Source organism: Schistocerca nitens, chromosome 5, assembly GCF_023898315.1.
Source record: "Schistocerca nitens isolate TAMUIC-IGC-003100 chromosome 5, iqSchNite1.1, whole genome shotgun sequence".
NCBI lineage: Eukaryota > Metazoa > Arthropoda > Insecta > Orthoptera > Acrididae > Schistocerca > Schistocerca nitens.
Window position 1 is genome coordinate 493,225,882 of NC_064618.1, and position 288,358 is coordinate 493,514,239.

The 288,358-nt window shown below is 42.5% G+C and overlaps 1 protein-coding gene and 1 long non-coding RNA gene across 2 annotated transcripts; both read right to left on the minus strand.

The window, feature by feature from the left end:
- Positions 1-288: 288 nt before the first annotated feature.
- LOC126260550 (uncharacterized) lies at positions 289-49,949 on the minus strand. Its single transcript, XM_049957884.1, has 5 exons — positions 49,912-49,949; positions 37,317-37,598; positions 31,009-31,124; positions 25,030-25,196; positions 289-534 (listed from the first exon to the last, which is right to left on the minus strand). Exons 1-5 carry the CDS (start codon positions 49,947-49,949, stop codon positions 289-291), a joined length of 849 nt encoding a protein of 282 aa, XP_049813841.1.
- A 2,692-nt stretch (positions 49,950-52,641) lies between these two features.
- Positions 52,642-170,645, minus strand: LOC126260911 (uncharacterized). Its single transcript, XR_007546662.1, has 3 exons — positions 170,595-170,645; positions 107,143-107,248; positions 52,642-52,772 (listed from the first exon to the last, which is right to left on the minus strand). It is a non-coding gene; the product is annotated as an uncharacterized LOC126260911 (long non-coding RNA).
- Between the last annotated feature and the right edge of the window lie 117,713 nt (positions 170,646-288,358).

Below are 288,358 nucleotides of genomic sequence, written 5' to 3' on the forward strand. Positions count from 1 at the left end.
GATTGTTGTTCTAACAGAAGGAGAGTTTGAATCACTCTTTCGTTAAATAATTGTCCAGTGAATAACACAAAGTAGGTTCCACAGCAGGCTTTGCTAACACTGCCACAAGGGTCAAAGTACTCGTAAGTGTGCTTGCGGGAAAGTGAAGGTAGTATGTGCTGCACGCCACGGTGTTCTGCGTATGTCAACCTGAAAGAGCGGTGGCTGTCAAAGAAAACAGTGGTTTAGAAAAGACGTCAGGTTTATTTTGAGGAAGAGACAAAAGACAGACGAGCACAGGTTGGGGCGTCAGGGCCGTCGCGGCGTGGGCCGGTGCTGCGACGGCGGGCGGCTGCGCGGCGCCAGCTGCAGGCGCGTGCACTGCAGCGCGAGCTGCGCGTCCACGGCCGTGGCCGGCGACACGGGCGCCGCCTCGCCGTCGCCGTCGCTGCCGCTGCAGCTGCACTGGCTGCGCAGGCACAGGCTGCAGTCCGCCTCGCTGCCGCTGCTGCTGCTGCCGCTGCTGCTGTTCTCTCCGTGCTCCCTGCCACCCGCCTGTCACACGCCACCAAACAACACGCTTATGTCTACCTCACAGTCCATTAACATCACATTTTCAGTTGCTGATTCACAAGCTATCACTGAAAGGATCACTCCTAGGCTATAGAAGTGTGGTTCCCAACCTGGGGTTAGCTACCCCCTACGGGATAAAATTAAATTTTCTGAGGAACAAAAACCAAACGATTCGATTCTGTTTCAGTCGTGATACTAAATTATTTTCAAAAGATCATTGCTATTATCACAATTTTGTAAGACTCTAATACTGTTTATATAAGTTATCAATAATCAATTTTTCACAATTTGCAGCATCAATGCGGTGGAGGCTACGGATACCTGATATAGTCCACCCACTTGTTGTGCTTTCTCCCATACATCGTTGATGATTAAAGTGGCACATATACATAACAAATGCTAAACATATCAAGAAAATTTCTTCTCCCATTTGTAGATAGTACTTTCCAAACAGATAAATGAATTAATTGACAGCACGATTCAGCAGTAACAACATAAGGGCTACTGTAATGTTGTACACATTACTACCAATATTATTATTATTATTAATGAGTGTGGTCACACACATAGCATTAAAAGTATGAAGCCTTCCAATTTCCGCCAGTTCCGAAGTAAAAACTATAGCAACCAAGTGATTTACTAACAGTAAGTATAGTGGACACATTTTAACTTGATTGATTTTACCGAGCTGTTCTAGGCGCTTCAGTCTGGAACCGCGCGACCACTACGGTCGCAGGTTCGAGTCCTGCCTCGGGTATGGATGTGTCTGATGTCCTTAGTCTAGTTCGGTTTACGTAGTTCTAAGTTCTAGGGGACTGATGACCTCAGATGTTAAGTCCCATAGTGCTCAGAGCCATTTGAACCATTTTTGATTGATTTCAAATGGGGTTCGAGCGTGCAGGTGTAGCAAGTGCACCAATGGAGAGGAGTAATGCAGGAGGAAAAGTATGTTTTATGACAAGCATCTGCCCTCACTATGGATAGTTAGCTTTTCTTATCTAAGAAGGAGTCGTGAGTAGCACTTGTGATGCATCAAGAACTCCCAGAGCATTCATTCTAACAGACACACGCACAAACTAAATAAACCACACATTGCACGTTGTACCAGCATACAGCGAGACCTTCAGAGGTGGTGGTCCAGATTGTTGTACACAGTGGTGTACCTCTAATACCCAGTAGCACACCCTCTTGCATTTATGCATGCCTGTGTACGTCGTGGCATACTATTCACAAGTTCATCAACGCATTGTTGGTCCAGATTGTCCCACTCCTCAACGGTGATTCGGCGTAGATCCCTCAGAGTGGTTGGCGGGTCACGTCGTCTATAAACAGTTCTTTTCAATCTATCCCAGGCATGTTCGACAGGGTTCATATCTGGAGCATATGCTGGCCACTCTTGTCGAGCGAAGTCGTTATCCTGAAGGAATTCATTCACAAGGTGTGGACGACGGGGGCGCGAATTGTCGTCCATGAAGACGAGTGCCTCGCCAATATGTTGCCGATATGGTTGCACTATCGGTCGGAGCTGCTCATTCATGGTTGTTAACATCTTTGGGCGGGTTTAATGACATCAAAATGGCTCTGAGCACTATGGGACTCAACTGCTGTGGTCATCAGTCGCCTAGAACTTAGAACTAATTAAACCTAACTAACCTAAGTACATCACACACATCCATGCCCGAGGCAGGATTCGAACCTGCGAACGTAGCGGTCGCTCGGTTCCAGAGTGTAGCGCCTAGAACCGCACGGCTACTCCGGCCGGCTTAATGACATCTCTGAACAGTCAAAGGGACTATGTCTGTGATAAAATATCCGTATTCAACATCTATCTTCAGGAGTTTGGCGGGGAGCAACAGACGGCAGGGGGGAAGGGGGGGGGTACTAGCTAATATCTAATTACATTCCAGGGAAATAGTCTAAGAAAAGTTGCAACCACTGTTATAAACTGTGTGATTGTTTTCCTCTGAACATATTTTCTGTGACGTATCTGGTCACACCCCTCGTTAATACACGGTAAATCCCCTAAAACCTGCAGCCTTTTTACGAGGGCGTGCTGACAAGGAATGCCTCCGATTTTTTTATGCAAAAATTCTTAAAGCTTTTTTAAATAAAACAAACTTTGTTAACATTCCACATCTTTACTATCCATGTCCACATATTTACAGCCCTCCGCCGTAGAGAACTCCGTAACATGTGTAACATGGACGTGTGTAACGCAACTATGCCGATGCGTCAGAAACAGCGTGTTGTAAGCGAGTTTCGAATTCTAAGAGAGTGTCCACACGTGAAGCACCCTCTCCTTCAGCATGACAATGCCCGACTACACACGAGTGCTGCCACATCTGAAACAATCCGACGCCTTGGGTTCACTGTCGTCGAACATCATCCATACAAAGGCAAAGGCCCCGAGTTCGAGTCTCGGTCGGGCACACAGTTTTAATCTGCCAGGAAGTTTCATATCAGCGCACACTCCGCTGCAGAGTGAAAATCTCATTCTGGAAACATCCCCCAGGCTGTGGCTAAGCCATGTCTCCGCAATATCCTTTCTTTCATGAGTGCTAGTTCTGCAAGGTTCGCAGGAGAGCTTCTGTAAAATTTGGAAGGTAGGAGACGAGATACTGGCAGAAGTAACGCTGTGAGGACCGGCTGTGAGTCGTGCTTCGGTAGCTCAGATGGTAGAGCACGTGCCCGCGAAAGGCAAAGGTCCCGAGTTCGAGTCTCGGTCGGGCACACAGTTTTAATCTGCCAGGAAGTTTCATATCAGCGCACACTCCGCTGCAGAGTGAAAATCTCATTCTGGAATCATCCATACAGTCTCGACTTGGTTTCACCCGATTTTCATCTGTTTACAGAACTTAAAGAACACCTTGGAGAACTTCATTTTGATAGTGATGCAGCGGTGCAGGTGGAGGTGAGGTGGTGCTTCCATCAACAAAGCCAAATACTTTACAGTATGATATCAACAAATTGGTCTCTCGTTGGGAGGAACTGCTCGTCGGGGTAGTAATTATGTTGAGGAATAAATATGTGTACATGAAGAATAAAGATGTATAATGTTAATAACCTCTGCTTTATTTACGAGGGTCAGTCCATAATTGATACCGTACGAACATTTGCCATCAACGTAATCACAGTAAATTCATTCGAAGGCCCGCGGAAAATGTTACTGAAATCAACCGACAAATTGCCACCGCGTGCGAGGATGGCCCGGTATCGGCGCCTGAAATATTCAGGGCGTGGTTTTTCGTGCTACAATATGTATCATCCACCACCCACCCTACTCACCAGTCACCAAACCACACGATTTCAACCTCCTTCGATAACTGAGGAAACCATTATGTTGGAGACGCTATTCAAACAGGGTGAATGGCTTCACGGCATTTCGGCGACAGATGGAACACATTGATGACAATGTCAATGGCATTCAGCGCCTTCCCGCCTTCTTCACCGATGGCAACCCTATGTGTATGCACTTGGGGACTATTCTGAAGCACTGAAATTGATTTTAATTCATTTTGTTCCATATGTACTGGTGCACAATAAATCTGCACAGACATCTAATGCGTGTGTTTCATCTACACAGTTACAAGACCTCCTGTGTAGCAACCCTAATTTATGTTGGTATTCAGGTACACACTGCCATATCAGGTAAATGCACGTCGTGGAATTCTCACGCTGTCGTATTATCACAAGATATACCATAGTTGCCATTAGTTATGGAAAGACTCTCGTAAAAAGCTTTAAAGTTTTCAAATAAAAAATTCGGAGGCATTACTTTTCAGCACGCCCTCGTGCTTCCTTAACGGTTCAAAGATATCGAAACTTTTGTATCAACTGAGATATTTTTTAAATGGAACAATATACTTTTTAATGGCATTCGAATGCTCTCGAAAAGACAACTACAGTGATATTTCAGTAATTAATGCATTGCAACGTTGCGCTGAATAACTGAAAAGCAAGGAAGATTAGGCTTTCATGTCCTGTCGACACCGAGACTGCGACGGATCACAAACTCGAAATGTTTCAAGAGTGGTGAAGGAATCAACCGTGTCATTTTCTAATGAACCACCATGGCACCTGCCCAGAGTGATTTAGGAAAATCACGGAAAACGTACAGGATTTTTGAGAAGTGATGGTCAATATTTAGGGATAAAACAGGAATGATCATTCGAAAGAAAAAAGTCAATTAAACGTGGGCCCTAAAACGCATACTTTATGAGCTATGATCAGTTCTTGATCTTCGACACTGTGAAACAAATCTCTTCTACTGCAGGTTACCTTGTACCTTAAGAGCTATGAGTACTTGTTCATCTTCGCTACTTTGAAACACAACTCTTCTAATGAACAAATGTTCATAACTTTTAAAGTATGCATTTTAGAGCACATGTTTACCGGACATTTTTTCTTGGTTGGCTCCATAGTACCACTTCCCAAAATATGGAAAGCAAAGACCCTGCAGTAGAAGAGATTGGTTTCACAGTATCGAAGATCAAGAATTGATCTAGCTCTTAACGAATGCGTTTTAGAGCCCATGTTTGCTTGACATTTTTGTTTCGAATGATCACTCCTGTAATATCCCTCAATACTGACCTTCACTTCTGAAACCGCCTGTATATCTAGATGGCCGGGAGCGCATTTGAACCATCATCCTCCCGAATGCGAGTCCATTGCGCAAACCACTGCGCCACTTCGCAAGATCAAAATATTCAAGAAATACACGAAAGCTGAAAAGGAAGGCTACTGGATCCGCCTATTGCAGTGTTAACTGCGTCAAGTGATGGTCTTCCGTGCCAAACCCCGTCGTCATATGTAGAAAAAGGAAATTCCTACGTAACCAAGATAAAATGATTTTCCTCGTGGCCCTACTCTACACGACATGAATACGATTGTTGTAAAAGGAACGAAGTGATAACTTCTAGTGCAACAGGATGGGCTTAGGAAAGCTATTTCAAATGTTTGAGCATAATTATGTTGAAGTGACTACCTTTTGTGTTAAGAAGGAAACAGTCGAAGATTCGATACAACGGCGGATCCTGGGATGAGTGTCCCACTTAGCGGTTTTTACACTACAATATCCGATTCCGAACACATTAATCTTTAATTTTAGCACATATGTTAGAAATTTTGGAAACATACGAATACCAACGTTAATATGTTTTCCATCACTGTACTCGTCTTTTCGAGACGTTTCCAATGCCATGATAAGGTATCTGATTCCATTGAAAAATGAGCTTCAGTATCACGGTTGATACAAAAGTTGAGAGGATAATCCACATAACAAAATTACGTCCCTCTCTGCATACTATAATTCATCGACTAACCCATTTCGATTTCATGAACCGTTCTCTAAATAGAAGAGGTGCGAGTTTTAAGTCAAAGGTTCAAATGGCTCTGAGTACTGTGGGACTTAACATCTGACGTCATCAGTCCCCTAGAACTTAGAACTACTTAAACCTAACTAACATTCATGCCCGAGGCAGGATTCGAACCTGCGACCGTAGCGGTCGCGCGGTTCCAGACTGAAGCGCCTAGAACCGCTCGGCCACACTGGCCGGCAATTTCATGTCATTTATCGTTGCTAGCCAAGGAACGTTTTTTGTGCCCTAGTGGCAGAGCCGTGTTGGACAGAGAATTTGGAATCCATTCCCCACTTGGAAAGGTCATTTGTCAGGAAAGACATGCGGGTGTCTATCGCGCTGGCTGGCTGTAATGGCGTAGTCAGCTAATGTATTCATAAACTATGCATTAAAAAGGAATATTAAACAGTGAGAACTGAAGGGGAAGCCGAAGCAAAGAATTATTTGCTTAACTATATGAAAAAACTAATAATATTACGGGCAGACGCTGTATTGGCAGCATTCTGCTAGTTGAGCTCAAGTCGAGCAACCGTTCGGGATGCAGTTACACTTAAGATTGGCTCTGAGCACTATGGGACTTAACATCTATGGTCATCAGTCCTTACACTTAAGATACAGTTGAGTGCGTGCTCGGAACAAGGCTGTCTGAGTCGAAGCGTGAAAATCGTGTCATCGTGTTTCCATGTTGGGAGCACTCATTTACTAATAATGTGAGACAATGCTTGAAATCACGCAGTTTATTCAGCACCTCCGATGAAACTCTCCAATAGGTCAAACAAACAACTGACCATACGTGCTGACCGTCTTGTATACGTACAGTATCCCCTAACAGGCTAATTTGATATCGGTCCTACACACTTCAGCACGATTCTCGGATGGGTAGCTCGACCGTTTTATAAGTAGACGCCTACGTAGCCTGATCTCATTTTCCAGTATCGACCAAATAAATCTAAGTCTGTCACTTACTTTACCTACGACTGATTCTATGTAATCGCTGCATTTATATTCCTTCCAGTCACGTGCTTTATCTACCACTGAGACTAAGTAACAGTTTCATTTATATTTCTACGTATTGTTACACCCTGCAATCTGCATGAGTTAATCGATTTCAATTGTGGTTCATTAATATTGTAGCCATGAAATACAATATTTTCTTTCGTTTTGAGAAGTGCACAATTTTGCATTTCTGCATCCTGGTCTTTGCACCACTTTGAAATATTATCAAGATCTAGCTGAATATCTGTGTAGCATTTTCAGGCAGTACTTCATTTGATAACCTTTTCGAAAGAAAAAATAAAGATTAAATAAGAGGAGAACAGTAACTTGATCAGCGCCAACCTATTGGTAATGCACGTGAACATATGTTTTCACAAATAGGCCGCTGTGGTACGAGTCCAGTAAATACTTGCAAAAGCAGCGGAAGCAGTCTTCAGCTACAGTTACGTATAGTTATCTACATGGTCCAGTCACATTAATGTGACCACCTCCTATGTTGCACCCCAACTTACAGTAACCACGCCCAGACGGCAAGTGGCAGAACTAGCAGCGGGGGATATATAAAGCGTGTCAGGGGGACGCGGGGAACAGTGCCGGCATTGTCGTAATGCAGAAACAGAGTGATTTATCTGACGTCGGAAAGAACATGATCATTGGCTTGCATGCCAAGGGTGGAAGTATTTCTGAAACGGCTAAGTATGTAAACTGATCGCGTATACCGTGGATGGCAAACCGGTGCCGAGACAACAGTGAAGCACCATAGGTCATAAATAACAGGGGTGAACGACAGCTGTAGAGATGTTCAAAATGGCTCTGAGCACTATGGGACTTAACATCTATGGTCATCAGTCCCCTAGAACTTAGAACTACTTAAACCTAACAAACCTAAGGACATCACACAACACCCAGTCTTCACGAGGCAGAGAAAATCCCTGACCCCGCCGGCAATCGAACCCGGAAACCCGGGTGCGGGAAGCGAGAACGCTACCGCACGACCACGAGCTGCGGACTGTAGAGATGTGTACGGGCGACTAGACGTGGAAATGTTCAGCAAATGACTGTCCAGATGAACGAAGGGCCTACCAGCTGTGTCTCCTCTATGACTGTCCAGCTAATGTTTCCGCGTATGGGCTTCCGCAGAAGGCGCCTGGTTCATTGACGACGAGGGCTGGAATTTCCATGCCATTACCGTAACTGGACGTCCACTGACCGACGACAGCTGGCCTTTCCAGATGAACCACGTTTTGTGCTCCATTGGACAGATGTCCATTGGCGTGTCTGAAAGCAAACACCCTGCAACAATAATTAGAATGGGCCAGGCCGGAGGGCATTCCCTGGGCGAGCTCGTCATTGCGGAAGGCAGAACACATCAACACAAATATGCATCTGTCCTTGGGACCACGTGCACACCTACATGCAGTTTGCGTTTGCTCGGCACTATGGCATCTACTAGCAGCATAACGCAACATGTCACACGGTTCGCAGCATACGTATGTGGTTCGAAGAGCATCAAGATAAGTTTAGCGTACTTCCCTGGCCACAAACTCCCCGAATTTAAACCCAATCTAGAATCTGTGGAACCACCTCGATCTCGCTATTTACGCCATGGATCCTTAGTCGAGAAATCTAGCGCAGCTGGCCATGACACTGGAGTCGAAATGGCTGCACATCCCTGACGGTACCTTCCAGAATTTCAGTGACACTCTTTCTGCATATTTCACAGCAGTCCCACACTGAAAAAAGTGATTATTCCTGATGGAGGAAGAAATTTTCACCGCCAGTATGTGGCGAATAATCATCTGGTATGGGATGACGAAAGGTTAGTGATTAGCAGACTCTGCACCAATATCCTGGATTAAATTCAAATCTTCTCCACAGCGTCTAGTGAAGTAAGGGCATGTGACACTTGACAGTGATCCGTCCGCCGGATGGGAAGGTTAAGCTCGGTGGTCTATCTGGTGTTATTCGAGAGACGTAGGCTATGTGCCGACAACAGGTTTCGTCCTCTCAATTCTTCCGTCACACAAACACACAAAACCAGTACAGTGATCTCCCAACAGATACACTTAACATTACTCCCACAGGTTACAAGGACAGATGTCATTGTGCAGAAAGTGTCTCGCAGTCAGTCATGTCATACTGGATCTCCAAGCCAATCATCACGTACCATAATCAATCAATTACCAATCACTACTGTTGTTATTACTATTTATATACCTAATAGTATAATTATCAGTTCTTAGGTAAACTATGAAGTAAAAGGTACTGTAGGCCTGAAACTCTGGCCTTGTATAACAGAGACCCTGAAGACCCTAACCTAATTTCGTTAAATTAATTAATTATACATTGCCGGATGTACCGTCAATTTCAATTTTCAGCAGTGGAGCATGGACTCACTGTGCTTATTGTCATTAAGAGAAAATGGAAAGAATTATGTCGAGAATAATAATACGAGACCTCTGACCTCTGACAACTACAGCAACCTCTAAACATAAGCTCAGCTCAAAACGTAGCATAACCTTGTCGTTACTAATATATATGCAGTCGTCATTTATTTTCTTTCCTCTTTCTGCACACATTTGAACAAGTGTTGCCTCTACGCCACGTAAGCCTGGATAGTTTATATGGAATGACTTTCAACTTCCGTCGCGAATTTTCTTAAATGACATCAGTTGTTTCAAGAAGAGATCCTTCCAACACTTATTTCAATTTTAGAAACAAGATAAGCCACATCGTGCGAGGTCTGGGAAGTAGTGAGCCTGTGGAAGACTGCCGAATACGAGCGAGTTGGTGCGTCGTCATGGTCAAGGAAGAACTAGTTGTCCTTCGGTATTTTTGTGTCGTATTGTAAATTTTCTTGGACCGCCATTTGTCGTTGTAATGGTGGTGGTTAGTGTTTAACGTCCCGTCGACAACGAGGTCATTAGAGACGGAGCGCAAGCTCGGGTTAGGGAAGGATTGGGAAGGAAATCGGCCGTGCCCTTTCAAAGGAACCATCCCGGCATTTGCCTGAAACGATTTAGGGAAATCACGGAAAACCTAAATCAGGATGGCTGGAGACGGGATTGAACCGTCGTCCTCCCGAATGCGAGTCCAGTGTGCTAACCACTGCTGTCGTTGTAATGATGGTTGACTAACCCTCAGTTAAAAATTCTAAATTCACAGTTCCACTAACATCATAAAAGATACTAGGCATCACTTTGACACTCGATGAGACTGTTGCGCATTCTTTATGCGGGAAGAACCCCTGCCAGACCCCTTCTCATTACTGGACTTGTTTTTCTCATTACTGGACTTGTTTCAGTGTCGTAGCCGTGAATCCATCACTCGCTTCTTGTGATGATACTTTCCATGAATGTTTCATCATCATCGGCTTGTTCAAATATTTCACTTCCAACATTCAGTCGATGTTCCTCCTAGCCTTCCGTCACCAAATTAAGAGCAAAATTTGCTCCACCAATGTTCAATTTTTCAAATTAAATTTCACGACGCGAACCAATAAACCTTCCTATACGTTCTGTGAGAGGCATAAATGGTTGGCGCATAGTAATCCTTTGTTTCCTGAATGTGACCACCACCAGTTGGAGTTAGAAACCTTTCTACTCGAGAGATCTCTTCAAATGATTGATGACCGCTTTTCAACCAATGGAAACATTCAGAATATTGTGTTTGATCTAGTGCATCATCTCAGTAATATGCGTAAATGTTTTCCCATTTTTACGCAAATTTCATCTGTAGTCGTTGCTCAAGTAAATCCGAAGTTGCGAAAGTCTGGTGTTGTGGTAGTTACAAACTGTATGGAAAATGGAGAGAAGGGGTGAAAACAACGGGAGGGGGGTCAGCTTCTGGGAAAAAAAATAGCTGAGGGCCACTGTGAGCCAAATGTCATACAATCGACAGCAATCGAGCCACAACTACAGGAGTGTTTTTAGTATGTTAGACAGATAGGCCGAACGGTGTTGGGGTCGTAAGACTCAATGTCCCTATTTCTTCTACAAACAGCGAGTTTCAAAATTTAATAGGAAAATTTAGTTATTTATTGTTTGTTAGTTTTACTACCACAATACTACAAGGAGAGCGGTGGTCCCCAAATCTCACTATTAATGGTCCGACTTTTATTTGTTAGTGAAAAGTCAATTATACAGAGGGATTTCAAGCTAAACGAATGTTCGAATGCGTGTGAAATCTTATGGGACTTAACTGCTAAGGTCATCAATCGCTAAGCTTACACACTACTTAACCTAAATTATCCTAAGGACAAACACACACACCCGTGCCCGAGGGAGGACTCGAACCTCCGCCGGGACCAGCCGCACAGTCCATGACCGCAGTGCTGCAGACCGCTCGGCTAATCCCGCGCGGCTCAAGCTAAACGTTTTTCCGTGTAAAGCTTTATTAAAACTAAAGACACGTTGTATAATGAAGTAGTTAGTAATGAAAACAGGGAACTAAATTCAGCTAAAGTTTTTATAGTAGTCTGGTACGTGAAAACAGTTCAGTTTCTGACCACGAGAAGACTAGAATGCTGGTCGCATTGGGCGCGTGTTTTCTAAGGAAAAAGGTGAGTGAACATTAATTAAGAAAATCAGTTTTCAATAAATATAAGAACATGCTTTTATGTATAACCCTAAGTATTTAAAGTATCAAACTCCATAAGGACAAAGCACACATAATTAAGATAACCACTTATTCAGTATCTAACCAAATGCTCTTTATCTAAACCTCTGACAATTTAAAAGACTTAAACATAATAAAAAAGTGGTTAGCACGAATATATCTAGTAACTGAATATTCATAATCAAACGATGTTTATGTATAATCGTGAAAATTTAGAAGTGTGTACACAATAAAGAACATTTTGCATGTAGTTAACATAACTAGTTATTCTGTAGCCATCCATAACAAATCACACTTTACGTACAATAGCAGTTGGGTAGAAAAGAGTAAAACCATAGTCATAATTTAGTTTAGTGATTGTATATTAAATATGTAAAGCGCTAATTCTTAAGGGGAGAATGAATGTCCTATGCCGCCAATGTAAAATTATCGAATTTTTTGACCCATTATTTTGGAAACTTTTTAAGACACCAACTTACAATTTTCCATAATTATTGAATGAACATTTCTAGATACACTGAACTAGAATTATTGCTAAAATTGTATTGTGGGGCATGTTATCTTTTTTTCTTTTCAACCAATAAATTTTTGACAGAATTTTGTAAATAAATGATCATAAAAATAAAACCACTTATGATATTTTAATTATTCTAGTTCCATATGTGTTGAATCTCACACTTGGCATGCTGTGAAAATTTCATGTCTCTACCATCAGTACTTTTTAGAAAACGGGTCATTTATTGCAAAAAATGTAGTTCAGAGATATTGAGGTTTAAAACATTTTTATTACAAATTCTAATACAGACATACATTTCTGCGTCTTTTATGCACTAGAATTGTCCTGATCCATAGTCTGTGTCTTCTTCAGTGTCACAACAGCCCAGTGCTTGCCTCCTCCTTTTCCTTCTTGCTTCTTTTATCATTTGCTGAGCAGCTATCTCTGCTTCACGTATACGAAACTCATCCAGTATCCGCAGCCCTTTAGCTGTGTTCTGTCCAGATCTTACCCATAGATTCCCCAGAACCTTATGTCTTTCATAGTTCCCACCATTAAATGTTATTATAGCATCAGACACTGCTAACTTTAAAGTCATATGGCCAACAAATAAACTTTTAGGCACATGGCACCACACAACATTACTGAAGGACTCTTTCACATTCTGGGTCTTCCCATCTAAACACTTATTTAGTGGTTCAGGATTTGCCAAATCTCTGTAAATAGGTATGGATGCCTCCATTACTGCCAAAGGAATAGAATGTTTATGTGTAAATTCATGCAGAGTGCCAGAAAATTCAGCTTGCCTATATTTAGACCAAGTCTTTGGAGGAGGTGGACGCAAAGCATGACATGGCTTTTCATCGGTTGATATTCGGTGAAAGAAAGTGCTCCACACAGCTCATCTTCTCTAAATCATCAACAGTTATCTCTAATGGTCTTCCCATAATATTCCTGTAATTCATCAATTACTTTGTCCATTAATCTTCCAGCACATTTTATTGTCTTGCCATCAGACAGTTCTGTGTTACCCAGCTTGGTTTTTAGGTTACGTAGACGCGTTCCCATCCTTTCCTTGACATGTCCTACACACTCAAGTTTTTGTATACTGTTTTGACTGCAATGAACGCCTTGCTGTCTCCATCACCTAAGTAATTCACGTATCTGACACCTCTCTCCTTTTGCGAACTTCAGAATAAAAAGCAAGTCTCACATATCTGTTCCCGGCAAAGTTGAGTTTCTTTAAGTTACTATTACGCTTAGTCATTTTATTTACGATTAAAAAGCAATAGAAGTTAGCTTACTACAAAAATAGCCGATAATCACGCGACTTTCAACGAAAACTAGTATCAGAAACAAATGACTGGTTTGTTTATTCGTAATGCAACTTCTGATACGTAGCAGTAGGCACAAAACAAAGAATTCACAGCCTTCTAGCAATGATTGCTCAACTGTGGCAGTATGTGCGTAGCCTCGAAATTTGAGTCACACGTCAACATTCAAAATATTATTTAAAGGTCTCACAATTGTCTGATTTTAATATATTATATTCTAAAATGTTCAGGAAAGTCCAAAATACATTATGGAGTAGAAAATAGAAAATGTCAAATTTCAATGAATTTCACGTACACTGTCCCCTTAAGTATTTTGTTATTATGTTATGCTGGGTGAAACAGCTACGACAGGTCGCCAAAAATACCTAGCTTTTCAAAATGAATATCGAGGTTTTAAGGATTCTTAGCACTTATTGCATTCAGCTTACAATTACAAATAATATATCAAATGAAAACGCAACTCAGTCTTCTTTACGAGTGTTCAATGTGAGCACCATTCGTCACACGGCACTATCGAGTTCATAGGCAAGTTCTTCCCAAACCTTGATCAGTGTGTCTTGAGTAACTGTTACAACAGCTGTTTATTATGTCGTGTAGATCGGCGCTCATACAAATGATCCTTTATGTACCCCCAAAGATAAAATTCGCTTGGCGTCAGATTTGGTGATCGTTAAGTCCACGCGAAAGAAGATTTCATCCGGCCTCTTGCAACCAATCCAGCGGTCGACTACAATGTAGTTTGACTGAGGTACCCCAGTGAGACGGCACACCATCGTGCTTCCAAATAAAGTTTGTGGTCTAGCTTATTCGAATTGAGAAAAGAGCCATAGATTTACGCATCAAAATAAGAAACTCCAGTTTGCTTCACCAAAAAAGAAATCCCCACAAATTTTCCGCCGGGATATAGCACAAAACACATTCTACTTAGCGGAATCTCGTTCGTAAATGTACCATCTCGTTGCGATTTGCTGACTCCCAGATGCGCAAATTACGTGTGTTCACATTTCCACTTAGATGAAATGTTGTTTCATCACTGTAGACGACACGATCCAGAAAATCTTCATCATCAAGAAGCAAAATTTCGTTTGCAAAATTGGCACTTACACCATAGTCTGGAAATTGTAAACAATGTGTGTGCATAAGCGCAGGTATACAATCAAAACTGCCTTAGTTGCTCTTTCATTAGTTATACTATTTATAATTGTCAGTTCAATGTAATATATGCTACTAATCCTTAGATCTTTTATATTCATTTTGAAGCATCCGGTATATCCAGAACGACTAATTATGTTGAGGTGCGATTTCCGTTGTGAAGAATTTTCTGGCTTACTAAAACAATTTCTTGTGTTTATAGTTGTTGAACTATGACACAGACTACTTTATGGAACTACTTACTTTTTCTGTGACATTTGGTCGAAGATTTCAATAATGCAACATGCATGGATGTTTATCAAATAGTAACACGAATACAGTGCTGCAAACCTCTGTCCAGGCGTCAGGAGAAAAATTCTCACAAACGTGTGCCATATTGTATTCAAGTACCGTTATTGTGATTATGATTATTACGGCTGTCATATCAAGATGCGCAAACTATTGACCTTGAACAGTAGTACATGCCTCAAAACGATTCCGCTTAGTGACACTATACTATGAATTTCACCTGGATTTATCGCAGATGAGACGTGTCTTTTACAACATGTCATGTCTTCGGCAGTCGTCGGTGTTTCCTTGTAGACTACTTCTTTTAATTATTCCAGCAGATGAAGGTCCAGACACGATAAGTATGGTGAATGCTGTGGGTAGGCCTTGCACCCAACCTGTCTCCAACTGTAAATTGTAATGTACCTAAGTGTACAAAACTTTAAATGTGGACTATCAGCCCTTTAACTTTGGCTAGCATAGTACATTGTCTATTTACCATTTAGTAACATTTTCTAGTGCCGTTTGTCTTCCTAAAGGCTTTCAGACGGTATTGATGTTTATTCGTTCTTCTAAGAAGTGTCTGTTTTCATTGCGGCCTTTGACCTTCCTAATCATTTTACAGTTATTTCACTACTTGAGAAGATACTTTCTTTTTAGTACTTTTTATTCCTTATTCGAGAAGTAATAGCGTCGTCAAGTGAATAGTTCTTACGTTTTACTAAAGCACACATCGGTGAAGAAGTACTCTCTCTCGTTAAATAAACTTTGTTCTACCACATCTAAGTGACAATTTCTTGTCCGTCAAACCAGACGGACCAAACAGTGAGAGTCCACCCCCCCCCCCCCTCCTTCCTTTCTGGAGCAATCGATCCAGGGACCTCTGAATGTGTTATTAAAACAAGGCTGCAGTTATCTGCGCGGAATGGGTACCTGTCGCATTGGTATCACAAGGGTGAACAACGGGAGGGCCTCCATAACTGCGTCAGTGTACTTCTAAGAAGCTGTAGACAGTAGTGGCTATTTAGAGCCCCATTAATAAAACAGGTAGAAATTTTTCGATTCTTGAAATGACGGCACCTTACATTGACACAACAAGAATCAAGGGCTATGTGTATATCGCGAACATTGAATTTCTTATGTTTTGTAAATGATGCTTCATCCGTGAACAAAATCTTGCAAAGAAGTACCACAGTTTTAATCGGAGGACTGTAACCGATTTTGAAACTCGTTGACATGAAGCTGTTGATGGAAGGAAATGTGGAATGTAGGAAATACCTTGGAATGTATTATTCGCAGAACACTGGTTTAGCTAATCCCACTCATAGATTCAAGCAACCTGAGCATTGTTGCTTTGGAAATGTTAGGTGCATCCCTGTTAATATTTTCCGTTTGCTACACTCAAGACCCTGCAAATTTTTATAATGTTTGCAGTAATAAATCGTGATGTCTTGGCACGATCAGGATACATATCAGCATACAACCGCATCACTGCTGCAACAGTTTAGAGGCATTCACTATAAACGAAATCCATATCCACGTCTTCGATTGTCATACATATTATAAATGTCTGAAAAGCTTCAAGAGCCAGTCGTCTGATTGCCAAAAGAGCAGAGGACATAATATGGGCTTCAAGTGCGTAGATAAATGCTCGAATCGTATCTGATTAAGGAGTTTGCTTACATGTGGTACAACAGGTCAGACGTTTGTAGCGTCCCTTTTCCTCACTGTTGGAGAGCGGTTTGCGTGTTACGTCATTGACGCCCTGTTCGAAGGCTCTTTAAATGTCAAAAAGAAAATTATACAGTGTGTATCCAAAACTGGCGTGGGTGAAAAAACACGATAATAGAAGCAAAAACGTCCCAGTGAGCATGGATCCGTAAACGAACCGTTTGCGGGATCAGTGCGAATGTATGGTTATGAAATTAGAAGCAAAAACAAATGCTGCTTATGAGTCACCACATCAACTACTTTTCTCATTGAATATATGATGAATATAAGATTATGTGTACTAGGGGGTGACTGTCTCATTGGGCAACTCATTCTTCAAATAAATCTTATTGTCTGCAGCAAGCTCGGGATTATCCGAATTAATGCAGACCCGAGACTGCACGGGAAACATAAAAACAGGGACAATTCAAAATTCCCGTAGTTTTATCGCATCCTCCTGTTTACTTCATTTACAAAACATACCACACATGATATATGAAAGTGTAGTTTATTACTTGAGCGTTTTCGCCGTAAAATTACAATTTATTTACGAAATTACGATTAAAACGTGGTATTTATTATGACTTGCTTTTACTTCAGTTTCGGAAAACAACAACCTAATTTTTCTGTCCTTTATCCATCCAGATTTTTCATGAAGATAGCCTCATTTTTGGGAGAGTCAGAGCATCGGTTATAGTTAGGCGAATTTTTTCCTGCATATTCTAATAACGAAAACATTTCAGCGCCTTGGTGTGTATGACAACAGATTCCTTGATCTCCTCGTATCCACTCCGTTCGTCTACCGAACACACTTCATTCACTACATCCGTGTCACTTAGCTACTCAAATCCCGGTCATGGACATCGCTACTGAATCAGCCGCGCATGTTTCCATCATTCAGCCTTCCCAAACAGAATTCTTTATTGAAAACAAAAATATTCATTCTGATTATAACAGAATACTTCAAGTTTCGTTTTTTTTATTTTTTAAATCGCCGAACCATACACGAATAATCCGCAACCCGGATAATTCGCAGCTGGATAATTGGGAACTTGATAAACTTCCATCCGTGTCAGTTTTCCCTTTTAATCATGGTACACTCTGTAATTAGAGTTGGATTTAAAATGAAGTGGTTCAGAAAATCCACCGCATTGTCCACTATAACTGGGTTAATATTGCAACTCGATATATTTGCCCGTTCTGTACATATCTTGGGTAGTCATTTTAATGACTGCCTGGTCCCCTTCGATTTTCTTCATACTTACTCAGTTGCTGGACATCAGTTTCCTATTGTAGTAAGACACAGTTCTCAAAAAAATCATGCAGTTCCTGGCTCGAATGTCTCTAGCAGAAATTTTTCTTACTCTCATTTAAATTCCATATTTATTAACGCACAGAAATGTTAATCAAGATATCTTACATGTACTTTTTTTAAGAAAACATATTTTTATTTTTAGCTACTGGTTGTATGAAAACAAATTAACCAATGTCTTATTGTTAATAGAAAAAAATTATACACATCATTAACACTGTACAGTTCAGCAACAGGAAGAGCATCTGGCCGCCCACTGCCACTAACGTTGGCAAATGTAGAATCACATGCTGCCTCCGTAAAGATACGAGATCAGGCTAAGGAAGTCTCTACAAATAAAAAATTATTTTATTTTGTATTTGATGTTCCACACTGTTTTACCATATTTCAGTTCACTGAGAACACTTGCAAGCTCGTGCAAGTTACTAAGTAAAAATAAATAAATCTTACTTTTATTTAAAATTTTGAGTCAATACTTAAGATTTTTTAATGAACAAGAAATTTAAAGAAAAAAATATTGTCAGTTGGTAGATACAAATTACAAACTTTACGATTACAAGACTTTTACGTAACACACTCAACTACCGGCGATTATCTCGAAGTACCACAAATGTTAATACCTAATATTGACTGAAAATCATCTGATCTTCCAATACGATTTTTGTCGAGTGATTTATATATACATAAAGGGTGTTAAAGAAGTTTCCCATATTTTGAGAGGCGGTAGTACGCATCGAATCAAGGAAAAAACGTTCAGTAAACCGCCTACTTTAAGAACTATGAGCACTTACTCATGTCCGCTATTGGGTCATTCTATATAAACTCATAGCGAGTGACAAAGTTATCAGTGACCATTAAAGAATTTTATTCATATTTGAAAAGAATATCTATATTTCTTAAGAGTACCATCCTAACTCTAACGATTTCTGATAAATTCAGGTTAAAGTCTCAATAATATATACTCTGTAATTAGTCAGACATCAGTATCCCTACTTTCAGAGGTCTGCTACTTATTAGTGAGTTCACAAATAGACCCCAGGTTTTTCATCTTTCAAGTACGTTGGCCACTAATTTGATGTAATGTACACATCAAATTAGGATACAACATTAATATGTTTTATGAAAAATTTTGAAATACAGACATTTTCCAGGCTGTGCTTTAAAATCACGATTTTTTTTAAAAAAAAATCATAACTGTGTAGCAGGAAACAATACAGAGCTCACCTTGTGCACAGGAACTCTTTACTCCAAAAATTAAGTATCAATAATAAAGAAAAGCATTTATCACTGCAATTAATAGTTCTCACCTTCACTTAAAGATGACTCCATTGGAAATAGACGTCAAAATTGACAAACGTCTAAGTCCTGGGGTGTCACATAGGCTACTGAATCTTCTTACTGAAATATTTACAAATCTGGTAGCAATCTTAGGTGCAATGATTTACGCAAAAAGAACTAAAATGGCCGGCAGGCGTCTAAAACAAAGTTAAAACAATAATTCATCCCGTCATCTTCGGTGCTTTTCGTTGGACTTCGAGAGCTTCAGTAACGTGTATGGCCCCCCGCAGCGTTTGTCACTGCCTGACACCTACATGCCGTTCTCCGTATAAGTATGTGGAGGTTACCGTGAGGTATCCGTTCCCATTCTCCAATGAGAGCCCCGGAGAGTTCTTGGAGAGTCTGTGGAGGAACAGGACGACAAAAGATACGTCTGTCAACCAAGCCCCACATATGCAAGACGGGGTTTATGTCGGGCCTTAGCGTCAACCATTCCGCAATTTGTCGATTTTCTGGACAACATGTGGTTGGTACAACTCACCACGAGTCTCTACACAGGGTCATCATTTTGTGTCAGAGGTTATCTGGACTCGTCTGTAAATAACGCTTTTAGCCAGTGGCGAAGTTGGCAATTGACGTGGGAGCGACAGAACTTAAGGCGAGCTGCAAGATATTGGTGTGTCACTCGGGGTACTCGAACAGGATGGGTCGTACAGTACTTTCTCGTAAAAATGTAAATGTCGCGTGACTAGGGCCTCCCGTCGGGTAGACCGGTCGCCGGGTGCAAGTCTTTCGATCTGACGCCGCTTCGGCGACTTGCGCGTCGATGGGGATGAGATGATGATGATTAGGACAACACAACACCCAGTCCCTGAGCGGAGAAAATCTACGACACAGTCGGGAATCGAATCCGGGCCCTTAGGATTGACATTCTGTCGCACTGACCACTCAGCTACCGGGGGCGGACTCCTTTTTCGTATAGCAACACGACCGAAAATGCATCCTTTTTGGATCAAACAGACGGCTCTTGCAAATTGTTCTGCTTTAATATGTCGCATTGCATGTTCTTGCTTGAATACAAGTGACAACTGTCATCCGTATACTTCACTAGAAAACAATGGGACACCGGTATGCACTTCCTTCTGAGGATCACCTGACACTCAAACGCATAATACAGCCAATACATAGAGAATGATTTTAACTGTAGCATTCATTAAGTGCGAAATTCTCAAACACGCAATAAGTTCACAGATACCGTCTGTGCAAAATAGATTTAACATGGAGGACAGTGCTACGTGTGTTCCTTTAACGTGTTTGAAAAATTTATATGTGGTTGACCTGTAGACGAGAGATGTAAACGGGTGAGAGCTGAAAATAGTGTCAATCATTTTTCTTGATGTGTATGTTGTAATTCACCGTTAAATGTCTTTTCAGCTTGGATGCACAAATATGGTTATATACTCCTGGAAATGGAAAAAAGAACACATTGACACCGGTGTGTCAGACCCACCATACTTGCTCCGGACACTGCGAGAGGGCTGTACAAGCAATGATCACACGCACGGCACAGCGGACACACCAGGAACCGCGGTGTTGGCCGTCGAATGGCGCTAGCTGCGCAGCATTTGTGCGCCGCCGCCGTCAGTGTCAGCCAGTTTGCCGTGGCATACGGAGCTCCATCGCAGTCTGGTAGCATGCCGCGACAGCGTGGACGTGAACCGTATGTGCAGTTGACGGACTTTGAGCGAGGGCGTATAGTGGGCATGCGGGAGGCCGGGTGGACGTACCACCGAATTGCTCAACACGTGGGGCGTGAGGTCTCCACAGTACATCGATGTTGTCGCCAGTGGTCGGCGGAAGGTGCACGTGCCCGTCGACCTGGGACCGGACCGCAGCGACGCACGGATGCACGCCAAGACCGTATGATCCTACGCAGTGCCGTAGGGGACCGCACCGCCACTTCCCAGCAAATTAGGGACACTGTTGCTCCTGGGGTATCGGCGAGGACCATTCGCAACCGTCTCCATGAAGCTGGGCTACGGTCCCGCACACCGTTAGGCCGTCTTCCGCTCACGCCCCAACATCGTGCAGCCCGCCTCCAGTGGTGTCGCGACAGGCGTGAATGGAGGGACGAATGGAGACGTGTCGTCTTCAGCGATGAGAGTCGCTTCTGCCTTAGTGCCAATGATGGTCGTATGCGTGTTTGGCGCCGTGCAGGTGAGCGCCACAATCAGGATTGCATACGACCGAGGCACACAGGGCCAACACCCGGCATCATGGTGTGGGGAGCGATCTCCTACACTGGCCGTACACCACTGGTGATCGTCGAGGGGACACTGAATAGTGCACGGTACATCCAAACCGTCATCGAACCCATCGTTCTACCATTCCTAGACCGGCAAGGGAACTTGCTGTTCCAACAGGACAATGCACGTCCGCATGTATCCCGTGCCACCCAACGTGCTCTAGAAGGTGTAAGTCAACTACCCTGGCCAGCAAGATCTCCGGATCTGTCCCCCATTGAGCATATTTGGGACAGGATGAAGCGTCGTCTCACGCGGTCTGCACGTCCGGCACGAACGCTGGTCCAACTGAGGCGCCAGGTGGAAATGGCATGGCAAGCCGTTCCACAGGACTACATCCAGCATCTCTACGATCGTCTCCATGGGAGAATAGCAGCCTGCATTGCTGCGAAAGGTGGATATACACTGTACTAGTGCCGACATTGTGCATGCTCTGTTGCCTGTGTCTATGTGCCTGTGGTTCTGTCAGTGTGATCATGTGATGTATCTGACCCCAGGAATGTGTCAATAAAGTTTCCCCTTCCTGGGACAATGAATTCACGGTGTTCTTATTTCAATTTCCAGGAGTGTATATACTTATTTCAGATATATAAATATTTCAGCAAAACATCAAGCTGATAGTCTATTGTTCACGTAATCCGAGGCCCCGCCCCATATCCCACATCACGTCCCCCCACCCCCCAACCCCAAGAACTTGGAAGTTTAATGATCATAAAAAATCTTGGAAGTTCGTTAAATTTGGCCATTTTTCGCAATGGGGTCATTTTAAGTGAAGGTCATAAGTATTAATTGCATTGCGAACCGCTTTTCATTATTGTTTGTTCTTAATACTGAGACTAAACAGTTACAGTGCACTAACTCACTCAGGTCTGTAATGCTTCATTGTACGAAGGTCTGACTTTTTTAAAAAAATCACGACCTTAGAGCACAACCTTCAGAAAGTGTATGTTTCAACATTTTTCATAAACAATTTGAATGATGTATCTTACTTTTTATAAATTATACCAACAAAGTGGTCTACATACTTGATGAACAAAAAACTGAGGTCTGTAGGTGAACTCATTATTAAGCAGCAGATATCTGAAAATAGGGAAATTATGCCTAACTAATGACGGCATACGCCCCCTTCAGCCTTCAAACCTGAATGTACCAAAAATGGCTAGAGTTAGTACACTGCTATTTTGCAGTTTACTACTGAGAAATATGGATGTCCATATACCAAATATAATAAATTCTCAAATAAAATAAAAATCTGTGAGTTTACACGTAATGATACTACTGTGAAAGACATTTCTTCTGTTGCATGTTCTTTTCTGTTGCGTTACTGTGAAACAGCAGAGCCTCTAATGTAATGTGCTTGCTATTTCATACAATCTCCAGTTGCTTCCATTTGCCAGACTATAACAGAACATCATGTCTGCCATTTCCGGTGTGAAATAACAGGCTTCTAGTAAGCTGGGAAGTGCAAGATAAAACTACACTCTTAAAGGTTTTCAGAAATTTCTCGTAACACAAACTAGTTCCAGTAAAGCTAATGTGTGTGCAGCACATAGACGAAATTGTGAATGCTGATTACAGTAATAACGCTAACAGATGTTTACTGCTTGCTATATCCATGAAGAATAACACAGATATGTGTCCTCATTTGTTACAGCATTTTGTATGTTGTTGGTAGAAGCAAAGAGCTCACATTAGAAGAGCTGTGTTTCAGAGTAGCGAAGATGAAAAAGTGTTCATAGCTCGTAACGTATGCATTTTGCAGCGTATGTTTACTAGACGCTTTGTATTGTTTATGACCCCTTTACCGCCTCTCCGAATACGAAATACGTTTTTAACACCCTGTATACTATTTGGCGAATTTAAAACATTGAGCTTATACATGGTACAGTCACATCAATGTGAACACCGCCTATGTTGGACGTCAACAATGCAATAACTACGCACAAATGGCAGTGCAGGGTATACAAAATATGTTGGGAATATGTAAAACTGAGCAATCATTGTCGTAATACGGAAACGGAGCGATTTATCTGACTCCAAAAAGGCACGATCATTGGCTTTTGGGGAAAGGGTGGATAACATTCGGAACTGTTATATTTGTAGACAGTTCGTGTGCTGCCATGGTTAAAGTATACCATCTATTGCAAAAGAGCGCTATCCAAAACAAGTGCCAAGGCAACAGTGATGCAACGCCGGCCATAAATGACAGGTGTGAACGATAGCTGCTGAGATGTGTGTGGGAGAATAGACGTGCAACTGTTGAGCAACTGATTGCCCACATGAACCAAGGGGTTACCAACAGTAACTCATCAGTCGCCGTTCAGCGAACTTGGCTGTTTATGAGCCTCTGCAGCTGGTACCTGGTTCGTGCACCCATGCTGTCTGCTATTCATGGGCGACGATGGTTGGAATTTGCACGCCAGTACTGCAACTAAACGTCCACTGAGTGCCGACAGGTAACATCTTCAGATGAATCCCGTTTTACGCCCCATCATATAGACAGCTGTTGACATGTACAGCCTGAAACGTCTGAAAGCAAACAGCCTACAATAATCATCAGACGGGTTTAGACCAGAGGCACAATGGAATACACAACAGACCACCACAAACATGCATCTATGAGGAAGGCGTTCTCGAAGCACAATGGATCAACATAAGTAGGCATCTATCCTTGGGGACCACGTCCACCCCTACATGCAATTTCTTTTTCCTGTGAACTGTTGCACCTGTCATCTGGTCAGCGCAACATATCACACAGCTCACAGTGTACGTGCGTGTTTATAAGAGAACCAGGATGAATTTATCGTACTCCCCTAGTCACCAATCTCCTCGGATTTAAACCCAATAGAGAATCTGTCGGACCAACACAGTCGGCCTGTTTGCACCATGGATACTCAATCGAGAAACCTAATGCAGCTGCCTTGGCCCTAGAGATGGCATGGCACCGCATCATTGTCGGTACCTTCCCCAAACTCACTGACTCTCTTCCTGCCCCTCCCGCAGAGATCCACATTGCAAAACTGGTTATTCGCGCTTCTGAGGGTGGTCACATTAATGTGTGTGGACAGTGTAATACCGCCGTCAACAATATTATATAAATCTGTTGGAATTACGTTTTTGCAGATATATGTGACTCAAATTTGTCTTTGACAAGGATGGAGGCTGAAGCAATGAATGAAAATTTGTGTCCGCAGTGGGACATACTACACAGATATGCTAGCCATTACACCACTGTTGCGTTTTGGTTACTACAGACGCCTGAGGTACAGGCAGGATGTCCCCCTTAGGTACAAAGCTCGGGTGCTAATCTAGTGTCGAAGAGCGTTGGTTGTAGTGATGATGTGAGAATGGGAAAAATGGGTTGAAGGTTTAAACTGAGGTTTATGCTAGGAAGGGCGTTCGACTTAAGTAGTCCATTCAAAAATGGCAGCCGTAACGTTATGGTGGTGTAATGACTAGGGCATGTGGCTAGTACGCAGCAGTCCTTGGTTCAAGTCCTAGCGGTGGCACGAATTTTAATTTATTCTTTCACCTTCTATCCTTATCGAATATCCCACAGAAGGGGCAGTCCGTGAGGTCCCCACGCTAGCCGCCTCGCCTTGCATTCGTCCGTTCTCAGCTAGGCGTGCTTCCGTGATTGTGTGGGTTGGCCTACCTGGGCCTGCGCTGCCTGGCGCGAGCCCCTATTGCGAGAGGCCCTGGCGGCGGACAGCACGACGCGAGGTTCGAGCAGGCAGGCGGCGCCAGCCCTCACCCGCTGCTGCGTCGTCGACAGCTCCAGGCACTGCACCGACAGCCGGCCCGGGCTCTGGCTGCCACTGCCTGTGCACGAAAACATCACAAACACTAAATACACACACACGTGGACTCAGAGGCTCCGAAGTGTCTCATCCACATTTTGAAAGAACGAGGTCTGAATCCCAAAACCACTACAATTATTAGTTCAAAAATGGCTCTGAGCACTATGGGACTCAACTGCTGAGGTTATTAGTCCCCTAGAACTTAGAACTAGTTAAACCTAACTAACCTAAGGACATCACAAACATCCATGCCCGAGGCAGGATTCGAACCTGCGACCGTAGCGGTCTTGCGGTTCCAGACTGCAGCGCCTTTAACCGCACGGCCACTTCGGCCGGCTAATTATTAGTGGTACACTAAATGATACGAAATATAATAGAAAAAACAGGTAAGATATTTCAGAACGTTTTCAAATTACAGTAGGAGCGAAACAACATTAAAGGCTCTAACCATTACTTTTTAACTGTATCCTAACAATCATAATCGAAGAGTAGCGAAAACAAAAAATGGAGCTTAAAATCGACCACCCAGACAAATTAGGAAGATTAGATTTTGCAGAGGACCTTGAGTTTCTACGTCAGGACATTCCAACAGCATAAAACAGCAGAGATATTCTCGCTGTTGTTGACTTCAGTCTGAAGACTGGTTTGATGCAGCTCTCCATGTGCCCTACGCTGTGCAAGTCTCTTCTTCTCCGAAAAACTACTGCTGCCTCCATTCTCTGAAACTCCCAATACTATTCGCCTTTTGGTTTCCCTCTAAGAGTTTTAGCCCATCCCTCCCCTCCACACTTCCCTCCAACACTACACTGATGATGCCTTGATGCTTCAGAATGTTTCATATCAACCGATCCCTTCTACTAGCCACGTTTTGCCTCATATTTCTTTTCTCCCTAGTTCTTTTCAGTACCTCCTCATTAGTCATGTGATCTACCCAAATGATCTTTAGCATTCCTCTGTACCACCATCCTTCAGAATCATATATTCTTGTCTAAACTGTTTGTCACTCATGTTTTACTTCCACACATGGCTACACTCCATACAAGTAGTTTCAGAAAAGACTTCCTATCACTTAAATGTATATTCTATATTAAAAGATTAAGGCATCAAATATCATTCGAAAAAATACAGTCTAGCAACAGTTCAATATATATATATATATATATATATATATATATATATATATATATATATATATTGAACTGTCATATATACATATACGGGAAAATTAAGAGAGGTTCTCTGTTCATGTATTTAATCGAAATTACACAAAAAACTGGCCAAGTAGAGCACTGTTACAAAATTAGTTACTTGCAAAATGGAAACAACTTTCAAGCTTACGAAAGGTAGCCACAAAAAGAAATGAATTTCTCATTACACAAAAGTCAGTCACTATAAGACAGTCACCAAACCAGGCCGTCCTTGTGGCGATGAAACGCTAATTTAAAACAGAAACGGAGAGCTGCAGAACTCCGAGGGAGAGAACGAAAAATAATTAGGAAAATATAAAGTCAAAATTGTACAGGATGTTTCAAAAAGGACTTCACAACTTTGAAAATTCATATAAATTAATTCATAGTATCTACAGAGGTTACTGTAGTGTCAATTTGTAGGGAAATACATCAAGTCTTGTCTCGCGTAGGCCGCTAGTGCCGAATCGCGCCGTAAGGAGCGCCAGCGTCACTTGCGTTAAAGAAAGCTGCCTTCACTTGACACGGGATTGCTAGCTGTGTGTTTTGGCTTGAAGAATCGAAGTCGGTGACAACAGTTCCAAGTAAACGCCGTACCAAGTACGCTAAAGATCCTCCTAGTAAGCCTGCAATTTTTGAGTGACATAAATGTTTTGTAGAAACAGGCTGCTCGGTAAAAGATGAGAAATCATCAGGTCGTCCAAGCACATCTGACGACGTCGTTGAGCGAGTGAGACAACGTTTTGTTAATAGCCCTACGAAATCTCGCGAACTGCAAATCCCACATACGACTGTTTGCCGTGTGTTGAGAAACCGTTTGCATTTGAAACCGTACAGGTTGACGGTTGTACATGCAAAAAAGACACTGATAAAGTTGCTCACAAGAACTTCTGTAAGGATATGCTAAATCAATTACATGAGGATGAACATTTTTTGGACAAAATTATCTTTTCTATCTTAAGTGGCAAGGTTAACACAGACAACTGTAGGATTTGGGGCAGTGAAAATCCACATTAAACATTGCGACACGTTCGTGATAGCCCTATGATAGCCCTGAACTGGGCATTTTTTGTGCATTGAGCAAGAACAAAGTGTAAGGCCCTTTTTTTCCGTGAGAGAACCATCAACGTGATAGAATACCTGGATATATTACAACAATTTTTGATACCACAGAATGATGTGGATGACCAAGAACGAAATGTTTACTTCATGCAAGATCGTGCACCACCCCACTACCTGGATGAAGTCCGGGATTTTCCCATTTTCCAGGTCAATGGATTGGCCGTGATGCGCCAATTGCATGGCCCTCACGTTCCCCAGACCTGACACCACTCAATTTTCTCTGGGGATTCATCAAGGATATCGTGTCTGTATCTCCCGTGCCGGCTTCTCTAACTGAACTTAGAGCAAGAATTTGCGCCTCCACTGAGCAAGTTACACCTGCAATGCTACAGCGAGTTTGGAAAGAAATTGACTTCTGATGGGATGTGTGCAGGATAACCAACGAAAGCCACATACAACATCTTTAATTTGAAGGTAAAAAACGTGTTTCCCTGCAAAGCAACACTAAATCCAGCTCTATACTTGCTTTCAGTAAATTTATATGAATTTTTAAACTTTTAAAGTCCTTTTTGAAACAACCTGTACTAAAGGGGAAGGACCATACAGACTAAAAAAAACTGAAAAGAACACCAACATTTATTCAGACACGAAAAATACAATTTAAAATTTTGAGGGCATATTAAAATAATGGAAACAACCATATTACCCAACCAGGTTGTGAAATTGTACGAAACTCGCTGACAAACTAAACTTGAAACAATAACATAGACCTGTACACTCAAAGGTGAGCTTAATGGTAGACAACTCCATACAGTGAACAGATAAATTCTGAGGCAGAAGATTCAAGGCTGCCACAAAAGAATAAAATTCACCAGAACAAGTTGCTGTGCCGAGCGAAAAGGAATTAAAACAATGCAGACACAAAGAAAAGCTATAAAAAAACACTGAATATACCCATCGCGTGGTTCAGTAGCGTCGAAACGCCCATGAAAATTACTTTCGAAATGGAATGCCCATATGATGGCCACCTACTATCTCATTGTGAGCAATGCATTGGTATTGAACGCTTCAACCAGTCCAGTCTTGTCTGTCACATTGACTACCAATATCAGGTCTACGTCTTTCATCTCCCATAACATGTCGACAAATGGTGAGTGAAACACACTCTTTCAAATTCTGGAGGTGGTAGAGATAAAATACAGGAAGAGATAGTTATTTAAAACTTATGCAGAAACTAGAATGCAGTTATAAGAATCGAAGAGCATGAAAGGAAACCTGTGAAAGTTCAGTTGAATCAAAGTTTAGGGAAAATCTGATGTGAAAACTTGTAAGTTTGCCGATGACGTTGTCGCTCTGTCAAAATGGCAAGGAAATGGAAGGTCAGTTGAATGGTATAGACAGTGTTCAGAAAAGAGGTTGACAGATAAATAACAACAAAACTAAAACAAGTGTGATGGTTTAAAGACGAATTAAATCAGTTGATGCTAAGGACCATGATCTGAGGCACTTGCAGAAGTAGGTGGGTTTAGCTATTTGGGCAGCAGAACAACTGACGGCGGTTGAAAGTGAAGAGAATATAAAATGCGCACTGCCTACAGAGAGAAAAGAATTGCTGAATAAGAAAAATACTGTTAACATCGACTATAAAGTTAAATGTTGGGAAATTTTTCCGAACGTGTTTGTCTGGAGTTATGTATGGACGTTACACAGTTCAGACAAGGAGAGAACAGAAGCTTTTGATGTGTGGTGCAGTAGGAGAAGGGTGAAAATTAGATGGATATAGAAGATAACTAATGAGTAAATATTTAACAGACTGGAGAAGCACAACTAGACCAAAAGAAGGCATAATGTGATAGAAACACTTTATGAGACGCCAAGGAGTCGACAATTTGGTAACGAAGGGACGTGTGGGGGCTAAGTATTTTTAAAGGGATCAAGACATCACTTCTTCTTTTTATATTGTTATTTAGAATTTACCACGGAGGGGCATGCTGTCAAAGGATAAAACAGGTCTCTTCCGATGACTATACATATTTAAAAGAGGTTTTAAGTGACACAAGACAGATGACAATAAATAACTTTTTAAAAAAATACATTGATGGACAATTTTTATCATTTTTAAAACTTTTTAGACGTTTTTACACTAGGTTTAAAATATAATCACTGATCGTACGTAATTTTAACGCTGTCAAGGAGGAATGGTATGATGGTGGTGTACGAAAATTATGATGTTCATGACGGATGTGGAATGATGAGTATGACTACAGGGTCCTGTTAAACCGCAGGTAGCAATTAAAAGTCGTTGAGGTGGAGGGAGGTGGGGCAATGTGACTAGGCCTGGAAAGAAGCGTCTATCTTGGGTCGAGTTTCATTGCTGGATTGTGAAGTTGACTGAAGTGCCGACAAGAGAGGATGCATAAGGCACAAAGGTGCACGGAGTGTGGGAAATGGATGTAAGGAATCTGTAGGGTACCTGGATCAGTGATTCCTGGATAGGACATTGGATGCCAGGACTGGGTTTTGTGGTTGATGTATCGGATCCGGAGGAGCCCTGGGGAAAGAAAAAGGTGTGGGTAGTGAATGGACTGTTATAAGATGCCATCTGGGCAAGGTGGCGAGGCAAAATGCGTGTACATCGTGAGGTCATTTCAGATAGACTGTCTTGGATGATCCAGAAACGAATCTGTTCACTCATTATCTACGTATAAATGATTTCTATCTCAACAATACTTCACGTCCATTGTCTCGTAAGTTGTCCTTCACGACTGCCTTGCACTAAAATTAACCTCAAACAGATAATTTACAACTGTTCTTGTCTGTTCTACCCCATTACTTCAGAGGAATACATTGCGCAAATACTAAATCACAATATTGTCCAAAATTCCTCTTTCTCGCTTTATAACCATTTCAAGTACTTTTCATACATTTCAATAGATTTAAAAAAAATTGGGGAAGTGGAAATCTAGGCAACGGAAACATAAGATGGAGCTGATGAGGAATTTGTAGGTGAGGATAGTGGTACAGGGATATAGCCCCAGGTTTGACCTGTTGATACTTTTAGTAGTTTTAGTCAGTTTTGGGCTTTGTGTTGGCTGGTAAAGAAGTGTGAAATCCAAGTCAGTTTTCTATCAAGAGCTATTCCTAAATACTTTACTTTGTTGGTTAGAGGCATGGGCCGGACGTAGATCGAGAAATGGAAATCTGAACGACGTAAACCCCGAGTGGTGTGTCCAAAGATGGCGACTTGGCTTTTCTGTAGATTTACTTGGAATTTCTTAGTTATACACTACTCGACCATGAGATTCGAGTTGCTGTAGGTGTGGGAACGGGAGAGCTGGAAGATGTAAAATGGTTGACTACAGTAAGCACGTTCGATTTCATGTAGTTTGCAGTAGTTACGCTGAGATGTATAGGGTTGCACAGGACTGACTAGTGTAGAGAGCTGCGTCAAATCAGTGTGAGGAAAACCACTACAATATTTTGAACTATACTACTCACCGTGGCAACAGGAATTCTCTTCCTATTAACATAAAATGTATATCGATTGCAGTTCACCACTAGCATAGTCGGTGGCTGGGCTCTGACCTGTGCTGGCGTTGCTGGCTGGTGTCTGCTCCCTGGAGAACCCGCGCTGCTGCGGAGCCGTCCTCGTCGCTGCGCGTTTCCTTCGTGTGAGCGGCCGCGCCGGCATCGAGTAGCCTCTGCAACATACAGTCTGGGCTTAACAACAAAAGGGTAAACACCGAGTAGCGAGAGCTAATTAAAAACATGCTAACACCAGACAATATTAGACGAATACTGGTGGCTATCTGTGAAACATAGCCATGCGAAATATTTATGTGTCGTAAACAGCTCGCAGCTGCATACCACACAGCCCAAATCTTCCACCAACGCTACTTGAATCAGTTTCAAGTCAATCCGCAGAAAAGCCAAGCTGCCATCTTTGGCCGTACGACTCGGCGCTTCCATCGTCCAGATTTCCACCACCCCATCTACAACCAATTCATGCCTTTGACTAACACAGAATTTAGGACTAATCCTTGACAGAAAACAAAGAAAGTTACCATCCACCACAAAACCCAAAACAGTCTACAGATACTAAAGGCCGCACCTCGGGTGTACATCCTTCTGCCATCATCCTCACCTACAGATCGCTCATTTATCTCGTTCTAACTTATGCCAACATTGCCTGGATGTCAATTTCCGCTAAAATCTATAAAAACTTAGAAATCCTGAGAAAACATGCAGTCTGCCTCAAGTTCTGTGCTGCCTAAATTCCCCCCAAATCGCATCTTATAACAAATGATGTACTCCCCACACCTTCTTCTCTTGCTGGTGCACCTTCGCATCCAATACATAAATTGGAAAACCAATTCCTAGTATCCTATCCGGTAATCACCAGTACGTGTACCGACCCAGCTACTACACCCATATGCCATTTTCTATGCACCTTATGCCGAATTCATCCTCTCCCGCCGGAACTTAAGCTAATTCCCATTACCCAACAACGAAATACGTCCTGAGACATCGCGTACATGTAGTGAATATCCATTATTTCTGACAGTGAATAATCGTGATTTATTGTGATCTGTTGTGATGGAAGCTCCTTTAAAATAGAACCTATGACAATCCCACATACAAAACAAACGCCACGACCAATATTAAACAAGAAAGTGAGTAAAAATGCACATTTGAGCTAAAATACACAATGAGGCATCACTACAGGGAACAATAGTGGTCACATTTTTTGATGGAAGTTACTTTAAAATATAACCAATGACAATCACACATACAATGCAAACACCATGACATCAGTAAACAAGAAACCGAATAATAATGCACATTTGACGTAAATTACACAATCAAGAGTCACTACAGGGAATTCCTTTCATACCTCACTAACGAATGATTTTTGACCACTATTCATACTGCAATGCGTCGCGAAGACACCTACCCAGAAATGCCGAAACTATGCCAATGCGCTATCTGTGCACTGCACAAGAAATAAAGGCATCTGATGAATTAAGCAGGCAAGGAAGCGATGATGACAAAAGTTACATGCTCGCAGTATCTAGCTGCCAGACAACGTAACCATTGTTTTGTTTTTAGCTAACTAACGATAGGCGGCTGCACGCCTTACGTAGTTCTACTGGCATCATAACAGCTTCTGACAAAGGTGTAAAGGATTTAAATTTAATATAATTGTAATTAATTCTTTTACGTATTTGCAAAATTACTTTGTTTAATGTAATAATATGGATAATTTAAAAATATATTTGAAATGATTATAAAGCGAGACAGAAGAATTTTGGATAATAATGTGACTTAGTATTTGTACAATGTGTTCTTTTGGAGTAATGCGGGTAGAACAGACAAGAACAATTGGTGTAAATTATCCCTTTGAGGTTAATTTTAGCGCAAGGCACTCGTGAAGCACAGCTGAAACATAGATAGTTTCTAGATAATGAGCGAACAGACATGTTTCGGGATCATCAAAGACAGTGTGTTTGAAGTGATCTCACAATGTAAAGACTGTCAGACAGGATATGTTATTTATAGCTATGTGTTTATGATAGCTTAGTGCACAATACTGGACGCTGCAGGTTGTGGCCTGTTAACGTGAAATGCAACTGAAAAACCGGGAATGAACGAAGGCTACTTATTTGCGATATGTGGCCATTAGTAACAGTGACCACTGTCAAGACGCCTAATCACTTGTGAACAATTACTGAAGCCACATTTCAATAAAATAACCACTCTATCAAGATCTCGTAATTATAATACTCCACATGAGCGACGTAAGTGCACTGACTTTCTAGTATACATCAAACGGGTTTAACCGTATTCGTTACCTCAGTTTATGAGCGGATGTGACAGAACTCTCTCTCATAACAGAGTAAGTTGTGCAATAAAGGTATTTGGCGGAAAAATGCATATTATTGACTGTGATGACATTTATCTAATGTTGAATCTTTTCAGCTTATTTTTCGTTAATTAAAGGAGCCAACTATAGTTAAATGTCTCATGGCCCTGCTGGGAAAGCTCCAATAATAATAACAGTCATATGTAAACAATATACAAAAATACAAGTACGTTCTGGATGATGGACGAAAGACGATACCAAGTAAGTGATCTTGGACCAGTGCATGGAATGTGAACTGAAGTCCAGTTAACACTGCCACGAAGGACATTTGCCGTCCCAAACAATATACACTTGTTCTGCTAGACTTTACACTTGTTAGCTATTTAGCCACCCTTAACAGGTGGTTAAAACAAAAAAATTAATCATTTCATTACTTATGGTTACACGATTTAAAGCAGAGACTAGCAGTTTCTCCCTTTAGCAAGCGCACGTGCTACTGTAAGTGGAGTAATTGTGTTTTGGGGGGAAAGGATTATCGATTTTATGATTGAAGGAATGTGTATTTGGATGGAGATGATAACTTTTATTATAATGGTACACAATCATGAATATTAGTGCAAAACTCATAAGGTCTTTGTATACTATCAAGGATCAGTTATTGCTGGACCCTGATCGCGACCGTTTCTTTTTCTTTGATAGTAATTTCTCAGTTCATTTAACCTAATTGCAGTGTGCGGCAAATGCATTAACCACTCCTCCCACCAAATTAGTCCGAAAGCTTTAGGCCATACACAGTCATCTTCATACTAATCAGCTGATAGACAATAATTGAGCTAATTATTTTTGTTGTTGTGGTTTTCAGTCCAAAGCCTGGTTTGACGCAGCTCTCCATGCTACTCTATCCTGTGCAAATGCCCTATCTCTCAAAAACTACTGCCACATACATCGTTCTGGATCTGCTTACTCCAGCTGATAGACAATAATTGAGCTAATTATTTTTGTTGTTGTGGTTTTCAGTCCAAAGCCTGGTTTGACGCAGCTCTCCATGCTACTCTATCCTGTGCAAATGCCCTATCTCTCAAAAACTACTGCCACATACATCGTTCTGGATCTGCTTACTCTGTTCATCTCCTGGTCTCGCTGTACACTCTTAACCCCCCCCCCCCCCCCCCTGGGTCACTTCACTCTAGTACGAAATTGGTGATTCCTTGATATCCCAGAATGTGAATGTGTATACCTCCTCAATAGTTACATGATCAACCGTCCCTGTTTCACTTCCATACATTGCTACTCTCAATACAAATACTTTGTAACACTTACACCTGTATCAAATGTTAAGAAATATTTTTTCTTCAAAAACGCTGTTCTTGTCATTGTCAGTCAAATTTTATCTCCTATCTACTCCGGCCATCATCAGCTATTTTGCTGTCCAAATATCAAAACTAGTCTACTACCTTAAGCGGCTCGTTTCCTAACTAATTCTGTCAGCATTTAATTCGTCAGCACTTAACTCAACTACATTCCCTTATTCTTGTTTTATTCTTGTTAATGTTCATCTTATACCCACTTTCCAAGACACTGTCCATTCCGTTCAAGTGCTATCCCAAGTTCTTTGCTGTCTCTGACAGAATTAAAATGTCACAGGCAAATCTTAGTTTTTATTTCTTCTCCTTGAACTTTAATTATTACTCTAACTTTCTTCTTTGGTTTCCTTTGCTGTCTGCTTAATGTACAAACTGAATAACATTGGGTATAGGCTACAACACTGTCTCACTCCCTTCTCAACCGCTGTTTCCCTTTCATGCCCCTCGAATCATAATTGCCGTCTGGTTTCAGCACAGATTGTAAATAAGCCTTTCGCTCCCTGTATTTTGCCCCCACTACCTTCAGAATTTCAAAGAGAATATTCCAGTCAACACTGTCAAAACTTTTCCTAAGTCTACAAATACTATAAACGTAGTTTGCCTTTGCTTAAGCGGATTTCTAAGATAAGTCGTAGGGTCAATATTGCCTCATAAGTTCCTCCATTTCTCCCAAATCCCAACGGATGTTAATTATTACATTTGCAAATTTTCTAAATTAGCAGTAACATAAAAGGAGGAAGGACATTGCAATATGAACTTACTTATAATAATCTGCTGTCAAGAATAAATCTCTGAATTTTCAGACCCATGTTTTATACACCCTTTATACAATATATAATTGAGGGTGCTACTCCGAGACGAATGATCGATACAGGAGAGATAGTCTATGTGATTCGCATCAAACTAATTAATCCTCGCCTACTATCAGTGCACCCCAAACTAGCATCGTTGTTACAGGTGTCTTCGACATCTAAGCTCGCGCTAGTGAATTTTGTTTATCTGCTGCGTTATTATCCACTCCCAGTTATTACATGATTCAAAGTCACGCCAGTCGCTTACCAAATTTAAATTTTGCTCGTTTTTGATCTGCAATCTAGATTCATTCAACCTCTTAATTATTCAAATTAATTGCTACATAGAGTGAGTCATTATCTTATTATCATTTTTTATGTTTCAAACATTGCTGTGCTTAAGAAAACCCCTTTTGGTAACGATCAAGATATAAGCACTTGCATTCTTTCGTTGAACATTGTTCTTCGGAACTGATGCCTTGTTTTCATTAGTTACGAAACAATACACTGAGGTGACAAAAGTCGTGAGATACCTCCTCATAACGTGTCGGACTTTCTTTTGCCCAGCACAGTGCAGCAACTCGACAAGGCATGGACTCAACACGTCGTTGGAAGTCCCGTGCAAAAATGTGGAGCCATACTGCCTCCATAGCCGTCCATAATGATGAAAGTGTTGCCGGTGCAAGACTATATGGACGAAATGACCTCTCAGTTATACCCCACAAGTGTTCGATGGGTGGCCCAACCATTCACTAGAATCGTCCAGAGTGTTCTTCAAACCAATAACGAACAATTGTTGACCAGTGACATGGCACATTGTCATCCATAAAAATTCTGTCGTTGTTTGGGAACTTGAAGTCCTTCAATGCTAGCAGCCGATCATAACTATCTACAGTCAACGATCGGTTCAGCTGGACTAGAGGAGCCAGTGAGATGTTTCAAATGGCTCTGAGCACTATGGGACTTAACTTCTAAAGGTCATCAGTCCCCTAGAACTTAGAACTACTTAAACCTAACTAACCTAAGGACATCACACACATCCATGCCCGAGGCAGGATTCGAACCTGCGACCGTAGCGGTCGCGCGGTTCCAGACTGAAGCGCCTAGAACCGCTCGGCCACCAACGGCCGAGGAGCCAGTCCATTCCATGAAAACCACAGCCCACACCATTACGGAGCCACCACCAGCTTGCACAGTGCTTCGTTGACAACTTGGGTTCATGGCACCGTGGACTCTACGTCACACTCGAACACTGCCATCAGCTCTTAGCAACAAAAATCGGGGCTCATTTGACCAGGCTACGGTTATCCAATCATCCATGGTCCAAGCGATACGGTCACGAGACCAGGAGAGGCGCTGCAAGCGATATCGTACTGTTAGCAAAGGCACTCGCGTCCGTCGTCTGCAAATTTCTCCCCACTTTCCCAACGGATACGATCGCCGCATTGTTGCTTGTATATTAGCACTAACAAATCTACGGAAATGGCGCTGCTCTCTGTCGTTAAGTGAAGCCCGTCGGCTGCGTCGTCCGTGGCGAGAGGTAATGCCGGATATTCGGTATTCTCGGCACACTCTTGACATATTGAAGTCCCTAACGATTTCCGAAATAGAATATCTCTTGTGTCTAGCTCCAACTTCCATCCCGTGTTCGAAGTCTATCAAATCCCGTCGTGCGGTCATAATTACGTAGGGAATCTTTTCACATGAATTACCTGAGTACCAATGACAGCTCCACCAACGCACTGCACTTTTATACCTTGTGTATGCAGTACTACCGCCATTTCTACATGTGCGTATCGCCTCCCATGACTTTTGACACCTCAGTATAGGTACATTTTTTATAGGCTAAAGAGAACCTGTGCGTTGTATGCTGACCTGCTGGAGGCACTGGAGAATAGCTGTCTGCTGGGCTGCGCGTCGGCGGCGGGGGTGGCTGCGCCGTTGGAGGCGCCACTGCCGCTGCTGAGCCTTCGGCGACACGATGGCGGCCTCCTTTCGGCAAGGCGGCGCACCGTCACCTCCAGAGGTGGCCCGGGACCCGGCGCGTCCTCCGGCGTTGGTCGCTGGGGGCTGCGCGGGCTGCCGCCCTGCTGCTGCTGCTGCTGCTGCTGGCCAGGGCCCCAGTTGTCTGAGTCCAGCCGCACCGAATACCGTCTCCTGACAACCGAAGAGACGCCTCATCGTCTGCATCAGAGTCACCACATACTAAAATGATGTCAGCAAATGTCCAAAATTAAGCCGGCCGCTATGGCCGAGCGGTTCTAGGTGCTACAGGCTGGAACCACGCGACCGTTACGGTCGCAGGTTCGAATCCTGCCTCGGGCATGGATATGTGTGTTGTACTTAGATTAGTTAGGTTTAAGTAGTTCTAAGTTCTAGGGGACTGATCTCAGATGTTAAGTCCTATAGTGCTTAGAGCCATTTGAACCATTTGAACCAAAATTAAGTGGACCACATTGACTTGTTGTTTAGTCAGAAGCTTGATCATGGTAGGAAAGAACCTTCAGAAATCATCTTATTAGTCCAGTCTCATTTATGTGACCACTGCCTATGATCTAAGTCAACGTGCAATAACCAGTCACAGGCGGCAGATGGCAGCGCTAGCAGTGGAGGGTACATAAAGTATGCAGAGAGGACGTGAACAACAGTGCACTCGTTGTCGTAATGCACAAACGAATCGATTTATCAGACGTTCAAAAGAAAATGATCGTTGGCTTTGCGGCCAAGGGTGGAAGCATTTCCTGAATGACTAAGTTTTTAAAGTGTTCGAGTGCTGCCGTGGTTAAAGGATACCGTGCATAGGAAAATGGTGAACCCAAAACTAGCGGCGAGGCATCCGTGAAACACCAAGAGTCTTAAGTCAGAGGAACGAACGACGGCTGCAGACACGGTTACGGGCGCATAGACATGCAGCTGTTGAGTAACTGACTGCCCAGATGAACAAAAGGGCTACCAACAGTGTCTCGTCTACGACCGTTCAGTGAACATTGCTGCGTCTGCCATTTACAATAACGTGGATTGCGGAATACAGATGTACATATAGATGTAGATGTACAAATTAATTCCTGTAAAATCCTGTTTCTTATATCAAATATAAGGAATTTTTTGTCGGTCTGAAGAACACTGTGGTCGTTAACACATTCATCAAAGGAACTCACATAAATGGGTCACTGGTTTCAGGTTTTGTTTGTTTCTAGTTTTTATAGCTATACGGCTTTCATGTATGAATGAGGGTATGACATGGACGAATGTTCTCTGATTGTAATTTCACGCGCAGCTACATGGGAATGCAGAAAATACAATGTTGTGTGTCCCAAATCCGTTTTGTTCAGAATCAATGCTACTCAACTCTTCGTTATTATTCTCGATTTAATTCAGATATATAGGGCCACTGCCACCATCTGAAAGTGGCTTTTCATATAATAAACGTCGGATTCCATTTTGTGATAAACCACTTGCAGTATTATATGCAAGAGGACTAAAACAATAGCCTGAAATATAAAAATATATGTACAAATTATCCATTTGCATTTTAAATGTACATTCTAAACAGCTTGTGTGTGAAAGCTAGGTCTTACTAAAACAGACATTTAGTAATTGTTGTGTCTAGACCATACAGCCTAGACACAATGCTGTAGCCGATAGGGCACGCAAGGCTAACGCAGACGGGCGTGAAGTCTGGAACATGAGAACTTATAAATGAATAAGAAGAAAAGTACGTAGATGCTTGTTACTTAACTTTTAATTAGTCCTTGGAATACATCTCTCTTGAATGTTAGTAAGCTATAGGCACTGATACAAATGGCGCCTTGCTAGGTGGTCGCCAGTTAACTTAGCAGAGGGCTATTCTACTGTCTATCTCTCGGCAAATGAGAGCAAGGCTTAGCACGTCCAATCGCTAGCTATGTTGTCCGTACAACTGGGGACGAGGTCTCCTCAGTCTCTCGAGACCTGCCTTGTGGTGGCGCTAGGTTTGCGATCCCACAGTGGCGACACGCGGGTCCGACATGTACTACAGGACCGCGGCCGATTTAAGTTACCACCTAGCAAGTGTGGTGTCTAGCGGTGACACCACATTCCTCCCCCGCAAATCGGCGAACGGTCGTGAGATAAGGCTTCCGCCCGCCGTGGGGAGGACCGCATGTCGACGTATGCGATGAGGTGGGGAGCCTAACAACAGGCGAGGCTGTGCCACCCGCACCCGGCCATTCGGTCCGAGGGGAGCTAGGAAACGCCTGAAAACCTAGTCCAGGGTGCACGTCAACATGCGGTGTATGCGCACGTAATGAGACAGGAGGGGCCGAAGGGTCGACCTCCATTGCGTCGGGGAATCCGACGCGCGATGACGACATCTGGTCCGGAGCGGGCAAGAGGTCCATGGCGGAGGACGGCTGGTCACGGGAAGCGAGCGGCGGCGCGTGACCCAGGGAGGCGCGTGGCGGTTGCAGCGAAGCGTCCACTGCGGGCGGCGCCGGCGGCGGCTGCGGCGGCGGCGCGACGCCATGAGGCAAAATGGAAGGCAGCGTCGGTAACACCTGGGGGTGAGGCGAGCCAGTAGATGGGTCCCCAGGGCGCTGACCTGACGGCGCCGTCGCTGAAAGCAGACGGGGAGCGGCAGAACCCAGGCGACGACAGAGGCGCAGCTGATTGAGATGCCGACGCACCTCACCAGAGGCCCCCAAAACCAAATACATCGCGCGGCCGAGGCAGCGAAGAATGCGCCCTGCGAGCCAACGCCGTGAACTGCGATAGGTGCGATAATAGACAACGTCGCCAGGAGCAAAAGCAGGAGTCTGCCGCTGCACAGGAACCTGATGTGGCGGATGCAGCAAAGACATCAAGGTGCGATGAGAACGACCATGGAGCAATTCAGCCGGCGAGCGACCATCGCGGGGCTGAGAGCGATACGAAGACAAAAAGAGCAACAAAGCGTCCTCCCGAGAATGCGACTCTTTCAATTTCAAAATCTGTGACTTGAAAGTCCGGACCAATCGTTCAGCGGCACCGTTTGACTGAGGCGAAAACGGCGCGGATGTCAGATGTTGAATACCATTGGCCTCGCAGAAGGACTGAAATTCTGCGGACATGAATTGTGGGCCATTGTCGGAAACAATAGTCTGCGGAAGACCTTCAATGCAAAAGATAGCAGACAAGGCTTGGATTGTGGCAGAAGACGTCGTGGAAGACATCCAGACAACAAAAGGAAAATTACTGAAAGCATCGACCACAACCAACCATCGAGCATTCCAGAATGGACCAGCAAAATCGATGTGCAAGCGTTGCCAAGGGGAAGTGGCTTTCGGCCAGGCAAAGAATTTCCGCGGCGGTGCGGATTGTTGTTCGGCACACGCCACGCAAGAAGAGCACATATTCGTAATCGCAGCATCGATTCCGAACCAAGTACAGTGCTGACGAGCAAGTTGTTTCGTACGCACTATACCCCAATGTCCTTGGTGAAGAAGCTTTAAGACAGAGGACTGTAACGAACGTGGGACCACGACTCTGGACTGATCATTATCGGAACGCAACAACAAAACACCACGTCGGACAAAAAGTCTCTCCTTGTGAGCAAAAAAACGACGAACCAAAGGATCCTCGATCCGTGACTTGGACAAGGGCCATTGCGTAGCAACAAAACGCAAAACAGTAGCAAGGACAGGGTCAGCAGCTGTGGCTGTAGCTACACGACGAAAACCAATCGGAAACGATTCGACCACGTCATCGCTTTCCGAATCAATGAACATGCAAGCAAGTTCGGAAGAATCGAATGCTTTATCCTCAGCAACAGGCAAACGGGACAACGCATCAGCGTTTCCGTGCTTAGCAGTGGACCGATACAAGATATCGTAGCGGTACTGCGAGAGGAAAATAGACCAGCGAATGAATTTCTGCGCTGTACGTGGAGGTACAGGCTTGTTCGGATGAAAAAGCGATGTCAAAGGTTTGTGGTCCGTGATGATTGTAAAGTGACGACCATACAAGAAATCATGAAACTTTGTAACACCAAACACGAGAGCTAAAGCTTCTTTCTCTATCTGGGAATAATTTCTTTGCGCAGATGAGAGCAATTTGGACGCAAAGGCAATAGGGCGATCATGCGAGCCATCCTTGTGCGCAAGCACAGCACCGATCCCGAAATCCGATGCATCTACCATCAACAAAAGGGGTTTCTGGGGATCGAATGGCGTAAGGCAAGTATTTGAAAGTAACGCCGATTTCAACTGGCGAAAGGCGCGTTCGCATTCCGTCGTCCAGACGAACGGAACACCTTTACGGCGTAAGCGATGAAGCGGAGCTGAAATGGAAGAAGCATTGCGCACAAACTTTGCATAATAATTAATTTTACCCAGCACACTCTGTAGTTGTTTAACATCCCGTGGCGAAGGCAACTCCTGTATGGCACGGAGGTGCTCTGGACTCGGATGTATACCTTGGGCATTTATGACATGCCCCAGGTAGGGTAAGTCCCGAGCAAAAAACACACATTTGTCCTTCCTCAAGCGAAGACCATTCTGACGCAAGACCTGAAATAATGTTCGGAGATTTTGCAAATGTTCGGCTTCTGTCTTCCCTGAGATCACAATATCGTCCAGATAGTTCGCAGCAGTAGGGACCGACACACACACAGTTTGTAAATATTGCTGAAACAAAGCAGGGGCGGATGCACACCCGAACGGTAGTCTTTTGAAGCGATACAAGCCAAGATGCGTGTTTACCACCAAGACGCGCTGGGATTCTGCGTCCACAGGTATTTGCAAGTACGCATCTGCTAGGTCCAATTTTGAAAAATATTTTGCCGGGCACAGTTTGTCAAAAAGATCTTCCGGGCGGGGCAAAGGAAAAGTAGCAGTCACAAGTTGAGAATTCACTGTTGCCTTGAAGTCCACACAAAGTCTCAGTTTACCGGAAGGTTTTGGCAAAATTACTAAGGGTGAGGCCCAGAGAGAAGCCTGCACACGTTCAATTACACCTTGAGATTCTAAATCGGCTAATGTTCTGGCGACCTCATCACGCAATGCGTGGGGAACACTGCGCGCTCTGAAAAATTTCGGTTGCGCGTTTTCTTGCAGTTCCAAATGCGCGTCATAGTTCTTAGCGCAACCAAGGCCCGGTGCAAAAATGTCTGCAAATTCTTCACAAAGACTAGAAACACTGGCGGAAGGCACAGTCTGATTCACTGATAGGACCTGATTTACTATAGACATATTAAACAATTGAAATAAATCTAAACCAAACAAGTTCACTGCAGAAGTAGAACGAAGAACGTAAAATGATACAAGTTTTGTCTGTCCCTTGTATGTGGCAAGAAGGCTGCACTGTCCTAACACAGGTATATGCTGTCCAGAGTTACTATGTAACTTAACATTTGCGGCACGCAATGGCGGTTTGCCCAGTTGTTTGTACGTGTCGTGATTGAGCAATGAAACTACAGCTCCGGTATCGAGCTGGAATGGTATCACTGTGCCTTCAAAGTCTAAGTCTACAAAAAGTTTATTGTCCTGCTGACGACAAGAGCGACTGTCACGTGCAATTTGAACTGATACAGGTACAGAAGCACTTGCGACTTCACGGGATTTTCGGCGACGTCGACGCACACTGTTTGTGGGACGAACACAGGCACCGTTAGCTAAAGTGTCACTGGACGGGTGGGAATGAACTACATGAATGTCCATGGGCGAAGGTCCACGAGCCTGATTGTCCTGGGTTCGATTCCGGCGCGAAGCAAAGGGCCTGGAATTATTGTGATTGTCTGATCTAAGCTTTTTCTGGCAAACACTTTGAACATGTCCTTTCTTTTGACAGTAAAAGCAAATAGCTTGGCGTGACGGGCAATTTTCACGCGAATGTCTAGTTGCACACCGCGGGCATGATTTCACTGCAGTTGCTTGCTTACGCGGCGCACGTGTTGGCAAGGTAGGCTGCCGCTGCTGTGACGGGCGCGAGGGCCGCGTAGCGTCCCGTGCAGCGGGCCCGGCGGGCCGGTTAATGTGACACACTGCTGGCGAAGTTTCAAATGAGTCCTGAGCAGAGTCAAGTGTGTCTTGCCTATCCAATATGTCTATCACTTGTTGAAGGGAGGGATTTACTAGTTTCAAAATCTGTTCCCGTATGCGAACATCAGAAACGTTCTGTGCAATTGCATCACTCACCATAGTGTCTGAATAAGGAAGGCCACAGTCACATTCAAAGGCACACTCCCTAGTAAGGCCTTGCAATGTCGCAACCCACTCCCTATAAGTCTGACCGGCCGTACGTTTTGTACGAAAGAACGTATACCTTTTTGCAACTACATTAACTGTTTCCTTGAAATAGGCATCTAAAGCAGACAAAATTTCTTCGTAGGTCAGAGTTGCTACGTCGCGTCGGGGAAACAATTTCACTATCACACGGTAGGTAGACACACCGACACAAGAAAGCAAAAACGGCTGCCGCTCGTTACCTTGAATTCTGTAGGCTGTTAGATGAAACTGGAACTGGCGGGACCATTCTTGCCATGTTTCTTCGGCCGCCACGTATGGCCTAAAGGGAGGTGCAACAGCGTTTTGTGGCAGCAGTAGCGAAGAAGCGGCGGCTGCCGCATCGGGTTGCAGCGCACGTTGACCCTAGACGAGCTGTCCAAGTGCATCCAATAACGCCTGCGTCTGCTGATTCTGCAAGCGATAAAATTCGGACAGTACATCCGGAGATTGTGGCGAAGCCATGACACAAACGAATTAATACAAACTCTTTTTCTCGTCGCCAATAATGTTGTGTCTAGACCATACAGCCTAGACACAATGCTGTAGCCGATAGGGCACGCAAGGCTAACGCAGACGGGCGTGAAGTCTGGAACATGAGAACTTATAAATGAATAAGAAGAAAAGTACGTAGATGCTTGTTACTTAACTTTTAATTAGTCCTTGGAATACATCTCTCTTGAATATTAGTAAGCTATAGGCACTGATACAAATGGCGCCTTGCTAGGTGGTCGCCAGTTAACTTAGCAGAGGGCTATTCTACTGTCTATCTCTCGGCAAATGAGAGCAAGGCTTAGCACGTCCAATCGCCAGCTATGTTGTCCGTACAACTGGGGACGAGGTCTCCTCAGTCTCTCGAGACCTGCCTTGTGGTGACGCTAGGTTTGCGATCCCACAGTGGCGACACGCGGGTCCGACATGTACTACAGGACCGCGGCCGATTTAAGTTACCACCTAGCAAGTGTGGTGTCTAGCGGTGACACCACAGTAATTACAATTTGTGATAGCACACACAACTTCCCCTGCCATTTTTGGGTCGTATGAGAACTATGACACGTAGTTAACTTAAATCCCTCTGGCCCATAAGAAGTAATTTTCAAATGTTTTCTACATCTACATCTACATCTACATTCATACTCCGCAAGCCACCCAACGGTGTGTGGCGGAGGGCACTTTACGTGCCACTGTCATTACCTCTCTTTCCTGTTCCAGTCGCGTATGGTTCGCGGGAAGAACGACTGTCTGAAAGCCTCCGTGCGCGCTCTAATCTCTCTAATTTTACATTCGTGATCTCCTCGGGAGGTATAAGTAGGGGGAAGCAATATACTCGATACCTCATCCAGTATGCACCCTCTCGAAACCTGGCGAGCAAGCTACACCGCGATGCAGAGCGCCTCTCTTCCAGAGTCTGCCACTTAAGTTTGCTAACCATCTCCGTAACGCTATCACGGTTACCAAATAACCCTGTGACGAAACGCGCCGCTCTTCTTTGGATCTTCTCTATCTCCTCCGTCAACCCGATCTGGTACGGATCCCACACTGATGAGCAATACTCAAGTATAGGTCGAACGAGTGTTTTGTAAGCCACCTCCTTTGTTGATGGACTACATTTTCTAAGGACTCTCCCAATGAATCTCAACCTGGCACCCGCCTTACCAACAATTAATTTTATATGATCATTCCACTTCAAATCGTTCCGCACGCATACTCCCAGATATTTTACAGAAGTAACTGCTACCAGTGTTTGTTCCGCTATCATATAATCATACAATAAAGGACCCTTCTTTCTATGTATTCGCAATACATTACATTTGTCTATGTTAAGGGACAGTTGCCACTCGAGCAAAAAACATGTTCTAAAATTCTACAACAGATCGACGTCAGAGATATAGGTCTACCTATCCGCTGCAGATCTTCCTGCATTTCGCTACAATTTTCTAATGCTGCAACTTCTCTGTATACTACAGCATCATCCGCGAAAAGCCACATGGAACTTCCGACACTATCTACTAGGTCATTTATATATAATTGTGAAAAGCAATGGTCCCATAACACTCCCCTGTGGCACGCCAGAGGTTATTTTAACGTCTGTAGATGTCTCTCCATTGATAACAACATGCTGTGTTCTGTTTGCTAAAAACTCTTCAATCCAGCCACACAGCTGGTCTGATATTCCGTAGGCTCTTACTTTGTTAATCAGGCGACAGTGCGGAACTGTATCGAACGCCTTCCGGAAGTCAAGAAAAATAGCATCTACCTGGGAGCCTGTATCTAATATTTTCTGGGTCTCATGAACAAATAACGCGAGTTGAGTCTCACACGATCGCTGTTTCCGGAATCCACGTTGATTCCTACATAGTAGATTCTGGGTTTCCAAAAACGACATGATACTCGAGCAAAAAACATGTTCTAAAATTCTACAACAGATCGACGTCAGAGATATAGGTCTATAGTTTTGCGCATCTGCTCGACGACCCTTCTTGGAGACTGGGACTACCTGTGCTCTTTTCCAATCATTTGGAACCCTCCGTTCCTCTAGAGACTTGCGGTACACGGCTGTTAGAAGGGGGGCAAGTTCTTTCGCGTACTCTGTGTAGAATCGAATTGGTATCCCGTCAGGTCCAGTGGACTTTCCTCTGTTGAGTGATTTCAGTTGCTTTTCTATTCCTTGGACACTTATTTCGATGTCAGCCATTTTTTCGTTTGTGCGAGGATTTAGAGAAGGAACTGCAGTGCGGTCTTCCTCTGTGAAACAGCTTTGGAAAAAGGTGTTTAGTATTTCAGCTTTACGCGTGTCGTCCTCTGTTTCAATGCCATCATCATCCCGGAGTGTCTGGATATGCTGTTTCGAGCCACTTGCTGATTTAACATAAGACCAGAACTTCCTAGGATTTTCTGTCAAGTCTGTACATAGAATTTTACTTTCGAATTCACTGAACGCTTCTCGCATAGCCCTCCTTACGCTAACTTTGACATCGCTTAGCTTCTGTTTGTCTGAGAGGTTTTGGCTGCGTTTAAACTTGGAGTGAAGCTCTCTTTGCTTTCGCAGTAGTTTCCTAACTTTGTTGTTGTACCACGGTGGGTTTTTCCCGCCCCTCACAGTTTTACTCGGCACGTACCTGTCTAAAACGCATTTTACGATTGCCTTGAACTTTTTCCATAAACACTCAACATTGTCAGTGTCGGAACAGAAATTTTTGTTTTGATCTGTTAGGTAGTCTGAAATCTGCCTTCTATTACTCTTGCTAAACAGATAAACCTTCCTCCCTTTTTTTTATATTCCTATTAACTTCCATATTCAGGGATGCTACAACGGCCTTATGATCACTGATTCCCTGTTCTGCACTTACGGAGTCGAAAAGTTCGGGTCTATTTGTTATCAGTAGGTCCAAGATGTTATCTCCACGAGTCGGTTCTCTGTTTAATTGCTCGAGGTAATTTTCGGATAGTGCACTCAGTATAATGTCACTCGATGCTCTGTCCCTACCACCCGTCCTAAACATCTGAGTGTCCCAGTCTATATCTGGTAAATTGAAATCTCCACCTAAAACTATAACATGCTGAGGAAATTTATGTGAAATGTATTCCAAGTTTTCTCTCAGTTGTTCTGCCACTAACGCTGCTGAGTCGGGAGGTCGGTAAAAGGAGCCAATTATTAACCCAGCTCGGTTGTTGAGTGTAACCTCCACCCATAATAATTCACAGGAACTATCCACTTCCACTTCACTACAGGATAAACTACTACTAACAGCGACGAACACTCCACCACCGGTTGCATGCAATCTATCCTTCCTAAACACCGTCTGTACCTTTGTAAAAATTTCGGCAGAATTTATCTCTGGCTTAAGCCAGCTCTCTGTACCTATAACGATTTCAGCTTCGGTGCTTTCTATCAGCGCTTGAAGTTCCGGTACTTTACCAACGCAGCTTCGACAGTTTACAATTACAATACCGATTGCTGCTTGGTCCCCGCATGTCCTGACTTTGCTCCGCACCCTTTGAGGCTGTTGCCCTTTCTGTACTTGCCCGAGGCCATCTAACCTAAAAAACCGCCCAGTCCACGCCACACAACCCCTGCTACCCGTGTAGCCGCTTGCTGCGTGTAGTGGACTCCTGACCTATCCAGAGGAACCCGAAACCCCACCACCCTATGGCGCAAGTCGAGGAATCTGCAGCCCACATTGTCGCAGAACCGTCTCAGCCTCTGATTCAGACCCTCCACTCGGCTCTGTACCAAAGGTCCGCAGTCAGTCCTGTCGACGATGCTGCAGATGGTGAGCTCTGCTTTCATCCCGCTAGCGAGACTGGCAGTCTTCACCAAATCAGATAGCCGCCGGAAGCCAGAGAGGATTTCCTCCGATCCATAGCGACACACATCATTGGTGCCGACATGAGCGACCACCTGCAGATGGGTGCACCCTGTACCCTTCATGGCATCCGGAAGGACCCTTTCCACATCTGGAATGACTCCCCCCGGTATGCACACGGAGTGCACATTGGTTTTCTTCCCCTCTCTTGCTGCCATTTCCCTAAGGGGCCCCATTACGCGCCTGACGTTGGAGCTCCCAACTACCAGTAAGCCCACCCTCTGCGACCGCCCGGATCTTGCAGACTGAGGGGCAACCTCTGGAACAGGACAAGCAGCCATGTCAGGCCGAAGATCAGTATCAGCCTGAGACAGAGCCTGAAACCGGTTCGTCAGACAAACTGGAGAGGCCTTCCGTTCAGCCCTCCGGAATGTCTTTCGCCCCCTGCCACACCTTGAGACGACCTCCCACTCTACCACAGGTGAGGGATCAGCCTCAATGCGGGTAGTATCCCGGGCAACCACAGTCTTAGTCCGATCGGGGGATGCGAGGGACGAGCTGGCCGTCCCCGACAAACCCCCATCCGGACCCCCACAGTGATGCCCATTGGCAACAGCCTCAAGCTGTGTGACCGAAGCCAACACTGCCTGAAGCTGGGAGCGAAGGGATGCCAACTCAGCCTGCATCCGAACACAGCAGTTGCAGTCCCTATCCATGCTAAAAACTGTTTTGCAAAGAACGTCTGAACTAATCTACAGAGAGCGCAAACAAATCGACAAAATTTAAACGGTTATTAAAATACAAGATTGCCTAGTAAATGCAGTAATGCTGCTACTTGCGCACTGCTGACACACTGCTCGGCAGCGGAAGGAGACTACGCGATTTTACACTATTCAGGTATTAAAACGCGATGCTACAACTCTCAAATACTATAATACGCCCTAAATTTATGTATCAAACAATGCAAGTACCAAAAACACGCAAAGAAATTAAGAATTAAACTATGTAACAAATGAGTGAGCTAGGAGTATACGACTTGCTGCTGCAGCTGCTTATCCAACGGCGGCAGGGATACATGATCATAACCAATTTGTCATACTATTGACATTTTATTTAATTAATTTCACTTATGTAGATTATTATTAAATAAGTCTGACTTATTGTTAAGTGAAGTAACTCCCTATCAAACTAACATTTCATGTCTTCAGTATTGAATTCTTGCAGCAAAGTACTGTAATCAACGTTTGTTCAAATGTTATTCTAACAGTAGTGCAACGTCCTGTCCTAGCCGTGTTGCAACGTGCTATTTCTACGAATGCCCCAAATATAAGGAGAACGTTCGTTCATATATACCATGAACCTATCTGAAAGCACCTCACTTTTCACTACAAAGTTTCAAATCATTGCTCAGAAACTTCCTTAATAGCTGTCTAGTCGTTATCAATAGATCACAAATATTGCTGGGCCGATGGCTGCGCCAAATTATGTTGAAATGAAAAGAGAAGACATTATCGCAATGTATCTGGAAGTACTTACTTTATAATAAGAAAAAAGTTCAGACAGTAAGATTACGTGAACTACGTTCTTAAACATTTAGTTTAACTGCCACCCACTAAATTGTGTACAAAATTCGTTCATTTATACTTGTAGTAGAAATACTCTGTGACGTGACGATTATGAAAAAATACGCCCAACACTGGAGTATTACCATAGTACTTATTTCAGCATTCAGTCAGATACATGATCATTGATACGAGACAATACCATGACTCTTCTCGCTGTGTGTCTTTGTTTTGGTTCCGTTTTTCTCTTACGTCATGTGCTCGAACATTTATGCACATCATCATAACACAAGCTTTACTGGGCAACAGTTATTATATTATATTATAATATCGTTTCATGGGCTTCGAGAAGGACGTGACGTACCTGAATGTGGCATTTCTTGATTTTGCACTTGTGAACATGGCTACTTAATTGGCAATAGACAACTATTCAGTTAACTAATTTATTACACTTCGATATTGAATCACTTATACCACGCGGGATAGGCAGCGGCGTATAGCTAAATAAATTTCAGAATATGTTTGAGCAACTGACACATTTAGGCACAATGCAGGTGTGGTTAAGACATTAGGTACGTTTCCCTGAGTTTTCTGTACTTATCACTAGAAAATGGCCATCAGCTAATTGTGTAAGACGTTCGGACTTTTGTCTAATAATTCCGGCCAAATAAAGAAAAATTGACGCCACTTAACTGTTTGAAAGGCGAGGTATTACCTAGCTAACCAGTAAGAGAAGTTTTGTGTGTGGACAGTAGTTACTGCTAGGAAATTAATTAAATAAAATGTCAATAGTATGACAAATTGGTTATGAAACATGCGGAACATGAAATGTATGTGTTTTCCAATTCATCACTTTTTCCTTAAAGTATGAAGGAGTATATTTGCGCCATATCGTCCTGCTGTCACATCCTGGTTGCGCCCAAACGTTAAAGCGACGCCCAGGCCCGCTCTTATGTCTGCAGCGGCAGATGGGTGCACTGGGCGGAAAGTGAACTTAGTAGAAGCACGATTGTCTTTCTAACCGTGGGGACCTCATCGATGTAGCTGGTCCATTCTATAACAGTAATTCTGCAGTCTTCACTGCGAATTAACTACAGTAAACTGGGCTACAATAATTCTATTTACATTTTGTTCACTGCATATCACCTGAAAGTCAAACTTGAAATATTATTCTACTGTGAGTACGCCCTTATGTAATGCGTATATTAAAAAAATTATTTGTTTTGTTTTAAAAGCATATGTTGTTGGCAGTACTGAGGACGAAGAGTAAATGCTTTATTTCATTACATTTAAATGAAAAGGAAAGGACTTCAGGCCATGATTCTCGAGGTGAAAGAAAAGATTGGATAGAAAAATGTGGGCTTTTTTTATTCATTTCCATAGTACGCGCATAAAATCTGCGCTGTTTTAGGTATGTCCTATTACTTTTTTTGCCAAACTCGATGAACAACTAGGAGGTGTTTCCACTTGTTAATAATAGGAATTTTTGTCAGTCCAGCAGAATGTGGGCGGGCGTTATCGTGGAGTAGCATCACCTGACGTAGTCTTCCTGGTCGTTGTTATTGGACTGCGTCTGCAAGACGCCTCGGTTGTTGACAATAAATGTCAACAGTGATGGTTACACGTCGGGGAAGAAATTCGTAGTACACACACTATCGTTATTCCACCTAATGAGTAACATTATCTTTTGTGGATGTGCGCAGATGTTGTTTGGGGAGTTTCTCCTTTGTTTGGGCTCAAAAATTCCTTTCATTCCTTATGTTAACGTAAAGACAGCATTCATCGTCACCAGTCATGGTATCGCATAGGAATAGTCGGTGTTGTGTCACCATTCATGGTACAGCATAGGAAGAGTCGGTGTTGTTCACAAGTCAGCTGACGACGAGCAAGCAGAGATGCACATGTGACCTCCCATAGACTTTTGTGACTTTGGCTTTGAGTGTGCGGTATCCATATACCCGATTTTTGAACCTTCCCCATTGCATGCAAATGTCGCACGATGGTACAATGATCACAGTTCGTCGCACTCGCTAGCTCCGGAGTACACTGAGGTGGTACATTGTGGATTAATGCGTTTAAAGAGTCTTCATGAAACCCCGAACGTCTTCCTGAATGCAAAGAGTCATAAATGTCTAAACGATTCTCCTTAAAACTAGAAAACCCTTTTCTTGGTGTGTTCTGTCCAATGACCTTATGCCCTTACACAGCGCAAATGTTTCTGGCTGTCTCCGCCGCTGTCACTCCTTTATTGATGTATGATGATTCCACAGGTTGCATTACGAGGTAAGCTGGTTCAGACACAGTTGAAGGAATCGTTGACATTTCTAAATAAGGGGGGGGGGGGGGTGGGGGGGGGTGATAGGGCTTGGAAGTAGGCGGTGATAGTGATAGGGCTTGGAAGTAGGCGGTGATAGCGTAATGGGGAAGGGAGACAGGATGAGAGGCTTTAGGTGTATTGCCACTCTAGATAATACACAAGAATTGAGAAACCACACAGGCTTGAGGCACACCTACAGTGTGATGGAAGATGCTAAATTTCGCGTTGTTTATTATTAAGTACAGTTGGGGGGGGGGGTTGACTGAAAGTATTCAATATGAGAGAAATAGTTTAGGGGAAGGACGTACGTCAGGAGTTAGAAAACGAGATCAGAATGCCGCACACAGTCATATGCTTTCTCAAGGCCATGGAACTGAAACATGGCAGATTTTAGGATTTTACATTAGTTGAGACAGATGGTGGTTAAGCTACAGAAGCTGGTCATCAGAGGAAAACTTTGGATGGAATCCCCAGTGGATGACAAGAAGGGATAGCCGTTGCTTTAGGTTGGAAGCAAATGGATTCGAAGGTCTTGGTAAACAGAGAGCTGAGGCTGATGGATCGGAAGATTTCCTCACCTCAGGGCAGAAGTCTGTGTGTAGTATCGCAGTGTACACATTGATAAGTATTTATTGGAAAGACCTGTGATCATGGCTTACCTTATGGCGCAAAGCGGGTGCACCAGATACGCCCAGATAAAAAACACCCACTGACTGAGCCGTTTAGTGCCGCAAACGCAGCCTCTTTAGAACTACCGCTGATACTCACTGGAGCGCCTTCCGCAGCAGGTCGTGCCTGACGGGCGTGCCGTCTATGGGGCAGGTGGCGGACGTGTCGAGCAGCCAGCGCGCCAGGCACTGCGAGTGGAACTGGTGGCCGCATGGCAGCGCCCGCACGCACTGCCGCACCTGCAACACCACAACACCCGTCACCGGCCGTGGGGACTCAACACGCTACTAGGTGGGTGCGTGGCGTTGTCCAGTCCTACATTAGGTGGCAAAAGGACTGAAATATATCTACAGGGTGTGTAGTGTCCCTTTTGCAACATTCACCATTATCGAGGTGAAACATAAATAAAAATGACTGTATGTGACTCAAAATGAATTGCAAACATTGATTTAACTGTAAAAATATACAATATATATTGATAAATGCATAAAAGACATTATTTTTAGTGAATGAGATTATAATGTGCAAGTAATTAAAAGAAGTATTATCATCTCTGTAAGAGTATAAAACACAATGCAATGTTCATTCTTCTGTCTAGTCTGTTTGTTCTGATCGTTCTGGTGTTAGCTGGAATGAGTTACGCAAGCTATTTTGCTGCGCTAGCATTTGTTTCTGTCGTCACGTAATTGCAAATATTTAATGGTGTAAACTGTGTCCTAGTAAGAATATATTAGTATAAAGTGATCTCCGTGTGTTATTTCAAGAACCTACGCCACATTTATCTTATGAAAAGAATATTTAATGAAAATTATTTAGCATGTTTCCAGCTGCTGCGGAGCGAGTAACAGTGATCTCTGATTGTTAACAATTAGCCGCCATTACGCGGTACATTTAAAAATATTTTTTCACAGCACAATGTCTGATAGACGGAGCGGAAGAAATTATGTAAAAATATTCAGGGAGATTAATTGAAGTAATCCAGTGAAATAATTTTATTAAAACTTGTCTATTTTCTGTGATAGTGAACTGGAGCTGAGTAATACTACGCTATTGCATTTACAGTAATTTGTAGGGAGCCTGGCGCTCGATAAAACCAGATATAATACGTAATTGGCAACCTACGAAATTCATTATTTTGCTGATTATATCTCTTTTGTAATTTTTTGAAAGCTAAAAGTAAAAACTAACCCCACTAAAAATCAGTAACAGATCACGATAAATCAAAGGACAAACAAATTTACTAGGAGAGTGTTTCCTCAAAATAAATAGTTACATTATATTTTTTTAAGAGAAATAATAAATAGCGCCCTGTTACGTGGGGCCCGAAGAGATAAAATATTTTTTTTAGGGTTTGTATGTATGTAATTATTAACATGTATTGTATGTATTCTAATGTCTATCAAATTCCATTTCATGTATAAACTTGAACGAGGAAAGCGAAGGAAAATTGTATAGACTCTGAGAGGACGAGATAGCAAAAAGAAAAGAAAAGAAAAAAAGAAATCAAGGTAAGGACCACTATGCATAAAAGCTTGCTACATAGGCCCGTATCATCGAAGTATAGTATCATAGATGGTACATGGTGTACAGTGGTGTAGATATTAATGTTTTGTGATTTTGGAAACAATAAGCAGTTTGACTTGTGAACTTAGTCCGCATTTGTAGTTTGAAACAATTTTTGTAGTTTGCCCAGTGAAAGTTATCGTCATTATGGGGAAAGTTGGACGTGTGTTAGATTTGCAACCAGATAATGTGTCCAATGTTACAAATAATGTGCAATTATTGAGCGATATGGATAGTGACACTGACTTACTAAATATTAATAGTGATCGAGCGGGAGAAAATGTAAACAATGTAGTTTCCCGTGATATGCCAGGAAGTAGCCAGCAGACGAAAACAGTAAAACCGATAGGTACTACTAGTGGAGCTAGTGATAATTTTCCAATGATTAGAACAACTACCACACCGGTATACTCACCAATACCGGATCCATTTGCTGAATTTTTACGGAAATTAGAGAAAAAGAACGAACAGCTAGTCTCAACAACTAGTCAAGCAGATAAGGGAACAAAACGAAGAAGAGAAAAGGTCTTAATAGAAAGTATAGGTACAATGTTCGAAAAGATACATTCAGAAATGACAGAAATAAAGAAAGCCCAAACCGAACTGCCGAACATTGTAAGCAACATATCACAAGATGTGCAAACGCTTCAGACGGCACACACAGTCATCCGGGACGAAGCAGAACAGCTTGCGAACCGAATGGACAATTTAGAAATGACACAAAAAGAAACCATAGAAACGCATTTAAATGATCAAGCCCAGAAAGTAGAAAAAGAGTTCCATGACTGGCTCACTGAAAAAGAAAGCCAGATCACAGAATGTGTAGAAAGCAAAATACAGTCTGCTCTGCAAAAAGTAACTAACGGAGCAGCTGTATGTAAACAACCCACAGTAGACACGCTACCACTCGCAGGTGAAAAAAGCAAAGCGAGATATAAATTGCCAGTACCGCTATGGATGCACGAAATAACACACAGCATTGCTGTAATGCAGCCTCAAATGAACACAGACAATTCCAAGAATTTAACGCGGAAAAGAAGACAGTGCATACGGTAATCTTCATAAAAGGATTCCGAAATGTATTACCGAGTGCCTGGAATGAACGCCAAAAAATTCAGTTCATAATCGCACATATACAAGGCGACGCTGCCTTATGGGCAAATGAAGTCATAGAAAATTGCCATAGCCTGGCACAATTTGAAAAATCTTTTCTAGACAGATACTGGTCTAAGGCTATTCAAGAACGCCTGAGGAATGAAATATACAGCCCGCAAATGTACAATCACAAACAGGGTACACTCCGTAAATATTTTGAAAAATATATCAACAAAACTAGATATTGGGATGACCCTATATCAGCCCGTGATGTGATCAGAATCTTAAAATTACGATTGCCCGGTTATATACGAGACAAATTAATAAATGTACCCGAAAATGACCTGGAACGGTACTTGTCTGTGCTCGACGAAATCGATCTCTCCCAGGAAGAAAATAGGATAAATAAAGGCCGGGAGAACAGTAATGGTTCACCACGCAAGTTTAAAAATGGCAACAACAATTCCAATTTTGGAAGCCACGGAAATGGAAAGGAAGATCAATCCGCAGAACAAAACAGGAAAAACGGAAACGGTCAACCATCTTACAATCAAAAACGTAGGTGGGAAGATAGAGGACATCCCGGCTATAGTAATAATAGTTACAATAACAAACGTCGAAATGAAGGTCAATGGCCACAACAAAGCAGTAGTGCCAGCAACCGCACTTACTCGGTGCAGTGGATGAAAACTTCTATGCCACCACCACCGCCTCCTAACGGTAACCAGTACCAGTGTAGCAATAGGAATTCTATGCAGAATACTAATGCAATACCACAAACATGGACAGACTCGAATAGCAGCGTAAGACTAGTAGAAATGCCCACTGACGGAAACCACCATAGTTCAAGACCGTCAAACGAACAACGGCCACAATAAGCTCCCAATTGATGGTCGGCGAAAAAACAGGGGGCACACCTAGAAACAATACACAAGATAATATATTATTACTGAGGTACCAAGATGGAAACAGTACACAACATGATTTACTTATGGAATCAAACCAAAGTAACAAAAAAGAAATAACTGAAGTACAAACCATCATAAAAGCTAGAATTAATGAATTGCCAGTAGAAATATATACAGATACAGGTGCCACTACTAATGTTATGAGCTATGATCTATTCAAAACCTTGAGCCAAAACCGCAACTTACCGACATTTCCTGTACAAAACTGCTGTCATTGGAGCCATGGGAGCACAAGCACAAAAAGTTCAGTATCAGGTGCTGGTAGATTTATGCCTAGGGGAAGATAACGTAAAATGTATCTTTCTCGTAGTCCAAGGATTGAGAGTAACTTGCATCCTGGGGGGAGGTTTCCTGAGCGAGAAGAAAGCAAAAATTGATTTCTGCAGCGGGAAGATCTCCCTACTGAATGAAAATAAGCAGATTGTACTGGATTTAACACGAACAGTAAGTACACCCGGTAAAGATTACCCGAGCGTACGAGTAAAAAGCGAAGAGATGCCCATATTTCAATTAAGCAACAATTTAAGGGGCCAGGGAGAATATTATTCGGACGTAGCTCACAACGAAACGCTTCGCTGGACCGAAACCCTTAACAATAAAGCACAAGAATCATGTTATCTAACTGAATCCCAACGAAAGCAGCTCGCACAGTTACTGAATAACTGCAGTGATGTTTTCTCTGAAAAACCTGGAATCATCAAAGGGTATATGTATAATATAGATGTGTTTCCCCATGCGATATTCTGCCAAGCATCATATTCAGTACCGTGGACGAAAAGGGAGGCAGTTAACAAAGAAATACAAAAAATGCTGCAATGGGGTATAATAGAACCATCCCTTTCGCCGTACAGCAGTCCGCTGGTAGTTGTAGCCAAGCCAGATGGAAAAATCAGACTTGTCCTAGACGCCAGGAACATTAATAAAATTATAGTACCCGTTAGGACGAGACCGGTGTATTTAGAACAACAAATACAGAAATTCTATGGAGTCAAATATCTCACATCGATAGATATGCGAAGTAGTTACTGGCAAATCCCGCTAACCAAGGAATCTAGAAAATTCACCGCCTTCATTTTCAATGGAAGGAGTCATCAATTCAAAGTGTTACCTTTTGGACTCAACGTAAGCGCAGGCGTATTCATTACGGCATTGGACCAAGCGCTAGGCGCAGACTTGCTAGGAAAAGTTACTCTTTACGTGGATGACCTTCTAGTGGCCACAAGCGAAGATCATATCTGGACTAAAGTGAAACGATCACTAATATTAGAGCAAGCTAACAGCGAAAATTCGCGGTACAAAGTGGAGAACAACATATTGTACCACAGAAATGACACTGCCTCAGAAAACTGGTGCGTGTGTATCCCGTACAAATACATACAAAATTTTATCTGGTACACGCATTACGCATGGGGACATGTAGGAATACAGAAGTGTGTAGTAATAATACAAAGATATTGTTACATCCCGAATAGTAAACGTGTGGTCCAAAAGATATTACGAACGTGAGACGTTTGTCAGAAAGCTAAAGCCAACAAAAGAAGCAACAAAACAGAACTGAATCCAATTATTCCGATACAGCCACTTCAAATTGTGTCAATGGACATCGCAGGACCATTACCTACGGCTCGCGGTGGAATGAAATACACTCCTGGAAATTGAAATAAGAACACCGTGAATTCATTGTCCCAGGAAGGGGAAACTTTATTGACACATTCCTGGGGTCAGATACATCACATGATCACACTGACAGAACCACAGGCACATAGACACAGGCAACAGAGCATGCACAATGTCGGCACTAGTACAGTGTATATCCACCTTTCGCAGCAATGCAGGCTGCTATTCTCCCATGGAGACGATCGTAGAGATGCTGGATGTAGTCCTGTGGAACGGCTTGCCATGCCATTTCCACCTGGCGCCTCAGTTGGACCAGCGTTCGTGCTGGACGTGCAGACCGCGTGAGACGACGCTTCATCCAGTCCCAAACATGCTCAATGGGGGACAGATCCGGAGATCTTGCTGGCCAGGGTAGTTGACTTACGCCTTCTAGAGCACGTTGGGTGGCACGGGATACATGCGGACGTGCATTGTCCTGTTGGAACAGCAAGTTCCCTTACCGGTCTAGGAATGGTAGAACGATGGGTTCGATGACGGTTTGGATGTACCGTGCACTATTCAGTGTCCCCTCGACGATCACCAGTGGTGTACGGCCAGTGTAGGAGATCGCTCCCCACACCATGATGCCGGGTGTTGGCCCTGTGTGTCTCGGTCGTATGCAGTCCTGATTGTGGCGCTCACCTGCACGGCGCCAAAGACGCATACGACCATCATTGGCACCAAGGCAGAAGCGACTCTCATCGCTGAAGACGACACGTCTCCATTCGTCCCTCCATTCACGCCTGTCGCGACACCACTGGAGGCGGGCTGCACGATGTTGGGGCGTGAGCGGAAGACGGCCTAACGGTGTGCGGGACCGTAGCCCAGCTTCATGGAGACGGTTGCGAATGGTCCTCGCCGATACCCCAGGAGCAACAGTGTCCCTAATTTGCTGGGAAGTGGCGGTGCGGTCCCCTACGGCACTGCGTAGGATCCTACGGTCTTGGCGTGCATCCGTGCGTCGCTGCGGTCCGGTCCCAGGTCGACGGGCACGTGCACCTTCCGCCGACCACTGGCGACAACATCGATGTACTGTGGAGACCTCACGCCCCACGTGTTGAGCAATTCGGCGGTACGTCCACCCGGCCTCCCGCATGCCCACTATACGCCCTCGCTCAAAGTCCGTCAACTGCACATACGGTTCACGTCCACGCTGTCGCGGCATGCTACCAGTGTTAAAGACTGCGATGGAGCTCCGTATGCCACGGCAAACTGGCTGACACTGACGGCGGCGGTGCACAAATGCTGCGCAGCTAGCGCCATTCGACGGCCAACACCGCGGTTCCTGGTGTGTCCGCTGTGCCATGCGTGTGATCATTGCTTGTACAGCCCTCTCGCAGTGTCCGGAGCAAGTATGGTGGGTCTGACACAACGGTGTCAATGTGTTCTTTTTTCCATTTCCAGGAGTGTATATATTAGCTGTTTACGATACCTTTACTAAGTATGTGAAATTGTTTCCAATGAAAACCACTCCTGCCAAACAGATGATACAACGCATATCAAAAGAATTCATACCGAAAACAGGAAAACCACTAAACGTTCTAACAGACAATGCTAGATATTTCACTGGTCAACTGTGGAAGGAGTTTCTACGTGACCAAAATATAAAGCATATATTAGTTGCACATTTCCACCCGGAAGCAAGTCCCGTAGAGAGAATTTTTCTGGAACTCAACAGATTTATCCGAACATATACTCATCAGCAACATACAAAGTGGCCCGAATTATTACCCGTCTTTGAAAATATACACAACAATCTACCTCATCCAGCTACCGGATACACGCCCAATGAGTTATTATTTAGTACTGCAGAACTAAATGAATGGATCACGCCGCTACCAAAATTGCCGCGCACAGATAAAAGGCAAGAGGATAAAATAAAGGACGCCGTCAGCAACAAGACGAGCTGCGCTAGTCAACGAAAGAGTCGATATGACAAGTCAATAAAACGGACAGTCCCATATCAGATAAACGACTTAGTTTTGATAAGAAACCATCCTAAGTCGTCACTCATAACAAAGAAGAACAAGAAATGGCAAATGCTGTATAATGGACCTTTTAAAATTATACAAATACCGCACGGTTGTAGCTACCTTATATCTGATGTAATGAGCGGGAAGATCAAAGGATTGTATCCCTATAAGGACTTAAAGAAATTTGTGGTATCTGACAATAGGACATGAATGGTTTACCGTATTTTTGTGTAATATGTAGGTTTTGCACAGACTTCAATATATATTTTTGTGTAGTTGTAAGAATTTGATGTTTTGTTTGTGCTTAGTATGTAAGATGTTTTGTCTTTATGTCAAGGAATGATTTACACACCAGCCTTCAAAAATGAGTATAAAGAAGCTATAGGACCATCAGTCCAATGATAGAATTTGTTTAGAAACATAATCAGTAAGTGTAAGGTGTTTTTCAGTGGTTATTAGAGTTAGTAACTATAAATTTTATTATGCTGTGCGATAAATGTTTATTTAAAGAATGCACTAAATATTCTAATCTGTTACATGAAAAATGAATAGAAATGGTGTATGCAAAAGACTGTGCACATACCATGTGACATCTGTGATGCTGTGCTTTGACCTTAAAACAGAAAGTATAAGCATCTAGCCACAATATTTGAGAGTAAATAAGAGCTCTACTTTAGAGCCTGTTTTTGACAGTTGCAAACCTTTTATAGGATACGCGATTACGCTAACAGCTTATGGAACAAGCACATGCGCAGCGGTCCTAATCCCCAAATGAATATACCCTATGACAAATTTATTAATGCTCAAATATAAAAGTATTGCAAGTCAGGCCAGAATCCGTTGCATGTATGATGTAACAATTAATTGTATGCAATAACAGAACAAAAGTGCTTTTGATCTGTGAAATTTCATTGCAACATATTGTGTAAACGAGCAGACATCTGTGTCACTATGTGATATAAAAAAAAACAGTAATCATGTAATACAATTGTATCAAAGTCATGCTGTAAGCAATACTAACAGGAACTATAATAGTGTGTTGGTATTCGCGGAGGAAGTATGAACTTTGAGAACTGTATTAGTGATCAACTTGGGCAGTGAACACTTATGTGCTGTACAACTGAAAAAACGCGAGGTACAAACATTAACTAAACATATCTGTGTGAAGTGACCGAAAACACAAAACTGTGATCAGTGTGTGTTCGAAACAGTACAGACAACATTTTTAGTTTGGACGCTACCTCCTGTGCGCCAACAATTAATATGACGTCACGGACCACGTAGTAGGACGTTACTGCAATGGCAACAACGATGGAACGCCGTCAAACAAAAATTGTGAAACATAAATATTCCATACGAAGTGATGACAACAGGGATGTGCAGTGCTTACTTCAGCATCATATCTCCTGCATCATTCAGCACCAGTACGTGCAAACGAACACGAAAATACCAACTCACTGAGCCTGTGCCTCGATGATGCAATAATGTTGACTAATCAATTCTTACCCACAGCCATAACATCTTACAAAATCCGTTCTATAACATATGTGCATTTGTTTCATGATTTGCACGAGTCAACATCCTCTCCCGTGCTAAAAACTTTAACGAGCGGTGCGCAACAACGCAGACGCACCACTCAGACAAAATAACGTCGGTCCGTACTCCACATCCTGACCGCCGCCTACGGACAAGAAAGAAGACAACAGTTTCCAGCCGACGCTCCATGGCAATATGCACGAGGCATCGCGGTAGCGACATACAGCGTCATCCACACCACATGACGAGAAATTCGCCGACAAAAATAAAAAAAAAAAAAAAATTTATGAACACTTTCATATAAAAACTATATGTTTGTTTCTTTTTCAGAAAATTTTATATTTGATGTAAATACTTGTAATACCATAACATGTAGAACCAACTTATGTAAGTAACACAAAGGGTTAAATCTATCAGCTCTGCCGAGGTTTTTCTGGGGTTTCCCTACGGCCCTCGTCCAAATGGAAGAGCTTGTTATATTGCAACTATCCCCAGCCATGTTATGTAAAAAGACTCAAAATGAATGTGTACCCATGACCTAATACACGGTAAAGTGAACTGAAAGTGAGCAACGAAAGAAAGAAAAGTGACACTCGTGGTCTACAAGAACCAAACATTAAGTAGTGTGTTCCTTGTAGCCCAGGCGACCCTGTAGTGTCCCTTTTGCAATATTCACCATTATCGAGGTGAAACATAAATAAAAATGACTGTATGTGACTCAAAATGAATTGCAAACATTGATTTAACTGTAAAAATATACAATATATATCGATAAATGCATAAAAGACATTATTTTTAGTGTATGAGATTATAATGTGCAAGTAATTAAAAGAAGTATTATCATCTCTGTAAGAGTATAAAACACAATGCAATGTTCATTCGTCTGTCTAGTCTGTTTGTTCTGTTCGTTCTGGTGTTAGCTGGAATAAGTTACGCAAGCTATTTTGCTGCGCTAGCATTTGTTTCTGTCGTAACGTAATTGCAAATATTTAATGGTGTAAACTGTGTCCTAGTAAGAATATATTAGTATAAAGTGATCTCCGTGTGTTATTTCAAGAACCTACGCCACATTTATCTTATGAAAAGAATATTTAATGAAAATTATTTAGCATGTTTCCAGCTGCTGCGGAGCGAGTAACAGTGATCTCTGATTGTTAACAATTAGCCGCCATTACGCGGTACATTTAAAAATATTTTTTCACAGCACAATGTCTGATAGACGGAGCGGAAGAAATTATGTAAAAATATTCAGGGAGATTAATTGAAGTAATCCAGTGAAATAATTTTATTAAAACTTGTCTATTTTCTGTGATAGTGAACTGGAGCTGAGTAATACTACGCTATTGCATTTACAGTAATTTGTAGGGAGCCTGGCGCTCGATAAAACGAGATATAATACGTAATCGGCAACCTACGAAATTCATTATTTTGCTGATTATATCTCTTTTGTAATTTTTTGAAAGCTAAAAGTAAAAACTAACCCCACTAAAAATCAGTAACAGATCACGATAAATTAAAGGACAATCAAATTTCCTAGGAGAGTGTTTCCTCAAAATAAATAGTTACATTATATTTTTTTAGAGATATAATAGGTGATATTTATAAACGGAGACAAACTGCAGAAAACGATCCATGAGAGCAAAAAATGTCATGTGGACATATGTCCAGAAGTGCATTCCAAGGGAGATGTACCCACTTGAAGATAGAGATAAAAGATCCTTGATAGTGTTGGTTTCAGTGACTGACAAACAGAACAAGCAAGTGAAAATGTTCTGTGTATATTAGTTTTTTAGCTCCACACTCAATAGGGCAGGAGCTACCCACCAGGTTAGCCTGCTTCCTGGACTCGGGTAGGCGCGTAGGCCCCGGATCGAATTCGCACGGCGGATGAACGACGAGGGCCGGTGTGCTGGCCAACCTAAATGTGGTTTTTAGGCGGTTATCCACATCCCACTAGGTGAATACTGGGCTGGTCCCCACGTGCCGCCTCAGTTACACAGCTCGCAGACATCTGAACACTTTCTCACCATTCCATGAATTACACTAGTCACAGAGAGTTGGGGTACACTAATTCCTTCCAGGGGGGGGGGGGGGGGGTAAGGGGTGGCGGCAGGAAGGGCATCCGGCCACCCCTTTAACTAACATTGCCCCATCCGATTAACCATGCCGACTCTGCGTATCAGCGGGAAAAAAGGCACAAGCAAAGGAAAGAAAAGAAAAGACTCAATAGGGCAAGAGCTCGAACACCATCGCACAGCCACAATATTCTTCGTAAACACGCCTTCCACCAGGGGTAGCAGTGTCACCCGCAGGAGGTGGAGATATGCCACCCTTTGAGGCTTTCAAGATAGATGATTAGTTCAACGAGGCAGTAGCCAATAATCGCCGCCCACACCTAGAGGCTAAATCGTTGTAGAACGTTCGCTGCCACCATACCATAGGGATTCTCCGTAGTACACAGGTAGATGTTGAGATGCAGGACGATACCACCTGTCATGGCAACCTCATCTGTGAACGCGATGAATGAGAAAATGCCCAGTACCGTGGTGGCCTGTGCGACGAACCAGCTACAAAACCGTCGCTGCGGAGTCCTTACGTAATGAGGCCTGTAGGCTTTGAAAATGGTACGGCTACTGATAGTGGTTGTGCAGAATGTCTCGCCTGTTCGTCTGGCTTACCCCATGTGGCAACCCACCTGCTTGGTGCAAATACCCAGGTCAGTATCAAAGACCTTTTATCTCCAACATCAAGTGGATGTATCTGCCTTCGAACACATTTAGGGCCATATGTCCATAGAACCTTTTCTGCCCGTTTTCGGGGATGCTTCCCTGCGCTTTGCCCCCATTTAGCAGTCACCTAGTAGAGCGTAATACAAACTCAGCTTACTGACAAGTTTTTAGTAGTATAAAAGTTCGTCGAAGACTATGGATTAGACACTGATACTAGTAATTTTTCGATTATTTTTATATGATCCCTTATTCCCATTCTCACAATTAGCAGTGGTAGGGGTTCTTACCTTCAGAGACAGTAATCCACGTGTGTACTGTCCTCGGACAGAAGCGTATAATTATAAGCCCATATCGACGTCGTTAATCCGTTGTACAAGTATTGAACATGTTTCATGCTAAAGCAATACGACGTCTTCGGAGCACGAAACTCTCCCTTTAGGAATCAACGTGGATTCCGGAAACAAACATGTTGCGAAACGCAGCTAACCCTCTTCGTACATGAAATCCAGAGCAGCATAGACAATGGCGCTCAGGTTGCTGCGTGTTCCCTGGCTTCAGGAAGGCATTTAACAACGTCCTGCACTGACGTTTATTGAAAACAAATACGAGCTTACTGACTATCGTTCCAGATTTGTGAGTGGATTCAAAACTTCCTTGCAGATAGAACTCAACATGTCGCTCTTAACGGAAAAGATTTCGACAGATTTGAAGGTAAGTCGCCAAGTAAGTGTGATGGGATTGTTATTGTCTATAACAAACAGGACGTCCCAAAAATGTTGCAACAAACTTTGAGTAGTTCTAAAGGGTATCTTGAGGAACAAATCGAAAAATATTGGAGATTTTTGAGGGTTCCAGGAGAAAAAGAAAATGTGGAGGAAACCTGTGTCCGAAATCGTCATCCACCGACGCAACAGGGCATCGAATTCATAATAAACAGAGCCTTTCTACGAAGCAGCCAGCTCATTCTTATCCGTTGGCTCGATCTATCAGCGTGGAAAGTTTTTTGCCAAAGGGGTGACCTACAGCAGGCACCAGCGCCTTTAACTTCGACGTTCAACTGCATCGTTGAATAACGTCTCTGGACACGTGTCCCTGTCCTCGATTTGTTCCATAAGACACCCTCTACAGCCCATCTAAGTGTGTTGCAACATTTCTGGGACACCCCGTATATAAATGCTCTGTTAGAAAATGTCGGAAGCTCCATATAGCTGTTCCCAGATGATGCGGTTGTCTATAAGAAGATAGCAATGTCAGAAAGTATGGATTTGCAGAATGACCTGCAGAGGACTGATGAATGGTGCAGGCACTGTCAATCGACCCTGAATGTAAATAAATGTAACAAGTTGCGCACACACGGGAAAAGAAACCTCACTTACTTAACAGACGATATTTTCTGACTCGGGAAGATACATATAGAAATTGCTTATATCATAGTGCCTCCATGTTGTTTATATCCCAAATTACCGGGAAAAATGTATTGATTCTCACCTGTTGTCTTAATATTTTGTCCAACATTCCAAGTTCAGATCAGTAAGTTCCTTCATCGCATAATTCAGCTTTACAGTTGTATCATGACGAGTCACAAAAGCAGAGTTATTCTTCGCAGTTATTATTTACTGATTTGGTTGCAAATTACTCTACGTGACAATAAAAACTACAAGAACATTTAGAGGCCAGTTAAAAATAGTGTCATTCGGGACCTTAAGCAAGAGTTTTGGCTTTTCGCGGGCAGTCGGCTTTCCGTTGGGCCAACTGATATATGTGGGTAGTACCACTAGCAGAACGAATTTTGCGGCGAACCGTGGCTTATCAGGCCATAAGGACGTATACCCGTTAGGTTAAATTCTTTACAGTGATTAGAACGCGCAATATAACGACTATATTACAAATGTGTTCAGTGAGTCTGAAAAGTTTTCACTGATCACAGTACACGTCGCTGCATCTTCATTGGTTTCATCCTCATTCATTTCACGTCAGTGAACCAAAGTCAGTTGTCGACATAAACGTATCGCACAGTGTGTGTTCCCGCAGCCACCGCTAGTCACGCTCCTGTACAGTCTGCCGAAACAAGTCTTGTTTACGGTTTCGTACCTCAATCGGTAAAAGCGGATCCGTTTCTGAGTCACTTTGTTGTTCATCTGTCTGTCTTTCTATCTGTCTGTCTTTCTATCTGTCTGTCCGATTGTTCAAAACCCTTTTGCTCAAGAACGAATAGACGAATAAAGTTGAAATTTATGCTTCATATCAGGGTCTACGGCCCCTTGGCGATATACACTCCTGGAAATTGAAATAAGAACACCGTGAATTCATTGTCCCAGGAAGGGGAAACTTTATTGACACATTCCTGGGGTCAGATACATCACATGATCACACTGACAGAACCACAGGCACATAGACACAGGCAACAGAGCATGCACAATGTCGGCACTAGTACAGTGTATATCCACCTTTCGCAGCAATGCAGGCTGCTATTCTCCCATGGAGACGATCGTAGAGATGCTGGATGTAGTCCTGTGGAACGGCTTGCCATGCCATTTCCACCTGGCGCCTCAGTTGGACCAGCGTTCGTGCTGGACGTGCAGACCGCGTGAGACGACGCTTCATCCAGTCCCAAACATGCTCAATGGGGGACAGATCCGGAGATCTTGCTGGCCAGGGTAGTTGACTTACACCTTCTAGAGCACGTTGGGTGGCACGGGATACATGCGGACGTGCATTGTCCTGTTGGAACAGCAAGTTCCCTTACCGGTCTAGGAATGGTAGAACGATGGGTTCGATGACGGTTTGGATGTACCGTGCACTATTCAGTGTCCCCTCGACGATCACCAGTGGTGTACGGCCAGTGTAGGAGATCGCTCCCCACACCATGATGCCGGGTGTTGGCCCTGTGTGCCTCGGTCGTATGCAGTCCTGATTGTGGCGCTCACCTGCACGGCGCCAAACACGCATACGACCATCATTGGCACCAAGGCAGAAGCGACTCTCATCGCTGAAGACGACACGTCTCCATTCGTCCCTCCATTCACGCCTGTCGCGACACCACTGGAGGCGGGCTGCACGATGTTGGGGCGTGAGCGGAAGACGGCCTAACGGTGTGCGGGACCGTAGCCCAGCTTCATGGAGACGGTTGCGAATGGTCCTCGCCGATACCCCAGGAGCAACAGTGTCCCTAATTTGCTGGGAAGTGGCGGTGCGGTCCCCTACGGCACTGCGTAGGATCCTACGGTCTTGGCGTGCATCCGTGCGTCGCTGCGGTCCGGTCCCAGGTCGACGGGCACGTGCACCTTCCGCCGACCACTGGCGACAACATCGATGTACTGTGGAGACCTCACGCCCCACGTGTTGAGCAATTCGGCGGTACGTCCACCCGGCCTCCCGCATGCCCACTATACGCCCTCGCTCAAAGTCCGTCAGCTGCACATACGGTTCACGTCCACGCTGTCGCGGCATGCTACCAGTGTTAAAGACTGCGATGGAGCTCCGTATGCCACGGCAAACTGGCTGACACTGACGGCGGCGGTGCACAAATGCTGCGCAGCTAGCGCCATTCGACGGCCAACACCGCGGTTCCTGGTGTGTCCACTGTGCCGTGCGTGTGATCATTGCTTGTACAGCCCTCTCGCAGTGTCCGGAGCAAGTATGGTGGGTCTGACACACCGGTGTCAATGTGTTCTTTTTTCCATTTCCAGTAGTGTATAAAAGTGAAGCCTTTAAACACATGCAATCAAAAGATACGGCCGTTTATGTCACATACAGTATTTTGATTCCAGCAAACTCACTCTTAGAAACCTACAGCGTACTTCACGTTGACGTAGAATCGTGAAATAAGACTAGAAGGCTGTTTTCACTCTACAACCATTCACGTGTCTGTCTATCCCTCCGTCTGTTGAGACCACTTTTTTCTCCGGAATTGTTAGACGTATCAAGATGAAATTTACGTCACAAACAAAGATCTATTGTCCCTCGGTTGTGTAGCAAACGCAAGCTTTTAAGTCAGTGCAATCACATATTTTGATACTCGCACTCGTTCATCAAAACCTATAAGGCCCTTACCGTTGACCTAGAATAATGAAATTTGACAAGAAGAAAGGATTCACAGCACAAGTACGGGAAGAACCCGAAATTTTTAACTTGTAATAGTGATGATGAAGTCCCATACACCTTTACAGAGCGTAGGGGACGATGCGGGAGACCCGCAATGCTGTACTAGGTAAGGTCCTAGCAGAGGTGGTTTGCCATTGCCTTCCTCCGACAGTAATGGGGATGAATAATGATGAGGACGACAACACAACAACACCCAATCATCTCGAGGTAGATAAAAATCCCAAACCCCGCCGGGAGTCGAACTCGGGACCCCACGCTCGAGAAACGAGAACGCTACCGCGAGACCACAAGCTATGACACGAAAACTATCTTACATTTTTTATTTGTTATTCGACTTCATACTTCAAATTAAAATTTTCTCGGAAGTCTTGGAATATTATTAATACGAATTGATAAAAGCAAAAAAAAAAAAATTTTTACTCGAAATCATGTATTCATTCAGCGGAAATAAATTGCAAATAACCTGAGAGACCAGCCTGATGCGTAAAAAGCTTGATTCCGACGTATGTAAACCATATGTGTACCGGAACTTTTCATTAATTTATGGCTGTAGGTCGTTTCTGAAAGCTCTCCATCACTGCATACTATAAATTAAAGGTCCCCTTAGCGCTTTACTATCTGTATTTGAAGCATAATCTCAGGAATTGCTGTACTACTTTTGACAACGTTTTCACAAATACACTCCTGGAAATTGAAATAAGAACACCGTGAATTCATTGTCCCAGGAAGGGGAAACTTTATTGACACATTCCTGGGGTCAGATACATCACATGATCACACTGACAGAACCACAGGCACATAGACACAGGCAACAGAGCATGCACAATGTCGGCACTAGTACAGTGTATATCCACCTTTCGCAGCAATGCAGGCTGCTATTCCCCCATGGAGACGATCGTAGAGATGCTGGATGTAGTCCTGTGGAACGGCTTGCCATGCCATTTCCACCTGGCGCCTCAGTTGGACCAGCGTTCGTGCTGGACGTGCAGACCGCGTGAGACGACGCTTCATCCAGTCCCAAACATGCTCAATGGGGGACAGATCCGGAAATCTTGCTGGCCAGGGTAGTTGACTTACACCTTCTAGAGCACGTTGGATGGCACGGGATACATGCGGACGTGCATTGTCCTGTTGGAACAGCAAGTTCCCTTGCCGGTCTAGGAATGGTAGAACGATGGGTTCGATGACGGTTTGGATGTACCGTGCACTATTCAGTGTCCCCTCGACGATCACCAGTGGTGTACGGCCAGTGTAGGAGATCGCTCCCCACACCATGATGCCGGGTGTTGGCCATGTGTGCCTCGGTCGTATGCAGTCCTGAATGTGGCGCTCACCTGCACGGCGCCAAACACGCATGCGACCATCATTGGCACCAAGGCAGAAGCGACTCTCATCGCTGAAGACGACACGTCTCCATTCGTCCCCCCATTCACGCCTGTCGCGACACCACTGGAGGCGGGCTGCACGATGTTGGGGCGTGAGCGGAAGACGGCCTAACGGTGTGCGGGACCGTAGCCCAGCTTCATGGAGACGGTTGCGAATGGTCCTCGCCGATACCCCAGGAGCAACAGTGTCCCTAATTTGCTGGGAAGTGGCGGTGCGGTCCCCTACGGCACTGCGTAGGATCCTACGGTCTTGGCGTGCATCCGTGCGTCGCTGCGGTCCGGTCCCAGGTCGACGGGCACGTGCACCTTCCGCCGACCACTGGCGACAACATCGATGTACTGTGGAGACCTCACGCCCCACGTGCCTGCATCTCGTGGTCGTGAGGTAGCGTTCTCGCTTCCCACGCCCGGGTTCCCGGGTTCGATTCCCGGCGGGGTCAGGGATTTTCTCTGCCTCGTGATGGCTGGGTGTTGTGTGCTGTCCTTAGGTTAGTTAGGTTTAAGTAGTTCTAAGTTCTAGGGGACTTATGACCACAGCAGTTGAGCCCCATAGTGCTCAGAGCCAATCACGCCCCACGTGTTGAGCAATTCGGCGGTACGTCCACCCGGCCTCCCGCATGCCCACTATACGCCCTCGCTCAAAGTCCGTCAACTGCACATACGGTTCACGTCCACGCTGTCGCGGCATGCTACCAGTGTTAAAGACTGCGATGGAGCTCCGTATGCCACGGCAAACTGGCTGACACTGACGGCGGCGGTGCACAAATGCTGCGCAGCTAGCGCCATTCGACGGCCAACACCGCGGTTCCTGGTGTGTCCGCTGTGCCGTGCGTGTGATCATTGCTTGTACAGCGCTCTCGCAGTGTCCGGAGCAAGTATGGTGGGTCTGACACACCGGTGTCAATGTGTTCTTTTTTCCATTTCCAGGAGTGTATGTAGTTTGATTCACGAGGAAGGCTTCCGTTTATAATTTAAACGTATTTTCTGCAAATTGAGTGAACTTTAGCGAATTAAAAGCCTCCTCCCCCACTACGTTTTCTGTCTGTATATGAAGGCCAATCTCAGGAACCCATGCAGGCATTTTGATACAGTTTTCATTAATAGACTCATTTAAGAGGAAGGTTTACGTGCACGTGGTGAATCACCAAAAACTTACACTGCAGATATTGCGAAAATGGAAAGAGCTATTGACGTGAGGTTTTCACAGAATGGATTGCTAGTCAGGGACTCGGATTGTTAGGCAATCAACAGATCGTAATAATAATTTTTGTGCATACATACACTTTTTTAAATGGTACAATACCTATTGACATTAACAGACTAAAAGCAGGGTAGATTATAACTAAGTGGTGTTTGTTACAGGATTCCAGTGCGAGTCGTTTCCGAGATACATTATTTGGAAAAGTTTCCACACCGACACTTGTATGTGCCATTCAACCTCGTAGTTGCTAGGTGCGATGTTGTAATGTTTGCTTACGATGTTCTTGTGTGTTCCTTGAGTGCACTGCCATTTTCTAGTCAGTCAGGGTGTGACAGTCCAAGCACTAGGTCGTAAGTGGAAATGAGATTTACCAATGCCGAAAAGGCTCATTGTGTATGGAGAGTGTAGGAAGAACGCAGTTCGTTCTTGTACGGTGTAAGCGGCAAGATATCCTAATAGATGTCAACCATCTCGACAGTTATTTATTAGCCTCTTCAATCAGTTACGTGAAAGTGGTGGTGTGACACTTAGACAACGTAACACAAGGAAACAAGTAACGACAGAAGAGGTAGAAATTAATGTTCCTGCTGCTGTTGCAGTTGTTGCGAACGTTAGCTCCCGCACAATCGCGCGAGGAAGTAGCATGAATTACGCAAGTGTCCTACGCATTCTCCAACGACATAGGTTCTAACCCAATAACGTCTCTCTCCATCAAGAACTGCATGGAAACGATTATGAGAATCGTGTTAAATTCTGTACATGGGCGTTAGGACCGGATACTCTAAATATTTCGTACGTCTTGTATACCAATCATGACCAGATAAACCGCCGAAATATGCACTATTGGTCCGTTGACAATCCTTGTTGGCTTCGTCAAGTGGAGATTCAGCGTCCATGGGGTGTAATCGTGTGGTGTGAGGTAGGGAAATATCAGCTCATAGGCGCGTTTTTTATAGACGAAACGCTGAACGCGCACAAGTATCGCAGCCTCCAAAGAGACTATCTTCGACAGATGTTAGAAGACATTCCTCTGCAGACTAGAAGGAACCTATGGCACCAACATGATGGCTACCCACCCAGCCCATTATGCACGAAGTACTACATCATGCCTTCACGAGTTGTTTCTAAATCGTTGGATTGGACTTAGAGGACCTATACCTCAACCGGTCCGTTCCCCAGATCTAACGGCTGAAGATCTTTATCTGTGAGGAAAGCTGGTAGACGCTGTCTACAAGGACATATCAACTATACCCGATGATATGCAACGACGTATTACTGGAGCCTGCTCGGACATCTCCGCTGAAACGCTAGTATGTGCGCAGCAGTCGTTCCATACTAGACTCAAGCGGGTATCGCCGTTTCCGGTGATCGGTTTGAATACAAGCTGCGATGATCAATTATCTGGTTAGTGGTCAGAATCCACATAATAAATGTATGCACTTGTGTTTCTCTTTAGTGTTCAAATGGTTCAAATGGCTCTGAGCACTATGGGACTTAACATCTTAGGTCATCAGTCCCCTAGAACTTAGAACTACTTAAACCTAACTAACCTAAGGACATCACACACATCCATGCCCGAGGCAGGATTCGAACCCGCGACCGTAGCAGTCCCGCGGTTCCGGACTGCAGCGCCTAGAACCGCGGCCGGCTTTTCTTTAGTGTATGCTACCACAGGTATTGCGCAAGTGTAAGTGAGGAAATTTTTGAAAATACGATATCTCGTAAACGACTCGCTCTAGAATCCTGCAACAAGCACCACTGACATTCTAATTTATCGTACTTGCCAATAGGCATTGTTCCATTTACGAAAGTGTTATATTTGCACAAAAGTACACTTTCTAAGTATTACTATAATCTATTGACTGGACAGCAATATGAGCCCCTGACTACCAAACCATTCTGGGAAAATAGCGCATCATAGCACATCCCATTTCTGCAATATTTGCGTGTAGTTTTAGATTACCCACCCTGTATAATTTATTAGCTCGACGCTAGACAAGTCGTCCGGTAGCAGATACTTAGTGTTACCACGGCGTTTGCAGTTACTTAGTGCTACCAGTGCGAAGGCGAGGAGGGTTTCTTGTGTAAGTTAAAGAAAACACTGCTACGGATCCAACAAATAATGCTGTAGAAAAGTAGCATGAAAATCACGGAAATACGCAGAGGTCAAATTCATGTAATGCACATATATATGTTTTTCTTTCAAGATGAGAAAAATGATGAATTAATTTCTGGATAATCAGCTGGTCACAGATATTTAAAAATGAGGAGTGACTTTTCCATAAACAGTGATACCCCGTAGTAACAGGAGAAGTTAAGCGGAAAGAGGAACGGGAACGTAACAAAAATTGACATGTTCCTGAGTACTGTAACACAGGCAAGTATAGCGGTTATTAGTGGCTTTCATATTTTTGTTTCAGTGCGGACACAAACTGGTTGTAAAGTAAAAAAACACTGTAACATCTGCATGTATATCTTACAGCTTTTTCCATTCGTGATTGCATTTCTTTTTTCTTATGTTTCTGATAAGTGATAACGCCAGCAGCTCATTACGAAGGAACTCAGAATGCCAACACAATTATCCTATAATCCAAGAGGAAGCTCCTTTCTAAAACGTTAATCTGCCATTCTGTTCAGAATGTATACTGTCCCAACACTTTCATGAGATTTTTGTCTACAAGAGCGTTTTTGAAGGATGCTTATGAACGACCCTGTAGCTGACGCTATTCGAACATCCCCCAGCGTAAGACTATCCTAAAATATTCGTTTATTCGTTGCGGAGTAGGAAGAATGTATATGGAAATTAGCTGGAAACAACTGATTTCTTATAAACGTATGTAAGTTGACGGTGCATCCAGTGTATCAGCCTTTTGACACTACTATCTCCTCTCCTCACAGTCTCTACAAATCGCACATCGTCTGACTGTAAGAGGCAAGCATTTCACGCTGTCGAACAATACTAAAAATTCGTTTCAGAAAAGCGAAAAATAATGGAAGCCTTAGGAACTGGTAACTATCTTTCATGCCCATCTACTTCTGGATAACAGTCTTTATGAGAGAATGATATTTATTTTCATCTCACTTCATTACGAGTTCATTAGATCAGCCGCTATAGTTGGTACCAAAACCATCAGGCTGGCAACAGCGTTTCTTATGTGAGGGCACAGTATAATAATAACAATTGGATACAGTTTACATAGATACATTTACATGGATTACAATTTACGTAAAATCGGTTCCAGAATTAATATTCACTCTGCTGCGGAGTTTGCGTTGATACGGAACTTCCTGGCAGATAAACTGTGTGCGGGACCGGGATCCGAATACGTGACCTTGGGCTTTTGCGGGCAGGTGCTCCACCAACTGAGCAATTCAAGCACAACTCACCATCCGTACTCACCGCTGTACCTCCGCCAGTACCCCGTCTCTCAGCTTCCAAACTTCACAGAAGTTCTCACGCGAAACTTGCAGGACTAGCACTTCTGGAAGAAAAGATATTGCAGAGACATGGTTCATCTACAGCCTGGGGGATATTTTCCAGAATGAATTTTCATTCTGCAGCGGAGTGTGAGCTAAATAGAATCTTCCTGTGAGACGAGGTACTGGTGGAAGTAAAGCTATGAGGCAGATTGTGTCATGCTTGGGCAGCTCAGGGCATTTGCTTGCGAAAGACAAGGGTCCTGGGTTCGAGTCCGGTGCGCACACAGTTTTAATCTGCCAGGAAGTTTCCAAAATTTGGTTCGTTTTGAAAATTCCCTTTGTAAACATAGTAAAACCGACATGGTACAGTCACGGTAAATCCTAACTTTTGAATGTATTATCATACACTAGTTTAGGGTTTATGCTGTAGCAAGTGACTTTTATGGATAATTTACACGTTTTTGTGCAACTGAATTGTTAGGAAAGTGGAAAACATTACAATGTAAATACATTTATACAGTTTATTGCAAATGACTCTCGTGGCATAAAGGCAAAGTGTTATAGACTCGCACGCTTTGTGGAATACAGACATCTCAGGTAAGGCTGTTCCCAAACTGCACTTAAACACAGAGTTTGGGGCAGAAATTGCGACAAATAATCCCGTAAAATCATGGATAATTTTCTACAAAGTCCGCTGGGTTATCCATGTGAATGAGAATAATATTGTTCTCGATGTGCTGTTCTTACGTTAGTAGCGTGTTAATAGCATGTGCACATCGCTGCCTTCAGTGTACAGTCTGCAAACTGCAGATAATTAATTGCCAAATTCATACCCTTTAATGTGGACCCTTAAGTAACTTCAGACAAACCGTAAATTAAAGATGAGTTGTGAAACTTCAGTTGCTCTGTGTGTGCAGTCTGTTTTAGGTGAACCTGCCCATCGATAACAATCCTAAATGCTTATGCCTTCTTTGAATACCACAGCAAAAATTATGCTAAAGCATTAAAAATTTTATATTCATGTAATGTCAAGACGTGAACTGCATTGTAATAATACGTACTAAGTGAATCTTTCATATTTCTTTTGCCCACGGAAGGTTTATGTTTGCTCTACGTTGATAAAACAGGTAGTAGTTCATTATTAATAAAGTGTGGCTCACTAAGAAATTCACCAGTTATCGTTTTGTAAGTACGTTTGTATGATTTTTGCCAACATGGATAATTGTACGTAATAACGTAGCTGAGTAGTGCATCGCCAGAACTCACTTATTTCGTTTCCTTTCAAGAGTATTGTAATTTAATTACTGGGCAAAATAATGCAACTTTTCATTTACCAACAACACAGTTAAGTTTAATGCATGATATTAACCTCATTTATATCATTCATATCATTCCGAATGTATAAATACTGCTCTGTATTTCTGTATGAGTTTGTGTGGTAGTATCAATGAATACAGAACAGTACTATCAGTCTCCCTCTATATAGCGTATACCTTAAGAAGCTAATTACAATCTAATTCGTCCCCAAAACTGAGGTGTTTCAGATAACCTATTTAAACTAGCGGCATATCTGTCACTAATTGCATTTGTTTTGTGACGATTTGGCTTCCATAAAGGGTACCGTTGGCGTTGTTTAGTTGTTTATTCACTATGTGGGCGCTGATCACAAACAACACACCGATTACCGTCCCGTTAACTTCGATTCATTATTTGGAAAATTCTGTGAGCGTTATAATTAAAGCCAGTTCATGGAGTTATAGAGAACATTTCAAAATTGTACAAATAGTTACACTGTAACCAGGGAAAGCTCAATAAAGGTATACATTTCACAACTCTTTAGGTGAGTCGGTGAGGGGAGAGGATTTTTTTATTCATCATCAAATGTAAAGCAACGGTACAATGATGGCGGACAGGGATGGACGTTGATTTTCTTGAATATTTAGAGTAAACGCGTAGTTATATCTTAGCGGACCGTGTTTATACATAAACTAATAATCATTCAGATATTACTACGGACTGATGTTTTCCGGCGGATTGAAAATAAAAAAGAAACATTTATCAGAGAATCCTCTGGGGCCAAAATTTTCCGCGTCTTTGTGTCTCCTCCGGCATTCGAGTTCGATTACTCTAACAGCCGCTGCGCTGGTTTAGAGACAAAGATAGGAAAAAAAAACGATCATGGAAAGCGGCGCAGCGAGCGCTTTCTCTTTTATGTGTATTAAAGCTTGTTCCAGATGAAGCAGTCGACGCGAGAAAAGCGGGACACTGAATGAACTGCCGTTCATTTATATCGCGACGTTTTAAAGCCCTGGGACGGCTGTGCTTCTCTCGAAAGCTGATGTCAAAGCACCAGCAAAAGATCTCTGTTTCTGTGCGTAAAAAGAGGAGGACAAAGGTTCAGAGCTTTCTGCCAGAAGCGAAAAGAAATGGGCCATTAACAGATTGCGCTTCCCCCCTACCCGCGTGAATAATTCACTTGCATTCGTCAAGACGCTTTGTCGCTCGTTCAAAGGGGCGAAAGTGGGACACGCAAAGAAATGAATACAGAAATGCGTCGGCGAGTAGAGTGCACGTTCTGTGTTTTCGTCCACCGACACTGAGAAATGTTCACCAACAGACCATTCTCCTTTTGGGTAACAGCTACATGGAATGTAAAACATTTAAACGAACCCCACTGAAGGTACTGTATATATGTTACCTGCGAATGGTTTAAAGAAGAGGTACTCGAAATACGGGTCCAGAAAAACTACATCATCTTAATGCTGCTTTCCCGTGTGTATAAAGCATGAAAAGGTCTCTTTTATGAAACTCGGAAATATATCGTACCAATACAGTTATACAAATAGTCCTGCATCAAGTCTGCTACTTCATATACCTCCAACATCTGGACATTTGGAAAGTTTGTATGTTTAATGTCTGTTTCAGCGGAACTATAATTACTTATATCGACCCCCAACGACCGCTTGGTTCAAAAATCGTTCAAATGGCTCTGAGCACTATGGGACTCAACATCTCAGGTCATCAGTCCCCTAGACTTAGAACTACTTAAACCTAATTAACCTAACGACATCACACACATCCATGTCGAGGCAGGATTCGAACCTGCGACCGTAGCAGCAGCGCGGTTCCGGACTGAAGCGCCTAGAACCGCTCGGCCACAGCGGTAGGCTGACCGCTTCGTCCATGGGACGCTAAGCCGTTACTTTATTGGGACCCAGCAACGTTGAGAGATAGACAAGTATTACAAAATCACAATGTCATCTCTTACTTCCCTTTCAATGCAGTGACTTTCCTTTGAAATGGACACTGAACACAGATAATGCCGCAGTTTTTCCTTCAAAATGTACGTTATATGAACTAAAATTAAAAATGTGTTTGAGGGTTGTGTGCACAAAGAAACCGCAGATAAATAATATAAGTTTAATGTGGCAGCGTTTAAAAACAAAAAAGGAAAGGAAGATCAGCGTTTAGCATCCAATCAACGTTTACACTCAAGGGAAGACAATATCAACTGTAGAACCAAGTTACGGTTTTTTCTGTTGTGTAAAATTATCAAGGGTGCTGGGACATAGATCGTACATATGGCATAGATACATCATATGTGCCGTCAAACATAAAATCCATAAGCGATCCCCATATAAGTCAACAGATCAGGTGCTTATAAGACAACATGATAAATACCTCAACACAGTCTAAATTTGAATACCTTTTCTGCAGCACACTTAAGTCACATGGACAGTATAAATATTGGAATTTCGTTTTACTCGATAAGATAATATCTTTAAATGAAACATTTTTAGAATACGTCAGCCTCAGATGGACCACGGCTTTCGTCAGTCGATTTCGATACCTGTGAACCAAATATGAATAACTCATGAAAAATTATCAATCATGACTATACCATACACACATAATAAAAAAAATTCCGCTGAGGCTATATGTAGTATCTCTCTCCTAAGAGTTGTCAGGCGTTTCAGCACATATCTGCAGTTTCGTTTTCGTAATATGTAGCTGGAGCCATCTCAAACGAATACTGCTCGTCACGTCCTTCTTCCAGTGTCGGCGGAAGGCGTCGTTTTTCCCGTTATTAAAAAAAGAAACTATTTTTAAAGCGGAATTTTTCATGTCCATTCGATAAAGCGATGTTTGTTTTGTTGATATGTATTAACAGAAACCGTGAAACACGAAGAATTACCAGGACTCCTGCAGCGATATGGCCCGCACTTGTGACATTATTGTTCATATTTTTAAAAAAAATTTGTAAATATTTTATTGAAACTGTTAAAGCAGAAGTAGAGACATCTTGTTAGAAGCGAAATCGATACTGAAACTCTTTGATAAGATTAAAATGAATGTACATATTAAGAAAAAGGGTGTAATATTTACTTTTAAATACTGCAAAAATATCTATTTGTTATAATTATTAAATGTAAAAAGGTGCTATAATGTAATTATGTATGTAATAGTTACTGACACTCACTTAGGGCTGTATGAGATATGTGTAGTATAAAAGATGGAGTAGTTCCGTCAGGAACGAAAAGCTGTGTAAGCGTAGGAAAAGGGAGCGGAAACGTTTGGCGCGCTTTGGCGGGCGCGAACAAAGTCAGTCGGTGGCCAGTGATCTTAGAGGCAGCACGTACAGCGCCAGCATAGTGTGGAGTGCAGCATATTGTTTCATCTTGCCTCGATTGGAAACTGCAGTTTATCACGGCCTGGTATGGGTAGAAAAACGGGCTATTGATTATAAGATGGATCATCGCTATGAAGAGGAAATTAGTCCGACATGGATAACTGCTCTTGGTCGTTCTGATATTAATGCAGTTGTTGCCACCAACGCCACCGTCGCTGATCACAACTTACAGGGTACGATATTTTATTTATGTATTATAGTGTGTGCGAGGAAGTTGAAATGTGCTTTAAGAATAATAACCATCATCCAAATTAACAATTGTGTCCACCTGGTAATTTATCCCGCTCATAAACCAAGCAGGATCCTAACCTGGTGAATGAAAATTCCGAGTGACCTGTATTCAGACAAGACCGTGAAATCTTTAATATATTGTTGGCAAATCAGTGATTAATCAGTGAAATAATTGATGGAGAGAATAACTGAGACTTTCATAATTAACATTGCTATTATTTTCTGTGTTAAAATGATTACGTAAGGTTATGCCAGATTCAGAGACCACATTAGATAAACTGTTTGCTGTTTTACATTACGTATTAATGAAAGGAAATACTAAGTTGATGATTAATGGTGATAAATAGTAACGTTAAACAGTTTATAGTGAATCAATGAAATGTTGAGTACCAAATATGTTGATGTAGAAACCTCCCCTGTCCAAATTTACTTTTGCTTTCATGAAATCAGTCTGTTTGCTTAAACAATTGGGTACTGTAGTTTTGTTTCGAGCTGCTAAACTTTTCTTGTATTGCTGCACCATCTTTTATCTAAATCTAAAGTGAAGTCTGTTAGGTAAGTAGGGAGTTGCAATTTTTTCTGCTGTCCTATTCAGCTTCATTACGTGTGCCTAATTAGACTGGCGAATAATAGTGTACCACCAACCACATATTGTTATCGATGCAGAATAGTAGTCTAACTACCGTTATTTTCCATGTCTCTGAACTAATGACTTATTTGAAGAAACGAGTTAAAGTCTGATGCTTATTCCTTAGGTTAACACACACGTTTATTACATTTGTTTTTGTGGTTTTGCTGTCCGAATAGGTAACTGTATTGCTAAAAAAATGTTCAAATGTGTGTGAAATCTTATGAGACTTAACTGCTAAGGTCATCAGTCCCTAAGCTTACACACTACTTAACCTAAATTATCCTAAGGACGAACACACACACCCATGCCCGAGGGAGGACGCCAACCTCCGCCGGGACCAGCCGCACAGTCCATGACTGCAGCGCCTAGACCGCTCGGCTAATCCCACACGGCTGTTCGTTACATTGCTTATTATTAACAGTATAGTATAAGAATATTACAGTTGGCTGTGCATGACAGTATGCTTTGTAAACCAATTCAGAGAATACAAAATACACGCAGGTATTACGTCTGGTTCTACATATCAGGACAGTAAATAACACACTCAAGTCAAAAGGGGGAATATGACACACTGACTGCTATTGCGATTCAGTAACGCTGCTCAGTCGCTGCTCGAGTACTTTTTCTGTTTTGTGTTTTACTGTTGATAAAACTAATACCACAATATACTCTAGGATCGCTCTATGAAATGGGCACGTAAAATCCCGTTATAAAAACTATTTTGTTTGTAGCGGGAAACAAACCGACGCTTTCCGTCGACATTGGGAGTCTTATAAACGACGTTGCGAGCAGCATTCGTTTGGGCTGACTCCAGCTTCACATTTCAAAAACAAAATTTCAGATATCTATGTGAAACATCAGAGAAAATGCGGCTGACTCTTGGGAGGGACACCAGGTATATATTGGCTTACAGTCACCCAGTGCATCGAGAAATATTGGGACAATCTCTCTGAACATCTGGATACCGAAGTCCTTGCGCGGTTGAACAATTTATTGACCAATGGTCCCCTCCTTACATTTCTAGGTAACCAGAAGCAATTTGAATTATCATGCAGCACCGAGCGAGGTGGCGCAGTGGTTAGCACACTGGACTCGCATTCGGGAGAACAACGGTTCAATACCGCGTCCGGCCATCCTGATTTAGGTTTCCCTAATTTCCCTAAATCGCTCCAAGAAAATGCCGGGATGGTTCCTTTGAAAGGGCACGGCCGACTTCCTTCCCCGTCCTTCCCTAATCCGATGAGATCGATGACCTCGTTGTTTGGTCTCTTCCCCTAAACAACCCAATTATCATGCAGTACTCTATACACAGCGCCGTATGGTGCTTATTAAGTCAAAAAGTAAACGGATCAGAGAAGCTGATAGCCTATATTTCTAGACTACTAAATTTCTGTTGTTACTTGTACGACAGACTCTTCATAATAGTAACGGATCACACATCTTTGAAATAACTTATGGGCCTGAAGGACATGATTCGCTCCGTGATGGGACGGGCATTACGTTTTAGTGAATTTGACCTTGAAATTATAAGAAGTCCCGGGAAAATTAACAGAAATGCCGACAACCTTAGCCCAAAAATGTACGCAGTGAAGCGTGTTGGCATTTCTACAGACAAATGCCGAAAAATGCAAGGCACTAATCCAGACGTTGAATGAGTCGCAACACCAACACACTTATGTCATGACAATTCTATACTCTACGAGCAGTTGTAACGACATACAGTTTTAAAAGTGAGTTTACACCACAAAGTACTGAGGCAAGTCCACGATGTTATTCTGGTAGTTCATGGAGGATTGGGAGCTACGGTATAACAGGTTGCAGAAAACAACTGACAGAGATTCCACAAGCATGGTGCAGAACAGTATGTGGGGCACTACCTACCTTGTGCATAAAAGACATAACTTAGACATCAGTGGATGCCCTTGAAAGGACTACCAGAAATAACCCAAGCTTTTGAAATGATTTGTATGACGATTCTTGGACTCTCTGGGCAAATACTGGCATGAAACTGCCGTGCTCCGACCATCGCTGATTACTTCTCGCGTTATATCTTGATGACTGTCATTACCAACCAGCTACCTGAAGCAGAGGCGCAACCCATGTTCAGCAAGTGCGTATTACAATTCGGAACACTAGAGGGTCTTATAGCAGATTGAGGAGCCGCTTTTGTGTCGTAAGTAATCTAGCTCTTGCGAGCAATGAAATTCATTTATCCACAAGGTAATGAAAGGACAGGGGGCGCACAAAACCACAAGCAAGTTGCTAAGTCATTATGTGAAAAATCATTGTAATGAACGGGATAGCTTGTTGTCACTATGTTGTAGCAGCGTACAACTGGGAACACGGTGCTTGTGTCCTTTGAGGTCATTTACGGAATTTTTAGCTAGTCAAACCACCTCCTAGGTAGGACGTTCCGGCCGTACACGGATTCGCGAAGAAGTTAAAAGCCGTCTGGCACCAGGTTCATTAGGCAAACACTGGAAATTTAAGTCAGTGGAGTGCTACAAAGGAACACCACAATAGCAAAACTCGCTGTATCTCAATACCTAATGCTAAGTAGTCTATACTCTCCCAGAGGGAAAACTAAGAAGTTTGTCATACAAGATCAGGGGCGCAATCAGATAGCAGGGATGACATCTCTGGTGACCGTGAAATTGCGTCTTCTAACTCAAACCACTGTGCTATATGTGGAGCACGTTAGACCAGTCAGATGTGCCGCGGGAGTTCTCCCCCCATTAATGGCAGCCACGTCAAAAGGGAGGATGAAAGTTATGGTAGAGAGAAGAAAACAGCGATGCACTGAAGCGGGGAAATTCCCTCTGCATCTACTTATTACCTTCCCTCTCCTTTCAAAAGGACTGAGGACGAGAAGTAGGTAACCATAAATTTGGGAAGATGTTGGTGACAAATTTCAGACACTGAACATCATCTATCTCTTTCTCTATCTGCCTGATCTTCGCTTTGAGATCTTGCCCACCGAAGATCTGACCTAATTAAACGTCACCCTAGATCCTCTTCTCGGTTCCGTGGACCAATTCGTCTCTGCTCAGAACAAGCGAATCAGCATCGTCAATTTCTTCAGCATGTGAAGCAGTGTTGCACGGGTTACCAGCAGTGAGCTACCGTTTCGCCAATCTCCTCATTGGCCACCTTCTTAGAAGTACTCGTTGTATGCGCAGTTTATTCCTCACATAGATGGTAAGTCATACAAATGACGCACTCAGTCCTTTCGCCTACAGACCTATGCCAAGAACGTCAGAACTTCCAAAGAATCAGCATGAAGTAAAAATAAAACATTTAAAATATTTGAAATAAGTGGCAGAAGTGTGGACAACTGGAGTCCAAGTCTAACATAGTCTCTGTTCCCTACACATGTCCATTGTCTTCTGAACCAGCTAGAATGCTGAACTCGGGGACCAAATTCTCTAAAGGAAGGAGAAGTGCGACGTATTTGCAGTGCCTATTGCAGGAGTTCATCCAAAGATGAAGACATTGCCAGAATTCACGTCATCGTCCGTATTAGGACGTCCTAGCAGCAACTCTAAGCACAGGATGTCGAGTTACTTTGCAACGTGATGCTACCGTCAGCAGGACCCAAACAAAGGGTCACCGAGGCACTATTAAAGCACGTACATCGAGCCAACAGGACATCGAACAACGGCCACTATAATCGGACGGCTTCTGTGTGGTCCATGGGAACATTGGTCAAGTTGGGGACCACGGAATCAGCAGTCGTCACGCATCGTCCGATCGAGCCATGGGCAGGATCCTCCATCTAGCTGGGCAACCGTCGCCGTCAACGCTCATTCGCTGAGGCCTGGTATTTGGGGCTCACCGCTGCCCAGTACTCAGGTTTCACAGTGCAGTATAAGCCAAACTGCGAAACCTTAGTCTCAAGCCACATCCGCCGTCACTAGCTCAGCATGTTAAAAAGAACGCTGATATGTACGCATGCGAAAGTTTTGAGAAAAATTTTAAATGTGCAGAACACGGTAGATTGAGACAGCTGCTATCCTATTTTGTTGTCAATCTTTTATTAAACCGGAGCACATTAACCTTCTTTCTGCTCTGATAGCAGCATTCTTCTGCTGGTACAATGTTCTCGAAATTTCCTGGCAGATTAAAACTGTGTATCAGGCGGGACCTCAGCCCAAAATCTTCTCTTTTACTGCCAGTCCTTTCACCGACTGAGCTACCAATACTCCACTCAAGACTCAACCTCGCAGCTTTACTTCTGGCAGTACCTCTTCTCCTCAGTTCTTAACTTCATAGTAGTTCTTCATAGGTTGCTTGACTAGCCCTCAGAGCCGTACCAAGTAGATGGCGAGACACCTCTCGCCACAGGGACGGCCACAGAGCTGGCGTAAAAACTCACCAGAAAGAAAGCTACATGAGCTCTCCAGCACCCCCTATTGCTAATTTCTGTCCACGAGAAGAAGCTTTCCGTTGACAAGAGACTATAAACGCACGCTGTTGTCACTCTGTTATGCCTTCCAAACGGCAAAATAATGAAACGAATACTACCTAACAGACGTCTATCACTAATTTTGTTTATGATCCAACATTGCGCTTGTTTCCCCCACCTGTCGTCCACACAACTCGCTCAAGTTTAACATTGAAATTCTTACTGCTAATTCACCATAGGATTGTAGAATCTCCAAGGCCTGCTAGTTGTTTATGAAGCAAATATGCTCTGTATTCGAAGACTTTACATTTTTGGCGATTTCTGCCGACTGGGGACTGGGTGGTACGCAAATGTGGAATAGGGAAGCAAAATACGTGAAGGTGATATGTATTTATTTGCCCCTCCATCCAGTAATTTTGCTTTTCCGAAGTTTCGGTTGGTAAAACCTGTGTTGTAAATAAAGAACAAATAAACAGCAAGCGTTCTTTGACGCATTAACAATATTATGGGTTTGTTAGTCATTTTGCGTGCAAAAAAACGTGAAAAGACACGTTATCTTAGATATGGCCCATTTAATTTTATTAATAATTAATAATTCATGGGAAACAAATAAAACCTATTGTTTATTATATTTTATGCTGAAACCTACAATTTAACTGCCATAAACAGAAAATTATAGATTTTGTTTTACATTCAGTGTTTTATAAATATTATGAAAACAGTAATTTACTTTTATAATGATATACTTAATTTGTTGTGAGCATTAGTTTTTCTTCATTGTAGCTCGTTTAAGGTCAGAGTCCACCCAAAAATTTAACTTTCCCTCTACTTCGCCTATTTGAACAAAATTATAAAATCATGTCTCTCATGTCAAGAGTTATCATCATCCAAGTATTGAAGTGAAGGACTTCACTGGTTTGCGAAGTTTGATTTTTTAATACAATTTTTAATGGCCTTATTGAAAACCCAACTTTTGACACTCAGACATCAACTTTTCATATTGCAGATTTCTAGGTACATTGACAAGACATTTATCAATAGTTCTCGGTATTCATTTTATGAGAAATAGTATTAATTTACTTTCAGTATCCTTTCAAATTTTAAATTTATTTTCTTAAATTATAGCTACATAATTGTGATAATAGAATAGAGAAACAACATTTTCGATAATATTAATGAGTAGAAGTATGAAAATACCTCAAGACAACTTCTGGCAAAAATTTCATTGAGACTGGTTAATATTTAAGATAAACAAGTTGGCACTGAACTTAGAAAAACAAACTTATGGGAAAATAGAGTTTAATAGTTAACTAAATAAATGAATGCTAGTATAAGACACAAGCCCACTACAATACACCAGCAACATACAGTTTCCCTTAATACTACTGTAAGGCTTCTTCTTGTAATTTCAACATAATGGTAGCCTTCTTCTTGAATTTTTCCTTCTCCAGACATTATCTTGTGGACTGCTTCGTTGATCTCTAGATAAGCAGATCTTCTTGTGGTAGAATGATAAAAGAGTACTGGGACTCCTGATCTCTTCAGACTTCTAGCATTCTATAATGAACTGAGAAACAGCTTCTACAAGACCCAAAAGGATCTTCCTTTTAGACACAAAAATGTCTTTGAGAGTCTTGGATCAAATAACGCTGTGCGAACTTCATCTACATTTTGTGTCTTGCCATCAATGCATCTTGCCAGTAGCGTATCAGATGGAAGTCTCCGATAGACAGATACTATCTTGAGCACAACATCCATAGTAAGAGGAGTGTGAATGTTATCTCCATGAGGTGCTTCATCTAGTACTTGTATTGCGGATATAGCCAAATTGCTTTTGGCATCTGAGAGTAAACAAAAATGTGAGACAGCCAAAGATTTTTTTTTCAATAAAGCTTCATTTTTCTTAAACCTACTTTCAAAATTATAAAATTTGTTAAATATGCGTATCAAAATTTCTAAAAGGTAGCTTTACCGAGGGGACGGGTGGTGGCATAGGTTTGGCAGTTTTTCCAAGGTCGCAGGGTCACCTCGGCACGGCTCTGCTAGCGCTCTAGCAAGTCCAGGAGAAATAAATTAAACATATCCTAGGGATTTGTTTCCGAAATTAATCTTCGCCTCTGCATCAGAGGATTCGCTTTTTCCATCCTTCTCGGCATTTTTTAAATACAAGTTTTTATTTTATTTTATTTTATTATTGTTATCTTGAGAGTAACTTTTTTCTGTATAGCTGTGTAGCTAGATGAAAGGTCGTCTATACGTTTTTCTCAGCGATATAAGAAAATATCATGCAAAGCAGGTACACTCACGACGAGTAACAAGATTATCTTTCTCTCCGGCGATGGGAAGGATGTGAGCTACGAATACTGATCGCAATAAAGCAAACGCTTCGTTGATTGCATCTACGGAGTCGGCATAATTTCCGATTTCATTTTGCTGGCTCAGCTGAGAAAAAAGCAGTGTCGTATACAGTGAGCGTCCTTCTCCAGTTATCTTAAAGAGAATATCAAGAAATATAATCAGAGCGCGCACACGTCGAGGAGTAAATGAGCATAGAGTCGTGACGGGGAGGCATAATTCCGGCAAGCCGTAAAATCTTGCGCGATGCGGCTCGCGTGCCGCTAAACAGAGTAAAAGTTAGCAGGGCACGCGAAGTGGGAGTTCCAGCGAATAGCGCGCGCCCGTAACTCGGCCCAACAGCATAATATCCGGAGCGATGCGGCCTGCGCCGCGGTACGCACGTGAGTTCCCAGCCCGCTATAATTCCGCAGTGCAGCTTCCGGCAAGCTCAACTTCCATAAGAGATGTCCCAAAACAAAATGTGGTAACTAAGAAAGAGTATCGGTATTCTGTTCATAATTTTTTTTTATTTCACGTTTGTTATTGAACTATGGCCCGTAACAATACTGGACCATACAATCAATATTATTTCATAACTTTATACATCACAAAACGGTTATTTGTCTGCATTAAAAATACAACTTGTTAATTAGGTGGTTTCTTAGCACCAGCAGACAATTCTGTCGAACTACCGTTCCCATTGTGAGGAGGTGGGACTCTACCATCTGATAACCATTGCATTTTATGTCTCTTTCCTATCATTTGATAGTACCACCTAAAATGGACGTTGCACGAAGAAGTGTAACTGTTCTACAACCACCCTGCACAAACTTACTTGCTGCTGTACAATGTTTACATCTGTGAACGCTTCTATTAGCTGCTTTTTACTACGAGTGCCCCAGGGAAGTGTGATTGGATTGTTATTGTCCTCTATATATATTAACGATCTGACGGATAGGGTGAGCAGTAATCTGCGACTGTTTGCTGATGACACTGTACTGTACGGGAGATTCTCGTTGTTGATTGACTGTAGAAAGCTACAAAATGACTTAGAATTTCTATTTAGTGTGATGAATGGCAAATTGCTCTAAATGTAGAAAAATGTAAGTAAATATAGGTGAGTACGAAACACAATCCCGTAATGTTGATGGTGTTGGGAGAGCAACCAGCCACAAATTTATTTTCAGTTCCTTTATTCAAAGGGTACCGTTACTGGATTCGAATCGTTATGATTCATCTTCAGACGGTTTCCATGTTTTCCTTGCAACATGTGATGCGTTTTTTTTACAGATTAATTGTCTTAAAATATAAATAATACATAATTATAAGCACGCCACACACAGATGGTTGTGTTACAGATTTTTGTTGGATGTGACTTACGTGGGCCGCGCGGAATTAGCCAACCGGTCGAGGGCGCTGCAGTCATGGACTGTGCGGCTGGTCCCGGCGGAGGTTCGAGTCCTCCCTCTGGCATGGGTGTGTGTGTTTGTCTTTAGGATGATTTAGGTTAAGTAGTGCGTAAGCTTAGGGTCTGATGGCCTTAGCAGTTAAGTCCCATAAGATTTCACACACATTTTAACGTTTGATTTAACTTACGTGAAATGTCAGTTTGGAGTATTTGTTTTCATAACATCGTCCAACAGATGAGAATACATTCCCACTGCATTCTTATTGTTGCATACGTAAACTTTTCTCAATGAAAAACATATGAGTGTCAAAGATGCTATGATATATCGTAACATCTGAAGATGTCTCATGTTTGGAAAAAGATCATATATTCACTTATGCAACTGAAACGCCTTTTACACTAGTGCAGAGAGACATTCATTTTGTGAGTTTTAGAGCGAATACTGTTACATTAATTATAAAGTTGTTCCATTTTTTTAACAGTACATTATTTATTTACATTTAGCATCATGAGAATTATAGTAACATATAAATTTGTTACTTGATCTTCAGATAGGCTTAGGAATATTACTTGCTTTGGAGGGTGGAAAATAATTTTTGGAAATTTTTCAGGAAAGGTGTGTTAGGTAAGTCAGTTTGTTCATTAAGGATATAGTGTGGGGTGCTGTTTTTGTGTGTGTGTGTGTGTGTGTGTGTGTGTGTATTTATATTTCTTCTAATATACTCATAGTGGCCCGTATTTCTGCTAGATGTAAAATTTTTAAGTTGTTCTCAATGTTTCTCACTGAATGGTTTTATTCAGCAATATGGGCTGCAAATGCAGATTTGTTCAAGTTGCCAAGCCTTAAAGCGTCAATGTATTCTTTCTATCTAATTTCATAGCTTCTACCTGTTTGTCCAATGTAGAATTTTGGTCGTGTATCGCATTTGAGTTTGTATATTCCTGATACAGCGTAGCCGTGCTTATAATTATGTATTATTTACATTTTAGGACAATTAATCTGTAAAAAAAACGCACATGTTGTGAGGAAAGCATGTAAACAGTCTTAAGATGAATCATAACGATTCGAAACCCTTTGAATAAAGGAACTGAAAGTATATTTGTGGCTGGTTGCCATCCCAACACCATCCACATTTGTCTTCAAATAACAGCCACGGTGTCCAACCATGACATCATATTACAAAATTGCAATCCTGTAATATTAGAATAAAGTATTAGTGGTGTGCTACTTGACACAGACACGTCGATTAAATATCAAGGCGTAACGCTGCAAAACGTTATGAAATGCAACGAGCATGCGATGATGGTTGTAGGGAACGCGAATGGTCGCCTTCATTTTATTGGGAGAATTCTGGGAAAGTGTGGTTCATCCGTGAAAAACACTAGTGCGGCGCATTTTGATTACTGCTCGAGTGTCTTTTATACCCCCGCAAGGTCGGATTAAAGGAAGATATCGAAGCAATTCAGAGGCGAGCAGATAGATTTGTTACCGACAGGTGCGCGAGTATTACGGAAATGCTCCGAGAACTCAGACGGAAATCCCTGAAGGGAAAGCGACGTTCTTCTAACGAACGACTATTGAGAAATTTTAGAGAATCGGCATTTGTGGCTGACTATAAACGACTCTACTGCCGCCGACGTACATTTCCTCTAAGAGCCGCGAAAAGAAGCGAAATTAGGGTTCGTACGGAGACATATAGACAGTCGTTTTTCCTAGCTCCATTTGCAAGGAATGGGAGCGACAAATAATGGTACAAAGTACCCTCCGTCATGCACCGTATGATACGGAGCATGTATGTAGATGTAGGCTCTTCTATGTTCATAGTAGTCTATTCGAGCTTTAACTGAAACAACTGATACCTATACTTTCAGTATTCACAATTTATTAATTATAAGTTTCATTTATATTATGGGTACTTCGGAGCAACCTCCCGACTAGGACAAACTGTAAAAATTCAAGGCATTCAAATGTTATATGCTCTGTGGTAGCTACCTCATTACCATAATAACATCTCACTGTTCATCGTTCGCCAACTGTGTGTAAATACACAGGGGAGTCCTCTTATGCGATAAGATTTACAAGACCCTGTCCAGGACAAAAGAATCTCGCTTTAAGTTTTTCTTTTGTGTCAGGGAAGAAAGAACGTACTCGTAGAAACCCATAACGACCTCGTTAATACATTTCTTTGTATTCTTCTTACCGCCATTGTGGGTTTAACAAACCGTGAGATGTGGGCCCAAGCACTAGATCCATAGAAGGCTGATAAAGACTGGCAGTCCCGGGAGGAAGATGAAATCTCCTTTGTCCAATGCTGATGTTTGTGATACACAGTTAGAGCTTTTCTGGTCATTTGTTCGATGTGTGCCACGAAATTTCAATTCTGGTCAAGGTAGATCACCAAATATCTTACTGTAATCTGTCTACACCAGAATACTTCGCTAATCTTTGCAATTATGTCTCTAAGTGGCTTTCCTCTTAGGAATATGTAATTCGACTTGTGAATTGTTAGGCGCAATCTTCACCTCTGAACGTATACACCGGAATGTTAAGACTTCAATGGCTGACTGACTTCGATCGCCCAAACACCCTACTTTACCATTTAGAAAATTTCCCATTCAGAGCCCAAAAGTCTCTTATTTATTCAGAGCCCAAAAGTCTCTTATTTACGATTCAAAAGATTATTTGAGGCTGTTACAGTGCACGCTTATTTCAAAAAGTAGTCCTATATTCAGAGAATGAGCACAGGAGAGCAGATGCAGAAATTCTGCATCGCCTCTCTAGGCAAGTTCCTAGTAGAGGTCTTTCGCCGTTACTTTCTTCCGATCTGTTACGTAGTGTCAAGTGTGCATCTGTGTAGCGTGGGTGGCTGTCATGGGTGCTGGTACAGTGTAGTGTCGGGTTTCTGTTTTTATCGATGAAGGAGGTTCCATACCGTCACACAGTCTACTCAAGGGGACACAATCAGCAGATCGTGGTCTCGCAGTCGCGTTCTCGCTTCCCGAGCACGGTGTCCCGGGTTCGATTCCCGGGGGGTCAGGGATTTTTACCTGCCCCGAGATGACTGGGTGTTTGTTTTGTCCTCATCATTTCATCCTCATTCATAAATGTGGCGAGACTGAACTAAGTTAAGGTTGGGAATTTGTACGGGCGCTGATACCCGTGCAGTTGAGCGCCCCACAAACCAATCATCATCATCATCACCAAGGGGACACAGGGCTTAACGTCACCTACAGGCTGGCGAATCATCAATACTGCCGCGTTCAGTCACTTCATGAGACACTGAGGAGAGTCTGAAATTTAATACAGGTCACTGGCTCAAGTCTAGTTACACCATACCCTCTCCTTGCCGGCCAATTACCGGCAGTGAAGATTTTTCACCAGCACGCTTCGAGTCGGCTTACTTGTGAGTCAAGCGCGTGGGTTGGCGACCTCAGGTACGGAGGTGGTTCGCATGCTTATTTAAAGACAGATGGATTTAAATATTCCGATATAAATAAGGACATCCGTGCTGTCTATGTGAATATTTATCAGACGCATGATAACAATAACTCAGATATTCTCACATAACAGATGTGAGAGCATATACTACCGAATAACTTCCGGCGTCCCAACTGAATGAGAGAACAGTAGTTATGAAATTCAGTGATACATTACTTGGAGACAGAACTACAAATAAAGGTATCCAGCAGACGTCTATTTTGCTCCTACTATTATTCGACATACACGTTTCCAATCTCATCATATATTTGAAAGAAACAAAGAAAAATTCACGCTCCACAGTACGCAGATGATTTACACCTTTCTATGAAATGTGACGTTTGAGAATATTGCTAGGCAAAAGTTATCTTTGCTACAAATGAGTTCTAGCAGTAATTACTCCAAAATAAATCAGCAGTATCGATCTAAAGGCAGAAAAATAAAAGAACGCTGAGGGCGGTGGGTACCACTATCATTTTTTTTTTTTTTTTTTTTTTTTTTTTTTTTTTTTTTTTTTTTTTTGCAAATAGTGCGCGGGAAGAACGACTGCTGGTAAGTGGAATCTCTCTCAGTATTTTCCGCCACGGCCATTCCGCATGGCGTATGTGGTAGGAAGTAAGAATACGCGTGATGTTTGACTACTCGATACAGACGAACTCAGCGATCTCATTGGCTGCAAATGATTTCAGAGTTCATTAATAAATATTCAAATATCTGAACAATATTTGTTCGACTGTGCTATTGTAACTCCTAATTCATACGATGGTGGATCAAAAAAATAAAGCCTCTGATGTCATAAAAAAAACTTAATATGAACGTATAACAGCGGAATTAGCGTATATCATGGTCTAAACTGCCCTCTACATACCACTACCGTACAACATAGTTATAATTCAAGTGTACACATTTGCGCCATCATCCACCCTAGGCATCAAAACTAGTATGGAAAAATTCACTGTTTTGCTTCTTAACGCATAATTTTAAAGCTGTTTAAACGTCATCCATTTCATTGAATCTGTAACCACTAGGTTGTCTTTCACAGGTCCAAACAAGTACAACTCATATGGGGCCCAATCAAGGCTGCAGGGTGCGCGAGCCACCACTGACCAGCCCATTTTTGCAGTCGTTTGAGTTGTGAAAAATTATTTGTGGGGATTAAATCATCGCCTCACTAAGTTTCTTAACTGTTCGCCCACATTGCTGAAGTCGTTTTCAGTGCCCTCATACGCTTCCTTCATGCACGGATTAAAATAGCTTTAAAACCACGGATCGAGGAGGAAAATCTTGAAGTTTTCGAAACTGGTTTTGCTGCCTGGATTCAACGATGGTGCGAATGTGAAATGCAGGTGAGTATTTTGAAAGGTAGTCTTGCGTAAAAGACAATTCAGGCTATGGTCTGTACTAATTTCGCTGCTGTATATTCATTTTTTTTTATTTCGCAGGAGACATTATAATTTGATCGACCCTTGCAGTTTTAGGTAAGTAAGGTCATTTATGGTAGTAATGTCAAGTGCATTGAAGAGAGAGAGAGAGAGAGAGAGAGAGTAGGGGCAAAGAGCTAGGTCACTGGAACGGAACGAAAGCTCAATTTTTTTTTTCAGATGAACCATCTTGGTATTTTCTTTTGGAGATTTAACAAAACCACGGGTATTCTAAATCTTAACCGCTGGTGGAAAGAGAGAAACGGGTGGGGTCAGGAGGAAGATCTAGAAAAGGGGACACGGGACAGAGTAGCCCCTTTTAATTTCTTCTGATGTCACCTTCACAACAACGTCAACAACTGCTGTGGTAGCTGTATTGAAATGTTTAAAGCCGCTTATCACGAGTGTTCGCCTTAACCATAAGGCAATCTCAGCACGAGCACTTTCATTGTCAGCTATGTCTTTACTTCGATTTCCGAACATTCCAGCCAGAGATTCTCCCACAGGGAGAAATAGCACCACATGAAGGAACACATTTAGTGGAGAGTTACTAACGGAAGACAGGAAATCCGGTCTGGCACAAATTTTCATACTCATTATATCGCAGGTTCGGCATTTACAGGTGATTTTCACTGCAAAATGGTTCAAATGGCTCTGAGCACTATGGGACTCAACATCTTAGGTCATAAGTCCCCTAGAACTTAGAACTACTTAGACCTAACTAACCTAAGGACATCACACACATCCATGCCCGAAGCAGGATTCGAACCTGCGACCGTAGCAGTCCCGCGGTTCCAGACTGCAGCGCCAGAACCGCTAGACCACCGCGGCCGGCATTTTTCACTGCAAGTTACATGTCTGGCGTATTGCTATCTTTTGGTCGCATGCCTTACAGCACATCGGATCAGATTTTGATTGGATCCAAGACTTCCTGATGGAGAGATTTCAGGGACGAACTGAAAGCAATCGTCATATGTGAAAGTAATGTAATAAAGCTCTTACTGTTCACGATACTCGAGAGTCGTTCAAAAATGTCCCATACTTTTCTCAGAACATGTTCGTTCTTAAGAAGTATAATTTGGTGGAAGAATCAAGGACTTTTTACACATACTTTTTTTCTACATAGCCTCTCAAGTTTGCGGCCTACCACCAGCGTTGAACAAAGATCATGTACTCGTATTCTCTGTTCATAAACGCTCTTGCCCTATGGCTCGTACTCATGTTTTTACTGTATGAATTACGCTCTCTTCACCTACACAGTGTGCCCACTTAGAAAATCCTAAGAACTCCAAACAGATGGGAATCCGAGAGCACAATGTCTGGACTACAGAGGTTGATGAAGCAACGATATCCTACCTAATTTGGTGATGCATTTCCAGGTTCCGAGACTTGTGCGTAAGCATGCTTTCATGCTTTGCCGTGTTGGAGCAAGATTTCTTTTGCATTCTTGTCTGACTGAACAAGTTGGAATCGGTTTCTTAGCTTGTTATCAATGGTTGAATCTTTTGGAAACAGACGCACGAGAATGACATTATCAGTATCGCAAAAGACTGCCATCATAACTTTATTCTTGTGTTGGTGATTGCGACTGGTGTCATTCCAATGACTGTTTCCAGCTCAATGTGATGCACCTCCCGTCATCTGTAACAACCTACGGCAGAAAGTCCACTTCACTGGTCTCAGATTGCTCTAACAGATGAGATGATTTTGTGGTTTTTTTTGTCATTCGTGGAACCTGCCGTCAGCATACCTTTGAATATCCAGGTGTCTCAGTCATTCCACACGGGCTTCCAACAGCTGCAGAGGCAACTATCGAGTAGTCATGCCCCGCTCTGTTCGAATAACGTCACTCGCGCGATTCACCGTGTCGTGAGGAGTGGCTCTGACAGGGTGTCCCGAACGTGGCCGACCAGGAAGCTCAGTATCTGCCCTTCCTGACTCTTCAACTCTGTTTAGCCATACCCGAAGTACTCCTATCAACTGCACCGCTACATTACATTGCACACAGACGTTTATGGATGTTCGCCGCGGTTGCGCAACCAAATATTTAATTACCGCTCGGTGCTTTTAACCAGTGTCTTACGTAGATGCCTCTTTGATGTTTCACTACGGCTCTGCCACCTGTCCGAATTGTTCTAAACTTCGAACACGTTAGAAGAAAGATCAGATTTGAAGTATCTAAAAACATTTTCCCGTATACATCTAAACGTCTGTAGAAAAAATGGGGTATAATTTATTGCACGACTCTCGTACATAGGGTAAGGTCGGTTGGACTGACGAAGAGTCTAAGATGAGGAATTCTGTATTTCTCCATTAACTCTACAGACATGCATTATAGTACTGTTTCCTTAGCGCGCTCTGCATCCATGTTTCTTGAATTCGACTAGCCTGGTCATTTTGTTTTGTTGAGAACAGAGGCTTGGAAGTGGATACTGCTTTTGTAACCATTTTTCCAATGGTTTCAATAAGTTTCATGTAAGTAATACTTTTATATTAATGAATATTAGTTGATACCTCTTACTTCTTATAGTTTCACTGATGCTTTAAGAACGGTTTAGTGAAATATTCTGTAAGATTTTTTGCGTGTGTAAGTCTGTATCCAAAATGCCGACTGTGGCTAAAACGGCAATTATGCAAGGCTAAGAGGGAGAATTCGTCATCTTACCCTCCCCTCTCTGTTGCCATGCTTCTAAGACCATTGTTATTGTACACTCGTGTCATTTTCATTACAAGCTACACAATAAATATGGAGAAAGTATGTATAAGGTAGAAGGCATCAATGAAAGGGGCAATACAGCACGTAAGAAATAGAAATCTTGTTACTGCCGACGCTAGAAAGTTCAACCTCCCTTAAGCTCCTTTACGTCGCTATGTAAAAAACAGGAGAGAGAGAGAGAGGCGATGAAGTAAGCTCTGCTTTTGTTCCTATTTAAATATATTTGGAAACCTCATTTTAAATTAATAACTTATCCACTTATTTTTCATTAAAAATAAAATTAAAATAAACTCTTTAAAATTTTTGTTTTTAAATTTTTCGAAAATCTCATTAAGGATCTAGTAATTCATTGCTCATTTTATTCCAGGATTTGCCAAAAATGCACGCAGGTTTAAAAACACCTATTATGATGAGCAGTTAGAAGAACTGGAGCAATATGTCATCGATTTAGACAAAAGAGCTTATGGACTTGTTATGCCTGACTTCGTTCAAATTGTCTACGATTATGCTGAATTTATAAATATAGAGCACAGATTCAGCAAAGCATAAAAGATGACAGGAACGATTGCATTCAAAATTTCATGACACGGCTCAAGTTCGCTTTTCGTAAAACGGAACCTATGTCGGCAGCTAGATTGGCTGCATTTGATGAAATAGATGTAGAGATAATCTTTCATGTGTGTAGAGAAATAAGAACAAAATACAATTTTGAGAACACCAGATTTGTAATTTTGATGAGACAGGATGTTCAACTGTTATCATATCGGTACCACTAGTACTGGCAAAAGAAGATTAATAAAGTTTTCGTTTGCTTAGAGGGAACAAATGCTTCACCTCCGTTACTTCAAGCTGCTTCTAAAGGAGGTCAACAAAAAGAAGAAATAAGGTGTCGTCTCTACACATAATCAGCACACCCATGAAAATAGCTTTGGAAGAGAAGAGACAACGAAAGGAGGGCAATTATAAGAAGAAACAAGAAAGAAAAATGAAGAGAAATAAAAAATTGAAAGAGACTCCGAATACAAAGGCAAAACAATGAACAAAGGCACTAAACGTAAACATGTGTTTGGTGGAGGTTTTGGAATGAAACAAAGAAAGGATCTTAGAAAAGACTTTGGCTATTCATCTTGACGCTCATCCATCAATTGAGTACGCCGACAGCGATTTCGATTATGTCGATGAAAGAAACGGCATCCTTTATGGTGAGGTTTGGAATAAAGAAACACGGTATCAATGTTCTCGGTGCCAATGGTGGGCTCAAGAAAATGTATGGGCATAAAGTACAGAGAATCCAACGAGAAATGTTATATTTGTTACTTGTGTGTTAAATAAATAACTATCAATAAAATGTCTGTTTTCTAAATAAAATGTTCATTTCGTCATCTTATCCATACCCTAAAGTCACGTTACCCTCCCTGTAGAGTAAGTTGGTGAATGATACTATCACTACCAAAAATATATCTATGTAAAAAATCTTCAGTTTTACGAAATGTTTAAAAGCTTGAATCTGAAGGTGATACAGGAAGGTATAACTTTTCCGCAAATAAACTATTTGACTTTAAAGTAAAGGCCAGAAAAATCATAATATACCTTAATGTCGTCAACTTAGCCGACTATACCGTAAATGACGTTGCTGCTGTTGGTTGAGGGTTTGAAGCGATTAAACATCTGACGTCATCAGTCTGTTATGCACTTCCCAGAACGGAATCCATGTACCCTGTCAGTCTGCGTCTAGAGTTAATTCCATGCGCAAGTGTTGAGGACTTATTCTAAACATTTGCGTAACGTGTATCTGAGACGGGTTGGGTGCACTATCCCGGTACTCAGGTAGTGATACGTGGTAAAACATCTGGAAACCACCTTTAACCTGGCCAGATCACAAACCTTCGTCGTAAAATAGAGAGGCGGATTCTACTCGAGTCAAGCTCGCCTCGATCAGTACGGGAAGCGGCGTGTCCACACAAGCGGCTGTACGTGCAGGTTGTATACAGGTGGGTCAGAAACAGTCTGATAAGCTTGTAAGGGCGTTGTAGGGTAGGTTGTGCTGGGAAATAATTGTTGAGGAAAAAATCGATAAGTTGCGCTGTTCCCGACTTAATTAGTAATGCAGATAGCCAATCAGGTCGCTCCGCGCGTAAATTCAAGCGGCCATCCAGATACAATTTGTGTCAGTTCTTCTCATAGCGTAGATGGCAGAGCACGAGACTGCTCAGACTTTGAATCGGGTTAGATCCTTACTATTGTCCCATGTTGAATTTTTGTATCGCTCTCTTACCCGGTTTTAGGAAACCAAACGAAGAACACGTTCGGTGACACCGCCTCTAACGGGCCGCTTGAATTTGAGTGCCCAGCTCCAGATTGGATAACTTCAACGCTAATTTAATCGGAAACGGTGCAACATACCGAATTTTTTTATAACAGTTATTTCAAAGCACAACCTACCTTGCAACATCCTTACAAGATTATCAGACTCTATTTGACCACCCTGTATAGATAACCTCGTACATAACGTCGGAAATCCGGTGAGACTGTTAATGGATCATACAGTGGTACATAAGAAATTGTAGCTAAATACGTAAAATCCGCAAAGAACCTACGCTTATTGCAGAGACCCCTATCTGATCCTTAGTAAAAACATATGTAGTGCATTTCGCATAAAACAGCGGAAAATCTCATTATTATTTGTTTGCAGACTTGGAGATTACTCACAGGAAACAGTCACAACTGTAAAGTAACTAGATAGATTTGGAGTGGAAAAATCACATAAAACTACTTGTACGAAAAGTGTATTCCAGACAGATATTAATACATGAGGTAACTCACTCACAAAAGAGGTGTCTTACAAGGGAACCTCCCCATCGCACCCCCCTCAGATTTAGTTATAAGTTGGCACAGTGGATAGGCCTTCAAAAACTGAACACAGACCAATCGAGAAAACAAGAAGAAGTTGTGTGGAACTATGAAAAAAATAAGCAAAATATACAAACTGAGTAGTCCATGCACAAGATAGGCAACATCAAGGATAGTGTAGGTTCAAGAGCGCCGTGCTCCCGTGGTTAGCGTGAGCAGCTCCGGAACGAGAAGTCCTTGGTTCAAGTCTTCCTTCGAGTTTTGTTTACATTCTTTATTTTCGCAAAGTTATGATCTGTCCGTTCGTTTATTGACGTCTCTCTTCACTGAAATAAGTTTAGTGTCTGTGTTCTGCGACCGCACCGCAAAACCGTGCGATTAGTAGACGAAAGGACGTGCCTCTCCAATCGGAACCGTAAACATTTGATCGCAAGGTCTTAGGTCAACCGATTCCTCCACAGGAAAACACGTCTGATATATTCTATACGACACTGGTGACGGCAAGTGCGTCACGTGACAGGAATATGTTGTCGACCCACCTAACTTGTACACTTGGCGAATGGGTAAAAAGATTCTTCTACCTTGCCCGATTTAGGTTTTCTTGTAGATGTGATAATCACTCCCAAAAAAGTGATGACGGACAGATAATAATTGTCTGAAAATAAAAAATTAAACTTTCCACTCGAAGGAAGACTTGAACCAAGGAACTCTCGTTCCACAGCTGCTTACGCTAACCACGGGACCAAGGCGCTCCTGAGCTCACTCTCTACTTGATGTTGCCTATGTTGCACATGGACTACTCAGTTTGTATACTTTGCTTAATTTTTTCATAGTTCCACACAACTTCTTCTTGTTTTCTCGATTGGTCTGTGTTCAGTTTTTCAAGGCCTTTCCACTGTGCCAACTTATAACTAAATCTGAGGGGGGGTGCGATGGGGAGGTTCCCTTGTTAGACAGGATTTTCAGTAGTACTCGACAATTTTGGACCGTTACCCGGAAATGTTAACAGAGAAGATCCAAAGAAGACGTCGCGTTTCGTCACAGACTCGTTCAGTAAACGCGAGAGTTTCATCGGGACGATTTACAAAACCCAGTGACGACCGCTAAAAAGTGCAGCGCATCACGGATAGATTTACAGTTTAAAATTCGAGAAACTACGTTCCATGAAAGATCAGGCAATGTGTAATTTTCTCTTATATACATGTCACCAGTACTACGTCGATAAAAAATTAGAGAAATTTCAACCTAGACGGGGGATTACCGACGGTCACTCTTCCTGCACGCCATTCGCAAACTGAAGAAGAAATATTGGAATGAGGGTAATACCCGAATCACCCTCCGCCACAGAACGTAAAGTTCAAATGGAGATTGTATGTCTAAACATAAATGTAGCTATCTCGGCTCGCAGGTCACTCCACGTCTATCAGCTGGCGAGCTGCGAATGACCAACGCCAGAAACACCACGTTCTCCAGAAAAATGCAGGTGCGGTGCGAGCAACGGATTGCGTGTGGTTGTCAGGCACGCGTTACGGAAACAAACATCGGGGCGATTATTACTCTCTCAGATGCCGAATCTCTTGTAGAAACAAATTTATATTTTATGTCTTAATGTAGGGTTGCAATTAATTGTAAAAAATTGTGACAAATGGAAATTTCCACAAATCAATAAATTTCTTTAGTAGAAACGTACCAATCACTAAGTTTCTACAAAGTGGTGATGTCCTACGAAAGTATCATTGTACAGTGACAGAGTCATTTACAACAGCAACAAGAACAGTTGGAACGATGCGACCCTGTTTCATCATCTGTTGTGCGTTTCATCATGTGCAATTTTTGTCTGGTTAAGTACACAAACACCCGCCAAAAACAATAAAAGAAACTCTCCCGCACCAGAAGTTCCTACGAAACACGGCTTCTGTTATGCAGAACAAACGAAACCGCTGGACATATTCGTTTCAACAGTGACAACAGACACTGTTATCTTCTCTAACGAAACAGTATCTTCATAAGCGGGGGAGGGGTAGGGAGGGGGGTAGGAGGCGAAGGAACGTGACAGAACTAGTCAACACAAAACATTTGTGCGCATTACATCTGCAAAAGAAAACTAACAGCTAACCAAACGTATCTCTATGACTGTGTCTGATCTGAGAAGTAAACGTGTCGTAGGGAAAGGAATACAGTTGTGAAGGGAGCATGGGGAAAGGAAGTGGGAGTGTTTAATATTTCATCCTCATCGAAGAAATAGAGAATAACAGGCTGTTCATATAAAAAAGGGTTATCTCATCTTTATCTGAAGTGAATTAGGGACGTTGAGTGTAACATAGACTGGCTAAGTTAAAGTCCAGTAACTGCCCTATATCACAATTAGAAGCAGAATACGAGATAGTACAATAACATGAAAAGTCATTTATAAGAAGATATTATATAATTATCAAACGAATACATCACAAATAAGAATAAAGCAAGTTACTTTTCAAATATATTGAACATACAGAGAGAGAGAGTTCACAGAAAAATCCAGAGTTTCTCATTCGGGTCGATGTGTCTTAAAACATAGGTCCCCGAAAAAATAATAATCTTTAGGATTTCTCGAAATGAAAATAACAATCAAAAACGAAATTAGCACAAGATATACTCTGATGAGTCAAAACATAATGACCAATGCCCACGGCGAGATTGGATGCCGCTGTAGGTGTTTGGGCATATGATGCGGAATCATTCCAGCGATGACACAGGCCGTAAATGGGGACATCCACTGACAAAATGCAGACTTTTCTGGCCCAGCGCTTCAAAACGAGTATTTCGGAATTGGCAAAAAAGGTCGGCTGTTCGCGGTCTACAGTTGTGAGCATCTATGGAAAGTGAAGGACGGTAGAACCACGCGTTGGCGACAAGCTATTGGACGTCCATGTCTCATCACAGAAACCGGTGTCGGAGACTTGTCCAATCCGTAAACCAAGATAGGTAGCAGATTGTGACAGATCTAACGACAGTGTACAATGCTGGTGCACATTATTGGACATGTGGGTCCGAAATGAACGACCCCTATGTGTACCCATGTTGAACCAACGACATCGTCACATACGATTGCATTGGGCACGAGACCATCGAGACTGGACCTTAGATCAATGGAGACTTGTCGCCTGGCCGGATGATTCCCGTTTCTTATTTCACCAGGTCGATAGTCGTGCCTGGATACGCCATCATACAGACGAATAGTTGCTCGAAACGAGCATTGGGCCACGGACGCAGGCCGGTGGGACCAGTATTATTGTGCGAGGAATGAGGGATATTCACCTTGGCTTACATGGGACCTCTGCTAGTAATCGTATGTACCAGACGGCAATAGGCTTCGTGAACATTATTGCGGATTCTTTGTGTTTCATCTCTTCCCCGACGGCACTGGCTGCTTCGAACGGCATGACGGTCCGTATTATCAGGCCACAGTCGTGCCGTAGTGTTTTCAGGAGCATCATGTCTTGGCCATTAAATTAGACTGATCTGAACTTAATGCAACACATCTGGGACGCTATCAGCAGCCAGCACCGCGTCCACAAACAACTTTCCTGTAAGTTACGGGGATAGTGCGTCGTGTGAGTAGACATATAGTGTCAAATACCTCCAGAAACCTAGTCCAATTTATGCAACGTAGAATCGTTGCTGCACTTCGCTACAAAGGAGGACCAACACACTATTACGCAGAAGATCATAATGCTCTGAATCATCCGTGTATACAAAAAGCATCCGGACAGTAAACATCTTAAATAATTAATTTTAATGCAGTGAGTTCACACAAAGAAAAATCGATAGCAAATAACTTAAATTTCCATGAAAAGAATAACAATAAAGTCTCCGTAGACTTGCATTTCATCACAAAAATATGTTTGCTTGTGTAGCGTACGATCGACAGAACTATCAAAACATAATCTACAGCTCGTGGTCTAGTGGCTAGCGTTGCTGCCTCTGACTCAAGGGGTCCTGGGTTCGACTCACTGCCGAGTCGGGGATTTCTCCGTTCGGGGATTGGTGTTTGCGTTGTCTACATGATTTCATCATCATTCATGAAAGTGGCGAGGCTCGACTGTGTAACAATTTGCAATTTGTACAGGCGCTGACAACCGCGCAGTTGAGCACCCCACAAATCAAATATCATCATTATACCAAGAAACAATCCCGACATTTAATATCCAAACAAGTCTTTATGCCAAATATAATTTTCCTGTAGGCGAAACTTTAATTTACACATATTTTGAAAAGCAATATTATTATGGCGGTTTTTCATGGAAAAATAAAGATATTAATCAAAACAGAACAGTACATCATAAGGCTACATTGATCACCTATATGTGTACCGTAAAATTAACGCCTGCGATTGTTTGTTTCTTTAATCTGTTACATTAAAATGCCAATTTCTTTAAATAGGTAAGTGCACCCCTTAGTGTAACAGAGTTTGCAACTTATAAATGGTGCATGCAGACCGTGAACTCCAAAAACTAATGACAGAGCAAAATGGCGCAATAGTTAAAACACTTGACTCCTATCTGGAATAAAGCGTTTCATTTCCCCTCCGACAATCCTCATTTAAATTTCCGTAAAACCCGTCACGGACGATTCATACTTATTCACAGAGTCGCAGTCCTGTCTCTAAAAACCTCCACGTAAGATGTAAACTATAACCTTACTTTCTTAAATACCGATGAAAACCAAACTAGTCACAGGAAAATACCAATAACTTTATTTTGTTTTGCTTCAGTTATATCGGAATAATTGATATCTACCAATTGCGTTACCAATTTTGAAACGATGAAAATAAAAGCATTTTCAGTGACAAGAGTATGACGAACAGCAACACCGGTAACACGATAATTTTAATTACAGTTGTCTTACGTATCATTCCAGTTATGAACATTCGTTGATGGTATGATTTCGGATTTATCTTTGACGTGTCGATTCCGACACCCTTCTGCACTGTATTTCGACGACAGACCAACATCGTCGTACAAGCTGAATGCTACTGAGATAGAATAATTCAGGAATCTGTTGTACTAAGAATGTCTGAAAATTGTGTAAATCGAGGCAAAAGTTTCAGTTTAAGCAAGTATTTCGATGAGGTATTCAAGTTCTTAAAATTTCACCGATATTTCATCTGTCAGAGACGGTACGAAGTAACGATAACACATGTAGAAGAATGTAGTAGATGTTACTAGCCGATCTGCTCTGCATAATAGGGGTGCGACACCAACAACATCTCATAGTGTAGAAACCCCGACACTAACTTTCCCAATTTGGAGCACCAATGGTTCACTGCCAGTTCGCCAGGACTCAGCCGAAATGAGTGAAAAATTATACAGTTCCCCGCCCTATCTTCTTGGATAGGGAGCGAGAGCAGAATAAAAGACCTCACTGAGGCCTAGGCGGAAAGTATACATAAGGGCACAGTTCGGAGCATATTCAGGAGACGACTTCACTGTCCTTTGAAAAATTGTGCTCAACAACGTACTTTCCATTGTTAACACATTAATCAGCCAGAACATTATGACCTATCTAATAGCCAGTATGTTCACCTTTGGCACGGATAATAGCGGCGACGAGTCTTGGCATGGAAGCAATGAGGGCTTGGTAGATCGCTGGAGGCAGATGGTACCACATCTGCATACACAATTCACCTAATTCGAGTAAATTCCGGGGGAGGAGTTGATGAACTCTGACATCACGTTCAGTTCCATCATAGATGTGATCGGTCGGTTTCGGATATGACGAGTAGGAAGGGCGGGGGGGGGGGGGGGGGGGGGTAGCACATATATTGGAACTCGGCACTGGGTTCCTCGAACCGCTCCATAACACTCCTGGCCTTGTGACATGGGTCATTGTCTTGCTGAGAAATGCCACTGCCGTCGGGAAATATGATCCTCATGAAGGCTTGTACATGATCTGAAACCAGTGTACGATACTCGTTGGTCGTCTTGGTGCCATGCACGATCTCCACTCGACCCATGGATGCCCACGTGAATGTTCCACATAGCATAAAGGAGCCGCCGTCAGCTTGCCTCCGCCCCACAGTACAGATGTTAAGGTGCTGCTCGTCTGGAAGACGCCACATTCGCTCCCTCCCATCGGCGTGATGAAGAAGTTATCGGGATTCATCAGACAATGCAGTGCTCTGCGACTGTGTCAACGTCCAGTGCCGATGGTCAAGTGCTCTCTTCAGTCATAGTTCCCACTGTAGAGATGTAAACACTGACACATGCATGGGTCGTCGGCTTTGGAGGCCCATCGTTAGGAGTGTTCTATGACCTGTGTGTGTGCAGACCCACGTTTAATCTGCCCAGCATTAAAGTCTGAAGTTAGTTAGGCCACAGTTCGCCACCTGTTCTGTTTTACTAGTCTGCCCGCCCTATGACGTTCGACATCTGTAATGAGCAGTGGCCGCCCAATCCCATGACCTCTGGGCGTGGTTTCGTCATGGTTTCGCCACGTGTTGAAGACACCCACTCCAGCACTCCTCAAACATTCGACAAGTTTTGCAGTTTCCGAAATGCTCGCGCTGTGCCTCTGGGCCATCACAATCTGCCCTTACCCATTCTACACATGACAGCACACTCTCTGATACTACATGCACCGTACATCTGTCTGAACCGCAGTCATTCCTCGCCAAGTGATGCTGCTCTCACCTGGATGGGTTTATATCGATAGTAGATCGGTAGTCATAATGTTCTGGCTGAACAGTGTATATCTGAATTATTATCTTCCAAATCATATTAGCAAACAGAGTACACAAAGTTTCATTGCAAAAGTCGGATTGGAAGAAGAGATAATTCTAGTGAGTGGGTAAAAAAAAGAAAATAGGAAGGGAGTCCCACAGGGTTCAATTTTTGGCCCACTAGTATTCCTTATATATGTGAATTACATTTCCCGGCTGGGTCGGAAATTTTCTCCGCTCAGGGACTGGGTGTTGTGTTGTCCTAATCATCATCATTTCATCCCCATCGACACGCAGGTCGCCGAAGTGGCGTCAAATCGAAAGACCTGCACCAGGCGAACGGTCTACCCGACGGGAGGCCCTAGCCACACAACATTTCCATTTATTTATTTCACTTAACATTCATCAGTCATAATTCGTACTTTTGCAGAGTATACTAGTATTATAATAAACCCCTTCAGAGAGAAAGTAAATGAAGAAATAGTTAATAATGTTTTTCATAGAATTATTAAGTGGTTCTCTGAAAATAGTTTTCTCTTCATTTTGAGAGAATACATTACATTCAGGTGTGTATAAAAAAACGGTCATAATAACAACTGATGTACCACATGAACAGGAAACAGTAAATTGGGTAGAATGCTCCACATTTTTGGGCGTACCTGCTGATGAAAACTTTAAATGGAAGAAATGTACTATTGAGCTGCTCAGACTATTAAGCTCAGCTGCTTTTGCTCTTTGTATAACTGCTAACCTTAAAAAAACACCACCTACCATGTTAAGCATATTCCTTATGAATAATGTCGTCCAGGATGGCTTTCTAAGGTAACGCATCGCTTAGAAAAATTATTGATTCCACAAAATCAAACAAGAAGAATAATACGAGGTGTTCACACTCTTGAAGAAGTTAGGCGTTTTAAATGGGCCTACTCAGTACACATGTTATCTCTCCTAGAAGTCGTAGGGCTCACTTTTTCTAGTGTTTTGGGAGATTTTGGCAATTATGTTCTTGCAACGTGTAGATGGGGTCGTTCGAAAAAACACAGCTCATCATATGTTTCATGTGACGCTTAATGTCAACCGGAAGTGTCGATTTGTTTCCCGTTGCAAACAAAAATAATTTTAATGCGAATGTTACGTGCCCATACAATAGAGCGGTCCCAAATTAGTCTAATGTGGTATTCGTTTTATTAACAGGAACAGTAAAACACGAAGAACAGCCAGTACCCCAGCAGCGACTGAGTAACGCTGCTGCATGGCAGGAGCAGTCGGCGCAGGCCAAGGCAGTATGTGAGTCGCTGCTGGTTATTCTTCGTGTTTCACTGACCCTGTCAATACATGCCGATAAAACGAACGTCGCACAAGCCTAATTTAGGTCCGCTCTGTTGAATGAACATGTAAAATTTCGCTTTAAAAATCGTTTTGTTGTAACGGCAAACAAACCAACGCCTTCCGTTGACACCGGGTGTCGCATGAAAGTCGTCATGGGCAGTATTTATTTGGGCTGACTCCAGCTACACACTGCAAAAACTAAATTTCAAAATCACCAGAGATAATCCTTTACATTCAGAAGTATAGTAATATCGTTTCCATTAACTCTAGTAGAGTAAAGGGCCTATATTACCCATTATTAAAGCTCTCAGTGGCTCAGAAGTGAGGTCAAGATGCGTCAAGAAAAATTTTTGATCATTTGCCCAAAAATATAAGATATCTGCACAGGTAGCAGAGCACGTTATAAATTTAACCTAAAGTCATTATTTCTGAATAAATATTTCCATTCCGTAAACGAATTTTTATCTTAAAAACTGCAAAATTATACGAGTATGTTCACTAATATTAAAACTAACCATGTGTACATACCCTGTAAACCAACTTGTACCACGTCATTTCGATAAAAATTGTTCAAAAGATTTGTGTAACATAAAACCAACCCACTACCGGACTGAAGGGAACGCATCTAACTGTGTTGTGTCTAGAACACTGCGCCGAACATTCGAGAACACTGCCAAGTTCGCAGCGGTGGAGTGGGAGAGCTTTCCAGCAGTGTCAGTTCTGCAGCTACACGCCACTTTATAATTTTTTTAATGGTAGCTGCGGCACGGTGTCGGGACGTACCAGGTATGGCGTGAGGCAGAGGCAGCATTGCTGGCCCCTGGCGAGCAGGCGATGGCCTTCGCGCACGCGCAGAACCGGCACCTCCTGCAGCAGCTCAGCGGGCAACCTGCAACACACGCACGCCTCATCAGCGGGAGGCACAGACGTTCAGGAATATTCCATTTTCCCTTTTTTTGCAAATGTAGTCTCACCAAGAAGGTCTCTGACGTTCACCATTACAGTGTATAAGATCTATATGTACTCAATATGTATCCAGATTCAACTACATGTACATGATTACTCTGCCGTTCACACTAAAGTGTTTGCAGGGGATTCACAGAACCATCTTCAGACTATTTCTCGACCGTTCCACTTTCAAATAGCATGTGGGAAATATGTACAACTTAACCTTTCGGTGAGAGCTCTGATTTTGACCATTTTTTCGATCCTCATTTCTCCCTATGCAGGTGAAAGTCAACAAAATATATTGGCTTTCGGGAGAGGAAATTAACGATTGAAATTTCGTGAAAAGATCTCGCAGCAACGAGAATCGCCTTTGTTTTAATTATTGTCACCTCTCCTAGCTTATATCCATCACGCTATCTTCCCTTCCGTTTCACACAGATTTGTTGCATCTTCTAAGAGTTCTTCCAATACAGCCCAGTCTTTGGTTCACCTTCCCTACAACATTTTCTGATGTGATGGTTCCAATTTTGGTTATTTATATCCAAACCCCTTGGTATTTAGTGAATCTGTAATCTTTAAATTTGTGTTATCAATCGCATAACCTGAAATTTAATGGAATTTTTAATGGGGGAGAGTGTTCACCTTCAAACTTTCCCATCTGGACATTCCTATAACAGGTGTTTAAAATATGTTCTTATTCCATTTTAAGTGATAGCATTTTCTTTTTGAGCACCGCCATCTTTTCTTGAAACTACAAAAGTTATTCCGAAGAGTAAGATTTTCCAAATGTGAATAAATGTCACAAGTTACAGCACAGCCCTATACCTGCAACAAATATTCAACTGAAATTTAAAAATAGTTTCAATAGAGAAAATCTTGTTAATACTTCTTTAATAGTCTGTATATTTAATTATTACTCTATAGTAAGTGAAATCAACATAAATAGATATATTGCCAAAAACCAGTTACAAGTTAAATACATGTTGAAACAGAAGCTATTGTAAATTAATACAAATTTTCATACTCAAGGGCAGTAAAATCTTAAGACATTAAACAAATTCAGTTCATTTCCAAATATCACATGTTCCATAGCAGAAGGCCTCCTTTCATTGCAAGATACAAGACGGCGCAAGACTAGTTTTAAAAAATTATAGAATTTCACTTACCATGAAATTCTGCACCTGAAGATTAACAATATCTTCCAAACAGGTGTAGCAGCACGTAACTGTATAGAACTAAAAATACTTATAAATGCTGCACAAAACTCATAATGTCTCACAACAACAAAACCAGCAGAAAATTCCAGATAATGCTTATTAACGGTCTTTAGTGCACATTCCTTCATTTGAGTCTAAAATTGCTAATAGGCTGAAACACGGAAAAGGAAACATCGTGTCTTGCTAGGTCCACTGTCCTGAGGATACAACATTGACCCACACTCATACATCTCTCTGCTCCACGTATATATCTCGTCCAAATGATTTTGCAGTTCATTTTGATCTTCTGATGACTTTACTAGACGATGAAATTCAAACAGTTTAAAGATTAATAACAGCAGAGGACCTATAACACTTCTTTGGTGGAGTTTCACTAGATAACTTACATCAGTTACTACGAACTGAGACCTTTCTGAAAGGAAATCATAAATCCATTCGCAGAAATGATACGTCGTTCCACACGCACGCAATTAGATTATACATCGCTTTTGAGGAACGGTGTTAAAGGCCTTCTGGAAATCTATAAACACAGAATCATCTAGAGATCCACTGTCAACAGCGTTCATTAAATCGTGTGAATAAAGTGCTAGTTGTGTTTCACAACAAAGGCAAGTAACAAAGAAGTAACTTCCAAGAAACTTCCTGGCAGATTAAAACTGTGTGCCCGACCGAGACTCGAACTCGGGACCCTTGCCTTTCGCGGACAAGCGCTCTGCCATCCGAGCCACCGAAGCACGACTCACGCCCGGTACTCACAGCTTTACTTCTGCCAGTGTCTCGTCTCCTACCTTCTAAACTTTACAGAAGCTCTCCTGCGAACCTTGCAGAACTAGCACTCCTGAAAGAAAGGATATTGCGGAGGCATGGCTTAGCCACAGCCTGGGGGATGTTTCCAGAATGAGATTTTCACTCTGCAGCGGAGTGTGCGCTGATATGAAACTTCCTGGCAGATTAAAACTGTGTGCCCGACCGTAAGTAACTTCCAGATGACGAGTGAATGCTGTATGCGCTCCTTTATGCACAAGATGATGCTAAAAGTTCATTATACACTTTTGGAGCTTTTATTGGGGACAGTGAATGTATTACTTTAATCCTTTGAGCTCCAACAATACAAAAAAAATTAATTTTAAAATTTTGCACAAAACTGGTCTTTATCATCATATTAAGCAACGAATCGAAAAAAAAATCCACTGTTTTAAAGTGTGATTTCAGTTGGGAACCACTGAGACATACAGTTTTTAACCACCAATCGTTCCATGGGATATATTTGAAAGCGATTTCCCAGTTTTTCTAGACACAATCCCTCATCTCGAAACTTCTGTGAACTCACAACCCCTAAAACAAATTATATCCCTACATAATAAGCGAAAATACCCCTAAAATTTAATAAATTTTTACCAAAATTACATACTACTCCAGTTGAAGCAACTTAAAATAGCAGTAGTAGAAACTCCAATTTATGTTACAATAACATTAGATATATTTACTTTCACTTTAAATGGTCTCATCAATACGATCACTATAAAAAAAAAACACACTTGTCTCAATCATCTACAGTCACGTAACACAATCTCCACGCCGACTGTTGCTTTGAAAGCTATGACTGCCACAACGCACTACATTTGTAGAAGTACCTCAGTGTACTACTAGATGTGTCTGTCCTGCAATAGGATGATGGTTTAATGAGAAAGGCCCTGATACTTCAAAAAGAAATTAAGGAAATGGTGGTTTCAGGCTGAAACCAATGGTACTATGGGATTATACAATATGTCATCACATAAAACTTAGGTTTTTTTCTCGTTATGGGCAACACAATATCGCAAGTCTTAACAAAAGCCTATCGCAAGAGGATTGGGCTTCCGTTTACAAGAAAATCATTATTAAGATAGAAATATAGTTTCTGTGTAACAAGTTTTGGTACAGTCTCGCAAACGTGAAATTCACTTTCTCTTATGGGGTGTAAGGGGCAACGACCTTGCCGCAGTGGATGCACCGGTTCCCGTCAGATCATCGAAGTCAAGCGCTGTCGGGCGTGGCCGGCACTTGGATGGGTGACCATCCGCGCCGCCATGCTCTGTTGCCATTTTTCAGGGTGCACTCAGCCTCTTGATGCCAATTGAGGAGCTACTCAAACTAATGGTAGCGGCTCTGGTCAAAGAAAATCGTCATAATGGCCGGGAGAGCGGTGTGCTGACCACACGCCCCTCCTATCTGCACCCTCAGTGAGGATGACACGGCGGTCGGATGGTCCCGATGGGCCACTTGGGGCTTGAAGACGGAGTCCTACGGGGTGTAAACCAGTCGAGTGAAATTCCATTAACGAGTAAACCAGGCCACTCGTCTTCTGTGATCGATCTACTCTTCTCTGAGTCGTTCATCCCATTAATAGCTGACCGCACAAGTGAAATGAAACTGTTCGCTGTTATGTTGAAATTACTGGTATTATTGAACATGTACGTAATGGAGAACAGTATACCTCTGCACACACCCCTCTGCTACAAATAACTCTGAAATAACTGATATGAAGTTGAGCGTTACTAGATATCGTTTGGAGTTCACAGAGTACTGGAAATACCAAAAAACGATATGTTTTCATCATTTCTCTCAGAAAATATTATTCCTTTCTCCGTTTGAGTAGTAAACGCTGTTACGGAAAGGCTATCTGGTAAAGTATCAGTAACTACTTTTTTTACAAGTCAGTCTTGTATATCAATAAAAAACACATCACCCAGTATTTTCGATCCAACTCCAGTACCACCCTAAGTATCCGTCTCGTCACCGCTGCATTACATCCTATACACAGTCACTTTCCCAGAACCACTCTCCTGCGTACCTCTTCCAGTATTCTGGTGACAATGCATTCCACACCACCAGTCCTACCCCTCAGAGATAACTATGAGCCCTGCAGTCCACGTTAACTAATTCATCTTCTAGTGTAGCCAATGGTGTCACTTTATCAATCCCGAAAAAACCCATGCAACATCCATACGAAAAACCCCTCCATCTTTCCAAGACCTTTATGTGGTGTCACCGCTAGACACCACACTTGCTAGGTGGTAGCTTTAAATCGGCCGCGATCCATTAGTACATGTCGGACTCGCGTGTCGCCACTGTCAGGATCGCAGAACGAGCGCCACCACAAGGCAGGTCTCGAGAGACGTACTAGCACTCGCCCCAGTTGTACGGACGACATTGCTAGCGACTACACGTACGAAGCCTTTCTCTCAATTGCCGAGAGACAGTTAGAATAGCCTTCAGCTAAGTCCATGGCTACGACCTAGCAAGGCGCAGTTAACCATATCTGGAGAGAGTCTCACTTGTATTATCAAGAGCAATGTACAACAAGAAATTAAAGTTAAGTGTACGAGAAGCTCCGTTCTTTTCTTTATAGCTTTCATCACGTATCCTGTTTCAGACTTAACGCAAGACGGCGAGAGTTGACGCGTGCCCTTCCGGCTACTTCTCAGTGTGGCGTAGCTAGCTTGTTACGCCACAACACTTTACTTAACAGACTACAACCATCCCAGCCGCCCTTACTGAAACACTAAAATACCTGGGACTAACTAACACTCAATCCTAAACTGTCCTGAAAATCTCATCTACTAATCATCCACAAAAATCCCATATTAAATTAAAACTACTAACACGCCGAACACGGGGTGGAAATTCCCATACCATTCTCCACATCTAAAAGACACTCATCTGTCCCATTCTTACCGATGTAAGTGTTGCATGGACCTCTGCCCCCTCCCCCCCCCCCCCTAACTTTTACCAATCCCTCCAAATCCCAGACGACAATTTTCTCTGCCTTGCCTTCGGTATCTTTTACCCTTTCCCAACTTTCTCCTCTACCAGTTAATCAAATTTCCATATCTCCTCCAGCACTCAGAACATCTACACTTCTCCTATGAACTTCAGTTTCAACACCCTACAATCTCCACCAAACTTGAGAATCCAGGTCTGCTGCCGCACATCTATCGACATGTCTCACTTTCCCTCCATCTCCATGCATGCTATATCCTTTCCCAGTTTCAATCGCCTTTCTCTCCCGGACCGTGAACTATTCCTTGAGACATCCCCCATCCTTGCTCAGTTGACATCCCACCCCTATCCTATGATCTTCATCGGAATTATCAATTCGTTACCACACAGACACCTCTCATCCTTCTCCATTCAACATCTTCACCAATATCTCCACATCCCAGTCCCTACTCGCTGTTACTGGGAGCCCACATCACATCATCCTCAATGCGATTTAGTCGATGTATCACATCGTCATTAACCTTTTCACAAACATCAGCGTATGTATTTTACCTCATAATCTTTTTGATTTGAATTTTAGTAGTTTAAAACAAATATATTATGCTTTTCGCCTTATTTACAAGATATTTCAGAACACAAACTGAAAAAGTCGTGTGAATAAGGGGAAAAGTGTCTGGGTGTGCTGCTTAGAAAATGGCCGCCACAAGAATCTTGTTTTTTTTTTCAGTCTGAACTTCATTATTGACGATCAAGCCATTCTAACACACTATGAATATGATTAAGAGTCTCTGATACGACGTTTGAGGAATACGACAAATCGTGACAACATATAAGTCTAATAAATACTTAATATCCGGTATTAAATAGTGATGTTACGTTTGAAATACACACCAATTATGAGAAAGCAGTTATGAGATAGGCAGAGAAATTTAAATATCTAGGGAAATACAACGATAAAAGTGGAATGGGTAATACAAAAGTAAAAGACAAATTACAACAAAACAAAAAAGTAATACGGTATGAATTCTTTTTGGTAGGACATGAACATTTACAACACCAATAAAAAATGAGTTGGCAGGCTAATGGTTGAATTTGTCCTCTACTATGGATCAGACCTATGGATCCTTAAATACCGGCTTCAAAAAATGACTGACAGCTGTGGAAATAGATTATTTACTATGGGTGCTAGATATCAAGAACAGAAAAAACCGATGACAGTGAATGAAACACTGACAGATATAATGGATAGAAAATCGTAAAACTACTACTGCCATTTTCTGAGAATGACAGATCGTCGTAGGCCAAAGAAAATTTTTGAATAGAATCCACTCGTCAGGCGAAAAGACAGCAGGTCAAGACGTTCTTGTAAAGTCTGTATCAAAGAAATAACGGAGAATCACGCTGTACATAAGGAGGATGCCCTGAATAGGAAGGCCAAGCAGAATATTACAGGAATACAGCAAAATTTTGTTGTTAATTGATATTTGAATCAATAATTCTATATAATAATAACAAAAACGGTTTTTAAAAAATCAGGCGCTGAAGAGTGGCAACGTAGCCGCTGCCAGGCCACTCCATCCGCTGGGAAAGCTGGAAATAAGTAATTTTTAAATGAAAATTTGTGTTCCAGCACGTCACGACTTAATGTTGTAGAGTGGGCTTTGACTACCCATGTACATACTACTTATGTTTTCAGTTTTAACGTACCTGAAATGGCAAAATGTAGAAATTGCAATCGCAATAAACATTTTTCACAGCCGTAAGTGAAATGTGTTTTTCTTGACTAAGAATGTTCCCTCCAAATTTCGTATCTCTAGATGGTGCTTAATGCTGCACGTTATAACGTCAGTCTTTCGTTTCGTACTTTTATAATATATTAGTGAACCCGGCAATGCTATGTATATGTATTGCATATACGTCCTGAATTCCTTGCCCTCCTTCCTCTGCCGATCTTCTCATCCCACCTCTCTCTCTCTCTAAACGTCTCCTGTCCCCCCTTCCCCAATTTCTCTGTGCATAACCTACTGTCACCTCTCTCTGTCTATTTCCTCCTCCTGCCTCTCTGTGTTTATTTCCATCTGAATCCTCAGGAGCTCCGTACATCTTCTTTTCCTCCCCCCATCTCTCTGCGCATAATCTCCTCTCTCCTCTCTCTGTCCATCTTCTCCTTCCCTTCTGCATGTACACTTCCGTCTAAATGTTCACTAGACTATCGTGTAAGAATTCGAAGTTAATCCGTCAATATCTTTTCGCGACTTTTGGTAATAACGTATCCCCTTCGTATATTACATATATATGTATATATTTAATATATTACAAAATAAGTGGCCTATGTCCGTCCGAATGTTCATTAGAGTATCGTGTAAAAATTTGAAGCAAATCGGTCAAGAACTTTTCGAGATTAATGATAAGTACGATTCCTCTTTACATATTCGCTTATATGTGTATATCCGCTTTATATATTACAAGCGAATTAGTATATTACATGCACAACACTGAAATTATTTTTTTTTTTTGTTATGAAGACATGTGACAACGGAACTGTCTTTTCATTTTATTTTCCAAACGAAAAATACCATTACCATCCACAATTACGAACGCAAAAAAAGTCAACCAAATCGGTCGAGCCGTTCTCAAGTGATGATCTTCCACAATTGATTTTAATTTCCGACATTTCCGGGGGATTTTCAAAAAAATTTCTTTAATGCAAACCTTGTCCTGACCATAATGAACACAACACAAAAAAATCAATCAAGTCGGTCCACCTGTTCTTATGATCTTTCATATGTGCTGTTATTGACTTGTATTTATATAGATAAAGATATTAGTGATTATAATGATGATGATGATGATGACTTTTCACCGATTCAAAGCTTCTGTCGTGTACAGTCATTGTCCTGCCAATAGTACAGCTGAATTGCCTGCATTTATAATATGCGTTCGTATACATGTCGTACGGCAACTGGACAGCACATTGCACTGTATTGAAACAAGGTTTTGATTTTCCAATATACTCTTTTTCTTTTATATTGCCACGAAAATCTTTTTGTTCAGAATTATTTTCTTGGGAATTATGAGATGTTCCTCGAGCTTATGTACATGTTACATGAAGCAGATGTCGCGTCTATATCTGACCACTCGAAAGTATTTAAAGAAAGAAAATTTCTAGCGACTAGCAAAGAATTCCGAGATATTCCATTACGGAAGATAGTAATAACAAGTGGGCGACTGCAGTCGTTATCCCGACAATCTGATGCGATTCATTCACTGCCTAAAAATATATAACGTCGTAGACGAATACAGCGCAATAACTGCAATACATGTGACCGAGCACGAAAGGATGAGCTGTGGGGAGGCTGAAAATAGGCGGAAATGGGCAGATGCTTTCTCCGGACGGGAAACGGCGCGTGGCGGGCCGCGGCGTCAACAGATAACGGCGCCGCACACTGCCGCCGGGCACGCGAACTGCGACGCCCGTAGCGCTGTTTTCTGCCAGCTGTTGCCCCGTGCCGATAACAGGTAATGCGTATCATAGTAACAGCTGCTAAGTAAGTAAAGTTATTCCTCCTATCTGCTGTGTACACACTGACGAGACGAAATATTCAACCATATGGTTATTAGTGTTGGTACGCCTTTGGAATGCAATACAGCAGCTATTCTGTGTCAGGTTTCCTAAGATATATCGTGCAAGTTGTCTACGTACACGTGACGCAGTTTCCGTAAATTTCGGACAGGTGTTGCACCAAACTCCGATCTCGTCAGAGGTAAAAAAAGTAGCAAACTCAGAATTGGTTCCGAAGCCGCAACTAGGAGCTGTCAGCCATAATCAACCGGAGCGTTGTGACATCGTTTCAATAAGTATGTCCAAAAGTCTGAGCTCCCAGCGCAGAGCGACAAACTGGACTTGTACACACCAATGGAATAGACATGAGTTGCGTACGTGGCTAAGGCCACGTCAAAAACAAATAGATGTTCAAAAAATGGTTCAAATGGCTCTGAGCACTATGGGACATAACATCTGTGGTCATCAGTCCCCTAGAACTTAGAACTACTTAAATCTAACTAAGCCAAGGATATCACACACATCCATGCCCGAGGCAGGATGCGAACCTGCGACCGTAGCGTGCGACTGCTACGGTCGCAGGTTCGAATCCTGCCTCGGGCATGGATGTGTGTGATGTCCTTAGGTTAGTTAGGTTTAAGTAGTTCTAAGTTCTAGGGGACTAATGACCACAGCAGTTGAGTCCCATAGTGCTCAGAGCCATTTGAACCATTTTGCGACCGTAGCGGTCACGCGGTTCCAGACTGAAGCGCCTAGAACCGCACGGCCACACCGGCCGGCAAATAGATGTGAGAGGGGATGTTCTAAAATGCTTCTTGATATGGTATGGTCCAGGAAAGCGACCTCTGTGAAAAATATAAAAGCATGTCTGCCCAAGACCAAAGGAAGAAAAATTCTGCAGTAGTAAGTAACCCTGTGTCACTCACCACCCGGTGTCGGACATAACAACGTTAGCCTCGGTATGCAGCCATTGCTAACGAGGTAGATTGTGAGGAATAGTCGGCCAACTTATATTGGCATGCATTCAGGGTCAGCAAATGAGGTCTTAGCCTACAAGTAATGCCTGGAGTAGAATTCCATTATCAGGACTTCATTCTAACTTCGATTTCTCTCCTGCTTCCCCGAGGTCAGAACGATTTCCGCGCTTTGAAGTACTTTAAGCTTGTAGACAAGCCGGTGTCAGAGTACTACAAACAGCCCATTATCAGGACTTCATTCTAATTTCGATTTCTCTCCTGCTTCCTCGAGGTCAGAACGATTTCCGCGCTTTGAAGTACTTTAAGCTTGTAGACAAGCCGGTGTCAGAGTACTACAAACAGCCCACGCTAATTTTTCTGGTCGATTGCTTTTAGTGAAGTAATATCCCATGTCTTCAATAAAGTGAACTTCTCTCTCCATCTTGGGACACGACAGTGGTTTTTGGGCGCGGAATTCGCTCCCGATAGAGACCCACATCTGGTCCATTGGGTTCAGATCAGTCGAAACTAGTGGCCAAGGCATCAAAGTAAATCCATTTCCACTTTCCTAAAACTACTGTGGCACGATTCTGTCTTGTGACACAGTCAACTATCCTACTGGAAGACACAATAGAAGTAACGGAAGATATCACACAGAAACAGATGCAGGTGGATCGTAGTAATGTTCACGAAGTCCACAGCTGCCGGGGTTCCTACAACTAAGACCACAAGAACCATGGGAGCCCATATAAATATCCCTCAAAGCATAATACTGCCCCCACCGAATGGCGTACGTGATGCAGGGCGTGTTTCGAGCAGCGGATCGTCTGAATGACGACGTATTCGGACACGACCATCGACCTAGTGTAACATGAAACGTGTTCATTCGATTTGACCTAGCGAAACGATTCAGTTGTTCCATAGTCCATTGTCGATGGTTCCGAGCTCACTGCAAACGTAATTGGCGCTGTCGTTTTGTCGATTTGTGAACACTTTGTGGTCGTCTGCTGGAGTACCCCATGTTCAACAATGAACGCTGGACGGTATATTCCGTAATACTTGTGCCTGCATCCGCACTGTAAGAAAAGAAATCCGCGTAGGTACGGTGGCCGATGCACAGAGGCCGATTTTCGTCGAAAGCCCTGGGCGAGTTCATTCGTTTGTTCGAAAGGGAAGGCCGACGGCGTCTGCCACTTTTCGGCCGTTCGGGGACGACAGGTTCAAGGCGACACGAAATCTTTCTCAAACGATTTTACAGAAACTATTGGGTAAAAACAATTCACTTTTGCTTTTCTTCTAGCTTTATATGTCGATTCATGATGATGTGCCCATAATTTCGTTATGTGATATTTAAATGGAAATAAGACATGCGAAATTCGAAACAGGTTTCAATGAAAAATAGTGGTCATTATGATTTTGCATTTGGTGCATATTACATAATATGTTGCTGTGTATGAAATATAGCTAACATTATTATGATATTTAAATGGAAGTAAGAGACGCGAAATTCGAAACAGGTTTCAATGAAAAACAGTGGTCACTATGATTTTGCATTTGGTGCATATTACATAATATGTTGCTTTGTATGAAATATTGCTAACGTATTGAATTTTTCTTTAGACTTGAATGGAGGTCTCTGCCTGTCACCGATCTCGAGAAAATTGATCTGACGTAGCACACTCATTTGCGATCGCGCCGCACCAGCGATAAAGCCAGAGTTAAATATCCACAATATTCCTCATATTTCATAAACGGCTTCAGATATCGAAAAGAGATTTTGGCAAATAATAGCACGCAAAGAGGAGAGTATTTTGCCAACGGTTATTATGCTAAGTTTTCTTATCTACCGTGTTATTCCACTAACTACAGACTTTTCGGTGAAACAATGTAATTTTTAAAGGCGAACAATAGCTGGTGAAAAGAGAAATGCTGTGGGTTTAGGAACAACGTAAGTGAAGACGTTACATACTTGTTTTGTACCCGGATGTGCTTTTTCATAAAATACTGGCCTTGAACCCTGAACCCAGGGTTATTGTGCGGTTCGGCCCCCAGTTATTCCCCCCCCCCCCCCCCCCCCCGGGAACGGATCATACAAGGTGAGTGTAAATCCAAATGTTTGCGTGGTAGAGTAATTATGGTCTGCGCGAACGTGGATACGGTGTTCGCGCAGCAATCGCCAACACAGTGTAGCTGAGGCGGAATAAGAGGAACCAGGACGTATTCGCCGAGGTACATGGAAAACCGCCTTAAAAACCATCCACAGGCTGGGTGGATTCGTGTCGGGGACTGGCACGCCTTACCGCTAACACATAGACTGATTCACAAGGAAGGTTTGGGTACGTAATTTATAATTATGGTAATGATTATATAGCACAGTATAGTAATTATAGTGATGACAAGTTTGTAATACAGGGAAGACAAATACCGCGTACTTCCTCGATTCACCGCCAGTTGGCCCAATTGAAGGAAGGTAATGTTGACTTCGGTGCTTGTGTTGATATGCGACTCATTGCTCTACAGTACTAGCATCAAGCTCATCAGTACGTAGCATCAACAGGTTAGTGTTCATCACGAGCGTGGTTTTGCAGTCAGTGCAATGTTTACAAATGCGGAGTTGTCAGATGCCCATTTGATGCATGGATTAGCACGGGGCAATAGCCGCGACGCGGTACGTTTGTATCGAGACAGATTTTCAGAACGAAGGTGTCCTGACAGGAAGACGTTCGAAGGAATTGATCGGCGTCTTAGGGAGCACGGAACATTCCACCCTATGACTCGCGACTAGGGAAGACCTACAACGACGAGGACACCTGCAATGGACTAGGCAATTCTTCGTGCAGTTGACGATAACCCTAACGTCAGCGTCAGAGAAGTTGCTGCTGTGCAAGGTAACGTTGACCACGTCACTGCAGGGAGAGTGCTACGGGAGAACCTGTTGTTTCCGTACCATGTACAGCGTGTGCAGGCACTATCAACAGCTGATTGGCCTCCACGGGTACACTTCTGTGAATGGTTCATCCAACAATGTGTCAATCCTCATTTCAGTGCAAATGTTCTCTTTACGGATGAGGCTTCATTCCAACGTGATCAAATTGTAAATTTTCACAATCAACATGCGTGGGCAGACGAGAACCCGCACGCAATAGTGCAATCACGTCATCAACACAGTATTTCTGTGAACGTTTGGGCAGGCATTGTTTGTGATGTCTTGATCGGGCCCCATGTTCTTCCACCTATGCTCAATGGAGCACGTTATCATGATTTCATACGGGATACACTGCCTGTGCTGCTAGAACATGTGCCTTTACAAGTACGACACAACATGTGGTTCATGCACGATGGAGCTCCTGCACATTTCAGTCGAAGTGTTCGTACGCTTCTCAACAACAGATTCGGTGACCGATGGATTGGTAAAGGTGGACCAATTCCATGGCCTCCACGCTCTCCTGACCTCAACCCTCTTGACTTTCATTTATGGCGGCATTTGAAAGCTCTTGTCTACGCAACCCCGGTACCAAATGTAGAGACTCTTCGTGCTCGTATTGTGGACGGCTGTGGTACAATACGCAATTCTCCAGGGCTGCATCAGCGCATCAGGCATTCCATGCGACGGAGGGTGGATGCATGTATCCTCGCTAACGGAGGGCATTTTGAACATTTCCTGTAACAAAGTGTTTGAAGTCACGCTGGTACGTTCTGTTGCTGTGCGTTTCCATTCCATGATTAATGTGATTTGAAGAGAAGTGATAAAATGAGCTCTAACATGGAAAGTAAGCATTTCCGGACACATGTCCACATAACAAATTTTCTTTCTTTGTGTGTGAGGAATGTTTCCTGAAAGTTTGGCCGTACCTTTTTGTAGCGCCCTGTATATATATAACTTATAAACTCACATGGGAAGTATTTTATTTTATTTCGGTAATTTTTTTTATATAGAAGGCTGTGGATTGCTGTGTTATAAGGGTTAAATTACGTGTTTGTATTGGTAGCACTGTCAAAAACAGTATCATATCGTTTCATGGAAAAAGACGCGTTGTACGTCGAAGTGCTAACGTTTGTTCCGAGGACAATTGACGAATAGATTGGTAAATCTCTCATAATGTAAACTAAGAGGCCAAAACGAAGTGTTTTTGAGAAACGTTTCATGGTAATAGATTTTCGAATAAAGGGTAACATTGTGTTCAACATGTGGCGTGTGAAGTTACAGGCAATGAAATACAGGCAAACTCGTTGGTATCTAGACAAACACCCACTAGTGCTTCGAGGATTAAAATAAAACGTTGTGATACACAGTTTTCTCAAAACGAATGTGATGTAAATGGTAGGTTAGGTTATATTCTGATAGATTCACACATCCTAACAAGGGTGTTATGTGAATGTGTGTGTCGTAAAATATGTGGAAGGCCAGTTAGTTTACATGAAGACGGTGAGGTATCAAATGGACTAGCCACGAAACGTATCATTAACTATGCCACTTGTAGATATACTCATTCATTTTGTAGTTTTCATAAGTGTAAAGATAATTATTTTGAAGTTTTATGGATTGAGAGCTATTAGCAAAGGACACACTGTAGCAGAAACAAAGTGTGCCGTGATGAATATGCCACACCCAACTTGTAAAATCGACAAGTATGCAGGATTTATTGGAGCTGCTGTGGAATCCGTTGCACGTGAGTCAATGAAGGGTGCTGCAAACGAAGCTGTTGAAATAAATGATGGTATGACTGGCATACCAGCAGCTTTTGGTGGCACTTGGCAGAAGTGCGGTTACAGTTCTAAGAATTATGTTGCCACAGTGACCATTGTGGATACTGGAAAGGTAATAGATTTCCAGATTTTACCCAAACATTGTTGTAAGTGTAAATCATGGAATGAAGAAGTGCATATCTGTGACAGTCATTATGAAAGAACAAGTGGTGGTATGGAGGCCTCTGCAGCCATTGAAATGTTTAGTCGATCTGTGAACGTAAGGGGATGGTGTTAAACTAAGTTCTTAGGTGATGGAGACTCAAAAGCATGTAACAGTATAGTCAACCTTCTGGTGAGAAGATTATCACAGAACTGGAATGTGTTGGTCATGTCCAGAAGAGGATGGGCACCAGGTTGAGGAAGTTGAAAACAAGTTTGAGAGACAAGAAACTTTCTGATGGTAAAACCATAAGAGGGAGGCTGACAGACAAAATGATTGATGAACTACAGCTGTATTGTGGGATGACCATTAGAAATAATACTGAGCATTTGTTCCAAATGGAGCAGGAAGTATTGCCTATCTTCTTCCACAGACTGTCAACTGATGAAAAACCAATACACCGCCTTTGCCATCCTGGACCTGATTCATGGCGCAATTACCGCAAAGCCAAGTACTCAAACAGTTCATACAGCCATAAACATTTCATCCCAGCAGCAGTCATAGATTTCATAAAACATATTTACAGAGACCTGGCAAATCCTGAATTACTGAAGAAGTGTTGGCATGGTCAGACTCAAAATCCCAATGAGTCTTTCAATAATCTTATATGGATCCGCTTACCAAAAAACGCTTTTGTTGGAATGAAGACAATAAAGTGGGGGGTCAGTGATGCTGTTATTGCTTTTAATGATGGCAACACTAGTGGGATGAAAGTGCTACAGCGTATGGGAATTAATCCTGGAGCAAACTGCATCAGAGAACTTGAGCGGATGGACAAGGTTCGCATTGATCAAGCAGAGTATGCAGCATAATTGGCCACTAAGGTGTCCAGAAAGAAGAAAAGAAGTAAAAAACTTGGAAACAGATCAAGAGGATGATGTATAGTGTTGTGTTGGCTGAAGAGCCAACACCGTGTTACGAATGGAGGCCGAAATGCACGCGTTTTAGCTCACGCAGGCTGGCGTGAGGAGGGAAGAACTACACTGACGTGAGGTCTGGAACATGACAAGGAATGAGAATTCAGAAAGCGGACATAATTAGTTTGATACTTAACTTTAATCCATTAATGATGAACGTCGCTCTTGACGGTACATGATTCACAATATTATCTGTTCCGAATACATTCTTGAAGAAAATGGTGCCTTGCTAGGTCGTAGCAAATGACGTAGCTGAAGGCTATGCTAACCTGTTGTCTCTGCAAATGAGAGCGTATGTAGACAGTGAACCATCCTGGCAAAGTCGACTGTACAACTGGGGCGGGTGCTAGGGAGTCTCTCTAGACTAGACGTGCCGTGTGGCGGCGCTCGGTGTGCAATCACTGTTAGTGGCGACACGCGGGTCCGACTTATACTAACGGACCGCGGCCGATTTAAAGGCTACCACCTAGCAAGTGTGGTGTCTGGCGGTGACACCACATATAGTATGGTGCAGGGTGCTTCTGAGTGACTAAATATAAATATTAAGCATATATTAAGTGCAAACTTTCTTTTCAGTTAGCACCAATTTTTTTTCCAGTTAAAGTGTCAGACTGAATCCAATTTACACCTCCACAATGCTGTATCTTGTTTATTTCTTTCTGTTACTGTAAATTTTCATTAAACGTTAAAATATAACATGAACTTCCTACAGACTAAACGACCACATTGTTTCGTCCATGACACAGATAAAGCCAATATAAAATAATAGAGGGTACAGTAACATCGTCTGTAGCCAATTAAGTACAAAAAGCACAATTACTACACAATAATTCCATACTGTACGTTTCACTTCCAGGATTGTCTTCACAGCACCGATATTTACACGTATGAAAAACGTTCACTTCAGAGAAGATGTTCCGAGCGACCATCTTTCATTTGCAAACACTTCGCCACTCACTGGATCATACTTTTCTGGGCCCTCTGCAACACATCTACATCCACGAACGCCGAAGCGCCGTGGACATCCATGACATACATGCACATTCGTGACATGGGTCATGTACATCCCTGGATGGACTACTACAAACTTGTCTCTCTAAGTGTCGCAACAAATAAAAATATAGTAGATAGATTATGGTCTGGGGAACCTGGAGACCAGTAAATTGGAACTCCACGACCATTCCATCTCCTAGATACGCATCATGTAGATAGTTAGGCACATTCATTTCAAAATGTGGAGGTACATCATCATGCTGAATCCATAGCTGTCGCCGAACACAAAATGAAACTTTTTCCAATGCGTCAGGCAAGCTACAGCAAAGAAACGTACGATACATGCGCACATTCAACCTGTCTGTTTGTCTGGCAATAGGTAAGGGCACAAAAGCATTCCCGCTCCACCCCCCACCCCCACCCCCATGATTCAAGTCCACAGCTTTATGCCAAAGTGTGTCAGAAAGCTACATTCACGGGTAACATGTGGGCTATGTCTCGACCAATAATGTCTCTTGTGGAGGTTGAAAATACCTTCACGAGTGAAGTTAGAGTCGTCAGTCCCTATCACGTTGTTTATAAAATGTTCGTTATCTTGCACTTGGTGCAAAGGCCATTCACAATACTGTACTCGTCGAATGCAGTTTTGTGGCCGCTGGTGTTGCGTTAATGTGTAATGATATGGATGCAATTCTTGATCGTGCAACAAATCAAAAACCAGTCTTTGAGATATCTGGAATTGCCTTGCAATATCACGGATACTTCGCCGAGGTGGCTGGTAAAATGTTTCCTTTGTTTGAGGAGTACGTCTAGCCCTTGGACGACCTCTGTCCCTTACTTACGGACGAAGATTACCGATTTCCAAAAGGCGTAGCTCCGGGCGACGAAAAACATTTTTATCGAGATGGCGTCTTTGAGACATACGCAAGAGGAGCAGCAGCTGCTTGGTTATCGGATGTACCAAGCACCAAAAGCATGTCGACGTATTCATCGTTTGTGTACTTCATCGGGAAGCCGCCCTACATAAACTTGTCAGGACCAGGAGTGCTACTGTATTGTGCTATCAACAGACACATGCACGCAGTTTAATGGATGCCACTGTCATGTGTCTCCTGTAATACTGTGTATAATGCTTATAAACGACGAGAACTAGGGAACAAACGTCTAAAAAGTTCAAAAATGGTTCAAATGGCTCTGAGCACTATGGGACTTAACATCTGAGGTCATCAGTCCCTTACAACTTAGAACTACTTAAACCTAACTAACGTAAGGACATCACACACATCCATGCCCGAGGCAGGATTCGAACCTGCGACCGTAGCGGTCGCGCGGTTCCAGACTGAAGCGCGTAGAACCGCTCGGCCACCAGCGGCCGGCTCTAAAAAGTAAAAAAGCAACCTGACGAGGATTCGAATTATAGCTCCTGAGGGTCTGATGTCCCAGCTGTGTAATCGGTGAGATACGACGGCTAGTACAGTAAAAAATGAAATGATCGTGTGGCATTGTTGGCCGGGGCGGTTCGGCCGCTGGGTTGCAGAGCTTATTTCACGTGACGGCACAGTGAACGACTTGCATGTCGATGATGATGATGATTATGATGATGCGGACAACACACAGCACACTGTCCATGAACGGAGAAAATCTCCAGCCCAGCCGGGAATCGAATGCGGCCCCGCTACATGGTAGGCAAATACGCTACCACTCAGCTATGCAGGTGGACGTCTAGTGCAATAATGTTCGGGGACGCACGTTTCCCTGTACATTGCGATCCGTTGCGAGATGTGATAGCATTGGCAGCTCCTCGTTTTCACACAAGCTTTTTCAAAATCCACCCAATCTGATTTTTCTAGATAAACTTTTGTCTTGAATTTGGATGAGGAACCGCATGCCGGCCTCCTGTTTCACATGTAATTACCGTTTGGAGTGACATCTCGTGGTAATGATGTTGGCTGCAGAAGAGGCAATACCTGGTGGAAAAAGAGCAGCGAAGGTTAACCACAATTTATAAATCTATACATTATTTTCTACATTACACTGCCCAGTTTCTCTGTCTGTATGTAAAGCTAATCTCAGGAAGTACTGTAGGGCTTGTTATACAGTTACCCGTAACAGACAGGCTGATTCATAAGATTTGTGTATATGACTTAGAAATGTTTCGTAAGAATTGGCTGCACTATGATTAATTAAATGTCCCCTCGCAGCGTTTTTCTGTCTATATGAGGCTAATCTCAAAACTACTGTAGGGATTTAACACGGTTTTCAATTATATACAGACTGATTCAAGAAGGAGGTTGTGTATATAACTCATTACCGCTATGCCAGATAAGTCGTCCGGCCATAGTTTCACAGTGTAGCCGTACGAAGCCGAGGCGGGCCGCTAGAAGCATCAAGGCGCACAGCGACCTCCTGCGGTACAGCTACGTGGATAGGGTAGCCTGCTCGTCAGCCGTCGGTAGTGTGACCACAACTTAAGTTTCCATTCAGTCTCACGGGTGTTAATACATCCACCAGGTGGTGGCAACGTGGCCGTATTGCTTAACAAAGCCAGTCGCGTGTACTTAAAAAGAGCGTCACAGCATCCTTCAGCTAGTCGAGTATTTAGGTAACCACTGCAGCGAGTTGTCAACAAAACTCATCTAGCCTGAAGGGGGAAACCAGATGGCGCTATGGTTGGCCCGCTAGACGGCGCTGCCATAGGTCAAACGGAGGTCAACTGCGTTTTTCTTTTAAATAGGAACCCCCATTTTTATTACATATTCGTGTAGTACGTAAAGAAATACGAATGTTTTAGTTGGACCACTTTTTTCGCTTTGTGATAGATGGCGCTGTAATAGTCACAAACGCATAAGTATGTGGTATCAGGTAACATTCCGTCAGTGCGGACGGTATTTGCTTTGTGGTATATTACCCGTGTTAAAATGGACCGTTTACCAATTGCGGAAAAGGTCGATATCGTGTTGATGTATGGCTATTGCGATCAAAATACCCAACGGGCGTGTGCTATGTATGCTGCTCGGTATCCTGTACATCATCCAAGTGTCCGGACCGTTCGCCGGATAGTTACGTTATTTAAGGAAGCAAGAAGTGTTCAGCCACATGTGAAACGTCAACCACCACCTGCAACAAATGACGATGCCCAAGTAGGTGTTTTAGCTGCTGTCGCAGCTAATCCTCATATCAGCAGGAGACAAACTGCGCGAGAATCGGGAACCTCAAAAATATCGTTGTTGAGAACGCTACATCAACACCAGTTGCACCCGTACCATATTTCTGTGCACCAAGAATTGCATGGCGACGACTTTGAACGTCATATACAGTTCTGCCACTGGGCACAAGAGAAATTACGAGACGATGACAGATTTTTTGCACGCGTTCTATTTAGCGACGAAGCGTCATTCACCAACAGCAGTAACGTAAGCCGGCATAATATGCACTTTTGGGTATCGGAAATTCCACGATGGCTGCGACAAGTGGAACATCAGCGACCTTGGTGGGTTAATGTATGGTGCGGCATTAAGGTGGGAAGGATAACACTGGTCAACACTCATTTTCTTGCCAAGGATATTTGAGTGGCTTTAGGATGGGTTAGTGGTGCTGAGGACGAATATAGAAACTATTTATGCAGTTTGGCTCTAGTTTTTGAGATAATGCATGATTTATTCAAAAAATTAGAAAAAATTGCTAATACTGAACTCGAGAACAATCTTGTCCCTACTAACCAGAGGTTCATTAATGATGTTTGCTTCACCAACAGCCATATGTTCCCTTGGAGGCCATGTTTTCTCCTTCCAATGTTCGTGCTTTGCCCTACTATCCCACATGCAGATAAAACATGGGTGCTTTGTGTATCCACTTTGTTGTCCAAGCAAGAAGTTCACCATTTTCAAATCAACACAAATCAACCACTGGTGCTGCATATACTGAATTTTCTGCAGAACCATCTTGATGTTAGCATATGCTTCACAAAGTTTTGTTGAGTGGGCAATTGGAATAGATGCGTAACGATTGCCATTGTGTAGGAGAACACATTTTAAACTTCTAGTGGAACTGTCTATGAAGAGACGCCAGTCCTCTGGTCTATATTCCGGCAGCCCCAATTCAAGTAAAAGTCCAGGTATATTGCTGCAATACACTATAACCTCTTCTTGGTTGAAGTATGGAAGAAGGTTTTCTTCTCTCGTCCGGTAAGCTGTTATTTTAACACTTGGATGAAGACAGTTCTTTTCCTTAAGCCTGGATGCTAAGAGTTCTGATGCTTGCTTTGAAAGATTGAGTTCTCGTATCAAGTCACTGAGCTCCTTCTGGTCGAGCTGCTGGGGTTGTGTCTCACGTCCTTCGTATTCCGAACCACTACTTGTACATTCCTCGCCGTGCACATCGTCATCTGATGATGTTAGCGTGGGTAATGTTGTGAAGGTTGGTACAGGAACATCGTTGCTGTGCACCACCGGTCTTCTTGCTGACTCCAAATCGGGATATTCCCACTTTCGTTTTTTGAACCTATTAAAACCTTTCACATTAACAATGCAAAAATAGCAATCATCTGTATGGTTCTTCTGCTCTCGCCATACCATAGGCACTCCGAAGTTTAAGCTTTTCCTTTTTCGTTTTGTCCACTGCCGTAAGCACTCCACACAGCATTTACAAACTTTATGGGGTGCCCACGCCTTGTCTTGATCTCCAAGTTTAATTCCGAAATATGCCAGATACGCTTCCTTCACAAAAGGAGTGATATTCTTCCTGTTCTTTTGAAGAACGCATTCACCACAAATGTAGCAGAACTCATCTGGATGGTTCACACAAAGACGGCGTGAAGAACTCATGTTTTCCTAAAACAAAATTGCACAAATACTACATATTATGCAGAACTTTCTTGTATTTGCATGTCAATCACATCCAACAAACATCATTAATTGTTTTGTGTGAAATGAATACTCACCTCTTATTTGCTACGTCACGATGAAAAGGTTCTATCTCCTTGAAGCTGCACTGCACATGTGTGTGACTTTCGACCATCGCCATTTTTCTTGTTTACACTGAACGCTACCTATCGGCTGTTGCGGGGATTACCTCGGCCAACAAATGAATGTCGAGTACCGCCGAATTCAAATCTGCACAACCCTCAATATCTTCAACACACGCACCGCACAACAGGACTGAACACATGCTGACAGTGTGATGTTTGCATTATGTAATCCTCAACCACACAGATGCACTCCCTGAGCACAATTGTTTAATAAAGATAGTACAATATCACTAATTAAAAAACGGGTAGCAAATACATTACACCATATATGGACCCTGCAGTCGATATTATCCACATGAAACTCTCATTTCCACAAATAACCTATATCTCAAAAACCAGAGCCAATTTGGAAAAAGTACAAATATACTCGGAATGAGTATCATAACAATATCCCATTTTCGTTCAAACTTCCCTGGCAACGAAAAAAAAAAATTATTTTGTAGAGCTGTGTAATTGGCCCTCATTTTATCGATGGCAATCTAAATGGTGCAATGTATGCTGATTTTCTAGATAATGTTCTACCGACGTTACTACAAGATGTTTCACTGCATGACAGAATGGCGATGTACTGCCAACCTGATGGATGTCCTGCACATTGCTCGCGTGCGGTTGAAGCGGTATTGAACAGCATATTTTATGGACTGTGCGGCTGGTCCCGGCGGAGGTTCGACTCCTCCCTTGGGCATGGGTGTGTGTGTTTGTCCTTAGGATAATTTAAGTTAAGTAGCGTGTAAGCGTAGGGACTGATGACCTTAGCAGTTAAGTCCCATAAGATTACACACATTTTTGAATAGCATATTTCATGACAGGTGGATTGGTCGTCGAAGCACCACACCATGGCCCGCACGTCCACCGGATCTGACGTCCCCGGATTTCTTTCTGTGGGAAAAGTTGAAGGATATTTTCTATCGTGATCCACCGACAACACCTGACAACATGCGTCAGCACATTGTCAATGCATGTGCGAACATTACGGAAGGCGAACTACTCGCTGTTGAGAGGAATGTCGTTACACGTACTGGTAAATGCATTGAGGTTGACGGACATCATTTTGAGCATTTATTGCATTAATGTGGTATTTACAGGTAATCACGCTGTAACAGCATGCGTTCTCAGAAATGATAAGTTCACAAAGGTACATGTATCACATTGGGACAACCGAAATAAATTGTACCTACGTTCTGTATTTTAATTTTAAAAAACCTACCTGTTACCAACTGTTCGTCTAATATTGTGAGCCATATGTCTGTGACTATTACAGCGCTATCTATCACAAAGCGAAAAAAGTGGTCCAACTAAAATATTCATATTTCTTTACGTACTATACGAATATGTAATAAATGATGTAGGTTCCTATTTTAAAAAATGCAATTGACATCCGTTTGACCTATGGCAGCGCCATCTAGCGGGCCAACCATAGCGCCATCTGGTTTCGCCCTTCATGCTAGACAAGTTTCGTTCTTTGTAGTTTTTTCGTTTGACGCTTATTTCGTGAGATATTTGACCCGGTCACGATCACGATGATGTCCGTCAACCTCAATGCATTTACCAATACGTGTGTCACCGAGAGCTCTACAGTAGCCTACTGGTTTCTATTTCCTGCAAGGCAGCACCCCTGGAATGGACGAGGACTCAGTGAAGTGTGAACTACTTTGTTTAGGTACTGTGTAACTGATCGTTAGTTGACTTGCATGTTTTGTGTTGGTATGCTTCAAAATATTTATAACTGTATTTGCTGTACTTGTAATAAATGTGATACCTTGATTCATTTCTGTCACTCAGTAGTCATGTATCCATCATGATAAACTGAGACTGAAACTTCGTTTAAAATATAGCTCTTCGTGATGATGGTCACAGCAAAAATAGCGAAGAGGCTTCTTAGCGCACAGTGATTAATTCAATTCACTTCGTGGCTACATAGTGCAGAACAATTTTCGAACAATTCACTGTGAAGCAATTTTGATGCCTCCATCACTCTTTGGAAACTGTTCTAATAGAAAAAAATGGTTAAAATGGCTCTGAGCACTATAGGACTTGACATCTGAGGTTATCAGTCCCCTAATACTTAGAACTACTTAAACCTAACTAACCTAAGGACATCACACACATCCATGCCCGAGGCAGGATTTCAACCTTCGACCGTAGCGGTCGCGCGGTTACAGACTGAAGTGCCTAAAACCGCTCGGCCACACCGTCCGGCTGTTCTAATCGCAACGCTTTACTTTTCAGTATAGCAAACCCCTGGTGGATGTCTCAACTTAACTGTTACAAATTAATATGAAGAGGACACAAACATTTTTGTTGTCAAAATTGTCCAACCCGGGTACTGGCCTAGCAAACAAACATATAGCATCAACGACTCTCATTGTTCACTCATTCTCTCTTTTCACATAGGTTGTTTGCATCTTGTTCCACCAATATAACAGACGGTATGATTCATCTTCGTTACCATACTAGTGAAATGAAATGTCATATGGCTAGGCCTCCCGTCGGGTAGACTGGTCGCCTGGTGCTAATCTTGACGCCACTTCGGCGACTTGCGTGTAGAACCATACTAGTTATTTCGGTACTAAAGTAATAATTAGCTCATTAACAGTGCCACTGGTATCGCTCTTTCAGTCATTTAATGCAAGAGGCAGTCTATAAATTTTCTGTCATAATAGTCTGTCATTAGTGCGTAGAATGAGCGGGACATCCGTCATGTAGGCACAACATGGATGAAGATATTGTCCAATAACTGCCGCAGCATAGAGACAGATTCCCGGCGGGGTCAGGGATTTTCTCTGCCTCGTGATGGCTGGGTGTTGTGTGCTGTCCTTAGGTTAGTTAGGTTTAAGTAGTTCTAAGTTCTAGGGGACTGATGACCATAGATGTTAAGTCCCATAGTGCTCAGAGCCATTTGAACCATTTTGAACCATAGAGACAGGGGTAGGGCTGTAAGTGCAGATATTGTGATTGTTAAAATGTACCCATTTCTTGTGTTCGTTGTTTTTTCTCTGCATCTTGTTTTGTTTTCCCACAAACAAAAAATGGTTCAAATGGCTCTGAGCACTATGGGACTTAACATCTGTGGTCATCAGTCCCCTAGAACTTAGAACTACTTAAACCTAACTAACCTAAGGACATCACACACATCCATGCCCGAGGCAGGATTCGAACCTGCGACCATAGCAGTCGCGCGGTTCCGGACTGAGCGCCTAGAACCGCTAGACCACCGCGGCCGGCTCCCACAAACACTTCACGTAATTTACTACCTGATGTTTTCTGCACGGTTGCAGCTGCACTACCACTAAGTGGACTACACCTGTTAATACAGACTGACCGTCTTAAGTCCACAGGTCGACACTTCAGCACCTGACCTCCTGCCCAGGAGAAAAGAAACGTTAATAGCTTGCTCTTGTCACATGTACCTGGAGGGATTCACCGGCCTAGAAACATACTTGTCCTAATAGCTAGATTTATTACTCTACAGATGAAGTAAATGCTGATGAAATGTTGTTCAGTACACTTTCCTCAGTAAAAAACATCTGCAGTTACACCCCTAACACTCGTTATATAAGGAATGGAAAATGCTTGTGGCTATTTACAGTCCGATAAATAAAGCAGGGAGAAATAACGCGATTCTTGAAAAGAACACACCACACGTTCACAGACGAAGAACCAAAAACGCCTAGCGCTTGATGCGAAGATTTATTTGCCCATGATTTATAAACGACGCTTCATCCGCAAGTAAAAACTTGCACAGAAACGCCGCAGTTTCTTGCAGTTTTCATAACACTGCATCCTGAGAACTGCAGCATATTTTGAAAGTCACTTCCACGAAGGCTTTGATGGAGTAAAACGTCAAGATTGTGAAATGCGCGGGAATCTGTTATTCGTGGAAAACGTCATGGGTGGTCCTACTCGTACATTCCAGCGAATTGCGTGTTATCGCTGCTGAATTGTTAGTTCCACTTCTCTCATCAATAGTTGTTCTTTTTTTTCGTATATTGTATTCTTCATACTTCCAATTTCTTGAATTTTTGTGTTACTTTTGCAAAGTAAACGTGAGGTTTTGGCAGAATCAGGATACTTTTCACCGTACAACAACACCGCTGCTATAACAGTTTAGTACCATTCGCCATAAAGGAAAACTGTCAACTGTCGTACAGACTGTGAAAGTCTCAATATTTTCACGAGGAAGTTGGATGATCACTACAACGGCAGAGCGCAAACAGATGGGCTTCGATCTCACAGGTAACAAACCAACCATACCCGAGTTACGTGTTCGCTTATACTGGGTACAGTGCGGAAGAGGCCTCTGGGATCTCTTCTCCTGGTGGCAGGACAGTGGATAGTCTCGATGTTGTCTTGTTGCTATTTGATAAAGTTTTCCGTTACGTCGTTGAAATTCTCTTCCTATATTCTTTCGAATGCCACATACGCGGGGTGATTAAAAACCCTGAAGCGACGTAGATGACGATGAGGCAAGTAATTTACACTGAAGCGCCAAAGAAACTGGCATAAGCATACGTATTCACATACAGTGATATGTAAACAGGCAGAATACGGCGCTGCGGTCGGTAACGCCTCTATAAGACAACAGGTGTCTGGGCAGTTGTTAGATCGGTTACTGCTGCTAAAATGGCATGTTATCAAGATTTTAGTGAGTTTGAACGGCGCACGAGCGATGGGACACAGTATCTCCGAGGTAGAGATGAAGTGGGGATTTCCCGTACGATCATTTCACGAGTCTACCATGAATATCAGGAATCCGGTAAAACATCAAATCTCCGACATCGCTGCGGCTGGAAAAAGATCCCGCAAGAACGGGACCAACGACGACTGAACAGAATCCTTCAACGTGACAGAAGTGTAGCCCGTCCCCTGATTGCTGCATATTTCAGTGCTGGGCCATCAAAAAATGTCAGCATGCGAACCATTCAATGAGACATAGTCGATATGGGCTTTCGAAGCGGAAGGCCCTCTTTTCTACCCTTGATGACTGCAGGATACAAAACGTTACGCCTCGCCTGGGCCCGTCAACACCGACACTGGACTGTTGATGACAGGAAACATGTTGCCTGGTCGCGCGAGTCTCGTTTCAAATTATATCGAGCGGATAGACGTGTACGGTTATGGAGACAACCTCATGAATCCATGGACCCTGCATGTCAGCAGGCGACTGTTCAAACTGGTGGATGCTCCGTAATGGTGTGGGGCGTGTTCAGTTGGAGTGATATGGAACACCTGATACGTCTAGATAGGACTCTGACAGGTGTCACGTACGTAAGCATTCTGTCTGATCACCTGCATCCATTCATGTCCATTCTGCATTCCGACGGACGTGGGCAATACCAACGGGACAATGTGACATCCCGCACATCCAGAATTGCTACAGAGTCGCTCCAGGATCAGTCTTCTGAGTTTAAGCACTAACATTATTAAGCATATCTGGGACGCCTTGTAACGTGCTGTTCAGAAGAGATCTCCACCCCTTCGTACTCTTACGGATTTATGGACAGCCCTGCAGGATTCATGGTGTCAATGCCCTCCAGCACTACTTCACACATTAGTCGAGCCATGCTACGTCTTGTTGCGGAACGTCTGCATGCTCGCGGGGGCCCTACACGGTATTAGGCACGTGCACCAGTTTCTTTGCTTCGTCAGTGTAATACAAGACATATCGGGCCGCAGATTTCGGGAAAAAGAGTAATCTGGCGGAGCAGTGTGCAACATTGTCCTCTACCGGCGAGGTTTGGATCTACAAACCGAGTCGCTACACGTGCAACGAGGTTCGTCACCTGGAGACGTCACATGTTCAACTTTTGTCACCCAATTTCGGGGTTTTTCTCGAGATTTGTGGACCCACGTGTCTTGTATTAAATTATTTGTCTCAGCGTAATCTATGTCTTTTCCAGGTTTTTATACGTTGGTAAGAGTCACCCTATATGAACGCATCGTTCCCTTTAAAAAAAATGTCGGCGTCACAATTCAGTAGCTATGAACATTAAATTTGCTTACTTACGGCAGAAAATTTACCAGATTGGCCGTTATAACTGACTTAACAAACACCTCACTTCTATAATATTTACCCGACTCAGGTATATGTGGGGTGTCTTGTCTTAGTTGCCCTCACCCTACAAAAAATAATCCACAAACAGAATCATTATATAATCTGTCACGAGATCTATAAATTAAATAGGCCAGATTCGTAACGAGTGGTGGGAGATGGATGTTGAAAATGAATCTCATTCTCCGAATAGCTATTAAACTGAAAACAAATTCGAGTTCAACATGCTGTCACCGAAAGGGCGTTTGAGACAAAGTACAAGATGGGGCAGAAAAGAAAAACGCACAGGAAATTGGCCGTGGCCTGGTGAGGTCTCAGCATAGAGTTGAAGAACGATACGACGCATAAACCGCCAGAATCTAGTGGAATGAGGCTTCCGGCCACGGAAAAGGCATACCACCACCGGAAAAGGGACGAAAATGGCGTTGTCGGCTGCCTTGGAAATGTGCTGAAAGCTTCGTGCGGAAGTAAATCAGAAAAGTTGGTGCGGTACATTGCGAATACAGTACGACACGGTATGGCGCATTCTGTTCTGCTTCGTGTGTTTCAACGCATCAGTTTTTAGGCTTAATATCCGTTACATCTCCCTCTCCCTCCCCAACCACTCACTACTATCCGCACACCCTCCTCTTCCGTTCTCGTCCATCTCTCTCCCTCTCTCTCTCTCTCTCTCTCTCTCTCTCGCGCGCGCTCTCTCTCACTCACACACACACACACACACACACACACACACACACAATTCCCATCACCTCCCTGTTTTGCAATCTCAGTCTGCCTTGCGTTTAACTGAAGACTCCTTTAAATTTGTAAACAGTACCTCGCGGTACTTCTTGTACGTTATCCAATTTAGCCACAGGCACTCAATTGGGCTTGAAGCATGAGCTCCCCTCCGTTCCAAACTCTTTACGTTTGTTCATCATTTGGTGTGTTAATGGAAACGGGACATTATCAGGGACTTTTGCATTCATGTGCTTCTGTGGGACCTTGATCACATGGAAAAGAAAAACAGAAAAAAAAGTGATATCTCACTGCGTCTTGTTTCAACTTCAGGGGCTATTTCCAGAATGGTTTCCTACATCCAGAAAAGGCAAAGTCTTGAAATAAAGCTGCTAAGATATTCACTTTTTAAACGCAAAAGACACAAGAGAGAGGACGCAATTGAACTATAAGTATCTCATTCTTGTAGCAGAGACAAAACATAAACACAACGGTTCTTTGCGCTTCCTAGAAAACATTGTAAGTAGGCTGTTTAGGTTTTTTTATTGGTAACGTCACCTCTGTATGAAAATCACTGGTTGTGCTGTGTGCAGTCTGTGGCTGCTTTGCATTGTTGTAATACTCGCCAATGTAGTGTTAGGCAGCTGGCTGTGAACAGCGCGTAGCGTTGGGCAGTTGGAGGTGAGCCGCCAGCAGTGGTGGATGTGGGGAGAGAGAGATGGCGGAGTTTTGAAATTTGTCATGAACTGCTATATATATTATGACTATTGAGGTAAATACATTGGTTGTTCTCTATCAAAATCTTTCATTTGCTAACTATGCCTATCAGTAGTTAGTGCCTTCAGTACTTTGAATCTTTTATTTAGCTGGCAGTAGTGGCGCTCGCTGTATTGCAGTAGCTTGAGCAGCGAAGATTTTTGTGAGGTAAGTGATTTGTGAAAGATATAGTTTAATGTTAGTCAGGGCCATTCTTTTGTAGGGATTTTTGAAAGTCAGATTGCGTTGCGCTAAAAATACTGTGTGCCAGTTTAAGCACAGTCGTGTATAATTGTTCAAAAGGGGACGTTTCAACATTAATGCAAAAGACATTTAAAAACTTCGAAATTAATCGTCATGTATGAAAGTTGTCGGAGTGTAATACATACTTAGTTTTGGTTTAGTACAGTCCTCTCTTTTAATCCATGTTATCACTCTGCTTTTTAAAATATTCCAAATTAATCTTCTCCCAAGGTACTCACTGCTGTACATTTTTTGATGTATTCTTTGATATACAATTAAGGCGATGACGGCCACCGATCCCTTCCGTGTAGATGCACATCAAGCTAGAATTCGTATGGGATTCGGTGAAATGCCGCAACAAATGAGGCTAATGAGCAGGGGTACTACATCCGTAGTGTGTGGTGTAAGGTGAGAATTTGCGTCTGACGGGTTACGTGCTAGGGTAGTCCGTACAGTTATGCTGATCACTGTCTCCGAATGGTGCAGTGGTCAGTGTATGTATCTACTTAGCAGGAGACCTGAGTTCGATTCTTGGTCAGACACAAATTTTTATCTTTGCCCATTCATATAAATCAGCGCCCACTGGCAGCTAATGTATTTAATACCTTCTTGTCTCTGTTCTCTGATGGTTATATTTGGCTTTATTTGTATTAGTACGACGATCAGGACATTGAAAGGAAATCCGTTTTATTACCTGAATCTTCAGAAACCTGCCATTGTGCCCGGCCGTTGTGACCGAGGGCTTCTGGGCGCTTCAGTCTGGACCCGCGCTGCTGCTACGGTCGCAAGTTCGAATCCTGCCTCGGGCATGGATGTGTGTGGTGTCCTTAGGTTAGTTAGGTTTAAGTAGTTCTACGTCTAGGGGACTGATGACCTCCGACGTTAAGTCCCATAGTGCTTCGAGCCATCTGAACCATTTTGAACCTGCCATTGTGCACACCACAACATTATAAACACGGATACTAGCGTTTTTCGTTACAGTTAGCAGAGAAATAAAGTATAAATCATTACGGTTTCAAGTCAAGATGGGTTTTCACCGAGGCAGGAGATAGGTCTGTGTGGAGACGCACTGTAACGTGTGGCACGTGCTGATGTAAACTAAAACATCAAATTAAATTCTGTAAAAATATCGTCCGAGTTGTTGTGTGAATTTATTTAAGAAGAATCGGACACTAGCTCAACAAGAGTCAATGTTGTTAACTGTAGAAACTAATGAACGAGACGTGACAACAGCAGTTACAATGCAGTCGTCGAAGTTAGAACACGATGTGACACTTCCGTAAGGGATTTGAACATAAAAATGAAATGTAACACAGTTTCATTACTGGTATGTGGGGCACTAGCAAGTGAAATTAAAAGAAGCTGTCAAGTGTGATGCCTACAAAGTTCCACAGACGTCGAAGAGAGGATTGAGGATTTAGAAGGTCTCAGAAAACTGGCACCCGGCCCCAGTGTAACTCTTCTTATTCTTTTTGATTTACTCCCAAGGTAGTCGTGTGTTAAGTAATAACCAGGAGAAATTTACTCACTCATTAAACAGCGTTCGAATGAAACTGAAGTTTATGCCTGCATTTCAAAAAGGAAGGTATTTCCGAGTAACTCAGATGGCAGCTGTAAGATGGCGTGAGGAAGCAACAGCCGTGGCGGCTTTTACAGTTATCGGGCGCAGGGGTGGCGGATCGATCCAGTCACGGCAACCGATTTACTGCCGCAGTAATCACCTGCACACCCACGCACGGCCTCTTGCTCTAGAATGGAAAACATTCCACAACCACCAGCAGCTGATTTCATGGTCTAAGGCACGCGGACCAGTTTTTCCCGCTGTCACTAGAGCTGTTGCATTTTGCTATATTTTTTGCGACAATTACGACATTTTACGACAAAATTACTGTACGGGAGAGCGGGACGGAACAGCTTGCCTAACGTTTGGAGAAAATTTTTGAAGTCCCAGTGATGAAAAAAAAATTAGAAAAATTAGGAAACGTTTATTCACACATTTTCAAATGAAGATAACATAATATATTTCGTTTGTTATATCAATAAACTTAGAAAGTGTTTTTTAATCCACTCCACCCCGTGTGGACCCTGTCTTCTTTGTTTAATTTCTTCGACAACACAGCTTACAAATAAGTCCGGCTTCACTGTCATCACTAGCTTTGCCAGCACTCGAATTATGACTCCACTGCTTGAACTTCTGATATGCTATCCAATCCTAAGTTGAGGTGTAATATAATTCCTTCCGATATATACATATATCTTCGTCATCTTCGAATGTTTCATTTACTGAGGAGTCAATATCTTGTCCTTTTGCCTTCCTCGTGTTTGACTGAAGACATTTTCCTTTCAATTTCTTCTTCTCTTCTCGATCTAGCAGCTGATGATTCTCCTATTCTCTTTAGCTTCTTCAGCTTCCAGGGATTTTTTGACCGCTTCTTGCAGTTCACCCTTGTAGTTAGTTGACAGAATAGCGGTTTTGCCTCTCTTTCTTGTCTCTCGTTTCTGCCATGATGTAACTCTCGTTATTGGTGTAACATTTTCCGGGCAAAAAGTGGGGAAGTTTGATCCACTGGAGTTACTGATGGATGCATTTGGAGTATCAGGCGTCAGAGAACACAGAGGTCTAGGTTCCATTTCAGTAGTTTGTAATTTGAAACAGATGTTAGTTTATACGAGTTCAGGAGGACTGGTGGCTAGACTTGTTGAGCGACTCACTGACGGGTTTTCACTGATAGTAGCTGCTGCATCAAATGGAAATCAGTCGTCACAGCTGGCACAAAGTCACCGTTTGAGAAGCCGCTAACATTTGTTGCCCGAATACCAGTTTTCTCGTAACCTTTCATTGCAGTTCTCATGGTTCAAAAATGGTTCAAATGGCTCTGAGCACTATGGGACTCAACTGCTGTGGTCATAAGTCCCCTAGAACTTAGAACTACTTAAACCTAACTAACCTAAGGACAGCACACAACACCCAGCCATCACGAGGCAGAGAAAATCCCTGACCCCGCCGGGAATCGAACCCGGGAACCCGGGTGTGGGAAGCGAGAACGCTACCGCACGACCACGAGATGCGGGCGCAGTTCTCATGTTCGCAGTATACACAAAAACTTGCCCAAATAAGGATGAAATTTGTCCCAAAGTGATAACTTTCCCTCGGTTCGATGTTAACCACCTTCTCATTTCGTCTTCATAATACAAGGTGAACAGAAAATGTTACATCCAGTGGCTGAAGCTTATGCGGGCAATGTAGCGTAAAGCGCAGTAAAATAACACCGTTCCTTCGAGCTAGTTCAGTCGCCGCCAAGTTTTTCGTATTGAAGGCACGCTCATGAAGGAGCAGCAGAAAAAGTCTTACTATCTTTGCATTGTAAAAATCTATGAATTTTTGGAATAAGAAAATTTCGCTTGTCATACATCCATATTGATGGGCTTCGGTCCAACCTAATGGTGGCAAACCAGATTCGGATTCTTACTGTTTCCATTTCCTAAGGTACATCAACAGCGCAGGCATGAATCTTCTGTCCACTGAATAACAATTTTCATCTGTCATTGTATTTCCATTTTCTGCATATGTGAACACTCCAACTTGACGCTGTCCTTTATGTGCAATAGTTTTTGAATGCTGTAATACTGCAACTTCATTCAGTCCATAGCACACAACCTGGATGTGTCTTCTGGCTTCCTGAATCTTAAGTCAGGATGGTGAGCCAGAAATCCAAGGACCCAATCATCTCCAGCCATTTCCATTTTGTTGCATGGATGCGGGCATCCGTTTCATTCTGCGAGTTGCTACGCTAATCTGCGCAGTTCCCTCATGTTGTTGTTGTTGTTGTTGCTGTTGTGGTCTTCAGTCCAAAGACTGGCCTGATGCAGCTCTCCCCGCTACTTTATCTTGTGCAAGCCTCTTCATATCCGAATACCTACTGCAACCTGCATCCTTCTGAATCTGTTTAGTGTATTCATCTCTTGGTCTCCCTCTACGATTTTTACCCTCCACGCTTCCCTCCAATACTAAATTTGTGGTCCCTCGACGCCTCAGAACGTGTCCTATCAACCGATCCCTTCTTCTACAATTTTCAGAAAAATCTTCCTGACATTTAAATCTATACTCGATTTTAACAAATTTCTCTTCTTCAGAAATGCTTTCCTTGCCATCACCAATCTACATTTTATATCCTCTCTTCTTCGCCCATCATTAGTTATTTTGCTCCCCAAATAGCAAAAACCCATCTACCACTTTAAGTGTCTCAGTTTCTAATGCAAAGACTAGTTTTATGCAGCTCTCCATGCTACTTTATCCTGCGCAAGCCTCTCCATCTCCGAGTAATTACTGCAACCTACATCCTTCTGAATCTGTTTAGTGTATTCACCTCTTAGTCTTCAGCATCACCTGATTAATTCGACTACATTCGAATATCCTTGTTTTACTTTTGTTGATGTTCGTCTTATATCCTCCTTTAAAGATACTGTACATTCTATTTCCACTCCAAATTTTTCTTTTCTTCCTTTTCTACTTGCTCAATATACATATTGAATAACATCGGGGATAGGCTACAACCATGTCTCACTCCCTTCCCAACCACTGCTCCCCTTTCATGCCCCTCGACTCTTATAACTGCCATCTGGTTTCTGTACAAATTGTAAATTGCCTTTTGCTCCCTGTATTTTACCCTGCTACCTTCAAAATTTGAAAGAGAGTGTTCCAGTCAACATTGTCAAAAGCTTTCTCTAAATCTACAAATGCTAGAAACGTAGGTTTACCTTTCCTTAATCTATTTTCTAAGATAAGTCGTAGGGTCAGAATTGCCTAACGTGTTCCAGCATTTCTACGGAATCCAAACTGATCTTCACCGAGGTCGGCTTCTACCAGTTTTTCATTCGTCTGTAAAGAATTCATGGTTTTGTAACCGTGACTTATTAAACTAATACTTCGGTAATTCTCACATCTGTCAGCACCTGCTTTCTTTGGAATGGACATTATTTTATTCTTCTTGAAGTCTGAGAGAATTTCGCCTGTCTGATACATCTTGATCACCAAATGGAAGAGTTTTGTCATGGGTGGCTCTTCCAAGGCTATCAGTAGTTCTAACGGCATGTTGTCTACTCCCGGGGCCTTGTTTCGACTTAAAATTCTTCGCGCAGTATCATATCTCCCATTTCATCTTCATCTACGTCCTCTTCCATTTCCATGATACTGCCCCCACATATATCGCCTTTGTGTATTGACCCCTATATACTCCTTTGACCTTTCTGCTTTCCCTTCTTTTCTTAGGACTGGTTTTCTCTCTGAGCTCTTGATAATCATACGGATGGTTCTCTTTTCTCCAAAGGTCTTTTTAATTTTCCTGTAGGCGGCATCTAGTAATATATGCTTCTACATCGTTACATTTTTCGTCTAGCCATTGATGCTTAGCTACTTTACATTTCCCGTCGATCTAATTTTTGAGACGTTTGTATTCCTTGTCGCCTGCTTCATTTACCGCATTTTTTATATTTTCTCGTTTCATCAATTAATCTCTTGCGTTACCCATGGATTTCTACTAGCCCTCGCCTTTTTACCTATTTCATCCTCTGATGCCTTTGCTATTTCATCTCTCAGAGCGACCCATAATTTTTCTACTGTATTCCTTTCTCCTGTTCTTTCACAGTCATATCAAAAAGTCCCTTTCGCAGATCCTTAGGATATATAACAAGTTCTAACTCTTGCTCCTTGTTGAAAACACCTTGATATTTTCCTCAGGTTTTCTCAAACTTTGAATGAGAATTTTACATTTTCTTTTCTACGTATCGTTTTAAAGTTGTTAACGGCACGACAAATTGTTTCGATACTTTTTCGTAAGTCATAGTTTTATTAATTACCGATTCAACAGTTTGTTCCATGTTTTTCGTAGACTAATTTTATCTCTCCGTTTTCCACACGTACTGACATACTAGCTGCAAACGAGAAAGACAAAATATGTGGTAGAATTCGTCAAATGAAGAATAAAAAGCAGCCGTGGCGGAAAGCACTATCCGCCCCAAAAGTATATCCACTGAGACAGTATTTAGTAACCACCGGAAAAAAAATTTTCAGGTCATAGCTAAGAGCATGCTGATTTAGGTGGACTAAACATTGATTGTGAAGAAAAAAACTATAACAGGCTTACCATAGTTTGAAATGGTTCGGTAAGTTATAATAGAACAGCATATTCTCTCACGTTTATAGGCAACCGACCTAACTCGGGTGCGACAAAAGTTAAAACGTACTAAACCACGGCAGACATTGGTTTGGTAAACACTTGACACTCTGAACGCACTCAAGAGCCGCTAGACGAAGACAGACCAGCGAGATTGATGACACTTATCTTATGACTGTAGCGCAGCGTAGCTAGGTTACAATCAATGAGCAACATTCCAGGTATTATGCTGCGATTGAAAAAATAAATCCTCTTGTATTCAGCTACCTTGGTATCAAATTATTTTATGTGTTTATATCGTGGATAGGAAGTATTGTGCATTACTAATTATTGTTTGTGATAGCGAAAGACTTACCGCCAAGTGTTCACAAAATGAACAAAACATTCCTGAAACGTAAAACACTTTTGTGTGGCAGACCGTAAAACACACCCATCAAAAAAAGTTCCCAGAACTCCTGAAGATAGACGTTGACTGTGGATATTGTATCAGTCCGTTTGACTGTTCACAGGTGTCACTAAATCTGCCCAAAGATGTAAACAACCATGCATGAGCAGCGCCTATTAGACGCAATGGGTCCGAAGCCGACCAATACCAGTCATTCCACCACGAAGGAGGTACACGGCTCGTGTTGTCTGTAGTTCAACCATGCCTAGACGGTCAATACCGCGGTTCGATTGCGTCCGCATTGTTACTTTGTGCCAGGACGGGCTCTCAACAAAGGACGTGTCCAGGTGTCTCGGAGTGAACCAAAGCGATGTTGTTCGGGCATGGAGGGGATACAAAGAGACGGGAACTGTCGATGGCATGCCTCGCTCAGGCCGCCCAAGGGCTACTACTGCAGTGGATGACCGCCACCTACGGATTATGGCTGGGAGGAACCCTGACAGCAATGCCACCATGTTGAATAATGCTTTTCGTGCAGCCACAGGACATCGTGTTACGATTCAAACAGTGCGCAATAGGGTGCATAATACGCAACTTCACTCCCGACGTGCAGGACGAGATCCATGTTTGCAACCACGACACCATGCAGCGCGAAACAGATGGGCCCAACAACATGCCGGATGGACCTCTCAGGATTGGAATCACGTTCTCTCCACCGATGAGTAACGCATATGCCTTCAACCAGACAATCGTCGGAGACGTGTTTGGAGGCAACCCGGTCAGGCTGAACGCCTTAGACGCACTGTCCAGCGAGTGCAGCAAGGTGGAGGTAACCTGCTGTTTTGGAGTGGCATTATGTGGGGCTGTCGTACGCCACTGGTGGTCATGGAAGGCGCCGTAATGGCTATACGGTACGTGAATGCCATTCTCGGACAGATAGCTCAACCATATCGGCAGCATATTGGCGAGGCATTCGTCTTTATGGACAAATATTCGCCCCCCATCGTGCACATCTTGTGAATGACGTCCTTCACGATAACGACATCGCTCGAGTAGAGTGGCCAGCATGTTCTCCAGACATGAACCCTATTGAACATGCGTGGGATAGATTGAAAAGGGCTGTTTGGGGTGACGTGACCCATTAACCACTCTGAGGGTTCTACGCCGAAGCGCTGTTGAGGATTAGGACAATCTGGACCAACAGCCCGTTAATGAACTTGTGGATAGTATGCCACGACGAATTCAAGCATGCATCAATGCAAGAGGACGTGCTAAGGTGGTTAAAAATGTTATTAGCAAGACAAAAAGTATGCGGTATGCAAATAGAATAGCTAATTCACAGGATAAAATTAAAGCCATATGGTCAGTTGTGAAGGAAGTGTCTGCTCAGCAGCACATAAAGTCAGTTCGCAGTAATAATACTTGTGTTACTGATAAATCAGATACATGTAAAGTATTTAACAACCATTTTTGAGCATTGCTGGTGAATTAAATAAAAATTTAGTTTCTACAGGAAATCATATAAATTTCTTAGCAAATGCCTTTCCGAGATGGACGTCTGAAATACTCCTCTATGATACAGACAAGAGGGAGAATGAGTCAATAATTAAATCACTGAAGACTAAGGACTCTCATGGTTATGATGGAGCGTCTAGTAGAATATTAAAGTATTGTGCTGCTCACGTTAGCCCTATATTTAGCCATATTTGTAATTTTTCCTTTAGGAATGGTTAGTTTCCTGAGCGATTACTCAGTAGTAAAGCCGCTTTATAAAAAGGGAGAAAGGGATAATGTAGATATTTTTAGACCTATTTCTATGCCATCAGTGTTTGCAAAAGTTATAGAAAAGGCTGTGTATGTAAGGTTAATTGATCATTTTATATCACACGATTTGGTATCAAATGTACAGTTCTGTTTTAGAAGTCGTTTGACAACTGAAAATGCTATATTCTCTTTTCTCTGTGAGGTACTGGATGGGCTAAACAAAAGTTTCGAACGCTTGGCGTATTTTTTGATTTAACAAAGGCATTTGACTGTGTTGATCTCACAATATTGCTCCAGAAGTTGGACCATTACGGAATAAGGGGAGTAGCTCACAACTGGTTCACCTCTTACTTTAGCAACAGGCAGCAAAAGGTCATTATTCACAATGTTGATAACGGCTGTGATGTGGGATCTGAGTGGGGTACTCTCAAGTGGGGGGTACCCCAGGGATCAGTGTTGGGGCCGCTCCTGTTCCTTATTTATATAAATGATATGCCCTCTAGTGTTAAGGGTAACTAAAATATTTCTGTTTGCTGATGACTCTAGCTTGGTAGTAAAGGATGTCGTGTGCAACATTGACTCGGCTTCAAGTAGTGCAGTACGTGACCTCGGTTCATGGCTTGTAGAAAATAAACTAACGTTAAATCACAGTAAGACTCAGTTTTTAGAGTTTCTAACACACAATTCAACAAAACCTGACGTTTTAATCTCACAGAACGGGCATATGATTAGTGAAACTGAGCAGTTCAAATTCCTAGGTGTTCAGATAGATAGTAAGCTGTCGTGGAAAGCCCACGTTCAGGATCTTGTTCAAAGACTTAATACTGCCATCTTCACAATACGAACGGTATCGAAAGTGAGTGATACTTCGACACGTCAATTAGTCTACTTTGCTTATTTTCATTCACTTATGTCGTATGGTATTATGTTTTGGGGTAACTCTTCCCGTTCTAGAAGGATATTTTTGGCTCAGAAACGGGCGGTTCGGGCAATAAGTGGTGTGAGTTCACGAACCTCTTGTCGACCTCTGTTCACGAGTCTGGGTATTTTGACATTGGCCTCTCAATATGTATATTCCTTATTGTCGTTTCTTGTTACCAATATTAGTTTATTTCCAACAATAAGCAGCTTTCACTCGGTTAATACTCGGCAGAAATCAAACCTCCAATTGGATCGGACTTCCTTAACTCTTGTGCAAAAAGGTGTGCAGTATACTGCTGCATCCATTTTCAATAAGCTGCCAATCGAATTCAAAAATCTTAGTAGTAATCCACGCGCTTTCAAATCGAAACTGAAGAGTTTCCTCATGGTTCACTCCTTCTATTCTGTCGAGGAGTTCCTTGAAAAATTAAGCTGATTCTCATTGTATTTCTGATAGCGTTTGCTTAAACTTATGGACTGATTTTCTTGCAGGTTCATGAACATTTATTTTTATCTGATATTACTTTTATGTTGTAAGTTCATGTACTGACACGTTCAATGACCATGTAGATTTGCTCCTCAATTTGGTCCTACGGAACTTGACATGTAAATAAAAAAAATTAAAAAATTAGAGGTACCGGTGTGTACAGCAATCTGGACTAGCAATCTGGACTAGCAACTCTGAAGGTCTCGCTGTATGGTGGCGCAACATGCAATGTGTGGTTTTCATGAGCAATAAAAAAGGCGGAAATGATGTTCATGTTGATCTCTACTCCAGTTTTCTGTACTGATTCCGGAACTACCGGAACCGAGGTGATGCAAAACTTTTTTTGATGAGTGAATATGACAACAAAGTTCACGTGCGATTTCAGTAGTAAATTATACGTTGGTTTCCACGAGCCATTACAATTGAGAAGTCGATTAAACTTTAAAAAAAAGGGTAACGACGCAGGTACTATCCACATGTGCCATGAAATAGATAGTCAGATCAGTCTAACAGTTTGCGAATGAGTCAGGGAATGTGATGTAAATTACAAGTAATGCTATTAGATCCCACTCGTGTGGAATGAACACAATATTAAAAATGAGTTCCATGAATGAATTAACATTTATTCTTAGACTGTTCCAGTTTTCAAAATGTATATACGCAGTCTGATCAAAATATCCAGTATACCTATAAGTGGACATTAATAAGAGCAGTGTTCACCCTTCGCCTTTATGGCAGGCTGAACTCTTCTGGGGATACTCTCAATGTGTTGTCTGAATCTCTGTAGATGGAAGACAGTCCAGTCTTCATCAAGAGCCGAAACCAGGGAAGGTAGTGATGTTGGACCCTGGGGCCCGGAGATGAGTCGAACTTATTACTAATTCCAAATGTGTTTCATGGGGATCAAGCAGGAACACTGGCCAGGCCACTCCATTACAGCGATGTTATTATTCTCATACACTGAAGCGCCAAAGAAACTGACATAGGTATGCATATTCAAATACAGAGACGTGTAAACACTCATAATATGACGCTGTGGTCGGTAACGCCGATATAAGATAACTAGAGTCTAGCGCAGGTGTTAGATCGGTTACTGCAGCTACAATTGCAGGTTATCAAGATTTAAGTGAGTTTGAACGTGGTGCTATTGTCGGCGCAAGAGCGATAGGACACAGCATCTCCGAGGTAGCGATGAAGTGGGCATTTCCCGTACGATCATTTCACGAGTGTACCGTGACTATCAGGAATCCAGTAAAATATCAAGTCTCGTTCAACGTGACAGAAGTGTGGCCCGTCCCATAATTGCTGCAGATTTCAGCGCTGGGCCATCAACAATTCAAGAAAGATAAAAATCCATTTGACGCCTTCCTAAGAGACAATCTCCTCTCATTCCAAATTTAAAATATAAGTGTAGAACAGATGTGGCCTAAATTCAAAGAAATAGTATCGGCAGCACTTGAGCGATTTATACCAAATAAATTAACAAACGACGGAGCTGATCCTCCTTGGTACACAAAACGGGTTAGAACACTGTTGCAGAATCAGCGAAACAAACATGCCAAATTTAACAGACGCAAAATCCCCAAGATTGGCGGTCTTTTACAGAAGCTTGAAATTTAGCGCGGAATTCAATGCGAGATGCCTGTAACAGTTTCCACAAATAAACTTTGTCTCGAAACCAGGCAGAAAATCCAAAGAGACTCTGGTCGTATGTGAAGTATGCTAGCGGCAAAAAACAATCAATGCCTTCTCTGTGCGATAGCATCGGAGATACTATCGAAGACACAGCTGCCAAAGCAGAGTTACTAAACACAGCCTTCTGAAATACCTTCACAAAAGAAGACGAAGTAAATATTCCAGAATTCCAATCTAGAACAGCTGCCAGCATGAGTAACGAAGAAGTAAATATCCTCGGAGCAGTGAAGCAACGCCGGCCGGAGTGGCCGAGCGGTTCTAGGCGCTTCAGTCTGGAACCGCGCGACCGCTACGGTCGCAGGTTCGAATCCTGCCTCGGGCATGAATGTGTGTGATGTCCTTAGGTTAGTTAGGTTTAAGTAGTTCTAAGTTCTAGGGGACTGATGACCTGAGATCTTAAGTTCCATAGTGCTCAGAGTCATTTCAACCATTTGAACCATTTAGTGAAGCAACTTAAATCAATTAACAAAAGCAAGTCTTCAGGTCCAGACTGTATACCAATTAGGTTCTTTTCGGAGTATGCTGATGAATTAGCTCCATACTGACCATATGCAACCTTTCGCTCGACGAAAGATCCATACCCAAAGACAGGAAAGTTGCACAGGACACACCAATATTCAAGAAAGGTAGTAGGAGTAATCCACTAAATTACAGGCCCATATCGTTAACGTCGATTTGCAGCAGGATTTTAGAACATATATTGTGTTCTAACATTATGAATAACCACGAAGAAAACGGTATATTGACACACAGTCAACATGAGTTTAGAAAGTATCGTTCCTGTGAAACACAACTAGCTCTTTATTCACATGAAGTGTTGAGTGCTATGACAAGGGATTTCAGATCGATTCCGCATTTCTGGATTTCCGGAAGGCTTTTGACACTGTACCACACAAGCCGCTCGTAGTGAAATTGCGTGCTTATGGAACATCGTCTCAGTTATGTGACTGGATTTGTGATTTCCTGGCAGAGAGGTCACAGTTCGTAGTAATTGAAGGAAAGTCATCGAGTACAACAGAAGTTATTTCTGGCGTTCCCCAAGGTAGTGTTATAAGCCCTTTGCTGTTCCTTATCTATAGAAACGATGTTGGAGACAATCTGAGCAGCTGTCTTCGGTTGTTTCCAGATGACGCTGTCGTTTATAGACTAATAAAGTGATTAGAAGATCAAAAGAAACTGCAAACGAGATATCTGAATGGTTCGAAAAGTGGCAGTTGACCCTAAATAACGTAAAGTGTGAGGTCATCCGCATGAGTGCTAAAAGTAACTCGTTAAACTTCGCTTACACGATAAATCAGTCTAATCTAAAAGCCGTAAATTCAGCTAAATACCTAGGTATTACAATTACGAACAACTTAAATTGGACGGAACGCATAGAAAATGTTGCGGGGAAGGCTAACCAAAGACTGCGGTTTATTGGCAGGACACTTAGAAAATGTAACAGACCTCCTAAGGAGACTGCCTACACTACGCTTGTCCGTCCTCTTTTAGAATACTGCTGCGCGGTGTGGGATTCTTACAAGATAGGATTGACGGAGTACGTCGAAAAAGTTCAAAGAAAGGCAGCACGTTTTGTATTATCGCGAAATATGGGAGACAGTGTCACATAAATGATACAGGATTTGGGCTGGAAATCATTAAAAGAAAGGCGTTTTTCGTTGCGTAGGTATCTTCTCACGAAATTCCAATCACCAACTTTCTCCTCAGAATTCGAAAATATTTTGTTGACATCGACCTACATAGGGAGGAACGGTCACCACGATAAAATAAGGAAAATCAGAGCTCGTACGGAAAGATATAGGTGTTCATTCTTTCCGCGTGCCATACGAGATAGGAATAATAGAGTATTGTGAAGGTGGTTCGATGAACCCTCTGCCAGGCACTTAAATGTGGTTTGCAGAGTATCCATGTAGATGTAGAAGTATCAGCGTACGAACCATTCAACGAAACATCGTCGATATGGGCTTTCGGAGCCGATGGTCCGCTCGTGTATCGTTGATGTCTGCACGGAACAAATCTTTGACCCTCGCATGGGCCCCTCAAGACTGACATTGGACTATTGATGACTGGAAACTTATTGCCTCGTCGGACGAGTCTCGTTTCAAATTGTATCGAGCGGATGAACGTGTACGGGTAAGGAGACAACCTCATGGATCCACAGACCCTGCACGTCAGCAGGACACTGTTCAAGCTGGTGGAAGCTCCGTAATGGTGTGGGTTGTGTGCAGTTGGAGTGATATGGGACCCCTGATATGTCTAGATATGACCCTGACAGGTGACACGTACGTGCATCCATTTATGTCCATTGTGCATTCTACAGATTTTGGCAATTCCAGCAGGACAATGTGACGCCCCACACATCTAAAATCGCTCAAAGAACACTCTTCTGAGTTTAAACACGCCAACTGGCCATCAAACTCCCTAGACATGAGCATTATTGCATCTTGGATGGAATTCATGGTGCCAGTTCCCTCCAGCACTACTTCAGACATTATTTGAGCTCATGTCACGTCGAGTTGCGGCACTTCTGTGTGCTCGCGGGGACCCTACACGATATTAGGCAGGTGTACAGTTTCTTTGGCTCTTCAATGTTCATATCCTTGCGTATTTAACTTTTTCTCAAGCTCAGTAAGCGAACCAAACCTTAACCATAAAAACATCCCCACATCGTAATACCACCTATCCCATAAATCAATCTTCGCACTAGATACGATGGTAGGTAGCGTTCTCCAGGCAATCGCCAAACAAAAGCCCTTCCATCGAATTGCTTTACTATATAGCGTCATTCATCATTCAAATTACTCGCTTCAAGTCATCCACCGTCCAGTAGCGTCGCTCTTGCACCACGTAAAGCGTCGCTTAGCACTGACTGAGAATTGTGTGGCTCACAAGAAGCTGCTCTACTATTGCACCACATTCTCTTTAACTCCATACGCACAGCCATTGTGCAAGATGGGCTGCTGGAAGCACTCTGAAACTTACGAGCGATTATTTACACCCACTACAAGCACATTTTTTAACAGCCTCACTATGCTCGACGGTCTCTGTCCGTCAGTACGTAGGTCTTTCCCGGTCCTGACTTAGCTGTGTTTGTTTCTCCGCGTTTCCACTTCATAGTCACATGACCAATAGGCGACTTTGGCGGCTTTGGAAAGATTTCAGTGCTCCTGATTGGTTTGTTACTCACGTGACATCAAGTGAGTAGTCCTAGTTTCAAGTCACTAAGCTCTCTTGACGGATTGCTTCTCCATTGACTACACAATAATCTACGCCTCCTTTTTACACTAAGGTGACAAAAGTCAGGGGGTACCTCCTAAAATAGTGTGGATCTCCTTTTGCCCGGTGCAGTGCAGCAACTCGACGTGGCATGAACTCAACAAGTCGTTGGAAGTCCCCTGTAGCAATACTGAGCCATGTTGCCTCTATAGCCGTCCATACTTGTGGAAGTGTTGCCGGTACCGATTTTGTCGACGAAGTCCTCTCAATCGTGTCCCATAAGTGTTCCATGGGGTTTATGTCGGGCGATCTGGATGGTCAAATTATTCGTTCGAATCGTCCAGAATGTTCTGAAAACCAATAACGAACAACTGTGGCTCGGTGAAATGGCGCATCGTCATCCATAAGAATTCATCGTTGTTTTGGAACAAGAAGTCCATGAATGGCGACAAATGTTCTCCAAGTAGCCGAAAATAACCTTTTACAGTCGGTGATGGGTTCAGCTGGATGAGAGGACCCAGTCCCTTCCATGTGAACACAGCCCACACCATTGTGGAGCCACCACCAGCTTTCACAGTACGTTGTTGACAACATGGGCCCACGGCCGCGTGGGGCCGCCCATTACTCGAACCCTACCTTCAGCTCTTACCATCTGAAATCGGGGCTTGTCTGACCATGGCACGGCATTCCAGTCATTTAGGACCTAACCGATATGGTCACGAGCTCAGGAGTGCGAAGGCACTCGCGTCGGTCGTCTGCTGTCATAGCCCATTAACGGCAAATTTCGCCTCACTGTCCTAACGGATATGTACGTCGTACGTCCCACATTCCTTTCTGCGGTTATTCCTTGCAGTGTTGCTTGTCTGTTAGCACTTAGAACTCTAAGCAAACGCCGCTACTCTCGATCGTTAAATGACGACCATCTCCCACAGCGTTGTCGGTGTTGAGAGGTAATGCCTGAAATGTGGTAATCTCGGCACACTATTGACACGGTAGATCTCGGAATATTGATCTCCCTAACAATTTCCGAAATGAAATGTTCCATGTGTCTAGCTCGAACTACCATTCCGCTTTCAAAGTCTGTCAGTTCCCGTCGTGCGGCCATAATCACGTCGAGCACCTTTTCACGTGAATCATCAGAGAAATAACAGCTCCGCCAACGCAATGCCGTTTTACATATTGTGTACGCGACACTACCGCCATCTGCATATGTACGCTATCGTATGACTTTTGTCACACTGGTGCACATGGCCGGTCCGCCTCTTGTGACATCTAGTGGTTATTTCCACATTACGTAGTGATGTCCGAATACTACTCATCATATAGTGTATTTGGTACAGCGCAAATGATATTAGCGGTGAGCATGAATGCTCTGTACAGATAAACCTATTAGTGATGGTTTTGATGTTTACATAAGAAACGAATGCATTTTTAAAGAATCTGGTCTTAGCGTCGGAAAAAAAACAAATATAGGTTACAGCAGTCCTTCCGGTGAGCAACCTCCACAAGTTTCATATGAATCTCATGGTAGGTCGATTGGCTACCCAATGTACTGAACTGTTCGCCGTTGAACATACTGAAAATTCTCTCTTGCAGCATGTAATCCAATTAAGAACGCACAGAAACATGAACGATGGCATGCCTATAGATATGAGCAATAACAATCTCATTTGGAAACACATATATCTGTATAATGTGCCGATAATGTGATATGTTACAACTGACGGCAAACTTCCATTAAATTTGTTTCACAGATTTGGTATCGCCTGTAGCTCTCACTTCTTCTTTATTTGGGTAAGATTGTTCAATATCCGTCTAAGAACATATTCAAGTATCCCGAGAAATGGAAGCAACAGTAATTCAGTGCATTAACAATCGGTTAAATGTTAAACACAGCTACACATCACATCATAAGAATAGTTCAGAAAGCCATTAGCGCAGTTTCCAAGTGTATGTCTACAGTCATTTGCAGTGGCTATATTCCTAACGCACCAGTAGGTCTGGTATAGTGAACAGACAGACAGACACAAACGCTATTATTAAGATACTTTGTAATCGCTTCTCCGGATATATGTGGTACAGTGCGAGCAATAGCCAAATAAATATCCCCGCTGATTTATTGAAAGGTTCTACAGGGCCACGTAAGCAGAATTTTGCGAACCAAGCTTCTCCTCTTACGTTTCACTCAGTCTGAAACTGGTCATTTCGTTTTAGGTTGCTTTATGTTTCTGTCTTTACAAACAAAACGTATTTATGTTAATGAAAGAATAAATTACAAAATCGGAGTCGTTAGAGTGCAATCTCTTTACAACAACATAGCCATAAAATTCCAAGGGCGTAAGGAATAGACAGTATCCTTACCGAATCAATACACCCAGCGTTATCTCGTGTGTTTTAGACAAAACTACAGAAAACCTAATTTAGAATATTTGGACAAGATTCTGAATGTGGATGAGAATCTCGTGTCATATCACTACACCGGTTCTATTTTTTCTAATGAAGTGATAAACCATATAATGTAACATTATGTTTAGGAAATGTTGGCACTAACAGCCACATTAATGACAGTCGAGACTCGTAGTTCCCATTCTAGATTCCGTAGGAGAAAGAAAGCAAAGCGAAATACACAAGCTCATAATACGAAAATGAACAAAAACACAGCTTTGTAGTCGCTTTTGTATGTCAAAAGTAACATCTGTCAATCTCAATGTTTAGCACCCGTTTGCCATTTAATGATTCCATCCCTCTAGTGACTAACAGTATGTTAAACGTCTGCGAAGCCCAAAATAATTTAAATACACAAGCAGTAAATTATATAACAGTTTACTGTGTTCCCAACACACTTCTTATATTCCTAGAAAATTATACCATTACGGAATTTCTTACAGCTACAGCGTTGTTCTTCTATAAGTGCAGAATTACGCAAAATGCGAGGTTAGAGTATTAAAAATAATATTAAATTCTACAGCGCTGCAAGACTATAGAATCAGAAACACCGTAAAAAGCGCGGAAAAACAGTGCATGCGTAATTCAGGTCAGAGATTTTACGTTCTCCGATTTATTTACGAACTTAATTAATTCAAACAGAGACAGAAAAAAGTTTTGGAAGTGATTAAATGTGTTTTTGTGGAAATACCGTATATATTGATTTCTGAACGAATATTCTGCCGTCGTTCTGACGAGCATGTCGCCATGCAGCGTACATCCAAGACTGGAGGAACAGCGGCTCATTAAATATAAAGCCGACAGCTTACAGCGCCTTCAGTGACGGTTGGCAGAATGAGGAGATTACCTTCTCGGCGTGGCAGTAGAAGTCTGCGTTTTTTTTTTTTTAAAGTAACGAATTCGCTTATTTTTGGACGTAGTGCGTTTTTATATGTAACCTCTTCGTCGTTTGCGAGCGAAGAGCAGATCTTATCCTTGAAGAACTGTTCTGTAAGAAGCGAAAGAAGCAAAAACTACCATAATCAGCTCATTGGTCTTTCCCAGCGACGAATTTCTCTAGCAGTGGGAAATGTGATGAATAGAACGGATCTTCCATCAATTCGTATTTCAGATCCCCCAGATTTTCCATTGATAAACTAGCTCTGAAGATAAATGCATTGTCCTGACGAAAGGTGAGTATTTTGCTTTTGAAAATCAGACTATTTTCAAAAAAAATTATCGTCGTCATACGGACCAAAGCCCCTGGCGTGAGGGTATGGGATGCCAGTGGGTACTCGACACTATCGTCTCTGCTTCGCTTAGCTGGTGATTTGAATTACAACCATTTCATTTCTGACATGTTAAGGTCGTTGCCTCTGCCCAACCTTCGACACCTCCGCGACGGTATCTTTCAACAAGATGACTCAATACCTCATGTTGCCCGTGCTGGCCTGACTTACCTCGATACACATGGTGTTCGATCGCTGACCTGGCCGGCTAGTTCTCCAGACCTTTCACCCCCTGAAAACATCTGCTCACAGGTTGCCGAGAAACTGGCACGCACCCTCTGGTGAGTCACAACAGTTAATGAGCTCTGTCATAGAAGCAGCTTGGAATGACGTTCTCGTGTCTGTCATCCAATTTATGTTCTACTCATCTGGGTTAGAACCATTGTTACTGCCAGATGTGGCAGCACTGTGTCCTAAATTTCGCACCCTCTACACCCCGAAATCGCCTCGAAATATGCATTTATTTTCTATGCTTTCTTGTGTTGCAGATTTAAAGGGCAGCAGATAAATCACACCTCCGACCTCATTCTAAGCCCTCTTAACCACGTCCCTTCCAGTATCTTATAAACGGTATGTTTCTAATGATCACTGACCAACTGCAGTTTTTAAATGATTTGCGCACTAACAGTGTCTGTGTTGACGTACTTTCAGTGTGAATTTTCATTGCCAGACACATTGGAATCGCCGTTCTTAAAATTCTATTTAGCTTGCAAAATAACTGTGGTCTATTTCTACTCTAAATTTACATCTAGGTAATACTCTGCAAAGTACAGTGAAGTCCTGTGGCAAAGGGTGCTAAGCTCTGTACCACATCTTTGAGTTTCTGCTCGCTCTAACCGCGTGTGGAGCGCGGGAAGAATGATTATCTAACTTCCTCTGTTCGTGTTCTAATTCTCCTAATCTTGTCTTCACGATTTGTTCTGGATCAATAAGTAGGGGACAGAAGAACATAATTCGTAATGGAGCAATAAGTAGGGAACAGAAGAATATATCTTTATTCTTCACTTAATACCGGCTCTTCAAACTCTCGAAGTTCGCTCTCACAAGGTAACTTGTGTCTATAATCAAAGATTTACCAGTTCAGGTTTTTCATTTAAGTGCTGCCCACTAACCTGTTTACTACTTCTGCTGTTTTTTCACCTGCCAGAAACGCAAAGTGTTGAACATAATGCGATTAAAACCAGAATATATTCGTTTGTAGTCGACGTCGACACCAATAGCATACATAAGCACCCAGATTAGTGGCAAAAGTACATCCAGTTCCTCACTGTCGTTTAGTAAACAAAAATGACGTTATCGCGTATGGATCTGATTTGTGACTAGCTGCAATACTTAACTGCAGATAGAAAATAATACACCGTTCTTAACACAATAAAATCGACAGCTGTAAAAGTAATTTCGGGAGTGCCCCAAAGGAATGTTGTAGGGCCTCTATTATTTACAGTTTATATTAATGACCTAGAGGAAGGCGTTGGGGGCCTGTGAGGCTCTTCGCGGACGATTCTGTTGTTTATAAGAAGGTCGTAATGCTAGAATATTGTAGCAAAGACCTGCAGAGGATCGACTGTGCGTGAAGGAACTGCCAGTTGACACTGAACATAAATAAATGTATCGTATTACGCATATACACGTGTACAGATTCACTATTGCGCTACTACACCATTGACGACAGATCACTGACAACAGTAAGTAACGTAAAACACCTTGGAGTAACCATCCAGAATGATCTAAAGTGGAATGACCACATAAAACAAACAGTAGGAGAAACAGGTCGCCAGCGTGGGTCAGAGTGTCCAATAGTATCCACTATCACTGAGTGGGATGGACCTACCTATACATTCTAAATGCGCCGCGCAGGAGTCTTGTGTAGAAGCATTATCTGAAGTTTGCCTCACCTAAGCATTATCTGAAGTTTGCCTCATCTATACAAGGTTATTCATAAATACCTATGAGGTTTCAGAAGACGACTACATAAAAACTACAAGACATACTGAAAAACGATACTCACCAGTTGATAAGGTATCTCTCCAAGTTTTTAACCCACATTACAGTTGCTCTGTATGGGCAGCGTTTGTGTCGTGGCGAAAGCCAATATGTGCATGCAGTTCACTGAAGCAGCTGACACGAATTGTGTGGGAAGGCGCGACAGCAGCCCGGTTTGGAAATCTGTTCATAGGTTTTCCTGTCTGCACGTGTGAACTAATCTGATGTGACTATATGGAGCAGATGATTTGACTACATGTTCTGTCACGCCCGTCCTCTAGTGGAACTACGGCGTGATGCGTGAAACGACACAAAACTTCGGGAGTTTCCCTAGCCACTGATTTGTGTCATTTTTATGAATGTCTTGCAGTTCTCATACAGATGTCTTCTTAAACCGTGGAAGAAGTTATGAATAACCTTTTATTTTAAACACTAGCTGAATATCCGTTCCTGCTCAGGTATGTGTACTATATAATCAATTTCTATTAGTCCATCATCTCCTTCCCCTCTCCCTATCCATCTCCTCCTGCCCCTTTCGCTATCCATCTGCTACTCCCCACTCTCTCTCTTTCTATTTGCTCCTCCTCCATCTCTGTCGCCTTCTGCTAATTTCCTATCATCTTCTCCTCCCCCCTCTATATCCATCTCCTCCTCCCCTTTATATCCTCCTCACCCCCTCTATCTCCTACTCTCCCCCTCTCTCCGTCCATCTACTCCTCCCATCTCTCTATCTCCTCCTCCCCTCTCTCTGTCCATCTACTCCTACCCCATACTCGTGTCCTTCTCATCCATCCTCTTCTCTGACTGACCAGTCTTCCTCCCTCCATCTCTCTCCATGTTATTATCCTACCTCTGTGGGTGGTTGTTTGATCTTATCTTTCTAGATAGGAAGTAACATGTGTACCAAGGTTGGTTGAAAGCGATCCAGGCATGTAGAAGAAGCAAATTGGCTTTGCCCCCATACCTACATTTAACATACTGGGTGATCAAAAAGTCAGTATAAATTTCAAAACTGAATAAATCACGGAATAATGTAGATAGAGAGGTACAAATTGACACACATGCTTGGAATGACATGGGGTTTTATTAGAACCAAAAAAAATACAAAAGTTCAAAAAATGTCCGACAGATGGCGCTTCATCTGATCAGAATAGCAATAATTAGCATAACAAAGTAAGACAAAGCAAAGATCATGTTCTTTACAGGAAATGCTCAATACGTCCACCATCATTCCTCAACAATAGCTGTAGTTGAGGAATAATGTTGTGAACAGCACTGTACAGCATGTCCAGAGTTATGGTGAGGAATTGGCGTCGGATGTTGTCTTTCAGCATCCCTAGAGATGTCGGTCGATCACGATACACTTGCGACTTCAGGTAACCCCAAAGCCAATAATCGCACGGACTGAGGTCTGGGGACCTGGGAGGCCAAGCATGACGAAAGTGGCGGCTGAGCACACGATCATCACCAAACGACGCACGCAAGAGATCTCTCACGCGTCTAGCAACATGGGGTGGAGCACCATCCTGCATAAACATCGTACGTTCCAGCAGGTGTTTACCAGCCAGGCTGGGGATGATGTGATTTTGTAACATATCGGCGTACCTCTCACCCGTCACGGTAGCAGTTACAAAACCAGAATCACGCATTTCCTCGAAGAAAAAAGGCCCGATAACGGTAGATGTGGTAAATCCAACCCATACCGTGACTTTCTCGTCGTGCAATGGAGTTTCCACGACAGTTCTAGGATTTTCGGTAGCCCAAATTCTGCAGTTGTGGCCGTTGACAGACCCTCGGAGCGTGAAATGAGCTTCGTCGGTCCACAACACGTTACTCAACCAATCGTCATCTTCCGCCATCTTTTCAAACGCCCACATCGCAAATTCCCTCCGCTTAACTAAATCGCCAGGTAACAGTTCATGATTCCGATGGATTTTGTACGGATAGCATCGGAGGGTACTCCTAAGTGCCAACCAAACAGTAGTGCATGGAATGCCGGTGCGACGTGCGACTGCACGAGCGCTGACTTCCCCGTGCATAGACGAACCCGATACAGTCTCCATTTCTTCCTGAAATGTCTCAGCAGCATTACGCCTCGTGCTCGGTCGGTCACTACGGGTTCTACAGTCTGAACAACCCATGTGGCTTCGAACTTCGAAATCGTTCTCGCCACAGCTGCATTTGTCTACGGACCTTTACTCATTCGAATCCCCTTCGCACATTCCCCATTCTGATAATACAGCTTCACTAAAAGCGCCTTTTCAAGTAACGTCAACATCTGCGACTCCTGGCGCATCTGATTCTCTCTCTCATTACAGCTCCTTTTATACACGATTGTCATGCGCAGTCACTGACATTTTGCTGTCCAACGCCATCTGTCGGACATTTTGTTTCCCTAATAAAACCCCATGTCATTCCAAGCATGTGTGTCAATTTTTACCGCTCTATCTACATCATTCCGTGGTTTATTAAGTTTTCAAATTTATACTTACTTTTTGATCACCCGGTATATTTAACATATTTCATATACACTTTTACACATATGTCACCTTTACCTCTAGTGAATTCCGCACTACAGTTTCGTTTTCATGCAATGTTTATTACACCAAATCTCCGGAACTACGAGTCGTAAAATGATATAATTTTTCAAGTACATCGAGTGGTATATAGGGACACTACAAAATGTGTTGCGAATAAACTCATTAGTAAAGAAGCAAAATGCAGTTTTATTGCATGCGAAGCGGCAACATAGTAAGTGATAAACATTTTCCTTTCACCATTTTGTGAGAAAAGTGAGCGAGAAAAGATCTCACCAGCATATCTTCTACGATAAATCATGTGGTTTCGTGGAAGGGACCAGAGATATCAACTATTATTCTGATCCGCAGTTGCTGGTGCACAGAGTAGGGAATGAGATATTTTACTCGGGACATGCCCCAATGGTATTTGTACAGAAACCCTAATATGTATGACTGGAAGAGATGAGGACCGGGGGAGGGGGGGGGGGGGGGTGAGAACTGAATTACTGTTTGCCTCATCTTCTGTGGTAAGAAGAATAACTTCACAGATAATTTACTTACCTAAAAATATATGTTAAGATCTGGTGGGCTGCAAATCAAATGCGCTCAGACCATGCTGCGCACATGTATTTTGTTTCTAGGTGTAAAATCTAATGGTGTTACATCTAGAAACATTAGCGACCTGGAAACTGGTTCTGCTCTGCTAATCCAGCGACCTCTGAATGAGCCATCCAAAGCCTTCCCTAACGATCGAAGCCTTGTGATGTGGGGCACTATCCTGCTGCATCATGATATCAGGGTGTAGGCCTTTCCTCTTGTGGAAATGCAAACTGTTCCAACATGTCCAGATGAGATTTTTGACGGCTCTGCAAAGAAAATTGGTCCCACACACTGTCATAAGGCAGATCACACTACACATTTATCTCTGAACAGTCGTGTATAATTTCGACGCTTGAGAAGGGTTTCTGACAGCCCCAGATCGTTACGTTGTGTTGGTTTACCTTCCAGAACAGATAAAAGCCAGCTTCGTGCGTGAATATCGCCTTTTTCAGATAGTCTGAGCCAATATCGATGTTACTCAGAATGTCAATTGGAAATGCTTTGCACTTATGCTTGTCATCAGATTGAAGTGCATGCAGCAGCTGTATCTTGTACGCATGAAGCTTCAGTTTCTTGTAAAGCAACTGTCGAGACCTTGACGGATGTATTTGGTTGGGATCCGGATAAACGCCTGCTGCACCTATTCCAAGTCTGCAGCACTCGTGCTCGAACGCCTAGAATTCGTCCTCGTCATGACATCTTCCGGACTCCTTGAACCTTGTGTATCACAGTCTCATGGTCGTGCGTGATGGCTGGACCTGGGTGTGAGATTTGGTCTCTATCAACGATTCCAAACACTACGGCATATGCAGGAGGGGGGGAAGGGAGGTTGGCCATTTTTCTTAGTAAATAATTTGCAGAAACGATATGAAATTTTAGTTGTGTGAGAACACTATGCCGTGAACTGCATCTTTCTACTTATCAAAATTTCCTAAACATGCGACATCAAAAATTGTGATGATCATTTTGGAACACATTCTAGTTCTCATCCCCCTGGTTCTGACCAAAGTTCTTATGAGGTTTCCCTTGATTAAAAGGTAAGTCCCGAATCTAGAAATCTTCTCCAAAGTATTTCCAAGTGGGATTCCATATCCCCCACTACCACTTCGCTAAGTATTTCACTGGAAGGACATTGGCCCTGCTGAGGGACGTAATTCGAACAGCCCGTTCTATAATGCGTCAGTCAACATTTGTTATAAAATTCATCTGTGTTGGCGTCAATTTATTAGCTTTAATTCTTTGATTAAATCATCTGATAAGGAGAAGTAAGCAGTTGTAAAACAGAAAAGAGGATAATCACATTTTTAGCATGTAGTTGAAGGTGTAGGAGTAAACGAATGTATATAACTTTAAGCGTACTAACTATTTCTTTCACACGTGAGAAAATCAGTCATCATACGTTATTAGGTAGGTTTGGAATGTTATTGGCAGCACTGGAACACTTCTGAACTCCTTTACCAGGTAAGGTCAGTGGCATTTACTGACTGCACACACTAAACCGTTTTTCGCAGCAGATGAAAAAATGCCAAACGCTGTCCAGAACAAACTCACTGCTGACAAACAAACGGGGCGCTATTCGTATTTGTTCGGCATTATCAATACGGGCGCGTAAACGAGGACTTGGCGACTGAAACGCAATATTTAAAAATATGGGAGCTGGAACTCATTGTTACAGTAAAATTCTACACATCATTATTTCAGACCCGACAAAAGGCCGTGCAACGAACCAGTGCGAGCTCGGCGGCGTACGAAAAGTTATGGCTGGACGAAAGCGTGCTTTTTGAATAAATCACTGCAGTTCGCAGCGGGCGTGCCGCGAGCGGCTAACAAGCTGTCAGCAGCGGTGCGCTATGGGCCGTGTCACATCGCTCACCCTGCCAGAGGCCCGCGCACTTCCTCACACTTCCCTCTACTCTACATCCGACACGGCACTGCACTTTCGAGCGCGTTAAATGGCTCTTTCTCTCTATAAGGCAGTATGGAAATGATTTTCGTGCTCTCTTCCGAATGTAAAATATTTTATTGGATCAGCACTATGTTTAAGACTCGTATTCGTGCACTCAAAGAGAGCACATTAAAAATCACCCTACATACGATAAAAAATTAAAAGTATAGGCTGTTCTTTGTACTGTTACATCGTTTACAACTTTCGAAGGTCATACAGGTAAATAAATATTCTGTCTTTAATGACCTCATCGATGAGACAAAAAGAAAGGTATGTAAAATAAATAACGTTAAATAACAACATAATATTTAATAGTTTGTTAGATAGCTTAGATTTAATAATCCAACTCCATCTTCAGTACTTTGCATGAATGAGGTATGCATACGTGAGGTGCTTTCCCTCGATTGTTCTAACATAAAGGGTGGTTCAAATGGCTCTGAGCACTATGGGACTTAACATCTGAGGTCATCAGTCCCCTAGAACTTACTTGTTAGAACTACTTAAACCTAACTAACCTAAGGACATCACACACATCCTTGCCCGAGGGAGGATTCGAATCTGCGACCGTAGCGGTCGCGTGGTTCCAGACTGTAGCGCCTAGAACCGCCGGCCATAAAGGGTGATTTAGCAGCCTATGGGTATTATGCAGCCTGAAATTTCTTTAAAAACCACACGCGAGGCTTTCATATTCGGTCGCTCACTACGTACAAACCATTAGTCCTACAGAAAAAATGAGCAGGAGTTTTTCATAGTAAATGTAACTTTGTTGTTGTATCCCGCCTAGAAGGCGGCGCGTGGGTCTGTTCCTGTAAACTGAAGGGTAGGCCGAATGTAGGAAGTGAGTAGGAGCAGGAAAAGGTGAAATGCTTCGGTACTGCGTTTTAATGTACATCACCTTCACTATGGGAAGAATAAGGATTACATTAGGCTTACGGACCACCTGAGATGAGCACGCAGGTGCGAAGCCGTTCATCAATCAAACATCGGCTAGAAGTTACAAAGGCAAAATCTGTAGTGGCTCGCCCACTATGAAATAGAAACAGTGTTGCTTGGTCGTCTACTCGGAATCAAATGGGTAGAATCTGGAGCGGCGGTCGTACAGCTCCACAGCGCAGGCTAGAGGGCGCTGTCGTCGGTATCGGTGTCGTAGTGCCAACCTAGCAGAGCGCACCTACGTTGTGGCATAGTAGCTATCGATACCGCAATTGTTAAATTTTGTACTAGAATATGTTATCGCTGGAGGCCACAGTTCTCGAATTATTTAAGAAAAACGCGCTAGAAGGTCGCTTTTGTACGTGTTTCTTGAAATCTTAAAACTACAGCCTCAAGAGAAAATGTACCTCAGTACAAAATTTAACAGGATTAAACTTCCTACAAAAATGTACTGTTCATTTTTTTCTGTAGGACTAATAATTTGCGAATAGTGAGTGAGTGAATGTGAAAATCGAGCGCTTGCTATTTGAAGGCGTTGGGGGTTGCATAAAACCGATAGGTAGAGGCTGCTGAATCACCTTGTATACACTGATGAGCCAAAACATAATGACTACTCCCCACCGCGAGACTGAACGTCACCTGGTGGCGTTACAGCCGGCCGGTGTGGCCAAGCGGTTCTAGGCGCTTCAGTCTTGAACCGCGCGACCGCTACGGTCGCAGGTTCGAATCCTGCCTCGGGCATGGATGTGTGTGATGTCGTTAGTTAGGTTTAAGTAGTTCTATGTTCTAGGGGACTGATGACCGATGTTAAGTCCCATAGTGCTCAGAGCCATTTCTCTCTCTCTCTCTCTCTCTCTTTTTTTTTTTTTTTTTTTTTGTGTGTGTGTCGTTACAGGCAAGAGACGTGTAAGAAAATTGTATAAGTGGAGCAGAGACTAATGGGTATTCTTTCTAGAGACGATATGGCAGCAGCTGGCGAAATCCACGTACATAAATGACTTTGACAATGGACACATTGTCACGGTTCTAGATTGGGAAAAAGCATCTGGGACGCGGGGAAGCTGATTGGTTGTTCACGTGTTACTGCCATGAGAATCTATGGAAAATGTTTGAAGGACGGCGAAATCGCAATCAGAAGATAACATGTTGGAGGTTCACACCTGTTAAGACAATGTGGAGGTCGGAGGCTTGCCCGGTCTGTAAAACAGGACAGGTGACGGCGAAATCGCAATCAGAAGATAATATGTTGGAGGTTCACACCTGTTAAAACAATGTGGAGGTCGGAGGCTTGCCCGGTCTGTAAAACAGGACAGGTGGCGATCTGTGGCGGATCTGACGACAGTATAACTATGATGCAGGCACAGATGATCCGGACCACACCGTTAACCGCACATCGTTGAACATCGTGCTCTGGAGTAGATGACCCCTATCTATGTCCTCCCATGTTGACATCGTCAATTACAACTGTGGTGGGAAAGGGATCATCGAGATTGGGCCATTAATTAATGGAAACGTCTCGTCTGGTCTGACAATCACATGTCTTGATACACGAAGTCGATGGTCGTGTACAGACACGCCGTCGCACAGCAGAACGGCTGCTTTAAACATGCACTGCACTACGGAAGCAAGCCGATGGTGCCGGTATTATTTTACTGTGGGCATTAACCTGTACTTCCATGGGACCTTTGGTAGTAACTGAAGGGGCCATGACAACTGGGGACTACATGAACGTTACCGGTGGCCACCTGCATCCCTTCATGCATGATGCCTTCCTCGACATCGATAGCATCTTCCAGTAAAATAGCGTCTGTGTCACAAGGCCAAAATGGTCCAGCAGTGGTTCGAGAAGCGTGGTAGTGATTTCACGTTTTGATGATTCGCGTTATTTGAACCCGAAGGAATATATCGGGGACGCTGTCGGGCGCTAATTTCGTTTTTACAAACCAGCAACCCGTAATTTACGATAATTTCGTGGCTTATGCGTACACATCTCGTGCCATATACATCCGGAAACCTAGTAATTCAAGCCACACGTAATCACTGCAGTATTGCGTTTTAAAGGTAGAACAGGATAATTAAACAGGTGGCCCTAATGTTTTGGTTCATTATTATCACTCTTCAGGTATTTCTCGCTTTGGAGAGGACTTCACGCACTCTCGTCTTGGAAAGTGTCCACAACTGTTGTGTAAGGTTACGTTGTGTGTTCTGACGTTTCTTTAATATGTTTAACAACGTTCTTTATAAACGTTTTGTCGTAACTCCAGCCGTATGTTTTGGTTCAGTATCACACTAGAACATATTTACAGCACTGTTTAAGTATGCTGTTGTAAATCCTCAGTAACGCTATTCATAAATTCCGAGTTTCTCAATTTCTCGCAAAGATGTGAAGCGCCAAATAAATAAGTTTGGTACTGTTTATTTCAGTCTCATGAGGCCGTGTTTTATTGTAGAAGAATACCTGTCCCGAGTTACGTTCTACAATTGCAAAATTCAATATCCGAATTCTATTTTTCTCGCTAGGATAGATTTTTGTTCCCGAAAATCTCCAATATGACACCCCTATCTGTGTAGCACATTGGGAATACTGAACTTAAGAGTTTTACATCCGTGACATTTTACCCATCGCAGGGAACTCAAGGAGCGTTGTTCTTAATTCTTTACTTAATCCGCCCAACAACAAAACTTCTTCCCTCGTTTGGCCTCCCCTTCTGGCCTATTCTCTTGGCGTTTCATGTGGATTCCCACTGTTCAACTTCGTCAGAGACGGGCAGTTCTGTAAAAAGCGTTACGATGGCCTGAAATATCCCTAACAGGAACACTTTTCTGGAATGAGTATCGCTGACTGATCCCTTACATCCAAGAATGAAACATGCCAAAATGGCTGGCTGATGGTAATTTTAGCCTGCGAGCTCCTTACGTTTCCCTATCATCGTACGTTATCGTACCCTCCGTGAATTTTCCATATATCATTCATAAGTAAATCGCTTTGCCAATAAAGAACAATTTGCTGGTCGCTGCTTAGGGAAAACTAGATCACAAAACTTTGCACAAAAGTCCTGTATTAAGTTCCAAAGCTCGCCTCATTGACACATGAAACGAGGGCATGCGATTCTTAGTATTGCGCCTGTGAGAGGGGCACGTACAGTCGGGGGCCATCTTGGTGCTACTGAAGAAGAGTTGGATATGTGCCGGTACGGAGTTCAAGCCTCTCCCTTCTCTCACTTTGTCAATAGCAACAACAACGTTACACTGAACTCTTCAATCAATCTTCGCAAAGGAAACGTATAGTAGAGCGCGAATAAGAAACAACCTTCCATTCGGGTGATTGAACATAAAGCAATGACAGCTAACAAAGACAAACGCCTGTCTCTCTCTCTCTCTCTCTCTCTCTCTCTCTCTCTCTCCCTCTCCCTCTCCCTCCCGTTCTCTCTGTTTATTCTTTTCTCCAGCGGCAGCAGACTCCAGCAGCTGAGCGTTGGCCATTTTCTTCATGGACGCCTGCCGGCATCCGGAAGCTCGTGATGTGTCGCTTTAGTCTAGGTATGACGCTGTAATGTCTTTCTTTATTCTTTCATTCTTTTCGAGGGATCGTCTGTTTTTGGACTATTCTTGATCTCAGAAAAGCACTTGATCCCGCTTCCTCAATCATTTTTTAAAATATATTTCAGTCTTTTTCTTTTTTCAATAGCTCCTTCTGCGGATTTCTCTTACCGTGGCAATAACTCCCTTTTGCCTCAACACATGAATTATCATCAATTCCATTCTTCCAATTAGTGATTGCAACACATTCCTTTCCTCGCCGATTCTGCATAGAACCTCCACTTTTTATGCCATTAGTTCACTCAATTTTCAGCACTCATCTACAACAACATATCTACGAAATCTTCGATCATCTTACCTTCCGAGTTCAAAATAGTTCAAATGGCTCTGAGCACTGCCGACGAATGAGTGTTTCGTATTAGTTACTTGTCTTCCGTTACTTCCGCATTACCATCAAAGATTGATTTTAAAACAATGAAATTCTAAATAATTATTTCATTAGTTATTAATATCTGGAACTTTATGTTGTTACAAACGAATTATGACTAAGCGGTAAGATTGAGAGAAAAGCCAAAAAAAGAAAAACAACGATGAAAGTATAAGTCAATAGTCATAATGTGATATCGAAATAAATGGCACGAAAGACAGCGTGAAACATTAATTGTGGAAGCTCTTAACTAAACGAGAGTTTCCGTGATAATGATAACGTCCATTTATTCACCCTTAGCTGTAGCTTCCCGTGTTTCCTCGATGTAAGGACAAGTCGTGAACTGTAGTATTTCCCGTTAACACTGACGTTGTTTCCCACGTACAATTCCAATACCTGTTTGGTATCCCAGCCACTCCATATCTAATCTCAGTACTTTTGTTGGCGGTACCAATGCCGACTGACTAAAAATAAACTTCTTGCAGCTTTTTTCCCTGGAAACCGCTGATCGCTGCTATGTGGTTAAAAAAAATGGTTCAAATGGCTCTGAGCACTATGGGACGTAACTTCTGAGATCATCAGTCCCCTAGAACTTAGAACTACTTAAACCTAACTAACCTAAGGACATCACACACATCCATGCACGAGGCAGGTTCTAACCTGCGACTTATCTTCCGAGTTTTTCACAGTCCATCGTTCAGTTCCGTACAACGCAGTGCTCCAAAACTATGTTCTCGAAAATCTCTTTTTCAAATTAATGCCGATGTATGATATTAGTAGTAAGCTCTCATGGTGAGAAATGCTCCCTTTACCTGCGCTAGTTAGGTTCTAAAGTCCTCCTGCCTTCCACCGTCAAGCATCATTTTACTTTCAATGTGTCAGAATTCCTTCATTTCATGTTCTATGTAATTTCCAATTTTTATATTACATTATTTTATCCCTCATTTAATTTCTGCTACTACTCTACTACTCAATAGTTTCGTTTTTCATCGTTTACTCTCAATCCATATTCTGTCTTCAGGAGACTGTTCATTACATTCAACAGGTGGTGTAAATCTTCGCCAGCCGCTGTGGCGAGCGGTTCCGACCACGGTAGCTGAGTGGTCAACGCGACAGAATGTCAATCCTAAGGGCCCGGGTTCGATTCCCGGCTGGGGGTCGGTGATATTCTCCGCTCAGGGACTGAGTGTTTTGTCCAACCGACATCTGCTAAAATTTTCTCCACTCAGGGACTGGGTGTTGTGTTGTCCTACTCATCATCATGTCGCCGGCACGGTAGCTCAGCGTGTTCGGTCAGAGGGTTAGTTGCCTTCTGTAATAAAAAAAACTGAGTTAACCGATCGACGACGAACTTAAAACGAGTGTCATACGACTTCTGCCCCGAGAAGATGCAACGAACGAAAGCGAACAAAATGAGACTAAAAAAAAAAGAAAACGGTTCTAGGCGCTTCAGTCCGGAACCGCGCTGCTGCTACGTTCCCAGGTTCGAATCGTGCCTTGGGCATGGATGTGTGTGATGTCCTTAGGTTAGTTAGGTTTAAGTAGTTCTAAATCTAGGGGGCTGATGACCTCAGATGTTAAGTCCCATAGTGCTTAGAGCCATTTGAATCATTTTTGTTTCACTGAGAATAACAATTTCATAAACGATTTTTATCACTGCTTTCCTTTTATCCTGAATTTTAATTTTTTCTGCAGATATTTCACTTCAGCTTCCTACTGATATTGTTACTGAGTGATTTGGTTTGCTGTACATGCTTCTTTTCTTGAACATTTTTGTATGTTTTTCTTTCGTCGATCAATTGAAGCATTTTTTCTGTTGCATTCACTATCATTCACATAACCGTGGCACGAAAACCACTCACTACCACTTACTTCTAAGCTCCTTACCATCTCCGTGATACGTGATATCGACTGGCAGAGCGATGTTCTATAATACGTCCTCCATACCACCGACAGTACTTCTTAATTGCCAGGTATAGAACCTTCTCAGTTCAAGTATAAAGATCGACGTGAGACCGCTACCAGGAGACGTGTCGTGTAACAAGAATAACCTACCTCTCGCTAACTCCAAGCTCATTGCTCCTCTTGAAGCTTTCAATCACTCTCAAATGTCTCGTTTCTCTTCAAAGAAGCATCATCTGGCTGTACCTTCTAACTTCGCCTGAGAAGTTTAGAAAGTTGCTTTACAAGATTTGAGTAATAGTGTATTTGTGTGATCTATATCTATACTATGTTAATCCTTAGAGCCTGGCGATGGGTATAATTCCTGGTGCGTCGGTGTATGCTGCACATAACAAATGAATGAGTTCGAGGGGTAAATGAAGCCAGTTCCGTAGAGATTTTCTGACTCCTTCCAGAGTGCATTGGTGAGCAATGACAGTACTCTTCTGTGTGTGTGTTTGTGTGTGTGTGTGTGTGTGTGTGTGTGTGTGTGTGTCAGAGTGATAGCAACTGCGTGCCTTGGACCATAGCTTTATCCATACAGCATTACATGCAAATCTAGTTGCTTCTGTAACGTTAATTTAATACATTATAATAATGGTACAACCTCACCCTAAAGAAGGTGGATCCTGTGACAACTTCATTATGAGCTCAGTATCACGTTGTCTTCCACATCTTCGTCAGTGCTACACCAGTCACTATACAGAAAATTATATTGTATGTATACGGGCAACACACTAACATTAAAACTTCTGTATTTTATTGCACTGCGTCACTTATAAATTACACCTAACTTTGTGGCACGATTTCGCTGATAATGATACCCCGTATAAAGTAAAGAGAAACCCTGGCAAAGAAATACTTTAATATCAACAATTTTTATAAAAATAGATTTACTTTAGTTCTCTTTTGTGTTGAAAACCGTAGAAAATTGCGTAGTTCTTCCCTGTAATAAGGTGCCTCTCAGCAGCGTCAAAAGCAATCCGTCTTTCTACTCATGTCAAAACTGACATCAATGTCTTTAAGGAAGATTTTATTATTATTTTTTCGTTAAAATTCATTTAAAAAGAAGAAGCAGATTACCCCCAATCTGACAAAAACGCAGTGTTCACAGAAGAATGGAAATATCGTAAATAACATCTCATATATCACATTTGTTTCGAACTCCAAAAAGGTCATCATAGGACGGAAATGAAATGTCGTACAAATTCTTAAAATTTAGAGCCATATACAAATTCTGCTAGTAATTACATTATCTGGAGATATCAAAAAACATGTTTGTTAAGTAAAGATAAAATCTAATTCCAATGTAACCAGTGTCATAAAGATTTCAAATGACATATATTATGTCCACATTTAAAGATAATGATATTGTTAGAAATTTCTATTCCTCCTCACATCTGTAACGAGAGTTCTTATTTTCAATGTTTGAAGCCTCGTGTCTTTATTGTCACCAATTGCTACTTTGTATATGGTGCTCCTGCATTACGTGACTCAGAAGAGGTTCTCTCTGTACAAATGATAATAAGAAATTCGTATCTTCGAAAGGTGAACACATGAAACACATTTCTGTAGCAGAGTGGATACTGTGTATAATGGAACAGGGCTCTGTCAGACTAATTATATGCGGATTTTCTCAAGTAAATAATAATGGAGATTTAACTTCAAAAACGTGTGTCGAGATTATAAGAAACTTCCATTGTGGAATACAAACGAAATCTTACGCCTAAGCCTTACAAGCGTGCTTCGTACTGTGTGTATGACTATTTCAGAACTGACAAGCTTAATACGAATTTACGATTTGGAGTGAAACTAGGCTCTATCGTTCGGCTGTGCTTGGCAGGCAATTGTCGCGATGTGCAATTACTGCATCACGCGTGCCGAAGTACTTTGTGCAGCGGCCGTCGAGCGAAAGACAGCCGGCTGCGGACGTACCCGACATGATGGTACTCGGGGAACTCCAGCCTGGCGGCGTGCAGGCGTGCCACTGCCGCGCGACTAAGTTTACCGCCGCAGGTGGACAGCCAGCGCGGCGCAGCGCCAGGTCGATATTGCGGAGGCCTGGCTTCCGTGGGCGGGGCCACTGCGACCAGGGGGAGGGGGAGGGGGTATCTGTGGTCGCCGCCGTGAAACCAGCGATAACGCCGGCACGGCCGGCATGCGCTAAAGAGTGCCTTTGGGCCTCCACGCCTTGCGGCGGCTACGTGCCGCAAGAGGCGCTCATTCAGTCTCCAGGCCTTAAAGCAGGTGCTCCAAGCGACATCGTACACATTACCTTTCCCCCTCATGCGGGAAACGGCAGGAAATTTGGCGAGAATAGTAGTAAAATTGCGCCTTTGCCCATGTCTCAAGTCAGACCTAGTAATTCTTCATGGACTGGAAGGATTTATCGAAAAGTAGCGCTCGTGTTCCTTCTCGCTTTGCCTTTACTGAGCACGCGTAGGGCAGTGATTTGCAATCCTCATCGTATATTAAAAACCATAGTAATACCGAAAATATTAATAAACCCCAATTTCTGTCGTTTTTTCTCTCGCTTATATCGATTCACTTCAGCCGGCCGCGGTGGTCTTGCGGTCCTAGGCGCTGCAGTCCGGAACCGCGGGACTGCTACGGTCGCAGGTTCGAATCCTGCCTCGGGTATGGATGTGTGTGTGATGTCCTTAGGTTAGTTAGGTTTAAGTAGTTCTAAGTTTTAGGGGACTGATGACCTAAGATGTTAAGTCCCATAGTGCTCAGAGCCATTTGAACCATTTTTGATTCACTTCATACCTCATAAATTTTCAAACTAAACAAAAGTTACAAAGACAGTCATTCTTGAATCAAATACATGAGAGGTGTGTTCATGAAGTTTTAATTATTATACTGTCGGAAAGAAATCGCAAGACAAAAACTGCGCTTGTATGTGATGGAGACACTTAACATTTATAATGTCATCTCTCTTGGACGCCTATGTGCAACTTCGACAATTTTGTAAGGCCTGCGTGTTATAGGCAACTATTAATATCACCATTGTTTGCCTTGATGTTGTAACCCGTATATGTCCTATCATCCGATGATGGCGGCTTTAGTTTCGCCGAAACCGGTGATCACGGAATAAAAAGAATTCCTGCGATCTTGGCTACCAGTTTATTGTTTTGCAACCATATAGATCACTCCAACATGAGCACAATGTGCTCCCAACAAAAAATAATGAACGTAGAGTAATGAAATTTCTGTAATACATTTATCTAGGTATCATATTTAAGTGATTAACATTGTAAGATTACAGGTTAATGCAAGTGCGAGATAAACCATTGTAAATGGGAAATTCTGGTACATTAATAACTGATGTAACCGCCAGAATGTTGAATGCAAGCATGCAAACGTGGAGTTCCATGCCTGGAGCATTTCGTGGGTCAATTCAGACATGGTTAATGCTGTTTGTGGATGACGCTGGAGTTCTCGTCCGATGATGTACCATACATGCTCGATTGGAGACAGATCTAGTGATCAAGCAGGCTAAGCAACTTGACACTCTGTACAACATGTGAGTTACAGCAACGATATTTGGGCGAGCGTTATTCTGTTGGAAAAAAACCAATAGCAGCACGTCCGTTCACGCAATTACCATACTTTTACACGTAAACCGTAATTTGACCTATGCTGGTCATTTGCTATTACATGGCGATGAAGTGGCGTTGTTCGTTCACTCACGCGTTATTTTTAGTAATAAGATAAAAAATTAATCTTGATAATATTCTTCATTCAGGGCGTGTCAGCAATAAGAAGTATACAACAACTGGTAGAAACACCTACTCGACCATTTGTGTACAGGTTAACCGAGATTATTGCATTATGGCGTTTACATACTACAGTTTCGCTGTTTTATGTCCTATGTCGTGTTTCATTAATAACGATGGGCACGTTATGCAGCATTCGTTGTGAAGGGGCCGATATATTCTAATAGCGTAAGTCGGGGTAGTGTGTTCGCACTCATATAAATCCATACATAGTTTGTTACATTTTAGTCATAACCTGGTGCAGAGGCTTATGTTTAAGACTTTCAACCTTTCTATAAGTTATTTCAAAAATGGTTCAAATGGCTCTGAGCACTATGGGACTCAACTGCTGTGGCCATAAGTCCCCTAGAACTTAGAACTACTTAAACCTAACTAACCTAAGGACATCACACACATCCATGTCCGAGGCAGGATTCGAACCTGCAACCGTAGCAGTCGCACGGTTCCGGACTGCGCGCCTAGAACCGCGAGACCACCGCGGCCGGCTATAAGTTATTTATTTTAAGATATAACTGCGTTGGTCTTTTGTCTTTGACAGTCACGGTCTCAGTTAGACATGGGCAGTGTTCCCCGCAATGATGTTTTGCAGCGCGTTATCTCAAAAATGGTTCAAATGGCTCTGAGCACTATGGGACTTAATTTCTCAGGTCATCAGTCCCCTAGAACTTAGAACTACTTAAACCTAACTAACCTAAGGACATTACACACATCCATGCCTGAGGCAGGATTCGATCCTGCGACCGTAGCGGTCGCGCAGTTCCAGACTGTAGCGCCTAGAACCGCTTGGCCACTTCGGCCGGCAGCGCGTTATCTAGTCCTACTTACTTTCACGTGAGCTCCCGAGGCCCACCGCACGGCGTCCATGGAGACGAGGCGCACGCCAGAGCTTAAGTCTTGGTGTTGACTTAGTACTTATGTACCGCATTTTTAAAATGTGACTACGCCTATTCAGGCTGTTTTAGTTTTATTTCTCATTCCCTCTTAGACAAATTATGATTCAGTTATATCTTCTGAAGAAGGCTCAATTATTTGAGCTGAAACCTAGGTAAAGGTTGGCTTCATTACCGCAATCGAGGCTGATAATTTCTTATAAACCAGACTGATGTACGATTTTCCGGTCGGGGTGTTCCTGCTGTCATACGGAATCGTATCACAGACCATAACTCCAAGTGAAGATCCAGCGTTTCTAGCACGCAGACAGGTTGGGTGCATGCCCTTAACTGGCCTCCTTATAACCAGCACACGGCCATCACTGGCATCGAAACAGAACCAGCTTTTATCAGGAAACACAACAGACCTCCATCCTGTCCTCAAATGAGCTCTCGTTTGTCACCACTGAAGTCGCGAATGCTAGCAGTCTGGGGTGTTGTGGAACGCACGCTATAAGGCGTGAACAGCCGTAATCTCTCAGAAGTAGAAACACGCCTAACAACTTCAGTTTATGTTGCACAACTCCTTTTTGGTGTTGTCATTTTTTCCCGTCAGTGTAAAATGTTACACAATTGATTTTCTATTGTTTGCAGGTTCATTTTTGCAACCCTGGTAAAAACTAAAATTCAGCGTCAGAGCACGCCGCTTGAAGGTCCAAAACAAAACAGTGAAGCCTGCTGTGGCAGTTCGTTGCAACTAAAATGTTACCGCTTTGTCATTCCAATCGAGATGGCTTCTTTAGCCGCATGAATTGGCCTGACACAGCTGCAACATTTCCGTTTCTAGAAATCATCGCAAGATACGTCGCTATTTTCAGACCCTCAAGCGGCGTATTATTGTTTTGTGGCTCGAGTCTTCCGTGTTTACTGGTATATTTTACGATTATCGCTCGTATGCTGCGAAGAAAGTCTAGATCGTTATGGAGGAGGTGGGACATGGAGCACAGGCAATAGACGCTTGGAGAAGTCCGTTGAAGAACCAACTGTTAATTAGTTAAAAGCCAGTCGGACATAAATGTTAAAAGCTTAAAATGGAAGACTCGATGCTGCATCATGTATACTTTTCTTCTAACGGTTATACAGACGATGCAACAGAGAAATTAAATACCTGTCTCTGCGTGTGGATACATACTGAAAGAAATACTGAGCTAAACAGTCTTCATACGTGTACTAATTCACATATTTGCCAGAAAATTAAAATGACCAACAAAATCGCATTGTACGAACAAAACTTGTAACTCACATAATTTTAAAATAGAGCTATTTGAAATAAAATGTCTCCATTATCTTGTATGGACCTCAAAGGAAAAAGATAGATACAATGTAACACGAAACTCCTAATGACAGTAGCTGGTTGAATTATTTGTGCTATGACATTGTCACATCAGACCTCTTTTCACAAAAATCACCTGAGTACAAATGACAGCTAAGCCAACGCACTGTTCTTTTATACCTTGCGTACGTGATACTACCACCATCTGTTTACGTGCATATCGATATCCAATGAATTGAGGGTTTTATATCTGCTATGCCATGCCTTAGCTTCCTTAAACACAATCGTCAGGTCTACCTCGTCTAGGCTGTGCGATATAATTACATGACACATGAGCTGATACATCCAAAGATCGATAATTGATTGTTCCTGCTGACCGGAAGCACAATTGTTCCTAACTTTTATTTGCAGTGACTAAATCCGCACTCGATCAGTTGCACGTGATATGGTTATCATGCACAGTGCTGTGTGGAAAGCAAAGTGGAAAAAGCAGTTACACACCAGAATAGAAATCACAGAAATAGTAAGGTTTAACTTCTTCTGACTTTAGATTTTGTATATTTCTGCGTCAATGGGTGCTACTGTGCGTACAGTTTGTTCAGAACATCCTGAACGGGAGCTTCCAGCTACAGCCAGTAAACATCGGTCGGCTTCAGGCCACCGCCAATAAAGGCGATTTAAAAATACTGTACATTTATGTATTGTAGCTATTGCAAAATAATAGCTGTGTCATGCCAAACAGTTTACAGCTGTGTATTGCCAAAACTGAATGACAAAAGAGCAACTTACTCCCCCCCCCCCTCTTACAGCCACTCAGCTATCAATACATTGGCCTTTGCCAGCAAATCTATTTTTTAGCCCTGACTTTGCGAACAGTAGGGAGTACTAGCACCCCATCTTTGTGGACGATGGAGAGTCCATAAAGTCTTGGCGGTACAGGTAACCCCGAGTCCCTGAGAAGCGCGCTGGTCTTGTTCGCTACCTTGCTGGTAGGATCAGCGCTGATCTTCTAGGAGTTGTCATTTGGCAGACTCTGCATCTTCTCAGTGTAGTCCTTCTGGCAGAGGACAATAGCAGCGTTTACTTGATAAAAATCTGAAGGCACTCTCTCAGGTCCGGAATGGCTGCCTTCTCTCTGCTGGTACTGTCTGACTTAGTAGTCTTAGTTCTCGCCAGAGAACAACAGGTTTCACGACGTACTTCAGCAGCTTCAGGCGGTAGTCGCACTGTGACCTGTTCAACTACGCTGACGATGTCCGCTACCACTGACGCCGACGCAGTCGCCTCCGCGGCAACCGACGCGCGCCCTCCAGCGTAGACCGCGGCGGGAACGGTTCGCGGGAGGAGGGATATAAGTTCGCCTCCCGCCCCCAGGAGCTCAGTTCGTTAACGTACCTAACGACGGTGATATGTCTGATCTCCGAAATATTGTGCCCATTGGGCACTATAAACCGGCAGTACACCTGTGGACTGTTCTACGAACTATAATGTATTTTCCGTCTATTCAATCGCAATAAGCTGAGATCCGCTCCTACGCCGAGCACTGATCCTCCTGCACTGCGCTGCCATTTTCTGCTGTAGCAACTTTCCTGTATGCAGGGTGTCAAAAAAAGTATTATATATTTTGAGAGGTGGTAGTACGAACCGAAACTCAGTAAACAATAATGAGAACACATTCCTTTGTTATTTTCCATGGATACACCACGTAATAAACCTTTGTAAGTGTTGTTACTGTAATCCTTATTCACAGTTGTGTGTAGGTGCGGCGCATACATTAGTTCTAATGGAATCAGTTCGTGTTGTGATATGCCGGCCGCGGTGGTCTCGCGGTTCTAGGCGCGCAGTCCGGAACCGTGAGACTGCTACGGTCGCAGGTTCGAATCCTGCCTCGGGCATGGATGTGTGTGATGTCCTTAGGTTAGTTAGGTTTAAGTAGTTCTAAGTTCTAGGGGACTGATGACCACAGCAGTTGAGTCCCATAGTGCTCAGAGCCATTTGAACCATTTGAATCGTGTTGTGATAAGTTTTTGAAATGCTTTTACATTGCAATTTTATCTTCGCGCTTTCCAGCAAATGGAATCCTATCATTCCAGACTTCGAAAGACAGATACAATCTTCTCTTAAGGTCGAGCCTGCGTGCTGTACGCTAAAAAATACCTAGTATGCCTGCAGAAATATTCAGCCTTCTTCTCTGGCGGCTAGCTGACGCCGGCCACTGTGGCCGAGCGGTTCTAAGTGCTTCAGTCCGGAACCGCTACGGTCGCAGGTTCGAATCCTGCCTCAGGCATGGATGTGTGTGATGTCCTTAGGTTAGTTAGGTTTAAGTAGTTCAAAGTCAAGGGGACTGATGACCTCAGGTGTTAAGTCCCATAGTGCTTAGAGCCATTTGAACCATTTGACTAGCTGACGCTGGCTTACTATGATTGAACACCATATTGAGCAACTCCTTTAGCGATATGAAACTTCCTGGCAGATTAAAACTGTGTGTTGGACCGAGACTCGAACTCGGGACCTTTGCCTTTCGCGGGCAAGTGCTCTACCAACTGAGCTACCCAAGCACGACTCACACCCCGTCTTCACAGCTTTACTTCTGCCAGTACCTCGTCTCCTACGTTCCGAACTTTACAGAAGCTCTCCTGCGAACCTTGCAGAACTAGCATTCTGAAAGAAAGGATATTGCGGAGACACGGCTTAGCCACAGCCTGGGGGATGTTTCCAGAATGAAATTTTTCACTCTGCAGCGGAGTGTGCGCTGATATGAAACTTCCTGGCAGATTAAAAACTGTGTGCCGGACCGAGACTCGAACTCGGGACCTCGAACTCCTTTAGCGATAGCTCACAAGTGCAGGTCATACGTATTAACAAGCAGATTACATCATAACAGGCCGTTCCAACAAGTGCCTCGCCAGCAGGAGCGCTCACGAGCGCTTACGGCCTCAGCTCAGTGGTGAGATGGCGATGAGAGCTGAGGTCGCGTGGGCTAGTACTTTGTGGGAACAAGTAAACACTTGGGTGTCCCCCCTATTTAGTTCTCGTCGATGTTTATTATGATAGCAACAAAAATTTCTAGTCGCGGCAGCCTACTCCCTACTTCATTAGAAGGAACACATCTCTTCAGTGGTAGAGACGGATGGCCAGAGTGCCCGGTGCGCCACAAAACGCTTATTCTGCATAGGAAATACGATTTGCAGTGAGATTACAATGGCCTTCAGACAGAATATTTCGATCGAATACGGGGTACACTCGCAAGGAACTGGTTTCCAATTAGAAGAGCGACACACAGCAAGATGTAAATTAAGAAATTTTGTGACTGAGAATTTTTGAGAACTGTTAAAAACTTGCCGTAACAATGTGATATGTTTATTCATTTCAGCTGAATGCTGCCAAAGAAACGCTAAATGAAGCTGTAATTCGTACACGTTACAGAGTAGTTAACATCATAGCACTGTCTGGCAAACTATTCCCTTTTGGTTCTCTCGTTAAATCATGTCTAGTAGCAGTGGCAGAATGCATAGTTCCAAAGGAAATAGCAATGGCGTATGTCTCTCAAAACAAACTTGTACCCCGTCGAATCCTCGACATTGGAGGTGATTTGGAGGCACATCTCAGGAATAAAGCACAGAGTCTATAACTTTCTCTCTCTGACTCGTTGAGAACACGGATATATCAGATTGTGATCAACTTTCTATTTTTTGTACGCGGTGTGGACATGCAGCTACAAGGTACGGAGGAGCTGATAGATATGGTACCATAAAATTGCACTACAACAGGGCTCGACATTTCCGAAACCGTATGTCAGCCTGTGGACAGCATGAACCTTCCGTGGGAAAACCTTCATTCTGTGGCCAGAGACGGTGAGCTACGAATTGTTGGGCGTCAGCAAAGTTTTGTCTCCCGCTTGAAAAATAAACTGAAGATAACTATGAGAAGAACATCTGAAGTATATATGTTTCATTTATCAGGACGCAATGTGTGCTGAAACTGTGGAACTTCGTCATATAACGGACATTGTGATGAAAGGTGCGAATATTGTACGAAGCCACAATCTCAACCACTGTCAGTTCAAAGGGTTTCTTCGAGAAGTTGAAACTGAGTGTGGAGATACACCGTACCTCTGCACTGTTCGGTGGACCAGCAGAAGAAGAAATTCCTTGCCTCAGAAACCTAAAAGGAATATCAGACCTTGCTTTTCTGGCTGATGTAACGACGCACCTACGTACATTGAACGTGTTAATAAAGGGGAAAGATTTGTCGATAGCACACATACATAACGAATTTAAGGCGTTCATAGATAAGCTCTGTTTATTTCAGAAGCAAATGAGCAACGGAAATATGACGTTCTTCACTCGCCGTGATTCGCTAAATTTCCTGCTAACGTCTTCTTTGTAAACTATCAAAGTATAGTTTATCAGCTAATAAATAGTTTCGTGTCGTAGTTCGAAGAACTGAATTTATAAAAGAAGGAATTGCAATTGGTCAGTGTTCCTCTTCAGCTGTACGTGATGTGCCACCTAGAAACTAACTGACTCCCAAGATTCAACGTAGTTAAAGGGCAGGTGCTACAACTGTTTGAAATTCTATCAATGTATCAAAATGTAAAGAGAGAAACATTTCCCAGGATACATAGTAGGAAAGCAGCTGAGACTATGTGCATGTTTGGGTCAACATATTTCTGTAAGCAGCTGTTTTCTGCAATGAAGAGGATAAAAAACCAAGAAAAGTCATTGCTTCAGTACCCTGAATGAAGAGTATGCTGAACATCGCTGCAACAAACAAGGTATCACCTGATATAAGTGCACTTCTCTCGCAAAAAACTCCGCAAAATACAAAAAAATCAATAAATATTTTGGTAGTTGTTCATAGCTACTTGTTAATTTGTTCTGCTCGCCACTTCCACACAGGTGGGTCATTCCTCACAAACTGTTACATTTTTGTGGTCTTAAGTTATTAATTATACTGCTTTCCCGTAGATTAAATTAGAATTAAAGCGATGTGGGGTTTGGAGTGCAGCTGCAGTTGTTCATGACGTTACACCCCAGCCTGTGGAGCCAGAGAGATACACGGCATGTGTCACATCACGTGACACTGCAGGTCTTACGAGTTCAAGCGACCATCTCCGGCAGAGAGCTAATATTTCACACATGTTTAATAATACTTAACTGCGTCTTTGAATAGACGCAAGCTCTCGATTACATACGACAGAGTTAACACCTGTAGTGTGGACCTTTTTATTGACACATTGATTTTCCGCGGGCGCTGCACAAAGCCGAGCATTCGCGATGTATGGCGGGCAAGGCGTTGCGTTTGGGGAGGGGGTGGGGAGGGGAGTATTTACCGTGAGCCCCGCTGGCCCGTTATATCCTAGCCGCAGCCGTGTGCCCATACACCAAAAGCCCATGGCCGAAACGCGATGCTCAACGGACCCGTGAGCGCTCTCCAGCTTAGTGGCGAGCGCACGAGCTGAAATAGAATGCACTGGAAACCCGACTGTTTCACAGCAACAAAATACTGTGTTCTCATTGCTTTACTCATTTGCTTGCTCCATTCTATAGGTCGTTCGTAAGAGCTTCTAGTAAAAGGCTGTGTTTGACAGTAGAGAATATGAACAACTGCTCATAGATTTTAAAGAATGCATTGTAGAACCCTTGTTTACTTAACATTTTTTTTCTTTTTCTTTGGTCTGTGCTACCAACTCTTCGAAAAGAACACTCTTTTTTAACACCCTGTATTAAATAATGATCAGTGAACAGTCTCATGGAGCGTCCTACATTATTTACCCTATCACGTACTTACATCATGGTTCAGAAAATGGCTCTGAGCACTATGGGACTCACTGCTGTGGTCATAAGTCCCCTAGAACTTAGAACTACTAAAACCTAAATAACCTAAGGACATCACACACATCCATGCCCGAGGCAGGATTCGAACCTGCGACCGCAGCGGTAGCGCGGTTCCAGACTGTAGCGCCTAGAACCGCTCGGCCACTCCGGTCGGCCACTTACATCATGAACATGATCGAAGTTGTAATAATCCGTTGGACTACTTCTGCAGTTACTTTTACTTCTCATGATTTCACCCCATTACAAGCATCGTGTTGAGCTCTTTCTGTTCGAGAGTCTCTAATCCAGACACAAAGCTGATTCGGTTATCGGTAAGCTCTCTTTTTCGGTCATTTGGCGGCAGTGTTGATCTATAAATGGCTTTCGGAAGTAAAGGAACAAAGCACCAACAATGGCACCGTTATCTACCGCTTTCTAAAGCTCATACATGAATACAGCGAGCTGAGTTTCACAAGATCACAAATTACGAAATCTATGTTCATACCTACAGAGGAGACTTTCGTTAGCCAAAAATTTCATAATAAGCGAGCAAAAACCATCTTCCACAATCCTTCAACAGACTGGCATAGTAAAGGAGACAGCTTCGTACGACTGTCCGATAATCCTCCTTGAAAAGCGGGAACTGTGTACTTATTTTCCCAGTCGTTTGGAACGCTTCGTTACTCCGCTGGTTTTTGATAAACTGCAGCTGAAAGGGAAGCAATTCTCTGACGCCCTTTTTAACAGCGTAACTTTCTCATTTTGAAACTAACAAATTTAAATTTCCCCTTATTACAGTGCCACAATCAGGAAATTTACGTGGCATAAACTCAAACTTTTCTTTCAACTATTCTTCCACTGCACCAGCAAAGTGGTCTATAAAAGGATCCGTCCATCGTGTCTGATGCTCACCAGTTGCGCTCGAGCAGCGGAGGCGTGCGCATCACTGGTGCAGCGCGCTACCTGTGCTTGGCCAGCAGAAGAGCTGCGAAGCCGTGCTTGGACTGTGGCGTGACGCTAAGCAAATTATCGTGCGTCGTTATTATAATACAGCAAAATTGTCGTGCCCTCGCGCCACAGAATGGGCAGAAATGTACCTGTCTCCCCCCCCCCCCCCTCTGTACATTCAGTGTAGTAGAGGGTCGTGGGCAGAGATGTATGATGTCATAGCCAACTGCTGCAGCTAAGAAGTAGGCGTAGAGTCCCTTGGCTCAGACGCCATCGTTCAGCTGCAGGCAGCGAGCGTGGCCGACTATCGCGCACTGAAGAGCGCTGTGGCTGCCCACATTGTTGATCCACCTACTGTGAAGTAGGCGACCGCGCCGAAACAGCGCGAGAAGCTATCCAAGGCTCTAATCAGGAGGCAATACAGGTAAATCAATACACTGAAATGAATATCCTTAGCTGCATACAGGCGTTGATATACGTCAACGGGGACAGTTGAAAATGTGTGCCCCGATCGGGACTCGAATCCGGGACCTCCTGCTTGCATGGCAGATGCTCTAGCCATCTGAGCTACCGAGGACACAGAGGATAGTGAGACTTCAGGGACTTATCTCTGGCACTCCTTTCGTGAAACCCACATTCCCAACTTATTGTCCCGCACTATATTCGTAGTGCCCCTGCTCATTACACTCATTACTCGCGGCTTCACAGATTCTCGTAAGAGCTCGGGCAATGTTTGTGCATCAGCACAGAAGATGGTCAAATGGCCGGTGAGCCTTATATATATATATATATATATATATATATATATATATATATATATATATATATATGAAGATGGTATATGTTCTTTCGGACATGTCCGATCTCTTACGGGAACCGGTCAAGCCGCGAGTAATGAGTGTAACAGGCAGGGACACTACGCATATAGTGCGGGACAATAAGTTGGGAATGTGGATCTCACGGGAGGTGTGCCAGAGATAAGTCCCTGCAGTCGTACTATCCTCTGTGTCCTCGGTGGCTCGGATGGATAGAGTGTCTGCCATGTAAGCAGGAGATCCCGGGTTCGAGTCCCGGTCGGGGCACACATTTCCAACTGTCCCCGTTAAGTATGTCAACGCCTGTATGCAGCTAATAGTATTCATTTCATTGTATTGATTCAATTGTAATTTCATTCTAACAAGTTGCACGGTCACCGATGGTATCTACACTCCTGGAAATGGAAAAAAGAACACATTGACACCGGTGTGTCAGACCCACCATACTTGCTCCGGACACTGCGAGAGGGCTGTACAAGCAATGATCACACGCTCGGCACAGCGGACACACCAGGAACCGCGGTGTTCGCCGTCGAATGGCGCTAGCTGCGCAGCATATGTGCACCGCCGCCGTCAGTGTCAGCCAGTTTGCCGTGGCATACGGAGCTCCATCGCAGTCTTTAACACTGGTAGCATGCCGCGACAGCGTGGACGTGAACCGTATGTGCAGTTGACGGACTTTGAGCGAGGGCGTATAGTGGGCATGCGGGAGGCCGGGTGGACGTACCGCCGAATTGCTCAACACGTTGGGCGTGAGGTCTCCACAGTACATCGATGTTGTCGCCAGTGGTCGGCGGAAGGTGCACGTGCCCGTCGACCTGGGACCGGACCGCAGCGACGCACGGATGCACGCCAAGACCCTAGGATCCTACGCAGTGCCGTAGGGGACCGCACCGCCACTTCCCAGCAAATTAGGGACACTGTTGCTCCTGGGGTATCGGCGAGGACCATTCGCAACCGTCTCCATGAAGCTGGGCTACGGTCCCGCACACCGTTAGGCCGTCTTCCGCTCACGCCCCAACATCGTGCAGCCCGCCTCCAGTGGTGTCGCGACAGGCGTGAATGGAGGGACGAATGGAGACTTGTCGTCTTCAGCGATGAGAGTCGCTTCTGCCTTGGTGCCAATGATGGTCGTATGCGTGTTTGGCGCCGTGCAGGTGAGCGCCACAATCAGGACTGCATACGACCGAGACACACAGGGCCAACACCCGGCATCATGGTGTGGGGACCGATCTCCTACACTGGCCGTACACCACTGGTGATCGTCGAGGGGACACTGAATAGTGCACGGTACATCCAAACCGTCATCGAACCCATCGTTCTACCATTCCTAGACCGGCAAGGGAACTTGCTGTTCCAACAGGACAATGCACGTCCGCATGTATCCCGTGCCACCCAACGTGCTCTAGAAGGTGTAAGTCAACTACCCTGGCCAGCAAGATCTCCGGATCTGTCCCCCATTGAGCATGTTTGGGACTGGATGAAGCGTCGTCTCACGCGGTCTGCACGTCCAGCACGAACGCTGGTCCAACTGAGGCGCCAGGTGGAAATGGCATGGCAAGCCGTTCCACAGGACTACATCCAGCATCTCTACGATCGTCTCCATGGGAGAACAGCAGCCTGCATTGCTGCGAAAGGTGGATATACACTGTACTAGTGCCGACATTGTGCATGCTCTGTTGCCTGTGTCTATGTGCCTGTGGTTATGTCAGTGTGATCATGTGATGTATCTGACCCCAGGAATGTGTCAATAAAGTTTCCCCTTCCTGGGACAATGAATTCACGGTGTTCTTATTTCAATTTCCAGGAGTGTATTATTTAGGACATGTCTGAATGAACGGATGCCATCTTCATATACATATAATCAGGAGGCTGCCTTGGATCTATGATGAGAAGACGGTCCAAGAGGGGCTGTTACGTGCAAGATTCCGGGGTGAAACTACTAAGCTGCACAATCGGACGAATACGAAGAGGCCGCCGCTGTACATCGTCGTAGTGGAAACTGCGACGGATGGCAGCGACATCTTCGGTATAAGGAAGCTCTTGGGCTTTCCTGAGACCGTCGAAGTTCTCCCCCTAGGCATCGACACTAATCCCCAGTGCTTTAGGTGCAAGCTGAAGGTCATGTGGCCAAATACTGCCGCACTCGCCGCGTTGCAAAAGTGAGCCAGCGCGTTCGACTCCAGCGTCTGTGACAGGCAATGAGATGAGACGCCACCTTGCGCTCGCTGCGGCCGGCCACATGTGGCAAACTGGCATGGCTGTCCGGCCTTTGTCAGCGACGGCTGCTCTGGGACAAGGCCCAAACTGAAAAGGATCGACGACGGCGCCGTAAGCGCCGCCGAACAAAGACGCAACCAACTGAGGAGAAGACAGCCATCACTACCGCCAGGCGGCTGGAACACCACGCCAGTGAGAACGGCGCGGGGGACCGGCCGCCGGCGGTAGCACAGCAGGCGCCGCAAGTGCAGGAGATGTGCGCCATGCTGGGGGCCGCAGCGGGGGAGGCGACTGCTGCCTTCGAAGCCGCCATGGACGCAGATAGGGCAGCTTTTAAGGCCATCCCGTCTGCAGAGACGGAGGAGGCACGCAGCCAACTGCAGCAATTGCGCTCGCAGCTGGCGCACGACATCTGTGCGGACGCAAGTGAAGAGAAGACACCTGCCACCCCTCCCCTCATGGAGCAGCCGAAGGAATAACACAGCACGAAGGGCACACCGAAGAAGAAGACGGGTGGCGCAGCAACAACGGCGAAGCCCATCTGTTCCGAGCCGCTCCACGTCGGCGAATGGGCTACCACAGCGGTCAGGACGTTCAGGGGTATGGGCTACGTCGCCCGCTACTCAGGGGAGAGGCAACCGCGGCCGTCACTGAGCCTGTCAGCGCAGCCAGCGAGTGAGGAGTGGTGCCGCTACGCGACCGCACATCTCCGAGCGCTTGACTTCGACGCTCGCTCACCAGACCCCGATGGGCGACTTGGGCCCTCCCTCGCGCCAAGTCACCACTGACGCAGCGTGACAGGGGGCTCTTACAACCTAAACTGCAGCACACCGTGTTACAGCACCGTAACGGACTAGTGGTAAACCAAGCGCTACCAGAATTTCCAGTAGCGACATCCAGAATAAAATTAACCCTACAGCATCGGAAGAATATAGGTCCATTCAAGATTACTGCTTGAGCTGTTCCATTGTCTCCAACTTTATTTTCAAGGCTTATGATATGTTTGTAGACTGGCATGCGGTGGCGGCGTTGACGATACAGACGTCGACGAGGCATAGTGCTTCAATGCTGTTGCAGATAGAGCTCACAGCGGAATGGTTCCGCTGGCGTGCACTGCCCGCTTATATAGAAAGCGGGTGACCTTGATAGCGCTGATAACGGACTTCCACTCTGCAGGCACCAGCAGGCGGGAGTTATCCCGTTAGCCCGCTGTAGTAGCACTAGCAGCGTGCGTACCCTGGTGCGCCGGCCTAGCGCCGAGCCATGTCGTACGGGTTGCATCACCCACTCGCTAGGCGCTCAGCGGGCAGTGCGGCACTATGTTTTCGAATTTTTTCAAACTGTTGTATCCTTGACGACGTTGCATCTTACGACGAACATATGGCTTGCATGATACCCACGTCTAACTTAACCTATCCTTGCAGGTCCTGTCGCAATCAGCAAGATTCCGCTACTGCTCTTACCACCCGACTTAACTATCACAGAGTTTTTTTTTCCCTTGGCGCTTGCCTTGGCACTTTTTTCCCTCTGCCCTTCAAACGGCTACCCTTCATTCAACTTTCGACCCAGTGTATCACCAGATGAGCTCGCATTAATGGTCAACCCTAACCAGACGTACGCAAACATCGCAGTACCCACATCCTGTGAAACCTAACTTAAACGTAAACTAGCCCTTAAGCAGAGATGCTCTTTCAATGCTTACCTGCACAGCCTCTTTACTTCGCATTCGATATTTTCAGTTATTTGACTAGATGCTATCAAATTCTTCGCTGAAATAAACAGGCCGTCATCATTGTCAAAAATGGTTCAAATGGCTCTGAGCACTATGGGGCTTAACTGCTGTGGTCATCAGTCCCCTAGAACTTAGAACTACTTAAACCTAACTAACCTAAGGACATCACACACATCCATGCCCAAGGCAGGATTCGAACCTGCGACCGTAGAAGTCACGCGGTTCCAGACTGTAGCGCCTAGAACCGCACGGCCACTCCGACCGGCTCACCATTGTCGTCTACGTTATCTTTGAATGTATCTTCCAAATTTACCTTATTCCATATCAATTTCTTTCACACTAGGGATATGCCTTTAACCTACGCATCACCATTTTTCATATTTTTGTTGCATTTTCTTGAAGAATTCAAGGCCTCTAAAGGTCTACGCCTGGCTTTGAGAACTTTTGTGTAGTACTGACAGGAAGATCTGATTCAGAGAAAGGAAATGGCTGGCTGTTCGTCTCCGAAGTGTTTTTCTAAGGAGAAACCTTTTGTGAAATTAAGAAGAGTGCTTTATTTGTGGATGCCCCTTGAGAAATTATGACAAGAATTTCACCAATCTGCGTAGCCCGGAGCCGTTAATTATTGCTAATTCCGTTGCCTCTCAGTACAATCTTCCATCGATTCGGTAAGAGACTGCATTTGAATTTCTACTCTTTCCTCCAGCATCTTACTAAAAATTCAGGCGCACGTGAAGTTGAAAATGCTCCAGAGCCTGTACCGTGAAAACAAGGTACACTATGATAACGTGAAGCGACTTTTGTTGACTTTGAGCAGCTTTAATAGTATTATGCCATCTCTAAATACGCCAGGGGCCCTTTTACACAACACTCATTGAAAGTTTTCAAATGGGCGTTGTCATTGCCCAACACACTGGTTTTCAAGATTAAAGTCATATAGAAAGGTAACTTACTATATAATAGCACAGCTATAAAACTCTAAACAGTGACCTGTATCGTCTTCAATGTCGGAATGTCCTCTCCGGAATGAGTCATTCACGCAATTGTCATTCTAACTAGCTGTGTGATTTTCGCCATTACGTTGGATTTCTTGAAGATATGAGCACAAGTGAATCCGAATTATATCTTCTGTAACATAAAGAACCAATAATCGAACACCTGTGGAGAAACCCAGTGACAGCACATAGCCTACTTCTCTCGAATAAGAACAAGTGACAACCGATATTAACATCCGACAGATTGAATCATTATCAGAAATGTTATACACATTCATCTGATAAGAAACTTCTCGGACCTTTCGACTTTTTGCCATCAAAATACTGGTGATGAAAATTCCTTCCATAGCTAACATTCTATTCAGTCTATCATCAGAGAGCCACTAGCATAAGCGACCGTTAGGGAAGTCTTTGTGTGTTTTCCTTTACGTTAGTTTATTGTTTCCATTGTTACAATTGTTTTCCCAGTTTTTTCATCTTTTTTTACTGTATTCTGATCCGCTATAGGTCTCCGAAGGTAAGGCATCTCCAGTGTCAAGTCTAAGCCCGTAGAAGTAGGTCTACCACTCAACATAAGGTATCTCACCATAGTTCTAAATGACCTGAATGCCATCCGAAGCAGTGGTGCTGACCTCCTAACAACAAGTATTTTAAGTATCTAGGCTCCAGCAATTGCTGCTAATAGAAATCTTAGAGCAGAAGTCTCTAACGGCCTGAGCAGCACGTGGCTCAAATCGCGTTCTGTGTCTGGTGTACTTTGTGACTGGAAGATTGCTAACAGCCTCGGGTCGAAAGTACATCGATCTGTAACCCATTCAGATGCGTCGTACGGGGCTGAATGCTGCCCTTCAACGGAAAAAGTGAAACAACTACTTTCTGTCATGGAAACAAAGATTAACAGGTGGACATCTAGATCAATCAATACTGCACAATCATGTCACAAATGAAGTTCGTAAGTTATATGGGGTAGCACCAACAGTAGACAAGATGAGAGAAATCCGACTACAAAAACAGTGGCAAAGACTGGTGTTAGTTTGAGAGTAGGTGATAAACAACCATTCAGACAACCAAGATAGCGACGGCTTGACACTCTTCACGAAGCTCTCAATATCTCAGGCCTGTACCCTGATTAGGTATAACATCGGGTAAAATGGCGACAGAGAGCCAAAACAGCGGACCCTGCCAGCGCACGAGACAAGGGCTAAGGTGGAAGAAGAAGAAAAGGAGAAGAAGAAGAAGATTATTTGTTCCTTATGTTTGTTTACATCTTTGTTTTTATTTAATTATTTTCTCTTCAACTGTGTTTTAGCTATATTTTTTCTGCAGTTCTCTTGTCTATGTTTTGCTTAGTTTGCTTATTTTTTTATTTTTTTTATTTTATTTCTATTTGACTTGTTTTTATTCTCTGTTTTGTTTTAATGTCTTCATTTTTCTTTATTTTTGGCTTATTATCTGTATTCTTTATTTTTTGTCTTTCTGTTTTGTTGTTTGGATCTAATTTTTTCACCTAGATTTTTTTAATATTCTTTGTTGCTTTTTGAACAGTTATTTATTTTCCTAGCTTTGTATCTTTTGTGTTTCCGCTTGATTAATTTCTTTTACTGACATTTGTCTTCAGATCCGTCTTTATGTTGTTACTTGATTTTTCTGAACTTTATTTCTGTTGTATATTTATATATTTTTTCATCTTGGTTCTTCCCTGGTCTTCGAGCCCGGGTACGGGTCATCATTTGGTAAATGTCTGGACGTGACAGGACGGCAAGATTAGATAGATCGCGTAACCTGTCAGCGATGGTGTCTTCACGTAGGATCCACTTGTTGACTAATCGAGAGCTAAGTATCAATTTAAACGTCCATTCTAGGACAAAGAGCATGCCAGCACGATGACTGACAACTGGGAAGTAAGTCTGTTGGCCTGGTCGCACGGGATTTCTACTGCGTTCAGTCTATAACAGTTGCCTCGTTCGTACTATCTGCTAGACGGTATGGAATACTTGATAGACTGTAGCGTCTGCCTTAGGTTTGTTCCAGTTCAGAGATGCAAACCCCGTGGCCAGCGTCACGGCTTAAGTCACGGACGCTGCTGCATGTAACCACTTCGTCTATATCTCCATAATTATGTGCCTGCTTGTCGCAGCGTCTTACTATTTGAACCTACGCTGATTTGGCTTTTCTTTATGCCGACAGCGCACTGTGTCCCTAGATATATAGTCAAAACAGACGACATACTTAAGTAAAGAACAGCATGGCAACAGTGGCATAGAGTGCGTAATAAAATAGTAACATGGAAAACAAATGTAACAGTAATAGCTTCAAGGAACATCATTCATACGAGCCACATCGCTTATCCGTAGGGATGCCCGCAATTAAGTTCTTATGAAGAACAGAAGTTTCAGCGTTAAGAGATATGAGCTGAGGGAGCGAGAGCACATGAAGTATTTGTAACAGCAGTGGAATATTTGATAGGTTACATGGGTATATCATGTGATCTCATGCAGACAGCGGTAGTCATTTCCTCCGGATGAGGTTCAAATGGCTCTGAGCACTATGGGACTTAACTTCTGAGGTCATCAGTCCCCTAGAACTTAGAACTACTTAAACCTAACTAACCTAAGGACATCACACACATCCATGCCCGAGGCAGGATTAGAACCTGCAACCGTAGCGGTCGCACGGTTCCAGACTGTAGCGCCTAGAACCGCTCGGCCACTCTGACGGCTATAGAGGTTCAAAGTTACCCTGCTTGTACATATAAAATACGTAAGTAAAATCCGATGTGATGCGAAAACGTACTTTATAAACCGATATAGCATGGAGAAATTTGCTGTAAAGTGTCTAACTATAATTTGGGAAACCCACGTTCTAGTACTGAAGCATATGCATTTTTGTTTTGTTTTATGTGTAAAATCTCGTCTGAGGTGCAAAATTAGTTTTGCGATATTTCAGTTATGCTGACAGAGAAGAAGGCGGTGTCAGTAGCAAAGAGACGGAAAAATAATAAATACTGGAAGGTAGTAGTAGACAGTGGTTGTGTTATAGGAACAGCGAAGGAGACAATGGCAGTGTTAGACAAAGAGAGGAACACAGTGACAGAAAAGTGCTACGAAAAGTGTGAAGGAGGCAGTGCCGGGGGGAGAGAGAAGAATAAAGAGTAAAGAGAAAGAGAAAGTGGAAGTGAGTGAGAGCGAGTGATAGTGAAAGACAGAATATATGACAACGTCAACGAGGAAGAGAGAGATAGTGACAGTGAAAAGACACTATAGTAGTGGGACAGAACAAAGGGAACTGTGACTGTGACACGAGACACTGACAGAGAGACACAGAAAGCTGATGACAATGAGTTGCGCTGAATGAGTGAGTGATCAAAGGCAACTAGGAGTGGATGAGCATGAGCGACTTACTGCGATGGACTGGTGGGTGTGAGTCATTTGCATTTAGGGGAGCTTTTGGGCGTTTGAGGTGGGTTGCAGTTAAAAAAAGGGCAAATATTTTCGCATGCCAAAATTTTTGGGAATTTTTTTAAGGTGCTGAGGTAGGTAGAAAGATGCTGCTGCACTCCGGTTTTCAGTGAGTCTTTTAAATCAAGAGGAACATATTCGCATTTTTTGTGCTCCGATAAGAGCATTTTTTAGTACACTAATGCGCAAAACTTAAGGATGAAAAGTAGCTGTCGCATGATGTGTCACCGCTGAGTAACGCAGCTCGTTGAAGCTTGGACCATATATAGAATGAACTATTACAATATAGTAGAGAACGTAACTGAAAGAAATACGCAGTGTGACGAATAAAAATGAGACTTTTATTCAAAGATAATAATTACACTGAAGTCAGCACGATTTATGATGGTCACTTGGACATTATAAAAGGCAGAACATTGTTCTTAGTGGGGAGTGTGATCACCACTGACAGCATTGCCTGCCCTGCAACGTGTTGCCGCTCAGGGCACAAGATTGGTAAGGACTTCTTGTGGTATGGCGTTCCATTTATCCACTACCGCGGTTGACAACTGTCGGATGGTCGTTGCTGCATATGAGCGTGCTGCAGCCAGTCTCCCTAATGCACCCCACATGTGCTCAATGAGATCTACGTCGAGGGAACTGGAGGGTCAGTCCATTCACCGAATACCCTCTCGTTCCAAAAGTTCCTCCCTGTGCACTCTTCGATACGGTGGCGCATTGTGGTCCACAAAAATGAAGTCAGGGCCAAATGTACCCCTGGAAAGACGCACATTTGGAAGGAGTACAGTGCCAAAATAACGCTGACCAATGGGCGTACCGTATTTAAAGATTTGGATCAAAATTATGGCTCCCCATACCGTAGCATCTGGACCACCAAAACGGTCATGTTGGACAACGTTCCTGAGCGCATTACGTGTTCCCACGACTCTACGTCCAGCATGATCGAACATGATAGTTTTGATGGGCCAGGTTTTATGGTGTTGAGGCATAATGTTGCATAGGCGAACTGATCTCAAAATCTTTGAACTCTGTATACTTTCCAGTCAACGTTACTATGACACCACCTTCGTCTCAATCTACTTTTTTTCAGGGGTGCATTCAGGCCTGACTTCATTTTAATAGAAGAGAATTACGACGGAACCCTACTGACAGCGCCGGCCGCGGTGGTCTCGCGGTTCTAGGCGCGCAGTCCGGAACCGTGGGACTGCTACGGTCGCAGGTTCGAATCCTGCCTCGGGCATGGATGTGTGTGATGTCCTTAGGTTAGTTAGGTTTAAGTAGTTCTAAGTTCTAGGGGACTGATAACCACAGCAGTTGAGTCCCATAGTGCTCAGAGCCATTTGAACCATTTGAACCCTACTGACAGCGAATAGCCATTGTGTTTGGCACTAACTGTTAGGAAAACTAGTTAATCCTTGCAACCTAAAGGAAACAAGTGTCAATGATCATCACAATCAATAACCTAGCTTCCATCTTGCGATATTCAAATCGATTACAGGCATCTATCAAGATTTGTACTTTGAATTAATCGCATGGGAGGAACCATATCTGTATTCCACCGCATCAAAGTAGAACAGATAAAAGTTCTAATTGTCCGCCAACCTCGTGTATTGATGATGGTGGTGTCCCAGCGTAGTGACAGCAGTATGTCGTGGTGATCGACTTTCTTGATGTGTGGCTGTAATGAAAGTTACTAGGGACTGGGCTAAGGTTCTCAAACTACTAAGAGCCGGCATGAGTGGCCGAGCGGTTCTAGGCGCTACAGTCTGGAACCGCGCGACCGCTACGGTCGCAGGTTCGAATCCTGCCTCGGGCATGGATTTGTGTGATGTCCTTAGGTTAGTTAGATTTAAGTAGTTCTAAGTTCTAGGGGACTGATGACCACAGCAGTTAAGTCCCATAGTGCTCAGAGCCATTTTACTGAGTAAGAAGTCCAGTTTAGAGCTCAGGGATGCCAACAGCTATAATGAAACAGAATAATTTAGTGGACAAAGCTGTAAACAACTAACAACTGATATATAACAAGTGTTCAACTACTGACTCAGTAGTTCATAAAGTCAAGAATATTGAATAAGATTACAAAACTTTATATACAGCAGTTACTCCTACACACACGGTCTGCCCTGTTGCTACGCGTTTTTCTTCGAGTTACGGACAGCGATTCCGAGAAATTATCAACGACCAACACTGCCTCTGCAGTGTGACACTGTGGAGAGGAACGGTGAAGACATGGACTGTCAGAACATCAGTGACGGAGCAGAAGGTGAGGGCTCCAGCTCGTGAGGAGGAAGAAGGCGATCGGCCGGAGGAAGATGGAGGCTCTGCAACAGGAGGCGCAACAACCGCTGACTACGAGTAACAGAGCCTTGCCTGAGAAGGCGTGACAGGCCATAGCAGCCGCCGAGTTGACAGCACCGTCGACGACTGCTCTATCACCAACGAAAGTTCCGCCTTTCATGATCTGCAACTGCTTCAGGCACCGTAAATTGTGCGGAGAACTGCAGAACCTTATCTCTGAGAGCTTCAGAGCTGCATATACCGGAAATGACACCTTCGAGGACTAGAGCAAGGTGTTTAAGTTTTGTCAAGATCAGCAGCTGCCGTTAGGCACTTACCAGAACGCCACTAACAAGGATATGGAGGTGGTCGTTAAAGTCTTACCGCCATCGGTCTCTGCGGACGACGTCGGTGAGGGTCTACAAGATAAGGGATTAACTGTTAAGGATGTGCGCCCGTTCAAACGAAAACTCAAGGGAAAACTCCATCCACTTCAACTGTATGCGATGACGCCACATAAAAGCGATGTATCAAATATTATCTACAGCGTTAGTTACGTACTTTCTACAAAGGGTGGAAGACTATCACACTAGCATTGAAGCCTCCCAGTGCAGGCGTTGTCAACTTTGGACGCGTTCGACAAATTATTACTGGTCGCCAGCACGCTGTGTTAAATGTGGGGAAATGCACGTCAGCACTGAATTTAAAATTCCTAAAGGCTCCCCTCCTAAGTGTGATGCATGCTAAGGAACAATATTCTACTTGCTGAAAAGGCTGTATTGAATTCTAGAAGGCACCAAACCCGCCTTAGGCACGGAGGGCACCGAAGATTGTTATCCACCGTGTGTTACCTGTGGGAGCTGACTGCTCGGCCATCCACCCAACAACCTACTCCGTCTCCAGCACTACAGTTCAATTGATAGATATGACTATGTAACAGCCGACGACAGGCTACGCTCACGTCTGAGGACACCCATCGACGTCCACACCATCAGTAAGAAATTGAACGCAACTAAAGCATTTGGTGCGGTCTAGATCACCAACCTTCACCTGATGAAGCTGCCTCAAAAGCTGCTGGTGCACTTGACGAAAATTTACGGTGGATATCTTCTTACAAAATATTTTCATATTGCATGTAAGATCGCCAGCATAGTACCGATTCCAAACTGCGGACAGATTTAACACTTTCCACCAACTGTCGGCCCATTAGTATTCTCAATGACTTTGGAAAAACCAATTGAGAGGATCATTCATGCCCGCATTCTGGAGCCCCTCATGAGGGACGTCTTAGATTGTTTGCAGATGACGATGTCGTTTATCGAATAACAAAGTCATTAGAAGATCAAAACAAATTGCTAAACGATTTAGAAAAGATATCTGTATGGTGCGAAAATTGGCAATCGACCTTAAATAACGAAAAGTGTGAGGTCATCCACGTAAGTGCTAAAAGGAATCCGTTAAACTTCGATTACACGATAAATCAGTCAAATCTAAAGGCCGTAAATTCAACTAAATACCTAGGCATTACTATTACGAACAACTTAAATAGGAAAGAACACAAAGAAAATGTTGTAGGGAAGGCTAAGCAAAGACTGCGTTTTATTGACAGGACACTTAGAAAATGTAACAGATCTACTAAGGAGGCTGCCTACACTACGAAGGAGACCGCCTACACTACGCTCGTCCGTCCTCTTTTATAATACTGCTGCGCAGTGTGGGATCCTTACCAGATAGGATTGACGGAGTGCATCGAAAAAGTTCAAAGAAGGGCAGCACATTTAGTATCATCATGAACTATGGGAGAGAGTGTCATTGAAATATACAGGATTTTGGGTGGACATCATTAAAACATAGGCGTTTTTCGTTGCGGCGGAGTCTTCTCACGAAATTCCAATCACCAACTTTCTCCTTCTAATGCGAAAATATTTTGTTGACACTGCCCTACATATGGAGAAACGATCACCATGATAAAATAATGGAAATCAGAGCTCGTACGGATAGATATATGTATTCATTCTTTCCGCGCGCTGAACGAGATTGGAATAATAGAGAATTGTGAAGGTGCTTCGATGAACCCTCTGCCAGGCACTTAAATCTGATTTGCAGCGTATCCATGTAGATAGATGCAATGATCCGAGAGGAGCAGTTCGGGTTTCAACACAACGCCAACTCTCTGCTGAGCTCCAACCCGAGGCCTCTGCACCAGGTGCCTGGTTCATACGCCTATGCTGCTGTTCATCGGGAGACGATGGCTGGAATTTGTACGCCAATATAGCATCTGGATGTCCAATCGGTGGCGGCAGGTGGCCTTTTCAGATGTAGCACATTTTATTTTTCGGATGAATCACATTTTATGCTCCATCGGACAGAGGGCCGTTGGCGTGTACGACCCTGCGACAATCGACGGAAAGGTCCAGGCCAGAGAAGAGAGTGTTATGGTCTAAGGAATGTTTTCTTGGAATTCCTTGGGTGATCTCGTAATTTTGGAAGGCACAACTGACAGCATAAGTATGCATTTATCTTTGGGGACCAGGTTCACCCCTCAGCACAATGGCATCTACCAGCAAGACAATGCAACGCGGCACATAGCTCACAGTGTACGTGCGTGGTTCGATGAGCACCAGAATGAGATTACTGTACGCCCACGACCACAAAATCCCGCAGATTTGAACCCAGTCGAGAATATATGGGACCACCCCGACCGAGCTGTTCGTGCAATGGATCTTCAACGGAGAAACCTAGCGCAGCTGGCCACGGACTGGAGTCGGGATGGCTTCACACTCCTGTTGGTACCTTCCAGAACCTCACTGACTCTCTCCCTGCACACCTCGCAGCGCTCCACATTGTAAAAGGGGGTTAATTAGGTTTTTAACAGTGGTCACTCTAATGTGACTGGACAGTGTTATCCTGCCAGGTCTAGTAACAACACTAAACATGATCAGCACTAATACATTCTGGTGGCCGTTCTATCTCACAGAGAACTGCAGCTTTAATCATTTACATTCCCGCCGATGGTGTGTGCACGTAGCATTGACCTATGGCCATGTCATCTACGCGCTTCGCTTCTTTCGTCAAGCAGTGTACGATGAACGTCCTTTATAAGGTGGTGTTGAATGTTTAGATTACATAGTATCATAAATTTTCCCAGATAGAAAGCAGACAAAGTAAATATTCCAGAATTCGAATCGAGAACAGCTGCCAACATGAGTAACGTAGAAGTAAATATCCTCGGAGTAGTGAAGCAAGTCACATCACTTAATAAAAGCAAGTCGTCTGGTCCAGACTGTATACCAAGTAGGTTCCTTTCGGAGTATGCTGATGCATTAGCTCCATACTTAACAATCGTATACAACCGTTAGCTCGACGAAAGATCCGTACCCAAAGACTGGAAAGACGCACAGGCTACACCAATATTCAAGAAAGGTAGTAGGAGTAATCCACTTAATTACAGGCCCATATCGTTAACGTCGATTTGCAGCAGGATTTTAGAACATATATTGTGTTCGAACATTATGAATTACCTCGAATTAAACGGTCTATTGACACACAGTCAACATGGGTTTAGAAAACATCATTCCTGTGAAACACAACTAGCTCTTTATTCACATGAAGTGTTAAGTGCTATGACAAGGGATTTCAGATCGATTCCGTATTCCTGTATTTGCGGAAGGCTTTTGACACTGTACCACACAAGCGGCTTGTAGTGAAATTGCGTACTTATGGAAGATCGTCTCAGTTATGTAACTGGATTTGCGATTTCCTGTCTGAGAGGTCACAGTTTGTAGTAACTGAATGAAAGTCATTGAGTACAACAGAAATGATTTCTGGCGTTCCCCAAGGTAGTGTTACAGGCCCTTTGCTGTTCCTTATCTATATAAACGATTTAGGAGACAATCTGAGCAGGCGTCTTCGATTGTTTGCAGATGACACTGTCGTTTATCGACTAATAAGGTCATCAGAAGATCAAAACAAACTGCGAAACTATTTAGAAAAAATATCTAAATGGTGCGAAAAGTTGAAGTTGGCCGTAAATAACTAAAAGTGTGAGGTCATCCACATGAGTGCTAAAAGGAACCCTTTAAACTTCGGCTACACGATAAATCAGTCCAATCTAAAAGCCGTAAATTCAGCTAAATACCTAGGTATTACAATTACAAATAACTTAAATTGAAAAGAACACACAGAAAATGTCGTGGGGAAGGCTAACCAAAGACTGCGTTTTATTGGCAGGACACTACTAAGGACAGTGCCTACACTACGCTTGTCCGTCCACTTTTAGAATACTGCTACGCGGTGTGGGATCCTTACCAGATAGGACTGACGGAGTACGTCCAAAAAGTACAAAGAAAGGCAGCACGTCTTGTATTATCGCGAAATATGGGAGAGAGTGTCACAGAAATGATACAGGATTTGGACTGGAAATTATGGAAAGAAAGGGTTTTTCGTTGCGACGGAATCTTCTCACGAAATTCCAATCACCGACTTTCTCCTCCGAATGCGAAAATATTTTGTTGACATCGACCTACATAGGGAGGAACGATCGCCACGGTAAAATAAGGGAAATCAGAGCTCGTATGGAAAGATACAAGTGTTCGTTCTTTCCGCGCGCCATACGAGGTTGGAATAATAGAGAATTGTGAAGGTGGTTCTATGAACCCAATGCCAGGCACTTAAATGTGATTTGCGGAGAGTAGATGTAGAAGATGCAGAAGATATACACCTAATAAAAGTTTAAACTTTGAAACGCATCGTATTATAACACTGTATAAAACTGTTACTGTTTTCTGTGTACACCGTGTTGTTCTTTCTTTTACACAGTTATGGTGGTTCCCACTCCAAAGCTGTGCTTTCTAAGTGGCTGTGGCGCTTTTAGCGTGCAGCGAGCTGTGTAGCGCGGGGGTGGGGTTACGCAGTACGGCCCGCGAGGTGCTAATAGTGCCAGCTGGTGTCAGCTGCAAGTGGCGGCCGGCGGTCGATAGATACAATTACTACCCACGGCAGCGGCGGCTTCCATGACCCTGTATTTGCCTGCTCCGAGCGTCCAATTCACGGCATACCGCCAGACATTGGGCTCTGCATGCAGCCGCAACCCATCTGCGCCCTCCGTCTAATCTCTACTACCTGTTTCATTTCCCTCGAAATAGGCCGTGTCGCTAACTCGTTTTCTAGCCCCTCAGCAGAATATTTTGAGATGTTGATCTGGATACGCTCCGCGATCTCGGATTGTCACTGAGGGAAATTCAACTATTGGCATTAGGTTGGATTGTTCTCATAGACGAACTATAACTATCCGTGGCCATGTCGAATTATTTGGCTTTTTCTCTGAACGGAATAATTATGCGAAAAGTAATTGATACTAAGACAACGAAACAGCGTATAGAATTTTTTAAGGAATTTATTTAGCAGTTAACATTCCAACCGCAAGGCAGTGTCACATGGAGGATAATAGAATCTCTGTCTGGCTGCAAGTTACGTTCAGTTTCCTTACATACCTGAAACGTACATGAGAAACATCTTTCAGCACCACTTTTTATGTTATTCTTGTCTCCACTTAGCAAGCACTTCTTCCCTAAGGCAGACAGAGAAATGGATGCAAAATGTTTTTTTTTTATTTTATCCGTTATTGACTTACAGAGAATTCAAGATTCCAGTGAGTGTGGAATACAATTACAGTTATTAATGCAGTTACCGAAAAAGTAATTTCTTTTTTATTGTTGTTTCATTCCTTTCATCTCAGGGTGTATGTGTGAGGCGGAAGGGGGGAAGGAGGCTGTTTTCCATGTAAATATCTCGCTCTTCAGTCAAAAGATTTGGAAATACATATAGATAAAGCATAATTAAATGGTGAAATATTAACATATTTTTTCATTAATAAAAATGTGAATTTCATTTATGGCATTAATATAAAAATTAAAGTGTTGACTTTCTTCGTTTTTAATTACAATTAGAACACTAAACAATAAAATAAAACCATAGACGTTGCAGACTGATGACGATCTTGAAATGAAGTACTGCACTTTGATTAAAAATCGAAGTACCTTTACACGGAAGAATATGTAGAGTAGGGAAAACGTTAGGCGTTCCGCAGAGTTGTAGCGCGTGGGCACAAGGAAAGTGGTCACAGAGTATATAACTACAGAGTAGTGGAAATGTGTACAAAGGGATGTATATTTGTAGAAAAATTAACATTGTCAGTTGAATAGTTGTGCACAGAGTATAAGCAATAGTATGAGATCCAGTATACCGATAAATGCAGTCAAATAGTACCGCATTAGATATCAGACTACAGTATATAACAATACATCAACGATTCGCCGGCCGGAGTGGCCGAGCGGTTAAAGGCGCTACAGTCTGGAACGGCACGACCGCTACGGTCGCAGGTTCGAATCCTGCCTCGGGCATGGATGTGTGTGATGTCCTTAGGTTAGTTAGGTTTAAGTAGTTCTAAGTTCTAGGGGACTTATGACCACAGCAGTTGAGTCCCATAGTGCTCACAGCCATTTGAGCCATCAACGATTCAGGTGGTAGAAGGTGGAACTCGGTATAAAGGCAGTTGGCTCTGTGTGGTGTTAGTGTGTGCGAACGTGCCTTTACTGCAGATAGGAAACAGATACCCTTAGTGACAGTGCGTGATGGGCACATAAACCACGACTATGACAATGCAACGCGGAAAGCAGTTATCACGGGATGAGAAAGCAAAAATCAATGCGTACAAGGAACTGGGGCTCTAACCGTCAAGTCACGAAGAAGGTGAACCGTTCATTTATAGTGACTGATAATTTCATTAGACTGGGCGCTCGATGTGGACAGAACAGTAAATATGGGCGAAATAAAAAATTACCTAAGGTATCGAAACGGTTACTTTTGCGCAAAGCAAAGGCCAGAAACCGTTATTCTTCTCAACTTGTGCTGATTTATAGTTGGCTGTAACTGCCAGCCGAGTACGACAAATTTTGTCACGTGACAAACGTCTTGCATTGAAGAAACGAATGAAGAAAACCTGTTCTAACACCCCAACATAAGAAGAATAGAATGAAGTTTGCTGAAAAACATATATATGGACTTAGGAATGGGATGAGAAGAAGTTTGATTTAGATGGACCGGGTAGATTTCAAATGAAGCTGGTATCTATACAAATTCCATTGGTGATCTTGCAGCTCTCGAATGGCATGATCTGAAAACAGAACAGCAGGTAAGAATGAGTAGAAATTCTGATAAAGGAAGTGTCAAAAATGATTTGCGCAGCCTTCTGCACTGAAGGTAAGTCACGCTTGGCTTGGCTGAAAACTAGAATAACCTCTGACATGTGCACTGAGATGCTAGAGACAGAATGTATGAGGAACTAGGTGACGGAAGCCTAATGTTTCAACAATACACCTGTGCATGTTTCTGCTACAACCAAAATGTGGTTTGAAGATAAAGATATCGATGTCTTGCCCTGGCCTGTAAGTAATCCGGATTTGAAGCACGTGGAGTACTTTTAAGGCGTGTTTATGGAAGGCAACTTTAGGCCGTTCGTGAGCTGAAAATAGCGATGTGAGAAAAGAGCGTGACAGTTCCACTGCAAGAACCACAAATCTTAACAAAATCAATGCCGAAGAGAATTTATGAGGTGATTACACAGAACGGACGTTGGACAAAGTATTAACAATGCAACAACGTGACAGGACAGTGAGTGCCTTTACACAAAGTTATATCTAAGAAAAGCAAACGTCTTATTTTGTTACATGTTCTATTAAAGCAACTATGTAATTCCGTCATGATTGTTTATGTCTTATACATAGCTACTACTTTCATAATAAATTCGATACATTTATACTTCAGACTTTGTAATAGCACTTTCGTAGGAACCCTGCTTCATAGTGATTTCCAGTACGTTAGGGTTGATGATAAGTATTGGAGTGAATGATAGGAAACAGACACTGAGTGAAAGATTGAGGTATGAGGCAGACGAAAGTGAGTGGAACATTTGGAGAGGAAAGGAGGGAAAGAGGGCACTAGTGTGGGTTACGATAGGTATGGAAGAATCAGAGTTCATAGGATCGATAAATATCGGAGCGGATATCGTTGAGTGGGAGAAGAAGTCGACTGGAGTTACGTTGGGAGCGGATATGTTGTTTGTAAGTGTAGGACTAGTGGAATGTGTCAGTAAAGGTGCGGCAGCGTACCAGGGTTGGAAATTAAAGGGAAAACAATAGGTTGTTGAAGACTAATTTGCTGTTAGTGCAGTGACGGATACATATGGGGGGCGCCCCCTCCCCCCCCCCCCCCTTTCGGGGCCGCACGCATGGTAAGTATTGGAGAGAATGATAGGTAACAGACACTGAATGAAAGATTGAGGTATGAGGCAGACGAAAGTGAGAGGAACATTTGGAGAGGGAAGGAGGGAAAGAGGGCCCTAGTGTGGGTTACGATAGGTGCCGCCCCGCCAGTCAGCCCGCATGCTATTCGTTCGTTTCTTTCGTCAGTCGACTCGACTGAATCGAGTTATCGAGTAGTTGTACTTTCCTATGCAGCACGCGCGTTCACATCATCGTATTTTATACGTTTCTGTCTGGCACACACATAGCTAAGACATACCGACGACAAAAGTCGCGGCCATTCTAGTGATCTCGATACGTTATTCCATCTGGCATTTGTTCGAGAAAAGTCGCGAATATTCTACTCATTTGTGATTAAAAAGAGGCTAATGGGAGAGATTCTCAATACAAGCAAACGAGCATAAACGCCCTGCCCTTAATGATAGTAACAAGCGTTGTCTGTTTGTCCTAGATCTGACTGTCCTACTTTTCACACGCTATACAAAATATTTGCTTGTCTATCTGCATCTATTGCTACACGAGAAAGACGTTTTTCAACACTGAGGCCTACAAAGACAGGCTCAGGTCGACAATGAAGAAGGGTCGACTTAATAGCTTAGCTCTGCTGAACACTCACCCTGACAGTGATTGTCATATTGACGATGTAATTAACCAATTTGCGAGGAAGAATAAGCGCAAAGAATTCATCATTTAAGGAAGAGAACCACAATTCTAAATTTTTATATCATAAGATGGCATTGTCTTGTATATATGTATAATCAGTTTAAATAAACTTCCTTAAACTTTGTATGTGACCTGGTTATTTTTTATTGCGGTAAAAATAAAGACAGCTCAAGATATCTTTAGCGCCCCCTCCTTGAGGTTTTTCTGTATCCGCCACTGGGTTAGTGTAGGATAGACGGACATGTTCAATCCATATTAGGAGATGTGGGAATATGATGATACGGTAGAAGGATCTAGTGGGAGAAGGTGAAGAAATGCGGAAGGAAATGAGAAGTACACGGCGTTCAAGGATTGGGAAGGAATGAGAGAACTTTAGTGGAACGGATAGCCATGAGGCACTGGTATAGGAGGAAAGTGGTCATATCAAGGTATTTTTAGATGTGGAAGATATCTGATGGATGCAGTTCTCATGTTCGGGCACCTAGTACTTCTAGTCTATCGAAGGCTTTCTGTTGGATGGTTCATATCAGGTTTCCATGTTAGCTGCCGGCCAAGTATAATTTCAAGATATGTTAGACTAGTCATCCTATCATAGGATAGGATGGTCATAAACAGTCAGGTAGAAGTCATGGTTGCTGAAGCCGTGCGTAGTTTGTCCTATAACTATTGCTAGGATTTTCCAAAGGTTTATGTTGAGAAGCCATTGGTTAGACCAGGAGGTTAACTAATTAAGTGGAGTTGACATTTCTGGAATGCAAGGTAGAGGACTAGGAAAGCGGTGTCATCAGTGTACTGGAAAAGGTGAACAGATGGACGTGGTTTGTGCATATCGACAATGTCATCTTCATCATCATCATATGCATTAGGCCTCTTGATCCATTACAGTCTCATCGAGAAGTTCTCCCGTCTTGTTTCCATTTCTCGACCAAAGCAGTCTTACACCTTTGGGATGGTAGTGTAGCATGGACTTTCTCCTCTTTGAGCTCATCCGTTACATATGTTTTGTCCAGTTACCTTGGTAACGGTACAATCTGTCATGGGGTCCCATTTTAAGACCCTTAAACACATCATCATTCCTTTTGAGATCTAATTTGTTGTAACCAGCTTTCCGTCTCAAGAATTTTCTTCCACAGGCTGTTAGCCTTTCCGCATCATTTGCCTTTATTTTCCTGGCTTCGTTGCCATAGCAATGTAAACAATATAGATTAGACGATAGAGAACAGAGCCTTGGGGTATACCTGCAGTCAGTCTGGAACCGCGCGACCGCTACGGACGCAGGTTCGAATCCTGCCTGGGGCATGGATGTGTGTGATGTCCTTAGGTTAGTTAGGTTTAGGTAGTTCTAGGGGACTGATGACCTCAGACGTTAAGTCCCATAGTGCTCAGAGCCATTTGAACCATTTTTTTACACCTGCAGTACGATGGACGATTTGGGAATTTATATTGTTAATATTTACAGAGAATAGGCAATTAAACTTTCCTGGAAGATTAAAACTGTGTACCGGACCGTAACTCGAACCGAGGACCCTTACCTTTCGTGGGCAGGCTGCAGTTAAGCCATGCCTCCGCATATCAAGTTACGCAGAAGAGCTTCTGTGAAATCTGGAAGGTAGCAGACGATTTACTGGCGGAAGTAAAGCTGTGAGGTCGGACCGTGGGTCATGCTCGGGTAGCTCAATTGGTAGAGCACTTGTCGCAAAAGACAAAGGTGTGGATACGAATCTCGGTCCGGCACACAGTGTTAATTTGCCAAGAACTTTCATATCAATGCACAGTACGCGGCGGAGTGAAAATTCATAAAGGACATGTAACCAGGGACGATGCACTGAGGCGGACAAAGTTAAATGGAAATGTATGTGTCTGGAGTTTGAAGAACCAATAACTTGCGTTTTTATTTATTCACAACCCATAAATAGATTCGAGCGGATAATCTCGTCAGATGTTTTCACATGCGTCTGCCCAACAAGTCGTCCTGTAACGCATGTTCCGATTGTACGAAGATAACTGATTACGAAGTGGAAACTAGCGATCGGTTGTGACTAAACAAAATAAAAAATAGTGGTGTAGATATTTTACTAGTATCTAAATCGCTAGTTTCCATTGCACATGTTAAACTAAGAAACTCGAGGTTTCGTCACGTAGCAGCAAAGTGAAAATAGAAATCCCTATTTAACGTCACCAAGTAGGGAATCTGTGTCAGTGTTTAACTTCTGTACTAGGCTTTAATTGGACACCTCAGAGCCAGTGAAGTAATTACTTAGCTCTAATCTATCTCTTTAGAGACAATTAGCGTAAATACCTTCCTTAATCGATGACGTTCTGTGAATGTCGCCGCAAGTGTCTTCCCTCTCAGTTACATTTCGTGTTAGTAAATTGTCAGTAGCTTGATTTGAATTTTAAATAATATTCATTTCTGAAGCCAGTAAGATTCTTGATATACGACTGTAGATCCAGTAGAAGGTATTTTTACTCATGTTAATTCCTGCTGTGTTCAGAACTCTTCAGCTGTACAAGAGAAATAAGTCCATGTGCCGTGGATCTGAACTAACAGCGGAAGGCTGAAAGACATATACTGTCGTACAATCTCGATAGCTGCCCACAACTGCTTGGCTATGTTAGTTTCAGAACTATAATATGACTGGATTTTTCGAATACATGAAAAACATTTTGACGTAATCTCCCTGAAATTTTCCTAATATTTGCCAAACGTCACAGGAATGTCTGGCCTTGGTGACATATCACATCGTCATCCAGCATCAGTGCCTTTGTTTGGTAGGATACATCACGTCAACTAAGGGGGAGGAAGGGGACGTACGGTCATCACTAAACTATGTGTCGCGACTTCCTCTCCGTAACGGCATCGGCTGGATTGCAGGATTTTAATTGTGCCATTATAATAGGTCTTATTGCACTTTAGATTAAAATCACTCTGCAAATTTCCTAGTGAAAAATGGGGTGGATGTCGTTACAAGTCTTGTGCTAAATTCACATTCTAGTTAAAAGAATGTGCATGCTAGATGAATTTTTCCCTCTCATATCGTGTACACAATGTATCTGCTCCTCGCGATAGAACTGTTACTCCCCGCGGTGCGCTGTTAACAAGAACATTATTTTTGATCTTCTGCTGCCATATCATAATGAGTTTCGCTACACTACTATTTAACATGAAAGTCGTCTTTGTGTAATAACGGACGATCTGCTCAGATGTGAATGCTCATGGCAACTATGCTGAAGTAATCGCTCCGTCTGTTGTCAATAGTTGAAGATGATACTTCTAAAAATGTACTGTCTTGACAATGTAAATAGACGATTTGTCAGTCGCAAGGAATCCTGACATAGAAGGTACCGTACACCTATGTCAAACTATCACATCTCGTTCGAATACTCATAATTTCCTTCCTGTATACATAACAACAATGGAAAACATTTTACGCACATTAAACAGCCTAATTACGTAGTATGATAATATTCAGTTTCAAGTGATGCTACCCAGGCTCGACTATGTATTTATATACTGTGTCTGCATTTTGCGATGTTTGATATTTCAGTCTAATGTTAATCATCATTCTATGAGCAGTGCAACACTGCTGACACATCAAGAAATCGATGTGTAGAAATGGAGGTAAGAGGTTTTAATTTTAATGAGCTTAATGTTTATAAACTTCGACAAGACACGACACAACAAATAGACATAGAAGTTATCTCGCATAAACCCCGGATATTCACCAGGAATCAGTTTCCAGAGCCTTCTTATACCGATAGCTCCGATGGCTAACTACTCGCAATCACCGTACTTCACATTCTGCATCTACATCAGCCTCTACACTTATAGAGTTGACACACTCTTGTCTCCAATATCCGCTGGACGGTACTTAGTAAAGTTACATTCCGTATTACCAATTGGAGGAAATGGTTAACGGTTGCCTTTGTGCCTTCCAACGCGTAGTCTAATTCCTCTCATTTCTTTCTTATCGTCCCTGCAAGAAAGACTTCTTGGAGGCAGAATAGCGCCTTTCACTACCTTGAAGAACTCGTGGATGTGTTTCATTTCATGTTGGTACTGACTGATAAAGTTACGCTCATGGTCGTTTGCCACGAAGTCGTAAGTTACTCAAGTATGTCTCCGTCATCTTACACCGTTTATGGCGAGCTGCGTCCACAACATCCATAAAAATTTTAAAAAATGTCAGCTTTATTTTGGATTGTTGTGCAGTAGTTGAGCAGTTACACTTTTTGCGTAAAGTAAACCCACCGCTGTGAAGGAGGTCGCCAACATTGCGTGGGGGCTTTGTCCTCTGAGGTATCAGTTAACTGGGAAGCAGAGGAGGGTGGTGGTGCAAACTTCGTAATCGTCAGATTGTGCGCCAATCTCCCGGGCTAAGTCCCATCCTACCGGCGGTATCTCAAGGATTGAAGGAGAGTGAAACTGTTAATGGTGATCCCTTCGTCGTCTGAGGACACAGACTTGGTGGCCCTCTTGTTGCTACTACAGAGGAGCAGGCCGTGTGATGACACCGGGTTTCATCCTCTCTCTCTCTCTCTATCTATCTCTCTTACACCAAATCAACACTAAGCACACCAATCCCTTTCACGTATACAAAAGAGCTACATATAAGGTAATAGTCGTACTTCGCAAGAAACGAGCCAGTCTGCACAGAGTACGAAAAACCTTTTCAACCAGGTCGTTGAACAAGCCTTCTGGGCTCCCATCCAGTGATTTCATAGAGCATTACTGGAAACTGCAACTTCGCCGGTGAAAGAAATCTAATGTCCCTGCCGTCTGATAGGTAAACTTGAACGGTTCTTTCGTGACTGCAGGGTACTGCAAGTTGTTCAAAGACACATTTGAGCCATCGTTTACGATTTATAAAAATGTGCGAGGCGCATTAGTCACAGTATATCATGATTTCCAACTCGAAGCTGGTTTCCAGAATGAAATTTTCACTCTGCAGCGCATTGTGCACTGATATGAAACTTCATGACATATTAAAACTGTGTGCCAGACCGGGACTCGAAATCAGGAACTTTGCCTTTCGCAGGCAAGTGCTCTACCGACTGAGATACTTTTTTTTCTTGTCCAGGAAGACGCGCTGACCATTGCACTATCTTTTTTTGCAGTAACCACTGCGCTTTTTTTTAGAGTGAGTGCCGGGCAGGTGGCGGCAAAGAGGGCAGTGGTCAAGAATTCTGAGGCCTACCCACGATGCCGTCCCCATACCCGTCACCCACTCACATTATGTGTAATTTTTTTTGTTTTTTATGATCTTTGAGAAGACTTTCAGCCACTGGCAGGAGGAGGCAAAGGGGGCAGGGGTCGAAGATCCAAGACCTAGTCACAATATCTCCCCCATACCTGTCACTGAGTTGCTCCATTATTCCCATGTATTCTCCTGTTTATTCTCATATATGCCTTAAATTGTAGAACATAGCTGAAGTAGTAATTAAGGTGATAAATAACTGATTGCCTCTTCCAATGACGTGAGGTCCTTGTAGGACATAGCTCTTAACAGGCAAAAAGGTGATAGATAGCAAAGTTCATAACAAACTTTCATTCAAAAACATTTTCACAATTTAAGTTATTATGCACCGGATGCATGTGATGTCTGTAAGGAAGCCATATAATTTTCAACAAACGAAACAAAACTCGGTGGGAGAGGGGTTTTGGCAAATCAGAACTATTCTCATTTTAGAACCAACATAAAAAAGCATCCAGGAATAATAGAAAGAAAGAATAAGTATTCTGCTTCTAATCAATAAACTGCCATCCTCTTGGTAGCCCACATAAATCAATAGATAAAAAAATTTGAAACCATTCCTTATATTTGTTATTCTTCTTCAACTTAAAATGTTCTTTTGCAATATAAAACATGTACTCTTATAAGTTCGAAGTTTTGTTCGTTAGCTCAACACAAACTATCCCAGAAGCCACAAATAACTGTTGCCTTTGGGGACGGATAACATTTCCAGTCAGGTTGTAAAGCTTCAGTTATCGGTATATGACTTTTGTGATTCTGTTGATAAGTGCTAATTTCTTCCTAGTCCAGTTCCAAATTCTAATTTTATTTTCACATAAGAACATGTGCGTAATAGTTTCTACAAGCTGACATTCGTCGCAGTATGAAGATGGTCTCAATTTGATTTTCCATAATCGATCGGCTGTAGGTATTGTATCGTTTACGATGTCGTACCATACGGCACTGACTCTAGATGGTAGAATTTTGATGTTGATATTTTTCCAAATGTTCGTCCATTTTTTTAGCAGGATATTTTACCTGAATCGGGTTGTGAAGCCCATTTCTGCTAATATAATCACAGACGGTTCTAGTGTTAGTTTGTGCTGGTGGAAGTCATAAGCTCCAATCGACATAGTACTTTCGGACGTAATCTAGGCTGGCATCTACATGTGCTATATTAACAGGAGTGTTCCTATCCCCAGGATCTAACGAGAGGAACAGAAGTTTCGTGATGCCTGTCTTAGTGGCATGTATTAGTTTAAAAGCACGAGTTAGAAACAGTACGTCGCATCTAGATTTAACGTCTTTAATTCCAAGGCCCTCGTTGTGCCTCTGCAAAGTTGCCGTGTGGAAGAATACTTTAAAGATATTTTGCTTCCACACACACCAACACGCTGCAGCTAATATTTTTTGTGCGGTGACGAGCGATATCGCTAAGACTGCTGCGACATGATATATTTTTCTTAGTATGTATGTATTTATAAACTGAACTTTCTGCAATCGGTCTAACAGTTGCATGTTATGTTCCTTCAGCAAGGCTCTCATGACATTAAGTTTCCGCTCCCAATTGTTCGTAGCCATGAGCTTGGGATTCGCCCTTAACCACAATCCGAGTTGCAGTTTCTCTTCAGATACATTTAACCAGTGCCTACCTATTGCACTATTGTAAGAACCGACATACATTATTTTGGATTTTTGAAGATTCAGTTTTGTGCAAGAGGACGTGAGTACTGGTGTACCAAACGTCGCTCTTCATCGACCTCACTATTCAAATTTACAATAACGCTTATGTCGTCAGCATAACCATGACAAACTGTCTTAATATTTAAGATCTGTAGTTCTCCAAATTTCTGGTGTATTGTCAAAAGCAAAGGTTCCACCGCGATCGCATACAATGTCCTAGACAGTAGACATTCTTGACGGACTGATTGTTGAACTGGAAACGTTTCAGTCAGTTGTCCATTGATTTTAATTCTTGAAAAAACCCCACTGATACATTTACGTATGACAGTTATAAAGTGGTCATTGAAACCCATTTTCTTGCATGGTGCTGAATAAGAAGCCATGATTGATCCTACCAAAGGCTTTATCAAAATCTAAAAACAATAAAGAAAGACTATTGTCCCTTATCCAAGTGAGGTTTATGACGTCCCTATAGTCACTTAAGGTATCTAGCATTCTCTTTATTGTACTTGTTTGGTAAGGACCTATGACATTTTGCAGGAGTGGCTTCATCCTTCTATTCACGATGCGAGTGAGAATTTTAAAGTCAGCGTTGAGTAAGGTAAGTGCTCGTAAATCGTGAATCCTCTTGCTGCTTAGTTTTTTCGCGATGAGTACAATCATTACCTCCGTAAATACAGGAGGGAACGCCTGGTTAGTGAATAGCTCACTGATCATATCTGTGAGCTCATTCCCTATTATGTCCCACATACGTAGTCTACATCAAATTCGACCAGGAGCCCATCAGGACCAGCTGACTTGTTCCTCGGAGCGTCGTTACTTATGATTTTTATTTCGTTCTGACTTATATGTTCGATTAGACTGGAATTATCCTCCTCGCGTATCCCCGTCGTAACGTTTGCTAAAAGTTCTCCACCGTCCAGTCTATCTAGTTCTGTTCCAGCGTAGAGATCCCTATAATACTTCGCCACATATTGTTTTATAGCGGTCTCAGTAGTATACTCCCCTCAGTTATCGTCCGCTAGTGCGGTTATTATTCCCGTCGTAACGTTTGCTAAAAGTTCTCCACCGTCCAGTCTATCTAGTTCTGTTCCAGCGTAGAGATCCCTATAATACTTCGCCACATATTGTTTTATAGCGGTCTCAGTAGTATACTCTCCTCAGTTATCGTCCGCTAGTGCGGTTATTATTTTCTGTTTCCCTCTACGTGTCTACCTTATTACGTGGTATAACGACGTGCATTCCTGCATAAGATCGTCCTTGCTTCGCGCTCGCGTACGCACCCCGTCCAGACGCTGCTGGGCTAGGGTGGTTATTTTCGATTTAAAGCGCGTTTCAGTTTGATTATGTTAGCTGAAAGGCTATCTGGTTGTTGATAAAAGTCTCGTAAACAGGAGAAGTAATATTCCCCCGTTTGTTTATGCCAACAATCTTGGGCTTTTGCATACTGTATAATGCATGTACGAAGTAAGGCTTTGCATATTCGGTCCACCAAATGATCCGCTCCCGATATCTCGTTTGCGAGCGTAAGCATTGGTGCCAAGTCTGTCGAATATGTTGCTTAAGTTCGACATCCTGCAATAGTGAGACGTTAAGTAGCCACATCCCACGGCCACGAAAAGTCTTTTGCCAGATATACCTAAATGAAATATGGTAAGCACAATGGTCGGAGACGTTTATAGGCCATACCTTACAATCATCAACACTGCACATGAATTCTTTAGTAACATAGATTCTATCTAACCTGCTTGCTGACGTGCTACTAACGTAAGTATATCCGCTATGGTGGGGATTAAAGTTAAGTCCAGGTGTCTTGCAGTTCTAATTCAGTCACCAACCTCTTGACAAGTGTTAAAATTGTGTGTCTGGTCTTCACGGCGCAACACACAGTTAAAATCTCCGGCAAGCATGGCGGCGGCCCCAACGTTCTTTAACAAAATGTGCAAATGTGTGTGAATTCCTAAGGGACCAAACTGCTGAGGTCATCGGTCCCTAGACTTACACACTATTTAATCTAACTTATGCTAAGAATGAAACTTCCTGGCAGATTAAAACTGTGTGCCGGACAGAGACTTGTCCGCGAAAGGCAAAGGTCCCGAGTTCGAGTCTCGGTCCGGCATACAGTTTTAATCTGCCAGGAAGTTTCATATCAGCGCACACTCCGCTACAGAGTGAAAATCTCATTCTGGTTATGCTAAGAATTAAGAATAACACACACACACACACACACACACACACATGCCCGAGGGAGGACTCGAACCTCCGGTGGAAGGGGCCGCGCAATCCGTGACGTGGCGCCTCTAACACCGCGGCCACTCCGCGCGGCGTTCTTTAACAGTTCTACTATCCCATTCCGATAAAAGTTACTTCTGTACCGTCTTTCATTAGCCCCAGATGGCGCATATACGTTAATTAAAATGAGGTCATGAAGTTGGACAGTTGTATCTAGACCACTCTTTAAAATAGCTAGAGTTCGACTCGCGATACCCTCTGTTAATAAAACAACTGTTCCTTCTTCATTCCCGATGTTTACGATGGCTTCTTCATAACCTGTTATGTCCGCTACTTTAGTTGTTATAGAATCTCGTAATATGGCAACATCTATGTCAGCGGCATAAAGATAATCTTTCAAACAGTGTAACTTAACCGCCTGACTTATCCGAGAGACATTAACTGTAGCCAACTCGTAAGTCTGCATATAACTGTTTACTGTTGCTCCGTATCTTCCAACCAAACGTGCTCGGAACCGGAAGAGACCCGGAAGATGATGTATTCATGTGATTGTCTAACTCCATATCGGAACGACCTCATTCCTTCATTGCATCACCCCCTGTCTGAGATTTCTTAAGCATTTCTCTTGTGAGTGTGCTTTTCCTTTCTAATTCCTGTATCTCTCCCTGACTTTGTATTCTAGGGGGCCGTTTCGTTTTTTAGACGACTTTTTTGATTTGTCCTTACTTGATACTGAGTGATCAGACCTGTCGTAAAATGTTGGGTTGTTTGGGATTGTGTCCTCGTCAACTAGCATGTCACTGCCTGGTGATGACACTGGAACATCATTGGGATTGCATCCTAGTGGTACCTCGGCATGTTTTACAGTCATAGTAATTCCTTTTCCAGTTGTCTTGCTACTGTCTAAGGACTGAGGATTAGTCTCTCCTGGAGAAGCCTGATTCGAACATGTTGGCAAGATAACCGTTGAATTCTGTTCATTTGTCAATACGCTATGTGCAGTTGAATTCTGATTTCCTGCATTTTCTCCCTGACGTGATATGGCAGGGCCATGGCCATTCCCGGTTTCCTGTAATGGGACTGACAAGGTCTACGCAAACGACAGTTTTTGTTGATGACGCCCACCCCCCGCGGAGGTGAGTGCCTGGTTTCCCCTCCGTAAAGATTTGACACGGGGACAGGTTGCCTTAAGATGATCTGTGGATACGCATACTACGCAGGTCCTTGGTTGGCCATCATAAACAACAAAGGTTCTTAAGCCTTGAACCATAATATACGACGGGATGTACTTATGAAGATCGATTCTAACCCATTTCGCATACCACTGTCAACATTGAAATGTTTATTTCCTATCCATTTCTCACCAGTAACCTGCAAAACAGTTCTATAAGTCGTTAAGGCTTGTCTGATGAAATCGAACTTCAGTTCAAAATGGAGGTTGAATATGCGCACAGATCGCAACCCTAAACCAGCGTAGCTGATCGCAATTGAACTATATTCGCCACTGGAATGAAGAGACTTCGCCAGACCGCCTGTTTTTGTCATAATCCGGGTAAATGTTTCAACGTCTCGCCCTTTAACATACACTGCATTACCTAGGAAATCATATGACAAACCGTGAACGTCGTCGTCTTGTAAACCCATCTTTTCCAACCAATCGTCGATTTCATAAATTTTTGGCCCGTCATATCCGAACAGGAACGAAAATTTCAACGTAGACTTCCAAATCTGAACTTCCATAACTGGATGGTTACATTGTACTCACAAGCTACAGCGACAGCCGGCCGACGATGTGCCCCACTCGCAGCGACCTCCGCACGCGGAGGCGGCTAGGCCAGCACTTCTACTCAAGCACGACTCAGGATCCGTCCTCACAGCCTGACTCCGCCAGTACCTCAACTCCTACCATCAAAATTTTACAGAAGTTCTTGTACGAAGCTTGCAGGTCTGGCACTCCTAGAAGAAAGGATATTCAGGAGATATGGCTTAACCACAGCCTGGGACCCGCGAAAGGCGGCGGTCAGCTCTTCAGGACGAAAGGGCTTCCATTTATCCACAGACGTTCAAGACATCTCGTTGAAAGTGGCCCCAGAACAGTTCAATCCGTCTTAAATGAACGGTGGGTACACAGCATATTAAAGTGCTGCAGTTGGTGTCTGGATAATTTTGAGAAAATAATTTACATGCAGCAGACTCAAATCTCACGTTCCACTGCTGCTAAAGGGATGATCAGAGCCTAATTGGTTTGTGGAATTCCCTTTTTGGAGTTTTTCCCCAGTATGAGCTCGTCCAATTCGCGCGCACACTGACCCGTTACCAGACTGCAGCGATTCTTAACCTTCTTAGTTCCGCGACCCCTGCTCCCAAAGAAATAAAAACAGCAACCCTTAGTATTATGGACTGAATTTTGACTGTAATTATAAATGAAAAAATTATTTAATGTCATGTAATCATACTACACTAATTTTATACATTAACAAAATACCTACAGTATAAAAAATGTAATGTGATTTTTTCTGTTATTTTATGTCGCTGTGTTCACTTAAAACGTTGTATCGCTGCTAAGTTACTAGCTGAGATTCAGGACCAGATCACAGAAATATCTGCGAAAATATTCTACAACTGCAGTTTAAATCTGAAGATTCAAATACGTTTTGGCTTCGTCATCGAAATGAATATTGATATTTAGTCACAGAAGCTTGAAAATATTAATCCCTTATGCCACACCTTATCTTTATGAAAAGAGTTTTCGTTTGGCGTTGCGCCAAAAAACTAAGTACAGGAATAGTCTTTTATCACTTGAAAACAATTTCCTTTTGTGTGTTTCTAACGTAGGTGAGCCGTGGCTGGTTCATGCTATGCGTTGGATTAAACCTTGGTTGCTATTCTGTGTTTAGTCCCCCGCGGTTATCGCTATTATGCTGTTATCCTCTCTTTCCGCAGGTGGCAGCAGTGGCGTGTACCGATATTCGCACCTTGGCCTATCTTTGGCCTGGCGCTTATAGTTTCCAGCTGGGCTGTGTGTGGGCAGTTGGTCGGTTGGCGTGGAGCAGCGAGGAAATCTCCGCGGCGCGAAGATTGGCCGGGCCCGTTGGCGACCTCTATGTGGTGTCGGAGAGTGTGTTGCTGTTCCCATTGCTACGAGGTTTGTGGCTCACTGATCGGGGATATGAAAGTTGAGTTTTGGCTTAATCTACCAGCAAGTCACGACTATACATATTGTGTCGTTTGGAGTTCGTTGCCGGCTATTGGCATATTCCCGCAAGCAACAACGTATGTTTCTAAATTTTAGCCACCCTCCGGTGGAGTTTAGCTGTACTTGGTTATTCGGATTGAAGTACACCATCGGAATCTTTTGCCTTGTGGCCGTTAACGTTCCTGTTACCTGCCCTTGCCGTTGACGTAAATTCAGGCAGTGTATTTTCCTCATCGTGTTGTCGCTGTCCAGCACGGTGTGTAGTTTGACAGCTCAATGTATAATTGGTTGTGGGCGACAATACCCTCTACATTGTTCGATTGAACTCCCTCTTGTGTGCTGGTCAGGTGAAGTGGAAGTTATCTTGCCAGTGGGTCCGTTGACTGTCTTGTCAGTTGGGTTGTCGTCAGATCAACAATGGTTGGGTAGACTGTCTGTCTCACCTACGCAAACGTTAGCGTTTGAATTCCAGGCCAACCCTCAGAACTTCTGAGCGCCCTTGGGTGTACCGCCTTTTCTTGTTGTTTGTACTTGTAATGCTTCTAGCTGATTTTTAGATTAAGGTTGTTTTGCCCTTAAGGCGTCAGATCGTTTGAGCCTTCAGCCTAATTTAAGAACTGTTTTACGTAAAGCCTTTGGCATTTTTAAAATTAATGTTATTGAGTCTTAAGTGTTGGGCCTTCAGCCGATTTTAATTAAGTTGCTTGCTCTTAAAGTGTCAGATTCTTTGGGCCTTCAGCGTAATTAAGGAACTGTTTTAAGATAACGCTTTGCCTTTTAAATTTCTGATTTTGGTTGAGCTTTAAGTTATTGGCTTTCAGCCGTTTTTAAATTAAAGTGGTCCTGCCCTTAAGGCCTGAGATTGTACGGAGCATTCAACCGCTAATTAAGTTCCAAAACTAAGGCTATATTTCTTTTTAAAATAAATTTCTTGGCTTCTGTAATGTTTGATCAAATAAAAGGTTGTATGTTCGAGTGTAACTGACAGCCGCTTATTTTGGCCCCTTTGCACAACTTAAACTACCTGTCCTGTCCTGCGGGTTCAGCAGGGCGTCTCAGTAGGTCTACGTATACAGAAATTCTTAAATAAAGACAAATGCAACCATCACATTGATTTCTTTTCTTTGCATGTATATTTATTGTAAGTAAAATGTTTATAATAACTGATTTTTTCTCATAAAATTATTTTATTTTTGTTCGAGCTAATTCACGGTTTCCCTTTAATATCGCCACGAACCACTTGCGGGTAACAACGCCCAGACTGAGGACCAGCGCCGTATGGAACATGGAGCCTGTGACAACTGATAGATAACCAGCATCGGTACCGTGCAGCAGGGAGTCCCACGGGAATTCAAGTGTAATCTTAGAATTCCCATGGTCTTCTGCATTTTTTTTTTTTTTTGGGGGGGGGGGTAATTTCTTGGTGCTTAGAAACAAATGAGTCGTGCCAATACCCTATCCGTCGTACCTGGGAAAGATTTCAGATGACATGAAGAGCAAAGTTGGACTGAAAGCTGGTTATGTCGTGTATTTAAGCTAGAAATGAAGTCGGCTGAAATGACATGAGAAACGGGGAATGTTTCATTAGATGAGATACATACCGGGTGTTCAAAAATTTACCCTAACGAGCTTCTAGAATTTGTACAGGGGAGTGAGTACATAATATTTTTAATATCCGTTTCCGTTTTACGACGGTTTCAATTCAGATGTTTAGCTCATCCACTTCTGCTTAAGGAACTGAATTAGGCGTGACGCAGTAAAATTATTAGGTAACAATTTAAAAGGAAACATAACGAAATATCCGTTTATCACTTAACTACATTTGTTTGTATTAGTACTTAAACATTACGTGTTTACATTATTACAAAACAGAAAAGAACCCAGCATACTGCACGTACGAAACACTACTGGCGTATTACAACATGGGCTCGATGTGGCGACTACCAAAGTTGTTCCAGACATTATACCTACGAATCATGTTCTGGAACAGTCTCTCTATTCCACCTTGTGTCTAATTTCTTGTGCAGCGGCCAGAACTCGTGCAAGCAGATCTTCCTCTGTCGCTACAGAGTCTCGTAAATTAAACTTTGCATAAGACCCCACATAGGAGCACACGCCATCCTAATGCATTCCAGAACAAGCAACTCAGGCTCTTCTCTTTCCCTCAGCAGACGGGGACGCGTTACGCATCTGAATTGAAACCGTCAGACAATGGAAACGGTACGTTTCCGGACATGGGTTCCTATTATGCAGGGCCGGCCAAACGCTGCACAGTGTGCAGACGTGCGGAAGTGCTGCACATGTGCGCACGTGTGCGACAGCGACATCTGTTATTAGACATGTGTCCTAAATGAACGGCGGCGGCTCCACTTCCCTGTTTGTGGTACACGCAAGAGCTTGTTTGTGAAAGATTTTTCTCGGTGATGAAAATGAATAAATCAAGGTTTCGATCAAGCATAAGTGATGAAAATCTTCGCAACTGCTTGCGTTTGTCAATGAGCCGTGTTTTTGCGCCCGATTTTAACTATATCATTTCTCATGACGAGTGATAAACGTGTCCGGATTTATTCCTTTCATAATTAAAAATTATTGTTTACTAATTGTGCATTATTGCCTCATTCTGCTCCATGTTACATTATTATCAGTAAAATTGGTCTTTAAACCGATTGTTCCAATGTATACTTACATTTAGGGGTTTTTATTAGTGTGAGAAGGGCTACGCTCAGCTGAAGTCGATAAAACATAACATTCATCTAATTGTCGGTTACTATGGAGATTTCAGACGGAACTGATGAGATATAGCAATAATGGTATTGAAATAACAGGTGATCATCGAGAGGTCTGCGGTTATCATTCTGTTCAGAGGTCAGTGAGACAGAAATTATGTGGGTGTAACTGAGGGCACCGAGAATTAGTTATAGGAAACCTTGCATTAGTTTAATGTTATTTGAAATCATGAATAAGGTTCGTTGGAAGTCGCTAAGTGCTCTTTTTCTTAAATACTAGATCAAAAACATTACGCGTATTTACGTGCCGTCAGTCAAGCTGCCTTAATAAAAACCCAGGGTTGTTGACTGTGTTCCTTGTCTTACTGGGTTAAACTGTTAACATAAAAGTAGACGTCTCAATGAGCAGACTGTGACAGTAATGTTTAATACGCGAAATATCTTCCTATGGTTGGCTTGCAAGCTGTGGAAAGAGCACTAGAATTCGCCGGTACAGAGTATCCCAGCAAGTGGATAAAGCGACATCTGTGCGTATAAACATGAACTACATGAACGCTGACGGCTGCGGGGTGCACGCTGTGACCTGGAAGTTGCACATGTGCAGGGGCACCGCACGCGTGCAGAATTTCTGGCCGGCCCTGCTATTATGTATTCATTCTCTTCTACACGTCCCAGAGGTTTGTAACGGGAGTTTCCGAAACCTTGTATTTTGCCAAAATATACCTTCAGAGATAGGTGTCTAGAGGGAATCTCAGAATGCAATGAAGCTGCTAGCAGATTTCAAGCAAATATGCTGATTTTATAAGTTTCAGATAAAAGATGTGATTTGGCTTTTTTCCTGTAAATAAATTTTTTGCGTTTAAGCTCAGAGACTTTTATTCGTCAACTCATTAAAGTACTATTGGTACAGGGTACACCATTTTGTTACTGATATGTGGCAATAACAGAGTCAATCGCAATTTATTTCAGCTTCTTTGAGGTGAAAATATATCAAGGTTTACCGTTCAATCCAACAGGGTAAATATTTTTGCTTTTTCACACTATTCAATTATTATTATTCCATTATTCAAAAACATACGTAATAATTGCTTCGATCAGTCTGATAAGGAACAAATGTTTGTTTTATTGTTTTCAAAATTTACCTATAGTTTTAACTGCTAATTTGGAAGATGTAACATTCATAATTCAGAGGGTAAATTAACCAAGCTGGTACCATTACTGTTGAAGACAGTATCACACCCCTCAAATACACGAAGTCAAACTGTGATGATGATATCACTGAAAGCGGGATAAATAATGACACTAACTCATATTTACCCGAGCTGTGAAAAAGCGTCTTTAACCATCCATTTAATTTAATATTTCGAACTGTAGTTGGACACAAATTGTCTCAAGCAGCTGTATCTTATGATTTTGAAAGCTCGTCCCTAAGTTCTCAAAACAAATCCAAGTATTTTACTATAGTCCCTTTTCTCTGACAATGACTTATGATTGATATCTGAAAGAAACAACTACAAAAACATGTCGCATTTTGGAAAATACTTTCACAAATAATTATTCCAAAGTAAGGAACAACTGTCTTGTAAATAACAGAAGACGGGAGTTCCTTATACTTTCAAAATAAATGCATATTTCTATGTAATGGTGCGTCTAGTTTTCCTGCCAAATGCTACTTAACATGATATAAGAGCTGTGCTTCAAGGCTGCATATTTCACAAAATTTCTAAAATGAAGCAAATAATCATCAAAATGTAAGTTTTTAAGTGATACTGCTGAAGAGTGTTTATAGTTTATATTCATCGCACAAGGTAATGTAATCTGCTTCAAATGCAGAATCTATGATAATTTATATTTTTGCACCTAAATTTCATACTGTACATCGCGCCGTGAGCTGATAGTGCCGTCGGAATTATCGGTGCCTGTGCGAAACATTCAAGCTATGACGTTGCAAGAGGCAGCTCCAGGCCGTTTCCACGTTAGCCTCGACTGACCTCATACAATAACTGCTGACATTACGGCAACTTGTGGAAGTTAAAGTATTATTTTGTTAGAAAAAGCCAAGTATTTTCATACATTCTTAAATCATTCTAGTCACATTTTAAATAAGTGTTAATGTATGTATCATTTTAATCTTTAGTATTGGTTTTAGCGGTCATCCTTTAACATTCGTGTGTTTAAGAAATTAAATACCGGTACAATTTTGTCTGTTAATAGCGAAAACAACAATAAACAGAATAAACACAGAACGCCTACACTCGCCACTAACCAGCGGCCTATCTTCTTTGAAACGCTCCTCCAACAGCCATTTCGTCCCATTTCCACCTCCATAAGCGAAAAGAGCCCTCAGAGGTCAATAACACGAGAGCTACGAGACTATACAGCGGCTCACAGTACCTTCAGCAAGGTAACGCATACACCATTGCTCCCGAATTGTCAGAATTGTTTGAGAAATACTCCACGAACATGAGGGTGCGGACGCTGACTGCAGGCCATAAGACAGTCTTACTGAGCACACCTGTGACCAGTCGAGAGAGAATACAGCTCTCACTAATCTCCGTGAATTCTGAACAGCAGTAACAGTTGCGGATCGGACTGCCTCCCAAAAGGTTTCGTTTGTCGTCTAGTACATGCTACACCACTCAGAAGTCATCTAGCGAAAGGGGTGCTACACGCTATTAGGTAGTTACTAATTCGACAGTTCATGAAAATATGATGATCATCAATCAGATGGAAACCTGTGACAATCAAGATACAAAGCAGGCAAACTAAAACTGGCCTGGAAAAAAATATTTCATGCGCCTTACGATAATCAATACAACTTGCACCATATGCTCCTGGGGCGGATGATGTAAGTTGGGGTTGCCTATCTTGGGGTTCATGAAATACTCTCCAAGACCAACAAAAAAGAAAACCGCGAAGGAATTATCCGAATGGGACGGAAATCGGTAAGAGTGGTGTACATGATGTAGTACATGCACAGACAAACAAATTATTACAATTTAAGAAAAATCGGAAAATTTATTCCAGAAAAAGAGCTTCACGTATTGAGCAAATCAACAGGGCGTTGATCCCCCTCTGGCCCTTATGCAAACAGTTATTCGATTTGACATTTATTGACAGGGTTGTGGATGTCCTATTGAGGAATATCGTGACAAATTCTGACCAACTGGTGCGTTAGATGGTCAAAATTCTGAGCTGATTGGAGGGCACCGCCCTTAATGCTCCAAACGTTCTTTATTGGAGATAGATCCGGCGACCTTGCTCGGTAAGTTTGGGTTTGGCAAGCACGAAGACTTCGCTGATCATCGGGACTCACTCTGAAGTGGGACTCGTCACGGAAGACAATGCTATTCCAGTCAATGAGATTCCAGGCCGAAGACGCCTCTGGAGACTCCGCAGACAGCGGTGGGACACCACCCTGACTGACGCCCGTCATACGGCCTGCCGAGGAGTGATAGTCTGGATGCCATTTCATTTCATAACAGGACGCTCTTGGTTGTCATCCGCAGCACCCTTACAGCACAGCGGTATGTCGACGATATTTTACGCCCCGTTTTGTTGTCCTTCGCGGTTAAGTCATCCTGACCTTAATTTCAGCAAGATAATTCCTACATGTATATGACAACAGCTTCTACTGCTTGTCTTCTTGCTTCCCAAGCCTTACCTCGACCAACAATGGTCACTGGATCTCTCGCCGATTAAGAACGTTTGGAGCATTATGCGCAGGGTCCTCTAACCTGTTCGGGATTTTAACGCACCCAGTAGGACAGAATTTAACATGGTATCTCTCAGGAGAACATCCAACAACTCAATAAATCAATGCCGAATAGCTGCTTACATAAGGACCAAAGGTACACCAAAGCGTAATGCGATATCAAACGCTAACTGCTCGCAAGATACTTAAGGTTCAAATTTGATGGAAATATGGAAACCTGCCCCCCCCCCCCCCAATAAACCATGGACCTTGCCGTTGGCGGGGAGGCTTGCGTGCCTCAGCGATACAGATGGCCGTACCGTGGGTGCAACCACAACGGAGGGGTATCTGTTGAGAGGCCAGACAAACGTGTGGATCCTGAAGAGGGGCAGCAGCCTTTTCAGTAGTTTCTGGGGCAACAGTCTGGATGATTGACTGATCTGGCCTTGTAACACTAACCAAAACGGCCTTGCTGTGCTGGTACTGAGAATGGCTGAAAGCAAGGGGAAACTACAGCCGTAATTTTTCCCGAGGGCATGCAGCTTTACTGTATGGTTAAAGGATGATGGCGTCCTCTTATGTAAAATATTCCGGAGGTAAAATAGTCCCCCATTCGGATCTCCGGGCGGGGACTACTCAAGAGGACGTTGTTATCAGGAGAAAGAAAACTGGAGTTCTGCGGATCGGAGTGTGGAATGTCAGGTCCCTTAATCGGGCAGGTAGGCTAGAAAACTTAAAAATGGAAATGGATAGGTTAAAGTTAGATATAGTGGGAATTAGTGAAGTTCGGTGGCAGGAGGAACAAGACTTTTGGTCAGGTGACTACAGGGTTATAAACACAAAATCAAATAGGGGTAATGCAGGAGTCGGTTTAATAATGAATAACAAAATAGGAGTGCGGGTAAGCCACTACAAACAGCATAGTGAACGCATTATTGTGGCCAAGATAGACACGAAGCCCACGCCTACTACAGTAGTACAAGTTTATATGCCAACTAGCTCTGCAGATGACGAAGAAATTGAAGAAATGTATGATGAAATAAAAGAAATTATTCAGGTAGTGAAAGGAGACGAAAATTTAAGTCATGGGTGATTGGAATTCGAGAGTAGGAAAAGGGAGAGAAGGAAACATAGTAGGTGAATATGGATTGAGGGTAAGAAATGAAAGAGGAACCGCCTGGTAGAATTTTGCACAGAGCATAACTTAATCATAGCTAACGCTTGGTTCAAGGATCAGGAAAGAAGGTTGTAAACATGCAAGAATCCTGGACATACTAGAAGGTATCAGATAGATTATATAATGATAAGACAGAGAATTATGAACCAGGTTTTAAGTTGTAAGACATTACCAGCGGCAGATGTGGACTCTGACCACAATCTATTGGTTATGAACTGTAGATTAAAACTGAAGAAACTGCAAAAAGGTGGGAATTTAAGGAGATGGGACCTGGATAAACGTAAAGAACCAGAGGTTGTACACAGTTTCAGGGAGAGCATAAGGGAACAATTGAAAGGAATGGGGGGAAAAAATACAGTAGAAGAAGAATGGATACCTCTGAGGGATGAAGTAGTGAAGGCAGCAGAGGATCAAGTAGGTAAAAAGACGAGGGCTAGTATAAATCCCTGGGTAACAGAAGAAATATTGAATTTAACTGATGAAAGGAGAAAATATAAAAATGCAGTGAATGAAGCAGGCAAAAAGGAATACAAACGTCTCAAAAATGAGATCGACAGGAAGTGCAAAATGGCTAAGCAGGGATGGCTAGTGGGCAAATGTAAGGATATAGAGGCGCATATCACTAGGGGTAAGATAAGACTGCCTACAGGAAAATTAAAGAGACCTTTGGATAAAAGAGAAGCACTTGCATGAATATCAAGAGCTCAGATGGTAACCCAGTTCTAAGCAAAGAAGGGAAAGCAGAAAGGTGGAAACAGTATACAGAGGGTCTATACAAGGGCGATGTACTTGAGGACAATATTATGGAAATGGAAGAGGATGTAGATGAAGATGAAATGGGACATACGATAATGCGTGAAGAGTTTGACAGAGCATTGAAAGACCTGAGTCGAATCAAGGCCCCGGGAGTAGACAACATTCCATTAGAACTACTGACGGCCTTGGAAGAACCAGTCCTGACAAAACTCTACCATCTGGTGAGCAAGATGTATGAGACAGGCGAAATTCCCTCAGACTTCAAGAAGAATATAATAATTCCAATCCCAAACAAAGCAGGTGTTGACAGATGTAAAATTACCGAACTATCAGTTTAATAAATCATAGCTGCAAAATACTAAGGCTAATTCTTTACAGACGAATGGAAAAACTGGTAGAAGCCGACCTCGGGGAAGATCAGTTTGGATTCCGTAGAAATGTTCGAACACGTGAGGCAAGACTGACCTTACGACTTATCTTAGAAGAAAGATTAAGGAAAGGCAAACCTACGTTTCCAGCATTTGTAGACTTAGAGAAAGCTTTGGACAATGTGGACTGGAATACTCTCGTTCAAATTCTAAAGTTGGCAGGGGAAAAATACAGGGAGCGAAAGGCTATTTACAATTTGTACAGAAACCAGGTGGCAGTTATAAGAGTAGAGGAGCACGAAAGGGAAGCAGTGGTTGGGAAAGGACTGAGACAGGGTTGTAGCCTTTCTCCGATGTCATTCAATCTGTATATTGAGCAAGTAGTAAAGGAAACAAAAGAAAAATTCGGAGTAGGTATTAAAATCCATGGAGAAGAAATAAAAACTTTGAGGTTCGCCGATGACATTGTAATTCTGTCAGAGACAGCAAAGGACTTGGAAGAGCAGTTGAATGGAATGAATAGTGTCTTGAAGGGAGGATATAAGATGAACATCAACAAAAGCAAAACGAGGATAATGAAATTTAGTCGAATTAAGTCGGGTGATGCTGAGGAATTAGATTAGGAAATGAGACACAGTAGTAAAGGAGTTTTGCTATTTTGGGAGCAAAATAACTGATGATGGTTGAAGTAGAGAGGATATAAAATGTAGACTGGCAATGGCAAGGAAAGCGTTTCTGAAGAAGAGAAATTTGTTAACATCGAGTATAGATTTAAGTGTCAGGAAGTCGTTTCTGAAAGTATTTGTATGTAGTGTAGCCATGTATGGAAGTGAAAAAAATGGTTCAAATGCCTCTGAGCACTATGCAACTTAACTTCTGAGGTCATCAGTCGCCTATAACGTAGAACTAATTAAACCTAACTAACCTAAGGACATCACACACATCCATGCTCGAGGCATGATTCGAACCTGCGACCGTAGCGGTCACTTGGTTCCAGACTATGGAAGTGAAACATGGACGATAAATTGTTTGGACAAGAAGAGAATAGAAGATTGCGAAATCTGGTATTACAGAAGAATGTTGAAGATTAGATGGGTAGATCACATAACTAATGAGGAGGTATTGAATAGAATTGGGGAGGAGTTTGTGGCACAACTTGACAACAAGAAGGGACCGGTTGGTAGGACATGTTCTGAGGCATTAGGGGATCACAAATTTAGCATTGGAGGGCATCGTGGAGGGAAAAAATCGTAGAGGGAGACCAAGAAATGAATACACTAAGCAGATTCAGAAGGATGTAGGTTGCTGTAAGTACTGGGAGATGAAGAAACTTGCACAGGATAGATTAGCGTGGAGAGCTGCATCAAACCAGTCTCAGGACTGAAGACCACAACAACAACAACAACAACAACAACAACAACAACATGGAAACCTGAAAGTTTAGTTCACCTCATGGGAGGAACTACAGCTCCATTTAAATGGCCTAAAAAGAATTCAACCCACCAGAAAATTAGTTACACGATGGAGCAAAAAAGCATGTCTGCTTTCCCTTTCTTCATTTATTGGTTAGGAGGAACGTTGATGGTAAGTTGGGACATGCCGTTTATAGGATGCTTACTCACACTGTTTTGTATTTACAGGCTAATAGCTGCTCCGGGTGAAGGCATACTTCGTACCTTTGTTCATGGGGCTCACGTCATCTCGGATTCAGAGGGTTTGTCAGCTGAATTAGCCCATCTTGATGTCACCTTAAATCAGAATGGTTATAGTAAAAGACTCCAAAGATGCGCGCTGTGCTATCGACCAAGCGCGCAACGAGTGAGTGAAGATAACACCGAGATGGCAGGCGTTTTGCCTTATCCAGAGGGTATTTTCAACAGGATTGCAAATATATGATCAGGGTCCTTTTACGCCCCGTGAAGGATGATACTGGTTTGCATAAAGCAGGTGTGCGCTGTATTCCTTACAGCTGGGGCATATCATATCAGGACGTGGAGTACCGGTGTAGTGAGCGTCACACACGCTTACTTTAGCAAATCTCCTGTTGTACATAACTGTTATCCTATGGAACACAATAACACGGAGATTCTGACATGTGCTCCAGCTACTGGGATGGTATTATTAAGGAAGGAGTTGAATTTAAATTGGCAAGTAACATTATAAATAGAGTTCAAGGTTTTTGTTTAAATTCTGCGTGGAATCCTGCCATCGCCCTCGTCAAAAAACAGAGGGACACAATGCTACCTCATCCGCAGGTTATTCAATTTCACTGTCGATAAAATCTGACGTCGGTCATCTTCAGTTGCATGATGGTGCTAGTGTTTACACTGTGTGTGTGTGTGTGTGTGTGTGTGTGTGTGTGTGTGTGTGTGTGTGTGTGTGTGTGTGTGTTTCTGGAATTGCTTTGCAAACCGGCGTTTTAAATTCCCTTGCACAGTGCTTACTTTTTGCAGTTTTCCTTTGAAAATTACACTGTGTGCACCTTTCGAAATATCGACAGTTGTCGAGGACGTCACCCGTCTGCATTCTTTTAAGCTATTTTAACGACCTAAAAGAGTTATTTCTGCGTTAACGCCGCTAGTTATGAATTTCCATAAATGTAACCTTCTTCAATTGCGTTTTGCATGTCGCCTGCTAAGGTGTCCTTGTTAACTTGTTTCAACTCCAGAGTTGCAAAGTTCTAAGCAGTTTCGTTGTGCAAACACCTGTTTAACACATGAAGGTGTATTGTCTTCGTGCCGATTTTCGCTGCTCTATCGCAATCGCTTTCTTATTTATCGCTGAATGCCACAACTCACACGTTTGGAGGCATATATTTAACTCAGGGTCATTGTTCTCTATGAGGAGCAGAACGTACTGTTATAAATACGCTAACAACTGTCTAAAATGCTATTTGCTGCCATTCAAGAATACAGATGACTCTGACATTTCTTCGACAATGGCGAAATAAACGTAATAATCATTAGCTGGTTATCGTCATTAGCCGCGCGGAATTAGCCGAGCGGTCTAAGGCGCTGCAGTCATGGATTGTGCGGCTGATCCCGGCGGAGGTTCGAGTCCTCCCTCAGGCATGAGTGTGTGTGTGTTTGTCGTTAGGATAATTTAGATTTAGTGTGTAAGCTTAGGGACTGATGGCCTTAGCAGTTAAGTCCCATAAGATTTCACACGCATTTGAACGCATACCGTCATTAGCTGGTTATCGTCATAGGGAGAAAATATTTAAAGCGACACTATATAAACACAAGTTCTACAGTACGTTAAAGACTCAATAACGGCCGGCAAGCAAGCTGAGGAAAGAAAAGTTTGTATTCGGTTATAGGCAACTTTTAATGTCTTTGAGTTTTTTTAATTTATCTGTATTTACTTTTTGTAACTTACCAGAACTTCAGAAAGCGAGTTACCTATGTTACTCTTTCACTACTGTACAAGGTGAATCTGATTTCCTATTACACGTTTTGTCAGCTCACAGCATCATTCTATATATGAGCCCAGGATCTCAAAAATATTACTTCCATTATACATGTACAAGCAGGAAAAATATATTTCACTCACCCGTATCTGATGACTGAGAAGACAAAATAGTAAATTAATTCACTGTAACTAAAGTAGATACTAAGACCGCCCAGATAGCGGAGAACATTAACAAGCCGCTTCCGGGATTCGGGGAGGCGGACCTGCCCGGATCAAGATCTCCTCGCGGATTAATGACGAGGGCTGGTGAGACTGCAAGTCTGTATGTCGTTTTGAGGCGGTTTCCCATATCCAACCAGGGTAATACAGGGCTGATACCCACGTCTCACCTCAGATAAACGATAATATACAGTCAAATCACCAACAAATTTTACAGCTTCACACTCTAAATCATTTACACCACAAATAAACAGTTTTATCTTGAGTCACCTTATGACATCCACGAGTCATCAGAACAAAAAGCATTGTAGAGTAGAAATACGAAAAACGGATATCCTTATTAAAAGTACTCAGTACCTCCATCACAGTAAGTCATCCAGTTTCACCTCATATGCACATTCCGCAAATATGTACAAAATGTTCGCACACTTGATCATGAGAGTTACTCTAGACCTAGGCATGTACGATATACGAATTCCTTTATAGGGGGGGAGGGGGGGAGGAGGCATCAGGAAGGTCAGGAATGGCATCCAGCCACCAATTACCACTAATACGAGTACTGTCAAAAACCCATATAACAACGCCGACCCCGTAAAGAAACGGGAAAAGGCGAAGAAGAAGACTGTAGTAGTTTTTAAATGTCCAACCAGACAATGAGAAAATCAGCCACCGCCAAGGTACTAACTAAACGCAGCAAAGCAACGCGTTACACTGAACTTGCATATTTGTTCTTCCTCCTCAGACAGTATACCCCCACAACAGCCGTTGTCATTGGGCATTAATTGGTTGCAAATGTAATATTTACGAGAATCGCAATAAATCACTATCTTTCTTTTAATCTCAACAGATGTAGGAAAATAAAATACATTTTTGCCAGTTTCTTCCCGTAGCATCACAGAGATCGTATCGCTTTCCGACATGAGCTACATCTCAGAGTGATACGGACTTGGTTCCCTAAACAAGTTGCGAAGTGTGTGGTGGGTATTAAGAAATACTATGTATGTCACGCCTGGCCAAGGGTATCTGATTCGGTTGTTAGTAATATGTGTGCACAGCAACAAAATTAACATACAGCGTGATTCAGCTGTCCCAACCTCTGGGTTTTATGCAACCCGCAACACCTACAAGTTAAGCGTGCAAGATTGTCATGTTCTCTCGCTCACTACGCGCAAACTATTTCCCCTAAAGAAAATAGGAACAGGACCTATTTGTAGGAAATTAAAATCAGTTAATTTTTTTACTGGGATCCGTTTTCGGCAGACGCTGTAGTTTTCGAGTTATTCAAAAACAACGAACAAAAGTGACCTTAAAAAGAACGTTTCTTCAGTAACTTGAAAACAGCGAACTCCCGTGAAAACGTATCCCAGTACAAATTTAACGACATTTTATTTTCTACAGAACTGTCCTGTTCATTTTTATGTAGGACTAATAGTTTGTACACAGTGAGCAAGAGAATATATAAATCTTGCACGTGGTATCTGAAGGCGTTGTGGGCTGCATAAATCCCAGTGGTAGGGACACATGAATCACTCTGTATCTTGCATCTTAAAGTACTTCGCCGACATAATACACTGGCAACACTGATGATCTGGCAAGGGTGACGTCAGAAACTTTACACTGCGCAGATGGCACTGTTTTTTGAGATGTTATTGGCTCTGATGACTTGGGAGAAAATATAACCACACTGAATCCGAGTGAGGGTTCTTGTCGATTTCACTGGTCACGCAAGTGGCTTCTCCATTAGAAAGTATAAAAATGATCGGCGCATAGTTGATAAGATAAAGTTTGCTCAGTTTTGAGGTCATCTTACGGCATGCAGTTTCTTTACGGATAAAATGGACGTTGGAAGTTTGTTTTCCATTTAATTTTATTCGATTATTAGGGTAACGAATGTCGAAAGCAGAATTTATTCTCATTTTGTACAAAATTGCGAAAAATGCCTAGCAACATTTGTCAACGAAAACATACGATAACTTCGCTAAACACGGTCCCATAAGAATAACTCAAGAGTTGAACTGAAACTCCTATTTATTCGATGTTTCGGACTGAGTACACAACATATGGACCTATTTAGGAACTCGTATTTTACCTAACAGTTGGAAAAGAGTCTGAATAACTATTACAGCTGTAGCATCAGCATTAATATCGCCTTCCTTAATACCTCAGTGTACAAGTCGTACATCCTTTGAGAGAGAAAGTGAGAATAATCGTTAGTAGCAGGTGACTGAGCAACCATTCTGATCTCCCAATGTATAATAACGCCATGGAATTTTTCGATTTCTTTGTTTAATGTATAATGTCGTCGAGGCAAAACCCTAATTCAATGGCCTTGGTGATTCGTAGCCCACAAACTATGTATAAGAGAACGCATACCAAACTAGTTTTATCAAGCTTTTATGAGAGGCATCCGTCTTTAGTTACAGCGATAATAATATCAATTTTATTTTCGCAGGTACGTGAGTGCCTTCAGATACAATGTACTCGGCTGTTATACACTATGCGGTCACGTCGTTGTTACCAGTCACTAATATCGATATACACAGTGGTCACAAACAGTCTGAAAACCTTGTCAGGTTTTTACAGGCTGGCTGCGCTGAGAAATAAGAGTGGGAGTTGGAAAATAATTTTCCCCTGTCGACTGTGGGCAGAGTTGTGTGATATGGGCGAAAGAAGACACGGCAGGTGAATGCGCACGTACAAGACATCGATACACCATTGAGTACAGGCCGACTACGATCAACCAGATGCCGCTGTCGCAGTGCCTGCGCACAGCAGAAGCCAGCCGCTCAGTCTTTTCCCGGAGCTATGGAGAGAAGGTGCGTTTTAGAGACGTGGTCAAAGGCGGAATTGAGAGCTGTTATCCGCTATGAATGGGCACGTGGAGTATCAGGCACAGAAATTCATAACCGCCTTGTTGAGGTGTATGGGTCAGGTGTGATGTCGAGGCAAATGATCTCGCAATGACCTTCTGTTTCGGATTGGGACGGGGATGAAACGTGGGTCCACCATTACACGCCCGAATAGAAGGCCGCATCCATGGAGTGGAAACATCCATGATCACCTGTCCGAAAGAAGTTCAAAAGCACTCCGTCTGCAGGTAACGTGCTACTCACCGTTTACTGAGCCACCAAGGGAGTTTTGCTGCTGGACTTTCTGGAGGATGCAACCATCAGTGCTGCGCGGTACTGTGCCACTCTGTCGAAATTGAAAGAGGTGATTCGGAAAAAGCGGCCTGCCCTTCTCGCATCTGGCATTCTGCTGTTGGATGACAATGCGAGACCATACACAGCGACGACAACGCAATACCATATTGCAACTCTTGTTCGGGAGCGCCTACACCATCAGCCTTACAGTCCGTATCTCGCACCGAGTGACTTCCATCTGTTTCCTGCTTTGAAGAAGAATCTCGGCGGAAAGCGCTTTGGCAGCAATGCTGACGTCAAACAAGCCGTTCAACGCTTCTTCCGTGTGCAACGCTCTGATTTTTTTCCTGGAAGGCTTTTTGAAGCTTATAAAGCGGTATGACAAATGTCTCAATGTACTTGGAAATTATGTATAAAAATAAAGATATTTCTTATCTTTAATGCCTCATTCTCTTTCTTTACCTTTCACACACAACTCTAACCACAGTCGACAGGGAAAACTTATTTTCCAAGTCCCCCACGTAACTGTTAAGAAAGAAGTTCGATATGTTGCAACGTTTCCAGGTTAATTAGCTCTGAATTTAGCCAAATGGCCGTTGCGCGAAAATTTAAGTGACCCACCAGACACAATTGAAGACCTAACATTCTAAACGTCCTAATTTCTATTTTTTTTCATAACTGATTCTATTCGCTCTAAAGTGCTACATCAACACGGGCATATTATACTAAAAGCGCTTCATCGTATGACGAAGGTAATGTAACAGTGACGAACACAAGGCGCTGGTCTAACTCCACGACCTTCTTCATTCTATACACACTTGGTAATCAGCGTTGAATTACATCAGTTTAACGCACGAAAATAATAGTTGTCATATTGTTTGTCGTGTTGAAAAAGTGAAAGGGGGCGGGGGGGGGGGGGGGATGGTATTGTCCTGGGAGCCCGGAACCCCTTATCACCTGTATGAAATTACACACGACCTGCCGTATAATTGAAAGATTTTTGATTATCAGCCATACGATGAAAATGGAATACCACTATGGATAATCAACAAGGCTTTCAATAGATTTAAATTATCTATATATCGACAGCACTGTCGGTTATCGCACACCCCTAATTTAGCCAAGACCAACTACCGTACATTCTTGGCCTTACTGAAGTTAGCTATTTTGTTAATCAGTACAGTTCTCACTTGCGGTTGAATTTAATGTAAGTGCTATTATGACACTTTCTAATTATGGATATTTTGTAACAAGAGAGAAGAGGACAATCAATTTGATTCGTCCAGTTGCTTTACGATAGGTTAAAAACATGTACATACTACTATAATAGCCAAATTACCTAGCTACAGCTGTTTTTTGTGTTAGCGCTAGAGTCATTATTTGGAGACTGTTAGAACTTTGGGGCTGCAATAATTCAGTATTTCAGAAGGCAGCGGTGTGGTAAACAGCATTACAAATAACATTATATCAAAATCAGTGTACAAAATTACACTTGGATTAGCCTGTGTTGCTCTGGTATCGCGATGATCAACAAAAATATCTCCCAAACAACGATGGTTGCATTTCTTTAAAAGAAATGCTCAAAATTCTATCATTAGTAGCCCATAGGGCAAAAATCGCCCAATATGGACATCCTGGTAGTACTCGCTTACGTAAATCAGTTCCGATACGAAACCATGGGGAGGATTTTTGGAGAGCGTAATAGGTATGTGAGGATAACACATTCCATATTTCGTTCATTTCTGAAATATTTTTTCAGGTGGCTGCTTGAATTCCTTCGAGACGACTGTGCCCTGCATCCCCCTCCACCCCCCCCCCCCCCTCCTTCGTCCAAAATCTATTTACGCTTGGTAATGCTATTATAACTGAAGCCAGGAATTACATGCGCAATTATATCTTAAAGTGTGCATGCGTTCCTGCATATCAAATGATCAAACACGTACAATTAAAGAAAAAATATGTTATCAGAATTCCTTCTTTTATTGTGATGCAGTTTATTTTAAAACAATGTACCACTCATGACAGTGCCACTAAAGCAGAGTTATTAAACACGGTTTTCCTAAACCCTTTCACCAAAGAAGACGAAGTAAATATTCCTGAATTCCAATCAAGATGAGAAACATAGAAGTAGATATCCTCGGTGCAACAAAGCAGCTCCGGTCCAGATTGTATACCAGTCAGGTTCCTCTCCGAGTATGCTGATAAAATAGCTCCATCTTTAGCAATTATATACAACCACTCGCTCACGGGAAGTTCCGTACCTAAAGACTGGAAAATTGCTCAAGTCACACCAATACCAAAAAAGGGAAGTAGGAGTAATCCGCTGAATTACAGGCCTATATCACTAACGTCGATTTGCAGTAGGGTTTTAGAACATATACTGTATTCGAACATTATGAAGTACCTCGAAGAAAACGATTTGTCATATATTCAGAAAATATCGTTCTTGTGAAACACAACTAGCTCTTTATAATCATCAAGTAATAAATGTTATCGACAGGAGATGTCAAATTGATTCCATATTTTTAGATTTCCAGAAGGTCACAGTTCGTAGTAATAGACGGAAAGTCATCGAATAAAGCAGAAGTAATATCCGGTGTTCCCCGAGGAATTGTTATAGGCCCTCTATTGTTCCTAATCAATATTAACGATCTTGCTATGAAATTTCAATCACCAGTTTTCTCCTCCGATTGCGAAAACATTGTTGGCACCCACCCACATAAGGAGAAATGATCATCACGATAAAATAAGAGAAATCAGGGCTCGCCGGCGTTCCCCAAGGAATTGTTATAGGCCCCCTATTGTTCCTGATCAGTATTAACGATCTTCCTATGAAATTTCAATCACCAGTTTTCTCCTCCGATTGCGAAAACATTGTTGGCACCCACCTACATAAGGAGAAATGATCATCACGATAAAATAAGAGAAATCAGGGCTCGCACAGAAAAATTTAAGTGCTCGTTTTTCCCGCTAGCTGTTCGAGAGTGGGACGGTAGAGAGGAGACAGCATGAAGGTGATTCATTGAACCCTCTGCCAGGCACTTTACTGTGAATAGCAGACTAATCACGTGGGTGTAGTTGTAGATGTGAGCAACCAGTTTTTCTGAATCCTCGAACGACAGGGGTATATCTGTGGGTTGAGGCGATGAGGTGCCAACCAATGGATTTGGGAGACGAGGTGGTTCGAATCCATCCGCTGGCAACCTTAAAATGCGTTTCCGTTGTTTCTCAGTTTCAGTTTAGGCGAATGCCGGTGCTGGTTCCTTACTATGGGCCACAGACAATTCCTTCCGAATTTCTTTCTTTCCTGACAGACTCCAGTTCTCTTAAAGATGCAGCCTAAGTGCTTAAATGAAAAAAAGAGCCGCATCGAAGGCGAAGAGAATATCTCTTCGGAGACTCCCAGCATTAAAAGCCACAAACATAGATCGATACGCATGCGGCAGCATCCGCTACCTAGTAACGTGCAAAATGCCGCACAAAAAAAACGAGATTCTTCCCTTGTTCATACCATGGGTTCTATTGGTGATGTAATAGTGGGGTCAAGTGTGAGGATAGCCCCTGGGCTACGGACCATTTGTATACCCAACAGGAGGATCGTCATAGTGTCACTATCCTACATTAAAGAGTCAAAATATGAACATCACACACTTACACGCGATTAGGCAAATGGAGCACATCGGTTGGTGTTTTTTACATTTGATGTGGTCTACAGTGGACCTTAAGGGACTTATGGAGGCACCATTAGTTAAGGGGCGGTTCCCCAAAAAAAGGTTTTTACCGTTTTTGTACCAAAACCGTGCCGCGGATTTGAAGATGGCTGTACACAGAAAAATGGCTGAAATTTTTACGATATTTTACAAGAATCGCAACCTCGAACAACTCGGAAAATTTTGCTGATATCTTTATCTGTTTCCGAGGTACAGAGGTTCAAAGTTACCTTACATGTACACGTAAAATCTGGTGTGAAGCGAAATCTAAACAATAACTACCAGTAACAAATTCCTCAAATTTAAACTTTATATTTCCAAGGCATTTATCTAGAAGTGTCAGCTTCTCGTTTTCGAAAATCTTTATCAGTTATCGAGAAACACAATGAAGACAGGATTTTTAGGTTACCAAAACAGACCCGCTGATTCCAAGACGGCTATACACAGCAAATCGGTCTAATTCCTACTATATATCGTAAGATGCCGATTTCAAAGAACCTTGAAAATCTTATTGATATCTTTATCCGTTACCGAGATACAGAGGTTCACAGCTACCGTACTCGGTGCCGCAAAATATACTCGTAAAATCCATTGTGAGGAGACAACGTAGTTTATAAAGTGATGTAGCACGAAGAAATATGCTGTAAAATGTCTCCGCAATCATCAGAATGGCTCTGGGCACTCCATGTTGTAGTACTTAAACAAATGCAAAATTTTTGTGAACCTAAAATCTGGTGTGAGGTGTAAAATTAGTTATGCGTTATTTCAATTTCACGTAAGTAAACTATCAAAATTTTACTGATCCACAAAATTCTTTTCATAGAGTGACATGTCCTGCTGTAGCGGGGAGAAGAAGGAAACCAGCGGAAAAATGCTCCTACCAAAGCTCAAAAAAGGTGAATATACTCATGTTTAAACGTCTCTGAAAATTTATGGTAAAAGCTGCCTCATTTTATCTTACGAAACACCTTTAAAATGTTCCCAAATCTTTGGTATGCGAACATAGTCATCCTTTTTTATGCTGAGAGAAAATAAGATAGTGGATATGGGAGAGAACAGAAAAGTAGACATCGTTGTGATATAGCAAGAATTAAGGAGACGATGGTAGTGTGAGCGGAACATAGTTAATAGTGACAGAACAGTATTTATTTATTTAGCGAATGGCATTACATATGAACAGCGACTAGCAATTGTGGATTACATAGTTTTACAAAATTTTACAAAAATATATTAATTTCATCATTTATAATTAAAAAATAAGCCTATAAATTAATATCTAATTTGTCGATCCTTTCAAGGGCTGCCTCTGTCACTTCAAAGCTATTTTCCAAGTTCCCATGGTAGGCTCTTCTGCTACAGTTTGTTACAATGTGATGGATCGTTTGGTGTTCATTACCACAGTCACACAGAACAGGAAGCCATTGCCCATCGGTAGAGGTTTTCAGCACAGATGCTGTGGCCTGTGCGGGATCGATTAACTGTTTTCAGGCACGTCGCGTTAGTTCCAAACCGGCTGGTCTTTTGTCATGTCTTTGGGTCTGATGATCCTCATGGGCAATAGTGTTCCACATTTCTGTCCACTTTCTGTCGATACTGAAAGTAATTGCCTGTAGCGATTCTGCCAGTAGGACAGATGGCTGCCTGGTTTTAATCGGTTCATTCGAAGTGTAGGAACGTCAGAGTGCATTGGAAACTCGAGGATATTATGTAATTTTTGGTATTCCTTGAGGAGGGCATTTTGTCTTCGGAGGTCTGGTGGTGCAATGTTGCTTATAGGTACTAGCCAGTACAGAGGAGTAGATTGGATGCAGCCTTTTATTGTCCTCATTGCTGCATTTAGTTCCTCGTCAATTATCCTCACATTTGTGCTATTGAGCCACACTTGGGCACAGTATTCGGCAACAGAATAGACCAGCCCTAAGGCAGCGCATCGCAGTGTCGTAGCTCTTGCGCCCCACATGAGGTACCACTCAGCTTCTGTACGATGTTACTGCCTGATCTCAGCTTTGCTGCGCTTTTTTCTATGTGCTCCCTGTAATAGATGGTTCTATCAGGATTCACTCCTAGATATTTTGGAGAGTTTTGGTGATGTAGGACCTGACCATTAATGGTAACATTCAACGTCGCATTGGTCATTCTGTTGTTAAGCTGAAAGCAGCTGACTTCAGTCTTCGTTGGATTTGGTATCAGTCTCCACTATTTTAAGTATTCATCTATTGTGCTTAGATCTGAGGATAGGATCTCCTCACGAGCTTCAAGAGTTCTTTGCTGGGTGGCCAAGGCCAGATCGTCTGCATAGATGAACTTCGTACAAGGTCAAAATATTCAAACAGGCACAAGAAAATCCTGAGGCTGTCTTTGCAATAACATGGCACGAATGATATTAATCTGTCTAAAATAACTGAAATTTTATCCGACCCGCATGGATAGGTATGCCCGTTGGCAACAGAGTGAAGAAGACAATACCAGAGGGAGAGGACTAAAGATTTGGAGAAAGTGGAAACGATTAAGGGACAAAGGTAACGAGAGACAGAGTAGCGTTTGGCATTACATATGAACAGCGACTAGCAATTGTGGATTACATAGTTTTACAAGATAACTAAGAAGAGAGTGATAATGACCTTGAGAAGAAACACTAACAGTGCGAACTACTAATTGAGATAGTAGTAGTAAGAGAGAGGAAGAGGGAGACAGGGACAGTGGGAAGAGACACTAGTAGTAGGACAGAACGATGGAAACTGTGGTCGTGCGACGGGAGACAGTTACAGATAGAGAGGCATAAAGAGATAATGACAATGAATTAGGTTGAATGAATGAGAATGGGCTGTGGGAGTGGGTGGGTATGATCGACCGTTGAGCGATGGACTGGTGGCTGTGATCGAGTTACAGTTACGGGAGCATGTGGGAGTTGAGGTGAGCTGCATATTAAAAAAAGAGCACGAATGTGTTCGCATACGAATACGTTTAGAAAATTTTATAGGTGCTGAGGATGGTAGAATGAGGCAGCCGGAACCCCGCTTTTAAGTCAAAGTATTTTTAAAAGAAGCATATTAGACTTTTTTGTGCTCTGACAGAAGCTGATGTGTTTATCTGCAGAAAATGATCTTTCACCACTGTAAGAAGTGACAAATAAATACTTAACTGTGATAATTAGGAAAAGTGTAAGGTTGAATATTTTCATATACTTTCTATTCTTGCCACCAAAAATTGCTATATCTTCTCTATCGAACACAACAATATCAGATCTGTTTATTCCGACAACTCTACTGGTAACAACATGGTGTCCCAAAAACTTCACTTTCTTTGATTTCTGATTACTACCACATCTCAAATCGAGACTGAAAGAAGATGCGTGTAAAATATCTTAGAAGGGTGAAGGGAGATTAGAGTATAACTGCTTTTTAGTGGCTTGCCAAAATACAGTAGTCCAAAGTAACGAGATCACATCTCTGGTAGGTGAAAACTCCGAGATCATTATTGCAGAAAATGATATATCGTTCTATATTTAAACTCGATACTTTATGGATCAAAACTCAGAAAATACATTATTACGCACAATAGTATAATATAATGCACTTAAAGGCAGATAAAGGTGATTAATACGCAGGACTGCAGTGCAAAATATGTCATTAAGTATAAAAAATCAAAATGCGCATTATGCCTGAATTTACTTCCTACAAGGTCAAAATATGCAAACAGGCACAAAATAATCCTGAAGCTGTCTTTGCAATAACATGGCACGAATGGTATTAATTTGTTTAAAATGACTGAAATTTTATCCGACCCGTATGGGTAGGCATGCCCGTTATCATGCTGCTTACGTGATTCGGGGAGATGATAGCGAACCTTGTATTAGAAGAATGAGTAGTGTTTTGATAGCAAGGAGGCAACACATTATATTAGAATTATAATTCGTATGGCAATAGTCTAAAGTTATCATATTGCCAAATAGAGGTATATTTAATGGTGCAGTTGGATATTTCTTACATACTGCTGAGATTATATATTACACTTTCCCCAAAAAAGCCTTTTTTTTTGCTTAGTTTTAGAGACCGAATACTCCCGAAAGTAAATTATACACATGAAATATAAAAATTAAATAACCGTGTTTTCAGAATAAATGAAGGACCTGAGCACTTACAATGTCCTGTTTAACAGATTGAAACCCCCCTCCCCCCTTTGACAAAGTCCTGGCTGCGTTCTTGCATAGTGTGCCCTTTTATATACTTGTCTACAGTATTATCCATAACTTTTACCATTGCGATAAAAATGTCCAAAGGCGAGAAACATATGAAAAACGGACTTCGTTCAGCGATCAAACAAACAACACATGGTGGTACCTGTAAAGAGCAACAATTCTTTTCGAGACAAATTTGATAAATTGTGGAAAAGAAGACAGAAACGTCTGATGTAGTGCAAAATTCAAAGTTAGAAAAACTATGTATGCGTATTCCTTCACCTGATCACCATCGTTATCTTTCAAGATAAAACCACTAACATCATCGAGCCTACAAAACCAAAACTACAGTGGTGATGATAAGGTCCCATACCCCGAGGAGCGTAGGGGACGACGCGGGAGACCAGTACCGCTGTACTAGGCAAGGTCGTAGTGGAGGTGGTTTGCCATTGCCTTCCTCCGACCGAAATGGGGATGAATGATGATGATGAAGACGACACAACACCCAGTCATCTCGAGGCAGGAAAAAATCCCTGGCTCCGCCGGGAATCGAACCCGGGACCCCGTGCGCGGGAAGCGAGAACGCTACCGCAAGACCACGAACTGCGGGCACTAAAATGGTAAGGCCGAGGATCTTTTCAGGAAAAATCACATATCTGAACTGGCCTGCGATCTCCATGTATTTAATGCCTGTTGAAAATATTTGCCGGTGAGACATCAAAAGTTTTTGGTATTCTGATCAAATGAAGCATAGAGTCAACAACTTTTGTGTGCAAGCTACCAAATCACATCAGTTCAGAACATTTGAAGAAAATTTCCTCACTCCAGCTGAAACCCCTACGATGATATTCTTATCGTATAAAATACATATGTATCTTATTTTTGAAATAGCTGCCAAGAAGAAGTTAAACACCTTCCAGTGAAGCTACGAATTTCTACTGACTGTTCCACAATATGACAAGTAGGACTTAAAATCTTGGAGTAGTAGGAAAACTCAAATTATTTTCTCGTTCCTGCAAGATGTGCCCCTCTATCAATTTGGTTCGTAATCGATTTCGATTGCAACCAGTACCCCAAGCCTAATTTAAAGGTTATTTTGTTGTTGTTGTGCCCTTCATTCCGAAGACTGGTTTGATGTAGATGCGCTGCAACACTAACCTGCTGGTCCCTTGAAGTGTCGCAATGCATACCATCAACCAATTCCTTTTTTCTTTTTTTTTAGTCGAGTTGAATCACAAATTTCTTTCTTCCCAGTTCGATTCCTTACAATCAAAATTTTATGCCCCTTCGACGGCGGCCATCGTACGTCATTTTACTGCCTAGATAGCAAAACTCGTCTACTACTCTAAATGTGTCGTTTCCTAACTTAATCCCCCAATCATAACCTCATTTTATTCGACTACATTCCATTATCCTTGATGTAGTTTTGTTACTGTTCGTCTTATATCATCCTTCCGATATTCTGTCCATTCCGTTCAACTGCTCTTCCAAGTCCTTTGATGATTCCGACAGAATTACATTGTCATTGTCAAACCGCAAAGATTTTATTTCTTCTCCCTAAACTTTAATTTCTTCTACAAATTTTCTTTGGTTTCCTTTACTGCTTGCTCAATGCGCGGGGGATGAAAGACATCGGGGATTACAACCCTGTCTTGTTCTCTTCTCAACCACTGCTTCCTTTCGTGCCACTCGATTCTTAAAACTGCCGTCTGGTTTCCGTACTAGCAGTAAACAGCCTTGTGTGCTCTATATTTTACCCTGCTACCTTCATAATTTCAAAGAGTGTTTTCCAGTCAGAATTGTCAATAACTTTCTCCAAATCTACAAAAGATATAAATACGGATTTGCCTTTACTTCACCTGTCTCATACTAGATTTTGCAGGACCAGTATTGCCCAGTATTGCCTCACGTGTTCTTACATTTCTCCGGGATCCAAACTCGTCTTCCACGACGTCGGCTTCTACCATTTTTCCGTTTTTCTCTAAATAATACGGGTTACTATTTTGTAATCATGACTTATTAAATTGATAGCTCGTAATATTCACACCTGTCAACATCTGCAATCTTTAGCATTGGAATTAAGTTTTTCTTGAAGTCTAAGGGTATTTCGCCTGTCACATATATCTTGCACATCCTGCGGAATAGTTCTGTCATGTATCAAGGATCAGTATTTCTGACCGAACGTCCTCTGCCCTGGATATCTTGTTTCAACTTACGTCTTTCAGTGCTCTGTCACAGTCTTCTACAATCATCTCGCAGTATTGTATTCCCTACCTCATTTTCATCCACGTCCTCTTTCCTTTCTATATTTTTACCTTCACGTTCGTTTCCCTTGTATAGTCCCTCTATAGACTTCTTCCACCTTTCAGCTTTCTCTTCTTTGCTTGATTCTGATTTTCCATCTAAGCTCTTGATGTTCACACAGCCGCTTCTCTTTTCTCCAAAGGTCTCTTTATTTTTGTATAGGCCGTACCTATCTTTTCTCTAGATATAAGCGTCTATATCTTGACATTTGTCCTCCAGCTACTGCCGTCTAACCATTTTGCACTTCCACTGAATCTCATTTTTTAGATGTTTGCATTCCCTTTCGCCTTCTTCAGTTGCTGCATTTTTTATTTTCTCTCTTCATCAATTAAATTCAACATTCCTGTGTTATCGACGGACTTTTACTAGACCTTGTCTTTTTTATCTATTTGACCTTTTGCTGCCTTCAACTATGTCATCTCTTAACGCCACCCATTTGTCTTCTACTGTATTCCATTCCCTTGTTCTTGCCAATCGTTGCCTAATGCTCGCTCTGAAACTCTCAACAACCTCCGGTTCTTTCAATTTATCCAGGTCCCATTTCCTTAATTTCCTACCTTTTCCGCAATTTCTTCAGTTTTGATCTACAGGCCATAACCAATAAATTACCCATATTCTTATATTCTTATTAATCATTAGACCTACTTCTACTTAAGCCCCATTTGATTCTGTATTTATAACGCTGTATTCACCTGACCAGAAGTCCTGTTTACCCTGCCACTGAACGTCATTAATTCCCACTGCATCTTACTTCAATCTATCCACTTCCCTTTTCAAATTTTCTAACCTACCTGCCCAATTAAGGACTCTAACATTTCACGCTCGGACCCGTAGAATGCTAGTGGTTTTTTTATCAGTGTTGTATGTGCTTTATTTTTGGTAATTCACATTTTTCATCCGCTTAAGGAAATTCTAGCGTGGTTTCCACTTATCTGCTCTCCTGGCAAATATAGGATTCACATAGGTAAATTGAATTTTCCTGTCTTTCAAACGCTAGCGAAATGAACTAAATTCGTTTCCTGCAATATCTTCCAGTCAGGGACGCTTACTACACAGCATATTACTAATCGATTCACTCAAAGCCTTAGTAACAAAAAAGGAACTAAACAGATATAAGGTACTGACACGTTTAAGTTTAACGTTTGTGTGTTTCTTCCCCTGTATCTCAACTTCTCTAGTAGAACAACTGTATGCTGGTAAACCCGAGGAGTTCTCTATTGCATTTCTATGAAAATAATATTATATTTATGTTTCTTCAGAAGATACTTAGACTAAATTACGTGGCATAAGAAATAATTGTAGTTTTGTGTGAACAGTGCCTTTTCATCCATATTCTGGCTATGGTGGTGAGATTAAGACTGATATAGGGGTACAAAGACTTCTTGTTAAATTCCAGATACTGGTAGTTTGTTGTAAATCCTTGAATACGAGTTTAAGAGGGACTCTAGCATCGAATAAGACTTATTACTTATAGTTCATTCACCTCTCCGTGGCCTCATCGACTGCCTGCGTTTCTTCCTGTTGAGACGATAGCCAACGGAACAGTTCTTCTTTTTTCAATGGCTCCCAGCGAGTAGTTCCGCCCGGCTGGAACAGAGACGTAAGTTACTTGTTTTCTCTAGTTTCCCTATATGTCACATACGATAAGGATGTTCACTAATTTTGCGAAATGTTAGATTTTATCAGTAAACCGCATTTTTTGCTTGTAAATCTTACAGATTTGAAAATAATTCTTGGGGCTGTAGTAGCAATATGAACAACGATTTTCATTTATTAACGTATAAGAATGAGCAGACAGAAAGAATTCTAAATGTTCAAATTGGCAAAGGTGTTAGGACAAGGTCTGTGAGTTTTTAGTATCTTCACATGTCGAAATTTTGGAGTTTCAACATCTTTTTCTTATATTATCTTTTCGGCTATTTGCATGTCTGGTGAGTGACGTGCTATATACTGCAGATCTTTCTCACAATAATGGAATATGCGTGTGCAATGTTCCGCACGGCTAATGAGAAAGCAGTAGCGTCTCACACAACAGTACAGACTAGGGTAGGCGCAGTAAGCAGAGCGTAGAAATATACGTGTTTCTGCTCTTGCGAGCATGACGCCACTAAGGAACTCTTGAAGCCCATATCTGTATGTCGGATGATGTAGGATTTCGAGAGTTATCGTTTTCGCTTACTTAGCTTTGTTCAGTGAGTAATTTGTGTGTAAATGTGTTTTGAGTAACTATTCATCTCGATGCAAATCTGCAAAAGATTTGGCAGTCAAAATGCTATCTAAAAGATACTGTGAACATTTGCAAACGATGGAAAATGCTCTTGTCTTCTCGAAGAACTGATTACGTTAGAGACTTGCTAAACGTGCTGATTTTTTCCACGGAAAGGTGTGCTTAAGACTGATAAATATCCATCGCCTTGTATTACTACGAGCGGCAGAAGAAAGGAATAAATGTACCAACAGATGTGAGATCCATCAATGACGTAGCCAGGCTTCTGTTGAAAGGAGGGTCGGATTTGTTAAAAGGGAACTTGAAAACACTCATGTTATCCTTTTATTCTGGAAACTTCCATGAAGAATCATAAACCGTTTTCAATTATCTCAGAGCCTTCACAAAGCGGGAATATAATTTTGATAACTTAGGAGTGCTTTATTTTGGTAAACCACAAAGGAGCAGTTGCTCCAATCTCCCCCAAGGTCATTTCACACTCTTCTTCTTCCAACCTGGATTGGAGTTGAAGAAATGACCAGGAATGCACGACCGCCAATTTTTTGGGACACTGTGATTGCTATCGACAGAGCCTTTGGAGTAAGGAGATCTCTGTACGATAGAGAAGCTAAAACACTTTTTGTTGGCGAAAATGCAAAATATCTGGAATTAATCAACCTTGCACTTTCCCAAATTTCCTAATTTAAGTATGCGTCTGTCACTTCTTGCAATGTAAGAAAGGTCATTTACTGCATTGAAGAATATTCTAAGAGACAAATGAATGAGTGTAAATGAGGCGTATTTGGATTATTATTTATTTATCATTTGGCTTTTAGCGCCGGGCGTCTCCAGAGAAGTGCTCTGCTCGCCTCCGATGTAGCTCTTTCATTTAAGCAGAGGGGCTGCATCTTTAAGGGAATTGGAATCTGTCAGGAAAGAAGGATATTTGAAAAGAATTGGCTGTCGTCTATAGCAAGGGACCAACTGGGTAATTTGCCTAAATTGAAAGTGGGAAACCACAGAAAACCATTTTCTAGGTTGTCGACGAAGTGTTTCAAACCACCTCGCCTCCCGAATCCAGAGACTATTAGCTCAGCGGCTCAACGCGCATGGCTTCCCAAGTCGATGGAGAATTTGGAAAAATTGGTTGTTGTAAGTTGTTTTAAAATAAAATCCATCACAACAAATGATTGAATTCTGACATGGCATGTTTTTCCTTCAATTGTGTGTATTTATTCATTTGATAGTGCATGAATTCATGTATATTTTTAAGATTCAGTTGTGCACGATATTGCTGGCTCCAGTTGATTATAGTATTAAAAGGGCGTAAATAGATTTTGTACGAAAGGGGAAGAAGGGATGCACGGAACAGCGGACTTGGACGAATTTAGGCAGCCTGCTGAAAAAATCTTTTTGAAACAAAGTGACCATAGAATGTACTGTCATAAAGTACCCGTTCCGCTCTCCACTAACCCCATCCCATCGCTCCGTATCTGAAATGGTTCTCATAATTGAGTACCACCTGGGTGACCAGACTGGACGATATTTTGTCGTTTCGGCTAAGAATGATAGAATATTGAGCAAAATTTTTAAAGAAATGTTACCATCACCGTTTGGGCGACATTTTTGTTGATGAACGCGATTTTTGGGCCACACAGACAAACCCAATAGTATTTTTATGCACTGAGTTTAATTTCTCGTTATTTGTAATGATATTTACCGATGGCTCGTGAAATATCGAAATACTGCAAACCCAAAGGACCACCATCCTTCAAACAACGACTCCAGTGCTAATATTCAATCACTATAGATAGGTAATTAGGCTATTATAGTAGTGTGTACATATTTTTAACTTACCATAAGGCTAGCGGACGAATCAAAATCAATTTTTGTTACAAACTTATCCATAATTAGAAACTATCACAACAGCACACAGCACAAAAAAATAAACGATAGCACTTACATTAAATTCAACACCAAGCAAGAACTGAACTGATTAAGAAAATAGCAACTGAACTCAAGCAAGGCCAACAACTGGTCTTGGCTGAAATAAGAATTGTGATAGCCGACAGTGCTGTGGATGTATAGCTAGTTTGAATCTATCTTTGGCCTTACTATCGATAGTGCGTATCCCTTTTTCGTCGTATCACTGAAACTCAAAATATTTTTCAATTTCACTACACGGCAACTAGGTTGTGTGTAATTTCATTTAGGTGATTGGGAGGTCTGTACCCCTAGGACCCCCCCCCCTTTGGCCACGTCCTTGAAATCCTACATACTTTAGACAAGATTTTACCATGCTGTGAAATGCACATTTACAGATGAAGTTTTTTCTCATGCGTCAGGTAAAGTTAGCGGCACTTGGCAACCACATATACTTAAAATTTACTATATAAGGCGAACATTTATCCGTCTGCACTGGCTCTTATCAAAGAAACGGCAAGGAAAGCTGTGGCAGTTCACCGTTACAAAACAAGGAGGTAAAATTTGTCATCACTTTAGGGTAACTCTGAACAATATTTATGCGAATTAGTGACAGAATTGTAGCTCTTCTCACACTGTTAGTGTGACAATACTGGAACCTCAATTATCTAGCAAGAGTGTGAGATCGATGATGCGAAGATTATTTGTTGAACAGAAGTAATGTTAAGTGCCATCGCTAATGTTTCTCGCAAATCTCTTTTCGCAACCCTGTTAAGCTAACTCACTTTTATATAGTTAATTTAGACAACTTCAGTTAACATTCTCTACAGATTTTCATAAAATGTCCAAAGAGTAGTGGTGTAACTTAAAGTATAAACGTGTATGTTGCAGTAATATTAGTTAATTCCACTGCTTTCTAGAATTAAAGCACTTGAATCTACAATGTCCACCTATCAACGTTTATTAAACTTCTAACGCATACTAAATACAAATTGTCATGCAAATCTTGTTTTCTCATTAAAACTTTTCTCATAGACAACATAGATAGTTGCATGTTAGTTTCCAAAAACCACTCTCTAAGCTCTGTATATGTTTCGACATGATATATGCATCTCTCAGTCTGCTTGAATGATGAAAAATTTAGAAGACGTGGCAGTAACTTTCTAGCAGAAGTATAATAAGAATTTACATTTCATAATTTCGGTAGAAAATAAGACATTCCAAGAACGCCTCGCGTAAATGCGCCGCCCACATGTTACAGCTCTATTTCCAAGGCTGTGGCTGTTCCTTAGTGACGTCATAACGTTAGCCAATAGCAGCTGAGAACGCGTACTTCCCAAACTTAAGTTTTCTATGGACCTTGGTATAGACTGTTCTGTTAGCGGAAGTAGGGTTTACTGCAGAATGGAATGACGAACATTATTGATATATCAGTAATGAAGTTTATGAATACTTCTATTTACTGCAGAATGGAATGACGAACATTATTGATATACCAGTAATGAAGTTTATGAATACTTCTAATGTGCCACGATCCTTACTGTCAATAAATTCAGTATGCATAATTTGTGAAACCGACTTTAAATTGAAAAAACAAAATAAGCTCACTTCCCACCCCAAATAAAAAGTCATCATAACGAACGGTAAATGGAGACTGAAGGCGAAGGAATTAATCTGACGCTGTTCAGCTTGCAATACAAGCGAATGACGTTATAGGTTGGACCAGGTATGTACGTGCACATTATAAGATACTCACTGGAATCTCTGTAACCTAGAGCCTAACAATAATACACAATCAAGAAATGAGAGCATATTTCCTGGACAAAGAACGATAGGGTTGCAGAACAACGCTTATCGAGAGATATACGACCTAAACAATATATAAACTTGTACAGGGTGATTATAATTAAGTTAAACTTTCAAACCGCTGTAGAAATAACACAACTGGTCAGAATGACGTCAAGTTGCAACGGAACATTATCGGAGAAGGCGGGAAACGTATGGCAGAAGAAAAATAAATAGTTACGAAATGTAGCAATACATGGCGCTGAAAGCATCATAATTTAATAGTATCGACTACAAATGACAAATTAATCATACAACAGTGCTTACGGTGTACGTTTGACGTTAAATAAACTGAACTACTCAGTGTGCATGGGTGTACAGGTGTAATACTGTTAGTTACGTAAGCCAATCCACCACGGCAAGCTTATATCACATCGGATGGGAAAAATCTGTTTTCAATTGCCCTGAGGCCAAACACCGCATACAAAGCAATGCCCACATCGGTATTTAATTGTCCTGAAGCCAAAAAACGCATAAAAAGCATTAATCAAAATCAAATCGGATTATTAATTTCCGTGTGACTGGCACAAAACATGTTCAATTTGCTGTCCACCGTTTTCTGCAACAAGTTGAAATCGAGAAACAGCATGTTCCACAACTGATCGAAGTGTTTCCGAGGTCACTTTCAGAATGTGTTGCGCAATGCGTGCCTTCAATACAGCTAAGTCTGTAATCGGAACACTGAACACAACATCTTCCAGATAACTCCACAGCCAGAAGTCACACTCATACCACTGACAGGTGCTTCCGGTACAGTTACCTGTACCGGAAGCACCTGTCTGAAAAAATATGGCCCTATGATAAATGATGCCGTAAACCCGCACTACACATCGACCTATTCAGCATGAAGTGGTACTGGTTGATTTGCGTGTGGATTTCCCGTTGCCCATATTCGACAGTTCTGTGTATTGACATTCCTGTCAGATGGAAGTGGGCTTCGTTTGTCCACAAAATCTTCCACGGCCGATCATTGTCCACTTCCATGCAAGTAAGAAATTTTAATGCAAAGGTCACTCTTGATGGCAGGTGAACAGGAAGCAACTCGTGCACGAGGGTAATTTTGAATGGATGGCAAAGAAGGGTGTTTCGTAAGATTTTACGCACCGTTCTCATGGGTATGTCCAATATTCGGGCACTTGTCTGTGCACTAAGCATTTGCACACCACCACTCGTCTCCTCTTGCATTGCTGTGGCCACTGCTTCACTGACATCGAATCAATTCGAATCTTCCCTCTATCAGGTTGCACACCAAAAGAACCCGTCTTTTCGAATTTCCCAAACGTTTTCTCCAGACACAGGGCAGTCATCGGAAAAGCGCATTTTTTTTCTTTTTCTTTTTCAATCTCTTCAATGTCTGGAACTTCTGCAGAGCGACCTGCGCACAGTCATCTTTCTTGTAATACAGCTTTACAAGCAGAGCGCGATCCAGCGTTGAGACAGTCATGACGAACGTCGCAGACACGAAAGGAGGAAAAGCCCTGTAACTGGCGTGTTTATATCGACTTCATGGGTCGTGCGCATGACAGGTGTTTCCATTTATATACTCTGACACATACAGCGCCATCTATTGATCAATTTTCACACTATTTTTTCCTTCTGCCATACGTTTTCCCCCTTCTCCGATAATATTCCGTTGCAATTAGACGTCATTCTGACCAGTAGTATAAATTTCTAGAGCGTTTTGAAAGTTTAATTTTAATTGTAATCACTATGTACTTCTCGAAGTTCTAAAACTGAAGATATACATTTCAAACAACGAAATGAAATAGACAGTTTCTTTCGCAACATTTAATAGTGACTAAGTTACCAAGGAAGAGAGATTAAAGTTCAACATCCAGCCAACGACGAGGACATTAGAAACAGACCATAATTATGGACTGTCGAACGAAAATGACAGCACTCTGTCAAAGGAACCATACAAGCATTCGCCTTAAATGACATGTGAATCACGAAGAATCTAAACTGGGCCGGCCGGAGTGGCCGTGCGGTTCTAGGCGCTACAGTCTGGAACCGCGGGACCGCTACGGTCGCAGGTTCGAATCCTGCCTCGGGCATGGATGTGTGTGATGCCCTTAGGTTAGTTAGGTTTAAGTAGTTCAATTGAACCACTTTTTTCTAAACTGACTCGCCGTTCTTGTGAATCTGAGTTCAATATCTTAACCAGTGCGCCTGCTTAATCGGTTTGTATGTTTAGTTCTAGATGGCAGAAACGTTTAGCAGTGACGTGGTATTATGCTCCCTACGGCAGTGCTCAAATGAACTACCAGTGCTCGTTGCCCCTACTAACAGAGATATCCGGTGGTTTCCGAAAGGCACTGATCGGTTGTCGGTGATTACTAACAACAATACATTTCTGGCGTGCTCTATAGGATTCAGATCCTTACAACTAGTTGACCAATACTTTCGATGAATTTCTTCACATTCTAGTAATTCATCAGCAACAGTAGGACGATGGAACGGCCGTTAACGTCCACGAACGTCACATACACCTCTAAAATGTCGCACGTTTGTTTGCAGTACCGCATGTCTTTTTCTCTCGGTAGTTACAAAATATTCCTCCGATCACCAACTGAGATGTGAAGCACCATACTCACAAACAGAATGAGGCCTTTCAGCGACAAGGACTCACTTCTGCCACCCGATATTCCTGCAGACGAAAATAAAATTAATATGTGAATAACAGCGTCCTCCACCGATTCAATTTCTCATATCGATTACGCAGACTCCACAATAAATGAGAACGTATCTGCAAAGGATCTACGGGGACACATTCTACCGAACGTCTAGCAAAACAAGTACAGCGTTGAGTCTCTGCTACACCATCTGACGCGAAATTTCAGACACTGAAGCAGCACTAACTTGTGTAGACATTCGTCTTGTAGCCGTCGACGTAGATAATGGTGAGTTTAAATCGAAATATCGTTGTTGTTTTTGTGGAACAGTCACTCTTCGTCGAATGTGAATTGGCTTACGAATATTATTTTCTGCGTATCCGAACTACCATGAAAGCTTCGCAATGTTACTTCATTGGACATTCAACGATGCTAAGAGTGTGATTTTTTTTCCATATCCTTTAACCCGCCCATGGATGCTTCCACCCAAAATAGGATCCAAATGCAGTCTGAGCGGTTTTACGTTATAAACTTTAACAAGAGACCGCGCTCTGCTCTCAATGTGAGTCCAACCATGACTTACACATAATGAGTCTAATCCGCTATACCTCGTTTTCTTCTCAATAGTGTACATGTTCAAGCAAATAGTACTGGCTCTTTGCACAGATAACATAATTCAGATCGGAGACGAAATTTTGAAGGCCATTTAAAGTCATTCGTGACTTTATCTGTATTTTCCTCTTTTTCCAATTTGGCCTCATTTCTGAACACTATTAATGTTACCCAGCCGCAATGAGTTGTGTTAGCTATAAGTAAAAAACATTTATCTTACTTTTTAGTTACTTTTTCTTGGATAGTGTATTGATGTGTTGCGCCTAGGCCTAGACAGTCATCCACATTTGCGTTAGGCAGAATAGAATCCTATAATTATTGAACTAAGAGTAATGTTTGTTGTAGTCTGAGTTCAAATACTCATCGGATCATCCAGATTTAATATTTCCTTGCATTCCCTACGGAAAATTGCCAAGATTATCTCTAAGTGAGTAAAAGTTTCTCTCTCCTCCATCCCCACTGAACTGCACTAGGAGTTGTCCTCTAATGACACTGACAGCGACTACACGTTAAATCACAGCCGTCGTACATTTTCTCGTATCCTTTCCTTTGTTCCACATGTAACGACTTAGTCCTCTCCATTTATTGCCTTTTATCTCGAATTAACTTATATATGCCCCATCCAAAATATAACATGCGTGGAAAAAAAAGAAACACTTCCGTAGTGCTTATGTTTGAAACTTTTGGCATCCTAAAAATCTTATAGTTACATCCTAAAAATCTTATAGTCACATCGACAGAACTATGTTTCCTTTTCCCCTTAAAGATCACTGCAGGAAAAATGTGTCTCCCAAGATCATGTACATGTAATCGTTTTTGCTGGCGAGGTCAGGTGTTCAATCAAAATTTTACGTCCGTCGCAGGCTGTCCAGATAACGTGTTAATCATTTGGCATAAAATTTGCGTTGTAGAATGGGGCACAACAGTTCTCTAGGATTGCTCCGTGAATAGCAGAGACGAGAAATACATCGATTAGTAGAACCGTCTTAGTGACGGCATTAGATTTAATTTATTGCGTATATTTTCAAGTGCATCGACAAAAATGCAGCTACGCAAAAGTTCACTAAGTCATAAATTGTAAAGCTCTAAATTAAGCTATGTGAACCAGAAGTCAAGAGACGTGTAACGATAGAACGTTGAAGAGTTTGGACACCGTAGGCAGTGAACAGCAGGAAAACTTACGTCCGAGAAGTATTAAAATGTCAGTCGCATTTTTTCCCCATATTTACTTTTAAACTTGAAGTACGTCTCACAGTAAGGTAGTTACATGTTACTTTTGGAACGATTTGGGAAGATAGGATACTGAAAGGCTAAATCTGAGGGCACTGCCATTATTTATATTAAACTTCCTGCCAGATTAAAACTGTGTGCCCGACCGAGACTCGAACTCGGGACCTTTGCCTTTCGCGGGCAAGTGCTCTACCAACTTTTTTTTTTTTTTTGTCTCATTTTGTTCGCTTTAGTTCGGTGCATCTGCTCGGGGCGGACGTCCTAAGACATCCAGTTAAGTTCGTTGTTGATCTATTAACTCAGTTTTTTTATTACAGAGGGCACGTAACCCTCTGACCGAACACGCTGAGCTACCGTGCCGGCGACCAACTGAGCTACCGAAGCACGACTCACGCCCGGTCTCACAGCTTTACTTCCGCCAGTATCTCGTCCCCTACCTTCCAAACTTTACAGAAGCTCTCCTGCGAAACTTGCAGAACTAGCACTCCTGAAAGAAAGGATATTGCGGAGACATGGCTTAGCCACAGCCTGGGGGATGTTTCCAGAATGAGATTTTCACTCTGCAGCGGCAGATGGGCATCCGATCCAAACCATGCATGATCATTATACATATCCAAAACACAGTCTTATTATACGTGGATTTTCATATGCTGTGCGAGCTCGTCTCTTGACTGTGTTTTGAAAATGCATTAGTGATCATTCATGGTTTGGATCGGAAGCCCATCTGCCGTTTTATGCAAGGTTCTACCGAGAAGTGACACGTTTTTACGCGCACCTGTACCTTGGGATTCGTGGCACATGAAGTATTAGCTTTATATGATCTGAAGTATATACCTCCGTAGCGTGAAACAGGTAGCCATACAGTGAAAACAAAATAAACAGTTTTCGTGGATTTGAACTTTCACTCAATTTCAATATGGACTATTTTACCATCGCTGATTTTAAATTGGTTTGATCGTCCTTCACTTTATGCTGAATCTTAAGGTGTGAAGTGCCATTGCCTATGTTATCTCCCCTCCTACGTTTTGAGGGTAATCTGAACAGCTACTGCTGATCAGGGAGGTTTTACAGTCTGTCCTGTACGCTGTTCCAGATTGCATATTTCAGCAGGATTGCTCAACAGAAGTCACTGAGTCCATTGGGTGAGAGCTAATAGAAATACCAATCACTAGCAGCGCTAGTACGAACTTTGAGAGCAGCACTCAAAAATAGATTTGTCGGTGACCACCCAAGGCTAGCGACAGGCGCCGCGGAGTTGGCACCCCCACAGTCTGACAGAGAAATTTGAATACAAAAACATGGTTTTTTAAAAGACTCTGGTGGCACATTATTCCTGTCTACCTACAATCGACCCTCCAATGCACCGGCCTTTTTTAGCCTCTGCACTTCCAAAGCGATCCTGGTCAACCATATTCAGATTCCTCCCCTTCTCCTACTCGGTAGGTGTGGATGTTTCTGGCCTTTACATTAGCAGATTCCTTGTTCAGTAGCAACAGCATCCAGCTGAAACCTAAATGTCACAGCCCTTCCTATTACGGCTAGTAACGACAGTGTTTTATGTCACTTGGCCCCGTCCTGGGCGTCCCGTCAGGGGGATCGTTGTTGTAGCTCTCTACCTGTGTAAACCTACTGACGTAGCGGTTCTCAGGGGCAACTATCAAGCTTGCTGCCTCTGCTAAGACAATCCTTTTTGTAACCATCTTCTACTATGATGCTTTACAACAGCGTCTCGGCAGTGGATGGAGTTACCAGTTAATTCTCTGAAGCCTCCCCTGGGATAGCTACCCAGAGCGTCTACAATACCCAGGCTGTAACATTACTGTTTACCTCCGGTAAACTAAACACTAACACTTCGCCTGTTCTCTGCATTGTCTCTCTGACTTCCTATCCTGGAGTGCCCTTGCTCGCTCCCAAGAGCCTTAAATTACCAATATATAACACTGTATGGTTTTCAAGGGAAACTTATACCATTATTCCTACAAAATAGTGGCAAGTTCAGGTAACGATGACGGAGGTGGATAGCGATCACGTCTCCTTCTCTACAAAGCAGACCACAAACGCTCAAAATGTTGAAATTTCTTGACTGTGGTTCAGGTAAGATGTCACAATTCATACTCTTGCTCACAAAAAAACAATCCCGGACCATGTGAGCTGTGTGAACAGGTGGCCTGTGGTCTTGGAAAACATCACCATTGGGTAACAAACATTGTACCATGAAATGGACCTGATCAGGCAAAATTGTCACGTAATTCTTGGCAGTAATGCGACATTTGAGAGTAACCACAGTGCCCATGGAAAACCACGGTCACTGAACCTTCACCATATTTCATTCTTGGGATGTAAACGTGGTCAGATGTTGGGACGAGTGCGAAACAAGAGACTCATTCGACTAAATGACTTACTTCCATTGTTCCACAGCCCAGGTTTTATGGCTTCAGCATCACGTTTTCCTGTTATGGACATTTGCATGACTCACGAATAGTTTTGGAATTCTGGATCACCCTGAAATTGCCCGCTTATGTAGCTTCCTTTGTGATGTTTTGGTGCTGACAGAGTTTGCGAGTGCGTCTCTCAGTTCTGGAGTGACTTCTTCAGCTGTCATCCCCTTATTTTTCTTCAAAATCCTCATCAATGTCTTCAAAATCCTCATCAATGTCCGCCTGACACGATCACTCAACACGTATTTTCGTCCGCATTGTGACTTAGTGGATTATATTTTCCCGCTTTACCTGTATGCGATATAAATCTTCGATACAATGTCTCTTGAAATACCAAACACTTCAGCTGCCTTGGTTGCTGAAGCACCCACTATACGAGCACCAACAATTTGTCTGTATTCGAATTCACTTAGATTCAACATATGGCACTCACAACTACACAGAACACTGTTCTGACCTCCACTGACACCAAGTAGTGAGGACATTGCACTGACGCTGTTCGTGGTCAAATACAACAGCATAACTTGCCGTCTTGGCTATCGTCTGTATGTTCAACCATGCATTTTTCACGGTGTTTCAATATTTTCAATATTTTTGTCCAACCCTAGTATATGGCAAGACAGTATGATACCATTTAGTGTCTGGTCAATAAACCATGCAATGGAACTCTTCATACAACAGTTCTTTTGCGACCTGGGGAGCTTAGATCGTGTTGTGAACAAGAGGCTGAGTTCGGCGGGTTGGTGGTGGGTGGTCTAGTCACATAGTGGTATCTGCAATAACATTTATTTATCGTGCAACGTGTACAGAGTTATATGTATCTTCAAAGCTGCAGTCAGTGGCCATGTGTAAATTCACATGTCACGAAGAAGTGCTGATGCCTTGTCAGCGAGTCGTGATGTCACCCTGCATGTTAGTGCCATGGCCACACGCTGTTTTGGCGGCAGCGGAGAGACGGGGGCGTTGTCGCCAAACGACCTGCGATTAAGTGGAGCTCCCAGCTCAGCACTCTCAAAGGCAGCTTGTTGTGTACTTAGGTGCAGACTGTCGACTGTGGCCCAGGATGCTAGTTGTTGTGAGGGCTAGGCCTTGGCCATCCACCATGGATGGACCAAGACTACAACAGATGCTCGTGAGTCGGCATAAGGGCGCTTGGACGTGCCAGATCTGGTCGGTAAGGAGATGGCAGCTTCCAGATCATCTGGGATGATCCATAGTGTAGGGGGGCCGGCCACAAACTAATCTTCTCAAAAATATGGAATATTCACTGATCTAGTACCACGGACAAAATAGCTCCATGAATGACTGTCTTTCAGCTCTGCACGCTTTGTTATTGAAAGATCCGATCCATGCTACAAAGTATGATGCGTTGGTTTTGGTGGATGAGCGAATTTGCCGTCGTTTATCAGACCCATCAGCAGTCACTGCCTCGCCGCAGTACTTCAATAACTATTATGGGTTGCCGAACTCGGTTCATCCTGCCTGCGTTTAATTTCGGAGAGGCTCTTGGGTGGTGAAGTTACTAGTGTTACATCAGTTTGACTTTTTATGTAGCAAGGCAACGCTCCTGTTTCTGCCTACCTCACTCTGAAGTCTTTTGAATTAGCAGTACACCTTGTTGACATTCTGATTGGTACAATGGCTCGGGGCTAACCTTATATGTTCTGAGCTCATCTGGTAAAACTTTAAAAAAATTTACAATAAAATTATTCTGCTGCACAACACTCCTCCCCTGTTTCAAAGAATTCGCACCGAATTTTGCCTTTGATCATCGTCTGTACAAATCTCACAGATTTACATAATTGTACATTGCGCCCATTGCATAGATTGTTTTGCTTGTGATAGCTAAATTACATTGATTTTCCGTGTGCTTCCTAAATCTACATCATTATTCTTAAGTTTTGGTTTACCGAACCTTCCTTACAGTTATGCTATATTATTCTTATTTCCGTTTCCACGAGTTATACTAGTTTTACAGTTTTTCTTGGTCTACGTTTCTCGGATTATGTTAGCAATTCGACAAGTGTCTGATGCCTCAATAAGTCAGGAGAATACATACTTGTATGTCTGAAACAAAAGTAAAGTGTGCAAACTGTTATCTAAAACACTGCAAGACTTTTGGACGTAGCACTTATGGTTACCACGTTTCAGCATTGGTTCTCTTGATATTGCTCGATATGTTGCAACATTTGCCTAGTGGAAATTATGCCTTGCTGAGACGCTATCGGTGTGTCTAAAGAGTGTATAAGATCAGTATAAAGGATGCTTTAAAGGTAAGTTGGATTTTGCGTTGCCAGTACTGTCAACGGTTTTTCTGGCCAATGCAAAACAAACTGAGTTATTTCGAATCCAGTCAGAACCTTGAGTGTAGATAGGAGGCTGAAGTTTACGCCAGCCATCTCACAAGTCGTGCCTTTCACCAAATAGCACTATTGTGTATCTCGAACTTTACCATGCCCTGAAATTTTTCATTCTTACAGCAATTTATGATCACTGTTCCAGTGCAAACAACTGAGTATATCTGATGTGCTCCCATCCTCTGAAAATGAGACTACGGTGCCAATATTTCAATCTGACATTCCGCTGACTATTTTCCCCAGAAACAGTTACACTTCGCATTTCTGTGCGGCAGTCTGCACTCCTCTGGGTGAAAGACGACATTTTCCTTCAAATCTCTCCTTTAGTGACGTAACAGCATGAGCTGCTTCATGCTCAGAAATTATTAAAACCTCTCGTGTCTTCACTTGTACCCGTTTAACCATCCTCATCCATCTTACAGTTTGAAAGTGAACCATATAAAATGGATACTGCACGCAGGTGGACTAGTATGTACAACTTTGCTATGTCCATATTTACTTCCATGGTTCCTATGTCGTAAAATATTGCTAAGTTCTTTTCTGAAACCTCCATCATGTGCGTGACTGTAAAGTCTTTTTACCGCATGACTGACTGCTTCCTGCAACGACCTCACTCCAGTTCTCGCATCGTTGACTCTATCTGCTAATTCAAGTAACAGCTTGCTACTGTTAGTTTACTGCCCAGTAGGCTCAATCGTTTATGCATTTCCACCTAATTGCTACTCTCTGTTTCAATTGTATCCTGGTTGTACTGGGCTAACTCCATGGTTAACTCACATACCATTTTCGTTTTATTGAGAACGTCGTGCTCTAAATTCGACAGCTGCGTGGTATGCCACACTACTATGGTTTCGACAGTGTCTCCCATCGTTTACACTTTCCTAATCGTGTTATTCAGCTCGGATATCTTCGTTAGCCACCATTCCAAACACTGTATATAAGGATTTCTCCTCTTGCGTTCAACCATACTAGTTTCCCACAAACTAGTGTCCTTGGTACAACGTAACTGATTTGCGTCAGTTAAGCTCTGTTTTCCATATGATGGCCTCAATTCCTGGTACTCACGCCTGCAACTCGGTGAGAATTTTGTTACTCTGCAGTTCCTTGTGTTATTCTATGGATGCATCATGCAGTCTGCGAATTTAGTTTCTTGTCTTCCGCACAGCAGCTGTCAACCTTAATGTCCACTGAGGCTGAGTCAACATACATCCAGATGCCGTGAAATAACACATCTGATTCTAACGGGTGAATGCGAACCGTATGCAATGCTCCTTTGTTAATGATGTGCAGCAACATCAAGCTTGCCGCAATCTATAAGGGTATTACTGGTGACCCATCACTGGAGGAAAGGAGCTTTCGTCCTTCTCTCCTCCTTCGAAAATTCACATACAAAACAAAATAACTAAGAAACACAATGTAACCAATGTACAGTTTAAACTACTATCGTAGCTAGTACAAATTCAGAGTACTCTCGAACAACAATAGAAAAACGTCTGCATTAAACAGCTCTTATACACAACACAACTAAACTCAAATACTACTATTGTTGCATGACTATGATGAATAGGGTACACTTTGCACATTTTGGTTGTCCACTGGTATATGGTCTTTGAAATTTTTAATCGTTTCGTTGCGCCTTGACCCTCTCATTGAGGCTTGTGTTAAGCATCCACCGTTCCTCTAAAAGGTTTAACCCCATCTACATGAAAAATAGACGATTTAGTTGGAAAGTGCACTTTAATGTTTCCCTTAGGCGTGTCGGGATTAGTCTAATACCTGCTAATCCACCGATTTGTGGCAATTTTCCCATGTGTTGTGTGGACTGTTCCTGTCGATCCAAAGATTTAGTACTTTATGCCATACCTACCATATTGTTTTTGCAAACTTTTCAAGCGATTAACAGCTTGGTCCTAGTTTAGGAATCGTGACATTAAAGGGTGATGCCGTTTTTCTACCATAAACCGCCTCAAAAGGTAAAAGACCCAGACTGGTATGTACTTTAGAGTTACATGCGCAAACTAAGTACTGTAAATACGTATCGCAAACCTTTTGATAGCTGTTGACATAATAACTCAATATTTTACAGATGGCCCAAAGAATTCATTCTGTTACGCAATGAATTTGTGGATGGAGCAGGCTTGTCCATAACTTCTGGACATGAAGTGCATGATACAACTGCTTGGTGCAAAATTTGTACCCTGTCCAATAAGTAAGGTATCAGGCACCTCAAACCCAGGTATCTAGCTATTAAGTGAAGCCTGGGTTACTGTACTAGCCTGCTAATCAGGAATTGTCACCATTGCCAAGAACCCCGGAAAATGATCTATAATTGTCAGTACATATTTATTCCTAGCCAGTTTTCTATTAAATGGTCCTAAAATATCAAGTCAAATCACATGAAAGGGTTTTAATGCATCTGGTAGGCATTGTAAATGAGTTTTCTGATGACCAAAATCAGATTTTTGTGCACGAGGTACACAGTCCTTCACTTATTGCTTGACATCATGTTTTCTTGTTCTTCACCAGAACATTTACACTACATATCTGCCATTGTTCAACATCCTCCATGAGCTGACAACACAAGATCATGTACTTGTCACAACACTTCACCCTTGAGCACCACCAGAACCACTATGTGTGGTCCACATTCCGTCTTTCTTCAGAGGAATCCCTATGACAAACCTTGGTTGTGGCCTGAGAGCATGACAGCGTTCATTGTCCACTTGTATTCTCTGGAGCTGTGTTATACCTTCGCCTAGTGCGTTCAGCATTGCAACTTTCCTTCCCCATTTGTAGTTAACTTCATAATCTAACTCATTTGAGTGCCCATCTTGTTAACCTACTCGACAGGTCCTTCATCCCCATCAACCATTTTATGATGCATGGTCTGTGACGACCTTAAATTCCTGTCCTGTAAATCACAACGAAAGTACGCTATTTCATGTCTTACTGCCAACATTTCGTTTTTTGTAGTGGAGTAATTATGCTTTGTTCAGTTGCCTTCACATCTACATTGCTCAATGTTCATGCCGATTGACATTCTGGCTCAATATACAGCTAACAATCATTACTGGCGTCACATGAGAGGACAGATTCCTTCTCAAAAGCAGGAAAGACTAGTAATGGATCAGACACTAATGCTGTCTTCAATTCTTCAAATGCTGTTTGACAAAATTTTCAGATATTCAAGATAATTATTCAGCTGGACAACAAGTATGACTGCATTTTTTGTGAGTTCTACACACAGATTTCATGCCGCAGGAAATCAGAATGGTTCAGCGAACAGTTTTGGATAACACTCCATGTGAGCTGATCACTGGGAGTTTAGACTAGCTCATTGATATGGAGAGGATCGCAAGAGGGCTGGAACGTTCTTAAACGACTTTACAGACACCTGCAAGAAACGAACTGCATGAGACCAGCATGAGACCGAACTGCATGAGACCAGCAAAGCAGCTGCCCTAGACAGACACGTTTCTAGATCAGCCATCTCCCATCGTACTGTGTCATACGATCAAAAGATCCTCTCCGGCTGAAGTATTACCCTCACACAATAACACCTGGTTGATTGGCGAATATGGTGTCTTCTTCACTGTGAATGGACCCAGGGTTAAGTGGAAGGGGAGGGGGGGTACGTTTTTCTCGTTAAGAAGCTATTTAATTTAACCTAGAGATCTATTGTCAACATATGCGCATTTACTGCGCTTCAGAATCACATTTCAGTCCTGCCTTTACGCCAAAGCTGATGCTCTCGTATGCGGCTTCAGTGGTCCTGGGATCATTATGGCTGCTGCGTCTATAGGGATGACTTCTGGGAACGTTATTTGGGACTTTTTGTAGTCTTATAGACGTGAGTTTTATCTGACGCATAATAATGCCCATCTGCACAGCGCTGGCCAGCTGGATGGTTACTTGTAACATCAGGATATCACATATCAGGAGTGGCCAGTTTGGTATCCAACTTTAAATTTGATTACCATTTCTGAGGAGCTCTACGTCAAAATACTGCAACCCTAACACAGAAACCATGTCTCCTCCAATGTGAACCGTTATTACTAGACATGTTGGACGCCCAGTAACAGGTATAGAGAGATGTTGCGCTGCCATATCACCATCTGATGGCATCCCATCCGATATTTACGTTACCGTCGACGACCCATCACACATGCAAAGTGTCACCTACGGTCCAAGGATTGTTTTCTGGTTTACTTTGTACCCACATTATTATGTCACGCTTCACAATGTCGCCAAGGGACTTATTACTATACTTGTTGTTGCTTTTCCGTAATAGGATCTAGAAAATTTCCAGACTAATAGATATCAATCTACAATGGTAAAATCACGAAAAGCACAGTATCCTAGTAAAGCCATTAAGGCAGTTTGCAGTTAATCATAATTATGGTATAACTTGTGATCAGTAAGATATAAGTAGGAAATGTCAGAAAATGAACAGCAATTCATATAGCACATAGCAATATGTTGTTTTGCAAATCGTATTGTCGGTCTGTCGAAATATAGTTACTAATCATTCTACCTAAGAGATTTTCTATGATTGCTAAAAGGCTCGAAAGTGAAAAAAGTAAGAAATGCAAAAAAGCAGAAATTTCATTCAGCTCAACATCAAACAGCTAAAAGGATTCTAAATTTGAGTTCACCTTGCACTACAGGAAGTGAGGTTAAGCCCCTCGAAAGACGCATAAAATACGAGCTCTGTGTGGTACAGTTGCCCCAAGAGACTTTTGATGCCTAAGTTTTTGAGACCACTCTGTCTGGTATGTAAGATACGTCATAACATCGTAGCCAGCCATAATTTGACCTGTTCAAGGGGCCGAACTAGGCAACGCAGTTTTTAGGACACTGGATTTGTTTCTGGGGAGGAGCGACGTTCAAATCCCCATGCAGAAAACCAGTTTAGGTATTTCCAAATCATCTGTAAACGACCTATTTCTGTCTTATCGCTTTTCCCAGCCGAGATAATAATTCATCTCCACTGATATAGTAGTCCACGTAACATTATATCCTATCCTTGCTTCCAGAACAGGATTAAATTACAGCGAACACCGATTCGGTGTCCTCCATTCCTTGAGAGGCGAAATGTATCAGAAAGTTGATGAGATTATATGTCGTGAGGTACTCGTAAATAAATTGCTGCGACACGCAGGATTTTCACAGTATCTGTTTTGTTTGTGAGACATGCGACAGAAATAAACCCAGGGAAATACAATAAAATGTCAATTACCCGTCCATCAACCGCCTCCCCACACCCAAATCCTGAATACATTTAGTATTCTATCATGTTGTCACAATTATAGCGACTGTCACGGATTCACGGTAAATGTAATTTCTGTCACGTTATTTTAGAATAACTGATAATTATAACTAACGACAACGCTGATTACCAGGCATACTCTATCAAAATTCTGGTGGTTCGTCCAGTATTGTACGTAATAACGCCGCAGATAATATGCTGAAATGCAACTATACGGACAGCTCATGAATACTATTACGGTTTTAGCTTTCCTGTCACGTTCAGTTTTTTTTTCATTATTTGTTTAGCTGTAATTCATCACTTCATACGTAGCGCTCAGCTGATGGCAGTATGTTCCAAGAGAATGAGCGCCAGCGGAAACCATGGTGCCGAATGTCATGTGAACTCAATACACATTACATCAAGATCCTAGCCGATTACAATTAACGTACTTCAAATTATCTCGAGCCCCGTTCTCAATTACTTTGATGTAGACGAGACACGAAACTCAAATATGCCTACTTTTTCACTTCAGTCTTATCGCAGTGAGCATGTCTTTCACGGCTGAAACTCCAAACTGTATTATTCTCCAACAATAAGGACCTAATATTGATTCAACGGGATTCAAAAGTATGTTATATGGTGAGATTCTTATTTTGCCAGAATGCCTATTACTCAATCTGTATATTGAGCAAGCAGTAAAGGAAACAAAAGAAAAATTCAGAGTAGGTATTAAAATCCATGGAGAAGAAATAAAAACTTTGAGGTTCGCCGATGACATTGTAATTCTGTCAGAGGCAGCAAAGGACTTGGAAGAGCAGTTGAACCAAATGGATGGTGTCTTGAAGGGAGGATATAAGATGAACATCAACAAAAGCAAAACGAGGATAATGGAATGTACTCGAATTAAGTCGGGTGATGTTGAGGGTATTAGATTAGGAAATGAGACACTTAAAGTAGTAAAGGAGTGTTGCTATTTGGGGAGCAAAATAACTGATGATGGTCGAAGTAGAGAGGATATAAAATGTAGACTGGCAATGGCAAGGAAAGCGTTTCTGAAGAAGAGAAATTTGTTAACATCGAGCATAGATTTAAGTGTCAGGAAGTCATTTCTGAAAGTATTTGTATGGAGTGTAGCCATGTATGGAAGTGAAACATGGACGGTAAATAGTTTGGACAAGAAGAGAATAGAAGCTTTCGAAATGTGGTGCTACAGAAGAATGCTGAAGATTAGATGGGTAGATCACATAACTAATGAGGAGGTACTGAATAGGATTGGGGAGAAGAGGAGTTTGTGGCACAACTTGACCAGAAGAAGGGATCGGTTGGTAGGATATGTTCTGAGGCATCAAGGGATCACCTCGTAGGGGGAGACCAAGAGATGAATACACTAAGCAGATTCAGAAGGATGTAGGTTGCAGTAGGTACTGGGAGATGAAGAAGCTTGCACAGGATAGAGTAGCATGGAGAGCTGCATCAAACCAGTCTCAGGACTGAAGACCACAACAACAACAAACAGCCTATTAACATTGCCCATTATGGCGATCTATCACTATTTAAAGCGTCATGGATTCTAAGTGAATGTTACTGCAATAATGCTCAAGAGTTCGTCGAGCGAGTGTTTCCAAGCCATTTTATTCGTGGATGAATTACATTTCCTTAGGAATGTTTTGACAATAGTCATCGCAAAAAAAAGAATTTCTGGAAAACAGAAATTTGTTAACATCGAAGGCACTTGTCTGGAGTGTAGCCTTACATAGAAAATGGAAAAATGTAAGAACTATAAAGTGAAAAATTTTGTGTTTCTTTCTCAGGTAAAAACTGAAAAATTTATGAAAAAATATAATAATTTTGTTATTATTGAAAAAATTTTTTCATGTTTATGTGTAATCTATGTAAATGATATTGTAAAAATCAATTATGTCATATTTTTGTTTGCGTATATAAGCATGATTATTTTGTATGTGTAGTATTAAAGATTTTCTAAAAATCAGTTTAATTTAAAAGACGTCAGCTAGAATAATAACCCTTGTTTATAAATATTTAATTTTGTTCCAAAATAAATTCTTTCACAAAAATAAATAGGGGGTGATGTAGCCCAACAAGCACTGTATCGTTTGTGAGATACAGAGGCGAGCGAGCGTGCAGGGACTTACCCTAGTTCACTGGTAGTAGCGCCACGTCACCATAACGCGTCTGCGCGTAGCACACAAGTCTTGCACCGTCAGTAAGAATAAAATTAAAAGTCAAAATGGCTTTTTCAAACTTTGTTAGCATATGTTTTAACGTAATAACGTTTTAAATGTCAAGACTTAGTGTGATTAAATCAGTGGTCTTCATAAATTCGTCGTTTTAAGAAAAAAATAAGTGGCGCTAAATAATAAAGCTAGGAAGCCATAAATTAGTCATAATGCGCCAATTTATGTCAAAATCAATTGGTGGTGTAAGCCAAAACTTGATTAAATAAAAATTGTGGTCAGAATAGGAAAAAATGGTTCAAATGGCTCTGTGCACTATGGGACAACTTCTGAGGTCATCAGTCCCCTAGACTTAGAACTACTTAAACCCTAACACACATCCATGCCCGAGGCAGGATTCGAACCTGCGACCGTAGCAGCAGCGCGGTTCCAGTCTGAAGCGCCTAGAACCGCTCGGCCACAGCGGCCAGCTCAGAATCCACGTTTTTAAGAAAAATTGAAGGCACTAAATAGCGGACTTAGAAATGTAAAAATTTGTATGATGCTTCAGTTCAACCTAAAAATAATAAGTGACCACATTAATCAACCTCTAATAGTTTTCGAGTATTTTAAAGAAAACTAAATTTGTAACTAAAACATCCCCATTTGTAGTAGATTAAGTATCTGCAGTTTTAATGCTAGAATATTTTGGTTAAAGCGTATGATAAAACCTATTAAATAATGGAGCGCTACAAATATTAGGATCGTATTGTTAATAACTACCAATACAAGGTCTCTTAAAGTTATAGTTCAGAGGTAACGATCTACTGTCAGTTCAACTCTAAAAATTCTAGAAGGCAAAGTTTTTATGCAAGCAACTGAAACATTTTCTATGATTTCAACCAACTTTCCTACATGCATGTAACAATTAAGAAGATTCTAAATTAATTATTAACTTCGTAATTTAATATTGTGTGTACAAGAAAGTGACCGTTTAGAGACTGCTGCCGTATACATAAGATGGTTGACAGGAAATGTTCGCTCGGCCATCCCCTGCGCCACATATGTACACTCCTGGAAATGGAAAAAAGAACACATTGACACCGGTGTGTCAGACCCACCATTCTTGCTCCGGACACTGCGAGAGGGCTGTACAAGCAATGATCACACGCACGGCATAGCGGACACACCAGGAACCGCGGTGTTGGCCGTCGAATGGCGCTAGCTGCGCAGCATTTGTGCACCGCCGCCGTCAGTGTCAGCCAGTTTGCCGTGGCATACGGAGCTCCATCGCCGTCTTTAACACTGGTAGCATGCCGCGACAGCGTGGACGTGAACCGTATGTGCAGTTGACGGACTTTGAGCGAGGGCGTATAGTGGGCATGCGGGAGGCCGGGTGGACGTACCGCCGAATTGCTCAACACGTGGGGCGTGAGGTCTCCACAGTACATCGATGTTGTCGCCAGTGGTCGGCGGAAGGTGCACGTGCCCGTCGACCTGGGACCGGACCGCAGCGACGCACGGATGCACGCCAAGACCGTAGGATCCTACGCAGTGCCGTAGGGGACCGCACCGCCACTTCCCAGCAAATTAGGGACACTGTTGCTCCTGGGGTATCGGCGAGGACCATTCGCAACCGTCTCCATGAAGCTGGGCTACGGTCCCGCACACCGTTAGGCCGTCTTCCGCTCACGCCCCAACATCGTGCAGCCCGCCTCCAGTGGTGTCGCGACAGGCGTGAATGGAGGGACGAATGGAGACGTGTCGTCTTCAGCGATGAGAGTCGCTTCTGCCTTGGTGCCAATGATGGTCGTATGCGTGTTTGGCGCCGTGCAGGTGAGCGCCACAATCAGGACTGCATACGACCGAGGCACACAGGGCCAACACCCGGCATCATGGTGTGGGGAGCGATCTCCTACACTGGCCGTACACCACTGGTGATCGTCGAGGGGACACTGAATAGTGCACGGTACATCCAAACGGTCATCGAACCCATCGTTCTACCATTCCTAGACCGGCAAGGGAACTTGCTGTTCCAACAGGACAATGCACGTCCCCATGTATCCCGTGCCACCCAACGTGCTCTAGAAGGTGTAAGTCAACTACCCTGGCCAGCAAGATCTCCGGATCTGTCCCCCATTGAGCATGTTTGGGACTGGATGAAGCGTCGTCTCACGCGGTCTGCACGTCCAGCACGAACGCTGGTCCAACTGAGGCGCCAGGTGGAAATGGCATGGCAAGCCGTTCCACAGGACTACATCCAGCATCTCTACGATCGTCTCCATGGGAGAATAGCAGCCTGCATTGCTGCGAAAGGTGGATATACACTGTACTAGTGCCGACATTGTGCATGCTCTGTTGCCTGTGTCTATGTGCCTGTGTGCCTGTTGTTCTGTCAGTGTGATCATGTGATGTATCTGACCCCAGGAATGTGTCAATCAAGATTCCCCTTCCTGGGACGATGAATTCACGGTGTTCTTATTTCAATTTCCAGGAGTGTAAATACAACCCGAGCGGCAAGACGAAACTTCAGTTCGCACCCAGCCACTGTAAGATCCGCGCCTGTGAAACAGAGTGCCCGCTGCCTCGGATGACGTCAGAGACGGACTCTGACAAAACGCATTATTTTCAGTAATAATAAATAGTGAACTCGCGAGGACTATAGACCATCCTGGATCGCTTAGATTTAGCAAAAGTAACTATTAGTGTGCCGTCTGTGATATAAACAAATCCGCGTGGCAAGTAGTGACAATTATTTTCCACTTTTGTGGCGAGCATTTATTTTCGAGCATTTAGTTTGAGTATCAGTAGCCAGGGTGAAAGACAATTTGGTACGAACTTTCCGTAGAGGTCGCCTCTGAACTGCTTATTGTGCTGTTTAGGATAGCGAGATTTACTGTTAGTATGAACATAATGAATACTTCCCGTTGTGCGTGAGAAACTTTACTAAATATATGAATAAATTAGAACTCCCAATCTTCATTCATAATCATAGTCCTGATCCCGCTAAGCAAATAGACAACACTAACATTTCTTTCGGTGGGCTGGACAAGAAAGCGGACGTGCAGACTGGAAACTATGTTCGGTATGTTCTCCATCGCTTTCTGTCTAACCACAAAAATAGTTGCCAGGCTCTCGTAAAAAAGACGGCGAATTACCAAAGTTCATTTCTACCCGCTGCCCCAAAATAGTCCGCAGCTCGTGGTCGTGCGGTAGCGTTCTCGCTTCCCACGCCCGGGTTCCCGGGTTCGATTCCCGGCGGGGTCAGGGATTTTCTCTACCTCGTGATGACTGGGTGTTGTGTGATGTCCTTAGGTTAGTTAGGTTTAAGTAGTTCTAAGTTCTAGGGGACTGATGACCATAGATGTTAAGTCCCATAGTGCTCAGAGCCATTTGAACCATTTTTTTTGCCCCAAAATGTCAGCTTCTTTATTTTCATATCACTTAAGCCTGACAACGTCCACACAAGAAATAAAGATTTTTTAGGTGCTTCAGCAGTTATCTGGTATTGCCCTACAAGCTGAATCTATTATAAAGTCTGATTTAACACTGTCAACGTCTTCTGTATGCTTATCATCAAATTTTAGCCATCCCAGTTAAATGTTGCTGATAGCTTAAAACAGGACTCTTTCCTACTGGTACAATTTGTTTCCTGTCTGAGAGATACGCTTTAAACCACTTTGCAGCATTTCTTTTTACACCGTACTACTCTAATTTACTTAAAAGTCTACCGTGATGTACACAGTCCACTGCCTTTGACAGGTCACAAAATATACCGCCCGCCCGTAATTTATTGTCTAATAAACTAAGTACACTACGTGATCAAAAGTATCCGCACACCACCAAAAACATACGTTTTTCCTATTAGGTGCATTGTGCTGCCACCTACTGCCAGGTACTCCACATCTGCGACCTCAGTAGTCATTAGACATCGTGATAGAGCAGAATGGCGCTACGCGGAACGCACCGACTTCGAACGTGCTCAGGTGATTGGACACCGAACGTGGTCAGGTGATTGGATGTCACTTTTGTCATACGTCTGTACGCGAGATTTCCACACTCCTAAACATCCCTACGTCCACTGTTTCCGATGTGATAGTGAAGTGGAACCGTGAACGGACATGTACAACACAAAAGCGTAAAGGCCGACCTCGTCTGTTGACTGACAGAGACCGCCGACAGTTGAAGAGGGTCGTAAGGTGTAATAGGCAGACATCTATTCATACCATCACACAAGAATTCCAAACTGCATCAGGATTCAGTGCAAGTACTATGATAGTTACGCGGGAGGTGAGAAAACTTGGATTTCACGGTCTAGCGGCTGCTCAAAAACCACACATCACGCCAGTAAAAGCCAAACGACGCCTCGCTAGGTGTAAGTAGCGTAAACATTGGACGATTGAACAGTGGGAAAACGTTGTATGGAGTGACGAATCACGGTACACAATGTGGCGATCCGATGGCAGGGTGGAGGTATGGTAAGTGGCCAGTGAACGTCATGTGGCAGCATGTGTAGTGCCAACAGCAAAATTCGGAGGCGGTGGTGTTATGGTATGGTCGTGTTTTTCATGGAAGGGGCTAGCACCCCTTGTTGTTTTGTGTGATACTGTCACAGCACAGGCCTACATTGATGTTTTAAGCACCTTCTTGCTTCCCACTGTTGAAGAGCAATTCGGATATGGCGGGAGTGGCGAGAGTGGAAACTGCCATCAAGGCGAAGGGTGAGCTCCAGCTCTACCGATGGAAGGCGCCACGAACTTTTAAGACTTTTTCAGCCAGGTATCCGGATACTTTTGATCACATAGTTTACATTCTCCGTGTACGTGTAAATTACCTTCTCAATATCGGAGCCCTACAGAAATCCGAATTGTGGATTTGACAAAACATAATTTATTTACCAGATGGTTAAGAAGCCAATTATATACTACCTTTTCTAAAATTTGCAAAATGCTGCCAAATGTGTAACTGGGAGGAAGTTTGATGGTACTTCTCAATCTCCTTTTTTACGCAAATGCTTAACTTCAGTATATTTCAGCCATTGGATAAATAAAGGCATCAAAAAAAAGGTTTTGCATCACCTCGGTTTCGAGAGTTCTGGAACCTGTAAAGAAAATTGGAATAGAGATCAACATAAACTAATTTACGCCCTTTTTATTGCTCATGAAACCACACATTGCATGTTGTACCACCATACAGCGAGCCCTTCAGAGGTGGTGGTCCGGATTGCTGTACACACCGGTACCTCTAACACCCAGTAGCACGTCCTCTTGTATTGATGCATGCCTGTATTCGTCGTGACAGACTATCCACAAGTTAATCAAGACACTGTTGGTCCAAATTGTCCCACTCCTCAACGGTGATTCGGCGCAGATCCCTCAAAATGGTTGGTGGGTCCCGTCGTCCATAAACAGCCCTTTTCAATCTATCCCAGGCATGTTCGATTAGGTTCGTGTCTGGAGAACATGCTGGCCACTCTAGACGTGCGATGTTGTTATCCTGAAGGAAGTCATTCACAAGATGTGCACGAACTGTCGTCCATGAGGACGAATGCCTCGCCAGTATGCTGCCGATATGGTCGGTGGATGGCATTCACTTATCGTACAGCCGTAATGGCGCCTTCCATGACCACCAGCGGCGTACGTCGGCCCCACATAATGCTGCCCCAAACAGCAGGGAACCTCCACCTTGCTGCACTCGCTGGACAGTGTGTCTAAGGCGTTCAGCCTGACCGGGTTGCCTCCAAACACGTCTCCGACGATTGTCTAGTTGAAAGCACATGCGACACTCATCGGTGAAGAGAACGTGATGCCAATCCTGAGCGGTCCATTCGGCATGTTGTTGAACCCCTCTGAATCCCGCTGCATGGTGTAGTGGTTAGAAAGATGGACCTCGCCATGGGCGTCGGGAGTGAAGCTGCACATCAGCAGCCTATTGTGCGTAGTTTGAGTCGTTACATGACGTCCTGTGGCTGCACGAAAAGCATTATTCAACATGGTGGCGTTGCTGTCAGGATTCCTCTGAGCCATAGTCTGCAGGTAGCGTCATCCACTGCAATAGTACCCTTGGGCGGCTTGAACGAGGCATGTCATCGACAGTTCCTGTCTCCCCGTATCTCCTTCATGTCCTAATGTCCTAACAACATCGCTTTCGTTCACTCCGAGGCGCCGGGGCACTTCCCTTATTGAGAGCCCTTCCTGGCACAAAGTAGCAGTGCGGACGCTATTGAAAATCGTTCAAATGGCCCTGAGCACTATGGGACTCAACATCTGAGGTCATCAGTCCCCTAGACTTAGAACTACTTAGACCTGAGGACATCACACACATCCATGCCCGAGGCAGGATTCGAACCTGCGACCGGAGCAGCAGCGTGGTTCCGGACTGGAGCGCCTAGAACCGCTCGGCCACCGCTGACGGTGACGCTATTGAACCGCGGTATTGACCGTCTAGGCAAGGCTGAACTACAGACAACACGAGCCGTGTACCTCTACCTGGTGGAATGACTGGAACTAATCTAATAGGCGCTGCTCATGCATTGTTTTTTACATCTTTGCGTGGGTTTAGTGACACCTCTGAGCAGTCAAAGGGACTGTGATTGTGATACAGTATCCACAGTCGTCGTCTATCTTCAGGAGTTCTGGGAACCGGGGCGATGCAAAACTCTTTTTAGTGTGTGTATTTAACTGCTAAATGACTAGTGACGTAAATAACTTAATACATTGCTAAACTCAGAAGAACACACTGTAATTAAGTTTGTTGATATTTAAACACAACCACAAGATTTTTTTTAAATTTAAAGATTTTACGGTGGACAATGTTTCTTCTAATGTGCGGAGTGACATATCCATATTACTGAAGTTCTTCTAATAATTTCCGGGTATGCAGCCGGATTCCGTCGACATTCTGCCACGATATTTCGGCCCAGAGACGTCCGGCCATCAGCAGGTGAGTACACAACTACTGAAGAGCCCAGGTGCATTCGCGGTATTTATGCCGAATCTCGCGCATGCGAAATGTACTGGCATCAGGTGTTGACATGCGCGGCATAGCCGAGTTGTACGTGCTGCCCTCGGTGGTGAAAGTAAATCATCTAGTCATTGAGTATCGAATGACGCTGTCGATTCCGCTGTGATTGTATAATTTTAATAACAGGATTCCAATTCTTATCCAGCTGAAAGCCATTGTCACGATTTATAAGATTATCGGCCAGACGTATTTCCACTGGTTCTTTGATTACGGAATCCCAAAATCCGGTAACCAGAGCTAAAATTTTTGTTCCATTGTATTGCATTGAATGTCCCAAAGAAATACAGTGCTCTGCTACTGCCGATTTTGACGGTTGCCGCAGACGGGTGTATCTTTCACGTTCTGTACATCGTTCATGGACAGTTCTTGTCGTCTGGCCAATATATGCAGAGCCACATTCCCAGGGAATTTTGTAGACGCCTGCTTTCTTCAGTTGTAAATCGTCATTAACGGATCCAACCAGGGCCCGTTTCTTTGCTGGTGGACGGAAGATAACCTTGATTTTATTTTTCTTCAGTAATCGGCCTATTTTGGACGACACATTCCCGGCGTATGGAAGGAACGCAGTTGATTTAAAGTCATCATCAGCGTGCTCAGTGCCTTGCTTCTTGTTATGACAGTTGCGCATGGCCTTCCTTATTTGGCATGAAGTGTAGCCATTCTCTTTCAAAACCTTCTCCAAGTGTTCTAATTCTGCATGGAGGTTTTCATCATCTGATATTACATGCGCTCGATGTATTAAGGTACTGAGAACACCGGCTGTTTGTGCTGGGTGATGGCAGCTTGACGCCTGGACATACAGATCTGTGTGAGTCGGTTTCCTGTACACAGAATGTCCTAATGACCCATCATTTTTACGGCGTACTAGCACGTTTAGAAATGGTAAAGCGCCATCTTTTTCAATCTCCATCGTGAATTTGATATTCTCATGTAATGAGTTCAAGTGATGAAGGAATTTCTCCAGTTCCTGTCTGCCATGAGGCCATACAACGAAAGTATCATCTACGAACCGCCAGAAGACCGTAGGCTTTAAAACAGCAGACTCAAGTGCTTTCTCCTCAAAGTCCTCCATAAATAGATTAGCTACCACAGGGGACAAAGGGCTCCCCATGGCGACGCCGTCTGTTTGTTCAAAGAATTCGTCATTGAATAAAAAGTACGTTGAGGAGAGTATATGTTCAAACAAGGCCGCCATTTCTGCACTGAATAAGTTACCAATAAAATGTAACGATTCCATTAAAGGCACTTTGGTAAAAAGTGAGACCACATCGAAGCTAACTAATAAATCCGAGCTGCTAAGCTTAACTCCCTACAAGCGACTGGCAAAATCCTCGGAATTACGTATATGGTGGCAACACTTACCCACATACGGCCAGATATTTTGCTGTAGAATAGGTCGCAGCACCAATATTACTCACTATTAATATTACTCGCTCACAGTGTGCTCACAACTGAAAAGAGCGTCTTGATTCGATCGCCGGGCATACTAGAGCCACTGCGCAAAACGTATGTGAAAAGCGTCGTCAGATTTTCACAGTGGTTTTCATTTCGCGACCAATCGTTCGTCACTTTCCGAATAACCCTAGTATATGACACGGCGGATGATGTATATTGTTCTACGAAGCTATTTGCAGACGATGCTATGGTGTACAAGGACATGACACCATTGGAAACTGGTTACCAGATTTTAAAAGATTCCAGATGATTTGCGCCTTGTATAAATATATGCAGCTGGCTCTAAATATGTATAAAGAAACTGTAATGTGCTTCAATAGGCGAAGAGGTTTACTATCGTTTGAATGCGCAATCGGCGCTCGGCCAATGGAATAAGTTGGAATAAGTCACAACTGTAAAGTTCTAGAAGTATCTCTGAGGAGCGATTTAAGGTGGAGAGAGCTCATTAATCTAGTCATGGGGAAGGCAGTTGCCAGACTCAGATTTATTGTAAGAATCCTAAGGAAGTGCGACTGACTCATGAAAGAAAAAATGGTAGGAAGTGATATTAGAGTTTAACATCCTGTCAACAACGCACGAACGAGGTCACTTCAAACCTTTATCATCCTGCCAAATAATAGTCTTGTCTTCTGTGAAGAAGTCTTCATTGTCTTCTGAGAAGAAAGTTCCGTGCGTAACAAAACCCTTTATTCTGGCAGACTGCAGTAAAATTTACAATATAATTCAAAAGTGTTATTCAACTGCTTGTACTTTTTAAATTGTTTGTGTCGATATTGGCTATGGTATTTTTACGTTGCCTTATTTAATTGCTGTTAATTGTGATGTTACTTGAACTTAATTATTATCTTTCCTGCTTACGGATTTTGATCTTTTTGGATGAAGTGGTTATAGTGACAGTGAACATTATTTTGAGGGCAACTTTCTCTGTCATCACCGCTTTACGTGTTGCAATTAGTAACTCAATTTTACTTTAAGTGATTCTAAAGTTCTCCGTGTAAAGTTAATTAACTATGCAAAATCTTATTACTTCCAAATTCAAATGAGCTCTATCGCGCGTAATGGGCCTTTGTCACCTACGTCTGTTTCATTAATTGTTTCGTAAGTTCAGTTTCATCACAACTCAGTTTCATAACTATATTGTCCTCAAACGAACTGGCGACCGTAATATTTCAGATAATAATTGAAATTTCAGAGTCATTCCCATTAACAAATTCTACGAACTAATAAAAATTAATTAACATTACTTAAGTTTATTAGAGCAGCATATTCCTTTCATTGTAACGACCAGTAATTTTAGTACGCCTTAGTATTCAAATGGATATTTAAGATATTGATTCTTTTTATTTACGAAAATTAGCCGGCCGCGGTGGTCTAGCGGTTCTAGGCGCTCAGTCCGGAACCGCGCGACTGCTACGGTCGCAGGTTCGAATCCTGCCTCGGGCATGGATGTGTGTGATGTCCTTAGGTTAGTTAGGTTTAAGTAGTTCTGAGTTCTAGGGGACTGATGACCACAGATGTTAAGTCTCATAGTGCTCAGAGCCATTTGAACCATTTTACGAAAATTAGAAATGTTTCTTTATTTAGCACAGCCATTCCTTAAGTTTCATGTTTTACTTACACTGACTACTAGAATGTGTTCATTTATAGATTAACTGTGTTAGACAACGCTAGTAGTATAGAACCAAGCAGCCTTGTCTTTCGCTAACCTGTGTTTACGAACGGCAAGGGTGCAGTCGTTGACTGCGCGGAGCAAATAATACGCCAGAGCTGTTTCATCTCAGTCAATTGCCAAGCCAAACACTGTGCGCGCTGGGACACAGGTCCCTGGATTTCCCCAGAGAGGCATCCAAGCTTGAGTATTGCGGTAGTCTCGGGAAATCACGGGATGCCGTTTCGGAAATCCCATCACTACTTAAAGCTACTGTTTCCTTTCTTTGCAGTGGGTGAGTCAACTATCGCCGCCGATGATACGACTCTATTGCTGCAGCTGGAGAGAAAACCGCTAGCAGTCCCTCTTCTATTCTACTGCATCTGCTTACAGACTAACGTACAGAAATGAGAGTGAAAACGCAGGTGCTACTGGAAGTGAAGTGAAAGAGAGCGTGGCATAATAGATGCTTCCATACAAAGCTAGCACACTGAACCGACAAGGATGACATTCACTGGTCAAACACAGGACTTGTATTCAGGATGGGGAAAAGGTCACATAGTCGTCTAATAATCCGGAATTAAGGATTCCATAAAAATGTTCAAATGTGTGTGAAATCTTATGGGACTTAACTGCTAAGGTCGTCAGTCCCTAAGCTTACACACTACTTAACCTACATTATCCTAAGGACGAAAACACACACCCATACCCGAGGGAGGACTCGAACCTCCGCCGGGACCAAGGATTTCATAATTTTCCTTTATAATTTATGTGAATTCCAGGACGACCCCTTAAAATGGTCACTGCCACATTCCTATTCCCTTTACCTCCGTTTCGTGTTTGTACTCCGTATCTAACAACCTCGACGCCAAAGGCTGGATCGAATCACATTTGCACACTGTTCTTTCCTTTACATTTGCACACTATGTTCTTTCCTAGTTTTTTATTTTGTTTTCGTATTTACCTTTCTTTCTGGAAAAACTTACTCCCAGATCGATGCAACGTGTAACAATAACACCTTATCCGCTTTCTGAGAGCAACGCCTCACTCAGTGTAGAGAGATGCTGAGAGATGCCGGCAAGCAAATGGAAAGTTGCGATGCCTAAAATGGGAGCCTTACACCATCGCTACAGTTGTGATGTCAGCTGAAAGTCTGTGTAACGTTACACTATGAAATAATGTCTGTATACACTTATCTGACAGAACATTACGACCACCTACCAAACAGCTGGTATGAGCACCTTTACCACGGATAACAGCGACGACGCGTCGTGGCATGAAGCCTTGGTAGGTCGCTGGAGGGCGTTGGCACCACATCTCGACACACAAGTCATCTAACACCCGTAAATTCCGGGGAAGGGAGGCAATGAGCTCTGACGCCACGTTCAGTCACATCCCAGATGTGTTCCATCGGGTTTAGCTCTGCCGAGTTGGCGGGCCAGCACATCAACTGGAAATCGCCATTGTGTTCCTCAAACCATTCCGTCACACTCCTGGCCTTGTGATGCGGCGCATTATCTTGATGAAAAATGCCACTGCCATCAGGAAAAATAATCGTCATGAACGGGTGTACGTGTTCTGCAACCAGTTTACGATACTTCTTGTCCGTCATGGTGCCTTGCACGAGCTCCACTGGGCCCATGGATGCCCTGTGAATCTATAACGGAGCTGCCTCCAACTTCTCTCCATCCCGGACCAGAGGTGTCAAGGAGCTGTTCCCTGGAAGACGGCAGATTCACGCCCTCCAATCGGCATGATGAAGAACGTACCGAGATTCACCAGATGATGCAACGCTCTGCCACTGCGTCAACGTCCAGTGCCGAAGTACACGTGCCCATTTCAGCCGTAGTTGACGACATCGTGGCGTAACATTGGCACATGCATGGGTCGTCGGGCGCAAAGGCTCATCGTCAGGAGTGTTCGGAGAACCGTGTGTTCAGACACACTTGTACTCTGCCTAGCATTAAATTCTGATGTTAGTTCCGCCACAGTTCGCCGCCTGTCCTGTTTTACCGTCTTCCCAACCTACATCGTCCGACATCTATCATGAGAGGTGGCCGCCTAACCCCCCACCCCTCCGCCGCCCCTTCCGTTGTCTGGACGTGGTTCCACCTTGGTTTCGTCACGTGTTGAAGACACTCACCACAGCACTCCTCGAACACCCGTTCTCTTTTCCGAAATGCTCGTGCCGAGCCTCCGGACCATCACAATCTGCCCTTGGTCAAGCTCAGATAGATCGCGCGCCTTCCCCATTCTACACACTGACAGCATGCTCACTGATACTACATGCACCGTGCATGTGTTCGACTAGCAATCATTCCTCGCCACATGACGCTGCTATCGCCTGGACGGGCTTATAACGATAGTAGGTCGTTGGTCATAACGTTCTGGCTGATCAACGTAATGTGTGTAGTGTGTTACTGTTATTGTTGTGGTAGTGGTGGAGGTGGTGGTCTTCATTCCGGAGAGTGGTTTGATGCAGGTCTCCATGCTAGTCAATCCAGTGGACACCTTTTCATCTCATCTCTGAATGACTGCAGCAACTTACATCCAATTGAATCTGCTTATCGTATTCAAACCTTGACATCTCTCTAGAATTTCTAAGCTTCACACTTTCTTCATTTAACAAACTAACAATTGCTAGATGCCTCAGGATGTTCGCTGTCAACCAATCCCCTCTTTTATCCAAGCTGTGCCATTCATTTCTTTTTTCCCCAATTCGATTTAGTACCTCCTCATTGATATTCGATCACCCACTTGATCTTCAACATTCTTCTACACCACAACATTTCGAAAGATTATACTTTCTTCTTGCTTGATCTGCTTATCGTCCACGTTTCATTTCCACACAAAGACACAATCCAGACAAATACTTTGCGAACAGACTTCCATACCCATAAATTTTTATGAAATATTACCAAATTTCTCTTTTTCAGAAATGCTTTTCTTGCTGTTACCAGCGTGCATTTTATATCCTCTATATTTCGGCCATCATCAGTTACTTTGGTGCCAAAATACATAAACTCATCTACTTCTCTTAACGTCTCACTTCCTAATGTAACTTCTCATACTCGACTGACTTAATTTGACGATTATCATCTTATAATCTCAGTTTAAGACACTGTTCACTCTGTTCAATTGTTCTTCGCGTTCCTTAGCCGTCATAGGCATTTCACAATGTTTTTACTTCTTCTCCCTCGACTTTAACTCAAAAAAAAATGTTCAAATGTGTGTGAAATCTTATGGGACTTAACTGCTAAGGTCATCAGTCCCTAAGTTTACACACTACTTAACCTAAATTATCCTAAGGAGAAACACATACACACCCATGCCCGAGGGAGGACTCGAACCTCCGCCGGGACCAGCCGCACAGTCCATGACTGCAGCGCCCCTGACCGCTCGGCTAATTCCGCGCGGCCGACTTTAACTCCCTTTCCAAATAACTATTTGGCTACAACTCTGTTCACTCCCTTCTCAGCTACTACTTCCCTTTCATGTTCTTCGATTATTACAGCCGGCCGAGGTGGCCGAGCGGTTCTAGGCGCTACAGTCTGGAACCGCGCGACCGCTACGGTCGCAGGTTCGAATCCTGCCTCTGGCATGGATGTGTGTGATGTCCTTAGGTTAGTTAGATTTAAGTAGTTCTTAGTTCCAGGGGGCTGATGACCTCAGAAGTTACGTCCCATAGTACTCAGAGCCATTTTTGATTATTATAACTGCTTTCTGGTTTCTGTACAAGTTGTAAATAACGTTCCGCTCCCTGTATTTTATCCCTGCTACCTTCGATATTTTAAAGAGTGTAGTCCAGTCGACATTGTCAAAACCTTTATCTAAATCTACTAACTCTGTAAACGTATGTTTGCCTTCTCCAACCTATCGTCTAGGGTAAGCCGTAGGATCATCACGGCGCCGCGTGTTCTTCCGTCTCTCCGGAACGCAAACTAATCTTCCCCCAGGTATGCTTCCACCAGTTTTTCCATTGTTCAGCAAATAATCAGCGTCAATATTCTGCAAACCATGACTTACTAAACTGACGGTTTGGTAACATTCATGCCTGCAAACAACTGCCAACAGTGTAATTAGAATGAACACTTCTTCTTCACCGTCTGTGGATATATCGCCTGTGTAACATATCTTGCATACAAGGTCGAATGTTACTGTCATGGCTGCCTTACCCAATAATCTCAAAATTGTGACGGAATATCGTCTACACAAGGGGTCTTGTTTCCACTTAAGTCTTTCAGGGGTCTGTCAAATTCTTCTCGCAGTATCACGTCACCCACCTCATCTTCACCTACTTCCTCTCCTCTTTCTATAACATTGTGCTCAATTTTTTCACTTAGGAGTCCGTCTATAAACTTCATCCATTTTCAACTTTTCCTACTTTACTTAGTACAAGATTGCCACATGAGGTCTTGATATTCAGACTGATGCTTACATTTTCTCAAAAGGTCTCTTTAACTTTCTTACAGGCAGTATCTATCTTTCTCCTAGTTAGACGTGTTTCTTCAGCCTTGCATTTGTTCTGAAGGCATCCCTGATTAGTCATTTTGCACCTTCTTTCAATCTCATTTTTTAGACGTTTGTGTTCCTTTTCATCTGCGTCATTTGCTACATTTTATATTTTCTCCTGTCGTCAATTAAATTCAATGTCTCCTGTATTATCCACGTATTTTTACTACACCTTCCTGTTGTTTATCTATGTGGTCCTCTGCTGCCTTCCCTACTTTCTCTCAAGGCTGCGTATTCCTCTTCTGTTGTCATTCTTTCCCCTGTTTCAGTACATCGTTGCCTAATAATCCCTCTGAAACTCTCAACAACCTTAGGTTCCTTCAATTTATTCAGGTTGCACCTCCATAAGTTCCTACCTTTTCGCCTTATCCTGCAGTTTATAACCAACAATTTATGATTATAGTTCACATCTGCTCCCGTAAATGTCTTGCAAATTAAAATTTAGTTCCGAAATCTCTGTCTTGCCATAATCAGTCTGAAACTTTCTAGCGTCCTCAGATCTCTTCCACGTATACAATATTCTTTCATGGTTCTCAAATAAAATGTTAGCGGTTATTAAAGTATGCTCTGTGCAGAGTTCTACCAGTTGGCTTCCTCTTTCATTCCTTACCCCGGTCCATATTCTCCTGGTATTTTTCCATCTCTTCCTTTTCCTACAAACGAATTCCAGTCACCCACCACAGCTAAATTTTCGCCTCCCTCAACTATCCTAACGGTTCGGTTTAGCTCATCATACATTCTCTCAATCTTTTCACCATATGCGGGTCTAGTTGGCGTCTAAACTTGTACTACAGTAGTGTGTGTTGGCTTCATGTCTGTCTCGACTATGATAATTCGTTCAATGTGCTGTTCATAGTAGCTTATCCGCACGCATTCCTATTTTGTTATTGATTATTAGCCTTAATACGGCATTACTCTTATTTGATTTTGTGCTGATAACCCTGTAATCAGTTGACCAAAACTCATATTCTTGACACCACGACACTTCACTGGATCCCACTGTTTCTACTTTCAAATTATGCATGTGTCTGTTTGAATTCTCTTAGCTACACACCCTATTGAAAGCTCTAACATTCCAAGTTCCGACCCATAGAATGCCAGATTTGTTTTTCCTTATGACTCCAGTGGTCTTCATACGTACAGTGGAAATTCACTAAATTATTCCTGCCACCATTTTGTGTCATCTGCACTGTTCGCCTGATCAGCGTTGTATTAGCGGGGTAATGGGGTAATGAGACCTATAACGACCCACGTCGTCGAACATCAGGAACATTTTTTAAAATATTTACTGAGGTTACAGAGGTGACCTGTTGCGTTCTCTAAGCAAGTCTATAAACACATCTACTTAAACAATATGTTTATAAATTTATGATATTTTTCCATATTGATGTAATAATAATCAGAAGAAGAAGAAAAGATCATAAATCTACCACATGAAAAAAAGAACATCATTATCAATGAACTGAAATAGGATAATGTCAGATCTTACAGTTATGCTCCAACCGCGATATATCTACAGGTCTTCATTAGTAGTCAACTTAATTATGAACTTTACTGACCTCCAATTCTGCACCGGCCTCGGTAAAAGCTCGTGTTACAGCGTCGATACTACCTGCGCGTCAAGTTTATTTCGGAACTAAGTCCAATAATTTTGTGTGACTCAGTAGAGATAGTCACTACGTATCATGTAGGTTACTGGTTAAGTTTTATGATATATAATATGCCTAGACTAATAGCAAATAGCATATTAAATCCAATTACAATCAATTAGTCATGAAGTAAAAGAAAAATAGAGATAACTGATAACGTATGTATTAAATACTTTAGGAAACAATAATTGCATAAAATGTCTAACTATGGAAAGAAGAGAACCAGAGAACTGTATGACATTCCAGCCATTTGTATCCTTTTGAGCCTGAACCTCCACAGTTCCTTGGCTCAAATGTCTCTGAGCACTATGGGACTTATCATCTGAGGTCATCAGTCCCCTAGAACTTAGAACTACTTAAACCTAACTAACCTAAGGACATCACACACATCCATGCCCGAGGCAGGATTCGAACCAGCGACCGTAGAGGTCGTGCGGTTCCAGACTGACGCGCCTAGAACCATTCGGCCACACCGGCCGGCCCACAGTTCTTTGTATAATATTTTTCTAGCAATGTTATTTATAATTACCAGTGAATCAGGGTTCCTTAATGCATAGCGAAGAAACAGAAAGAGCTGTCCAGTGATTAGCCAGTGATGAGATGTGGTTGGAAAAGTTACTTGACCAGCTTCTATCGAACTTCACTACTCGACTAAACAGTGTTTTATTTTCCACACACGTTTTGTTACTAAATCACTCGGCATTTGACAAAATTCCTGGCCTAGTGCGAACCAGGCAGTAGTTGCACCGCCTGTCACCGGTACATTTGCACCTACATCTCTACTCCTCAATACACGCTATTGTGTGTGGGGAGCGTTCTTTGTATACATCTGTCACTTCCTCTTTCTCCTGTACCAGCCGTGAACGGTTCCTGGAAACAACGATTGTTCGGAAGACTTCAAATGAACCCCGGCTTTCAATGTTACCTTCATGGTCTTTCGCGAAGTATGCATCAAAGGAAGCTATATATTGTTTGACCCTTCAAGAGGGTACAGACTGACGAGCAATATTCAAATATCGATCGAACGAGGGTTTTGTAAGCTACCTGTTGGTGGACAACATTTCTTGACGTTTCTTAAAGTAAATCTGCCTGGCATCTGCCTCACCTGCGATTAGTTTCATGTACTTGTTTCTCTGTGAATCGCTATGTACGCATACTTCTAGATATTTAATGGATATGGCACCTTCTACTGATTATTCGTCAATCATCAAAACATAAAGTAACGCCTCTTAGCCTATTTATGCGCAGTACATTACATCTGTATATTTTGAGTGTAAACTGACAATCCCTAGAACAAGCATCAGCCCTGTGCTGGTCTTCCTGCATTTCGCTATAATTTTCTTGTGTTTCCCACTTCTCTATACATAACAGCATTATCTGCGAACCATCTGTTGGAACTTCCGTTATCCACTAAGTGATTTATATATATATATCGTGAACAGTAATGGTATTTCTTTTACATCAGAAGATTTCTCTCCATTAGGAATTCTGTGGTCTGTTCCTTCCTTGATTGTATGGTGAAGGCTTCCACCGATATCTTACTAACTACTTTATAGGTTTCACTCGCCATTAGCACGTTCTGCCATTAGGCTAGCTGCAAACATCTCCATGCCCAACATAAACAATCACTGTCGCTGATGTCTCCTCCATATGATTTCCGAACCTGTAGAGTTTTATGAAAGAAGTGTGCATTTTTAAAAATTAATAATAAATCGGTTTATTACTTTACATGAGCAAATCTTACAGCATAATCAGTGGCAACTGTCCAAGTTTTTGATACAATATTCACAATCCTTCAATATGTGCACTATTGGTTACATGACACACATCTGCACAGTAATCACATTCTTCCTCTACTCAGTGTAGCATGTCCTCTGAGATTGTCTGCAGTGCATACTTTATCCAATCACACACTTCCTAAAAGAGACACGGGCATTGGCGGTACATAAACGTCGTCTTTCACAAACGCCCACAAAAATAAATCGCAAGGTGTTAAATCCGGCGAACGAAGTGGCCAGGAGGGAAGGTTACTGTGTGCTGTTGTAGCAAGTCCAATCCAGCGTAGGCGAAGAAAAGATTAAGAAACTCTCTTCCATTCCTGCCAAAATGTAATCATCATAACTGTTGTTCAGCTAGGATTACAACTAGGTTTCCAACATGTCTCCAAATGAGGTACCCGTAACCGTTCTTTGTTCGATGAAAAATGGGCTGTGCACTTTCCAGCGCGACCCCGCATAGAAAACGTTCCTTTTTGGAGAGTCACGTTGGTGTTCTATTAGCGTACGTTGTTTCTCGCTTCCCGAGATACGAAAATTGTGTGTGTTCACCTTGCCACTTATGTGGAAAGTGCGTTCATCACAGAAGATGAGTCTTTCTACAAAACCAGCGTCCTCCATTTTTAATGCAGTTCTTTACCGCAGTCACACTATTCACTTTGTCTTCTAGTATAAGGACCTACAATAGTCCTACTTTGTAAGGTTTAAAACACTTTGGATCTTCGACACAGTAATAATTCCCTGCTCGCTTTAATAATTGACTTACGAGGACTTCGGTGGAACGCTTCCCGCACTCTTTCAGCGTTTGCATGAGACACACGAGGACGACCAGGACTCTTCCGCTTAAAAACGAATCTAATTTCCAAAACTGTCGGTACCACCTACCAATGTTATTATAGTGTGATAGGTCTTTCCTACACTGTACGCTAAACTCACACTGCACTGCAACCACAGATATAGCCACCTCAAAACGAAGCTCACGGAAAGCCTTCTGTAGCGACGCCATCTTGGAAATAGACACCACGCCTGTGCAGTAAGCATGACAAAGGAACACCGAGTAGTGAATCAAAAACTTTAACAGTTGTCACTGCTTATGCTGCACGGTTTGCCCAATAAAGTAACAAATCGATTTATTATTAATTTTTGAAGCTGTACAATTCATTTATAAACATCCTCATTTACGGTAAACTCTAAATTGATAGTGGTCCCCTCCAGGTGACACCCGAAGATACTTTTACGCCCGAAAATTTGTCTCCTTTAAGAATGACTTGTTGCCTGTGCAGGGAGTGATCCTCTGACCAATCATAAAGTTGGCCTGATATTCCGTAAGTTCGTATTTTGTATATGAAGTGACAGTGCGGAACTGTTTCGAATACCTTCCCGAAGTCAAGACACAACATCAACCTAAGTACTGTTATTTGCTTTTCTTTTTGTTTACGTAGCTTCTTCTCATGGAAAACAGACACTGAGCAATTAATTTTTTAATGAAAGAACGACCGGTTTCGTGGGGCAAAACTTTTGAAACTTCACGGCCAAGGCTCATACGAAAAATGCGGGGTCGATGTATTTATGGTATTGAGCGTATCATTTCAAAATATGAACGACAAGTAAAAAAACGAATGCAGTAAGCACTTCATTCAATGTTTTATTGTACCCTTCCCGAAATATGTTTCCACTGAATGAAGAAATAAGTCTTTCCTAAAATTGTGTTTTTAGAAAACTGACATTTTACAGGCACGAAGTATAGTAACAAAATGTAAAAACAAGAACTGATAATAGAGTTTATTAATCACCAAAGCAAAATTCATCGTGGATGTTCTTGTCGAAGGTCACGTGTAAATTCTCTACACTCTTGAGAACTGAAAGAATACGAAAAGTGTCGTCAAACATTTCAAAATAAATATATTTGTTTGCTCGAGAAGATATATATTTGCAAACACATGAAACGATATCCAAAACCCAGAAAATAGCGCTTTTTTACTTTATCCTTTGTATTCTGTTTTCTTTCAGAATACAATTTAACATCGGAAAATATTTTGCTCGTTAAATCGATCTGACCTTTTCGCTGTTGAAATATTTTTCATTAAAACAAGTTTAACCATTTATGTTCTTAGTAGTGCGTAGTATATCCTTTTTTCTCTCTGGAACCTAAATATCATTTTGGTTTCAGATACTTCTTCTCTCTTGCAAGAGAACACTAGTAGGAGACTTACTAGGACACTGATCGACCTTTTCAGTGTGTCACAAAAACAAAGCAAACAACACAATAAAGATTAAGAAGACACGAAAACTCTATATCCATTTCCGTGATAGGCGTGACCTCAGCCAAACAGGTGATAACTTCTTAAGTTAGCAAATGCGCATGTGCAGGGTGCAGCTTACTCGGAAATTTAGAACTCCAATCTGTGCACGATCTACAGAACATTGAAGTCGAAGACACGGTCCCACAGGGACACCTGCAGGTTTTCACATCAGTAGGTCCCACATATTTCCCCATCAAGTGATTTAGAAATTTTGAGGACATTAAGCTGCTCATCTATACTACTATATAAAGACAAGTTGTTGTTTAAAATAGTATCCAAAACTTTCGAAAAGTACGCTACTGATTGACTTCCAATTTTTACACGATAGTCTAATTAGCAATCGGTCGGACATAGACTATATATATACAAAGGGGAAACGTTGTTACAAAAACTCGCTAATGGTACTTGACCGATTTATTTCAGATGTTTACATGATACTTTAATGAACGTACGGACGGATTTATGCTATATAATTCCTAGATGTAAATAATATATAAATTTATAGTTAACTTAAAAAGGGAAAACGTTGTTACCAAATCTCTCGACAGGTACTTGATCGATTTACTTCAGATTTTTACACGACTCTTTAATGAACATTCCGACAGACGAAGTCTATGTATTTTAAATACTTGTAATTTATCTATTTCAAGACTATATATTTTTTAATATTTATAATACAGTATTGCATATTTAACAAAGAAAAGGGAAAAGCTTTTAGTAAAAACCTCGAAAAGCTCTTTACCGATGTACTTCAAACTGTTACGCGATGCACTAATACACATACAGACGGACATAGGCAACATACTTTTTTGAACGACAATGAATAAGCAGTCTCTTAAAACTGAATCCGGTGCTGCGCTGTGAAAATATGTGGTTTAGTTTTCCTTCTCCCAGTCAATCTGACTTACGATAGCAGGGCATATAAACCATTAGAGAAATTGTTTCTCCCAGATAATTCTCACTCCTTACGTATAATTTGAAATAAAAATTGGATAGACAACAGTATGCAGTTTTTGTTTATTTTTCGCCATCGGTTTCACAGAAAAGAGGAAGTTGTATTTATAGTTTATCAGGTTATTATTGGAATACTACAACAGAATATGATCATCAAAAACTTAGTAATCTTACCCATTCGCTGGTTAGAACTATGAGAAATACTGTCATTGAACCAGCTAGCTTCAGACAGACAGCATCTGTACAGGTCTCTCTCACATCCCATATACCAATGATCCCAATCGATTTACCCACACGTTTAAAGACACTTCAGTCCCAACCAAGTTTCATTTGTAATAAACAAGATTCAGAGACAGAGAGATGCGTAAGAGGACAGAGTTTTGGGGGAGGGGGGGTGACTTAAGAGAGGGAGAGAAGGTGATGGAAGAGTAAAGGAGCAGGAGGTGACGCGTCGAGAGAGTGGGAAGGAGGAGGAGACGGAGCAGGTGGCAGAGAGATGGAAGGAGGAATTTAGGATGTGCAGGGTGATTCAGCTGCAATCCACGACACTTTCAATACCACACAAGATTTTCATATTCTCTCAATCGCTATGTGAAAACTGATGGTCCTAAAGAAATTATGAACAGAACCATTCTATAGGAAATTTAATGTAGTTAACTTTTGTACTGGGATACGTTTTCACTAGAGGCTGTAGTTTTCGAATTATAAAAAAAAAAAAAAAAAAAAAGTCCCGTGTGGAGTTGGCTTGTTCCCATCGGGCGCCTGCCCAGGAGGCGGATAGGGGAATGCTCACCAGATATGATGGGTACCGGGAAAATAAAATACACAGGCTGGACCAAAACTAGCAACTGCTGCCTTGTAGTGTGACATTGGCTTATCAAAGGCTGAAGGACGAAAACCTTGAGTAAAAATTACCTGGTCCTCCGGGTTGGGGGTTGTGCAGTGGGCCAGCTCCTCATTCACATAAAAATCTAAAAATGCTAAAAAACCTAATAATATGCCTAGTAAAAACTGGAAATTTGGACGACGAATTGGCGATGAGAAACCGAAAATGATGTTTGGATGCTGGAATGTCCAAGGTATTTCCACTAAAATAAATTTACTACCTGCACAACTTGACATGTTCAACATAGATGTCGTCGTACTCTCTGAAACAAAGAAGAAAGGCCAAGGAGAAGAAGAACTAGATAATTATGTACATATCTGGAGTGGGATATCAAAAACAGTAAGAGCCAAAGCAGGAGTCTCCATTATGATAAAGAAATCATGGAAAAAAAGAATCACAAATTGGTCATTCATCAATCAACTATTATAACTGTTGAAATGACACTATTTGCTAGCGAAGTTGCGATTATTGGCGTATATGCACCCACGAACGACACAAAAGATAAGGAGAAAGATACATTCTGGGACCCCCTCAGGGAGACTATTGAAAAAATCCCAAGAAGAAAGGAACTGATTATCATGGGAGACATGACTGGAAGAGTAGGAAAACATGGACAGGAAGAATATAAAGACAAAGGGGAACGATTGATTGCAATTTGTGAACAATTTGATCTAAAAATTACCAACACATTTTTTCAAACACAAGGACATTCATAAATATACTTGGCAACAGAACACTAAAGAACTTCGTTCTATAATAGATTATTTTATCACAAGGCAAACAAGTAGTTTCAAGGCAGCAGACGTCAGATCTTACAGAGGAGCCCAGTGTAGATCAGACCACTATCTAGTAAAAATGAAATCTTTTTGGCCATGGAAGAATGCAAGTAACATAAATAAAGCGAAACAGACTGAGAAAGATGAAAATTTACCTTTTAATATTGGCAGCCTACAAGACGAAAGTATAAGAACACTCTTTGCGGCCAGGATGGAAAGGAAACTGGTTGAATCATTTGAAGGAAGCAGAGAGGAAATATATGACTATATAAAAACTAATGTGAAAATCATAGCAACATAGGTGTTGGGTAAAAAAGATAGCAACCACAACCGTGCAGCAGATTGGTGGTCAGAGGAAATAGAGGTCCTCGTTAGAGAAAAACGAAATGCGTTCCTTCAGTGGTTGAATGATAAATCAGAAGAAACAAATCAATATACAAGAAAAAGAAGAATGAAGTGATGAAAAAATAAGGATGGCAAAAAATGAAGCATGGGAAAGAACATGAGCCAAGGTTAATAGCAAATTAGGATTTGGGAGAGCAAAAGAAACTTGGTCAGTATTAAAAGGGCTTCGACAGGATACAAAAAGCTAAACCAATCTCCAACTGATAACACAAGAGGAATGGGAAGAGTATTTCCAAAAATTATTAAATGAGGACAGAGGAGGAATATCTAGACGAAGGAACAGTGGAAGAAAATGGACTTCAAGATGATGAGATCCAGATTTTAGAAAGTGAAGTACTTCAGGCGTTGAGAACAGGAAAGAATGGTAAATCACCAGGACCAGGCAATATCAATTTGGAGTATCTGAAATACGATGGTGACAAAATTGTAAAACTGATTACATAGCTCTTCAACAAAATGATACATGGAGATTCAATACCCAATGAGATGAAGCTAGGTTACATTAACACCATATTTAAGAAAGGGAGATTGCAAAATTTGTTCGAACTATCGAGGAATTTGTGTTACAAATACATTAATGAGAATTTTTGCGAAAGTAATTAAAAGCAAACTGGAAAAAAATTTAGAACCCAAGAAGAAAAATGTGGTTTCAGGGCTGGGAGATCATATGTAGATCATATTTTCACATTATAACAGATTTTGGAGAAACATAGGGAAAAATCAAAAAATATAGGATATATTTCATTGATCTAGAAAAAGCGTATGATACTGTTCCAAGAAAATTACTTTAAAGAGCACTACATATGGCAAACATAAACCCTTCCTTGATTAAAATAATACAACAGATGTATAAAGATAACATTTGTCAAGTGAAAGTTGGTAATAAACTTTCACAGAAATTTAGAACAAGCAAAGGCCTTTTACAGGGCTGTCCCATGTCACCATCATTATTTAAAACCTATATAAATATTAGCCTTAGAACATGGTCTCGTAAATGTAATAGTATGGGATTAGAAACAAGAGATGGGGTTTACCTACATCATGTATTGTTTGCTGATGATCAAGTAGTCGTAGCACAAGATGGGGAGGATGTTAACTATATATGCAATCAACTAGCAGTAGCTACAAAATTGGGGTTTGAAGATTAATTACCAAAAAACAGAATATTCGACTAATGATTCAGATGATCTATACATTGAAGGAAAGAAAATCAAAAAGATAAACACTTTCTGTTATTTGGTATCCATTTTAGAAATCGAGGGAAAATCAGAGTCAGAAATCAATAAAAGAATTAGTAGCGGACGGAAGGTCATTGGGATGCTTAACTCAGTCTCAGGAATGTAATGAGCAGAACTAAAAAATTAATATACAAATCCATATTAGAGAGTGTGGTTCTGTATGGAACGGAGACCTAGACAATTAGCCTGAAGCACATTAAAAAATTACAAGCTCTAGAGATGGACTTCTGGAGAAGATCAGCAAGAATCTCCAGGAAAGAGAAGATAAGGAACACCGAAATAATAAGGAGAATGGAAATAAAAGAAAGAATATATGACGTAATGGATAGGACGAAATTACAGTGGTACGGGCATGTACAACGAATGGAGAAAGCCAGAATACCAAAATTGATACTGGAGTGGGAACCAGAGGGGAGAAGAAGAAGACGACGACCTATGACCACCTGGCTCCAAAATGTACAGCACACAATGAGGAGAATGGCGCAGAGGAAGAGGACACACAAGATCGTAACACTTGGAGGAATATTTTGAAAATCTAGTTTAAGAACATTTATTCCTTGTATAGCAATTTCCGAGTAAATTATGTTGGAGTTAAGCCTCTGTAATGAGGAAACACTCAAAATAATAAATAAAGAAAGTGTATAAAAGTAACCTTCAAATACGTTTTCCTTGAATAACTAGAAAACTGTGGCCTACAGCGAAAGCATACCCCAGTACAAAATTGAACTCCACTGAATTTCCCACAAAAAAAGTCGTGTTCCTTTCTTTTTGTAGGAATAATAGCTTGCACATAGTGAGCGAGAAAATATAAAAATCCCGTGTTTGGTTTTTGAAGACATTGCGGGTTGCATAAAGCCTATTGGTAGGGGCAGCTGAAGCACCCTGCATATCCAGTCCCCTAACATACACTGCTGGGAAAAAACGTTAGTACACCTGGAAAGAAGATGTCGATTTTGATTTGATGATGGCATATGCCGCCTTGGGATAGTAGATGTACTGATAATAGTTTCAGCAGCGACCACCAAGAGATAGCGTAGTGATGTAGCTAGCAGAGTGTCAATTGTGTCTACCCTCTAACAGGGAATGCTCACAACCAGAAAGCTCAGTATGGTTTAACCCTATGAAGGAAGCAGGCAACCGTGCCTAGGAGAACCACTCGTCCTTCCTA

Excerpts from the sequence above, each read along its gene's own strand:
- LOC126260550 (XM_049957884.1), bottom strand. The coding sequence starts at position 49,949 with ATGTTCACAAGTGCAAAATCAAGAAATGCCACATTCAG. Across the intron at positions 25,197-31,008 it reads AGCCAGCAACGCCAGCACAG|GCAGTGGCAGCCAGAGCCCG; the intron begins GTCAGAGCCCAG and ends TTTCGTGCACAG. Across the intron at positions 535-25,029 it reads GCCAGGCAGCGCAGGCCCAG|GCGGGTGGCAGGGAGCACGG; the intron begins GTAGGCCAACCC and ends GGCGTGTGACAG.